This window comes from Coenobita brevimanus, chromosome 88 (assembly GCF_032717465.1).
Source record: "Coenobita brevimanus isolate Jiangsu-jjx chromosome 88, ASM3271746v2, whole genome shotgun sequence".
Classification (NCBI taxonomy): domain Eukaryota; kingdom Metazoa; phylum Arthropoda; class Malacostraca; order Decapoda; family Coenobitidae; genus Coenobita; species Coenobita brevimanus.
Window position 1 is genome coordinate 5,657,313 of NC_137041.1, and position 288,358 is coordinate 5,945,670.

Genomic DNA, 288,358 nt, shown 5'->3' on the forward strand with positions numbered 1-288,358 from the left:
TATCTACATATGGTATGTTTGTTAATTATTAACATATGTGGCATATGTCAACCCTACGTAACCGCAAAAGATGAAAGGATACCGGTACTAAAATAACAAAACTAATCATGTAAGATAGTTTTGTATTGCATAATTTACAGGTAAGGCCATGACAAGAAACTAGCCTACATTTTAAATTGTAGTAAGTGACTGAGGCCCGTTTAAGCAAAAATATAAATTAATTAATTAACTGTAATATTTGGAATAAAAATAAAACTTATGTTGGCAAAAAATACTTTGTCATCTTTGGTATACTGATAACACCCATATGGGCAAGAAGCTAATGTTTGATGTACAAGTAAAGCACATTTAAGTACAAAAAATAACCTACAGTAATCACTAAACACTGCAGAATATTCTGACCCATTTTTGTGTAAGCAAACTCCTCCTTTTAACACCTTTATTCATTACAGAAGCTACACTTGCATTAAGGGGCATGGTAAGGAGGATTAACTTTTGAAATACAGCGTAAAAATATAAATGGTTGGTGAACTAGTTGATGGAACGAATGCTAGCGTGTGTTTAAACAGGTGCCCATGTAGCGACCTAGCGTGATCCGAGACTAAACGAATGACGATCGCTTTCCGCGCCGATACTGAAAATGCCTTTAGATTTACTTTCAACATATTTTTGGAGCTTATTATTTTTAAATTTTGTCCGGATTAACAGAAATCCGGATTAAAGGGGTCCGGACTGAAGAGGTTCTACTGTAATAGGGATATAGTCTGGCTGACAAGTCTTAAGGGGTGGGGATCAACACAAGAAGTCATCTTCTTAATTCCCCACTATCTGTTCATAGGTAAGCATTCATAGGTAAGTCATTAACCTGCTGAAGGTTAAGTTATAGAGCAGTTGAAAAATTCACATATATACCGGTACTCACGTAAACACATACCATATATATAATTCATATATATACATAGGTAGATAGATAGATAGATATAGATATAGATAGACAGATAGATAGATAAAAAAATGTTAAAACCGCATAATGGAGTAGAAAAGCCGAAGAAGAGGGGAGGGGGGAAGGTGGAGGGAATGGCTGGGGGGAGGATTGGAGGAAGGAGATACCCTTCTTGCCCAGATGCACAAACGGCCTTAAGGCTACACACAGCCTTCAGTCGGGTATTTTTAAGGCCGTAGGTCGCTAAGGCCCATGCACGAAGCAGCTACAGGAGGGTGAGCCCTGTTAAGGCCGCCTCAGCCGCTGAGGCTGGGTCGGAGCAGCCTTACTGTATTGAGACCCATAAATAAAGTAACTCCGATTTGATATTCTCTATAGCACAAACCAGACCAAACTTGTTATTGTTTATCTCGGTATGGAGTTGATGGTTGCCTGTGAATTAGATCGTGCATTGCGAAGGGAATGGAAGTTTCCTGGATGAACTGAACCCCCATAACATAAATGATGAAAATGCATTGAGACAATAACGTCTCCCCAGCAGCGAATTCCTTCGTTTAACAGAACTTGAGCCTCATACTGGGAGTGTCAAGCTACACTCCATGCCAATCTTGCCTACGCAACAATTTTTGGCAACACAGAGGAATTTTCAGAGCGTTGTTGGAAAATGGTATTCATCAGTCAACAAGTATATCCAAAGTGATATCACATGCGACAGATGCTTTATACAGGAAATGACAGAAAAATTAAGAAGCCCAGTGCTTTGCTGAGAAGAACAGAGACTAGAGGGTTTCCACAGAATAAATCATTTTTCTAAAGTGCTTGGGTCCTCATGAGGAGGGAGCGAAAGAACACATCCCCAGTATCCCTACTTGTAAAGGGCAACTAAGGAGGAGCCTTTTTGTCTTCAGACCTTCCTTCCTAACTGTCCTCTTTTGTCTTCTCTCCTACCCCCTTTTCTAGATGTTTGCATGTTTCTTATGTTCTTTATTTTCCCTCTACTTCTGCTTTGCCATGCAGCCATTTTATGGATTTGTGATAATTCTTCATTGTTAACTTCCTAAAGTGCTTGGATCAAAGGATTGAACCCTCGTACCAATTAAGGCCCCAGATCACAAAGAACATGTATTTGTCAGTTGCAAAGGGTTCCATTCACTGGATGTGCAAGTTGTGACAGCAAAAAAAAAATGATATTGAGCTGTAATTACAGATATCCTGGCAGCAATCACGCTGCTTATATCTGGGCTAATTCTAACCTCCACCAGAGATGTGGACCAAGGTGTCTACAGTATGGTAACAGTTTTCTGCTAGGTAACTGTGGTTGCTGATTACTTTGTGTGAAGTTAGAGAATGGTTAAGTAAAACATGGCAAACATAATAGGTTACTGTTCATATTGCTAATATGTTTCTTTACTCCTAAACCCTCCCATCTTACTGATGTTTTAAAGGTTGTGTGGGTGTAATGCTGGGGAGCTTTTCATTGCACCCGACATTGTTTTCAATTAATTACTGGTACTTCACGTGCTTATCCTTGACTGTTGTGTAAATGTTACCGGCATTGTGTGAAAATAAGGTATTGTATAGAATGCCCAGGTATTCTGTAGAATGTCTAGCATTTTTTGGCAAAGTATGAACTAAACTTATTTCATCCTGACTTTATAAATTTTTACCTAGGGATTTTAATAGAATGCCTAGTTATTCTGTAGAATGTCTAGCATTTTTATGGCAAAGTATAATAAACAACAGGGAGTTAGGCAAGGATAATCTAGGTTAAGTTTAAGTAAGTTTAGGTCAGGTTAGGTTAGGCTAGGTAGGGTTAAGCTAATTTAGAAGAGCGCTGTGTTAGGCGTTTACCTAATTTAACCTAACCTAACCTACTACCTATATCGAACTTGAACGTAACCTAGAGTATCCCAGCCTAACCTAACCGCAGTCTAAATTAGCCTAACCTACTGAAATGACTGATTTCACATTTGCTGGTTTGCTACAGTTTGGTCGTTTCTCACTTTGCCTAAAACAAACACGGTAATCTACAGAATACCAAAGAAATGTGTACAGATGATTTTCTTAGACCTTGTCTTGAAATTTTAGCATTACATAGTTTACCTAGGCATTCTATGTGACGGGTTTCCCACTTTGCCGGTAACATAAACACTCGCTCTCGCCTCTCACCCCCAGCTGATTCATGAAGCTCTGTGATTGGCCCAGTATTTCTGTGTTCTGCCGTCTGATTGGTCGGAAGGGTCTCAGCTGACGCACGAGATTTCCCCCAAAACATTCCCTACAGTTAAGGCTAGCCTTAGCTAAGGCTAATGCACGAAACTTAAGTCAGCCTTAAGACAAGGCAAGGAGTCGTCATGCATGGGCCTTAGAGGCAGCCGTAGGGCCGCCTTTAATACAGTATTTCATATAAGGCCAGCCTTAAGGCTGCCATCCGATGGAGTTTTGTGCATCCCTGCCCAGAATATTGGTGATCCATCTCTCTATATCCCCTGTTATACCTACTGCCTGAAGCTTCGCCATGAGCCATCGGTGAGGTACTCTGTCGAATGCCTTTTCACAATCCAAGTAGTTGGCATCAACCCAGACCTGGTTGTCTACTGCATTCACTATGTCATCCAAGTATGTCAGCATGTTAGTGAGGCAACTTCTCTTGGTCCTAAACCCATGCTGCGCAGTACTTAGGATGTAGTTATTTTTCATGTGTGTTATAAGTTCCTCCCAAACAAAACTTTCCATAACTTTGGAGACAACGCTGGTAAGTGATACGGGTCGGTTATTTAGCGAATTGCTCTTATAACCCTTTTTGTGTATCGGTGTGATGTTAGCCCTTCTCCAGTCATAGGTACCTCTCCTGTGGCCATGGATAAATAAAATATGTCTGCTAGTGGCTCACTTAGCAGTCCAGCATACACCTTCAAGATGTGTGGTGAAATGCCATCCGGTCCTGGTGCTTTATTGGCATTCAGGGTTTCCAGCTTCTTTTTAACCATTGCAGCAGTAATATGGATAATGTTCAGTTCTTGTCCCTGGTAAACAGTGTCTGGTTCTGGTACTGGCATGGACGCATCTTCCACGATAAACATACCATTAAATGCTTCATTCATTGTTTGGGCTGTCTCTTCATCACTCTGCGTCAGTCTCCTGTCCCCCTTCAGCAAGCTCGCTACCCTCTCCTTCACACTGGTCTTTGATCTCACGTACGCCCAAAAGTGCTTGGGGTTTGCCTTCGCGTCATTTGCAACTTTCTTTTCAAAGTTGATTTTTTGCATTCTGCACTTCTCTTGTTGCTTTATCCCTCTCTATGTTGTAAAACTGTCTTCTCATAGCTGTTGTTCTTGCTGTGTACCTTTTCCAGGCTGCTTCCTTTTTGTCCAGTGCAGTTAATACCCTGTCAGTCATCCATTTAGGCCTCCTGGATGTTTGTTTGGGTTTATAAGTGGGTGTGCATTCTTCAACTACTCTGTTGTGTTCCTCCTTAAAGATGTCCCATTTGTTCTGTGTTGTTCTACCACTGAGCAGTTCACTCTACTTTATTTTCTCAAAGAGAAATTTCATTTTTTCAATATCTGCTTTATGGTAGTTTAACTTCCGTGTTTGGTCTTGATGTTGTGCTGCTGTGTCAGCAATGAAGGTAAATATTAGTACTGCATGTTTGCTGAGCCCCAAAAGGGGCAACATATTCAAGGTCCTCCACTTCACCCTCGCTTTTTGTGAATACAAGGTCCAACCGGGATGGATTTTCCATATCCCTCATATGAGTCCATTCATCAACGTGTTGCATCCAGAACACATCTCTCACTACTTCCAGAAGATTATTGGCCTGTTTAAAGCCCTGGGTGCCCTCCTGCACTCTACTTTCTTCCCATACTGTATTTCCAAAGTTAAAATCCCCACACACCAAAATTTGTTTATCCCTGCTATACTCATCACTCGCACTTATGATATCGCATATACAGTATTATCATTATTCAGTGTTGTTGATGTGGGTGCCCTATAAATTACTCCAAGGACGATGTCTTTTCCTCCTCTGCACTTCACTTCACACCACACTGTCTCCTCTGCTTCATGTTGCATAAGAAAGCTGAATGAGTCACCATCCGTTACTAAGTTCCTGTGCGTCAGAATTGTCACTCCTCCACCTGGTGCCTTCTGATCCTGTCTGTCCTTTCTGGTGACCACATACATGTTGGTATCAAAAAGGTTCATGTTTAGCATTTCTTCGTTTGTTTTTGTCTCCGTCACAAACACAAAGTCAGGTTGTTCCCACTGGATTAGGCTGCCCAGTTCAGCTGTCTTGTTCCCCAGTCCATCCAAATCTGAAGCTTTGAGGCGAGTGCTTCCTGGGTGGGGAATCTTCTGTACATGCAATGCTAGTTTTGGTGGGCCCTGTAGGACCTGAAATGAAGTGGCCTTCGTTCCACTCGTCCATCCTTACCCACAGCTACTCCGGTTACTGTACCTTTCCCATAGTTCACTATCCACCTGTGTGTCTTGGAATCCCCTTCTTTCTCATTATTTTCCTTCGCCTGTGCCTGCAGTTCCTTCCTGGTACTCCTTTCCTTTTTGGACCTATCTTTGAAGATTCTAATTTCATGCTTATCCCTGTCCTCCAGGTTAGCAATAGCCCACAGTATCCTGGTAGTCATGTCCTCCGTCTGCAGCCGCACCTTCAGTAGTCTCGGTCTCTGTTCCATACCCTCTCGCATGTTACGTCCAGGGTACAGCCTAGTTGTTTCCACAATAGTGAAATCTATGGCCTCCATCTTCAGTTTTGTTGTGAAAAGATCTGCCACTGCTGCTACATCATAGTCCCTGCCCACCTGCATATCATCAGTGTCTGGCTCCACAACAACAGTCACTATTACATTCTTGGCCCTATAAACTCTGTCCCTTTCATCTTCAACTGCTGCACTCACCTGTCTTTTCATGTCATCCCTTATCTTGGCTTCACAGTCCTCTATCATGGTGGCTGCTTTTTTCTCATCAGGCCCCACCACCGTGCCTTGTTTAACCACTTTTTCCTCTTGTTTAGCCATCTTTTCCTCCAGTTCATTTATTCTTTCAGTGTTGCTGTTGACCTGGTCCCTTAGGGAGAGCTAGGGTATCAATAAACTGTGTCAGTAAAACTTGACACGGGGGCCACACTTGATGAGTGCGTCATAATCTTCCTTGCTCAATTCCTCACATTTTGCGTGAACCCAAAATTTACAAGTCACAACAAACTCCGTCACCATTCTTACCAGAGCTTGTTACCTCCTCATTGCAGTGGCCATAAATGTCTGTTGGCTTTGTTGTTTTTGCAGCAACAATGTTCGCCATGTTGGTTTCTCTCTCACTTGTCTCTTGAACAGACTGATGTATCTGACGCGAAATAAAACTTATTAATATTTTCTTCTCACGTATCACGATATAAAACGTTGATATGACAAAGCTGTAATAAAACCCATATTGACTTACAGATATAAAAAAAATTATATTCAGCACCTCTTCACCTTTGTTGACAGAATCAGCTGCAGTAGCGACGTATATTGTTGTCTTGTCAGCTGGGTTGTTGTTTGGGAAAATGGCAGAAAACCAAATACTCACCACATTAAAGATCCTATTAATTGGAGAGAGTGGTGTAGGAAAATCAAGGTAAGCAGTGATAGCGTGACACTTGCAGAAATTTTCTAACTTTAAAGTTGAAGTAACCCCGAGGACACATCTTACGTCACTGTGTAGTTATTTATCCACATATATCGTTTAAGGTTCTGTATGCTGTACGATTAAAGGCTTGGCTTGCGTTCTGTTAAAAGTGGCAGACTTATACAGAGCGGTTCAAGTTTGTTTTTGTTAAACATGGTCGTTTTCTTATAGTACGATTTACGAAAACAGTTATAAATGTGGCTATGTTTATGTCAGTAATAGGATTTTACTGAAAGGCTGTTATAAGTAATTACCTTAGTCTGTATTGTAAAAAGTGTGCCTTTGGATTTTTGGGCATGTTGGGTCACAGATGGTTAGATGTTTACAAAAGGAGTATTTTGATCGATAGGGGCCCCAGTATGGAGAAGTTCGGTACCGTATTTTACAAGTTGCAAACATGCAGCTTAGTAATATTACCACCATAAATGTATAGTATATTACCTAAGAATGCTAATGAACCCCCATAACCCCATTTGGAAATCAGTATTTACGGAGATACGGTAATGAATTTGATTTAAATTCCCCCAAAAACTTACCTTGGATCTTCACTCGGCCAGTCCATGTAAAAAATGTGTGCATTCGTACATGTGTTTCGCCTTCCTTCAACTGTGCATGCGTCTGCTAGGTCTGTTTCACCCACTCATAGGCATATTTTAGGTCTCATGATGGTATTCTACCAGTTATTTTGAAGAGCGGTCTTGGATTCCTCCTGGGTGGGAAATTCAGACCCTTCTCGCTATGGCTTCAGAAGAAGTAAGACGTGATCTGTGCTCCAGGTGTGATACTGACTACTTATGAGTTATTAAATGTTTCCACTCAGTGGTTTTGGATGCGATTTGAGTGATTTTTGCCTTTGTTTTCTGTCAAAAATGTTTCATTTCAGCTTTTCATCCAGTCAAAGTCATGATTGGAAAAGAGACAAAAAAAGCATTTCCGACAAAAATGAAGGTAAAAATCACTCTATCTATCTATCTATTTATTGCCAGACGCCACAATCCCGCAAGGGGTGGCCATTTGAACCGAGTTAGTTGTTTTATGGGGAGGGGCACTAACCCTCCACCAACCCACTTGTTGACACGTAGGGAGCACACTCACAACTCATTAAAAACAACCAGAAAAATATGCTGCACAACCTGGACCAATGTATTTCTAAGGTAAGCATTCTGCTGCAGCAGGTTATGTTAGGTTAGGTTTGGTTACGTTTGGTTAGGCTGGGTTAGGTTAGGTTAGGTTAGGTCTGTTTGGTAGTAGTAGTAGTTGTTCCCTAGGCAGTCTGGCCGAACAGCCCCGAGTCCCTTAGGAAGGCCATGGCCGAGACTATGCTTTCCCACAGAGCTCTCAAAGAGTGTATGTTGTGTTGTTGGCATAGGTGATGGTGTGCAATGCAGTCTTCCATAATGTGCTTAATAGTATGGGGTGCTGTGTTGCATCCTGGACAGGCATCAGCAACGGAGTCATCCAGCCTCTTTTGGTAGCTTAAGAGGGCTGGATGGTGCCCACATCTCAGCCTGGCCAGGTGGACCCTGTCCTCACGAGGGAGATAGGATTCAGAAGGGTGGATGTCAGGAGGCCGTGCATGCAGCTGTGTGTTGTCTTTAAGTGACTGAATGGAGCGGCGAGTGATCTGAGTGTGGATATGCTTCTGGAAGCTGGTCTGAGGGGGGAGAGATGACAGTATTTGTGTATGGTATCATGTGCTGGGTGTTGTTTTGATGTTCCTTGGTGTGGGTGGATGTGCTGCCATGTAATATAGTGGATGTTGTGGGTTTGTGGAGGCTGCAGCAAGAAACTGGGTATGTCTAGGTGATCCTTGACTTTGAGGACTTTGGTTTCTTGATGTAGGTGGTCTGTGGGTGTAGTAGCTGTGCAGCCTGTGATTATTTTTAGGGCCTTGTTCTGTATAGTATGTAGTGTTTTGGTGTGGTTAGAAGCCCAGGCAGGGCTTGCATAATTCATCACTGAACGTATGTGTTGTTTGTATACTGTGGTGGTGGTCTGTTTGGTTAGATTAACTGGCTTTGCAGCATAGTTTTCTGGTGGTTTTTTATGCGATTTCGGTGATTTTTGCCTTCGTTTCCTGTCGGTTAGGTTAGGTTTGGTTACGTTAGGTTTGGGCTGTTTGGTTATGTTAACTGGTTATGCAGAATATTTTTCTGGTGGTTTTTTATGTGATTTGAGTGATTTTTGCATTATTTTTTTTCCGAAATGCCTGAGTCAGTTTTAGCAAATAAAGTTAGGGAACTATCTATCTATCTATCTGTTGCCAAATTCCTCAATCCTGTACGAGGTGGCCAAAAACAAATCGCCTCCACGTCGCCCGGTCCCCCGCCATTTCACTGCCCTGATCCAAACTCACACCCCCCTCTCTCATATACCTCTCCACCCCATCCCTCCATCTCATCCTCAGCCTCTCCCCTCCCTCTCCCCCCCCCCTCCACCTCACTCACATACACTCTCCTCATCAGTCTTTCACCCTCCATCCCCTCCACATGGCCAAACCACCTCAGTGTGTTCCTCCTGACGCTTCCTATCACATCCACATCTACACCACAATGCTCCCTTATATCCTCATGTCAGCCTGTCTCTCCATGTGACTCCACAGGCTCCTCATAACTCATTTCCACTGCTCTCACTCTTGGCTTGTGTTCTTCCAACAATGTGCAAGCTTCACTTCCAGTTGTTAGAGTTAGTATCACAATACTGTCATGCAGTAACTTTTTCACTTCGATGCTCACTTCTCTGTTTCTTATCACTGCTTTCAAGGAACCAGCAACCTTTCTTCCTTGTCGTACCCTTTCAAGCACATCATCCTCCAAACTTCCATCCTTACTCATCACACTACCCAAATACTTAAACGTACTCACATTTTCCATTTCCCCACCATCCAACCTCACTGTACATTCACTGACTTCACCTCTCTCAAAGACCATCACTTTACTCTTCCCTACATTCACCTTTAGATTCCGTTTCTTGCACACTCTCCCAAACTCATCCACCAAGCCTTGCAGCTCCCCTTTGTCTTCACTCAACAACACAGTATCATCTGCAAACAACAGTACAGGGAGTTTCCAAACACTATCCTCTCTCACCAGGGTCACTCCAACATGCACTACCCTACCTTGTACCTCTTTTATTACCCCATCCATGAACAGATTGAACAACCATGGAGACATGACACATCCCTGTTTCAACCCAACTTCCGAAGAGAAAAATTCACTTACTTCACCATCCACACACACTGCAGCCTTAGCACCATCATACATACTCTTCACAGCATTCAACAACTTTCCATCTACTCCATATATTCTTAATACTTTCCACAATCCTTGTCTATCCACCCTGTCATATGCTTTCTCCAAATCCATGAAAGCCGCATACAACTTCTTTCCCTTCTCTAGAAACTTTTCCACTAAAGATCTAAGAATGAATATCTGATCTACACAACCTCTTCCCTTCCTAAAGCCTCCCTGTTCTTCTCCAACTAATTTCTCTGTTCTTTCTCTAACTCTGTCAATAAGTATCCTACCATACACTTTTCCTATTATACTAAGAAGACAAATGCCCCTATGATTACCACACACTTCTTTTTCCCCTTTTCCTTTGTACAAGGGAATAATTATACCTGACTTCCAATCCTCCGGGACTCTACCTTCCTCCCAGGCCAATCTGCACATCTTCCACATCCATTCTACTACTATCTCTCCCCCATGCTTCAGCATTTCACCACACACTCCATCAATTCCTGGGGCTTTCCCCAATTTAACTTTCTTCATTGCTTCCACAACTTCTATCCTACTGATTTCTTCCTGTCTTCTCACCTCCCTCCTTCTCCCAGCCATTCCCCAGCCACTTATATTCGCGTTACTTCCATCCTGTATGTTCAACAATTCCTTAGTGTGTTCTCTCCATCTGCTCACTTTTTCTCCCTTCTCCACTAGTAATCTACCATTTTTATCTTTCACTCCCCTGCTAACCTCACTTCCACCCTGTCTTACTCTCTTCACCTCTTTCCAGAACATCTTCTTACAGTCCCTCCACTTTACACTCAGATTCCTTCTAAATTCCTCATCCACTCTCTTCTTACTCTCTCTTACTAACCCTTTCATCTCTCTCTTTCTTTCTACATATAACTCTCTCTTCTGCCTCTCAACTTCTTCCACGCCCCTATTTCTCATCCATCCATTGTATGCTTTCTTCTTTTGTGCCACAACCTGTCTCACCTCTTCAGTCCACCACGCTGTTCTTTGCACCCCCCTCCGTCTTCTGTTCATCCCACACACCACATCACATGCTGCACATATTTCTTCTGTAAATATCCTGCACATACCTTCCACGTCCCCCATCTGCTTCAATTCATATTTGCCCAATCGTTCCTCCACTTCTCTCTTATACTCTGCCTTTTTCTCATCCTCTTGTAACCTTTCCACTCTCCTTGCAACTACCCCTTCCTCTCGTCTTTCCCTTCTTCTATTCCTCCATCTTACTTGTATCCTAATTCTGGCCACCACCAACTAGTGGTCAGAAAGTCCACTCCCCCAGCCTCTATAAGCTCTTGCATCCATTACACATCTTCGCATCCTTTCATCCACACACTTAGTCAGTCACTGCCTTCCTTTCATTCAGTTCACCACCCACCCTTCTCATCACTCGCCATGTTTACCTGTGGATCATTTTATGCCTGAAGAAGGTATTGGCTATCACCAACCCCCTCCCAGCACAAATGTCCACTAACGCACTCCCATTCTCATCTATCGCCGCAGGCACACCCCACTCACCAACTACTTCATCCACCTTCACATTCCCTACTTTACCATTCATATCACCGATCAAAAACACTTTCTCATTCCTTCCAAACTTTTCCATGCACACTTCCACATTTGTCCAGAACTCTTCTCTCACTCTGCTAGCACGATCTTGCGTTGGCGCATACACACACACAATCGCCCACATTTGTATTCCAACTTTCAACTTTACCCACACAATCCTTGACCCAACTGATCCATACTGTCTTATGCTTTTCTTCCATCTTTTACTCACAACTATACATACTCCTTCCTTTGCCCTCTTATTCTCACCTACTCCTGCACATATACCCCATCCATAATCCCATTCTCTCACACTTTCTCCTCTCCATTTTATTTCAGTTATTCCACATACATCCACTTTCGCACCCTCAAGCACCTGGACAATCTCTCTCTCTTTCACCTCATCATTCGCTCCTCTTACATTCCATGTAGCCATTACCAAGTCCTTTGTCCGGTCCTGGGTCGTCATCGTTTGGTCAGCCCTTGTCCGAGGCTTCTTGTTTGTTTTTTTAGTTAGTTGTTTTCCGGGGAGGGGCACTAACCCTCCGCCAACCCTTTTAGTCGCCTTTTACGACAAGCAGGGATACTGGGGGAGTATTCTTGAAAAACCCCCCTACCCCCAGGGTTATTGGCGGTACTGTCAAAGAAGAGGGAGAGTAGCCATGTGCGAAATGCCACAAGGGCATAGGAAGTAGTTCTATCCTGTGCAGTGTCTGTGATAAGTGGATGCATAAGAGATGTAGTGGTATTAGAGGCAGACTGCGAGATAATGCTGATTTCATGTGTGTGGGTGTGTTGGGGAGAGCAGGTGGCGATTGTCAGGCGTGAAAGGATTGAACTTGCTGGTGAGTCTCTTGAGTGTGTAGAAGAGTTTTGATATTTGGGAGACATGTTATTTGCTGGAGGAGGGGTTGGAGCTAGCTCATTGGCTAGAGTGAGGGGTGGTTGGAGGAAGTTCAGGGAGCTTTGCTGTTTCTCTTGATAGTGAGAGGGCCGTCCCTCTGTGCTAAAGGATCTTTGTATTCAGCATGTGTTTGGAGTGCAATGCTGTATGTTAGTGAGACATGGACAGTAAAGGAAGAGGATATTTTTAGGCTCACATGTACAGAAATGACAATGATTAGGTGGATGTGCGGTGTGTTCCTGAGTGTGGGGCCTGAAGGGGCAAGGTTTACTATGGAGGGGTAGGATGGGACTGGAGTGTATTCGTGTTGTGATGAGAGGTAGTATGAGATGGTCTGGGCACTTGGAGAGGATGGGGGATGATAATTGGGTCCAGAAGTTGAGAAGTGTTTATGTTTGGGGTAGAGTTGCAAGAGGTGGACCGAAAAAGACCTGAGACAAGGTCATTGAATGTGACCTCAGGGGTAAGGGACTGAATAGGGAAGTTGCCGTAGATCGAGGCATGGGGAGCCTCCATTAGGTGACCAAGGCCAGTGCATGCAAACACGTTGGAGCCTTCAAAAACGAACAAACGAATGAAATTTCAGGGTGATTAATCTGTTCAGTCCAGTGACATTCATGATTTCATTTATGCTGCCTGTAGGTGATTTTATTTTCCTTTAGATAAGCTGTTTAGCTGAAGGGGTTAGATGTGGCTTTCATTGACACCTTGACTATAAAAAGTCCTCTCTAAGATAAGTACCATCTTGAGGCATAAAACTTTTGCCCCAGATAATGAAGGTAATGGAGAGAGTCCTAGAAGGTATAAGGGAAAGAGGAATATTGATGAGAGACAATTTGGGTTTATGCCAGGCAAAGGGACCACTGATGCAATATTCTTTGTCCAGCAGCCTCAGGAAAAATGTATAGGAAAGAAGAGGGTGCTGTACTTCATTTTTGTTGATTTAGCAATTGGAGAGGGCCTGTGACAGAATCCCTAGGGAGGAGGTGAGGTGAGCAATGATAAGGCTTGGGATTGAGGAGTGGCTGGTTAGAGTGGTTTTGGCTATGTATGTGGATGCTCACTCCAGGGTGATAGTGAATGGAAATTTGAGTGATGAGTTTTCCATGAATGTTGGCATGCATCAGGGGTCAGTCTGGAGCCCCATGTTGTTTGTCATGGTGCTTCAGAAATGGACACCTATGGGAGATGTTGTATGCTGATGACTTGGTGTTGATTGCAGAGAATGAAAGGGAGGCAGAGGAAAGATATAGGAAATGGAGAAATGGAATGGGACAAAAAGGTTTGAGAGCAAATGCAAATAAAACAAAAGTGATGATATCTAGGGTTGGTGGCAGTAGCCTACAGTTGAAACAGAAGTGTGGTCATCTACAGTTTGCTAGAGGGGTGTGGGAAGTAACTCCATCTTGTTTAGTGTTTGTAATAAGTGGGTGCATAAGAGATGTAGTGGTATTAGAGCTAGACTGTGAAATAATGCCAGTTTCATGTGTGTGTGGTGTGTTGATGAGAGCATGTAGAGATTGTCAGGCATGAAAGGATTGATCTTGCTGGAGAGCCTCAAGTGTGTGGAGGAGCTTTGTTAATAGGAGACATGGTATGTGCTGGAGGTGGGTCTGGGACTTGCTCTGTGGGTAGGATAAGGAGTGGGTGGAGGAAGTTCAGGGAGCTGTTACCTCTTCTAGCAGTTAGAGAGCTCGCTGTCTGTGGTAAGGGATCTTTGTATGCAGCATGTGCTAGGAGTGTAATGCTGTATGGTAGTGAGACCTGAGCAGTGAAGGATGAGGATATTCATAGGCTCAAACGTACAGAAATGACAATGAATATGTGATGCATCTTTGAATTCGACGCCTAGGGGGGCTAGGTTTGTGATTGAAGAGTTGAGGGGAAGAATGGGACTGGAATGTATTGGTTTTGTGATGGGGAGGGATAGATTGAGATGGTTTGGACACATTGAGAGGATGGAGGATGGCCATTGGGTGCGGAGAGCGAGAAGTGTGAACATCAAGGGTTTGCTAGAGGCAGACTGAAAAAAGACTTAGGATGATGAGGTGACCTCAGGGAAGAGGGACTGAATAGGGAGGCTGCCAGAGATTGAGCAGTGTGGAGATCTGCCATTAGGTGCCAAGACCGATGCATGCAAGCGTGATGCAGCCTTTATAAATGATACAATAAATGATATGTAGCAAGACTAAACCAACAGAATATTTATTCAGCAATTTAATAAGGGCAGTTTATTGACCAAAAACATTAATTTTTGCTTCCAAACAAAAGTGAAAGTATGTATTATGATAGAGGAAGTTCTAAAATAGCAACTAGGAAAAAAAAAAAAAAAGCTTTGGCTGGGTGACATGAGTGACCACTCTAATATGCAGGGCCTCAAATATGGTAAATAATGGTCCACTGCTGACTTGAACCTTTCTCCAGTGAGAGAGATTGGAGAAATAAAGTTAAAAAAAAAAAAATAGTGATAGAATTAACCTCATCACTACAATGATGATGAGGAAATGGAAAATGTGAGTACTGGTACATTTAAGTACTTCTGTAGTGTGATGAGTAAGGATGGAAGTTTGGAGGGTGAAGTGCTTGAAAGGGTACAGTCAGGAAGAAAGGTTGCTGGTTCCTAGAAAGCAGTGATAAGAAACAGGGAAATGAGCATGGAGGTGAAGAAGTTACTACATGACAGTATTGTGATACCAACTCTAACGTATGGAAGTGAAGCTTGGACGTTGTTGGAGGGACACACGTCAAGAGTGAGAACAGTGGAAATGAGCTATTTGAGAAGAGCCTGTGAGTCACATGGAGAGACAGACTGACAAATGAGGATGTGAAGGAGCATTGTGGTGTGGATGTGGGTGTGATAGGAAGTAATAGAAAAACATTGAGGTGGTTTGGCCATGTGGAGAGGATGGAGAGTGAGAAACTGACGAAGAGAGTGTATGTGAGTGAGGTGGTGCGGGAGAGAGGGAGGGAGAGGCCAAGGATGGGATGGAGGGATGGAGTGGAGAGGTATATGAGTGAGGGAGGAGGGCAGTGAAATGGCGGGGGACAGGACGATGTGGAGACGATTTGTTTGTGGCCACCCCGTATGGGATTAAGGCGTCTGGCAATAGATAGGTAATCTACGATGATATCCTTTTACAGCACATCCCTGTTATCTGGATGGGATTATGTTATGGAAATTGGATTGGATTACTGGGAGGATTAAAACATGCATTTATTACCTGACTCGCAGGTTCCTCCATGAATGGTGCAGCACCTTGACAGAAGATTACTTAGGTAGTGTTTTTGTGCTGAGTTACATACTTACCACAAGGATATTACTATGGTGTGTATATTTTAATACAGTTTGTTTTAGCTCAAATATTTTACCATTTAAGACAATGAATGGTATGTGAGATACAGCTTTTTTCAATTTATATGATATCATCCCAGCCTTAATTAGAGCCCAAAAAAGTGGAGAAATAAGTGCTAGAAAACTCATAAGAGTCCAGGGTCATTGAGTATAGCAAACATTTATCCTTTTTTCATTATTGCCTAGCCAGCTCTGATACAGTTCTGATTACTGGATAATTTTACCCTTCCAGTACCGATAGTTACTGATATTAATCAGATTTTGCATTCTGATTTACAGCACTAGGAAATGGTCCTAACTCATTTCACATTGTTTTAGCCATGTATCGATAAGATAACAAGGGTGTGCTTTAAATTTCATTGTTTGTGTCTCCTTGCAATTTTATTCAGTTTAGGGAAGACTGTTTGAACTGGAAAGGATAGGTGTAGTCATTATTAACCTCTTCACTACTGGTACTTGTGCACTTTCTTCATTGTTTGTGTCTCCTTGCAATATTATTCAGTTTAGGGGAGACTGTTTGAACTGGAAAGGGTAGATGTAGTCTTTATTAACCTCTTCACTACTGGTACTTGTGCACTTTCTTCAGATTGCCAGGTAGTAACCGGGGTAAAATAATTGCATTCAGTGTTATTTCACATTGTTTTATCTGTGTATCGATAGGATAACAAGGGTGTGCTTTACATTTCTTTGTTTGTGTCTCCTTGCAGTTTTATTCAGTTTTGGGGAGACTGAACAGGAAAGGGTAGATGTAGCATTTATTAACCTCTTTACTACTGGTACTTGTGCACTTTCTTCAGTTTGCCAGGTAGTAACTGGGTAAAATCATTGCATTCAGTGTCATTGTTCTGAAAGGTATGAGTCCATCCATCCATCCATCATCCATTCCTGTGTTGCCACATGAGGAGCATAGGAGACTTGTAGGAAAAGCTAGAAGACATTCTTTTGCCAATTTTTTTCTGTAGCTTTGTGGGATGATGCATTACAGTGATACCTCGATATACGATACCCCTAGATGCAATACCCTGCCTTAACAATGGGGGTAGAAATACCACCATACCCCGCCTAACGATGGCCAAACCCCAGTTTAACGATTGATTTTTATTTTTTTCTACCAATTTTAATAATATCTTAGACTAAAATTATGTGTTCAGGTTGATTTATAAACTGTTTTTAGACTTGGATCAATGTGTTTTAGCCATAGGTGGGGTGAACATTATCATTTTGGGGTACAGTTTAGTAAGCTCAGTTTTTTCCTGACTTACATTTGACGATTTTCAGATTTTATTTGTTGGTTTTAATGAGTTGTTTACAGGTGTCAGGCATAGGTTAGCTTCCTTGACAGCTGTTATGCCATTTAGATTGGCTTTAAACTTGTTTTGGGCCTCATTTGGGTGGGTTTTGGGCTTGGTTTATGAGGAAACTTAAGGCTGGTAAACACTCCACATTACTTTACATATTAAAAGTGCCCCGATATACGATACCCTGCCTAACAATGGGGTTTTACCTAACTAATTATATCATTAAACCGGGGTATGCCTATACTTTGTTGTTTAGTGTACTAACTCAGTGCAGATGTATTGGAACTGACATAATATGGGATAACTGGTTTCTCTTGTCTGATCACTACCCTTATGTTATTTACAATTTTCATTAACATGTGAATCCTGTTACATGATACAATTTGATTCCAGTATTACATGGTTTATTATTTCTTAGCCAAGTCTAGATGCCCAGTTAAAGTGTCTTACATACAAGGGATGCTTTCTGCATTGTTGTCATACTTAACATGAGAATAAAAATTTTCAGCTTGTTGCTGCGGTTCACAGATGACACCTTTGACCCAGAACAGAGTGCAACCATTGGGGTGGACTTTAAGGTGAAGACTGTCACTGTTGGTGGAAACACTGCAAAATTAGCCATTTGGGTGAGTTTCTTTTCTTCAAACTGGTAAACATAGTACAGGTTTAAACCTGGCTGGTGTAGCTATATAGGGACCATAAATTGATGGCAAATTTTTGGTCAAGAGATGTTCTTCTTGCATCCAGTTCTGTTGAGGCAGGTGCTGCATATATTACGTATACTGTACAATTTTTGGTCAAGGAAAAGCCAGATTAACGAGATCTAAGCTGGAAAATATGCCATACCACTGTGGCAGAGAACTAAAATCATTCCAAAGGTGACTTACTGATGCTGTTGTTAATAGCTGGCCTTTCCTTGTATTAATATAATGAGTGAGGTCCTTTGAGAATCCTTTTGAGTAGACAGTGCACCTGAGCTTGTTTCCCTAGTGCTCTTAGCCTGTGGACATTATATCTAGTTTGGGCTTTCTACATCCAAATAGTTTTATTCCGCTTTGGAGAGGCTTTTCAAACTGGAGAGGTGGTGGTTGTTGTTGTTGAAAGATATCTCCCTCCTATAGAGGGAGCCGGGCCATACATTAGCCCGGTCAGTGGGGATGGCTTTTGCCAGGGGCATCTCCTGGTGGGCCACCCAGCTGTCTGCCAGGGCAACCTGGCAGCCCACCAGAGGGCTTGCTGGGTGCGGCGAGCATTTTATATGCATGTTAATTATCTCTTATCTGTCACCCACAATCCCATCCATTCATATGCAGATGGCTCAACACTTCACAGTTCATTCACACTGAGACACCCATTTACAAAGCCTAATACAGTAAAACCTCGATATAACGGACTTCAATAGTTCGGAATTCACTTTTATCGGACTCTTGAAGTTATCACACTAAATTCCTATATATCGGAAAAAGTCCGATAAAGCCAGAAGCAGTCCGAACTGCCTGACCACTTCAGCTATGTTCACCACAATAAGGTAAATAAAAAACATGTTTATCAGTGAACAGTACAGTATTATTATACCATTTGATTAATGTAGTGAAGTTATAACACAGCACAGTACTGCAGTGGTAGGCAAAACAGTTTAAAAACCTTTCATGCAATCCGGACTAATGTCTGATATTTCGGAAAAAGTCTAGATTAGCAGGGGGAACTCCGGCTGTCGCTTTTATCGGAATTTTGCATTTTTCGGAATGGTTTGGGCCCCAATTAGTCCGTTATAGTGAGGTCTTACTGTATCTCTAACTCTCAACTCAGTACAGCCATCTCCATAAATCAAGACTTATCTACGATCAGTGAATGGGGACAAAACAACCTTGTCTCATTTAATGCTAGTAAAACCAAATATATACAGTTTACTAATAGACGGATATTGCCATATTCGTATATTACCTTCAATGCCTCTAATATTCCCATCTTCAAAAATATTGCAATTCTCGGTGTCTTACATAACAATGCCCTCAGTGGGACCTCTCACGTCAGATCACTTGCTAAAACCACCTCAAAGAAACTTGGGTTGTTGTACAGAGTCCGTAACGTCTTAACTGACGAACAGTTAGCCATAATTTATAAGAGTCGTGTGCTCTCAGCTTGAATATTGCTCATTCTTGTGGAATGGGTGTGGAAAGGTTGCATTAAAACAACTAGACAAAATTCAGAACAAAGCTGTTGGAATTATTAATAATCATGCTATTATAAATAAACTACCTCCCCTACAAGTAAGAAGGAATGTTGCCTCCCTTGCATTATTTTACAAATATATTTATGGTAAATGCTCAGACGAAGTTGCGTCCATTGTGCCACCTCTCCATGCCTTCCCTTGTGCTACACGGGTATCTGGAGCGCTCTTGACCAGAATATCACCCAGCCATGTTGCAGAACTTCTGCCTATCAGAATTCTTTTATTCCCTGAACTGCATCTCTCTAGAACTCGCTTCCCCAGAGTTGTTTCCCCCCAAACTTCAACGTACAGCTGTTCAGGTCCAACTGTTACAGATATTTTATGAATGGAAGGTGCCAGTAATATTATATATGGATTATTTTTTTTTTTTATTAATTTGTTTTGCCTTCCTCTGTTCTGTTAAAAAAAAAAAAAAAAGTAGGCTTAGATGATCATTTTACTGTAAGGGTATTCTCCAAAACATAACAAAATTTTCTGGTAGCAGCCTGAATAAAATACAGATTACATACTCTGGCTGAAAGGGTCAACACATGTGGTCTGCTTCTGACTTATGCGATACTCTACGTAGGTTCATTGCTGCATTTATGTCTCGAATCACCAGCGAAGTTGTCTCAGTGTTGGGGGTCAGATTTGGTGTCATGATCATGGGAGTGGTTTGTAGAAGTGTTGGCATAATTATATTAATCCTCACTTAGAGTATACAGTCTGTGCAGGCAAAATGTCTTTAAGCAAAACAGCCTTAAGTTAGATTTTACTTACATTTATTAAAGGTTTGATTACATTTATTGAAGGTTTGAAAGCACAAAAAATTTTTACTTTGTCTGTCTATTTATAGCCAGACACTATAATCCTGTAAGGGGTGGCTGTTTGAGTTAGCTGTGTTTACTGGGAGGGGCACCAACCTTCTGTCGACTCACTTGTTTACACGAAGGAAACACAAATGGGTTGATTATATGGTTACCACCCAGTATTGTAAATGGTTTTCTGGCTTACAGGAAACCATTAGACTTGTCATGCAATGTAAAGCCACTTGAAAAGGAAAAAAGAGTAATAAAAGTAATGAAAGATGGAAGAAGTAGGAAGAGAGGAGGGTAGACAGAGAAAAAAAATGATAAACTTGAAGGAAGAAGTAGCAGCACTACATCGTTTCTTCCATCTTCAGAGCAACTTGTAATGAATCATGAGCAACTTAGGGAATAGTTATTAATTTATCAGCAACTTAATAATGAAACAATGTAAAATGAGTACATACTGTACTAACTGTATTTTCAAAGTGGAGTGCTTGCCTGTCAGAATCTTTATACATTACACTAACCCCATCTGTGTGCATGGATGAATTGTTAATGTTCCATGTACACAGGTGCCTTTTAACCCCTTAGTGCAATAACCAACCCTCTGGGTTGACACCAGTTTGTCTGCTAAAGACCCTCTGTAACCCCAGCTCTGCTGCTAATATGCTTCCTAAGACATAGCCTACTATATAAAGCAGACTTAAGGGGTTCAAAGGAATAAAAAAGTGGAAAAAACTCACCAGGATAGATCCCAACTTGCCAACTAAAAACTGTCTGTGACCCCAACTAGACCTCAGATATGTTTCCTAAAGGCACTGTCTACTGTATGGTGGTGGCACTGACGAAGAGCCTACACTTGGAGGTGCTGTACACCCTAGGTGGAGCTGCTGTTGTGTCCACCCATGAGCCAGACCAACTCATACTGTATTCCTTGCCATGGGAAGGACCCTGGTAATGCGTTGTGCAAGGTCCTTACACAGTGCATTTGCTGTACTGTACAGTACCTGTTAGGACAGCCTCACAGAAACAGTTTCTTACCTGTGGTTTACAGGTTTCCTCAGCCAAACAGACTGGAGTTAAGCAACAACAACAACTGTTTAGTAACAACAGCAACTTGGCATGAGGCATCCTTGGTAGAGCTTTTTTCATCCACGCATGGGGAGCTTGCATTCATGGAGGGGTCATTGTATTATTCTCCACAAATCAGGTTAACCCCTTCTGGTAGAGGACATCTTTTGTGTGTGTGTCTGTGTTTATGCGTGTGTGTGTGCATTGAGCACGCACATGCGTGTGTGCATGTCGGCGAGTGGGCGGGTTGGTTGGCTAGCTGGCTGGTTTGTTTGTTTCTTGCTTTTTCCAGAAGAGTTCATTCAGTATAGGTCATTTTTGAGTTGTCGAGGTCATATAGAGCCATCACTAACCCTTTCACTATTTATGGTCCTTCCTAAGTTGAATGAACTTGTCTGTTGGTAGCAAGATTGAACTCAGGTATTACATCATTGTTGTGAAGGGGCCTAACCAGGGAGGCACAAAAATAGATCATCCATTGGCTTCAAAATAAATAATGTACAGTAAACTATAGGAGTGAAAAAAAAAAAATCGTGTTGATATGTCAGATCCCTAATCATATTGTATCATTGTCATATCATTTATAAAGGCTCCAACATGCATGCATGCATTGGCCTTGGTCATGTAATGGTGGCTCTGCACACTCTTTGATCTGTGGCAGCCTCCCTGTTTAGTCCCTTATCCGTGAGGTCACACTCTGTGACTTCGTCCCAGGTCTTTTTCAGTCTGCCTCTCGCAGCTTTACCCTGACATTCACACGTCTCACTTTCTGCACCCAGTTGTCATCCTCCATCATCTCCACATGCCCAGACCATCTCAGTCAACTCCTCCTCATCGTAACATCAATACACATCAATCCCATCCTTCCTCTCAACTCTTCAGTCGTAAACTCAGCCCCCCACACCCCAAAGCCTCACACTCAAGGACGCACTACACATCCACTTAATCATTATAATTTTTGTACTTTTGAGCTTGTGAGTATCGTCTTCCTGTACTGCCCACATCTTAGTACCATACAGCATTATGTTTCTAACACATACCACCTACAAAGATCCCTTAGCATGGAGGGAGAGCCCTCTCAGTGTCAGGAGAGGCAATAGCTCTCTGAACTTTCTCCAGCCACGTCTTACCATAGCCACAGAAGTATCTCCAGCCCCACTTCCAGCACATAACATGTGTCCCAAATAACACACTTTTCCACAGACTCAGGAGACCCTTCAGCAAGATTAGTCATTTCATGACTGACAATCTTTACATGATCTACCCGACACGCCACACATAATATCAGGATGAACATGCAGTCTACTGCTATTACCTTACCACTACATCTCTTATGTGCCCACTTATCACAAACACTGCACAAGATGAAGTTACATCCCATACACTTTTGGCATACTGCACATGGCCACTCTCCCTCTGCTCTGACAGTACCATCATCAGCCCTAGATATTATCACTTTTGTTTTACCCACATTTACTTTCAAATCCTTGTTCCCCATTCTGTCTCTCTTCCTAAGTCTTCCTCCTGCCTTCCTTTCATTCTCTTCAATCAACAGTAAGTCATCAACATACAACATCTCCCTTGGGAGTCCATTTCTGAAATCATATGAGAGAGCTTCAAGCACTATGACAAACAATAAGGGGCCCAAGACTGATCCCTGAGGTACACCAATGTTCATGGAAAACTCATCACTCAAATCTCCATTCACTGGCACCTGGGTGTGAGCACCTACATACGTAACCATAACCATTCTAACCAGCCACTCCTTGATCTCAAGCTTTCTCATTCCCCACTCCACCACCTCCTTAGAGACTCTGTCAGTCTTTTACCATATCAACAAAAGCAAAGCACAGCTCCCTTTTCTTTCCTGTATATTTTTCTTGAAGCTGTCGGACAGTGAATATGTCATTGGTGGTCCCTTTGCCTGGCATAAACCCAGTGTGTATCATCTCATCAATATTCACTCTTTATTACCCTCTAGGACACTCTGTTACCTTCATAATCTTATCCAAAAGTTTTACTCGCCTGTTGTTTCCTCTTTCCAGGGCATCATCCATCCCCATTTACACATTTACAGTCACACACTTCAGTCAGTCATATGGAACAACATGCTCATATGTACAGTAATTACATTTACCAGATTAGTAACTAACCCCATTCCTGTATCTCCAGAGTCCTTCAGCATTTCAGCAGTCAACCCAGACACACGTGCTGCCATTCCCAATTGAATCCTGCCTATTGCTTTGCTCACAGTAGCAGCATCAATCAAAGGCCAGAGGCAAAACACTTGATCTGCTCTCTCTAAGCCTTCCCACTTCCAGCCTAAATCCTCATTCAGCAACAGGTTATAATGCTCTCCCTAGGCATCTTAAATATCCTCGCTGTCCACCTTTTTTCCTTCATCATTGTTCACACACTGCTCACCTATGAAATCCTTGTTTTTCTTCTTCATCTTATATGCCACCTTAAATACCATATTCTTCCAGTCAGTGCTATATGGGTTATCCAGTAAAAGTCTCTGAGACTTAGATTTTCCTTGTATATCTCCATTGCAGCCCTATGCCTGTCAGCCAAGTATGTATTCCTCTCTGTTACCACCCCTTTTCCATTCCTGAAAGCCTTCCGTTATTCCTAAACTGCAGCTTCTACACCCTCATCCCACCAACATGTTATCTTTTAACTTGGACAGCCCCTTGTCCGTCCACACTCTGAATCAGTAACTCTCAGGAGATTGTTCCTGAGGACACTGTGCCACTTATCAACATTTCTGTCAACAGCTCCCTGTTCAGCCACATTTCTACTCATCTCACTGTAGAAGGCATCCCTTACTGCCTAGTTTTTCATCTTCCATATTTTCCTCCTAAGTGCATAGGTCCTTTTCTTCACCACTCGCTTCTTAAGCGTGATGTCACATATCAGTAATTTGTGTTGCTGCTCACACTCTTTGCTTCCTATAACTTTAATGTCCCTCACCAGCCTCCTATCAGCCCTCCTGACCAGGAAATAGTTAATCTGGCTACTATTTCCCCCAGGCTCATATGTAATCAACCTACTCTCTTTTTTCGTGAAATGCATGTTGCCCACAGTTATGTTCATTGCATCCCCAAATTCAAGTATTCTTTCCCCTTCCACATTCCTCGTACCATAGCCACATCCCCCACGTACCCCTTCATATCCTTTAGCTGCTTCACTCACATGGCCTTATAAGTCCCCTCCCAGAACTACAATCAAATTATTTTGCTGATTGGTGTCTTAAGTCCATCCATCCATCCATCATCCAATCCTACTGTACAGTATGTTGCCCCATGAGGAGCCTAGAAGTCCGGGGCTAGGCAAGTTGGTCCTGACATTTATGATGAGAGTGACCAGCCTCGCATATCCCAGAGTGGCATTACATGAGCAATAAACCCCAACTACTCACTTGATGTAGTGCTGCATACTGCTTCCTTAGCCTTTATCATTCTTTTTCTGTGCCTACCCTCCTCTCTTCCTATGTCTCTCATCTTTTCTGTCACTTCTTATTGCTTTTCTTTTCCTTTACAGGTGGCTTTACATTGAGTGACAAGCCAAATGGTTTCCTGTAAGCCAAGAAACCATTTACAACTCTGGGTGGTAACCATATAACCAAACCATACGTGCTCCGTACGTGTCAACAAGTGAGTTGGTGGAGGGTTAGTGCCCCTCCCCGTAAAACAAATAACTCAAAGTCGAATGGCCACCCCTTACGGGATTATGGCATCTGGCAATAGATAGATAGATAGACCCCTTGGATATAAACCTGCACCGGCTCAATCTGACTTGAGTGCCTTAATTACTCACCAAGCCACCATGACTATATATTATAGGCCATTCTTCGTGCTCCAGGAAGATTTTAGTGAAGAAAAAAGAAAGAAGGGGAAGAATCTCAACCAGTGATGGATCAGTGAAGGCTGTATAGTATCGGACTAATGCAGTTCAAAAAGTTAATCATAATATGAATTAAATAATCTGGAGTAGCAAGACTAAAGTAAAGAATACATCCTGTGACCTAAGTAGAGCGGGTGGTGAGAAAGAGGATCTGTGCACCAGTGAGGAAAATTGAAAAACAAGCAGTAATGAATGCTTTCTATATTGAGATGCATAGAATGACTGAACAGGGAGTTGTTGGCAGAAGTTTCTATATTAAGATGAGTAAAGTGGTGACTGGACAAGGAGCTGTTGACAGAAGTGTTAATGAACTGTACAGAGCTCTCAAGAACAATCTCTGAGAGTTACCGGTTCAGTGTGTGGATAGACAAGGGGCCCCACAGAACATAACATGGTGGTGGGACAAGGGTGTAGAAGCTGCAGTTAAGGAGAAAAGAGGGCTATTCCCGAAATGAAAAAGGGGTGGTAACAATGAGACATACTTGGCTGCCAAGCATAGGACTAGAAAAGAAGTATACAGGGCAAAATCTGAGTCTCAGAGACTTTTACTGGATAATCTAAATAGCATTAAAAGAATATGATAATTAAGTTGGCAAATCAGATGAAGAAGAAAAACATGGATATCATAGGTGAGCAGTATGTGAAGAATGATGAAGGAAAGGTAGTGGTGAACAGTGAGGATGCTGAAGATGCCTGGAGAGGGCATTATGACTGGTTGCTGAATGAGAAGTTTGATTGGAACAGGGAGGGTTTGGTGTCAACAGATCCAGTGTTTGGCCCTTGGCCTTCGTTTGACGCTGTTACTGTGGGCAGGGCAATTGGCAGGATGTAGTTGGGGAAGACGACAAGTGTGTCTGGGTTGACTGCTGGAATGCTAAAGGCCTCAGGAGATATAGGAGTGGGGTTAGTTACTGATTTGAAAAATACGATTGTATATGAATGTTTTGTCTCAAATGACTGGCTGAAGAGTGTGATCGTAAATGTGTACAAGGGGAAGGATGATGCCCTGGAAAGAGGAAATTATAGACACATAAAACTCCTGGACCAGATAATGAAGGTAATGAAGAAAGTCCTAGAAGGTATGATTAGGGAATGAGTGAATATTGATGAGATGCAATTTGGGTTTGTGCCAGGTAAAGGGACCACTGATGCCACACTCATTATTTGACAGCTTCAGGAAAAATATTTAGGAAAAGGGATATGCACTTTGTTTTTATTGTTTTGGAGAAGGCCATTGACAGAGTTCCAAGAGAGGTGGTGAAATGGGCTGTGAGGTAGCTTGGGATCAAGGAGTGGTTGGTTAGAGTATTAATGGCTATGTACGTGGGTGCTTGCACCTAGGCAACAGTGAATAATGATTTGAGTGATGAGTTTTCCATGAATATTGGTTTGCATCAGGGGTCAGTCCTGAGCCCCTTTTTGTTTATCATGGTACTCAAAGCCATCTCACATACTTCAGAAATGGACTTCCATGGGAGATGTTGTCTAGTGATGATTTGGTACTGGTTGCAGAGAATGAAAGTGAGGTGGAGAGATTTAAGCAGTGGAGATATGGTGTGGGTCAGAAGGGCTCGAGAGTAAATGCACATAAAACAAAAGTGATGGTATCTAGGGCTGGTGACAGTACTGTTAGAGAAGAGGATGAGTGGCCATGTGCAGTTTGCCAGAAGGGTGTGAGAAGTAATTCCATCTTGTGCAGTGTCTGTGATAAGTAGGTGCATAAGAGATGTAGTGGTATTAGAGGTAGACTGTAAGTTAATACTGATTTCATGTGTGTGTTGTGTCTTTGCAAGCATGGAGAGGTTGTCATGCTTGAAAGGATTGATCTTGCTGATGATTCTGTTGAGTGTGTGGAGGAGTTTTGTTAATTGGGAGACATATTATGTGCCAGAGGTGGGGCTGGAGCTAGCTCTATGGTTAGAATGAGGAATGGTTGGAGGAAGTTCAGAGAGCTGTTGCTTCTCCTGACACTGAGAGTTCTCCCTACATGTTAAGGGATCTTTGTATGCAGCATGTGGTAGGAGTGTAATACTGTATGGTAGTGGGACCTGGGCAGTAAAAGAAGAGGATATTTGTAGGATCATAGATACAGAAATGACTGTGATTAGGTGGATGTGTAGTGCATCCTTGAATGTGAGGCCTGTGGGGGCTAGACTTAGAATGGAAGGGTTGAGAGGAAGGATGGGACTGGAGTGTATTTTTGTGGTGATGAAAAAGGGTAGATTGAGATGGTTTGGGTATGTGGAGAAGATGGGGGATGACAGTTGGGTGCAGAAAGTGAGAAGTGTGAATGTTTTGGGTAGGGTTGCAGAAGGCAGGCTGAAAAAACCTGGGATGCGGTCATAGAGTGTGTCCTTAGGGATAAGAGACTGAATAGGAAGGCTGCGAGAGATTGAGCAACATGGAGAGCTGCCATTAGGTGACCATGGCCGATGCATGCAAGCACATTGGAGCCTTCAAAAATGAAAACAAACTAAAACGAGAGTCAGTTGACAAAACATGCATCACTCAGCCTGGCTGGTTTGAGGTGTCTACTTGTTTCCCAGGTAGCTGCCTTATAGCTCACCACTTCACTGAAGCCATATACACTTCCTACTAGCAACTTTCATCAGAGAATACCATCCATCCATCCATCATCCAATCCTACGTTGCCCCATGAGGAGCGTAGGAGCCCGGGGCTAAGCAGTTGGTCCTGACATTTAAGATGAGAGTGACCAGCCTCACTCATCCCTGAGTGGCATTACATGAGCAGTCAAACCCAACCATCCCTTGGATATAAACCTGCACGGGCTCAATCTGCTTGGAGCGCCGTAATTACCCACTAAACCACCAGGTGCCAAACTTTGGTTATATGATTACCAACCATTGTGGTAAATGGTTTCCTGCTGTACGGGAAACCATTTGGCTTGTCACTCAGTATAGAGTCACCCACAGACAGAAGGAAAAGGAAAGAATGAAGGAAAGAAAGACAGAAGAGGGAGTGTAAAGTCACCCGTAGTCAGAAGGACAAGGAAAGAATGAAGGAAAGAAAGACAGAAGAGGATGGAAGGAAAGAAGGATGGAAGAGAGGAAGGGGCAGACACCGGAGAGCAGCACTACCTCGAGTGAGTGGATTGTGAGCACCCTCACCTACCACAAATCAGAGAATACATTTTTTTTTTTTTTTTTTTTTCCCCCCACTCAAAAATTTGGTTATGCAGGAGATACAATAATAACGTTAGGACACAAATATAGTACATTAAATGAATTATGATGTCTGGCTTTATCACTGCTTTTCTGTGCTGTTTTATGCCACATGCCTTGAGGATGTTCCATTAAATTTTTATCATCAAGTTCATGGCAGATATGTACCCCAGGCGAAGCTGTTTTATAAAACTATTTAATACGCTGATGATCATCATGTGTTTATGCTTCTTGTGTAGCTGGATGCACGATGGTGACTAACCACCTGCCTGGCCAGCTGACAACCAATAACAGAAGTGTTTAACCCTCATCACTGCATGAAGGGGGATGCCAAGAATATTCTAGTTTGTTTCTTTTTTAAATAGAATGATGTATAGTACTTTGTATTGATTTTTATCAATTTATGGTAAATGTCTCCTCATGGGGCAACATATGATTGGATGATGGATGGATGATACTTTTATTGTTTGATCTGGTCATGGCAGACCTTGTCTGCTACCATGACAACCCTACAAAACCATGTGATCATTTCTTGACTCATGTAAAATGTTTCCTTTCTTATCTGTAAATCACAGAGTAAAAAAAGAAATATAGAGATTTTCTCAGTTATTTCTGTTTCTTTTTGCCTTTTTAGCTGTTTTGTTGTATCTGTGTCAATCTGTAGCCAGATGTCATAATCCTGCAAGGGTTGGCCATTTATCTTTGTGATAGTTTTCCAGGGAGGAGCACTAACCTTCTGTCAACCCTCTTGCTGACACATAGGGAGCATACATAGGTTGGGTATATGGTTACCACTCATTGTTGTAAATGGTTTCCTGGCTGATATGATACTATTAGGCTTGCCACTCGGTGTAAAGCCACCTGAAAAGGAAGTAAGTGTAATAAAAAATGACAGGGAAGAAGAGAGAAAGAGGGGGAGGGGAGGGCAGACACAGAAAAAGAATGATAAAGGTGAAGGAAGAAGTAGACAGCACTACATGAAGTGAGTGAATGATGGTTGCCACCACCTACCACCAGTGCTAATACCCGTAATACAGTACTTAATTTTTTAAATTTTCTCTTACCCTGTTTCTGGATCCTACCTCACTCAAGTTTAAGGTTATATATGAGTGCAGATGGTTTGAGCATAATTATAAGTATATTGCAGAGTAACTTTATATGCCATGAGTATTCATAGTTTCAGGTGTTAACGGGGTTTGGGGGAACCAAACCCCTGCAATTTTTAAGATATTACGATAATTTCATTTGCTTTTCTGGGAGCTGTTGATAATTTTCCTACTTTTTTACTTCTCCATTCCTGTTTTTGGATTCCTCCCACCCTATATAAGTGGGAAGAAGGGTTAAGGTGGTGGTGATGATGATGATGATGATGATGATGAAATTTCCCAACGTCAGGATACGGCTGGACAGGAGCGGTTCCGAACACTGACCCCAAGCTATTACCGAGGAGCACAGGGTGTGATACTGGTGTATGATGTGACCAAGAGGAACTCCTTTGCCAAACTTGACATGTGGCTCAATGAACTTGACACTTACTCCACCAGAACCGACATCATTAAAATGCTTGTTGGCAATAAGATAGATAAGGTCAGTCATGATGTTTTTGTCCATCTGTTTATAATACCATACAGACAGTCCTTGTTTTAAGTCAGGGATGATTTTCAAAATATCCCAACTTTTCCATACACATTATTACATATATCCATACATAAATATGACACCATGTTTTCTTTTAAGGAATTCCTGTATTGGAGTTAGTCATGGCACAGCTGTTGTTTTCTTTGGGACTGTTTTTTCCTATCTGTTTATAATACTATACAGACAGTCCTCATTTTAAATGAGGGATGTTTTTCGTAATATCACAGCTTTGCCATATACAGTATAGTACAGTATTACATACATTCATACATAAAAATGATGCCATGTTTCCTCTTAAGGAATTCCTGTATTGGGGTTGGCCATGGTACAACTGATGTTTTCTGTGGACTGAAATCAAAACCAAGTGCCAAAACCAGTTAATTACTTTACAGCAGGATGCTTTTAGGAAAAAAGAAATTGTGTAATAAGATTTATAACAATGTGAAAGTCTCATCTTGAACTTTGACCTGATACATTATTTGGTTCCTCATATTGGGGGAACTGGCATATCAACTGTATCAGGCAATTTTTTTGTAATTTTACTATGGTATGTACTTAATTGAAAAGAAAAAGATATTATAAGAGGCAGTACATAATGAAGACTTACTGTATTGTTCCATCATTATTTAGTTAATTTATTTAGCCTAAGAACATCATTTTTGTAATAATCTTGCTATGTTCTGATTATTTCATTCCGTGTATTCTGTGTGTGCAGCAACACAAGTTATTGATATGTGACATGGTGCTTAAGGAGCAGTTTATGAAAAGAGGACCTGTGCACCTATGAGGAAAATCTGGAAGTTTACAAACCTAGCAGTAAGGGACGCCTTCTGTAGTGGCTGAACATGTAGACGTTGACAGAAGTGTTAATGGACAGTACTGAGCTCTCAAGAACAACCTCTTGAGAGTTACTAATTCAGTGTTTGGATGGACAAGGGGTCCCCTCAAGGCATAAAGTAACCTGGTGGTGGAATGAAGCTGTAGAAGCTGCAGTTAAGGAGAAAAGAAGTCTTTCCCGGAATGGAAAAAGGGTAGTAACAAAGAGGAATACTTGGCTGCCAAGTGCAAAGCTGGAGAATAGGTTTACAGGGCAAAGTCTTAGTCTCAGAGACTTTTATTTGATGACCAAAATAGTGTGGAAAAGAAGAGTATGACAGTTAAGGTGACAGATAAAATGAAGAGGGAGAATTGGGATATCATAGGTTAGCAGTGTGTAAAAAATGGTGAAGGAAAGATAATGGTGAACAGTGGGGTTATTAAAGACCCCTGGAGAGAGCATTATAACTGATTGTTGAATGAAGGGTGTGACTGGAACAGGGAAGCTTTGGAGCAAGCAGATCCAGTTTCTGGGCCTTGGCCTTTGATTGATGCTGCTGTTACGAGCAGTGCAGTAGGAAGGATGCAGGTGGGGAAGGCAGCAGGTGTGTCTGGGTTGACTGTTGAAATGTTGAAAGCCTCAGGAGATATAGGAGCTGGGTTAGTCACTGACGTGATAAATATGATTAAATATGAGTGTGTGTTGTTGGTAGGTGAGGGCGCTCACCATCCACTCGATGTAGTGCTGCTCTCAGGTGCCTGCTCCTTACTTTCTTCCTTCCTGGTTTCTTCCTTCCTCTTCTGTCTTTGTTTCATTCATTCCTCTCGCTCCTGTCTACAGGTGACTGTACACTGAGTGACAAGCAAAATGTTTCCTGTACACTAGGAAACCATTTACACTGCTGGATGGTAAACCATATAACCAAATTATGGCGCCTGGTGGTTTAGTGTGTAATTAAGACGCTGTAATCATATTTATCTGGTGCAGATTTATATCCAAGGAGCCATGGTGGTGCTGTAGTATTCCACGAGACCAAAAGGAATGCAGATGGAAGAGGCAACTGATCAGCAGAACAGAATGCAGGAGACAGGCAGCTCAGCTGGTCTGTCTAGTGGCACACGATTTGAATTGTCTAAATGATGGGGATAACCATGGCAAACAACGAGAAAGAGTATAGATTTATAAATGTCAAAATAACAAATAGTCAAATAATGATCAGTCAAAAAGCGAGGGCTTGGTGTACCATCTTACTGAAAGAGTAAAAGTTTTGCATGTTTACACACAAAATGCTGCCTTAAGTGAGACATGCTTGTGGTTCCTGAGTGAAGGGTCAAAAGAACAAAATACACTTATTCTTTTAATTGGAGAAAAGAACAAAATACACTTATTCATTTAATTGGAGAAAAGTCATTAATTCATCAGTAACTCAAATAATTAGACATCTTTAAATGAAGACTTACGTGCATGTGTTCAAGGAGTAACAAGTACTGTACCAGTAACTCATCTCACTTAGCAGTTGAGCTTGTTTGTTTTCAGTAGTGTCACTTTGCTCCTACTGCTGTAAACCTGCAAATACTGTAGTTAAAAATTATGAATTTTGAGGGTATATTTATTTGGATGGAATATCAAAACTGCAGATTCTCAAGGTATGGTGTATATGGATGGAAAATCAAAATGCATATTTTAAGGTTATGCTGTTCATGGATGGAAAGTTGAAAGTACAAATTTTAAGGTTATGTGTATAATGTGCTTGGATGGAGAGTTGAAACTACAGATTTTATGGGTATTATGTGCCTGTATGGATGGAGAGTGGAAACTAAATTTTATGGGAGTGAACTGAGGGATATTTGCATAACTGTTATCAAGAATTAACCTCTTACCTGCGGGCCATCACTACCGTGAAACTTGTTATGTAAGTACCATACTGCGGGACATCACTTCTGGGATCCAGGGATTTTTTAAATTGCCCAGGCTTTCAAGTGCAGTCTTGTACCATCTATCAGTACTGCCAGTGTGTTGCTACAGGCAGCGCTGCTAACACTATTAGTACTCGCATCCAGTGTTACCAATTTAGCCATTATTCTGTGTTTGCCTCATCTCCCCACCTCCCCTCCCTTACCCCCTCCCTTGCCTAGCTACAGCCTGGCCGCGCAATGCAACTCCTGGCCGGTTTTTTCCATTCGCTTTTTCCATTGAAATGTGCCATATGCTCTATTCTCATACTAAAAAATATATAAAAAAAAAGGGAAAAGGCTAACTGATACTGCCATTGGCCATGAAGTAGCTAATTTATCACCTGACAACACCCCATATGCACTTGGTCGCTAATTTTCCCTGTTCATTACCCATTGAAATGTCCCTGATGACCAGTTCTCATACTAAAAAATATATTTAAAAAAAAGGGAAAAGGCTAAGTGATACTTCCATTGACCTGGAAGTAGCTAATTTTTCGTGTATTGTGTAGATTTCCTGCTATCCCTGTGGGAGGGGCACGGTGCGGTCCACCCATTCTTGCAGGTAAGGGGTTAATAAATAAATAAATAACTGTGTGGCCCATTTTGCTGGTTAGCTTTGTTGATAGCTTTCCTACTTTTGTGGAATTGTGGAGTCTCCTTTGTTGTGTCTGGATTATACTTCATTTCATTTTGTGTGTGAAAAAGGGTCAGGATGATGATAAGGTAATGAGAATGTAATAAGAAAGACATTCTCGGGCTGGAGGAGTTTGCCAGTAATCCCTCAGTTACTCTTTATATCACTGGATGGTGTTATTTAGTACAGGATATAGTGCTTAAACTGGAGAGGAGAGGTTAGATAAAACCTTCATTATCTCTTTCAATAAGAGAGACCTTTCATATGCTGATCAAAAACATCTGAATGTAGTAAGAATTAAGCATAAAAGATGTTCTCAGGTATAGTTGGTTAAAAGTTGGCTAAAATTATCAATTTATTTGGAGACCTGGATATAAATTCAGTTGTTGCATGTCGTCTTCTAAGGGAAGAGTTTGACTTGCATGAAGGCCATTAAAGGTGTACTTTTAACATTTCCGAAGTCTAACGCTTCCCTTAGAATATGACATGAAACAATTGAAACATCAAAGTCTCTTAAACAAACTGAATATGTGTTCATCATCATCATCATCATCATCATCATCATCATCATCATCATCTGGACCTCCTTTCCCACCCTAGGGCAGAGTGAGGAGTAGCAGCATCCAGGTAGCCCAAGTTTGCCCAGTCCAGTGGGCCATGCCTCCATTCACTGATCAGTCAAGCCCCCGGAATCCTGGCTCTATCTTATACGCCAAAAAACTTTCACCAAATTCTGTAGCTTCACATAAACGTATCCGATAGAGTCATAAACGAACTCAAATTCGTGTTACATCTTTATCATCCCATTAGGAGTGTGTGGGCTGGAGCTTGACTGCACATTCCTGACATTTAATGCAACATGGACTAATTGCTCAGCACCAAGTGGCATCATTTGATAAATAAACCTCAACCATCCTTTGAGTTCAAACCCGTATTGACCACATTCAGCTGAAGGATCATAACTGCCAGTAATTATCAGTAATTGCTGGTAATACTGTAGTTTGAAATACAACGATGTTATTCAAACCTGTTGCATTCAGCCATTCATCACCAACCTGTCAAGTGCAATTTCCATCCATCCATCCATCAACCAAGCCTACATTGCCCCATGAGGAACGTAGGAGCCCGGGGCTAGGCAGGTTGGTCCTGACATTTAAGATGGGAGTGACCAGCCTCACTCATCCCTGAGTGGCATTACGTGAGCAGTAAACCCCAACCACCCCTTGGATATAAACCTTCACCAGCTCAACTAAAATGGAGTGCCTTAATTACCCACTAAACCACCAGGCACCATTATTTGGTCATATGGTTACTTCACCTCGATTTAAAAAAAACAGTGTAGATTACCAAGTTTCTTTTAGTTGATTATTTTGTGCCACTCAATCCTGGGTTACAATATAGGCACTAAGTGTTCTTCTTTTTCTTCTTCAGGAAAAAATTGAAGTAACCAGAGAGGAGGGTATGAAGTTTGCCCGCCGTCACGCCATGTTGTTTATAGAAGCCTCGGCCAAGACCAGGGATGGTGTTCAGTGTGCCTTTGAAGAGCTTGTACAGAAGGTGGGTAATTTTATTATTTTGATTTTGATAACCTTGTTGTTTTATTGTTTTTGTAATTTTCCTACTTTTTAAAAAATTACTGTAATGTTTCAGCAGTTGCCGGGTGCACTGCAGTATACTGTATATTACGTTATATTGTAAATGTTGTATGATAAAGGTTTAATTGAATTATGTTTGGCAAGTGCATACAGTCACAACACATCGTTAGTGTTAGCGCATTACTGTATATATTGTTCAGACTTTGGTGGGTTGACAGCCATTTTGAAGTATTCAGGATGTAATGCACTTTCCAGAGTACAGTAAAAACAATGAAGCTGAGAAAAAAGCAGACAAAACTTCAAATGGTAGAAGGAAATATTTAATTAGGCTCACATGATTAGACATCTCAAGGCTGAGGGAGAGCATTGTGATGAGGCATCGGGAGAGCTATGCAGTGAGGCAGTGGGAGAGTGATTCGATGAGGCAATAGGAGAGTGATTCAGTGAGGTGGCTAGAGAGCGATGTGGTGAGATGGCAAGAGAGTGATGCTATGAGGCGGCAGTAGAGTGAGAACGATTTGGTGAGGCAATGGGAGAGCGATGCGATGAAGCGATGGGAAAGTGATGCGATGAGGCAACGGGAGCTTGATGTGGTGAGGCAGCAGGAGAACAATGCGGTGGGAGTGCAATATGGTAAAGAGGCAGGAGAATGATGTGATGAGGGAATGGGGGAGCGTGGGGGGAACCAGGCAGTGAAGAGGAAGAGGGCCAACTAAATGGAAGCAGATGAGTCAGGGCTGTGCATCAATGTTCCAGTGGTGGAGGGCATCAGCTCTTCCTGCATGCTGGTGGATGTTTTAGGTGGGAAGAATGATGTTATTGTTGCTTGCCTCGCTGCTCATTTCTTGTGTGCAAGTAGCTCGCGGTATGTATGCAGCTCCTCAGTTGCAAGGCACGTTGCGTCGCTCTGGGCAAGGTTTGAATCTTTTTCCTGAATGAATGTGAGGGCCAGGTCCATCATTCCTGAAAACTCTTAAAAGTCTTCAGATCTAACACCAGAACCAGTTCCTCCTACTCGTCCACCTCTTCTCCACCTTCCTCTCCTTGTGCCATCAACACTTTCATTTTCATCAGCTTATTTGAAATTTTTTCAGTGTGACTCAAGCACATTCTAATTGTCTTCTTCATCCACCACCACAAACCCTGGCTCATGGGAGATGTCACTGATATCTCTGTGGATCTGCGGATCTGCACAACTTGAGGAAACCTGGTGAAGAGTGGATGCACTCAGGCTACACTTTGTGTGACACTGCTTTCAGGGTGCTCTCCTTAGCCTCTTTCCATGCTGCAGTAATATTGTCCACTGTGTTCTTGACGTACTTCGTTCAGAAGGCCTTGATCGAATTCCTCACCCCTGAGTAGCATTCTCTCACCAACTGCTCTATCGTACTTCACAGGTAGTGTGCTTGAATCATGGCTGTCACCTCTTGATCCATTGGCTGGAGCAAAGATATGATGTTAGGAGGCAAATACAGGGCTCGTCAGAATTATTGAGTGCCCTGCGTCCCTCCTAAGAAACAAACCTTTCAGCATTGAAAAAACATATAAATAATGCATTTTATTTACCTTTAGTGCTTCGTAGGGTAGCCTTTACGTTTCTTCACGGACCTGAGACATCTTGGAAGTGAAAGGGCAAGGCTCCTGAGGTGCTGGAGGGGTATTTTGTCCCAGGAGTCACGAATGGCAGCTTCCAGCGTAGGCAGAGAGCTAACGTCCTTCCCTTGGAGACTCTTCTTTACGAGGTACCAGAGGTTTTCAATCGGGTTGAGGTCTGGGCTATTTCCTGGCCAGTCTGTCATGAATCATACCTCGCAGTCACGAAGCCAATTGGTGACCGATTTGGCCTTGTGAGCAGGTGTACCGTCCTGCTGAAACACTCGTGCACCTGTTAGCTTGAATGAGTCTGGTAAATGATCACACAGAAGCTCCAGGTAAACATCCTGATTCACTCTAACATTCTTGGGAAGCACAACAAGCTTCCCCAAACCTTGACCCGAGAAACAAGCCCACACCATGAGTGAATCAGGATGTTTAACTGTGCTTTCTACATACTGTGGGTCAAGTGGGTCATTACCTTTGCGTCGATATACACATGCTCCTCTGTTACAGGTAACACTAAACGTTGCCTCATCAGACCACAACACTGACAACCATTGCTCCTCACCCCAGTTTAGATATTTATTAGCAAAGGCAAGCCTACAAATTCTCTGGCTCTTGTTGAGAAGAGGCTTTTTCACAGGCCTATGACTTATGTAACCAAGCTCATGCACCCTACGAGACATTGTTCTCACAGACACCTCACCAAACACTTCCGGGTTGCTCTCTTTAATTTTCCTTGCACTCACACGAGGATTAAACTCCACTGCACGTTTTAAAACATTAACAGACCTTGGGGAAGTTTTCCTAGTCCTACCAGACCTCAGTTTCTTTGTGGGAACTTCACCACTGTTTTCCAACCGAAACCGTGCACACCAACGACGCACTGTCGATCGTGTCACACCAACCAATTCACTAATTTCCTTTGTCTGGTGGCCTGCCTCCTTTAGAGCAATGATCTGGGATATGATTTCACTCGATAGTTCACGGGTAGGTGCCATAACAAAGTGGTGAACCCCAAAACACTGCGGGACACTCAGTAAAAAATGGCGCAATTTGAGAGGGACACGCGGCGGAGTTCCTCTCTCTCAGGCAGCCCGTGGGCAACTGAGGCGGGAACCAACCAGCGCGTCGGAAGGCCTCAGGCTACCGTGACGTCATGATCGCGGCGCAAACTTGTGGCTCAATTTTTACCCCCAAAAATGGGTGATTCTTTTTTGGCCATAAGTTTTGCGCACCCGGCGGACAACGCTGAATAATTTTGACGAGTACTGTAGACCACCTCATTGTTATCCACTCAGTCTTTCATGCCCTCAGGGTGGCTTAGGGCATTCCCAGGTAGGAAGAGAAAGCCTGTTAGCCAGGTTCTTCTTGCTGGCATAATCCCAGAGTGTGGGGGAGAGATACCCGGCCATGTAGGAGCAGCAGAAGGAGGTGATGGGTCACACCTTGGGGTTTGGCTTCCAGATAATCCCAAGGCCAGTGCCCTGGGGTTCTCCCAATGAAAAAGTAGGAGGGGCTTTAGTTTTAAGTTACCTGCAGCATTCAACCCAAGGAGAAGCGTCAGGCAATCCATTGCTGCTGTGAACCCAGGCGCACATTTTTCCTCCTGACTGATGCACGTCTTCTCTGACATCCTCTTCCAGAAAAAACTCATTTCATCAAAAATCAGAACTTACTTTGCACTGTATCCCTCATTCTTGATTGGCTTCTTTAACTTTGCAAGAACACCTCTGGTGTGGTCTGCACTCATTGCCTCCCCATGCATCATATTTCTGAGACAAGCACAAACCTTGATCAGTCAAATCAGCCACTGCTGGCCTTGAGCTCCTCCTTAACCACCACCCACTCATCTCCTTCAGGGCTTTCCAAATGGACAGAGCCTTGGCATAGATGAAGCTCTTACATAGGTGCATCCAAGCACAAGTCTGCGTGTTCACCCACAGTGCAAGGTGCCCCTCCATCTCCACCATTGTCAGTTCCCAGGTCAGTGTAAGGAACTTGGCAGTCAGGGAGGGCACCTGTTCCCCAGCTGTGAGGACTGCTGCAGACTTCTTGATCATGGTTACCACAGTTGGCTGGGACAGCTTAAGGGTGCCAGTGATCTTACTTGCCTGTTCTCCGGCCATATGGCACTTTTCAGTGTCCAAACTTCAAGGGAAAGACTTTGCCTTACCCAGTTGACCTTTCCTTCAGTGTGCCTTCACCAGTTCTGCACTTCCACTGGGTCCTTCACTGGCACCATGCTTTCCACTGGGCCCTTCACTAGCACCATACTTTCCATGGGGCCCATCACTAGCACCATACTTTCCATTGGGCCATTCACTAGCACCATACAGTAAAGGTCCTCTCATTTGGCATCTGGTCTTGTGGTATTTCCGGTCTTTCAGCAGTTTTCATAAATAGTCCCATTACAAAAGTTCTCTGCTCATCCGCCACATATGCTGAGCCAGTTGGCACCCCCTACGGGGTCATCGGCTCGCCGCTGGTAACCGTGCTGTCGTGCACCCATAGTTGCCAATTTGGTGCTTTTGGTGCTAGATCTAGCACTGTTTATAATAACTGAGTGCTTATCATAACAATTTAGCACCATTAAGTATTAGATTTTCTTCCATATCAAACGAGTGTTGAAGTCCAATTTAGCATGAAAATTTGAACAATTCACCTATAGCTTAGTGCATTTTAAAGTTGAGCTTAGCCCTTGTGAAGATTTCTGCTTTCCATCACTGCTTGCATCGTCGGCCATCATGACTCGTGAGTGTCTGGCTTTGTGAGCAGGAGCTCTCGAAAGTTTGGAAACTTTGTCGTGCTATTGTACGGTGTGCATATGTAAATACTGTACACCTAGGTTAAAGTAAGTTCATGTGTATTGTATCATTAAATACTTTAAATATAAGTTGCTTATTAAATATTTAGTGCTTAGGGTTGAACAGTAATACTTGCTAGACACTGATAGGACCGGGGTGACCGACCATGATTGCTAGAAACTTTCTGGCAGGCTTTCTCAGTTATTTGACAGTTTCTGCCCTTTTGGCACCCACTTGGTCCCGAAAATGCTGAATGAGAGAATTTTTACTGTACTTTCCACTGGGCCCTTCAGTAGCACCATGTTAACCACTTGGGCTTGCACCCTTGACAGACATGATTTCAAAGTTCAAGTTATTTCACTACTAAATCGTACCTTCCCAGTTTATGTTGCATACTACATTGATGGGCATGCACTTTCACCGAGATTCTGTAATACTGATGGGGGTCTGATGTAGATGCACAGGCTTGAAGATGGTGTAACACAGTGAGCATATGGAGAGACAGTCACTGTAGCAGAACACCTAAGAGAGTGGCCAAGTGGGACGCAGATTTCAGAGGGGTGGCAGGATGGAGGTAACGTGCACAGATGCTTTAAAGAGGGGTTCTGTGCATGTAAATACCGGCAGCCATCTTGATTCAAACTTATGACTGTCGGCTTGTGTGTGTGGCCATGCGGATGCATGGAATCACCATTGGGGAATTGTTCCTACCATTGCTGTAACAGTTCTTGGAGTCAGCCAGTGAGGCCTGGTAGAACTTCTTATACATCTTTCTAGCTATTCACCGCATAGCAAGGCTTGACAGTATTTCTGTCTCTCTATCACCAGATGCCGCAATCCCATAAGGGGTGGCCACAAACAAATTGCCTCCATGTTGCCCTGTTCCCTGCCATTTCACTGCCCTCCTCCCAGGTCACCCCTCCCCCTCTCTTATATACCTCTCCAACTTCATCCCTCCATCTCATCCTTGGCCTCCCCCTCCCTCTCCCCCCTTCCACCTCACTCACATACGCTCTCCTCATCAGTCTTTCGTTCTCCATCCTCTCCACATGGCCAAACCACCTCATTGTATTTCTCCCAATGTTTTCTGTCACATCCACACTACAATGCTCCTTCTTTTCTTCATTTGTCAGTCTGTCTCTTCATGTAACTCCACATGCTCCTCTCAGATAACTCATTTACACTGCTTTCACTCATGGCTTGTGTTCTTCCAACAAGATCCAAGCTTCACTTCCATATGTTAGAGATGGTATCACAGTACTGTTATGCAGTGACTTTTTTACTTCCATGATCACTTCCCTATTTCTTATCACTGCTTTCAAAGAACCAGCAACCATTCTTCCTTGTTGCACTGTTTCAAGCACTTCATCCTCCAAACTTCCATCCTTACTCATCATACTACCCAAGTACATAAATGCATTCACATTTTCCATTTCCTCATCATCCAACCTCACTGTGCATTCAGTGACTATATTTCTCTCGAAGACCATAACTTTACTCTTCCCTCCGTTCACCTTTAGATTCCATTTCTTACACACTGTCTTAAGCTCATTCACTAAGCCTTGCAGTTCCCCTCCATCTTCACTAACAATACAGTTTCATCTGTAAAAAACATTACAGGAAGTTTCCAAATACTGCCCTCTCACATTAGGGCCTCTCCAACATCCACTGCAATACCATGTACCTCTCTTATAACCCCATCCATATACAGATTAAACAGCCATGGAGACCTACCACATTCCTGTTTCAATCCAATATTCAGATAGAAAAATTCACTCACTTTACTATCCACATACACTGCAACCTTAGCATCCTCATACATATTCTTCACAGCATTGAACAACTTCCCATTTACTTCATATATTCTTAATATTTCTACATTCCTTGTCTATCCACTCTGTCATTAACTTTCTGCAAATCCATGAAGGCCACATACAACCTCTTTCTAGAAACTTTGCCACGGAAGACCTAAGAATGAATGTCATAAGCATGATATGAACAAATCAAGGACCAACTGTACAATATATGACAGGACTTATCAAGACTGGCAGACTGATGACTCACACTCCACTACCAACACCTGAACTTGGTCAGCTTTACTTTGTAAATATTTACCAAACATATAGAAGCAGTGGCATAGCTAGCTGTCTGGCCATGGGGGGGCATGAGGGTGATGGGAGGGGGATGGTGTGCGTGTGTGCATGCATATGTGTATGTGTGCATGCAAGGTGTTGAGGACCATTTTGATAATAAATTATGGAGATAAGTGAAAAAGTGAATTTTACTGATTGTCAGTATGAAGGTCTTTATAGTGATCTTACAATCTTTAATTAATGTGGTTTTGGCTGCATGGTCATTTCTTAGATAAAATTGCTGCACAAACTGAGGGTTGACTATTTCACAGAATAAACTATTTCAGGAGAATATGACACCATAAGTCGTCTTAATCTCCTGACTATCCAACACAGATAATCGAGACTCCAGGCCTATGGGAGATGGACCAACGATCTCAAGGTGGCTTCAGTGTGTCTGATGATTACAGGGACCAGGAGGCTTATTGTGGCTATTGCTCTGTTCTCTAGGATATATCTAACCAATTTTTTTGTAGGACATTATTTAACCTCTTGAATCCAGTGCCATGTTTTGCATTAATCATTCTATCTCCAGACAGTTTTATTAATCTTAGGGAAGATGTCCTGTACTGGAGGGAATTGTGGAGACTATATCTAATCCTTCCAGTTTTTTTACTTCTTTCTTAGACATAGTAAAATCTGAGTGTAGCAAGAATATGCTGTTAAAAATGTCACTGGATTCAGGAGGTTTTGTTACTTTCTTCTGCTATTACAATATGTATAATACATGTACTACATCAAGCTTTAAATCTACCCCTGGTGGGATAATAGCTTTGAACATCATAGGCTGGGGAACTTATCCACATAGAATATCATTAGGCTCAAGTCAGATCTTCTTACTTTTCAGTGCCAACTTGTAAATCTTTAAATTACTATGGTCTGTCTATTTTATGAAGAGCATTTGGGCGTTGTCCCTGTTGGGAATTTCGTAGGCCGCCTCTCTGCCAAATGTGTACACCTCGCTGTCTCATGTCAGCTATTTACTACTTCTAAATGAAGTTTATTTACAGTATATATATATTTAATTCTTAAATAAGGCTATATAGTGTTATAAATGCCTCTTTTTTTTCTTTTAATAACAATTACTTTTTATAAATACCACAACACTTGGCAACGTTGCTTTCCAATGTTGCCACGCTTGTAAGGGTAGAGTGACCGTGTTAATCCAGGTCATTTCCACTCTGGCCGCCACCTGAGATGGATGCTGTTACTCCTGCTACTCGCTCTCGTGTGCTCCACAGTAGAGAAAAAGAACTTATTTACAACGTAAATAAGTATTTTTTAGAAGAGAAGGCAAACAGAGGACCTATAATTGTTCCCTCAAAAGCTGTTGATTAGGCCTTCTGGGGAAAATCTCTATAAAAAAAACGTGCCTTGACTTTTACCTCAAAGGTGGTGTGGAATAAAAGTCAAAATTATAGAGAACAAATAAAACATCATACTTTATGGAAAGTATTACACTCATAAGAAAAACATAATGTTGACAGACAGACAGTAACAGAGAGAGAGAGAGAGAGAGAGGAGGGAAAGGGAATGGAGATAAGGGGGATAGGCGGACAGCGAGGGAGGAAGGTTGGAGAGGCCGGAGATAAGGGAGAAAAGGCAAGACGGAGGAAGAGAGGGAGGGAATGTGGTGGAAATTGAATAGGAGCGCAACAAGACAGTCAGGATGCTTTTCCTCAACCTCAAAGGTGGTGTGGAAAATAAATCGAAATTATAAACCACAAATAAACCTCACACTTTAAGGAGAAAATCACAGTCGTAATAAAAAATAATGTTAGAAAGAGAGAGACAGACAGACAGACCGACAGAAACAGAGAGTAGGGGGAAAGGTCATGGAGAAAGGGAATGAATAAGAGTGCAACAAGACAGACAGACAGACAGTCAGTCTGGAGGCTTTTCCTCAAATTCTAAAAATTCATAAAAGTGTATAGACTCTTTATAGAAATCTATAAAAAATGCAGTTTCTACATGCAGAGAGAGAGAGAGAGAGTTGTGTGCTGGGAGGGAGAATTGTCATTTAGTTCCTTGTTTCTAATCCGATTAAGTTGCCCAGTACAAAGTATGGCAACACTGTGGGACGGGGACTCCCCAAGAGGGACAACGCCCAAACGCTCTTCATAAAATAGACAGACCATAGCTGTTTCTCCTTTGTTTTGGTAATGTATTCATTGGTAGGTAGTTGATTTTTTACAAGTAATGAACTCTCTAGTTATTGTTTTGTGGTACCTTTTGACTTCTCATATTAAACAACTTTCCTTCTCTGTTGTATGTTGTTGTTGGGGCTTTGTAAATCCATTGTAGAAATGGTGCATCTTTGAGTAAAATAATATTTGGTGGTAGACAATATTGTGCATGAAAATAGATATCTTTATTCATGTATTGCACTGTTCTTACAGAGAAACCATGTATTAAGTACCCTAAATATATTAACTAACTTCAGTAACCTACCACAAGAAATACCTTGTGATGTAACTGACTATATACATGACATAATAGTTAGTGTAAGGGAAAACTCCAGGTGAAAATTACACCCATATTTTGGAAAAGTTTATTGGGGAATTACAGCAGCTGGCCAGTTTGAAGCCTTACCAGAACTGATACCTTTTTGGCACTGAACATTCAGGCTTCTTTGACTAATTCTCAGCTTAATAAAAGCATTTGATGTTAGACAGCTTCAATTGTTTCGATCATGAGAGGGAGTTAATGGTACAGTACAAACTCTCAGTTCAAAATGTTTGGTTCCAGATGATTAATAGAATATGTATTATGAAAGTATGGTAGAATCATAATGATAACTGTGCAAAAATAATGTAAATTACAGCCTACAATACCATGAACAGTAATTGAAATTAAGTATCTTGTATTAATAATATATAATTTGTTGATATACCACTTGTGCATAAATGCATTGATTGTGTGAGGGAAAATCTCAGCACCCACTTATTGTATGAAAAAATATTTTAGAAAGTGGAAGTTTTTGAAAATTGAATGTTTGGATTTGGGAACTTGTACAGTACTGTAACATGCTGAAATAATGTTCTGGCCACATCAAGTACTGTATTATACTGTATTCCAGCAGATACCAGATACTGTAATTTCATTCAGCTGAGAATGAGTCACCAGAGGAGAAAAAAAGTTGTATAGTAAAGTCTTTATTTGAAAGTAAGCATGCTTATTTTGATATAGAAAAATACACGGATTATCTTGTGTATGTTGATGAATGACATAATGCAGAATAGCAGATAATGTTCATAGCAGAGGAATTACTTTTACGACACGGAAAATGTGTTAAATTGGTGACTTTTTAAAAATTTAATTCTTGTTACTGCTGGGCTATTTATTCAGCTTAGGAAGAGTCCCTTAGTAGTGGAAGAGTTATTGAAGGCAATATCTAACCTCTCCAGCACGAAAAGGCTCCTAGTCTGAGTCCTCTAGTAGCGAAGGAATTAATGAAGACTATATCCAGCTTGAAAAGAATATCCTAAGCAGAATAAAATCATCTGTCAGTAGCAAGAACAAAATGGGAAAATATGTAATTGGACTCAATGTATTTAATCCAAAATGCAGAGGACTGATGTGGGTCAACAGTAGCTATTGTGATTAGTTTAAAATTTCACAGTAGGTATAACAGTTGTACCAGTAAATACATATCCCATTTGCATGTAATGGGTCATGTATACAGTTTTTTTTTTTAAACATTTGGGAAGAGAGGAAATACACAGAAACTGTAGTCTTTATTGCTACAAAGATTTAATCCTCTCAGTCCAATACAGTATGTACTTTGGCTTACTTTTGCTACCTTCAAATGATTTCATTCAACTGAGTAGAGCTCTCTGGCAACAGATAAGGTTAAAGAAAGCAGTATCTTATCACTCCAGCTTGAATTTGAAAAGTCTGCCCTAAGGAATAAAATTGTCTGAATGAAGCAATAACAAAGCAGTATACACTATATATATATATATATATATATATATATATATATATATATATACACATGAGGTGGTACCCAAAAGTTCCAGTAATTAGAATATTGTAGGAAAATAAGTTACCTCCAAGTTCTCACTGTCACCTTTGAAGCAATCCCCATGGGCATGTATACGGTGGTCCCAGCGTTTTTTCCACGAGTCCATGGATCCCTGGAAGGCTTCAGACATGATGGTCTTGAGCACCTCCTGCGAGTCTGTCTGGATCTCCTCAGTCGAATCAAATCAACGCCCTTTCAGTCATAATTTCAGCTTGGGAAATAGGAAAAAGTCACAGGGGGCAAGGTCAGGTGAATAGGGTGGGTGGAGAATGATTACCATGTTAGTGGAAGCCAGGAACTGCCGGACAACAATTGATGTGTGGGCGGGGGCGTTGTCATGATGCAGGACCCAGTCCTTGTTCTTCCACTGTTCTGGATGTTTGCGGCAGATGTTCTCCCTCAGACATTGCAAAACTTCACAGTAAAACTTTCCGCTGACAGATTGACTGGATGGGATGAATTCCTTGTGAACAATCTCTTGGATATCGAAGAAAACGATCAACATCGACTTGATATTGCTGCGAACTTGACACGCTTTTTTTGGCCTTCCTTGAACCAGTTACACCAGAAAAATGTTCTGCTTTGGGACATGGCATTGTCACCAAAGGCTTGCTGAAGCAACCAGTGAGTTTCTGCAGTCATCTTGTTGATCTTGAAGCAGAACTTGATGCAGGTTTTGTTTCGTGAGATCTGCCATCGTGAAACCGCCAAACCACCTACACATCACGTTACAATAGTAAATGTAGCTCAACAACACGTCTGCTCACAGATACGGCCGGGGCCACACTGATGCACAAGGGATGCTGCTGACTCCTCCTGTTGGTCAAAGGCAAAACTGCAAGCAGTTGGCTCCCTCTGTTCAAATTACTGGAACCTTTGGGTAGCACCTAGTGTGTGTGTGTGTGTGTATATATATATATATATATATAAACTCAGTCTGAAGGGGTTAAATGGAAGTGTATATCTTGAACTAACAATAATCTAGAATCCTAGAGTTATAAACAAAAAGTATCTGCTATAGAGTAAGAGTTTTAATACTGGACTTTATTTTATACTAGATATAGGTATATATTATCAAGCTTTTTTTTTAATAATGTAATACTGTATTAATAAAGCACAACATATTACTGTATATTGGTTCATATGTACAGTATTCATAAAATTCATTGTGTAAATTGTCATTGCACAAGTACATGTTATAGACAGCTGAAAATTGATATAAGGAAGATAATATAATGCTGCGTGTATATTTGGCATGACTAGATTTGGAGCAAAGGGTCATACTGCATTTAACATCTACAGTCTAGGTGATGAACTTTATATTTTATTCTTGCTCCTGCCAGATGATTTTAGTCAAGTTAGGTGAGATTTTCCAACTAAAGAGGTGAGATATAGCCATTAATAAGCCCCTTTAGTACTGGAGGCCTTTCCTAAGCTGAATACAAACATCAGGAGATGGCAGGAGTAAGCAAATGATGATCTCACCCAGACTGAAGTGATTAAAACATATCACTAAAGAGAAAGCAAGCCCTAATTATTGGTGGATATTTATGGAGTACTGTACCAGTGTTATTAGAATTGATTAGCCTGCATCCAATACTAAAGAGAGCAATCGCCAGCTTTTAGTTGGGTCAGATGGGGGGGGGGGCTTGCTTTCCCCTGTTGTAATCAAAGTTATTGGGACATGGGAATTAGAAACTACTGTACTGTTTCAAATTTCTTGCATACTTTCTAGTGGAGCCCACCAGAAACTTGCTTGATGATTCAACAAGGTTTGGCGTAAATATCTCTTTTTCAACATCAAACACAGGTCTGGTTAATTTTTAAAGGTGGTAAGTAGGAAGTAGCGTGACACCCAGATAGTACTTGCATCAGTGTCAGGAAGCTTCAAAGTTGAGAGATGTTTCAACTCAACCATAAGGCTAACCCATTCTAATCACTTGAACAAGGGATATTTCCCTTAAATGACCTGATTCCTAAGTGTCACAGCCATTCCATAGAAGTTCAGTAAGGTCTAGAGATTACCATGAATATAAGAATGGTGTCGTTGGGTTGAAAGGGTTGGCTTTCAAATGGTGAAAGCAAGAACAAAGGAGAACTTGACATAAATGCACAGTTAAATATTGTTACTGAGAACATAAACTGCAGTAATCTGATAAACTGTTCATGGGAAATACACAATAATACAATACGGAACTGTTCATTATTATAATAAAGCTTCTTACAACATAATTGTATGGAAAAAAACACTAGGTACCAGGTATTTCTGGATATTTTGTTTAAATAATTACAGGTGCAATTTTTTTCCCTCAAGAGGACATGCTTTTCATGAGTAAAAAAAAAAAAAAAAAAAAAAAAAAAAATGGAGTTAAGGTACTGGATTCATCTTAAAAACAGTACACAACCAAGGAGAAATGTACCATAACTCCAACAGGCTTGTAAAAGGATGTTAGTAATCATCTGTGAATTCATGTTTAAGTGTTATGCAACTGAAGGCACTTTAAGTTTTCTGATATGCTTTATGCCATTTGCCACCACTTTCATTCACTGATTTCACGATGTACAGAGATAACAATGGTTAAACCAGGTATTTAACCAACCTCTTATACAGGACGATTAGAAAAAAGACCATGTGATGAAGGACACAGGCACATTATTTAAAGCTGGCACTACATTATGTGTGCTGTACAAAGTCATGGCACTGCAGTATGAGCTAACAGTCAAACAAAACATGTAAAAGCAATAATCAAAAGGTCTATATTGTTGCTGCTTGTCATCCTCCCTGCCACCCAATATCTTCAATTCATACCTGTTCAGTGATTCACTTCCTCTAATAGGCTGAACACACGTACTGTGCTGTAACATTCTTGTATTTTGGACTTTTCCAGGCACCTTGTTGCAGTAAGATATTGCTGTTATTGGTATCTGACTTTAACAGTTTTCTAATACTGTGCTTTATTAGCATGAGCATATACAAAGAATAGGAAAATCAATCTCTAACTGTTGTATGAAATTTTCTTGACAAGAGCAAGAGTTACTGAAAATACACTTCTTTCAGCTTGAGGATTTTTCTTTTTAGTAAACTGATGGTTCTAATAACTTAAGAGTAATGTCCTTTGGCTGAAAGAATTACAGGGTCAAAACTCCCACATATAACCATACACAATAGCACTGTTCTTGATAATACTTGTTCATTCGCCACACCACTGCATTTAATGTAACACGTGGCATGTTGGAGCCTTTATAAACAAGACACGACACTACATTTTCAGTGTTACAAGCTAGAAGAAACAGTTAATGCAGTTCATGCTATTAATATTGAAATCACATACAGTAATCACCATCATCGGCATCATCATCCGTACCTTTCTCACTTGAAGGTGGGGTGAGATAGGGTTCAGAAAGCCAGAAAAAGCTTGACAGAATGAGATACAAAAGTTTTCCTATTTGAATAAGCCATGTTCCCATTTACACACAATTCAAGCCTCTGGACTCCTGGTTCCACCTGATATTCCAAAAATCTTTCTGAGTAAAGCTTCACACGCCTATCTGAGAGTCAGTTCGGCGTCTGTTTTGTTAAAGGGGTGCCAAACCATCCTTGTACACTCCTCCACACAAAATTCATCTAACCAGCTCAGTCACTTGTCAGTTCCCTGGCTTTGTTAGCTCCTATACCTCTCTTTCTCACACAGTCATTTATTATATCTATCCACTTTCTAAGACTACCATGTCTCCTTCCACCTTATGATTTGCTCAAGTATGCTTTTTTCACCACTCCATTTCACACGCATTCTTTCCACACATCCATACCATCTATCCACAGTCTCTTCAACTCTGGTGTTCACAGACTTCTTACTCAGCATCTTTCATGAATCACAATATTCCTCATTCCATCCACTCTCCACACACATTCCTTACCAGTCCAATCTCACCTGCTCTTACTCTTGACTTCATTTTCATGCCATACCATAGCCTTACACCAGTATGTTAGAGCAGGCACAAAAACTGCTTCATGGACATACAGTTCTAAGGCAAAATGATCCCCTACAGTTTCTTGTTATGCACAACTGTAATACCAACTGAAGAGTACATATTTCAATACATTTTTGGGATACAGAAAAAAATAATGCCTACTTATTCCTTGCATGCCATTCAGTATGGTACCTGGTGGCACAATTGATAGTGCACCCTGGTCAAAGTGCACTGTGGCCTAAGTGCAATGGTTCAAATCCAAGAGATGGCCAGTGGCCTTTCTACCATGTAGGTGCTACCAGGGGCACAGGTTGGTCTTCTACCCTTATATGTTCTAGACTGAGGATAATCTAGCCTCAGGCCCCTATTCTCAGAAGCAGGCAAAATGGTATCTGACTTTTTTTTTCTCTTGGTGGTAGGTGGTGGCAACCATTATCTACACCCTTGATGCAGTAGTCTTTTTCCTTCTTTCACCTTTATCATTCTTTTTGTGTGTTTGCCTTCCTCTTCATATTTCTCCCATCCTTCCTGTCACTTTTTATTAATCTTCCTTCAACTTCACCTGGTTCTGCACTGAGTGACAAGCCTGATGGTATCTTATAAAGCAGGAATTATTTACAATGCTTGATGCATAGTAATCGTATAACCAAATACTAGGGTGATGTGGAGCCTACTGTGGTGCCTGTTTAAGAAGGCTGGAAACATGCAATTGCGATGCCCATCCTGGAACCAAACCTCCACTCCTTGTGCCTCACTGTGGTGAGGTACTGTTTACCACAAGGGAACATCAGTTCACTGCACAGGATGGCCCTGCAAGGACAGTTGTTTGCCTGTGGTTCATGGGTCTACATGACCAGAAAGACTGGGGATACTCAGCAACAACAAGAACAACCAAGCACTTTTTTGCAAGCAGCACCATACCTCTGATAGCATGGCAAAAGGAAGGGTGAGGGATTAAACCTGGTGGTTCATTTCTTCTTTTGGTAGTGTCCCCAGTTGATCAGAGGTCCACTTAGGATCTCCTGACTCCATAAGAATGTGGGAACTGGGTTAGGATGATGATGACAATCGTATACAAGTCAGTTGCTGAAGCTTAAAGGGATTATATGTTCATCAGTATTCATGAGGAATTTTTTCTAAGAGCTTCATTACCATATCACCAAGACTGCAACTATCATTACCACCATATTCTCCAAGCTTTGCAACAGCTTTTTTGAGGATTTGCAATATCTCTACTGCAAACTGAATATGATCTGGATGTCCTAATCTTACCTCTGATATCAAGTTATCAAAAAGGTCTTGGAGCTTCAAAGAATCATACATGGAAGTTATTTCCTGAATATTCTTGAAATGAACAACCAATTGTAGAAACTCTTGAGTAATATGCTTTTTCTTGGTTTGTATCTTCTGTCCACCACTTACAATTTTAGCCATAACATCTATTTTCTTAGATACAGCAACATCAAAAAGCTCTTTTACATCATCATTGACAACAACCTCAATTTCACTGCGCTCAATTATTCTCTCTGTTTCTTTTACATGCTGTGAGAGAGAGTGCAGGCACCCTCGTTCCCCACAAACATCCCCACGACCTTTTAGATTGCAAGAACTATAAGATAACATTTTGCCACATGCTGCTCCTGTCACAACCCCTATTGTAATGCCCACCATACCCCCAACTAAAATGCCAGGTACACCACCAACTGCACCCACTTCAGCTGCTGCCACTGAGCCACCAAGTGCTCGTGTAACAAAGTTGCCTACTGAGGCTGCCAAGCCAGATGATGTTGCAGCCCTTGTTGCCATTGCAACACTGTTTATGGTTGCTTGTGTTGCAGCTGCACCAGCAGCCGACCCTCCCAATACTCCTGCCATGCCTCCAATGATGCCAGCATTTTGAGAGTCTTTATCAGGAGGGCAGGGAAATATACAAGTCTGGTTACACTGAGGGCAGTTGTGAGCATGAAAGCCTTCCTCAGTTCTTATTCTGCTCTTTCTTTGACGGTTCCTTTCCATACGCCATTCTTTGTTACGAGCCTCCTGTAATTCATATTTGATCAGCTTCTTCTTATTGATTTCTAAAGCTGTGAGTAGCCGGGCTAATTCTTCAACCTGCAACTTCAGTAACTTCGAAGATTTATCCATTAACTTTTTTTCACGCAAAACTTTTACACTAACCGCTGGAGCACTGCCAAGTTTAGAAAAGAATAAACTATACTGTTCTATCATATTTTCCCATCTGTAGGCCAAAATAACACGGTCTTTTGATCGTATATTCTCACTCACCTTGTGTGGTGAGAACAAGATACCATTATCAAACTCAAACATCTCTCTGAAGTGCACTCCTGCATTTCTCACAATCTGATCAACTACTGGCTTCTCTGTTGCAAATGTGGCAAAGAGATAAGTGATTTCTGGGACACTGTTTCCTAACAGTTGCATAATTTCACTTAAAACATCCTTTTGTAAGCTGAAGTCTCTGTTTGTGCAAGCCTTTGCCACTAGACCTATGCAATGAATTTCATCTATTCCATAATCATTTGTTAAAAATTTTTCCATACAATTTACAACTTTTTCTTGCTGCAATGCACCTCTTGTATCTGCCAAACCTGGTGTATCAATCACTACAATGTTATAGTCATGTCTCATCCCTTCCTTGTGATAGATTATATACACAGTAATATAGTCTGTCTGGCTTTCAGTTTCTCTGCGGTTATGCCCTACACTCTCCTCCTTCACATGCAAGCGATAATCATCATCAAAGTTGATACCATATATGTAGTTGATAATGGCATTCACTAAAGTGGTCTTTCCTGCTCCTGTTTCACCCAGTAGCAAAATGCACTTAGTTTCCTGGCTGTTAGGAGTTCCAATGCTGAGAACTTGTGTCCTGTCTGATTCATCTCTCACTTCAACCTTCGTTTGCAAAAGGTATTTCTTGAGACCCCCTTCCTCACTTACATAGGTGACATCCCCATCTATCAGGCTGCTTACTTGCATTTCATCCATTGTTTCTGTTAAACTCCTCCCTGGAATGAGTGAATATATAAATTACTAGATTAATTACTGTAATAATTTCTTCCAAGCAACGAATGAACACAGATCATCCAAAGTTCCTTTTTTTTTTTTTTTTTTTTTTTTTTTTATAGCAAGGTGCAAAGTATGTGTAATCTCTAGGTGGCAAGGTCTGGTTATCAATGATGGGCTGAACATGCTGAATGATATCTGCCTTTTATTTCATCTCTTAAAAGGGATATACAATACACCCTCCCCAAAAGTTTTGCAATACAGGCTACTCCCTATTTTTTGTGATAAACAGCGATCCCTTGGTTACTGCATACCTGGTTATAAGTTTTTGTTGTCACTGCAAGATGAAACTCCACACTCCTGTCGTTATAACACATTTTTTTGGCTAAAATCATTGTTATTGTATACCTAAGCTGGTTCCTACTAACAATGATGGTGCAGTATCTGTGCTTTCTGATGGTTTTGAGGGATTCAAAGATGAGGCCCTACTCCAGGATTTAATCCCAGGTGGTGGAGACCACTATCTTTCCACCCTCTAGCCCCAGAACCTCTTTCCTTAAGTCCATCTATGGTACATGTTTCTTCCTTATTGTGCCCTTTTCATCACTTTCTGTTAATCTAGCCATGTCTGTGTGTGTTTCTGATTCTTACCATAACAGTATGTATGTATGTATTTAGTGGGTATAAACTGTTGCAAAAGGGAAAGTTTGGGTTTACAGCTGGGGTGCCTGGTACCAATTAGGATAAATCCCATAGGTTCTGTTCTTTCATTATCGTGCAATTTCATTATCACACATTAGGCTCAGTACAGTTATACGCAATAACCAAGAGATCACTGTACAACTATTTTCATCCATCCATCCATCATCCAATCCTACATTGCCCCATGAGGAGCACAGGAGCCCGGGGCTAGGCAAGTTGGTCCTGACATTTAAGATGAGAGTGACCAGCCTCACTCATCCCTGAGTGACGTTACATGACCAACAAACTCCAACAATCCCTTGGATATAAACCTTCACCGGCTTAATCCGATTGGAGTGCCATAATTACCCACTAAACCACCAGGTGCAAAAATTTAGTTATATGATTACCTTCCAGCATAGTAAATGGTTTCCTGGTGTACAGGAAACCATTTTGTTTGTCACTCAGTGTAGTCACCTACAAGCAGAAGAGGAAAGAATGAAGGAAAGACAGAAGAGGGAGTGTAAAGTCACCTGTTGGCAGAAGGACAAGGAAAGAATGAAGGAAACAAAGACAGAAGAGGATGGAAGGAAAGAAAGATGGAGGAGAGGAAAGGGCAAACACCTGAGTGCAGCACTACATCAAGTGAGTGGATGGTGAGTGTCTCCACCTTTTACAGTAAAAAATAAAACAAGGTGAGGTATTGCTATCCACTCACTTAATATTTGCTGGCCCAGATTTTATTGTGTATGAACCATGGAAGCAGACAGACTCTAAAAGTATTCCACTTTTCAGGTCTCCATCCACATCTTCATGGCTTTTGTTAGGTGGGGTACAGATAAGGTTTCCTGAGAATTAAGGTTCTGTTTCATGTATGACCAAGCATTCAACTGGAATCAGGTCTTGGGTGTTCTCTGGCCATTACATATTGTTAAGATTGTTATCATTTAATCAACAGAACACTTCTTTGGACCAATAACATGGTGCAAGAGCACCATCCGGCATAAAGATGTTACAACCATGCCATAAATTGCAGGCAAATGCTGCTCTGTCACCTGCAAATACCAGTCACTGTTCATTGTAACATTCTTTTGGGGGAAATACAAGCTGCTTCTCCACATAACACACAAAAAGAGACTTTGATCATAAGATGGTTTTGGCATTTTATAGTTTTCCTGGTATACTGATGGTTGTACCTGCTGACTCTGTGGATGCCTTCCCCTAGCACCACTCGTTTTAGCACACTGGAATGAGCTCTCATCACACCACATGACATGCTTACTGCTATGGTGTTCAAGTACGGTATGTGGGCAAATTCATGGTGGGCCTGTGCATCATTTTTGGCATCATGGCAACAGGGTAGTCCATCTGTTTTTGAAGATGAATGATGTATTTTTGAGATTCCCTGGATATCAGAAAGGCTTTTTTGTAACTCTGCTGTTGTCATGCCATGAGTATTGAAAACTTCTTGCTCAGAAGAGTATCTGTGACCTTAGTGTCTTATCTGGTCAACCAGAACATGTTTAATGGCAGGAACTGAATGGCTGGCAGGCCACTTAATGAGGCCTTGAGTCTGCAGTGTTGCACTTACAGTCTGGCAGTTTCTGTAACAGGGAACTTGTAGGGGAGCACGGTAGCTCAGTGGTAGGGTGTCAGGCTCGTAATCATGAGGTTGCGAGTTTGCGCCCCGCCCAGTGGCTGCTGTGCTGGGAGGGGTAGCGCTTTCCAGTAACCCTAGCAGGGCTATATGATCTGGTGAGGTCTAGCTTAATCCCTTTTCTTCTTGTACACTGAGGATTCTGACCTTTTCCTCATGTGACATGCTCTTCCCAGGCATCTTGAGCAAGGACTGGGAAACACTAAGGGCTCACAAAGAAAAAAAATAAAAAAAATAAAAATAAAAGCCAGGTGGAAAGGGCTGGAAAGCAGTGCATATGCAACTTCCTGTGATGGGAGTTCCATGAGTACTGAGGGCTTGTGGCAGGCAAGTGTAACAGTGGACCTGGAGAAGTTACCAAGTACACCCAAGGAAAGTTCCGCATTATACACTTGCTCACCATTTCGAAACGGTACGGTAAATGTGAGACAAGTGGTGGTGAAGCAGTAGCCAACATTTATCTATCTGGTAACTGTGTGAGAAGGATGGGGATGGAAGAGGGAGGGGTAGGAACTGTCAGCTCCCCCAGCCTTCCTCCTCCCTTAACCTCTCCCCTCCTGCACAGTGATATAAGACATTTGAGTGTCTGGCTACTGCTTCACTATAGTCGCAGTGCACGACTCTGAGGTTGTCATTATCATACCCTGGCGACCTACCAATCAAAAGTGCATCCCATTTGGTGTATAACATGAGACACAAGTGATTCATGTATACATATGTTCGTGTATAATAATATTCGTGTATAATATATTTGTGCACAATAACATGATTCGTGTATGATATGATATGAAACCAGATGCAACTTTAAATGGTAGGTTGCCAGAGTACGATAATGACAACCTCAGAGTCGAGCGCTGCGACTATAGTGGTTGTCTCACGCATAAAGGTCCAAACTGGCAGGCAGGTGTATAAAGCAGAACTTTCCTCAGCTGTACAAAAAATCGGTGGGTGAATTTCAGAAGAAGGAAAATGTAAAACAGTTACAGTATTCAAAAATTTTGGGCCTATCTAAGAGGGATGTGTGCTGCAAAACTTATTACTTGTTTTGCTACTTATAAATCTTAATTATAATTTCCCTCAATTTATACTACTGGCTGTACCGTATGAGTGTAAAAATAGTTACAGTTTGGAACATAACCCTGACATCTAACAACTACTTACTTTAATGTCTCTAAAATACTTTAAATGGCAGGAAGTGCCCAAACTTTCATGGACAGTTTACAGTTTCTTCATGATAAGATACTGCTGAAAGGAGGTCGCAGTTTTGAGCACCATGTTGTCACTGATCCCACTTCTGGGAGAATTCAAATGCCTGGAAGAGGACAGGTTACCAAAATAATACTGTGAAGAAATCCAGTGCAATGAAAGGATATAAAAGAATACAGTAACTGTGAAATACTGGGCTTAAACTATGGATCTATATCTCAGAAACTGCCTGGGATAAGTAGGGTGCCTTGATACCTATTCTTGGTTATTCTGGATTGAGAAGGTATGTTCATAAGGTAGTTCTATGAAGGAAAGGGGTGATAAGTGAAGTCTCAAGATTTGGAAAATTCAGCAAATGGGGAGACTTACAGAAGCGTTTCTGGCTTCAGAAATGAGACAACACAAATACCAGGCCCAACTGGTAGCATCATAGCTACAACCAAAGACAAGACATTCTTTCATTTAGGAATAAGAAAATAAATAATGCCACACAGATACACGCATCAAATTTGGCATGAAACCATGTGCTGTATAGAGTGTATGGAAAGCCTGAAAGGTTTAAAAAAGGAGCTTCAATATATAGCGTTGGTGTGAAAAGTTGTTAGATGACAGAAGAATGGTTATGCTCACTGGAAAGCATACAAGAGGACTACATATGGACAATAAAGTTGCAGGTAACTGACTAAGACTGAGTCCAATACATTACTGGTGCAAGACATCTTAGAGCCATCACTACAAAAGGGTCCACTTATGAAGATATTTCTGGTTCTCTCTCCAAGGGATTCTCAACAAGATTGTTGTTCAGTCACTCATAAACTTTACAAACTGTACAATAAATGTACTGGAATGTGCTTGCACAGTATAGAGTCCATACAGTAGTCTGTAGTGTTTTATGTAGTAACATACTGGAGTGCTCTAAGCACTGATGAAATGAATATGCTGGTAAATTCTCCACTAACAATGACAAAATCTACTGCAACTTCCGACAACATGCAAAACAGATACTGTATTAAATGTACAGTGGGGTCTCCCAGTATGTGAGAATATGGTCAACAAAATGCACTGCATACTGGAAATTTCACATATTAGAAACCAATGAATCTATCTATCTATCTACTGCCAGATGCCTCAGTCCCATAAGGGGTGGCCACAAACAAACTGTCTCCATGTTGCCCTGTCCAATGCCACTTCACTGTCTTGCTCCCAGCTTACACCCCCCTCTCTCATGTACCTCTTCACTCCACTCCTCCATCTCATCCTCGGCCTCCCCCTCCCTCTCCCTCCCTCCACCTTGCTTGCATACACTCTCCTCGTTAGTTTCTCGCTCTCCATCCTCTCCACATGGCCAAACCACCTCAATGTATTCCTCATAATGCTATCATATCAACATCCACACCACAGCGCTCCTTCACTTCCTCATTTGCCAGTCTGTCTCCAGGTAACTCCACATGCTCCTCTCAAATAACTCATTTCCACTGCTCTCACTCCTGACTTGTGTCCATCCAACAAGGTCCAAGCATCACCTCCATACCAATGAATCAATGGAAATAAATGTGTATGGTCAACATCTCACCCTATCTTTGTCGTTCAATTACTTCCCCATTACTGACTATCATTTTAAGAAGGACTTTTGCTCAAAGAAAGAAAACAGAACTGTAAATGTACTGTAGTATGCTAGGTAACGCTCCATTTGAATAATTGAGGATTAGAAACCTTACTACGCCTGTCCACTTGCTGGCTTCCATAAGTCTTCACGGTTTGTAAAATCTGCTCCTTGTTCTTGAGAATGTTCCTCACTGTCGATTCACTTAAGCCAAGTTCACGTCCAATGTCTGAGCTCCTTTTCCCTTGCTTATTCAACTCTATAACATTCATTTTTAGCTCCAAAGTGATCCTCTTATTCTTGGAATGAAGCAGTGGGGCCATGATGTAATACTTGAGCAAGAGCAGGTCTTATACAATGCTAAAAATACCACAATATGCAAACGCAGTGCAGGCAGACACAAACTGAGTCTTGAGACTTGACTTGAGAGATGCCATGAGGAAGGGAAAGGGCAGGAAACCGACCACCCATCTGGTGGTGGCTTTGAATACTACCACTTTGGGCAGGAACACCATTTTTCCCTGGCTTTCAGATGACGGATTTGCATTTTAGACTCACATTTCAGCATATTAAAAAAAATATTTTTTTCCTGAGTCAAGTTCACATACTGAGATCCCGCATACTGGGAAACCCCATTGTATTCCAATAAAGTACAGTACCTGCTTTCCCAGGGTGCAGCTTTAATGAGGGCACACACATTCTTCCTGACAACTTCAGTCTCCCCAAAAGCAAGGTAACTCATACTCGGGCAACAAAAACACCATCATTCCTTCAGTCTGAAGTAGGAATAAGAAAGAAAAAACCTGTCCAGCAGCTACATACCATACATACTGTACATCCATGACAAATACAACCTGAAACAAGAAAACTGCAGTAATCCCTCAAATATCTGACATAGTAGAGCCAAAGGCATAGCTGGATTCGGGCAATGTCTGGATGTGGAGCAATATCCTCTACTGTACCCATACCCTACCTATACCCAACCTATATGTAAAGTGCCCCATCCTGATTTTGGCAGTGTTCTGCAGTCTTTTGGCTGTTTTTAGACATCAAAACACACATTGGAATATGCAATATAATCCTACACACTAAGAAAACAATGCATAAACAATAAAGATTGTAAAAAAAGACACAGTATGGTACACTTACCATCCAGTGAACGGCAGACAGACATCATTACCTGCCAGGCTGCAGCAGGTCTACAGGTATCCCATGTGGTCTAGTGGCTAACACAGCCACCAAGCAAAGTTCAACGAGCTCCTCCTCCTCCTCCTCCTCCAACTGCTGAAGCTGGCCGATGAGCGGGGACGTGTGGCGAGGTGATGGAGCCCTACCCACCTCAGGACCCTCTGAAGACAGCCACAAGCTCACATCTAATGACGACTCAATGGCTGTTGAAGTGCTCGATTGTGGGTCCGAGAGTAAAGACTGAGGTCAAGCATGTGGTGGTGGTGGTGAGAAGGAGTTGGCACTCATGGGGGTGGGGGACACAAAGAAGGAGTCGATCTTCATCTGACGATAGGTGCAGCAATTCTGTTGGAGGATGACAGTGTCCCTGACTGCCTGCAAATCCATCACCAGCTTGAGTGGCACCAGCTCCCTGTCGCAACAATGGTGCTCAGCATATTCAAGCATCCGCTCAATGACAGCCAACAGTGGTGGGGTGGCCAGAGCTAGGGCCCTCATCCTTGTCACTTTCTTCTGTTGGCCCCCCAGAGACAGCAGTGGCGATCTCCTCACCAGACAACATCTGATAACCTGGAATGTCCAACCAATCCTTCACGTCATCGACATCTACATCCTCGCCTGTGTTTCAGAGCCGAAGGTGGAAATCGTCTCTGTCAAATCCTTCAAAGTCATGCACAACCTTACATCCGTGAATGTGACAAGGCCAACCACTTTGCAAGGTTTTGATGGAGACTTTCTTCCAAGCATTGGCTCAGTTGAACACAGCAGATGATGTTGTAATGCCACAGATTCTCCAAGGTCCACTCCCCACGTGTGTCGACCCCTTCCTTGTCCTCATGCACCATCATCACCTTGTCGAGGACCCTCCAACAGTACACACTCTTGGCTGCCACGATAACACCTTGGTCCATTGGTTGAATGAGAGCAGTCGTATTAGGTGGCAGAAACATGCACCTAATACGGCCATTATCAGCAACCAAATCCTTCTCCAACGGATGTGCAGGGGCATTGTTGAGGATCAGGAGAGCCATGAGGGATACTAGGTTCCTCTGTTTGATAACGGATAACCTCCTTGACAAAAATGTCTGTGGAACCAATCTCTGAAGATCTTTGTGGTAAACTAGGCCTTCACATAATGGTACCACACAACAGGCAGGCTATCCATCAACCCATGGAGACAATGTCGTCTGTTTTGTATGTCCAACAATAACGGGGTTGAGGTGGTGTATCCTGTTAGCACTGGCACAGCACAACACCGTGACACATTGTTTGGACAACTTCCAACCAGACACAGTCTTCTCCATCTCTTCTGCCAGTGTGTTATTGGACAAGGAGTGGAAGAACAGGCCAGTTTCATCTGCACTGTACACTTGACCGAGGGCAAGGCCCTCCTCGATCAGGTACTGCAGTTTCTGGTGAAATGGTTCAACATTCTTCACTGCCACATCCAAAGCCTTGACATGTGCCATACGGCCAGTAAGTCCGTGCCGAAGTTTGAACCAGATGAGCTAACCCTTGGATGCCTTGAAGTCGTGCACATTGTGCAGGCATACAAACTTCTCGGCTGCATCCTTCAACTCGGTCCCACATACAAGCACATCGGCACCCCGTTGCTGGCGCAACCAAACCAAAATTGCCTGGTCAGTAATAGTGTGGCGGGGCTGGGATATCACCTTCCAGTTGCCTTTCCTAGTGGTATTGCCGTAGTCTTATTCATATAGAGTCAGCTTGTCCCATAATTTCTTGATCAATCACAGTTGAATGGGCCACCAGATTCACACAGAATGTGTGAAGTTGGCCAGCCCCCGTCAACCTTGCCCTGTATCTCACACTTCTTCCCCAGAGTCAAAACTCATCTCTTACATTTCTTGGGTGGTGGTGGGGCCTTCACCACACACACAAGAACACCACAGAGGAGGATTAAGGCCAGCAGAAGGTAGGACACCACCACAAATGCAACAATGGAAGCTGCCATTGTTTGACCTCGGCCATGCATGTCCACATGTGAAGAGACAAAGGCAGGAACTGAGGTGTGGTAGTGCTGGGGAGTGTACAGTGTTGCCATGTTTCTACTGACACTTGGCTGTGAGCATGCAAGCAAAAAGCAGCACACTGACCTACGAGCGCAAGGGTCCTTTTTGCTCGCTCAGACAAATATCGTAAAGTGGCAGAAACACTGGGTCCCCGTACATCATGGGCCTAAGGAGTGCCTGAGTAATCCGGACAGCTATGCGACCATTCGGTAAGGAGGCAGATGGCCGTGCATGGCTGGGAGTTTCCGACTACTCCAGGTGGCCGGACAGCCATTCTCATTCAGTTTGTGGGTTACACTGTTTTCCTCGCGCGCTGCCGGTGTGTTTCCAGTGATTGGGGTGGGCAGTGGATTTCCAGCATTTGGTAGGGAGCTGGACAGCCATTCTCACTCAGCTAGTGGGTTATGATCTGTTTTCCTCGAGTGCTGTTGGTTTGTTTCCGGTTATCGGGGTGGCCGAGGATTTCGACCATTCAGTAGGGAGCCGGACAGCCTTGTTGCTCTGCTTGTGGGTTACGGTCTATTACCTGCACATGGACTGAGAGGCTGATTAGCCATGCAACAGACTTTTTTACTTTGTAGGCTGGCCAGCTGGCCGGGGGAGCCAAGGGATTTTGACCATTTGGTAGGGAGCCAGACAGCCATTCTTGCTCAGCATGTATTTACCTAATTGTGATATACAGGAAATGAACTACGCTCATGGGGTCCTGTTTCTGTTTCTCGTTAAGTCAAATTTTGCTTTAAACTCCTTTAAGTTTTTAGACTGGACGATCTCTTTGTTCAGGCTATTCCACAGGTCTATGCATCTATAAGGAAAACTATATTTCTTGATATCCCTCAAGCAGCTTGGCTTCTTCAATTTCATTCTGTGTCCTCTTGTTACTCTCTTATCCCATACAAACAGATCTTCTCTGTCAGTTTTATCTACTCCCATCATGGTCCTGAACACTGCAATCATGTCGCCTCTTTCCCTCCTTTCCATTAAGGAAGGCAAATCCAGCTTTTCCAGCCTCTCTCTGTATGACAGATCTGCCAGGCTGAGGACCATCTTGGTTGCTCTTCTTTGTATTCTTTCAATCTTGTTTATATCTTTCTTTTTGTGTGGGGCCCACACTGCTGCTGCATATTCTAACCTGGGGCAGATCATGGCCACTATCAACTTTTTCATCATCTCCTCATCCATATGATGAAATGCTACACTTACGTTAGTCAAGAGTTTATACATCTCTCTAACTGTCTTGTTAATGTGTTTTTCAGGTGACAAACTGTCCTGGACCAGCACTCCCAAATCTTTCTCTTCTTTCGTTTTTGTGACTGGTTCATTACCCATCAAATAATTCAGTGATGGCCTCTTGGTACTTTTACCCATTTCCAATATTTTACATTTCTTTGCGTTGAATTTCATTTCCCACATCCGGCTCCAATCATGTATCCTATCCAAATCCTCCTGCAGCATTTTACAGTCCCCCTCAACCTCTACCTTCCTCAAGATCTTTGCATCATCAGCAAACGGACTAGCATAACTGTTCAGTCCATCCACCATATCATTTACTTAACCTGCCGACTCCCGTTGACGTATATATACGTTCACACGTTTTGTCACTGTGACTCTCATTGACGTATATAAATGCGCAGCAATTGCAAGGTCCCTAATTTGCACAATTTTCAAATTTCGTGCATGCTTTTTGGTACATATACACGGGACACCTTCCTCTACAAGATGCCAGACAGGGTCAATGCCTTATCCTGCATGACCTTCCCCCCTTCCCCCCGCACGCCATTGTCTCAGCAATTCATCTGTTACCAGTGACCTGGCCAGTAAAGACATGTTGTGCCACGGTACGAAATTCAAGGCCAGAGTGATTCCCCAATTGATGACGATGTGGAGGACAAAGTTTACGTAGCATTAGAGTAAGAAACAGTCAGAAATGATGATCAGGTAATGTCGCCAAAAAAGGTCAGGTATGTTGATGTGTTTGGTGTGTGAAACAATGCTTATATTGCCTATATTACTGTGTGAAAACCAATATACTATCGTACTACATATAAATTTGTACCAATAAATAAATATCGTTTATGAGTGGTGTGGAACAGTTACCCTCCCATAGAACTCGTTTTCTTTGGAGCCAGCCTGATAGAAAACACAGTAAGGTAAGGGGTACTGCTACCTGTATCCAGTATTTTAAACCTCAGGTGAGCAATTTCTCTATGAATTTTCGATGTTTCTCACCAAAGCGGAGGCTTGAGCCAAAAAAATTTTTTTCCAAACTTAGTCGGGATTGGGGGGGGGGGGGGGGGTCAGTGGTGGAATATCGGTTGGGACAGGGTGGGTTAAATCAGGAACATTACTGGCGCCAACACTGACCCCTGTGGGACTCCACTTGTTACTTCCTTCCATCCAGACATCCTATCCTTTATTACTGTCCTCATTTGTCTGTCTCTCAAGAAGTGTCTCATCCATTCCAGGAGGTTTCCCTTCAGTCCTCCTATATGCTCTAGTTTCCACACTAGTCTCTTGTGGGGTACTGTATCGAAGGCCTTCTCCAAATCTAAATACACACAATCTACCCAACTGTCTCTCTCCTGTTGCACATCAATCGCTCTTAAGTAAAAGCTCAACAAGTTAGAAACACATGACCTTCCACTTCTGAATCCAAACTGACTTTCAGCCACAATATTCTTCTGTTCCAGAGATTTTCTCCATCTGTCTTTCAGGATTCTCTCGCACAATTTTGTGACCATGCTGGTTAGGGACACTGGTCTATAATTCAGGGGTTCTTCCCTGTTTCCTCCCTTATAAATTGGTACCACAATTGCCCTCTTCCATTCTTGAAGCACTTTCTCCTCTTCCAGAGAACACACAATTAAACTGTGAATCTTATCTGCCAATTGTTCTCTGCATTCCTTCATTACTCAATTAGAGATTCCATCTGGTCCTGGGGCTTTCCTTACAGCTTGAGTTTCCAGTAATTTATACACTTCCTGTACTTCCACTTTTATATCTTTTATCACTACATTTCTAGTCACTCCCTCCCCTTCCACAAACTCCATTTCATTAGTGAAAACCAATTGGAAACATTTGTTCATTACTTCGGCTTGCATTGCCACATCTTTATAGACCTCTCCTTCTACTTTTAGTTTGGTGATTCCTTCCTTTTGTTTCAATCTGCCACTGACAAATCTATAAAACAGTTTGGGTGGGTTATGCTCTGTTTTCCTCATGCACTGCCAGTATGTTTCCGGTGATCTAGGTGGCCAAGGGATTTTGACTGTTTGGTAGAGAGCCAGACAGCCTCGTTTGAACTGCTTGCGGGTTACAGTCTATTACCCACATGTGGACAGATGTTGGTGAGCCACCCAACAGACTTTTTTGACTTTGTAGGCCACCCGGCTGCCAATGCCGGAACTTTTATGTCCTATTACGGACAAATCAATCCAGATACGGACCTAATAGAGCCAAGGCCTAATGTCCATACACAAAGCATGACAGGATACGGAGCATATGGATAATTGAGGGATTACTGTACCATAAAACAGTGTATGATACAGGAGAATATATAGCTGTTGGCAATTACAATTGAAGTCAATCTTTTTCTGTTTATATGAGGCACAGCTAGAGGAGGATAGAAAAATGCAGTTGCAAAGGAGCAAAAAAGCTGCAGGAGAAAGAGAGAGAAAAAAAAAAGGTGGAGTACAGTACAAGGAAAAACTGGAGAAACAACTAGGCTGAAATAACTTTGAGCAGATGGAAGGGCATAAGGTTTTCATGTGAAATGTGTGAAGTGGTATGTGAAGTTAGAACAGGTGGCTTAAGACAGCAAAAGGACTAGCATGATAGAGTGAGGAGAAATAAGCTGTAGAAGAGAAGGCATATACAATAGTGACTGAATGGGAAGCAGAGGAACTGATAATGTGGAGCGGTAGAAGACATCTGTATGATGAGAAGTGGAGAGGGATGAAGTGACCAATAATGAGTTCCTGGGGGGAAAAAAAAAAAAAAGGATGAGTTTGGAAGAAAGCTGAGTGTAAAATGGAAGGAATGCTAGAAACCAGGAAGGTCAAGAAAGTAAGACAGGGTGATAGGGGAGCCAATGCAGAGGTGAAAGATAAAAATGGCAGATGTTGTTGGACAAAGGAAAGTGATTAATGGACAGAACACAGTACTTAGCTGTAGAATACAGAGAACAAAAGTAATTCTGATGTAAATGTGTCTGGGGAATGGCTGGAGAAGTAAGAATGGAGGAAAGTGTCAGTAAGATGTAAGTGTGTAAGTCACTGAGGAAGTCAAAACAGAGAAAGCACCAGGCGTTGATGGAGTATATGTGGCAAAATGATGAAACTTGGGGGAGAAGTGTGACTAAATGGATCTAAAAAATGTGAAGGTTGGTCAGGGAAAATGAGAGTGCCAGTCCAGAGGACTGGGAGTCAGGGATGAGTTACTTTGTATATGAGGAATGGAGAAAGAGAAGCGTGTGGCAATCATAGGTATTTGTCTTTTTAGTGCAATTATAGTGAATGGAGAACGACACACTGATAGAATTACATGTAAAGTACATGGATGCAGTGTTAAAAAAAAAAAAAGTAAATGTGCAAAAGAAGTGACAGGTAGAGCAGCACAGGGAAGGAGAGTGGCTGTGGCTATGAAGGCCTTGACAAGAAATAGTGCTCTGAATGTGGTGACTAAGAGGCTTGCATGAAGGAGTTTAGTGCCTCTTCTAACATACAGGTTTGAGACTATGGTGTGGCATGAAAATTAAGAGTCAAGAGTTAGTGTGTGGAAACTGGCCTGTTTAGGAATGTGTGTGGAGAGTGGGTAGGATATGGAATAATGATATCCATGAAAGAGTGAAGTACGGTAAGAGGTGTGTGGGCACCAGAGTTGAAGAGAGTGTGCTTAGATGGCATGGTCATGTGGAGAGAACTGGATGAGAATAGAATAGTGGAAAATATTTCTTAGCAAGTTTGAAGGTGGCAAGAGGCCAGGAAGGAAGTGGAAAGACATGGTAAATGATTATGTCCAAAGGTGAGGTACAGAGAATGCTGACGCTAGGGAATAGAGAGTTAACTGAGCTGATTGGAAGAATTTTGTACCGGTACAGAAGAATATGAGACAAGGGTTTAGCACCCCTGTTCTACCCTGGCGAAGTGATAGTTGTCAGTTTTACTTTAGCCAATTGGTATGATGCATGCAAGTGTGGATGTATATGCTTGTGACTCCACAGTTAGGATTCTGGGGGCCTGCATGGTCAGTGAGAGTGTAGTTCATTCAGTTGGGCAGCTTTGATTATTGCCTCATTCATTCAAGTTTTTCTGACTCTCTGAACCCTACCTCACCTCTCGGAAAAGAGATCTGGATGAGGATGAATGATGATAATGACAATACTCATCGATAGAATTAGGGTCAACTGATGAATTTGTTAGAGATGAAAAGTATACAAAAAAGTATTTAGAGAAGGGAGAGAAGTTGCATACTGCCTCCATGAATCTGAAGAAGCATATGAAGTTACATGCCCCTTTCGTGAATCTGGAGAAAGCGTATATACTGCATTGTAGACAAACAAGGAATGCGGAAAGTGCGCAGATTATATGGAGTAGATGGGAAACTGATGAATGCTGCCAAGACTATGTACGATGGCACAAGGGCAAAGTCTACCCATCTGTCTATTGCCAGATGCCTCAATCCCATAAGGGGTGTCCACAAACAAATCACCTCCATGTCACCCTGTCCAATGCCACTTCACTGCCCTGCTCCCAGCTCACAACCCCCTCTCTCATATACAGTACCTCTCCACTCCATCCCTCCATCTCATCCTTGGCCTCCCTCTCCCTCTCCCCTCCTCCACCTCACTCACATACATTCCTAGTTAGTCTCTCACTCTCCATCCTCTCCACATGGCAAAGTGCATGTGAAAAATAAGTTAAGTTCTTTGGACTGAATGTTGGACTGAAATGGATGTGTCACATCTCCATGGTTGTTCAGTATATTTTAGAGATGTGCTGATGTATCGGTGTTGGTATCGGTGGAATTGGCCCATTTTTAGAATATCGGAATTGGTATCGGCTGATTTTCTGTCGATACTACCGATACTTAAAAGGAATTTAGTGTGTAGCATATCACTCACTAGAAGTTATTTTGTTAAACAGAATTTGGATGTTTTATAAGGATGAAAAATAAATTATTGGTAATAGGCCTATCCAAATATTTAGTATCATATTATTTTGAGTACATGGTGCGTAGTACAGTAGATTAATGACAAGCTTTAAGCAATGTTGGGTCTGGTTAGTACTTGGATGGGTGACCACCTGGGAACACCAGATGCTGTTGGCATCCCTACGTCAAGTGGGGTTGGTGGAGGATTAGTGCCCCTCCCTGTAAAACATTGAACTCTAAGCCCTTGGCCACCCCGTCTGGGATACATGGTGTCTGGCAATGAATGAATGAAAAAAAATGAATTGAAAAAAAAAAAGTCCCATAAGTATGGGCAACAGCCTAATTGATTGGTTTTCAATGCACTGGTATCAATACCGGCAGTAGTATCGGTATCGGTCCAATTTTGTGGTATCAGTATCGGTCAAAATTTTGGTAGTGGTACATTTCTAGTTATTTAGGGATGCTGTTATTAAAGATATACATAAGGCAAGGCAGTGGATACTGAAGTATCCCTGTTAAGAGACAGTAGGGTTTGGAAAATGCCTATACAACTATTTGTTGATTATAATGTTCTGTTAAGTGAAGATAAGTGGAAATTGCACAGCCAAATGAGTGAGTATAATAAGCATATTCGAATGTGTATGTGAAAAGCAAAATTTGAAAGTGGATGTAGCGACTATAAAGTTATGGTTTCTGCAAGGAATTAACTGGCAAACTGCACAGTGAGGCTGAATGGTCAAGAAATGGAAAATGTGTGATCATATATTTAGGTACTGTAATGTTTGCTAATCCTTCCAAAATTATGGCACCTGGCCATAGATATATAGGTTCTGGTAGATACAGTCTGTCCTTGTCTAACACAGTTAATTGCTTCTGCACCCCTACTGTGTTGGAGAAATTCATGTTAGAGGGACTCTTGAAACCCCATTTCCTTCCGCACCCCTGCCCAAACTCCACTTTTTACCCCCTTGTGATGCAAAAAAAATTTTATACCCTCCAATTTTAACCTCCCAGAAAGCATTAATATGGTTCAAAAAAATACAAGAGTATTATTACATTTAAAAGCCACATTTTATTTACCTTAAGGGAGGATAAGAGGAGACACACTGTGCCGGAGAGGAGGTAGAGGGGAGAACACCCGATTGGCTGGGTAGTTCAAAAGCAAGAATGCTGAAGCGTGATTGGCATGGAGGTAGATGACGCCCATTGGCAAGGCAACGCTCCTGTGATTCATCACCACCTGCCCAGTTCAAATAACTGTGTTAGCTTCATCAATGGCCATGTTAGAAGGGATACTGCTACTGAAAAATTGTACCGTGTTAGACCATTTTTGTGTTAGGGAAAATCATGTTAGATGAGGATAGACTGTACATAGGTAGACTAAGCATAGACATGATTTTAAAGAATGAAGTGCAGGAGAGAGTACAGCAGGGAAAGAGGGTTGCAGACACATTGCAGTCAGTAATAAGGAATTGGAAGGTTAGCATGGAGGTAAAGAAATTCCTGCATGATAGTTGTGTTGTGGTACTGGTGTTGTGATGAGGAGAGGTAAATTAGATGGTTTGGGCATGTGGAGAGGATGGGGGATGATAGCTGGGTGAGGAAGGTGAGAAGTGTTAATATTGGGGGTGGGATTATGAGGGGTAGACCAAGACAGACATGGGACGAGTTCATTAAGTGTGACCTCAGGGTTAAGGGACTGAACAGGGAGGCTGCAATAGATCATGCAGCGTGGAGAGCCGCCATAAGGTGACCAAGGCCGACGCATGCAAGCACGTTGGAGCCTTTAAAAATGAAACAAAATGATAGTACACTGTGATCACCACTTAAATGTATGAAAATAAAACCTGTACTGTGTTGGTAAACACAAGTTAAGAGACAGAGGAGTAGAAATGAGTTACATATCTGAGAAGAGCATGCAGAGTTTCATGGAGACAGACTGACAAATGAGCAAGTTCTGAAGCCTTGTGGTGTTGATGTGGAGTGTTAGGAGCAAAACCCTGAGATGGTTTAACCATGTGCAGAAATATGAAAAATTGACTGGAAGAGTGTATGTGAAGCGGAGGGAGACAGGGAGGGGTAACCAAGGATATGGTGGAAAGATGGAGTGGATTGAGCTACCAGTACCCGGTACCGGTATATGGAGGAGGATGGTATTAGACGGAGAGAAGGTAGCCTGATGGAAGAAGACAGGTTGACATGGAGGTACAGTACTGTAGTTTGTTAATGGTCACCCCTTCTGGGTTTAAAGCATCCAGCTAAAGAGAGATGGAGGGGAAAAAAAAAAAATGAAGTGGAGGTGAAATGAATAAAGCAGTGGACTGCATTATGAGGACACAAGCTTGTCCAAGGCTGGAGCAAAAAGCATTTTTTTTTTTTTTTTTTTTTTTTTTTTTTTAATGCCTGCTGTGCTTAGATGCATTGTATCCCAGAAGTAGAGTACTCCATTTTTTCCCAGGCTATACACAGGATTATTGTTTTTAAAATCTTACTATGGTTCAGTAAGGTAAAGCTGGGGGCAGATGCCATGCAGCACTTGCTCACTGTGCTCATATCCATATCTTGGGCCTTTGAGCCTGCAACACGATTTTACTCACTGTGCAATGATAAAAGGCCACTGGACAGTGATTGCCTGAAGACCGAGTGTAGGAGGAGCTAAAATATGGTTAAGTGAGCAGTCCTGGGTAAGCCCAGAGCATTAGGCAGCCTTCTCAATTCTTTGTGTGCATATGTGATGACCATTTGTCACAGCTTGGCCTAATGGGACTGCCATGACACTGAGTTTCTCAAAGTATTGAAAGGGTTAGACTCTTAACTGATTTTCCAACTCATTAAAATATAATAAAAATATGCCAAGGACGAGATGGAGGGATGGAGTGGAGAGGTATATAAGAGAAGGGTGCCTCTCCTCCTATTTCTCCCATCTTTCCTATCACTTCTTATTGCTTTTCTTTCCATTCCAGGTGGCTTTACATTGAGTGACAAGCCTAATGGTTTCCTATAAGCCAAGAAACCATTTACAACGCTGGTTGGTAACCATATAACCAAACCATACGTGCTCCCTACGTGTCAACAAGTGAGTTGGTGGAGGGTTAGTGACCCTTCCCGTAAAACAAATAACTCAAAGTCAAATGGCTACTCCTTATGGGATTATGGCATCTGGCAATAGATACATAGACAGTGAGCTGGAAGCAGGAGAGTGAAATGGCGGAGGACAGGACGGCATGGAGGCAATTTGTGTGTGGCCACCCCTTACGGGATTAATGCGTTTGGCAATAGATGGAAAGAAAATGCCAGCTAATAACATCACATTAGCCATGATTGAGAGTCCTTGCTTGTATTCTGTATGGACAATATTGGCAGTCTATTACTGTGGTGTCAAAGCAGTGACGTGTGAAGGTGTGTAGCATTAAATGGGCTTCGGGCTTCAGAGAATGCCTGCCTGATCCATGCCCAGGATTAGAGACTAAATAATAAAAATATTAATAATTTATCTATCTATAGCCAGACATCATACTCTTGTAGGGGGTGGCAGTTTGTCTCTGAGTTACTGGTACAGTAGTTGGTCTACAGGGGGGGGGGGGGCACTAACCCTCTGCCAACCCACTTGTTGACACATACGGAACACATATGGGTTGGTTGTATGGTTATCACCCAGCACTGTAAATGGTTTCCTGGCATACAGGACACCATTAGGCTTGTCACTCAATGTAAAGCCATCTGAAAAGGAAAGAATATTAATGGCAAGAGATGAAGGCAGATGTAGGGAGGAAGAGGAGGAATAATCCACCAAGCTAGACCCGACAGATCATATACCCCTGCTACAGTGACAGGAGAGTGCTACCCCTCCCAGCAAGGCATTTACCCAGGCAGGGCACGATTTCTCAACTTCGCAGTCTTGAGTCAAAGACTTTAAGCTACCCTGCTCCCCGAAAAAGTTGAGAGCACTACATCAAGTTAGTGGCTGATGGTCACCATCATGCACCACCATAAATCTATCTGTCTATTGCCAGACGCCATAATCCCGTAAGGGGTGGCCATTTGACTCTTGAGTTATTTTTTATGGGGAGGGGCACTAACCCTCCACCAACCCACTTGTTGACACGTAGGAAGCACGTATGGTTTGGTTATGTGGTTACCACCCAGCGTTGTAAATGGTTTCTTGGCTTACAGGAAACCATTTGGCTTGTCACTCAAGGTAAAGCCACCTGTAACAGAATGAAAAGCAATAAGTAGTGACAGGAAAGATGGGAGAAATAGGCAGAGAGGAGGGCAGGCATAGAAAAAGAATGATAAAGGCTACGGAAGAAGTAGGCAGCACTACATCAAGTGAGTGGATGATGGTCGCCACCACCATAAATAATAAGTATGATAATAATCCTGACTGACTTTCATGCATTTTACCAATTTTTTTCTTTCGAATAACTGATGTAACACTAACTCTCCTTGCTTAAATCCAGTGACGTTTTACATGAGCAGAGGCGGTCATCTGAACACCTGTTATGTAACATTAGTATAAAAGCTGGCAGAATTTCGCGGAAATGGCATTTGACAATCGCTTAACCCTCTACCTGCGTAAGTTATGGTCTCCCAGATATGTTTTCATGAACTACCAAACCAAAATAGTAATTAGTGTGGGTCAGTTGTTATCTGAAGCTCCAACGTTTAAAGTACGTAGTAACACACACACACAAGCTACAGCGTATTAATCTCATTTACCTGAACCTCTCAATCTCTCATATCAGACAGGTATGTATCAAGTTGCTTTCGGCTCTGGAGGGATACCAATATTGGTAAAAAGGAAAAAAGTTCAACATTATCAATGAGGTTAGTATAAATAGGACGCCACATTTTAATGAATATCGAAGCAATTAAATACATATGACTTACTTGCAGTGTATACTGAATACAGTATATAAACTTGTCGAAATGGTTATTGTTGTGTTTCATACGGCTTGCCTTTCACGATTCTCCAGCCTACTGTTTCCCCGTCATGTACTGAAGACATAAAGGAGACAGTCATATGAATGTCCTATATTACTCATGTACTTTCACATCTTCCACTCTAATGTACAGGATATAAGTTGGAACATTTATTATTAACTTGCAATTGCAGTGCAGAAATGCAATGAGGGGTGAAATCTTGACGGGGAATCGTCTATGGTCTGCGCTTGTTGAAAAAGTTCTAGAGAGAAGAAGAAGAGGCAGAGTGGCTTCGCGAGCAATTAAAAATTTAAATTTTCGTTGTGAGCGTCAGGGAGGACTCCAACGGGGATTCCACCGACAACAGCCTTTCAGTTAACACCAAGAACCAAGTAACTAAAATCTGCATGGGGCTGTCTCAGTGTCCAGAGAGTGAACTCGCGTGTTTCACTTTTATCCACTCGATGTAGTGCTGTCTTTTTCTTCGTGTCATTCTTTTTCTTCGTTCTTTTCCCTTTCTATTTTTCCTAACCATGTCACTGTATATGGTGAAACGGCCAGAGAGCTCCCATGCATAAAATTTACAGTTGTATTTTTTTTTTTTTCTATAGCCATATACCATAATCCCGGAAGGGGTTGTCATTTGTCTGATTTAGGGGAAGGGCATTAACCCTCAGCCAACCCAATTGTTGACACGGAAGAAACACATAGGGGTTGGTTAAATAATTGTTACCACCCAGTGTTGTGAATGGTTTCCTGGCATAGCTACAGCAAATCATTTGGCTTGTCACTCAGTGTAAAACCACCAGAAAAGGAAAGAGGAGTAATAAATGTAGGGAAGAGTAAAGTTATGGTCTTTGAGAGAAATGATGAAGTATCTGGGTAGTGTGATGAGTAAGGATGGAAGTTTAGAGAGTGAAGTGCTTGAACGGGTACAATAGGGAAGAAAGGTTGCTGGTTCTTTGAAAGCAGTGATTAGGAACAGGGAAGTGAGCATGGAAGTAAAAATTTGCTGTGTGACAGTATTGTGATACCAACCCTAATATATGGAAGTGAAGCTTGGACCTTGTTGGAGGGACACAAGTCACGAGTGAGAGCAGTGGAAATGAGTTATCTGAGAGGAGCATGTGGAGTTAGTGGAGAGACAGACTGACAAATTAAGTGAAGGAACATTGTGGTGTGGATGTGGATGTGACAGAAAGTGTTAGGAGAAATACATTGAGGTGGTCTGGCCATACGAAGAGGATGGAAAGCAAGAGACCAACGAGGAGAATGTATGCGAGTGAGGTGGAGGGGGGAAGAGAAAGGGGGAGGCCGAGGATGAGATGGAGAGATGGAGTGGAGAGGTATATTAAAGAGGAGCGTGTGAGTACGGGGGAGGGCAGTGAAATGACGTTGGACAAGGCGACATGGAAGTGATTTGTTCGTGGCCACCCCTTACAGGATGGAGGTGTCTGATGATAGATAATAATATATAGTGACAGGAAGGTTGGGAGAAATAGGGAGAGAGAGAGGACAAGTGTTTATTGTGTGTAAGGGCGGTGTGTGTGCTCAAGTAAAGTGTGTGGTAGTGAATAATGACAGGGGAGAGTGGAGGAAACGATATGGACAGTGCTTGGCCAAGTGGGAAACAACCCCACCATCTGTCTGTCTTGGATGAGGAGGAGACTTTGAGGTCAACTGAGAAGACCAGAGGGACATTGCCATTGTCTACGACTGTCAGTGAGGGTGGACAAGATACAGAGGATGGTGCAGGGGTACAGACAAAGGTGACGTACATCGTGCAGACCCAGGACAGATCCAGGGTGTTTTGATGCCCACAGAGGGTGACAGACGCCCTCAATGCATCACCCTTCCCCAGATACATCGTGGAGGGATCCACCAAGCTGCTGGGGGATGGTTCATGCCTTTCCTTCACCATTCTTTTCTGTCAGCTTGGTCAGGCTCCAGCACCAGCCTGAGGTTATGGTGAACTTGGGCCCTTAGGCTGTCGTGTGCAGGTGTGCCAACTACAAGCCCGGTGGTGTTGTCAATGTGGGCAAGATTGGGCCAATCTCCACGGAAGTGGATGACGCAGTGATTGCAGTGAGGCTGCGCCCTGCAGACAACCTTGCCTCTCAGCTCCTGGAGGTTGCAAGGATTCCAGCACATTTTCTGGCCCCCAGGGCTTCTTGCCAGTTGCAGTGGGTGAGACTAGTCTATTGTGTTCCCCCTCCATCTAGGGTCTTCCTTAGGTACATGTCATTCCTCGTTGGTGAGTACACTTGCCCTGTGTTATGCTGCCATAATTGTCGTTTGTTTGGTCATACAAGACTGACGTGTTGGAACAAGGTTAGATGTTCGATACGTAGTAGATACCACCCCTTCAGGGCATGGTTAGAGGAGAGTCAGAAATGTACCAGGGACCCCAGGGGCCTGGGAGTGATGAGCATAGGGTGGTGTCGAAAGTCTGCCCGATCTGCAGGAAGGCCAGTGATGGGGGAGGCAGTGACTCAGTCGGTAGAGAGGTGGCCTGCAGTCTTACCAGACCTTGGTTCAGATCTGCGCTGGGGCAGGGAACAGTTTAAGGATTTGAATTTCATAAAATCAGACTTTACTGATCAAGCAGAAAACCCACCAACAGGTCATTAAAATATCCCCGCTAATACAAATACGGTACACTAGTCCTGAATGAAACAGCCCTAGCATGTACTGAATATGAACGGTGGGTGTTAGTGCCAAAGTGGTGACATTTAGAGGTGTATGGTATGTAGGAGAACTACTGGGCATTGGGAGCAGGCTCTGAAGCCTATCCCCAGAGTCAGACACATTAAAATAGAAAAAGAAAAAGAAAAAAAAAAAAAACATGACCATGAGGAAGGCAGGCACCAACTCTGCGGACATCAGCAAGTGTTTTCATGAAAAATGCTGCATCCTGTAGCCCACCGACTCCCTGTGGGTTGGGTCAACTGGCACCTTCACAGACTCCCTGCAGTGCCCTCTTTCAACAAGGTACGGTAGGACATATGCCAATTGTGTAGCCTCCAACTGCTATCCGGCCCTTGCTGACAATATTCAGGAGGAGGACCCAGGACTGACTGATGAACTGTGAGTCTCCATCCACCCCACATCTGGTGCATAGGTCATCATCCATACAAACACCTTCGCTACTAAGGCACCATCACACCCCCACCGTGCTCCTCGCAGTCAGCGCTGCTCTGCCAGCCCTCAGGCCCCAGGGATGCCTTTACAGGAGCTGGAAGTGGCTGCCCTTGATGATGCTAGTGCCTCCCGACAGTGTCCCTCTGGCCCCACTCCTGCCCCACCACCATCAACAGGCCAACAGAGACTTCAGCCTACCCATCCAGAATGCCAGGAGAATTCAGAGCCTCTGTTCCCCAGTGATGATGGCCTTGGTTCTGGGTACCCTTTCTTAACACTTCTCCCTGAGGCACTGGAATTACTGTACATCAGTAGGGGAAGTCCTTCATGGAAATCTGTTCCCTCCTTTGGCCCCGGCAATTGTTCCTGATATTGTCAGCATCATGGGGGGTACAGGTGGCTTGAGATTCCTGCTGTGGAATTCTCATTCTCTAGTCGTTAAGACACAGGATTTTAAAATTTTATTGGCTGATTGGGGACCAAGTGTGGTGGGGGGGGTGAGACGTGGCTGCAACCCCGCATCTGCCTCACCCTGGGGGGTTTCACAGTCTAGAGGTCTGACCTCCCCTGGGGGCATGGTGGGGGCCTATTACTGGCTGTCCAGGAGACCTCCCAGACTGTGAATTTGCTTCTTGCCCACTATTCCGGTGGCCTGATGGAAGTCTTGGCGGATAGGATGGCCCTACAATCTGTTTGGGCATCAGTGCTGTTCTGTTCTAACCCTTGCCAGGATGTGACACTGGAGGAATTGGTGCATTATTTTCGCTAGTTGCCGGCGCATGCCTTCATCATGGAGGACTTTAATGCCCATCGTTATCTCTGAGATCCTTCACTGACCATCACTAATGCTGCGGGATCGTCTCTTTTTCAGGTGCTCTTGGACTTCCCACGCATTGGCCCCCTCACACCACCTGGACTGTACACCAAATATGACCCCCATTCCAGGCGACTATCAGTCCTGGATCTTCCTTGGAGACGCAGCCTTCCAGTGTCCAGCTGTAGAAATAGGTCCCTATATGGGCAGTGACCATCTACCAGTCTTCTACAATTACCCAGGCCTCTCTGTGTTGCTGTCCGGAGAATGTCGTCCCAGGTGGTAGCTGGTGGAAGACAAATGGGATATGTTCCAGACAGATCTGGCTTTTTTGGAGCCGCACCCCTTGTCAAGAACTGGGGCTCATGTACCATCGGGTCAATGCCGTCTGCTCCAGAACCATCAAGTCAGCAAATCGGGAAGCCTGGACCTCCTTCTGCACCAGCCTTTCCTTCTCCTCCTTGGCTCACACATGGAGATTCTTGCAGGCCATGGCTGGACACCCCACCACCCACTCATATCCACTTCTCAGGGACAGGCTGTGCCTCCCTGATGACCTGTCCAAGGCCAGCTATCTGGCATCATTCCTCCACACCCAGTTCGGCCATCCATCTGATTTGCCCTCATCCACGATGAATGAGGTGATACAATGAAGCATCTCCTGCCCTCCCACTGCTGGTTTAGACAGTCTTTTTACTACCTCAGAACTCACCACTGCCTTGACTGCCCTCTGACCCGGCAGGACAGCGGGCCCTGACTTGATGGCGAACAAATTTTTCCAGCATCAGACACCCGACCTGCAGGATTGCCTCCTGGACATTTATAACTGCAGCTGGAGCCAGGGGATATACCTAGTGGAATGGAAGACCTTGACACTATTGCATTTTTTCAACCCAGGCAAGGACCCAACCATTCCATCCTCATACAGGCCTATCATCTTCCTCACTTGTGTAGAGAAACTGCTGGAGAGGATGGTGGCTTGTCATTGTTTGTGGTGGCTGGGATTTAGATCCCTTCTTCCTGAGGAACAATGTGGTTTTCGCCCATGCCAGGGCACCTTGGACATACTCTGACAACTGGAATACCTGATACATGACACATACTGCAAGGGGCAATACATGCTGGCCCTTTTCATGGACATAGACTCAGTGCTACATACTGGCATTCTATACAAGCTCTTCTGTCTTGGGGTCTCAGGCTCGGTGTTGGCATGGTTCGTGGATTATCTTGCAGGCAGGAGCTATGTTGTGTCTGTTGGTGGGGCCATTTTATCTCCATGGCCCATCTACAGGGGGTGCCCCAAGGCTCAGTCCTCAGCCCATTGCTTTTCAATGTCTTGATGTCAGATCTGCCCAACCCTCCTGAGGTCACCACGTTGGTTTATGCAGACGACGTGACTATCATTAACCGGGACACCACCATGGAAAGTGCACAGAGGAGACTTCAGGCGGCGGTCTCACCTCTTGAGGATTGGCTTCACCAATGGGGTCTGGAGACTGGTGTGCCAAAGTGTGCCTTGATGGCCATCTCAGCTGGTGGTCAGGATAGGCACGGAATCTCAACCTGTCATCTGTACACACACCTTCTTGGGATTCCATCTGGATGGGCCAATCCTTACATGGCGTCGTCACATAGAGTGCCTTAAACATCCTGCGCCAAGAGGCTGGATGTTATGAAAGGCGTAGCGGGGCCTAAATGGGGTGCCAACCGTGACCCTCCTCTAGGCTGTTAACCTGTTGCTGTGCTACCATCTTGGGAAGGATCAACTATGGGTGCTTGGTTTACAGTTCAGCATCCCCCACTCCGCCGTGAAAATTTGACCCAATACAAAACGCTGCACTATGCACATTTTGTTCTTCTCCCGTACTGTCCTTGCAGGCGGAGATCGGTATCCCTGCTCTTCATGTCACCAGGTCAAAACTTGTCTGCCATCACTACCAGGCCATCCAACACTACCCCTGCCACCACTCTCTGCCAGTGCTCTTCGTGGAGGTGGGTGTTGCTTTGTCTCACCCTGCTTGGCCTGTGAGGTCCTGCCAGCCACTTCTGATCACGGCATTCTGGGCGTACAGGTACCTCTCACTGCCACCACCATGGTGTCAGCCCCTTACTCCTAGTGCTCCTGACACCACCTTGAAGGAACCTCACGCCTCTTGTATCATTCTGCCTGACGGAGACCTTTAACAAGTCTTGTGATAGACATCTCGCACCAGCATTGTACAATGAGTTGTCGGCCACAGTATATGTAGGATACTTTGAAGTGTCACGACACCCACAGCATCCGCAGCAGCAGTTCTTCTAGTGGACGTCTCAATCTGTCAAACATGGCGCTTGGATTCCCTCCACAACAGTGTCATGTCAGAACTCTTCACCATCTTCAAGGCCTTGGCCTTCATCAGAGTATATCTGGAGCCCCAGAAGGTGGTCATTTACACCAACTATATGACAGCACTGCACCTTATTGTGTCCCCCAAGGCACATTCAGCGAGAGATCTCCTCTATGGGATCCAAACCTTGCTTGGACAGCTTCTCCAGGGGATTTGGATGTTTAACCTTCAGTGGATACCTTTTCATGTGGGCATCAGGGGCAGTGAGGTTGTTGACAGGGCAGTAAGGCTGGCTTTAACCTCAGCAGTTGTGGAGACTCTCCCGCTTCAAGAGGCAACCTGTAGCAGGCTTCTGGTGGTTGCTAATGAGAAGGCCCGGGACTTGGATCTGGCAACAGATCTTCCTTCCTCCACCTTGGGGGCTTACCACATGGACTCTTCTTGTCACCCTTGGGCCCATTCAACCTCTCATGTCTTGGATGTGGCACTTAACAGACTACATATTTGACACGTCGGCCTGGCGTCCCATCTCCACCACCTGTGCCTGGTGCCGGACCCTTACTGTCAGTGGTGTAGGGATCAAGAGGAGGCAATAGCTCACTTTTTGCTGCACTGTCCACAATTCCACTCCATGTGCACAGAATTGAGGGATTGTCTGTCTGTCTTAGGTGTACGAGACTTCACCCTGCTTGTACTCCTCAGAGGTGTGGGTCTGAGCCATCCCCTAAGGCATCAAGTTATTCTCCTGGTGTGTGTCTTCTTACGGAAGCCTAGGCAACTGCGTGACATCTAGCCAAGACATCTGCTCCGTAAACCACTGGAAGGGCTCCTCTGACTCCTTCAGAAGTGAAACCCCTAGCTCAGCACCAAGAACCAAGAAATCCTGCCTTGGGGAGGTCATTCTACAGGGTCTCTTCACCCTTGTAACCAAGTATTTAGCACGACTCATCACCGGTGCTAAATTTGACTGTGCCCTGACATCATTACCTAAGAGTAAGACACTGGAACTGGATGAAGTGGCATATGAGTTCCTTCAGCATCTCCAGGGATAGAAGAGGTATTGTTTCGTCTTTATAATGACAGTTGGAGTGCAGGTGTCTGCCCTGTCTCTTGGAAGCATGCAGATCTTTACCATTCCCAAAGCATGGAAAAACCTTGAGCTGCCTTGCTTGCATAGAGGTATTCGTCTTTTATCTGCCATTTGAGATGTTTGAGAGAACTGTGTGTAGGCACTTCACCCGGTGGTCTGCAGCTCGTGGGTGTTTCCCTGAGAACTTCTGTGGTTTCTGGCTTGGCAGGGATACCATTGATGTTCTTTTGCAACTAGAATATTTCATTCAGGATCCTTATCAAAGTAAGCAGGTCTTATTGGCAGCCTTTTTTGGACATTGAGGGGTCTCTTGTCTCTCCCTCTCACACAGGCATCCTTTTCAAGTTCCAATAGATGGGAGTGATGGATATTGTTCATTCATGGATGAAGAATTTTTTAGCAGACAAATATTTCTCTTTGTCTGCAGGAGAATATTTGTCCTTTCCAACTTCGGCTTGCAGGGATGCCCTTGAAGGTTTGGTCCTTAGTCCCATTTTATTTAATGTATCAATGGACATTGTCCCCTGCCCTGGTAACTTAAATGTTCCTTCATATGCAGGTGATATGACTAATGTTTGTACAGCTGCCATGGTTGCCGTGGGACAAAACTGTTTGCAGGCTGCTGTTGCTGCAGGTCATGAATGGTCTTCATGCTGTGGGCACTGCCTTAATGCATAGAAAAGCACAACTAATATGCTTCACTTTTCAGCATTCCTGTAGTGACTCTAGGTCTGGAATGACTGCCTTTCTGGATGAACCATGTGTTTTTGGGCCTCCATCTCAGTGGGCCTGTGCTCACATGGTTCAGACATATTGATTATATGCAGCCCTCCTGTTTGAAACATCAGCATCATGAAGTGTATAGCAGGGACATGATGGGGGTGAGCAAGGCACTCCTTCTCATCAGTTAGGCCTTTACAGGTATCTGCAGCAATATCAGTTTTGGCAGTAGTGTGTATGGATCAGCTTCAGCCATCTTCTTGCGGCATGATTCAGCCCAGCGCATTGTTCATGGGGCATTCAGACGATCCTCAGTTGTGGCATTACAGGAAGAGTCTAGGTTGCACCCTCTGGATTATGTCAGGAGGTTGTTGGACTGTCAATGATTGAAAAAGTTGCACTGTATCCTGCATCTCATCTGCAGGTTATCTCACATATTACCTTGGGTGTTGTCAGGTGGACTCAATGTGGTAGTGTCACTGTAAGCCCTTTCTAGTGCAGAGCTTGTGTGCATGCAGATGTAGGTCTGCCTCCTCTGAGCTCTACCCTGCTGTCTCTCCACTGCCATCAGTACTCCAAATGTTGGATCTCTCCTCAGCGATCCATTTGAACTTTCTCTCAGATTTTAGGAAGGAGGGAGATGCAGCCTTGGCACACCAATATTTTCAGGAGATGGATGCAACTCTGTAAGGACTGTTTTGGGATCTTCATGGTTGGGTCACTTCATCCCCTCCCCCCTTCTCCTGTACAGCAGCACTGTTCTTCGAGGAACTCCATCTGTCAGACTTTGAGTCTTCAAGGGCCTCGTTCCATTGTGACAGCAGAGTTATTGTCCATATTCAAGGCTCTGTGGTTTGCTTGTCGTCACCTGCTCGGTCAAAATATGGTAGTGTATTCTGACTTCAAATCCTCACTTCATTTCCTGCTCTCTGGCTGCCCACCTTCTCATCAGTATCTAATTTTTAAAGTTCAGTCCCTCATCTTGCAGCTGTCTGTACTGTAGAGGATGATAGCCTTTCAGTGAGTGCCTTCTCATGTGAGTGTAAGGGACAATGAAGCTGTGAGCAAGACTGCCTAGATGGCTCATTGCTTGGATGTGCTGGCCCTGATAGAGCCAGATGTGAGCACAGTCTACAGACCATGAATATAGCAGAGATATGAAGGATGCAGACCTTCATCTTACCTTGCCCAGAACCACCTTAGGCATATACAGTGCCAGACAGATTCACTACCTGTACCCTGGGTAAGGCACCCTGTACATCATATGGATGTTGCACTGATATACCTGAGGCTGGGATACACTGCACTGGCATCACACCCTCATTGGCTGCAGTTTGTGGGAGATCCTGGTTATCACTACTGCCATCAAGAGACCATTGACCATGTGCTGTGGTTTTGCCCACGTTTCTTCTCGATATGGGCTTGTTTAAGGGATTGGTTGTTTGGGCTTGGTGATCAAGCTCTCTCTTTATCAATTCTCTTTGAGGGCGTTGGGTGAAGGAGGAAATTCGTAGCAGAGTGATATGCCTTGTTTGTGAATACCTGTAGGCTACTGGGTTTGTGTACTGCATGTAGATTCTCTAAGCACTTTGATGAGAGGGCCAGAGCAAGCAAGGTTCCTTTCTGAAATGCCCTTATAATTCTATCTATCTGTCTGTCTATTGCCAGATGCCACAATCCTGTAAGGGGTGGCCATTTGACTTTGAGTTATTTGTTTTACAGGTAGGGGCACTAACCCTCCATCAACCCACTTGCTGACACGTAGGGAGCACGTATGGTTTGGTTATATGGTTACCACCCAGTGTTGTAAATGGTTTCTTGGGTTACAGGAAACCATTTTGCTTGTCACTCAATGTAAAACCACCTGAAAAGGAAAGAAAAGCAATAAGAAGGAAGTGACAGGAAAGATGGGAGAAATAGGAGAAGAAAAAGAAACAAAGACTTCTTGACAGTTCTCCATCCACACATTACCCTGTCATGTACCTCTACATCTTTAATAATGATATGCAAATTGGGTATGCAGATTGGGTACATGATTCTTGTACCCAGTTATAATCTTGTGTATTTGGTGAACTGCATACAGTATTTCTCTTATCACACAGGTAAAAAGGAGAGACAATGAGTGAGGCTGAGGCTAAAAGGAAACATGACGAATCAGATGATGAGAGCGATGATGAGTGGGTTGGACCACGCCCAGAGGAGGCAGCACCAGAGCCCAAGCCTAAGAAGATCAAAGGTGAAAACAGTGGCACCAGATTGTGCATTGGGTTGATAGATGATTGGTTTATGACAGAATGTTTTTCTTAAAATCATATGATCTTCAGGAAAGTAATTTTAGTACTGTACATTACACAGCACAGTTAGCCTACCTGTTCATTTTAGACTATGAAAAGTGGATGGGATGATCAAAATACTGTATACAGTACCTATTTCTGGGTATTTAAGGAAGCTGCCAGTATACCTGGAGAAGCATGTCTGCACTACAGTACTGATGATCTCCTCGACTTTACATGCCATTTACTGATGATCTTACCCACGGGACATGTCAGTGCATCAGACATTCAAAGCAACTGGAAAACTAATGATCCAGCGTATCCCGAACTAGCTTAACCTAAATGAGGCGCTTTTGCCTGCAGGTCTCCCATAACTTTAACAGCGTACAATTGCCGCTTAACTTAGCCTTGAAAGCCCCAAATACCCATCAGACCAAATCTCAGTCACAGTCCTAACTTACTATATCTAATCTAATCTAATCTATGCTATCCTATCCTATCCTATCCTATCTTATCCTATCCTGTCCTGTCCTGTCCTATCCTATCCTATGCTATCCTAACCAAACCTAACTTAATCTGACCTAACCTAATCTGTCATATCCCATCCTAATCAAACTTGACCAACCAAAATTATCCAAACCTTATGTATTGGTAAAGAATTTGAAATTATGCCAAAAGTATGATGCATGTCAGGAGAGTTTGGCAGCAAATCTGGCTCGTGGTGGTAATTTCGTAGTGATGATGTGTGTTATGACAAGCCTTCTCATATTTCACAGGTAATATTTAAGAATGTACAGTATCTGTGGTAATCTTTGAATTTGAATTACTGTACAGTATAAATATCTTGTGGAAAGCTCTTTCCAGTGGCATATTTGGAAGACCCGCACTGGTGTGACAAAATGTTAATACATTTTTGTGAAGCTGCAGAATGTGATGAATGTTTTTGGCATATCAGATAGAGCCAGGATTCCAGGGGCTTGAATGGTGAGTGAATGGAAGTGTGGCCCATTGGATTGGGCAAATTTGAACTGTCTGCATGTTGCTACTCCTTACCCTGCCCTAGGGTGGGAAAGGAGGTGCAGATGATGATGATGATGATGATGAATGACTAGGCAGATGATGGTGATGATGACTAGGAATAACAGTTAAAATTCACCGAGATCCTTTTGAGGGGGGTCTGGAAGGCCATGCCATCCTATTAGATAGACAGCTTGAGGTTAGGTTTGAACTTGTTTGGTTAAATGAGATTACATAGATGCTTAAAAGTGCTTTGTGGTAGGTGGGGGCGCTCACCATCCTCTCACTCGATGTAGTGCTGCCCTCGGGTGTCTGCCTTTTCCTCTCCTCCATTCTTCTTTCCTTCCATCCTCTCCTGTCTTTCTTTCCTTCATTCATTCTTCGTCGTTCTTCCTATGGGTGACCTTACGCTCCCTCTTCTGTCTTTCCTTCATTCTTTCCTCTTCCATCTGCCTGGGTGCCTCTACAATGAGTGACAAGCCAAATGGTTTCCTGTACACCAGGAAGCCATGTAATGCACTGGGTGGTAACCACATAACCAAATTTTGGTGCCTGATGGTTTAGTGGGTAATTACGGTGCTCCAATCGGATTGAGCTAGTGAAGGTTTATATCCAAGGAGTGGTTGGGGTTTATTGCTCACGTAATGCCACTCAGGGATGAGTGAGGCTGGTCACTCTCATCTTAAATGTCAGGATCAACTTGGCATGCCCAGGGCTCCTACGTTTCTCACAGGGCAACGTAGGATTGGATGATGATGATAATAATGATGCATAAAAGTGCTAGTTTAATTGTCAGATTTTCTTTATGTGAAGACTAGTTTGGGTACATGAGGTTAGATTAGTGTTTTAGGGGGTCTGAGGGGCAAAACTCCTCAGTTGGGATAGTTGTGGCTAAGTTTGGGTGGAACAGAAAATTTCTGATGTTTTAAATGAATCATTTGTTTTTTTACTATCATTTTCCAGGGGAAATATGTCTTTTCCCTGCATTTACCTCACCCAAAACCTTGTATTCCCATTGGTCCTCATGGTTACAGTTCCCCAGGATATGAGGGTCAGAATCAAATGAATCATGTTAAACCTTGTTTTATCCGCAAATCACATGTTTGTGTGAAAATAAAAATTTACCAAGGTAATTGTAAAGGTGTAGGTACATGTATACAGTATATTGGAATAAGAACTGAATATATTGAGAGCAAGAAGCATGTAAAGAGACTAGTGAAGAGGAAAAAGGAGGAGGCAAATGAGGATCTAGGAAGAGAACTGAATACAAATTACTCTGAAAATAGGAAGTTATTCTGGAAAGAGGTGCAGAAATGTAGAAGTGACAGCAGAAAGAAATGTGAAAGTGTGAAGGATGTAAGTGGTAGATTATATCCCATGGGCATGAAGTAAGGACCAGATGGAAAGAATATTTTGAAAGCTTGATGAATGGGAATAGAGAGAGAAGAGTCGCTGTTAACATGATTGGTTTGGGGGTGTGCAGAGAAGGAATGCAGTCGTGACATGCACTTAGGTGAAGAATGCCATGAAGCTGCTGAAAAATAGGAAAGCAGCAGGGGTTGATGAGGTGTATGCAGAAACGATTAAGTGTAGTTGAGAGAATGGAAAGAAGTGCTTGTTGGATATATGTAATAAGGCATGGATGAGTGATATTGTGCCAGTAGAGTGGAAAAAGGCAGTGACTGTACCCATGTACAAAAATAAAGGTGAGCAAAGTGAGTAAAAATTATCATGACATAAGTTTATTGAGTGTTGTAGGAAAGGTATTTGGAAGCATTATAGAGAAAGTAAGAGAGATCTCAGAAGTCTTAGTGAGTGATGAACAGGGTGGCTTTAGGAGTAGCCGAGGATGCATGGATAGTGGAGAAGGCTGCTGAGAAGGACTATGATGTGTTTATGGCATTTATGGTTCTGGAGAAGCATAGGACAAAGTAGACAGAGAAGGATTTTGGAAGGCTTTGCGCATGTACAGTGTAGATGATAAGCTGCTAGGTGCCTTCAAGAGCTTTTATAACAATAGTGAGGCATGTGAAAGGTGTAATTGGGCATCTAAGTGAATGGTTCACGATCAGTGTGGGCATGCAACAAGGTTGTGTAATTTCCCCATGGTTGTTCAATATATATATGTATGGATGGGGTGATGAGAGAAGTAAAAAAACGAGTAATGGAGAGAGGGATGGCACTGGTAATAAATGGTGATGGATGGAATACCTCAGATTTGTTGTATGCAGATGATACAGTGCTACATGCAAATACCAGACAAGAACTTTGTAGACCAGTGCAGAGTTTTACTGATGTCTATGAGCATTGTGCCTTGAGAGTAAATATAGAAAGGAGTAAAACGATGGTTATCGAGATAGTAGGTGACTCCCAGTGTAATGCTAGTGAATGGAGAGATACTGGAATTAGTGAGAGAGTTCAAATACCTGGGTACAGTGATAAAAAAGAGAGGAAAATGTGCAAAGGAAGTGGAAAGTAGACTGGCACAAGAAAGGAAAATAGCTGGTGCTGTGAAGGCCTTGACAAGAAATAGAGGCTTGAGTGTTGCAGCTGCACAAGGCTCACATGAAGGAGTTCTAGTGAGAGCAGTGGAGATGGGACTGCTGAGGAATGTATGTGGAGTACAGAGAGTGGATAGGATACGAAATAATGTGATCCATGAAAGATGCGGAATGAGGAAGTCTATGGACACCAGTATCGAAGAGAGTGCACTGAGATCGTATGGTCATGTGGAGAGAATGGATAACAATAGAGTGGTGAAAAAGGTACATCTGAGTGAATTTGAAGGAGGGAGGAGGTGAGGTAGGCTGAGAAGGTGGAGGGATATGGTGGATGAGTGTGTGAGGAAGAGAGGTATGGCGGTCGGTGACGCAAGGGGACTGACAAGAGATTGAGTTGGCTGAATGGATGTTGTGAGAAGAAGTGCATAATCAGGGATTTGGCACCCTTTTTTAATGTGACAGTGTTCGGATTGACTCTATTGGATTCATTTGTGTGAAGCTAGAGAATGTGGTGAAATTTTTTGGTGTGTCAGATAGAGCCAGGATTCCAGGAACTTGAATGATGAGTGAATGGAAGTGTGGCCCATTGGATTGGGCAAACTTGGGCAGTCTGGACATTGTTACTCCTCACCCCTCCTCACCCTGCCCTAGGGTAGGAAAGGAGGTCTGGATGATGATTTTATGTATATATATATATATATATATATGTATATATATATATGTATATATATATATATATATATATATATATATATATATATATATATATATATATATATATATATATATATATATATAAATATATATATACACACACACACACACACACACACACAGACTGACTGTATATATATATATATATATATATATATATATATATATAGTGTGTGTGTGTGTTATGTTTTGATAAGTAATTTGATTGTTATGATAGCCTGTGCATTAGTTGCAATTTCCTGCTTTACTTAAATTACAAAATTAACTCTTCAAAAGCATTTTTTGGCTTTAAAATGATGGGACTTCTTCAGCCCTGGCTTTGGAACTCTTTCAGCCCTAACCTTAGCATTGTTTCCCTCAAGCCTTGGCACTACAGCCCTGACCTTGGCTCTTCAACCCTAACCTTGGCACTCTTCAGCTAACATTAGCGGTAAGGAGAATCTCACAAGCCAAACCTGACAGAACCAAATTTGAAAACAAAGGTCCCAAGAGCTGGACCGTTTCCATAGACCATACAATATTGGCCAAGGTGTAGAGTAGGAAACTATTTTGTTGTTGTTCTGGTATAATTTCATGATGACTGTAATAACCATAAGATACACCAGTGATCTAAATACAGTATTGCCGATAAAATTAGTCATATCTGATTTTTTTTTTTTTTTTTTTTTTTTTTTTTTCATGTGACCGACTCTGGGCATAGGCTTCACAGCCTGCTTTCAAGGATGTAAATATCTATCTCTGATTTTTAAATCATGAGTAAACAGAGGTAGAGGAAGAAAAGAGGATGGAATTCCTACAAAGAGAGTAGAAAGGCTGCAGGAGGGAAAAAAAAAAAATAGAAAGTGGAACACAAGAGAGAAATGGAGGAGTGATAGGGTAGATATGGAGGAGGTGGAAAGTATGTGTAAGGTATTCACAGAAGAAATCTATGCAGCATGTGAGGTAGTGTGTGAGGTGAAGAGATATAAGGGAGTGAAGGGAACAGTGTTGTGGAAGAAAGAGGTGAAACTAGCTGTGGAAATGAAGAAGAAATCATAGTGTGACTGTATGAGAAGTAGAGGAATGGAGGATGTGGACAGACAGAAAAGAAAGTTGTATGTAGAGAAGGGGAGAGAAGTGAGACTAATGAGAGAGAGCAAGAAAAGAGTGAATGAGAATTTGGAAGAATTCTTACCAGTAGTGTAAAATAGAGGGAATGTGGTATAAGAAACTGTTTTGGAAGAAAACCAAGAAAGTACGATAGGGTGATGAAGGAGGTAGTAGAGGGGTGAAAAATAAAAATGGCAGAATCTCAGTGGAGTATGGAATAACAGTGAGCAGATGAAGAGAACAATTTAAAGGATTATTGCAGATAGTGATTGAAAGTACAGTAGTGCAAACACAAGTGGTTAGGGAATGGCTGGGAGAAGAAGAGAGGTGAGAAGGGAGGAGAGTAGAATGACAGCACTTGATACAGTAAAGCAAGTCAAAATGGAGAAAGCCCCAAGAATTGATGGAGTGGATGGCAAAATGTTGAAATACAGTACATGGAAGAGGTAGTGATAGAATAGATGTGGAAGATGTACCTATTTGCCCAGGAGGAAAGTAGGGGGTCCTAGAGGATTGGAGGTCAGGTGTAATAGTTCCCCTATAAAAGGAAAAAGGGACAGAGAAGTGTGTGGCAGTCATAGGAATATTTGTCATGTCAGTGTAATGTGAAAGATATATGATGAGGTATTTGTCGTTAGAGTTAGGGAGATAGCCAGGGAATTAGTTGGAGAAGAACAAGGGGGTTTTAGGAAGGGATATAGTGTAGGGCATTGGATGCTGGAGTGTCTAGTGGGGTTGCATAGGCTTAGGAAACTGCCCATACTGTTGTTTGCTGATGATACTGCATTGTTAAATGAAAGTAAAAAGGAGTTGTAAGGCATGGCGAATGGGAGTGTAACTGTGTAAGAAACAAAGTCCTAAAGTGATTTACCAAGAGTAAAGTTATGGTTTGTGAGAGAAATGAAGTAACAGAATGCATAGTGACCCTGCATGGTCAGGGATTGCGGAATATGAGTGCTTTCAAGTATTTAGATGGTGTGATGAATAAGGATGAAAGATAAGAGGATGTGGTGCATGAGTGGGTACAGAAGAGAAGAAATAATTTAGGTTGCCTGAAAACATTGATAAGGAATAGGGGAGCGAGTATGGAAATTAAAATGTCATCACATGACAGTATTTTAATCCCTACTCTAAGATATGGAAATCAAGCTTGGACCCTGGTGAATGGACACAAGTCAAAAGTGAAAGCAGTGAAAATTAGTTACAGTATTTGAGAGAAGCATATGGAGTTACATAGAGACAGTCAGACAAATGAAGTGAAAGTACAGTACATTGTGGTGGTGATGTGGATGTGATTTGAAAGTGTTTGGAGAATACCCTGAGATAGTTTGTTCAAGTGGCAAGGGTGAAGATTGAGAGGCAGACTGGAAGAGCGTATGTGTGTTGAGGGGGAGAGGGTGACCGTGGATGAGATGAAGGGGTGGGGTGGAGAGATACGTAAAAAAAGGGGGGGGTGAGTTGGAAGGAGGGCTACCTAATAACAGAGAACAAGGTGACATGGAAGTGATTTGTTTGCAGCCACCCTTTGTGAGAGTAAGGCATCTGGCTATGGGTAGATAGATTTTGAAACTAGCTAATAGATCATGTAGCCATTGCAGCCTTTGGATATTTTTTCCATCTATCAGTCTCTCCATGCTTAAAAGCTTTCTGTGTCTGGGATTTTATATTTTCTCTCTGAAAGGTTTATTTGAGTATCCTATTTCTGTTACTTCTTACTTTGTCATTTAATGTTAACGTCTGATCTTCACCTAGATGTATGTGTAAAAGAATCATGTATTTTTCAGTCTTGTTTCCTGTACTCTCCTTTCTTTCCAAGTTATTGGATAGTCATTCTGATAATTCTTTAAAGAGAAGTTCTCAGAATGGATAATTATGCTGTTGATGGCATTCCAACTTTCATACATTCTTGTTCCTTGCTTCTGGTTCCTACCTAACCCCATACATTGGTGGAAAAAAAAACTGAGGATGATGATGATGAATAAGATGATTGCTGAGTCTAGTAAATTTAACCTTTTATTTGCAGTTTTGGAACATGAGCAGATGTACTTGGACAACCTCCCATGTGCTGAGTATTATGAGAAGAGCTACATGCATCGTGACACTGTCACTCATGTCGTCGTCACCAAGTTAGTGTCATGTTATTGTGCTGGTTGGGTCTCTACTGAGGTATACTGGAATTCAGTTTTTTTTTTTTTTTTTTTTTTTTTTTTTTTTTTTTTTTTTTTTGTGAAGTTACCCCATAGTTTTATTTTTGCAACTTAACCCTTTCGCGTGCAGATAAGTTAATAAGTTTTCTGGGATATGACGTGCCGGCGTTTCTCCCCCCCCCCCCCCCCCCACCCACCGCGTGCTCCAAACATGTGTATTCTCGGCATATTTTCACCACCCAAACATATTTATTTTGCCACAAAACCCACATATTCCTATTCGTTGATGTTTGTTCTACACGATAAGCAAAAAAAAAAACACAAAAAAAAAACACACTTTATGTACGTTAGGGCTGTGTGAATAAACATTTAGGGGCATACATCTCACTTCCCAACATCGTAAGTTGAATGTTTACCAATCAATCTCTGCATGTTATATATAATTGGAAAGAGAATTTTATTAGCTTTCAAATGCCAAAGGTCCCAGTTTGATACAAGGTATGGTGTTCGAGTAATGAGCAAAAAAGTAAAACCCATTTCCAACAGACAACAAATTTTTTTTATTCGGGGAGCTCTAGCGAAAAACTTTTCTTGCCACTGTTATGTTTTTATTTTATCATCCTGTGCAGAATTTTATGGGCTTTCATTTGAGCCCACAACAGTGATCCTAGGCCTCATAGTTTTCGAGAAAAATGCAAAAAACTACGGTATACCCACACCTTGTTGTGACTGTAGGGTAGTTTCCTGCCTTCCTCTAAGCTACTGCACGTATTTCACCAATTCTTTGTACACTGGATATGCACACTATATTCACATGATTCACTGTCACTATTTTTTTTATAGCTGAATACTCACATTTGGTGCAGGGTAGAGGCAGTGTAGTTGATTAGAAACAGTAGCACAATCTTCATTGGGCCAGCGGCTGATAACGACCAGGAATGCTTCACAAACATCAAGTTTCCTATTGCAAACATCAAATCTAATCACAACAGTGCCCAAACAGTTTACACAAGCACTACTGGTATAGTGAAATATGTTGCACGGCTGGGATGAAGGTAAGAGTGGAAATTTAAAGGAACAGAACCACGCAGTACCTTCCCCACTCACAGCTCATTTGGTACTGAATAACCTGTCCGCTCTGTTGCTGGTATCGGGACCCACAGTTACCAACTCATTACTTTTGACGAGGAGCAGGGAAGCTGTGACGCCTCCAAAAATTATGACGATTGGCCGAAAACTTTCCCTCTGACGAAAGTTTTTATGGTTTAATGATGCCAAAAGCGTCAGTATGTATTATTGCAGCCAGACCCTAATGACGACAAACACGTCATCGTGTACGAAGGGGTTAATATAATTTTCATTGAATTACAACATTGCCAACCAAGCTAACCAATTTTAGCATAACTAACTCCCATAATCTATTGTAGTGTTGCCTTCAGGTCACCTAATGGTCAGTGTGATAGAGTACAGTAGACCCTCATTTTATGTGGCTGATAGTTCTGTAAATTGGCAAGCAAAAGCCAGTTATTATTGGCAGCAGAATTGGAAGGGAAAAATTTTTTGATAATCAGAATCAGCCTAGCAGCGATGAAAAATAAATAAATGTGTGTTTTACCCAGTGACCCTAGACCCTAGCACTTATTTCTCCACCATTTTAGGTGTGAACTAACGCTGTAATGATGATTAGTTTTGAAAGATACGGTCTTATCTCACATTATGTTGACTGTCTTAACCCCCACCGCATTCATCGCCTCATATGGGGCTATATGCAGGCCAACCCCGGCTGTGCTCATTGCCTTATATGAGGTAATGGGTCTCTGCACCATAATTTCAAGCACGAGGAAGCATCAGTGGTTTCCATGGGAATGTTGACTTTCCCTTTACACCATCAGAGCTGTTGCCAAGCCCTGCCACACCACAATTGCCAAATGCCACATATTTAGTAATTCAGTTCTCATTTGTAGCCCAGCAACGGCAGATTCACGCCCGTCAACCTCCCACGGTGCTGGCGACTTATCGCCACCCTCACACCCACCCAAGAGGCATAAAGTACAAAAAGACGAGGATGGTGAAGAGTGTGAGCTCAAAAACACTTGATCTGATGACAAAAAATCAACTTAATATTAAAAAAAAAAAGTCCATAAACAATGACTCAGGGACAATAATCAGGTTGATAAGAATTAGCACAGCAGGGGTTAAATGGTAAAATGCTTGAAGTAAAACATACAGAACATTTAGACCATAACATTATATCAGTGTGATTACTATGAAGTTCTACTCTGTCAAGGAGCTGTGGCGAACAAGTAGCAGCCTGCAAGTAAGGCAGCAACCATGGCACACACACATACACTGGCGGTGTTCCATCAATGGTATGACTTAGGTTTACTATTTCATTTTGATGGTACCAGAACTGTGAGCAAAATCCAGTTTATTTTCATTTTTTTTTTTTTTTTTTAATTAATCTTCAGTAAATGTTAAATAATGTACACAGCTTATATATTGAGACCTTCTTTGAGTTCAAGGACTTTAGTACTAAATTCAGTAATTGCTTGTAAATCTTAATTTTCTTTAGCGAATGTAAAAATGCTGGCCATCATCATCATCATCCAATCCTGTTTTGCCCCATGAGGAGCATAGGAGCCCAGGGCAAGGCAAGTTCGTCCTGATATTTAAGATGAGAGTGACTAGCCTCACTCATCATTAAACCGGGGTTTGGCCATCGATAGGTGGGGTATGGTGGTATTTCTACCCCCATCATTAATCCTGAGTATCGCATATGGGAGTATTGTATATCGAGGTATACCTATATATTGAACAACCACGGGGACATCACACAACTTTGTCACACGCCCACGTTGATTGTGAGCTGTTCACTTAGATGCCCATTTACCCCTTACACATGCCTCACTACCATCATAAAAACTCTTGATGACAGCAGCTTACCATCCACAGTGTACGTGCACAAAACCTTCCACAATTCTTTTTTGTCTACCTTGTCGTTTTTTTGTTTGTTTGTTTGTTTTTTTCAAATAACAGAACAGAGGAAGGAAAAACATTATTCATTCATTCATCCATCATCCAATCCTACGTTGCCCCATAAGGAGTGTAGAAGCCCGGGGCTAGGCAAGTTTGTCCTGACATTTAAGATGAGAGTGACCAGCCTCACTCATCCCTGAGCGGCATTATGTGAGCAATAAACCCCAATCACCCCTTGGATATAAACCTTTACTGGCTCAGTCCGACTAGAGCGCTGTAATTACTCACTAAATCACCAGGCGCCAAAATTTGGTTATATGGTTACCACCCAGCATAGTAATTGGTTTCCTGGTGTACAGGAAACCATTTGGCTTGTCACTCAATGTAGAGTCACCCACAGGCAGAAGGAAAAGGAAAGAATGAAGGAAAGAAAGACAGGAGTGGGAGTGTAAAATCACCCTTAGGCAGAAAGACGAGGAAAGAATGAAGGAAAGAAAGACAGAAGAGGATGGAAGGAAAGAAGGATGGAGGAGAGGAAAGGACAGACACCCAAGAGCAGCACTACATCGAGTGAGTGGATGGTGAGTGTCCTCACCAACCACAAAGGAAGGAAAAAGAACTGAATAAAATAAAAATAATCCATACGCCAGATTACTGGTGTCCTCTGATCATAAAATATCTGTAACAGTTAGACTTGAACAGCTGTGAGTTGAAGTTTCGAGGGAAACAACTCTGGGGAAGCGAGTTCCAGAGAGATGCAGTTTGGGGAATGAAAGATTTCTGATAGGCAGAAGTTCTGCAATATGACTGCGTGACATTCCAGTCATGAGTGCTACCAGATGCCTGTGAAGCACGAGGGAAGGCATGGAGAGGTGGCACCATGGACGCAACTTCGTCTGAGCATTTGCCATAAAAATATCTGTAAAATAATGCAAGGGAGGCAACGTTCTGTCTTACTTGTAAGGGAGGTAGTTTATTTGTAATGGCAAGGTTGTTAATAATTCTAACAGCTTTGTTCTGAATTTTGTCTAGTTGTTTTAATGCAACCTCTCCACATCCATTCCACAAGGGTGAGCAATATTCAAGCTGAGAGTGCACATGACTCATGTAAATTATAGCTAACTGCTCATCAGTGAAGAAGTTACGGACTCAGTACAATAATCCAAGTTTCTTTTAGGTGGTTTTAACAAGCGATCTAACATGAGAGGTCCAGCTGAGGGCATTGTTATGTGAGATGCCAAGAATTTCAATACTTTTAGAAATGGGAATATTAGTAGCACTGAAGGTTTGTACGAATCTGGCAATATCTGTCTATTAGTAATTTGTATAGTGTATTTAGTTTTACTAGCATTAAATGAGACAAGGTTGTTTTGTCCCCATTGACTGATTTTAGATTGGTCTTGATTTATGGAGATGGCTGTACTGAGTTGAGAGGTAGAGATATTAGACTTTGTAAATGGGTGTCTGAGTGTGTTGAGTCATCAGCATATGAGTGGATGGAATTTTGGGTGACAGATAAGAGATCATTAATATGAACCAAGAATAGGGTTAGCGCCAGAACTGATCCCTGCGGCACGCCAGTGTTAATTGAGTGGAAATTGGAATATACATCATGTACTTTTACTCTTATTTTCCTGTCAGTAAGATATGAAGAAATCAAAGGAACAAAAGACATTAGTCCATAGCAAGGGAGTTTGGACAGCAGGGAACGGTGCCATACTCTGTTGAAAGCTTTAGAAATATCAAGGGCTACTGCATGAGTTTCTCCATGTAGGTCAATTGACTGATGGACGGTATGAGTTAGGAGATTGAGTATGTCCGTGGTAGATCTTTCATGGCAAAAACCATATTGTCTATCACTAATTACCGTAAGTTGTTGGATTCAAGATGTTTGACGATGTTTATCTATCTATTGCCAGACGCTTCAATCCCGTTCGGGGTGGCCACAAACAAATCGCCTCCACGTCGCCCTGTCCCCTGCCATTTCACTGCCCTGGTCCCAACTCACACCCCCCTCTCTCATATACCTCTCCACCCCATCCCTCCATCTAATCCTTGGCCTCCCCCTCCCTCTCCCCCCCTCCACCTCACTCACATACACTCTCTTCGTCAGTCTTTCACCCTCCATCCTCTCCACATGGCCAAACCACCTCAGTGTATTCCTCCTAATGCTTCCTATCACATCCACATCCACACCACAATGCTTCTTTATATCCTCATTTGTCAGCCTGTCTCTCCATGTAACTCCACAGGCTCCTCTTAAATAACTCATTTCCACAGCTCTCACTCTTGACTTGTGTCCTTCCAACAACGTCCAAGCTTCACTTCCATACTTTAGAGTTGGTATCACAATACTGTCATGTAGAAACTTTTTCACTTCCATGCTCACTTCCCTGTTTCTTATCACTGCTTTCAAGGAACCAGCAACCTTTCTTCCCTGCTGTTTAACAATGTGCTTATTAATTAAAGTTTCAGTACCTTACCAAGAGACGATGTGACAGCTATTGGTCTATAATCGGAGGGGTCAGAGGAACTTCCTTTCTTTTTCCAGATCCATAAATGCCATAAACACATTATAGTCCTTCTCACAAGCCCTCTGCACTATCTGTCTCACTGTAAATATTTGATCCATACATCCTGTGCCATTCTTAACGCTACCCTGTTTATCACTCACTAGGACTTCTGACGTCTCTCTTACCTCCTTTATAATAATTCTTCCTTATACCCTCCCTACAACATCAAATAAACTTATGTCACAATAATTCTTGCACTCATTTCACTCACCTTTCTTTTTGTACAGGGGTACAATCACAGCCTTTTTCCACTCTGCTGTTACAGTTTCACTCATCCATGCCTTCTTACATACCTCCAACAAGCACATCATTCCGTTCTTTCCACTACACCTAATCATCACTGCATACACCTCATCCACCCCAGCTACTTTCCCAGTTTTCTGTTGCTTCACAGCATTCTTCACCTGTGTGTGTGTCACATTTTCTGGCACTGCATTCTTCTCTGCACATCTCCCAAACCAGTCATGTTTACAGTGGCTCTGCTCTCTGTATTCCCATTCATCACGCTTTGAAAATATTCTTTCCATATGGTCCTTACTTCATCCCCATGGGTTAATAATCTACCTCTTACATCCTTCACACTTTCACATTTCTTTTCGCTGTCACTTCTACATTTCCGCACCTCTTTCCAGAATGACCTCACATTTTCAGAGTAATCTGCATTAATTTTTCTTCCTAGATCATCATTTACCTTCATCTTTTCCTCTTCACTAGTCACTTTACATGCTTCTTAATCTTAATGTATTCAATTCTTATTTCAGTTGAGCCCCTGTCCCAAAACCACTCTAGCCACTTCTTCCTCTTTTCTTCCACTGTTCTCTTAACCTCTTCATCCCACCATGCCGTACTTTCTTCTCTGTTTTTACTCTTGCCACCACACACTGCTTTAGGATTCCTAACTAAGCAGTCCCTGTATGCATTCCACAAGCTCTCCAGATCCATTTCATTCCTTTCACTGACTCTAACTTCTCCCTTACTCTGGTCCTGTATTCATTTACCGTTTCATTGATCCTCAGCTTCTTGACTTTCAGTCTTTCTCCCTGACTGCTCCTCTCTCCTGGTTCACCTCACTCCTCTCATCTTGATCTTGCATACCACACTCACATGATCTGACAGACCTCCGCATCATCCTCTCGCGGCCCGTGTATCAGCAACCATTCCCAGCATCGACCTCTCTGCGAGCATGCAATCAATCAGGCTCCTTTCAACATGATTCCAATTCCCTCTGTACTTTGTACAGTATATTTATGTGCATCTTTGTGTTTGAAATACAAGTTACAAATGCACAACCTTCTTTCCTGGGACATATCCATCAGTCGCTTCCCATTGTAATTTTCTCCTGGTACTCCCTTACAACCCATTTTGCCATCCTCAGGGCCAGTGCCTACTCTTCCATTCATATTGCTGATTATGATCACTTTATCACTCCTGGGCATTTCTCCCACTGCTTCATCCAGCTCATCCCAAAACCTGTCTTTCTCTCACTTCTGTCGTCACATGGTGCATATGTTACAATCACTGCCACATTCACCTTCTCAAACTTGAACTTGACATACATACATCTCGAGGTGACACACTTGTAATCTCTCATTCCACTCTGCCGCACTTCATTCATCAACAAAGCAACTCCTTCTTTGCATCTACCTTGCCCATTCGTGCCCGACCTTGCACACTTTACACCCTCCCAGTCCTCCACTTCACACCCTTTCATCTTTGTTTCACACACTGCCATCACAGCATGTCTCGCACTTTTGAACACATTCACCACTTCCACCCTCTTGGTCTTCTTCTTCACATCTGTCAGATTCCACATGGCCATGCAAGTCTACCCATTTAGTTGTGGCCCTGGCCGGGTGTTGGGCCCTCCTAGGCTCTCCGAAACATTTGCCATCATTAAGTGATTTTAGCTAGGGGCCAGACCCCCTGGTTATATAGTTACCACCCAACATAGTAAATGGTTTCCTGGATACAGGAAACCATTTGGCTTGTCACTCATTGTAGAGACCATAAGGCATTCCTACACTGAGTGAGTGGATGATGGGCACCCCCACCTACCGCTATATTTATCGCTACTCATGCGCACCTAATCTGAGTACCTATATATTTCTTTCAAGCTCTGGAAAAAAAAAAAACTGGTTACTTGTCTGTTGTTTTTTTTAGATGGCATGGCCCATAATACTAACTAATGTGCACCCATTGTCCTACAGAACGGACTTTATCATCACGGGCAGCTGTGATGGGCATATCAAATTCTGGAAGAAACAAGAAGAGGGAGTGGAGTTTGTGAAGCATTTCCGCAGCCATCTGGGTAATATTCAGCATCTTGCAGCCAATACTTCAGGCACAAGACTCGTCTCCATCTCAAATGATAAATCTCTGAAAGTGTTTGATGTGGAGAATTTTGGTAAGACATACTTTTTTCATGGCCTACTGCAGTAATCTGTTTTCCATCAGTTTTCAACAGTTATTGAGAGGTAAATACACTTAGATTCTATTGTTTGAAGCCTTAACCCCCACATTTACGTAGCTTGCAATTGCTTACATTGTTTGAGCAGCAGGATAAGTATCCAGTGAAAAAAAAAAAAAATGCTCCATACTTCTGCCCATTGTGGGCATTATGATTGAAAAGTGCCATGCTGTCATTTTATTATATAAAGCAGGGAGTAAAAGGTAGTTGCAGTATTTCCTCACTTAAAACTGGATTTGTTCCTCATAACTTGACTGTGGATATGCTGGAATATTTTAGGAGAAATACCCTGCAATGGTGTTAGGTGGGGGCGCTCACCATCCACCCACTCAATGTAGTGCTGCATTGGGTGTCTGCCCTTTCCTCTCTTACACCCTTCCTCTTCTGTCCTTCTTTCCTTCATTCTTTCCTCTTCCATCTGCCTGCAGGTGACATTACATTCCCTCTTATGTCTTTCCTTCATTCTTTCCTCCTCCCTCTGCCTGTGGATAGCTATGCACTGAGTGACAAGCCAAATGTTTTCCTGTACACCAGGAAACCAGCTGGATGGTAACCATAAAACTAAATTATGGCACCTGGTGGTCCATCCAGCCATCCATCATCCAATCCTACATTGCCCCATGAGGAGTGTAGGAGCCCAGGGCTAGGCAAGTTGGTCATGACATTTAAGTTGAGAGTGACTAGCCTCACTCATCCCTGAGTGGCATTTCGTGACCAATCAACCCCAACCACCTTTTGGATGTAAGCTTTCACAGATTCAATCCAGCTGGAGTGCCTTAATTACCCACTAAACCACCAGGTGTCATAGTTTGGTTATATGGTTACCACCTAGCATAGTAAATGGTTTCCTGGTGTGCAGGAAACCATTTGTCTTGTCACTTAGTGTAGAGTCACCTGCAGACAGAAGGAAGAGGAAGGAAAGAAGGAAAGAAAGACAGAAGAGGAAGGAAGGAAGAAAGGAAAGGACAGTCACCTGAGAGCAACACTACATCAAGTGAGTGGATGGTGAGTGCTCCCACCTCTCACATATACTTTTCATGATTATTAGTTAATAAAAGCATTTTTACGATTCTGTGTTTCTCTCAGTTACTAGACTATTTCATTCCATTAAAACATCACTTCGATTTTGCGTGGCATTGATTTTAGGCGACCTCTCAAGGAACCTGTTTTGTATTAAATCGATGCTGTACTATATTAGATAGAATGAGAGCCCGTCAGAAAGGAATAATACATGACTGATGTGATGTTTGTAATTTTTTTTTTTCCTTCCATCCAGAGTCTGGCCCTGTAGTTGCCCTAAGTACATTGAGTTTGGGAATGAATTGCCTCTTGATGTCTTGTACATGGTCCATGAAGGCGAGTCCAATGTCATATGTCACATTCAGGGTCTTAGTGGAGGGTGTGTTTGTGTCAACACATGCATTGTTAAATGTGGTGCAGGGGGAGTACCCATTACTCCTGGTGATGAGTGTGGTGGTGGATTTGACTGGGGCCATTGTCAGCCTGTTGTCCTCAACCTAAGTCTGCAGTGTATTGAGGTAGTCCTGTTGCTGTGTGCTAGCTGTGTTTGCAGTGTGGTGTGGTTTTATGGTGATGTCTTCTGCATATGAGGCATTGTTTGTGGGTGGCTGGAGTGTGAGAATATCAGGCATGTATAGGTTGAAGAGTGTGAGTAAAAGTACAGAGCCCTGTGGATCTCCAATGGGGAAATTTTGTATTTGTGATGACTTGCTCTGGATTTTGATGTGTTTGTCTCCCAGACAAATAGTTGGCAAGCCAGCAATTGATGTTGTTTTCCATGTTTGTGTTGTATATCATGGTGATTAGTTTGCATCATGGGATTTATCAGAAGCTTTACTAACATCTATTGTTGTGAGAGGTGTACATTCTGTAGGCATCAAAGAGTTGATGCCATCCGATCCTTGTTGTGAGAGATTAGTCTGCTGAAATTTTTACATATGTAAAAATGATGCCATACTTCTTGTTAAGGAATCTCAGTACAGTATTGGGATCGGCCATGGTATGCTGATGTTTTCTTTGGACTTGAACCTAAACCAAGTGCCAAAACCAGCCACATTAATTACTTGCCAAAGTTGCTGGAAGCTGTTAAAAAAAAAAAAAAAAAAAAAAAAAAAAGTAAGATGTGTAATAAAAGTTATAACAATGTGAGAGTCTCAGCTACAAGTTCTACCTTTTTACCTGTGGTTGAATGTTCCCTGCCTAAGAGTGATGATTGTGGGGCTAATTACTAAGCTTGTAGTCACACATGACACTCATGGTAATACCACCCAGGGTCAGTGGTAGCCATTGCGTAGATGAGTCAATGAGTAATATGGAAGAGAGGAATTGAGACAGTAGACAGTTCCTAAATTATACACCCCGTCCTTGTTATAACGATGAGATGTGTTTGGGAAGACCCATCGTTGAGCTGGGGTATCATTAACCAGGGATGTTATAACAGAAAGTACAGTACAGTACGCCCTCACACAATGCGAATTTATGGGCGGCAGAAACCCTCGCATTCTATGATTTCGCATTGAGTGACCCAAAGAACGTAAGTGAAAAATGGTATACGGTGGACAGCCCACCCAGGGCTTGGTCTTCGGGTCCCATTCCAACCTACTCTACCCTGCTAATATGTTATCTAATAGTACTTCTAGTTGGACCAACAAACAAAACAGCAAATAGAACACTATATACCTTTACTGAAGTGACTTCTGGGCTTGTTAAGAAGGGAGGGAGGTGAGTATCCGAGGCTCAGAGAGTGTACTCTTGCCCCGTGAGGTGGGACACCCCGTTGTCACTCTCACTCTCACTGCTGAGGTCTCCTGGAGGTGCTATAAAGCCGTCAAAGTCGACAGCTGAGACCAAGATGAACAGGTGGATACTGCTGTGATGCTAAAATGGACCACAGGATGCGAGGTGCAACGTGTGTTCTCGCGGCAACATGGAGGAGAAATGTCTGTTTAACCAGGAAATTCAGTAGATGGCATGCAAACAGCTGGCCAGCTGCCTGTCATTTTGAATCTGGCTCGTTGCCAGCCAACTGCCTTCATGTGACTGACTGACATTGTCCAGCATGACACTCGTAAAAATGGCGAAATGTCCATTTTTGCCGTGGAATCATGCAGCCGATTCTCATGTTGGGAAGTTCAATTTGCAGATTTCACATTTGATAAAAATAAGCATTTTCTGGGTTGATCTCACATTGTAGGCGATTTGCATCGACTGAGTTCATACTGTGTGGGGGTGCACGGTATAGGGATATGTTGGAGAGCCTTGGGATCTCCACCCAGCGGAGTTCAAAACCCACCTAAATGAGTCCAAAAACATGTTTTTAGCTCACCTAAACCTCCACATAGCTTTAAAACAAGCTAAAATAAGCTAAAAGCAGTCTATAACTGACCCCAAACCCAAAAATAAAATCTGAAAATCATCAAAAATAAGTCTGGAAAAAATCGGACTTGGTAAACTGTATCCAAAAATGACAGTGTTCACCACATCAATGACTAAAACACATTAACCAAAGTCTAAAAGCAGTTTATAAATCAACCTAAACACAAAATTTAAGTTTAAAGTATCATCAAAATTGGTTAAAAAAGGAACCGTCAGACAAAAACCCATCAGATAACAGGAGACTGGCCGTCAATAGGTGGGGAAGGGTATTAATTTTTTTACATCGCTGTGGCGGGGTATCGTATAGCCATCCATCCATCCATCATCCAATCTTATGTCGCCCCATGAGAAGCATAGGAGCCTGGGGCTAGGCAGTTGGTCCTGACATTTAAGATGAGAGTGACCAGCCTCACTCATCCCTGGGTGGCAATACATGAGAAGTCAACCTCAACCATCCCTTGGATATAAACCTTCAGCGGCTCAATCCGATTGGAGTGCAATAATTACCCGCTAAACCACCAGGCGCCAAAATTTGGTTATATGGTTACCACCCAGCATAGTAAATACAGTAGTTTCCTGGTGTACAGGAAACCATTTACTACCATATAACCAAATTTTGGCACCTGGTGGTTTAGTGGGTAATTACTGCGCTCCATTCGGATTGAGCCAGTGCATTTGAATATATAGTGGGGTATGGGTGTTTTTATACAGCATAAAAATATTTTGCTGGTATTAAAGGCTTAAGAGAAGTTGACAAAATGAACAGTTATTATCATTTACGAGTATTGTCACATCTTTTACATTTTTAGAACTTCATTGTGGGGAAGGACTCCTGTCCAACCATGGTGAGATTGCTGATACACTGCCTGCCATAAGGGGGTACTGGTTCCCTACACAATTTATGTTCTGTAATGCCCTTTAGGGTGGCCCCAAAGAAGCTGTTGCTTACCTGTTGCTGACAGGTCTGCTTGGCCAGAGAGACGGGTTAAACAACAGTGACAGTGCCAGCAGCACACTTTTTCCAGATTTACATTATGCCAAAAGATCTGTCAAGTCCATTTTATTCATCATCCATCTTCCCGGACAGTATTTCCATATCATTTAGGGAGGGAGGGAACTGTCTGATGATCTAAACTTTGTTCAGTGATGGGGATTGATTAATTGTACTACAGTATATTCAGTTAACCCACATTATTTAACAAACTTTAAATCATCGCACAGTTCCTTCTGTGCCCTAGCCAAGGAACACATACACATCTATCTAGATAGCAGATCACTTTTCTCAATCACTTGACTTCCCCCTTGGCAGATATGATCAACATGATGAAACTGGACTTCACACCAAGTACAAGCGAATGGATCCATCCGGTGTCAGACCCTCAGCACACCCTGGCAGTGGCTGATGCTGAGTCGCCCAAGATTTACATATTTGACGGACACGGCAAAAGTGAACCTATCCAAGTTATTGAATCTCTTCATACCAAGCCTGTCACTCTTATCAAGGTATTCAAAATTTTTCATTTTTGTTCTCTCTTAGTGCCATGAGATCATATCTCATGGCACTAAGTGGGAAAGTTCAGGATGATGATGATGATGATGGTAGTTATGATGATAATGGTAATTATTATTCAGTAACAAAATTGAACCTACCCATGGTATTGATTCTCTTCATACTAAGCCCCATCAGTTACAGAAATACCTCAACTTCCAATCATAATTGGTTCCAAGAGTCCGTTCGCAAGTTAATTTTGTTCACAAAATGAAAATCCCTTACAGTACTACACATACAACATAAAAAACACTGTACTGTTCACTGATATGTCGGTAGGGTTTTAAATGTTCCTAAGCAATTTATATTGTATTATGAAATATAAATGCATAAATTAACACAAGAATTACACACGAAAAACATACAGTATAAGACACAACTCTGTTCCTGCTATTGTCCAATGCCCATTTACTACTGACGAAAGATAGTGGAATGTTTGCCATCTGCAAAGATGTGGATGTGGCAAGTATTTCATTTTGTTTCGTTACTTGTAAATATACATTGGACACAGACGATAACAGAGTTATTTTATAAACATTACTGTAGCTCACCTAAGGGCAGACATAGCAGGACTTACAGGAAGTGAGAGGAGGCAGATGGAGTGAAATTAGTTGGAAGTTGCAGATGAGGAGAAAGCAGTGGGCAAGTTGGGATTTTCGAGAGAAGCATGCTGAGCAGATGTGGCTGAAGGCTCAACAAAGGAGGTTGAAGGCTCAGCATAGGAAGTTGAAGGCTCAGCATAGGAGGTTGAAGGCTCAGCATAGGAGGTTGAAGGCTGTGGTTCATCTAATTTTGTTTCTATCCTTGGGAAAACTTCGTGATTGACAACTGGGAAGCATTCTTCTTTTTCTCATGAAGGATGAAACGATAGTAGGCCAGGGCATTGTGCACAGCAGCATAGACTCTGCCAAACCGGTTGGCATTTGGATCCTGTTCTTCAAAGGAAGCAAACCCTTTCTCTCTCATTCCAAAGGCACCTGTTAACCCTTTGATAGTCATTTTCCTGCATTTATGAGCCATATTAAGTGGAGTGAAAGTACTGAAAGCACAATGAGCAGCGATCCTCTCTCCTCCATGTGAACAGAACAAAAACAAAAGATGACGGGTTAACCCTGTAGCACCCACACTGCCGCCTAGTGACCCGCCTCTAAACTACTGTACTGTCACCCGCTACATTCAAAAGCGGTCGCAACAGGCCGCTAGAAGCTAAATTAGTTTTTCGTGGTTACATTCGTACCTGTGAACTGTTCGTTATTTTCTCATGTTCGCATTTTTGAAATGCTCGGATCCAGAATGCTCGTAAGTTGATGTATGTATTAAGGTTTTAGGAATTTTTCATTCAGTTCTTTCTGGGTTTTACAATACTTTATCCCATTAAGTGCAAAAACATTCAGAATGATGATAGTGATGATTATTCATTGGCAGAAGTGAACCTATCCATGTAGTTGAGTCTTCTTACCAGTCTTGTCAGTCATTATTAGCAAAGTGTGTAGTACCCTTTCTCTTCTTTGTGGATCCTACCTCATTCCATTTTTAGGTGGATAAAGAGGTGGTGATGATGATGATGATTCAGTTGTGTATGACACAGTATTTCATGCTATTTTTAGATGGATAAGAAGTCAAGATGATGATGAATATGTTTCAGTAGTGGACAGTGTTTGCCTCATGCCGTTGTTAGGTGGATAAAGCTGTCAGGATGATGATGATGATTAAGATCATTTTCATTATGATGATGATGATGATTCAGTAATGTACAGTGTTTGTCTAATGCCATTTTTACAGGGATAAAGAAGTCAAGATGATGATTATGATGATGATTCATTTGTGTACAGTGTATGTCTCATGCCATTTTTAGGTAGATAAAGAAGTCAGGATGATGATGATGATGATGTTTGGGTGGATAAAGAAGTCAAGATGATGGTGGTAATGATGATGATGATGGCGAGTCAGTAGTGTGCAGTTTGTTACTCAAAAGACCAGTATTGTGTTGTAATCCCTAACTTTAATCCCTTCGCACCCAGCTTGGGTTCCCAACAACAACAATCTCTTCAGCCTGAATATTCATATTACTGTATTCCTTCTGCTATTGGACAGTTTAATACTACTTGGGAGGGCACCTTCGTATAGATCTTTCATATTAACTTGGCTCTGATTTTTTTGTATTGTAGTTTATATCACGTAGCTCGGTAGTAGAAAAAGGCGGTGCTATGACTTTATATCTTTTTCATAGCACTTCTTCATGACTAGCATCTTATGTAAATGTTAATCTATTGTTACAACTCAGCATTTGCGATGGAGACATGGCAGTTTTAGTCCAAGTTAGATTTTTAAAAATAGTATAGTGAAGGTGTTACTGAAGGCTAAATTCAACCCCTCCAGTTTTTTAAATCTTAGCTTAGTAGACTTAAATGACGATCATCATTACATTGAAGGAATTTAAAGTTGGTACGGTATTCCTTTTACAGCTATGTTGATGGGTCTTGTCTTTACGTATCTTTATTGCTCATCCGAAAGGTCACATTGATGGTCAGGATATCAGTTGCTATACCATTGTTACTCCATCTTGAGGTTTGGGAGAGGGATGCCTTCATGTGGTGGCACTGGTATAAATGGGCGGCTTCACCTTTGGGTTATATGTGCGTCCCTAACTTCTCTTTTTACCCATTACAAGGATAGTGGATTGCAGGAAGAGTTCATGGCTTCAGATGAACCTGGGGCTTCAACTACTGCTACTACTCTATCATGGCCTAAAATTTCCATATCGAATACTGAGTTGCACCACGAGATTAACCCCCTGACCTTAGTTCACATCTGAAGACGTTTTCATATTTCACGGGCATGTTTCAACTTGAAAGCACACCATACTCACTGAGAGTGGTGTGGCGAGCTCTCTCGTGTGCCAAAGAGTGCAGGGAAAGGCTAGCTGGGATAGAGGTGGGGCGAGGGGGGGGGGGGGAGGCCTACCCGAGGTGACTGAGGAATGTGGGGGAAAGGCAGGCAAGGACAGAGTAGGGTGGGGGAGTGGTGCCTGGAAGGGCAGAGGACATGTGTACTGACTGCCATCAGCAGCCCATGCATTAGTATCATTTATGATTGATTTGTAAGAAAAAAAAAGTATTTTTTGTAAATCCTATCTGTCTGTCTATCTATTGCCAGACGCCTCAATCCCGTTTGGGGTGGCCACAAACAAATCTCCTCCAAGTCGCCCTGTCCCCCACCATTTCACTGCCCTGCTCCCAACTCACACTCCCCTCTCTCAAATACCTCTCCACCCCATCCCTCCATCTCATCCTCGGCCTCCCCCTCCCTCTTCCCCCCTCCACCTCACTCACATACACTCTCTTCGTCAGTCTTTCACCCTCCATCCTCTCCACATGGCCAAACCACCTCAGTGTGTTTCTCATAACACTTCCTATCACATCCACATCCACACCACAACGCTCCTTTATATCCTCATTCGTCAGCCTGTCTCTCCATGTGACTCCACAGGCTCCTCTTAAATAACTCATTTCCACTGCTCTCACTCTTGACTTGTGTCCTTCCAACAACGTCCAAGCTTCACTTCCATACGTTAGAGTTGGTATCACAATACTGTCATGTAGTAACTTTTTCACTTCCATGCTCACTTCCCTGTTTCTTATCACTGCTTTCAAAGAACCAGCAACCTTTCTTCCCTGCTGTACCCTTTCAAGCACTTCATCCTCCAAACCTCCATCCTTACTCATCACACTACCCAAGTACTTAAATGTACTCACATTTTCCAATTCCTCACCATCCAACCTCGCTGTACATTCACTGACTTCATCTCTCTCAAAGACCATCACTTTACTCTTCCCAACATTCACCTTTAGATTCCGTTTCATACACACTCTCCCAAACTCATCCACCAAGCCTTGCAGCTCCCCTTCGTCTTCACTCAACAACGCAGAATCATCTGCAAACAACAGTACAGGGAGTTTCCAAACACTATCCTCTCTCACCAGGGCCACTCCAACATCCACTACCCTACCTTGTACCTCTTTGATTACCCCATCCATGTACAGATTGAACAACCATAGAGACATGACACATCCCTGTTTCAACCCAACTTTCAAAGAGAAAAATTCACTTAGTTCACCATCCACATGTACTGCAGCCTTCGCACCATCGTACATACTCTTCGCAGCATTCAACAACTTCCCATCTACTCCATATATTCTTAACACTTTCCACAATCCTTGTCTATCCACCCTCTCATATGCTTTCTCCAAATCCATGAAAGCTGCATACAACTTCTTTCCCTTCTCTAGAAACTTTTCCACTAAAGATCTAAGAATGAATATCTGATCTACACAACCTCTTCCCTTCCTAAAGCCTCCCTGTTCTTCTCCAACTAATTTCTCTGTTCTTTCTCTAACTCTGTCAATAAGTATCCTACCATACACTTTTCCTATTATACTAAGAAGACAAATGCCCCTATGATTACCACACACTTCTTTTTCCCCTTTTCCTCTGTACAAGGGAATAATTATACCTGACTTCCAATGATCCGGAACTCTACCTTCCTCCCAGGCCAATCTGCACATCTTCCACATCCATTCTACTACTATCTCTCCCCCATGTTTCAGCATTTCACCACACACTCCATCAATTCCTGGGGCTTTCCCCAATTTAACTTTCTTCATTGCTTCCACAACTTCTATCCTACTGATTTCTTCCTGTCTTCTCACCACCCTCCTTCTCCCAGCCATTCCCCAGCCACTTATACTCGCATTACTTCCATCCTGTATGTTCAACAATTCCTTAAAGTGTTCCCTCCATCTGCTCACTTTTTCTACCTTCTCCACTAGTAATCTACCATTTTTATCTTTCACTCCCCTTCTAACTTCACTTCCACCCTGTCTTACTCTTTTCACCTCTTTCCAGAACATTTTCTTACAGTCCCTCCACTTTACACTCAAATTCCTTCCAAATTCCTCATCCACTCTCTTCTTACTCTCTCTTACTAATCTTTTCACCTCTCTCTTTCTTTCTACATATAACTCTCTCTTCTGCCTCTCAACTTCTTCCACGCCCCTATTTCTCATCCATTCATTGTATGCTTTCTTCTTTTGTGCCACAGCCTGTCTCACCTCTTCAGTCCACCACACTCTTCCTTGCACCTCCCTCCGTCTTCTCTTCCTTCCACGCACCACATCACATGCTACACATATTTCTTCTGTAAATATCCTACACACACCTTCCACGTCTCCCATCTGCTCCAATACATATTTGCCCAATCGTTCCTCCACTTCTCTCTTATACTCTGCCTTTTTCTCATCCTGTTGTAACCTTTCCACTCTCCTTGCAACTACTCCTTCCTCTCGTCTTTCCCTTCTTCTATTCCTCCATTTTATGTGAATCCTAATTCTGGCCACCACCAAGTAGTGGTCAGAAAGTCCACTCCCCCAACCTCTATAAGCTCTTGCTACCATTACACATCTTTGCATCCTTTCATCCACACACACATAATCAATCATTGCCTTCCTTTCATTCAGTTCACCACCCACCCTTCTAATCACTCGCCATGTATACCTGTGGATCATTTTATGCCTGAAGAGGGTATTGGCTATCACCAACCCCCTCCCAGCACAAATGTCCACTAACGCACTCCCATTCTGATCTATCTCGGCAGGCACACCCCACTCACCAACTATTCCATCCACCTTCACATTCCCAACTTTTCCATTCATATCACCAATCAAAAACACTCTCTCATTCCTTCCAAACTTTTCCATGCACATTTCTACATTTGTCCAGAACTCTTCTCTCACTCTTCTAGCACGATCTTGCGTTGGTGCATACACACACACAATCGCCCACATTTGTATTCCAACTTTCAACTTTACCCACACAATCCTTGACCCAACTGATCCATACTGTCTTATGCTCTTCTTCCATCTTTTACTCACAACTATACATACTCCTTTATTTGCCCTCTCATTCTCATCTACTTCTGCACATATACCCCATCCATACTCCCATTCTCTCACACATTTTCCCCCCTCCATTTTGTTTCAGTTATTCCACATACATCCACTTTCGCACCCTCAAGCACCTGGACGATCTCTCTCTCTTTCACCTCATCATTCGCTCCTCTTACATTCCATGTACCCATTGCCAAGTCCTTTGTCCGGTCCTGGGTCGTAAATCCAATTTACAAAAATAAGCCCAGTTGTTGGAAGGGGATAGGGTGCAGGGAGCCCTGCATCAGGGGGTCGACAAAAATACGATGCTAGTCATGAAATGCCATGGATAGTATGTAGAGCCAGATTATGGTATTGCTTTGCCACAGAACCCCATGAAATAAACTGCAATAGGATAGAAATCTGGGCCAGTTGAAGGTAAAAGGACTATAGTATCATCTGACAAGTTGTGAAGGTGGCATTGGAAGTCCTCATTGTAAGTTACCCATTTTATCCTTTTCTACCATTAAGTCCTCATTGTAAGTTACTCATTTTAATCTTTTCTACCATTAAGTCCATACTAATTATGGAAAATTGCCTATTTAAGTTCCAGCACTGTCTGTAAAGTAGATTTGCCAGTCTCCTTCTGTTTGGTGTAGCAATTTTATGGACAAAATAATGATGTTCTGGGACATATACCCAACTTACATGGAGGACTGGGTGTGTTCCAGTTTGGTAGATCCAAAAATTTGACGAGAGGTTCAGTGCAGTGCTACTGGTGATCACCATAATGCAGCCTCTCACACCACAACACATTAATACGTTGCACCGCACTCTTGCAGCACACTGTGCCCTCGCTGTAATGCAGCCCTTCATACCACAGCATGCTTACTCACCTCTTGCATCTCACTGTCACAGTACACCATGTCCAAACTGTTGTTAGTAGTAGTAGTTGTTCCTTAGGCAGTCTGACCGAACAGCCCTGAGTCCCTAAGGAAGGCCACGGTCGAGACCGGGCTTTCCCACAGAGCTCTCAAAGAGTGTATGTTGTGTTGTTGGTGTAGGTGATTGTGTGCAATGCAGTCTTCCATAATGTGCTTAATAGTATGGGGTGCTGTGTTGCATCCTGGACAGGCATCAGCGACAGTCATCCAGCACGTCTGAAAATTTACAATTGTCATTTTTCAGTACAACCCGTTGTACGATGTGGTCATTTCATCAGACGAGATTGGGATGGTGGAGTACTGGTCAGGTGCCAAGAATGACTTCCAGACTCCTACATGCGTCAGTTTTGAATCAAAGCTTGACACAGACTTATTTGAGTTTGTAAAGAATAAGACATTTCCTCGCTGTATGGCCATCTCACCCAATGGTCATCAGTTTGCAACTCTTGGTGCTGACAAGAAGGTAAGAGGTACAGTAATGTTGGTTTGACCGTGAATGTCTTATATGCGGTATGGTATATACACTAATCACCAGTTAATAAGTTGGAAAGTTTGTATTATAGTTTATGCCACCACCCAGACATGCCTTTGGCTCTGTTATGTCAAATAATTGAGGAACTACTGTATCATTTTAGGGAGAGACATCAGGCTGTTAAAGGAGACTGTCTCTATTCCCATCACTACAAATGGTCTTACCAAAACTGTAAAGAAATCAGCAGGAGATAGCAAGATTAAAAATGTTACTGCATATACATAATTGTGTTGAAGGGATTAAGGAATACCCTTCGTGTCCAGCTTAAAATATGCCTTAACCCCCTACTTACACTAAAGTGACATATTTTTCATGTCATGCTTGTCTGTTCTGTATTATGATGATTCTTGCCAGTCTACAGACACTTTTATTCAGTTGAGAGTAGACATTTTATGCTGGAGGAGTTTGATATTGTCTTCATTAACCCCTCTACTACTAGATGTCTTTTTGCAGGTGAATAAAATCATCTGGTAGTAGCAAGAATGAAATAAAAAGTAAACCCTCATTATATCAGATCTCTTTAAATCAAGCTTCGGCTGCTGTGAGCCTACTGAATAACCTTCATTTGTGTTAAACAAAAGGTAATTTTATCAAGGTGGCATGGCTGCCACACTGAACAAATGGCAAACAAGAAGATGTGGTGCCAAGACACAGCAGACCCATCCTTGGCGGTCATTTTAGTGCTGACGTATCAAGTCAAGTATGTCATGTATCAGATTTGGAGTAAATCTGATGAAAATGAAAATTGACGCTTTATTCCCATTTGAAGTTTTAGGCCCGACCCACCTGACATTGACCCCCCTACTGCTAAGTGGAGGATGACCTATCTGATGTAATAAGGCATGTTGTGGGATGCAGATTTGAAAGATGCACTTTAGGTTTTGGTTTCATGTCGATATGCTGAATTGGAAAGGAGTTAAGCTGTATTGCGATAGTATTTTTTAAAATCTATATCTGTACTGTATCTATATATCTATATCTGTATCTATATATATATCTATATCTATATATATCTATATATATCCCGGCTGGGGCAGGGAACAGTTTAAGGATTTGAATTTCATTAAATCAGACTTTACTGATCTACCAGAAGACCCGCCGACATGTCGTAAAAATACCCCCGCTAATACCAATACACCAGTCCTGTATGAGACAGCCCTAGCATGTATTCAATATGGACGGTGGGTGTTAGCGCCGAAGTGGTGACATGTAGAGGTGTATGGTATGTAGGAGGACTGCTGGGCCTTGATAGCTGGCTGTGAAGCCTATGCCCAGAGTCGGACACATAAAAAAAAAAAAAAAAAAAAAAAAAATCTATCTGTCTATCTATCTATATATATATATATATATATATATGGAGTCTCTGTGGTACAGTGGTAAAGTGTGCATTTTCATACACTGAAGAACAAGTGTTCACGCCCCGCCAGGATAATAAACTTTGGGAGCGTTCTTCTTGCTGTGTACTGCTTGGTGGACATAAGGGGTGCTGTGGTTGAACCAGTGTCGTTTACTATAAAGTATGCTTGCACCCAGTCGGCTTGCACTGGCCGATTACACTTGGTTCACAGACCACACACACATCCAAACCCACTCCAACACTACAATTACACCTACAAGCACTTCTCACCCTACATACGGTACAATCTCTGCCAGACAGCCTAAGCCACTTGGTAGAGATACATTGGCTGTATCATCCCCACTTTGGTCGGGATAGGCCAGTCCTGCAGTGGACACTCAAATGGCTGATGAGATGAGGTGAGTTGATATACAGTATATATATATATATATATATACCAGTCCTGCAGTGGACACTCAAACGACTGATTAGATGAGATGAGATATATATATATATATATATATATCTATCTATCTATCTATTGCCAGACACCTCAATCCCATTTGGGGTGGCCACAAACAAATTGCCTCCACGTCGCCCTGTCCCCTGCCATTTCACTGCCCTGGTCCCAACTCACACCCCTCTCTCTCATATACCTCTCCACCCCATCCCTCCATCTCATCCTTGGCCTCCCCCTCCCTCTCCCCCCCTCCACCTCACTCGCATACACTCTCTTCGTCAGTCTTTCACCTTCCATCCTCTCCACATGGCCAAACCACCTCAGTGTGTTCCTCATAACGCTTCCTATCACATCCACATCAACACCACTACGCTCCTTTACATCCTCATTCATCAGCCTGTCTCTCCATGTGACTCCACAGGCTCCTCTTAAATAACTCATTTCCACTGCTCTCACTCTTGACTTGTGTCCTTCCAACAACGTCCAAGCTTCACTTCCATACGTTAGAGTTGGTATCACAATACTGTACTGTCATGTAGTAACTTTTTCACTTCCATGCTCACTTCCCTGTTTCTTATCACTGCTTTCAAAGAACCAGCAACCTTTCTTCCCTGCTGTACCGTTTCAAGCACTTCACCCTCCAAACCTCCATCCTTACTCATCACACTACCCAAGTACTTAAACGTACTCACATTTTCCAATTCCTCACCATCCAACCTCGCTGTACATTCACTGACTTCATCTCTCTCAAAGACCATCACTTTACTCTTCCCTACATTCACCTTTAGATTCCGTTTCATACACACTCTCCCAAACTCATCCACCAAGCGTTGCAGCTCCCCTTCGTCTTCACTCAACAACACAGTATCATCTGCAAACAACAGTACTGGGAGTTTCCGAACACTATCCTCTCTCACCAGGGCCACTCCAACATATATATATATATATATATATATATATATATATACAGTATATATATAAATTATAATATAATTTGGCTTTACGCCAGGTATCCCCGAAGGGCTAAGGTGTTGCACCTGAGTAGAGGACTTTTGGACTGGAGCGTGTAGCATTTTATGACCGGATGCCCTGCCTGATGTCTACCAATGACCCTTTGGTTGATTCGATCCTCCAACCCTTCAGTCAGAGCGGAGCGCTCTAACGGTATATGCAGTATATCCATCCATCCATCATCCAATCCTACATTGCCCCATGAGGAGTGTAGGAGCCCGGTGCTAGGCAGTTGGTCCCGACATTTAAGATGAGAGTGACCAGCCTCACTCATCCCTGAGTGGCATTACATGAGCAGTCAACCCTAATCACCCTTTGGATATGAACCTTCACCAGCTCAATCCGATTGGAGCGCAATAATTACCCACTAAACCACCAGGCGCCAAAATTTGGTTATGTGGTTACCACCCAGCGTAGTAAATGGTTTCCTGGTGTACAGGAAACCATTTGGCTTGTCACTTATTGTAGAGTCACCCTCAGGTAGAAGGAAGAGGAAAGAATGAAGGAAAGAAAGAGAGAAGAGAGAATGTAAAGTCACCAGTAGGCAGAAGGACAAGGAAAGAATGAAGGAAAGAAAAACAGAAGAGGATGAAAGGAAAGAAGAATGGAGGAGAGGAAAGGGCAGACTCCCGAGAACAGCGCAACATTGAGTGATTGGATGGTGAGCATCCCCACCTACCACAAAATATATATATATATATATATATATATATACAGTATTTTCTTGTTTTTCACTGCCAGATGTTCCGCCAAAACCATGTGAACCACGATGCGTCAAAGTGTGAAGTTAAGAATCAATGGGAAAAATAGAGGAGCGTTCTGGTGGGACATGTACCTACCCTATCATAAAGTACTGTAACACAAAACAGGCCCTACCCAAAGTTAAATGAAGAGTGTTTGCTACCGCTAAAACAGCATAACATAAATAAACATATACCTGAAAAGACATTAAAACTGTTATAATGAGCTGCAACACCAAAAATCCTTACCAGTAATAAAGTGAAGGCTGGCTTGAGTGGCAAGTGAAGGTGTGTTGAGAGTGGATGGGCTAGTTCCTAATGTCACTAACCAAGGAAAAACTGCCACTTTTCACCAGATTATTTAATTTTCGACATCAAAGTCGGTCAAATAAACCCTGGTCATTTTATGTGCCCTCTTTGTCACTAAAAGGAAGGGAGAAATTATAACAACATTATTTAAGACAGGGTGGAAGTGAAGTTAGCAGGGGAGTGAAAGATAAAAATGGTAGATTACTAGTGGAGAAGGGAGAAAAAGTGAGCAGATGGAGAGAACACTTTAAGGAATTGTTGAAGATAGAGGATGGAAGTAATGCGAGTATAAGTGGCTGGGGAATGGCTGGGAGGAGGAGGGTGGTGAGAAGACAGGAAGAAATCAGTAGGATAGAAGTTGTGGAAGCAATGAAGAAAGTTAAATTGGGGAAAGCCCCAGGAATTGATGGAGTGTGTGGTGAAATGCTGAAGTATGGGGGAGAGATAGTAGTAGAATGGATGTGGAAAATGTGCAGATTGGCCTGGGAGGAAGGTAGAGTCCCGGATCATTGGAAGTCAGGTATAATTATTCCCTTGTACAGAGGAAAAGGGGAAAAAGAAGTGTGTGGTAATCATAGGGGCATTTGTCTTCTTAGTATAATAGGAAAGGTGTATGGTAGGATACTTATTGACAGGGTTAGAGAAAGAACAGAGGAATTAGTTGGAGAAGAACAGGGAGGCTTTAGGAAGGGAAGAGGTTGTGTAGATCAGATATTCATTCTTAGAGCTTTAGTGGAAAAGTTTCTAGAGAAGGGAAAGAAGTTGTATGTGGCTTTCATGGATTTGGAGAAAGCATATGAGAGGGTGGATAGACATTGATTGTGGAAAGTATTAAGAATATATGGAGTAGATGGGAAGTTGTTGAATGCTGTGAAGAGTATGTATGATGGTGCTGAGGCTGCAATGCATGTGGATGGTGAACTGCGTGAATTTTTCTCTTTGAAGGTTGGGTTGAAACAGGGATGTGTCATGTCTCCATGGTTGTTCAATCTGTATATGGATGGGGTAATCAAAGAGGTACAAGGTAGGGTAGTGGATGTTGGAGTGGCCCTGGTGAGAGAAGGTAGTGTTTGGAAACTCCCTGTACTGTTGTTTGCAGATGATACTGTGTTGTTGAGTGAAGACAAAGGGGAGCTGCAAGGCTTGGTGGATGAGTTTGGGAGAGTGTGTAAGAAACGGAATCTAAAGGTGAATGTAGGGAAGAGTAAAGTGATGGTCTTTGAGAGAGATGAAGTCAGTGAATGTACAGCGAGGTTGGATGGTGAGGAATTGGAAAATGTGAGTACGTTTAAGTACTTGGGTAGTGTGATGAGTAAGGATGGAGGTTTGGAGGGTGAAGTGCTTGAAAGGGTACAGCAGGGAAGAAAGGTTGCTGGTTCCTTGAAAGCAGTGATAAGCAGGGAAGTGAGCATGGAAGTGAAAAAGTTACTACATGACAGTATTGTGATACCAACTCTAACGTATGGAAGTGAAGCTTGGACGTTGTTGGAAGGACACAAGTCAAGAGTGAGTGCAGTGGAAATGAGTTATTTAAGAGGAGCCTGTGGATTCACATGGAGAGACAGGCTGACAAATGAGGATATAAAAGAAGCGTTGTGGTGTGGATGTGGATGTGATAGGAAACGTTAGGAGGAATACACTGAGGTGGTTTGGCCATGTGGAGAGGATGGAGGGTGAAAGACAGATGAAGAGAATGTATGTGAGTGAGGTGGAAGGGAGGAGAGGGAGGGGGAGGCCGAGGATGAGATGGAGAGATGGGGTGGATAGGTATATGAGAGAGAGAGGTGTGAGTTGGGACCAGGGCAGTGAAATGGCAGGGGACAGGGCGACGTGGAGGCGATTTGTTTGTGGCCACCCCAAATGGGATTGAGGCGTCTGGCAATAGATAGATAGATAGATAGATTATTTTACTCATTGCTACATGGAAGAGAGGCTGTAATATAGTCAAACAGAATCAAAAATTGGTGGGCTGAGTCTACCATCTCTGTATTTGGACGGTGATTATTCTTTCCTTCCTTAAATATCTATAAGCTGTATTTTACATCCATTTCATGTATTTGTCCATCAAAACAAAAATAAATAGTGTTACGAGGAACATGTAATGATTCTTTGTTAAGAAATAGTAGCACGACACGGCTGAAGATCATATGTTACGATCATAAAAAATGACAAACTCATGTGTGTCTACTGCCTTGCTGGAGCTGCTGTATAAATATCATGGAAAACTGTTGCATAGGAAAATGGACAGTGCCTAGACTGAGCATCGGTACACGTCATCTGCTGAGTGTCGGCTGCTGGCTGGGAGCGTCGAAGTGCAAGGAAACTAGCAAAGTGTGGAACGACCCAGAAACTTTTTTCTAGCGTGAAAAACAAGGCGTTGAAGTAAAATGCGTCGAAATACAGTATGTGGAAATACTGTATATATATATATATATATATATATATATATATATATATATATATATTTTAATGCGAGGAAGAAGGAACCAAAGGCCATGAGCCCGCAGTAACAGTTCCCTCCAAGAGAAAAACAAAATACAATAGAGAGCCAAATTCAAGATCGGATCATTTTGAGATGCCTGGACACACTATGTTTGAAAGACTGGAGATCATAGGCAGAAGGAAATACAGACAGAGGGAGACAGTTCCAGAGCTGACCTGTTGCATAAATGAAAGACTGGGAGTAACGGTTAACTCTTGCATTAGAGAGTTGGACAGAAAAGGGATGAGAGTTTGCTGCCAGACGGGTGCTACGCGCCCGTCGTAGAGGTGGAGGAATGCAAGCAGACAGTTCAGAGGAGCAGTGACCATTAAAGTAGCGATAGAAAAGAGATAAAGATGCAACAGTGCGGCGAAGAGACAGAGGTTGAAGGGAGTCAGTAAGAGGAGAAGAGTTAATGAGACGAAAAGCCTTTGACTCCACCCTATTGAGAAGAGCTGTATGTGGGGAGCCTCCCCACACATGAGAGTTGTACTCCACACAGGGGTGGATAAAACCCCTGTATAGAGTCAACAATTGTGCAGGGGTAAAGAAAGAGCGGAGTCGGCTTAGCACACCCAATCTCTTGGAAGCAGATTTTACAAGAGATGTAATATGATCTTTCCAAGATAAGTCCCGAGAATGAAACCCCAAGCATGTTCAAGGATGATGCAGGATTAATCGGAATATTATTAAACATTAGTGGGTATACCTGTGGAAGATTTTGTCGGGTTGATAGGTGTAAGAACTGAGTCTTAGATGCATTAAAGACAACCATATTATTTTTACCCCAGTCAGAAATATGAGCCAAGTCAGACATTAGGTGTGCCATAGCCTCATCCCTTGTTTCTTGAAGTAACTGTTGAGATGGGCGTTGCGGGAACCGAATGGAAAGGTGAAGGGTGGAGTCATCAGCGTATGAGTGGATAGGGTTAGATGTACAGCTTAGAAGATCATTGATGAATAAAAGGAAGAGAGTTGGTGATAGGACAGAGCCCTGAGGAACACCACTGTTGATAGATCTAGGAGAAGAACGATGGCTGTCTACGACAGCAGCTATAGAACGACCAGAAAGGAAGCTAGCGATGAAGGCACAGATAGAAGGATAGAAACCGTAGGAGGGCAGTTTGGAAATTAAAGATTTATGCCAGACTCGATCGAAAGCCTTTGAGATGTCAAGTGCAATGGCAAAGCTTTCGCCAAAGTCCTGAAAGGAGGATGACCAGGAGTCTGAAAGGTAGGTGAGAAGATCGCCAGTGGAGCGTCCCTGACGGAACCCATACTGACGATCGGACAGAAGGTTGTGATAGGAAAGATGCCTTAAAATTTTTCTATTAAGAATTGACTCGAAAACTTTTGAAATACAGGACGTTAAAGCAATTGGACGATAGTTGGAGGGTTGGGAATGGTCACCCTTCTTTGGGACTGGCTGAATGAGAGCAAACTTCCAGCAAGAAGGGAAGGTACAAGTTGACAGACAAAGACGAAATAGTCTGCCTAGGCAGGGTGTAAGCACAGAAGCACAGTTTTTGAGAACAACAGGAGGGACCCCATCAGGCCCATATGCCTTGTTAGTACTGAGGCCAGTAATGGCAGAAAATACATCAACTGAAGAAATTTTAATGTCAGCCATGAGGAAGTCAGAGGGGGGAAGTGATGGAGGAACAGCACCGGAATCGTCTAAGGTGGAATTGGAGGAGAAAGTCTGTGCGAAGAGATCTGCTTTATCAGTAGAAGAAATAGCTACAGAACCATCAGAGTAGAAAAGAGGAGGGAAGGATGATGAGGTAAAGTTGTTAGAAAGATTTTTGGCAAGGTGCCAGAAGGAGCGGGAAGAATTCGAGTTGGAGAGTTGAGAGCATTTAGTATGGATGAAATTATTTTTAGTAGAGCGAAGAACAGACTTAGCACGATTCCGGGCAGAAACGTAAAGATTATGTGATTCAGGAGTGGGTTGGCTCCGGTACCTTTTGTAGGCCTTCTCCTTGTTGCGGACAGCATTAGAACAAACGTGATTAAACCAAGGCTTTCTTGCGTTAGTCAAAGGATATGAGAAAGGAATGTATGCTTCCATGTCCGAGAGAATAACCTCCGTAATGCACAAGGCACACTCAGATGGCTCACGGCCATGGAAGCAATAATCATTCCAGGGAAAATCAAAGAAGTACTGCCTGAGGGCCTCCCAGTCCGCGGCTCCAAAATGCCAGAGACGATGTTTCCCTGGAGGGTCCGCAGGCCGTACTGAAGCGATAGGACAGGTTAAGGTAATAAGGTTGTGATCGGAGGAGCCCAACGGAGAGAAAAGATTAACAGAGTAAGCAGAAGGATTAGTTGTGAGGAAGAGGTCAAGTATATTGGAGCTCTCTCCAATGCGGTCAGGGATACGGGTAGGGTGCTGTACAAGCTGCTCTAGGTCATTAAGGATAGAAAAGATGTAGGCTTGTTCACCAGTTGGATCCGTGAAAGGAGAGGAGAGCCAAAGGTGGTGGTGAACATTGAAATCTCCAAGAATGGAGATTTCAGAGAAAGGAGAAATGGACAGAATGTGTTCCATCGTAGAAGTAAGATAGTCGAAGAATTTTTGATAGTCAGTAGAATTAGGGGATAAGTAAACAGCACAGATATATTTAGTCTGAGAATGACAGGAAAGCCGAAGCCAGAGAGTGGAGAATTCAGAAGAATCAAGTTCAGGAACACGAGAGCAAGATAAGTCATTGCATATGTATACACAACAGCCACCTTTGGCTTTGAAATGAGTATAGAGAAAGTAGGAGGATACAGAAAAGGGTTTGCTGTCAGTTGCCTCAGACAGTTGAGTCTCCGTTAGAAAAAGAAGGTGAGGTTTAGAGGAGGAGAGGTGGTGCTCAACAGAGCGAAAGTTAGATGAAAGGCCGCGAATGTTGCAGAAATGAAGAAGAAGAGAGTCAGACTGTGGTTCCAGGCACCTCGAGTCGTCACCGGGAGAGGGGCAGATGGCGGGGGCATTTATGGTCCCCCCCCGTGGGGACTGCGAGGCTGGGTGAATTGACGCCATTTTGGTGAATTTTGAATAGGAAGTGTAGTGTGTACTGTGCATGTAGTTTGGTGAAGATAGATAGAGAAATTTGTACTGGAGAGCATGCTGGCCTACTCTCTGTGTAACTGAGACACTGAAAAAGTTCAGCAAAGGGGGATGGTCAGGAACTAGTCCTGAGGGCTGATGAAACGGGAGCTCCAGCACTCCCTGTCATCAGCTTTCCATCCACCTCGGGAGTACTGCCCTCATGTGTGTCTACTGCATCATCCAATCCTATGTTGCCCCATGAGGAGCATAGGAGACTGGGGCTAGGCAAGTTGGTCCCGACATTTATGATGAGAGTGGCCAGCCTCACGCATCCCTGAGTGGCATTACGTGAGCAAGAACTCCAGTCACCTCTTGGATATACAGTACTGTTAAACCTTCACTGGCTCATATAATTTTTTTTTACATTTTTTGGGCCTACGGCCTGGGCCTTGGCCCAGTTTGGCCCAAAATTTTATCAGGTGATCAGATGGTTACAGCCCATCATTCCTGTAATTTTTAGTTAAAATCGCCTCAGTAGTTTTCCCATAAAGTTGTTAACAAACCGAGTGAAAACAATACTCGTCCCCAAACCCCTCTGGGATGGGGACGGGTAATAAAAAGTACATTATTATTTTTTTCCATTCTTTTTTGTATTATTGACTATAGCTACATTATTTGATATTTATGTATGCAGCATTAAGGTGCACACCATAAACCCACACGGAGTTGAAATGAAAGCCAAAACACATGTTTCCTTCAAGTTTGCTCCAAATAAGTTAGTATAAATTGAAACTGAGGTTGTTATCCCCCATAGTAAACATTGGCTAAATGGAACTGTCACCTGTATTGTCAGCCTTTCACCCAGTTATTGTATTCTCAATCATTATGTGATAGGTTTTCAAAGTTGATCACAATCTTTGAAAAATGAGGGCACGCTGTATATTGAGGGCTTATGTTATGTTGTTATGCTGAAGGGGTAAATGTTTGAGGTGCATCTAAATCTTACAAATTACCTTTGCACTTGCTGTACTGTGCTCACATTCACTAAATATAAAATTTCCATTTCTTCATCTTGAGTACTGAACTGTTTGATATTAAAATATGGTGTAAGTCATGAAGAGGTGCAGTGGAAAGGATGTAGAGATGTTGTATTGTTTATTCCATCATTGAGCTAAAAGAAATATTCTGCAAAATGATGAAAATCTCCACACCAAATTAAGTTGGATGATTCCTAACATATATTTCATGGACAGGTACGAGTGTTCAAGTTCTTGACAGGGAAACTAACGCGTGTGTTTGATGAGAGTCTCCAACACTATATTGAACTACAACAACAAAAGCCACAGATACCAAATATGGAGTTTGGCAGAAGGTCAGTGTTTTCCCCCAGGATTTTTTTTTTCTCTTAGACTATGCAGTGTTGCTCTCAGGTGTCTGCCTTTTCGTCTCCTCCATCCTTCTTTCCTTCCATCCTCTTCAGTCTTTCTTTCCTTTATTCATTCCTTTTCATTCTGACTGTGGGTGACTCTACACTGAGTGACAAGCCAGATGGTTTCCTGTACACCAGGAAACCACTTGATATCCTGGGTGGTAACCATATAACCATATCTTGGTGCCTGGTGGTTTAGTGGGTAATTATGGTGTTCAAGTCGGATTGAGTTGGTGAACGTTAATATCCAAGGGGTGGTTGGGATTTATTGCTCACATAATGCTACTCAGGGATGAGTGAGGCTGGTCACTCTCATCTTAAATGTCAGGACTAATTTTCCTAGCCCTGGGCTCCTATGGTTCTCATGGGGCAACGTAGGATTGGACGGTGGATGAATGGATGGATAGTTCATTCCCCAAGTCCTGGCATTTATCTTGTATTCTACACACTTTCACCTGTTTCACTTCATTTTCATACTGTACCCACTCTCTGCATTAGCTGTATGCTAAAAGAGTCTTCTTCAGGACTGGGCTAATGGTACTAGCATGGGTGTTTTATGTCTTGGGTGGGTCTTGTGGAGGATTAATAGGGTCTGTTTTGACAAAATTCAAACCATCAGACAATTTTTTGCCCCAGCTTAGGATCAGACTGTGTTTGTTTGGATAACAGACAACTTATACAACCATGTGACCACATAAAAGTAATTAAACACATCCAAAAACGTGAGAACTACAAATCCAGGTTTGCCCCCTGTGCTAAATCCTCTTTGATGTGCCCTCCCTAATTTGAATAAAACTGCTGGGCAGCAGAGTGTTGAAGATAAAAAATCACTGTCATAGTATAAGAGTTAATGGAAATTTTCACCCCCCACTATGATAGTCGCTCTGGAACTGAATAAATCATTGGGTGGTAGAAAGCATAATAATGGGTTCATACTGTACTATAAAGGCATTTCCAGCATTCAACACTTCTGCTTTTAGTAGAAGGATTATAGTCACATATAAAAGTGTTCTTTATAGGGAGAAAATACAAATATTGACTCAGCTTGGACACTTTTGCTGGCAGACCAGAGCTTGTGCACCAGCCAAAAAAATTATTGGCACCCTTTGAGTGTGATATAAAACTCCATAGTTAAAGTGCCTGGTTGGTATCCCTGATCTGCTGAGCCTTAGGTCCCTATTCATGGTGGCTTCTGAGGCTTCGTAGCACTGCTTTCTATGCAATTTGTTTTGCTTGTTAATTGTCACTGCCCTTTACTTTACTTAGAGAGTTTGAGTATCAACATAGTTTTCATAAAAATTATAAACAAGGATGTTGATGCATAATATGCAGGATAAGCTGCTATGTAAGAAGTTTTATGAAAGGACCCGAAGCCACTTTGAATACTGTATGAACACTGCTCATTCGGTGCTCAGATAGTCCAAGCTGAAGCATTTTCGTAGGCAACACATTCCTCACATTATATGCAAATCAAGAACGACCTGAGGCAAAAGCCCATCCAAAAATAAACAGTATGCCTACTGATCACCCCCTCCACGATGTTATCATCTTCATCAAACTGGTGATATACCATTCACAGTTTCTCTACAAAGGAAAAATTTTCTTCTAAAATGGTTGTTGAGTAATAGGAATGACAAAATTGCACAGAAAAGAGATGAAAAAAAGCACAGAAACAAGAGAACACTCAGGAGTGGAGGAGATGTGGAGTCCTACACCCATTACTACATTCCACACTTTACCCTTAGACTTGTAGCTGATGGAATTTAGTAATGGGTATAGGTCCCCAAATCTCCTCCCATCCTGAATGCTCTCTTGTTTGTACCTTTTTATCTCTTATCTGTGCGCTTTTGTCCTTCTACTTCCTAATAATCTTTTTAGAAGAAAACTTTTATTTTCTAGTTTATGATCCTTTTGTGGAAGTACAGTATAATTATGCATAGAGCAAGTGTTAGATTTGGATTGTTACATGCATAGCATACAGAAAGACTAAAATGAGAGTTCCTTCCCTTGAAATGAAGTGTTTTGGTATGTTCTTTAACTGTAGGCGAGCTATAGCTAACCAGTATTACGCAAAATGGTGTACTTACAGGTGACTGCAATGCGGTTTTCAGGCCATAACTTGCGAACTGTAGTCTGAATGCTTTTCTAAACATTAAAAAAAACATCTACACTTGACAAGCAGCGTGTTGGTGTATAGTACGGTCGTGAATGCTGTTTTGTTTAGAGGTATGAGTGATGAAAAAGACAGAAAGAAAGAAAGAACAAAATCAGTACAGTATATTTGCGGTTCAATTTTGCAACTCCTACAAAGGTTAGCAAGGCTTTGTGAGTAGTTTTGCACTTGAATAGCAAAGGTCTTTTAGTTCACAGGCTTAGAACTAAGCTTTGCAACCATTTTTGCATGAATGCTCCTATACCCCATAGTATGGGACGCCAGTTTGAACCTGTGCATCCATTCCTACTTACTACGAGAGTGCTGCCGCACTCCTTGATAATCCATGCACTGCTACATTCACCTGCCATTAATGTGGTTTGTATTATACCAATACTACAATATGTACTGCCCATACCTTACATGTGTTGTTCATGGGATGTTGTACATACTGGACAGTTAGGCCTATAAAGTTTGCCATCAACACATTCTTAAAATGCTAATGGTGATTGTCACTGTATAATAATGTGTGTAGGGAGAGTGGAATGAAGTGCTTGTTGGAGATATGTAAGGAGACATGGATGCCAGTAGAGAGAAAAAAGCAGTGATTGTACTCCTGTACAAAATTAAAGGTGAGCAAAGTGAGTGCAAGAATTATGGTAGGATAAGTCTATTGAGTGTTGCAGGGAAGGTATTTGGAAGAATCACAGGGATACCCTGCAATGTGATACCCCAGATTAGCGGTGGGCGTAGAAATACCACTCTACCCTGCATATCGTAGGCCTACCCCTAGTTTTGTGATGGGTCTTGCGTGGTATCGTCCAGGGGTGGTATCGTCCAGTTTTGTGATGGGTCTTGCGTGGTATCGTCCAGGAGCCATTGCGTCAGTCTCCCACTACCATTACCTCACCTCACCAGCCTCCCCCCCTCCGACCGTCCCCCAGAGATGGGATTTGATAGCTTTGAGGAGGATGAGTGAGTGCTTGGGAACACTGCATGTCCCCTAGCCTTGGGGGGAATAGCAAGGATGACAACCAGGACCACATGAACTTGTAAGTGATTAGGGCTGTTTAATGTTTTCTGACCTATTTTTTATGATTTTCAGATTTTTTTGTTGGTTTTGGTGAGTTATTAACAGGTTTCAGGCTTAGGTTACCTTCTTTTAAAGCTGTTTTGCCATATAGATTGACTATAAACTTGTTTTTGGACTGATTTGGGGGGAATCCCAAGGCTCAGAAACGCATCCCTAGACAGGACATCCCCATCTTACAAAGATAATTGGTTCCTGAAGGTCTGTCGTAAGTCATTGTTTTCTGTAAGTCCGTCTTTTCTCTTGCAGACACTTTATATCATTAACCAAGATGAACTTCTCCCCTTAAACTTCTGTCAGTCTTAGTAGCCTCTATTTTCAAGTGTGTATGGTTAATATAAACAAGCATAATTTCAAAGACTGTGATATATTTATGTATACTGTTGAATGCATTGGTACAGTTTGCTTTACATGTTTAAGAATACGTTCCTTGTCCTTTAAAATTGTTCCTCCAGTCAAGAGATTCAATGTAAACACTTGTGCCACATCACTCAGCTTCTCCCTTCTCTCTACTCTTTTAATTATGCCCATTTTGGTTGCCATTATAATTGTATGCTGTTTTCTGCTGCTGCCACTACCACTCTCAGAACTTTTCTATTTCTGAGACATGTTGGGAGAAAAAATTAAATCTAGATGACGAAAATCACAGCTGGTGTTACTTGTGTTGATAACAACAATGCTCTGGGCTTCCAAGCAGGGGGAAAGCGGGAGCGCTCAGTTACAATATGTTGAGGACCATGGACTTGTATTTGGCATGCAGTTTGATTTGGTAAGTTATGTTTTTTAATTTTTTTTTTACCCCTGAAAATTTTTTTTTTTTCTATCTGGATTTTTCATAAGCCAATCCATTGTAAACATGGGTTTGACTGTACAATGCTATATGATACCTGTGGGTTTATTCTTAATGCATCCCATTGTAAAACTGGTGTAGCCCTGTATTATAGAAAAAGTAAGAGAGATATCAGAAGTCTTAGTGAATGACGAACAGGGTGGCCTTAGTGGCAGAGGATGTGTTGATCAAATATTTGCAGCGAGATAGCTAGTGGAGGAGGCGTACGAGAAGGACAATAAGGTGTTCATGGCATTTATAGATCTGGATATAGCATATGACAAAGTAGATAGAGAAGGATTGTGGAAGATTTTGCGCATGTACGGTGTAGATGGTAAGCTGCTAGGTTCTGTCAAGAGTTTTTATGGTGGTAATGAGACATGTGTGAGGGTAAATCGGCATCTGAGTGAATGGTTTACAGTCAGTGTAGGTGTGCGACAAGGTTGTGTGATATCCCCATGGCTGTTCAATATATATATGGATGGGGTGAAGAAAGAAGTAAAAGCATAAGTAATGGAGAGGGGGATGGTGTTGGTAATGAATGATGGATGGAATATATCAAATTTGTTGTATGCTGATGATGCAGTACTACTTGCAAATACTGGACAAGAGCTTGGTAGACTAGTGCAGAGTTTTGTAGATGTCTATGAGTGCCGTGCTTTGAGAGTAAATGTTGAATAGAGTAAAATGATGGTTATTGAGAGAGAAAGTGACCCCTAGTGTGATGTTACAGTGAATGGAGAGAGACTGGAATTGGTGAGAGAGTTCAAATACCTGGGTACAGTGATAGAAAAGAGAGGAAAATATGCAAAAGAAGAGGAAAGTAGAGTGACACAAGGAAGGAAAGTTGCTGGTGCTATGAAGGCCTTGATAAGAAGCAGACTTGAGTATTGCAGCTGCATGCGCTTACATTAAGGAGTGTTAGTGCCGACTTTAACATATGAATGTGAGACTATGGTGTGGCATGAAAATGAAAAGTCAAGAATAAGAGCAGTGGAGATGGGACTGCTAAGGAATGTTTGTGGAGTACAGAGAGTGGATAAGGTTCAGAATAATGTGATACATGAAAGATGTGGAGTGAGGAAGTCTGTGGACACTAGGTTCGAAGAGAGTGTACTGAGATGCCTTGGTTATGTGGAGAGAATGGATGACAATAGAGTGGTGAAAAAGGTATATCTGAGCGAATTTGAAGGAGGGAGGAGGTGAAGTAGGCCTAAAAAAAGGTGAAGGGCTGGATGAGTGTGTGAGGAAGAGATTTATGGAAGTTGATGAGGCTAAGGGACGAACAAGAGACCGGGCTGGCTGATATTTGTGTGGATAAGTGGATAACCAGGGATTTATGCACCCCTTTTTAGCATGACAGGGTTCTTATTGTCTCTGTCAGATAGGTACAGGATATGTGAAGCAATAGTACGTGGTGAAATATCGGGGGACCTATCAGATGGAGCCAGGATTTTGAGAGCTTGAATGATGAGTGAATGGAAGTGTGGCCCATTGAATTGGGCAAAGTTTGGCTGTCTGGACATTGCTACTCCTCACCCTGCCTAAGGGTGGGAAAGGAGGTCCAGATGATGATGATGATGATGATAAAAGTGAAATATTGCTGTGATATTTTTATTTATTGAGAACTTCGTATATGATGTTGAAATGTGTCCTTACCATTGGTTTGGTCATAATTTTGTTGGCTCTCCTGCTTTCATACTGCAGTAAAAGTCCTCTAATCCAAATGGCAGGGGACCGAGGATCTTTCTGACTATTGTTTTTTTCAGGCTATTGGGAGGGACCTTTGAAAGCATTAGAAATATGTTCATGATCATTTAATAAACCCTTAAAATGATATGGGTTATCATTTCAGACACCGGAAATACATAGAAATGTAGCTGAATAGTAGCAGGCAGGTAAATGCAAGTCTAAGAGCAAGTCCAAGAAGTGGCTCAGTCAGTAGAGAGGTGGCCTGCAGTCCTACCGGACCCAGGTTCGAATCCCTGGCTGGGCAGGGAACAGTTTAAGGATTTGAATTTCGCTAAATCATACTTTACTGATCTACCTGAAAACCCGCCGGCACGTCGTAAAAATATCCTCGCTAATACCAATACACAAGTCCTGTATGAGACAGCCCTAGCATGTATTCAATATGGACAGTGGGTGTTAGCGCCGAAGTGGTGACATGTAGAGCTGTATGGTATGTAGGAGGACTACTGGGCCTTGAGTGCAGGCTGTGAAGCCTATGCCCAGAGTTGGACACATTTAAAAAAAAAAAAATAATAATAATAATAATAATAATCCTTAGATAAAGCCTATTAAAAAAAAAAAAAAAAGCCCCAGAAAACCTCGAAAAATTTCACCTTGAAAAATTTGGAGTGTTGGGATATTCAGATTATTGGTGGTTGGATTGGAGGACTTTTACAGTATCATTTTGTTGTTACTCAATCTGACCCTACACCATCAGAATGTGAGCATGTCTGATGATGATGGTAATGGTGATGATTAGGTAATGATGGTCATGATGATGATGACTAGATGATGATGATGATGATGTAAGTATATAAATGGTGCCCAGTTGCAAACACTGTCCCTCAACTCTTTTAATCAAACAGTTTTGAAATTCTCACTTAATATTCTGAAGAGTTTGTTGAGATAGCCAAAGATCACATCACTGTGTTTTGTAAGATGTTTCTCTCATGCGATTTATCTTGATGAAGTGTATCAGTAGTTATGTCTGCTGCTACTGCTGCTGCTGATGTATTGTATTAATTGTATCCATAGATTGGCTGTGGAACGAGATGTTGAGAAAGGAGGAGCACTTGGTGTGTGTAACCTGGTGTACGATGAGAGTGGCTACATGCTCTTGTATGCCACCATGTTGGGTGTGAAGATCGTCAACCTATACAACAACCGTCTTGTCAGGACCATTGGTAAACCTGAGAACCTAAGGCTGCTGAATCTGGCTCTCTTTCAGGTAAATATTACTAACTTGGTAGAATAAGTTGCTCATTGGCACGGTACAACAGTTCCTGTCTGACATCGGTCCCAATATGGCAGAAACTGTTGTCCATCCATCCATCATCCAATCCTGTGTTGTCCCATGAGGAACGTAGGAGCCCAGGGCTAGGCAAGTTGGTCCTGACATTTAAGATGAGAGTGACCAGCCTCACTCAACCCTTAATGGCATCATGTGAGCAATAAACACCGACCCCCCATGGATATAAACCTGCACAGGCTCAGTCTGATTGGAGCACCTTAATTACCCGCTAAGCCACCAGGCGTCATAATTTGGTTATATGGTTACTATCCAGCGTAGTAAATAGTTTCTTGGCATACAGGAAACCAATTGGCTTGTCACTTAGTGTAAAGTCACCCGTAGACAAAAGGAAAAGGAAAGAATGAAGGAAAGAAAGACAAAAGAGGAAGGAAGGAAGAGAGGAAAGAGCAGCACTGCATCGAGCGAGTGGATTGTGAGCACCCCATATAATAATAATAATAATAATAATAATACAAAAATCATCATCATCATCATCCAGACCTCCTTTCCCACCCTAGGGCAGGGTGAGGAGTAGCAATGTCCAGACAGCCCAGTTTTGCCCAGTCCAATGGGCCATGCTTCCATTCTCTCACCATTCAAACACCTGGAATCCTGGCTTTATCTGATATGCCAAAAAACATTCACCATGTTCTTTAGCTTCACATAAACGTATCCAGTAGAGTCAGTCCGGATGCTGTCACGTTCAGAAGGGGTGCCAAATCTTTGATCATGCACTTCTCACATTATTCATTCAGCCAACTCGATCTCTTGTCAGTCCCCGAGCCTTACGAACTTCCAGACCTCTCTTCCTCACACACTCATCCACCATATCTCTCCAGCATCTCCTTGGCCTACCTCACCTCCTCCCTCCTTCAGATTCACTCAGATATACCTTTTCCATCACTCTATTGTTGTCCATTCACTCCACATGACCATACCTTCTCAGTACACTCTCATTGAGTCTGGTGTCCACAGACTTCCTCACTCCACGTCTTTCATGAATCACATTATTTGGTGCCATATCCACTCTGTACTCCACATACATTCTCAGCTGTCCCATCTCCACTGCTATGATTTTGAATATGGGGAAGGTATTTATGAAGACACTGATTAACTATGCTTGTTGTCCAGGGTAAGGTAAAGAAGAGTAAGGGACCACTAACAGTGGAAATGGAAGCGTCCGACAATCCTGCCTTAGAGTCTGCCAAACCTGATCCTACACTGGTTGCTACAGCCTTCCGCAAGAACCGTTTCTATCTCTTCACACGAAGGGATGCCACTGATACCAAGAGCGTCGACACGGACAGAGATGTCTTCAATGAAAAGCCATCAAAGGAAGATATTATTGCTGCCACAGAACAGGGAGGTAAGGCAGTTGAGATTGTATTTGGTTCATGTGATGTTTTGTTGTCATCTTGCTAACTCAGTTATCCAGTTATACATAGAGTAGTGCTGTAAATTGACAAGCAAAAGCCAGTTAATGTTGGTATTGGTATCGGAAGGCAAAAATTATCCGATAATCGGAATTGTATTGGAATCGGCTGAGTAATGATTAAAAATAAATAAATGTTTGTTCTACCCATTGTCCCAAGACTGTAGGACTTATTTTTCCACCATTTTACATGTGACTTAATGCTGTAATGATTATTTTTCAAAGATACGGTCTTATCCCACATTCTGTTGACAGTCTGAAATGGTAAAATGCTTGAACTAAAACATACGGAATTTTTAGAATGAATCTCGACACAAATATCTAGACAAAAGACTTCAGCTAAGTAGCTCTGGTGGACTGATGTGAACATGCAAGTCTGATGGTACACACATACACATTGGTGGTGTTCCATCAGTGGTATGTCGTAGGCTTAATGTTTATTTTCAGTGGTTGGAGCCGTGAGTAGAAATTCAGTTTCTTTTCATTTTTTCTATTAGTCTTCAGTAGAGTGTATATAATTAAATAATATACACAACTTAATTTTGGGTCTGGTTAGTACTTGGATGGGTGACCGCCTGGGAACACCAGATGCTGTTGGCATAACTCCCTATGTGTCAAGTGGGGTTGGTGGAGGATTAGTGCCCCTCCCTGTAAAACAATTAACTCTAAGCCCTTGGCCACCCCGTTTGGGATACATGGCATCTGGCAATGAATGAATGAATGAAAATTATCGCTGCCTATCTTAGAGTTGAAGGACTTTAGTGCTAAATTTGGTCGTTACTTACAAATCTTTATTTTGTTTAGCGAACCTGATAAAACGCTGGTACATAAAAAAAAAAAATATATATTTATTAATGTTTTAATTTATATTGAAGTACAGTATAACAGTTCCTTTAGCTTTTTTATTTGGATTTTGATTTTAAAGAAGTTATAAAACGATAAGTGTATTGTACCTTTATGTGTTAAAATTTAATTAAGACACATATTAAACTCATGAGTAAGTAACGTCTTTCCCACTGGTTTAATACAATAATAGGAAACATAAAGCACATGCCATAACTTTTTTACATCCCTAAATGTATACAACACTGAGTCATTGGACAAATAGTAAACACATAACATGTAGCTTCTAAATCTAAGACAGATCTTAGTCATTTACAGTATATGAAATGCATAATGTACCATAGCATATGTAAGCTTCTGGCGATTACCCAAATAATAAAACACAACATTTATACTTGAAAGTACCGTATGTAAAATCTTGGCTGGCTATATAAACGTATTTAACATTTTGATCATTAGTCACTTCAGACCAGACCAGCCTAGAGTGGAAAAAAATACACCTGCTTTAATCCCAGAGGTTGGATTTAACACACTATAGTCAGACCAGAATATGATGAGCTCTGGGGTGGAGAGGGGGATTAAGTACAGCACTGCCACATCTCTACCAAAACAAAACCACCCGGTGTCCAACGTTTTCTATAATATTTTGAATGGGGTAACGCCACCAAAACTATGCTACAGTACTTCTGTTACGTTTAGTCTTTTTGGTTCCATTAAGGCTATTACTGGCTGTTACAGTATAAAAATACAAGCTATGGTGGGTGGTAGGTGAGTGGCCATGACTGACCCAAACACGTGGGTCACCGGAAACCCGGCAGCGTAATGTAAACAACGTTGTCACATATTGTATAGAGTCGTTGTTTGTATTCTTATAAAGTAAAAAAATCGTTACTGTGAAGTTTTTTTTTTTTTTTTTATATATGTATGGAGTATTTCAAGCTGATATAAAGTTGTTAATATCGACAATGTAAAGTTGAAGGTTTAAATGTTTGGCATATGCGCTTTTCTTACCTGCCCCACGTCAGAGCTCATCGTATTCTGGTTTGACTATAGTAGTCAAGGATTGTTCCTAATAAACATCATGATTAAAACTGCATTCCATGAAATAAAGCATGAATGGCTAAGACCAGTGTATTCCATCCACATGCATAGGTGGTATAGTGTACTGTAGTGGCTCACATTACACACAGTGAAAATGTCATTCTTTCTAGATTTCAGGACAGTCTTCAGTCAAGTATATCATATTTACTTTGGAAGGCTTAGCATTGAAGGTTCTGTGGTTGAAACGAACAACACTTTTTGGTCACAGTGCCTTCCATCATGCTAAATATTCGTTCTGAGGTGACACTCGAATCTGGGCCTAATTTACGCACACAAACACTATAGTACGGCTCGCAACTCTGAGTTTGTCATTATCGTGCCCTGGCAACCTACCCCTCTACAGTGCATCTGATTTCGTGTATAATATGAGACGCATGTGATATGTGTATAATTTGTTTGTGTATAATATATTCTTGCATAATAATATGATTCATGTATACAGTAGTGTGATACAAAATCGGACGCACTTTTGAATGGTAGGTTGCTACGATATGATAATAACAACCTCAGAGTCGAGCTCTGCGACTATAGTACCATACACACAATCGCCCATACATACACATCATCATAAGACATTCACACTCTTCGATTTACTGTCTTTCCTTTGTGTAAACAGTATACTATATCTGTCTGTCTGTATACCTGTATAAGTACACCCTTCTTATCCACGGAATCTGCATCCACAGATTTAAGTTCCTGCGGATCAGAGTTATTTTAATATTGCACTATACACTGTAACTTAATTTGAAATTGGCGCACAACTCGCACTTCTTTTGTAGCAACAGTCAGCATACTTGCACCCACGGGCATTCCCACCACTCCTCCAGTCTTATTGTAAACACCAATCAGTTCGTTACTTACGCCGTCGTCACCCTTCTCGTGTTTACAACTCTACTGTACTTCATTGTATAAGTGAAAAATGGCTCCCAAGAAACAAGTAAAGGATGAAAGCAATCCTTCTTAGCCAAAGAGAGAGCGTAAGGTGTTATCTGGCGTCCTGTCAGAAGGGTCAGACTAGACTCACAGCTTACCTACAGTGCCGCCACACATCTCATCACCTCACCACATTGGCACTGTAGGATCTGCACTACAATCATCGTCGTCATCGTACAGCAGTCATCATCGGCATACAGCAATCTTCATCATTGTACGAAGGTTATGAAGAGAACACAAAGTCTTTTGGTGAGTGTTAATATGTATTTGTAATATTTTAAAGTATGTTCTTATTTTTTCAGGGATGTGCTTAGCTTTTGTGGAAATAATATGCCATTTTGTGATGATGACCTGAGTATCCGCGGAATTTGCCTTCCGCGGGGGTCTCTGGAACCTAATCCCCCCGGATAACTAGGGTCTACAGTATATATATATATATATACTGTATATATATATTGCCAGACGCCTTAATCCCATAAGGAGTGGCCACAAACAAATCGTTTCCATGTCACCCTGTTCCCCACCATTTCACTACCCTGCTTCCAGCTCACACCCCCCCCTTTCATATACCTCTCCACTCCATCCCTCCATCTCATCCTTGGCCTCCCCCTTCCTCCCCCCTCCTCCACCTCACTCACATACACCCTCCTTGTCAGTCTCTCACTTTCCTTCCTCTCCACATGGCCAAACCACCTCACTGTGTTTCTCCCAACACTTTGTATCACACACACACACACACACACATATATACATATACTTATTGTTTCAAATTATCTACTAGTTCTTGCCAAATTTTGTCCAATCTGATTAACATAGAAAGAGAAAGAGAGAGAGAGAGAGAGAGAGAGAGCACAAATACTCTCCAAACGCCTATCCAGAGTTGATGACCTTCAGTTGTACAACACCCACGAGGATTGAAGTGGTTTGACTGCATTCTCTTTGACATAGTGCACTCAGGGACAGGACAGAAAAGTCCTTTTTTTTTTTTTTTTTTTTTTTTATAAATAATGCAATGATGTCATTTTGGATTGTTTATAAAGCTCCAACATGTTTGCATGCATTGGCCTTGGTCACTGATTGGTGGCTCTCCAAGCATCTCAGTCTCTGGCAGCCTCCCTATTTATCCCTTATTCCTGAGGTCAAACTCTGTGGCCACATCCAAGGTCTCTTTTGTTCTGTCTCTTGTAACCCAACCCCCAACATTCACACCACTCACCCTCCACACCCAATAGTCATCCTCCATCTGCTCAGCATTCCAAAACCATCTCAGTCTACCCATCCTCATCACAACACAGTACATTCAAGTCCATCCTTCCCCTCAGAAATCAAATTTACACTCAGATTGAATCCCTTGACTCCAGTGATGATTTTTTACTTTATTTTGGATGCTGTCAGATGATGTTATTTAGCATTGGCGAGAATTTATAGACTGGAGGGGTTAGATGTAGCCATAACTATACACCTTTTACTTTAAGTTGGCCTAAAATTACCATCTCTCCATATTGAATGCAGAGTTGTGACAGTAGATTAACTCTACAATATGATGCTTGTCATGAAAAAATGCTGTGGATAGGAGGCAGAGCTACAGTATGCTCTTTTTTCTGCCACTTGGCTAAGTGAAATGAGCTGCAAAAGGATGAAAATCTGAGCCAAGTTAAGATGAAAGAACTATAATCCCATTACTTCTAGAGATCATTCCTAAGTTGAATAAAGATTGTCTAGTGGGAGCAAGAATAAACAAAAAAATACATTACCAGATTGAAGGAGTTAATAGCATGGTCCAAAGTATTTTCTTTATTTTTGCAGGTGGCCAGCGACTGTATGAGGGAGCTGTAATACACACTTCCCTTGGAGACATTACCGTGAAGCTCTTCCCTAAGGAGTGTCCGAAAACTGTGGAGAATTTCTGTGTTCATGCAAAGAATGGATACTACAATGGACATCTGTTTCACCGTATCATCAAACAGTTCATGATCCAGACCGGCGATCCACTAGGTGAGGGATCAGGTTTTTAGCTGTTGTTGTAGCTTAAGGCTCATCTGGACATAAACTTGGTGGACAACAGGAAGCCAGCCACTTTAGACAGAAACTCCCAGAGAAGCACTGACGAGGAACCTGGATGTGGTGGTACTGTGTACCCTAGGTGGAGTTGGGCTGCTGTGGCAGCCATCCTGAAACCAGACCTCATATTTCTCTGCACCTTACTGTGAAGAAGACCTTGGTGAGACACTGTTTGCCTTAAGGGGACACTGGTTCCTGTCATGGTGTATGTACAGTACTGTACTATATTACATCTGTAAGATGACCATATAAAAGCAGTTGTTTCTTGATGGGTCTGTTCGACCAGACACACTGGGGTTAAGCAACAACAACAGATCCCAGAGATTGTTAGTTGAGGTTATGTCTGTTTTATGGGAGTGAGATGTGTAAGATGAATTAGGTCATGTCTACTCCAAATGTATGCTGGCTTGGGCAGGATTTCTACATCATTGTAACCCACCGGATGCCAGTGGGTGCATGCAAAAACTTTTGTGGGTTACAGTGTTGCAGAAGTCCCACTTGTGTCAGCAAGTATTTGGTGTGGAGAAAGCCTACTTGTCATAAAATCAAATGCAACACAGTGAAGGCTTAGTGGAGTGCATATGAATTGTTTTTTTGTGTTGGTGCAAAAGTAGAAAAGATTGTTGACAATATCTTATTATCATAATTTGTCTTGGTGCACTTGTGTTTCTCTAGGAAGAGTAATTTCTTCAGGATGATTGTCTTGTGAGGGTTTTTGAGGGATGCTGTTTAAATGTTGACTTTTAGTGAGATGGTGGATTAAAGAATAATATTAGTGATCCTTGAATGCAGTTATGTAATTTTTTGTTTTCCATCTATTTCCATATGATTTGATTTAGCTTGAGAACACTTTGATAGTGAAGAGGTTAAGGAGGGCTCTGTCTAATCCCTTCAGTTTGTAGTGTGTTTTGTAGGTTGAAGAAAGCCAACTGGAAATAGGAAGAATTCATATGGAAAAAGTTTGTGAAGGCCATATCTGACCCCTGTAGTTTGCAGTGTCTCCTATATTGAATAAAATGGTCCAGAGATACCAGTAATAAGAAATACAACAGATATACGGTAGGGGATTATCTCTCTGCATAGCCAGACACCTCAATTCCATGAGGAGCACAAATAAATTGCCTTTGTGATGCCCTGTCCTCTGCCATTGGGCTGCCTTCCCTCCAGCATGAACCCCAGAGCTTTAATATATCTTCCCATTCCATCCATCCTCCTCCACCTACTCCTTCTTGGTTTCTCCCTCATGCAGAATATAATCATCTGGTTGAGGCTTCATTAAATTGAACAGTATCTCGTTGTCATGTCCTACACATCCTCAGTAATCATTTACATACTTTGCACCTAATCTAAATGAACACAATGACTGACTGCTATCAGTAGGGATAGGTAGCATGAGAACAATAGCAGTAGGAAGTTTGGAGACTAGTCCAGAGAGAATCTGCAACATTAAAGCTAGAATATCAGGACACTGTGTATCCCTTTCTGCCCCAGTTCCTTTCTGGACTAAAAGGAAAAACTGTTTCACAGCTTGAGGTTCCAAAACACCAATACACATTCCACATTAATATTACTGTACTTTGTACAAGATAGTTACATTACTTTAGGAAATATATGCACAAGTTAACAAGTTATACAAACCAGTTACATTACTTTAACAGCACAAATGGAAACAAGTCACTCAGTACTTGGAGCTTTAACTCAGTTACACATGAAATATAAAAAACATTAAATGCACCTCAGTAACTTTAACAACTCACTCATGAATTCTTCATGTTCACTTGAAATCTTATTATCGGGGCAACCACAGAGTTATTTCGATTACTATCTATCTGTCTATCTATCAATCTATCTATCTATTGCCAGATGCCTCAATCCTGTAATGGGTGGCCACAAACAAATCGCCTCCATCTTGCCCTGTCCCTCACCATTTCACTGCCCTGCTCCCAGCTCACACCCCCCTCCCTCATATACCTCTCCACTCCATCCCTCCATCTCATCCTTGGTCTCCCCCTCCCTCTCCTCCCCTCTGCCTCACTAACATACACTCCCCTCATCAGTCTCTTACTCTCCATCCTCTCCACATGGCCAAACCACCTCAGTGTGTTTCTCCTAACACTTCCTATCACATCCACATCCACACCACAATGCTCCTTTACATCCTCATTTGTCAGTCTGTCTCTCCATGTGACTCCATGTGCTCCTCTCAAATAACTCATTTCCGCTGCTCTCACTCTTGACTTCTGTCCCTCCAACATGGTCCGAGCTTCACTTCCATATGTTAGATTTGGTATCACAATACTGTCATGTAGTAACTTTTCACTTCAGTGCTCACTTCCCCGTTTCTTATCACTGCTTTCAAGGAACCAGCAACCTTTCTTTCTTGTTGTACCCTTTCAAGCACTTCACCCTCCAACTTCCATCTACTGTACAGTATGCTCAGCACACTACCCAAGTACTTAAATGCATTCACAGTTTCCATTTACTCCTCATCCAACCTCACTGTACATTCACTGACTTCACTTCTCTCAAAGACCATAACTTTACTCTTCCCTACATTCACCTTTAGATTCCATTTCTTACACACTCTCCCAAACTCATCCACCAAACCTTGCAGCCCCCTTTCGTCTTCACTTAACAACACAGTATCATCTGCAAACAACAGTACAGGGAGTTTCCAAACACTGCCCTTTCTCACCAGGGCCACTCCAACATCCACTGCCCTGCCTTGTATCTCCATTATAACCCCATCCATATACAGATTGAACAACCATGGAGACATGACATCCCTATTTCAATCTAACCTTCAAGTAGAAAAATTCACTCAGTTCACTATCCATACGCACTGCAGCCTTAGCACCTTCATACATTCTCTTCACAGCTTCCAACAACTTCACATCTACTCCATATATTCTTAATACTTTCCACAATCCTTGTCTATCCACCCTGTCATATGCTTTCTTCAAAACCATGAAGGCAGCATACACCTTCTTCCTGTTCTCTAGAAACTTTTCCACTAAAGTTCAAAGAAAGGACTGAAAGGATAACATAACCTAAAATAGTCATGTTTACCAAAAGGAGTAATATAATGTCATCATCCGGATCATTCATCATCATCCGGACCTCCTTTCCCACCCTAGGGCAGGGTGAGGAGTAGCAACATCCAGACATCCTAAGTCTGCCCAGTTCAATGGGCCATGCATCCATTCACTCATAATTCAAACCCACGGAATCCTGGCTCCATCAGATAAGCCAAAAAAATTTCACCATGTTCTGTAGCTTCTCATATACCCATCAGATAGAGTAAGTCCGAATGCTGTCACATTAAAAAGGGGTGCCAGATCCCTAGTTATGCTCTTCTCCACACGAAACTCATCCAGCCAACTCGGTCTCTTGTCGGTCCCATAGCCTCACCAACTTCCATACCTCTCTTCCTTACACACTCATCCACCATATCCCATCACCTTCTTCTTGGCCCACCTCACCTCCTCCCTCCTTCAAATTCGCTCAGATACACCTTTTTCACCACTCTGTTGTCATCCATTATCTCCACATGACCAAACCATCTCAGTGCACTCACTTCGATTCTGGTGTCCACAAACTTCCTCACTCAGCATCTTTCACAAATCACATTCTTCCGTATCCTATCCACTCTCTGTACTCCACAAACATTCCCAAGCAGTCCCATCTCCACTGCTCTTACTCCTGCCATACCATGCCATACCATAGTCTCACATCCTTATGTTAAAGTTGGCACCAACACTCCTTCATATAAGCCTTGCACAGCTGCAATACTGAAGCCTCTGTTTTTTATAATGGCCTTCATAGCACCAGCTACTTTCCTTCCTTGTGTCACTTTACTTTCCACTTCCTTTGCACATTTTCCTCTCTTTTCTACCACTGTACCCAGGTACAGTATTTGAACTCTCTCATCAATTCCAGTCTCTCTCCATTCACTGTAACATCACGCTGGGATCCACCTTCTTGCTCAGTTACCCTCACTTTACTCTTGTCTATACTTACTCTCAAGGCATAACACTGACAGACATCAACAAAACTCAGCACTAGTCTACCAGGCTCTTTTCTGGTATTTGCAAGTAGCATTGCATCATCAGTGTACAACAAATTTGAGATATCCATCCTTCACCATTCATTACCAATGCCATCCCTCTCTCCATTACTCGTGTTATTACTTCTCTCATCACCTCATCCATATGTATATTGAACAGCTATGGGGACGTCACACAACCTTGTCACTTGCCCACATTGATCATGAACCAATCACTTAGATGCCCATTTTCCCTTACACCTGCCTCACTACCATCATAAAAACTCTTGACGTCACGTAGCAGCTTACCATCAACATTGTACATGCACAGAACGTTCCACAACCCTTCTCTGCCTACTTTTTCGTATGCTTTTTCCAGGTCCATTAATGCCATAAACACCTTATAGTCTTTCTCACACACCCTCTTCACTGTCTGTCTTGCTGCAAATATTTGATCCACACATCCACTGCCACTCCGAAAGCCACCTTGTTCATCACTCACTAGGAATTCTGATCTCTCCTTTACTTTCTCTATAATAATTCTTCCATATACCTTCTGTACCACATTCAATACTTATACTACGATAATTCTTGCATTCGCTTCGCTCACCTTTATTTTTGTACATGGGTACTGTATAGTCACTGCCTTTTTCCACTCAACTGGCACAGTTTCAGTCGTTCATGCTATCTTACACATCTCCAACAAGCACTTCATTCTGCTTTCCCCACTACATTTAATCATCTCTACATAAACCTCATCAACCACATCTGTTTTCCCATTTTTCAGCGGCTTTGCAGAATTCATCACCTCTGCGAGTATTACATTTCCTTCTCTGATTGAAGGTGTTAGTATAATTTAAAATAGCAAGAGGATGAAGAACAGACTAATATTTTCATTTCATATCTAACTGGAATTATATGTAAAAGCACATGATACTAAAGGAGTTATCCTAATCTGAACTAGCCTAATCTACCTCTTGCAGGAATCTGTCTGTCTATCCATAGCCAGGTGCCTTAATAACTGGGGAGGTGACCATGAACAAATCTCCACATTGCTCTTTTCACCACCTTAGGCAACCCTCCTTCCAGCTTACATCACTCTCACTCTTTTGGTACCTTTCCATCTTGACCTTCCACAGCTTCTGACTGCAATGGCTAATCTAATTTAACCCCTTGAATGGTGCCGAAGAGGGATGCCATCATGTGGTAACTCTGTTACTTCCCTATTCCCCAAGAGGAGGATGGTGGACTGCAGGATGAAGTCAGCATGGGTCTGCAGTTCGCTAGATTCACATTTCAGGTGAATTTAGGGCTACAGCTACTACCATGACTACTAACTGGTTGACATCTTTTTTAGTACTGTACATTCTTGCTGTTAGTAGGCTACTTTATTTAAGTTAGGAAAGTCCTCTTGTGTTGAAGGGATTCATTAAAGCTGTTTATAATCCCTGCCATCTCTCCTGAATTAAATGAAGCATCAGGAGATGGCAAGAACTAAAATAAAAAGGAAGTTCCAAGACTTATTGAGTTAAACTAGGAGGAATCAAATGTAAAGTGTCACTAGATTGAAGTGGTTAATTTAATCTAAACCAATCGCTTCCCACAGGAACTGGGGTGGGAGGTGAAAGCATCTGGGGTGGTGAATTTGAGGATGAGTTTCACCCATCCCTGCGCCACGACCGCCCCTACACCCTCAGTATGGCTAATGCTGGCCCCAACACCAATGGCTCACAGTTCTTTATCACTGTCATACCCACTGTGAGTCCAGATGCCAGCCAGTTCAGCTACAGGGTTTTGTATTGCTTGTGGTGCTGGAGAGGGACATCTTTATGTTGTGGTACTGATATGACTGACTAATGGAGCTGCCCTTTTATATAATGCCTCTCAGTCCCCTTTTTTATCCCCTGAAAGGAGGATAGTGAACCAGCCCTCCGGGTTCACGTTCAGATAAGCCTGAGGTTACGTCTACTACAATGCTTCTATGTCACTTGTACAATCAGGGCCTAAATTTTTGCTTCTTATTTCGTTGCATGTACTTCATACTTAGCACATGTCTGTCGCAGTCCATCCCTATGCAGCATATCAGAGGGGATCATCTATGAGCACTGAAGCATTACAAGTTTTTTTACTCCCTTATGGGCCACATCTGGCTGCAGTGCATTAACCTTAACCCACTAGACCACCTGATGCCCAACTGTAATGTAGTAGAGGTGGAATATTGGTCAAACTATTGTCCCCAAATGTACCAGCCAAAGAACCAGCTAGAAATTAATCTCCTCAGGCCAGGGAGTATCTCTGTGCCAAACTACAGGGTGATCATTTTAGCAGTTTTGTTGTTAGATCAAGAGATACTGTATTGAGATATTGAGAGAGGTGGAGAAAAAGAGGAAGAAGTGGCTAGAGTGGATATAGACCAGGGGCTTCAGTTGGAATAAGAGCTGAATATATTGAGAGCAAGAAGCACATAAAGAGACTAGTGAAGAGGAAAAGGGAGGAGGTAAATGATAGTCAAGGAAGAAAAATGAATGCAAATTACTCTGAAAGTAGGAAGTTATTCTGGAAAGAGGTGTGGAAATGTAAAAGTGACAGTGGAAAGAAATGCGAAAGTGTGAAGGATGTAAGTGGTAGATTATTAACTCATGGGGATGAAGTAAGGACTAGATGGAAAGAATATTTTGAAAGTGTAATGAATGGGAATTGAGAGTATGGACCAGATGGAAAGAATATTTTGAAAGTCTGATGAATGGGAATAGAGAGAGCAGAGTGACTGTAAACATGATTAGTTTTTGAGGTGTGCAGAGAAGGCCTGTAGTGTCAGGAAATGTGACACTCGCATAAGTGAAAAATGCTTTGAAATGACTGAAATATGGAAAAGCAGCTGGTGTTGATGGGGTGTATGTAGAGATTATTAAATGTAGTGGAGAGAGTGGAATGAAGTGCTTGTTGGATATACAGTATGTATAATTAAGTGTAGTGGAGAGAGTGGAATGAAGTGCTTGTTGGAGATATGTAAGAAGACGTGGATGAGTGAAACTGTGCCAGTTGAGTGGAAAAAAGCTGTGATTGTGCCTGTGTACAAGATTAAAGGTGAGCAAAGTGAGTGCAAGAATTATCGTGGCATATATTAAGTCTGTTGAGTGTTGTAGGGAAGGTATATTGAAGAATTATTATAGAGAAAGAGAGATATCAGAAGGCTTCATGAGCGATAAACAGGTGGCATCATTGAGACGGCTTGCGAGAATGACTATAAGGTGTTTATGGCATTTACGGATCTGGAAAAAGCATACGTCACAGTAAACAGAGAAGGATTGAGAAAAATTCTGCATATGTATGGTGTAGATGGTAAGCTGCTAGGTGCCGGTGAGAGCTTTTATGATGGTAGTGAAGAATGTGTCAGGGTAAATGAGCATGTAACTGAATGGTTTATGATCAGTGTTGGTGTGTGACAAGGTTGTGCAATGTCCCTATGGCCTTTCAGTATATATATGGATGGGGTGATGAGAGAAGTAAAAACATGAGTAATGGAGAGAAGGATGGCATTGGTAATGAATAGTGATGGATTGACTATCTCAAATTTGATTCTGCTGATGCTGCAGTACTGCTTGCAAATACCAGACAAGAGCTTGGGAGACAAGTGCAGAGGTTTGTAGATGTCTGTGAGTGTTGTGCCTTGAGAGTAAATTTAGAGATGAGTAAACTGGTGGTTATTGAGAGAGAATGTGACTCCCTGTGTAATGTTACATTGAATGGAGAGAGACTGGAATTGGTGAGGGGGTTCAAATACCTGGGTACAGTGGTAGAAAAGGGAGGAAAATATGGAAAAGGAGTGGAAAGTAAAGTGACACAAGGAAAGAAAGTAGCTGGTGTTATGAAGGCCTTGATAAGAAACAGAGGCTTGAGTGTTGCAGCTGCACAAGGCGTACATGAAGGAGTTATAGTGCACACGGATGTGAGACTGTGGTGTGGGATGAAAATGAAAAAAGTAAGAGCAGTGGAGATGGGACTGTTGAAGAATGTACAGTATGTGGAGTATAGAGAGTGGATGGGATATGGAATAATGTGATTTGTGAAAGATAAGGAGTGAGGAAGTCTATGCACACCAAAAATGAAGAGAGTGTACTGAGATGGTATGGTCATGTGTAGAGGATAGATAACAATAGATTGGTGAAAAGGTGTACCTGAGTGAATTTAAAGGAGGGAGGAGGTGAGGTGGGCCAAGAAGAAGATGAATGAGTGTGTGAGGAAGAGAAGTGTGGAAGCTGCTGAATCTGTGGGACTGGCAAGCGATCGAGCTGGCTGGATGAATTTTATGCAGAGAAGCGTATGACCAGGGATTGACACCCATTTTTAACGTCACAGTGTTTGGATTGACTCTCAGATCGGTATATGTGAAGCTACAGTATGTGGTGGAAACCTTTTGGCCTGTTAGTTGGAGCCAGGATTCCATGGGCTTGACTGATGAGTGAATGGAAGTGTGGCCTATTGAAGTGGACAAATATTGGCTATCTGGATGCTGCAGCTCCTCACCCCACCCAAGGGTGGGAAAGGAGGTCCAGATGATGATGATGATGATGATGATAGAGATATTGATACCTGTAGTACCTGTACTATGTTGTTGGGGGGTAAAGTAACCATATAACCATTTTGGGTGGTAGTATTATAAACCGTGGACACTTAGTTGTTTACTGGAATATGACCTATAGTGATTTACACTGGAGTGGTAGATGGGGTTTATGACGCACAGAATACCACTCAGGGAAAGCATGTGGTCATTTGTTTTACATGTCTGGACTACGTAACTTAATCCATTGTTTATACACCCCTAATGGGTCAGCAAATGATTGGATGGTAGGTAGATAGATTTACCTTTTTTATCATTAACTGGTTTTAGCATTTAAGATTATTTATTAACAGTATCTGTAAAGATCTTTAAGCTTGTGAAATTTTTAATACCTTTTGAGGTCAAATATAGTGACCGCTGTGAATCTGTTATTGGCAGCTCTACAGGCAGTCTTCCTTATCAGTCAAGAATGTGTTCCAAAGTATCACCACATTTTTCCATGTAGTAATTGCAGCATTAGTACAGTAGTACTAGTCGCAATCTTGGGCTTATCTGAACATGAATTTGGTAGACTACAGGTTAAAGTTGCCCTCTTGCACAAGACCATTCTCCATTGGGGGAACAGGAAGGGAGGTGAGGGACATTTGTATAACTGTGCAGTGGATTTCCCGTCATATTGATGCCACCACATGAAGGTGCCCCTCTCCAGCACCTTTCCATACATTTATCACAGTACTATAAACTGAGGGGACACTAGCAAATCAGCATGATAGGTACTGTCACAGTGGAACTTAAATCTTCTCAGTCCAGTGACGGAATTTATTGCTGTATTCTTGTTACTTCCAGATGAGTTTAAGCAACTTTGGAAAGCTGTCTCACACTGAAGGATTAATGAAGGCTATAACACATTAAACTTATGCTGTCAAGAAAATCTCTTATAATCTGAGTAGTCATCTAGAGGAAATAAAATAAAATAATCTTGCTACCTGTACTGTTGTGGTAGGTGGGGGCACTCACCATCCACTCACTTGATGTAGTGCTGCTCTCAGGTGTCTGCCCTTTCCTCTCTTCCATCCTTCTCTCCTTCCATCCACTTCTGTCTTTCTTTCCTTTATTCTTTCCTTGTCCTTCTGCCTACGGGTGACTTCACACTCCCTCCTTTGTCTTTCTTTCCTTCATTCTTTCCTTTTCCTTCTGCCTGTGGGTGACTCTACACTGAGTGACAAGCCAAATGGTTTCCTGTACACCAGGAAACCATTTACTATGCTGGGTGGTAACCATATAGCCAAATTTTGGCACCTGGTGGTTTAGTGGGTAATTATTGCGCTCCAGTCGGATTGAGCCAGTGAAGGTTTATATCCAAGGGGTAGTTGGGGTTTATTGTTCATGTAATGCCACTCAGGGATGAGTGAGGCTGGTCACTCTCATCTTAAATGTTGAGACCAACTGCCTAGCCCCGGGCTCCTATGCTCCTCATGGGGCAATGTAGGATTGGATGATGGATGGATGGATGGCTACCTGTACTGAACTTGATAGTACAATGTATTCAACTTAGGAGGGTTGTCAAAATGAAGAGGTAGCTCAAACTGTTCAAAATAGTGTTTCATATTCTGAGTAAAGGAAAAGCATGAACAGAATAAAAAAGCCATCTTTGGGCTGAAAGGATGAATGGACATACATTGAGATTTACTGTGAACTTCTTTGAAATAAAGAATATAAAGAAAGGGACTTGTGTAGCAGTAGTAGTAGGTGTAATACCAGGCTTATCTGGAATTTACACCCAGTTGAGTGCAGGCTGAATTTGCTCCCGTTCTGCAATCCACCATCATCCTTTTGGAGAGATGGGGAGGGAGTTGAGAGGCAATTGTATAACTGGACAGTGGAGTGGCTTTGGTTAGTGCCACCACATGAAGACATCCCTCTTCACCACCGGAAGGGGAGGCATGATAACTATTTGAATCTTTGTGATTTTTTTTTTTTTTTTTTTTTTTTTCCTCCAGAGGATGTTAGGAGCTTATGAGAGGCTTTTTGACCTGGAGGGGTTAGATTTTGCTTTAATTAACCCTTCCTTACTGGAGATGATGCTGGAGAGGGACACCTTCATTTGGTGGCAGATATATTTAGGAAGCTCCACTGTCTGGTTATACAAACATCCCTCAGCTCCCTCCCTATCTCCCAGTAATTTATTCACTGCTATGGGGTTTCCTAAACTGACTGAAATCATCTGTAGGCAGCATGAAGAAAGCTTAAAATGTCTATCTATCTATCTATCTATTGCCAGACGCCATAATCCCGCAAAGGGTGGCCATTTGACTTTGAATTATTTGTTTTACGGGGAGGGGCACTAACCCTCCACCAACCCAGTTGTTGACACGTAGGGAGCACGTATAGTTTGGTTATATGGTTACCACCCAGCGTTGTAAATGGTTTCTTGGCTTACAGGAAACCATTTTACTTGTCACTCAATGTAAAGGCACCTGTAAAGGAAAGAAAAGCAATAAGAAGTGACAGGAAAGATGGAAGAAATAGGAAGAGAGGAGGGCAGGCACAGAAAAAGAATGTTAAAGGTTAAGGAAGAAGTAGGCAGCACTACATCTAGTGAGTGGATGATGGTTGCCACCACCTACCACTATGTCATCTTACTAAAATGCATAACCACTTCTATCAGTTTATGTACTTTTTATTATGAGTAAGCTGCAGTCATATTATTTTATTTAATAGTTTTGTTCATTGGATGACATTGGCTGTCCCTTTCGAATCAGCTCACACAACATAATGCATATAATCGAACACTACACAGCACATGCCTCACTAAGACACAGGCACAATATCACTAATGTAAGCAGACCATGGGATTACCCCACTGGGGCAGTTACTTACCAGTGATTGACACATCTTCTTGGCCAGGCAGACTGGAGTTAAGCAACAGCCAATACAAAAATTCATTAGTAGTGAAGGGATTATTCATGGCTGTATCCATCCTCTCCTGTTGGAAAAATCTTGCCTAAGCTGAAAAAAATTGTGCGAAGGAAGCAGAAATAAACAAAAACAAATCGCTGGAATAATCCCCTGAATATGATGGTATGATCATTATTTTGTTCTTGCTACCGCTCGACAGTTGTATTATACATTGGAGAGGCCATAATTTTGTTGTAAGGGGGGTAGAGTAATAGCTGTAGTAGATGTAGCCTCATGTTCATCTGAAATGTGAACCTAGTGGACTGCAGGTTGAAGCTTCCCCCCCCCCTCCTGCAGTCCACCATCCTCCTTTTAGGGGATAGAAGTGTAGATGAAGGATGATTGTTTAATGAGACAGTTGAGCTGCACAGTTATTTATTTATTTATTTTTTTTAATGCAAGGAAGAAGGAACCAAAGGCATGAGCCCGCAGTAACAGTTCCCTCCAAGAGAAAAACAAAATACAATAGAGAGCCAAATTCAAGATCCGATCATTTTGAGATGCCTGGACACACTACGTTTGAAAGACTGGAGATCATAGGCAGAAGGAAATACAGACAGAGGGAGACAGTTCCAGAGCTGACCTGTTGCATAAATGAAAGACTGGGAGTAACGGTTAACTCTTGCATTAGAGAGTTGGACAGAAAAGGGATGAGAGTTTGCTGCCAGACGGGTGCTACGCGCCCTTCGTAGAGGTGGAGGAATGCAAGCAGACAGTTCAGAGGAGCAGTGACCATTAAAGTAGCGATAGAAAAGAGATAAAGATGCAACAGTGCGGCGAAGAGACAGAGGTTGAAGGGAGTCAGTAAGAGGAGGAGAGTTAATGAGACGAAAAGCCTTTGACTCCACCCTGTTGAGAAGAGCTGTATGTGGGGAGCCTCCCCACACATGAGAGTTGTACTCCACACAGGGGCGGATAAAACTCCTGTATAGAGTCAACAATTGTGCAGGGGTAAAGAAAGAGCGGAGTCGGCTTAGCACACCCAATCTCTTGGAAGCAGATTTTACAAGAGATGTAATATGATCTTTCCAAGATAAGTCCCGAGTAAATGAAACCCCAAGCATGTTCAAGGATGATGCAGGATTAATCGGAATATTATTAAACATTAGTGGGTATACCTGTGGAAGATTTTGTCGGGTTGATAGGTGTAAGAACTGAGTCTTAGATGCATTAAAGACAACCATATTATTTTTACCCCAGTCAGAGATATGAGCCAAGTCAGACATTAGGTGTGCCATAGCCTCATCCCTTGTTTCTTGAAGTAACTGTTGAGATGGGCGTTGCGGGAACCGAATGGAAAGGTGAAGGGTGGAGTCATCAGCATATGAGTGGATAGGGTTAGATGTACAGCTTAGAAGATCATTGATGAATAAAAGGAAGAGAGTTGGTGATAGGACAGAGCCCTGAGGAACACCACTGTTAATAGATCTAGGAGAAGAACGATGGCCGTCTACGACAGCAGCTATAGAACGACCAGAAAGGAAGCTAGCGATGAAGGCACAGATAGAAGGATAGAAACCGTAGGAGGGCAGTTTGGAAATTAAAGATTTATGCCAGACTCGATCGAAAGCCTTTGAGATGTCAAGTGCAATGGCAAAGCTTTCGCCAAAGTCCCGAAAGGAGGATGACCAGGAGTCTGAAAGGTAGGTGAGAAGATCACCAGTGGAGCGTCCCTGACGGAACCCATACTGACGATCGGACAGAAGGTTGTGATAGGAAAGATGCCTTAAAATTTTTCTATTAAGAATTGACTCGAAAACTTTTGAAATACAGGACGTTAAAGCAATTGGACGATAGTTGGAGGGTTGGGAATGGTCACCCTTCTTTGGGACTGGCTGAATGAGAGCAAACTTCCAGCAAGAAGGAAAGGTACAAGTTGACAGACAAAGACGAAATAGTTTGCCTAGGCAGGGTGTAAGCACAGAAGCACAGTTTTTGAGAACAACAGGAGGGACCCCATCAGGCCCATATGCCTTGTTAGTACTGAGGCCAGTAATGGCAGAAAATACATCAACTGAAGAAATTTTAATGTCAGCCATGAGGAAGTCAGAGGGGGGAAGTGATGGAGGAACAGCACCGGAATCGTCTAAGGTGGAATTGGAGGAGAAAGTCTGTGCGAAGAGATCTGCTTTATCAGTAGAAGAAATAGCTACAGAACCATCAGAGTAGAAAAGAGGAGGGAAGGATGATGAGGTAAAGTTGTTAGAAAGATTTTTGGCAAGGTGCCAGAAGGAGCGGGAAGAATTCGAGTTGGAGAGTTGAGAGCATTTATTATGGATGAAATTATTTTTAGTAGAGCGAAGAACAGACTTAGCACGATTCCGGGCAGAAACGTAAAGATTATGTGATTCAGGGGTGGGTTGGCTCCGGTACCTTTTGTAGGCCTTCTCCTTGTTGCGGACAGCATTAGAACAAGCGTGATTAAACCAAGGCTTTCTTGCGTTAGTCAAAGGATATGAGAAAGGAATGTATGCTTCCATGCCCGAGAGAATAACCTCCGTAATGCACAAGGCACACTCAGATGGCTCACGGCCATGGAAGCAATAATCATTCCAGGGAAAATCAAAGAAGTACTGCCTGAGGGCCTCCCAGTCCGCGGCTCCAAAATGCCAGAGACGACGTTTCCCTGGAGGGTCCGCAGGCCGTACTGGAGCGATAGGACAGGTTAAGGTAATAAGGTTGTGATCGGAGGAGCCCAACGGAGAGAAAAGATTAACAGAGTAAGCAGAAGGATTAGTTGTGAGGAAGAGGTCAAGTATGTTGGAGCTCTCTCCAAGGCGGTCAGGGATACGGGTAGGGTGCTGTACAAGCTGCTCTAGGTCATTAAGGATAGAAAAGATGTAGGCTTGTTCACCAGGTGGATCCGTGAAAGGAGAGGAGAGCCAAAGGTGGTGGTGAACATTGAAATCTCCAAGAATGGAGATTTCAGAGAAAGGAGAAATGGACAGAATGTGTTCCATCGTAGAAGTAAGATAGTCGAAGAATTTTTGATAGTCAGTAGAATTAGGGGATAAGTAAACAGCACAGATATATTTAGTCAGAGAATGACAGGAAAGCCGAAGCCAGAGAGTGGAGAATTCAGAAGAATCAAGTTCAGGAACACGAGAGCAAGATAAGTCGTTGCGTATGTATACACAACAGCCACCTTTGGCTTTGAAATGAGTATAGAGAAAGTAGGAGGATACAGAAAAGGGTTTGCTGTCAGTTGCCTCAGACAGCTGAGTCTCCGTTAGAAAAAGAAGGTGAGGTTTAGAGGAGGAGAGGTGGTGCTCAACAGAGCGAAAGTTAGATGAAAGGCCGCGAATGTTGCAGAAATGAAGAAGAAGAGAGTCAGACAGTGGTTCCAGGCACCTCGAGTCGTCACCGGGGGAGGGGCAGATGGCGGGGGCATTTATGGTCCCCCCCCCTGGGGACTCCGAGGCTGGGTGAATTGATGCCATTTTGGTGAATTTTGAATAGGAAGTGTAGTGTGTACTGTGCATGTAGTTTGGTGAAGATAGATAGAGAAATTTGTACTGGAGAGCATGCTGGCCTACTCTCTGTGTAACTGAGACACTGAAAAAGTTCAGCAAAGGGGGATGGTCAGGAACTAGTCCTGAGGGCTGATGAAACGGGAGCTCCAGCACTCCCTGTCATCAGCTTTCCATCCACCTCGGGAGTACTGCCCTGCTCGACTGGTGCTACAGTCTACTCCCCAGTCACACTGCAGGTACGACTTATTGCAAACCACCTGCGACCTGCAACTCGTGGGTGGTTTTGGTGAGGTTTACGACCGGTCTTCATATGTCTCGGTCTAGTCGCAGGCCACCATGGCGACCAAAAACTCATCGCGAGGTTTTTCGTGCTGCACGAAAAACCTCCCCGCGACCACCGATGTCGTGGCACGGAAGCTGCCTGGTGGGCGGCTGGACTGTGTCTGGCCGGCTTACGGACTTTGACTGGTCGGTGACACCTGATTTTTAAGTGGTGGTTGCCTTCCAGACGGAGGCCGGTCGCTGCCCACTCTGTGCGGTGGCTGTCCGCACTCTGTCAAGGCGACGACTGGACTGCGGCGACCGCCATCCACAAGCCTCCTGTCCGAGGTGGTGGTTGAAGTCCAGCCGCCGTCCAGCCGGCGAATGGTCGAGCGACAGGTGGTGGGCTGGACCAAGACCAGCCGCCGGCCAATCCGCGGCTGGTGTTGGTCTAGTGGCGGCCTAGAGGTCACGGTCTAAACTGTGACAGGAAGCGGACCGGCCGCCGTTTGTCGGCGGCCTGCCGATTACCTGCCGGCCACCTGTTGATGTCTTGACCTGTCTGTACCTGGCCATGGTCGCCGTTCGGCTGCCCACTGGACGGACGCTGGACAGACACTGGACGACCACAGGTAGCTGATTGGTGGGACGACTGTTCGGAGACCTCCATGGTCGGGGACTGGTTTCACGATTTTGAGGTTTGCGACAAGTCGTACCTGCAGTGTGACTGGGGCATATGTCAGTTCCAACCCATGAAGGCATCCCTCTCCAGCACTATTGGGGAACTGTGCTTAAAGTGTATAAATTCATTGGAAAATACCAAAAATGAAATGGAAAATATGTCATTGGACTGAAGGTTGACCCAATCACTACTAGACATCTTTTCTAAGTTGAGTAAAATAATCTGGTGAAAGCAAACAGTAAAATATTATAAATACATGATATCATTAGATTGAATGGATTAAACCAGGTAAATGTACTGATATTCTGGCAACCACTGACAGCCATGGCTGGACAACAAGCACACAGTGTTTGGCCGAGTGACACGAGGGATGGAGGTGGTCCAGAATATCTCCAATGTCAAGTGTAACCCCAAGACAGACAAGCCATATGATGATATCACCATTATTTCTATCTCAGTCAAGTGAATGTTACCAAGTAAGTGCAATCTAGAGTTTTATTGATGTTATTTATTTACTTTTATTTCTATCTCAGTCAAGTGAATATTTTCAAGCAAGATCAATTTAGTTTTTATTTATGGCACATTACAGTCCCAGTTAACAGGGAAGCTTGGGGGGTCAGAAAGTCCACTCCCCCAACCTCTATACAGTATGTATATGCTCTTGCATCCATTACACACTTTATCCTCATATCATTCACACACACATAATCAATCATTGCCTTCCATTCATTCAGTTCACCACCCACCCTTCTTATCACTCGCCACACATACCTGTGGATCATTTTGTGCCTGAAGAGAGTATTGGCTATCACCAACCCACTCCGGCACAAATGTCCGCTAGAACACTGCCATTCTTATCCACCTCTGCAGGCATACCCCACACACCAACTACTGCATCCACCTTCGCATTCCCTACATTTCCATTCATATCTCCAATCAAAAACACTCTCTCACTCCTTTCAAACTTTTCCATGCATGCTTCCACATTTGTCCAGAACTCCCTATGCGATACATGTTAAATCTACCCCGAGATACGAAACCCCTGGCTAGCGATGGGTTTTTACTTAACCAATTGCATCGTTAAACCAGGGTATGCCTGTATATACTGTACAGGCATACCCCAGTTTAATGATGCAGTTGGTTTGCCTGTATAGTATATTTATTCTTAAGAGCCCAGGTGATATAACCAACAGAACAATTTTGATAAATATTGTTGACTTAATGTTACTTTCCTTTTCAGGTAGATAATGTGGAATAAGATTTCCATTCTTTCCTTTGAAATTCCATGACAGCTTTTCTGTGCTGCATGGTGGCCCTACTTTCCTTTTTCCTGCTGCTTTGGCTGAAAGGTTTGGTGGATGGAGGGGAGCCTTGCTGCTTTTCTATCTTTTTCTTTAACTGATGGAGTAGCTTTGTTCACTTAAACCTTCCCTCTACCAAGAAGCCATGAAAGGACCAACAGGTCTGTTGCTGTTTGCTGTTCTTTGTACTCCCTCCCTCTCTACATCTCATGCACATATACTCTTCTATTCATTTCTCATTCTCCACCCATATATATATATATATATATAGAAATGTTTATTGATGAGATACAGTGTTAACGAGAGTTCAATTTGGGTCACTCATTGTATTGTCAGAATAAATGTTTCCATATCTGTTCTGTGGCAGTGCAACTTTGGAAGGTAGCTAGCAGTTGGATGTCTGGTTGTCTTAAATTAAGATATTCCAATTGAAACTACCCATATGTTTTTAAATCTGATGGGTGGTTGGGGTTTATTACTTACATAGTGCTGGTTAGGGACAAACAACTAGCCACTCTTGCCTTCAGTGTCTGGACTGAATAGCCAGGCCTGTGTCCTTGTGCTCCTGATAGGGCAATAAAGGATTGAATAGTAGATGGGTGTAATTCTTGCAGTATTGTGTACACTTGCTGGTGTCAACCATGATTAACCATATAGGTCTCTCTAAGCTGCCTCCTGGACTAAACATTTCTCGACTTGTTCTTAAAACTGAGAAGGCTGAGTTGTTTGCAAGCCAGTAATTTTTGACAAGGATGGATCACATTTAGAGAATGAGAGGGGAAAAGAAGGAATGTGTATTGTTGTCAGTAGAAGATAGAAGAAGAACATAAGAGAGTATGGAACAGTTTGCTCAAAGATTGTGTGGGTAAGATTGAAAGTTGGAATACAAATGTGGGTGATTGTGTGTGTGTATGCACCAACGTAAGATCGTGCAAGCAGAGTGAGAGAAGAGTTCTGGACAAATGTAGAAGTGTGCATGGAAAAGTTTGGAAGGAATGAGAGAGTGTTTTTCATAAATTTGATTGGTGATATGAATGGTAAAGTAGGGAATGTGAAGGTGGATGGAATAGTTGGTGAGTGGGGTGTGACTGCTGAGATAGATGAGATTGGCAGTGCATTGGTGGACATTTGTGCTGGGAGGGGGTTGGTGATAGCCAATACCTTCTTCAGGCACAAAATGATTCACAGGTATACATGGCTAGTGATGAGAAAGGTGGGTGGTGAACTGAATGAAAGGAAGGCAATGATTGATTATGTGTCTGAGGATGAAAGGATGCGAAGATGTATAATGGATGCAAGAGCTTATAGAGGTTGAGGAAGTGGACTTTCTTACCATTGCTTGGTGATGGCCAGAATCAAGATCCAAGTAAGATGGAGAAATAGAAGAAGGGAAGGACGGGAGGAGGGAGTAGTTGCAAGGAGAGTGGAAAGGTTACAAGAGGATGAGAAAAAGGCAGAATATAAGAGAGAAGTGGAGGAATGATTGGGTAAATATGAATTGGAGCAGATGGGGGATGTGGAAGGTGTGTGCAAGATATTCACAGAAGAAATATGTGCAGCATGTGATGTGGTGTGTGGAGTGAAGAGAAGATGGAAGGGAGTGCAAGGAACAGCATGGTGGAATGAAGAGGTGAGGCAGGCTGTGGGACAAAAGAAGAAAGCATACAATGAATGGATGAGAAATAGGGGTGTGGAAGAAGTTGAGAGGCGGAAGGGAGAGTTATATGTAGAAAGGAAGAGAGAAGTGAAAAGATTAGTAAGAGAGAGTAAGAAGAGAGTGGATGAGGAATTTGGAAGGAATTTGAGTGTAAAGTGGAGGGACTGTAAGAAAATGTGTTAGAAAGAGGTGAAGAGAGTAAGACAGGGTGGCAGTGAAGTTAGTAGGGGAGTGAAGGATAAAAATGGTAGATTACTATTGGAGAAGGGAGAAAAAGTGAGCAGGTGGAGAGAACACTTTAAGGAATTGTAGAACATAGAGAATGGAAGTAATGTGAGCATAAGTGGCTGGGGAATGGCTGGGAGAAGGAGGGAGGTGAGAAGACAGGAAGAAATCAGTAGGATAGAAGTTGTGGAAGCAATGAAGGATGTCAAAATGGGGAAAGCCCCAGGAATTGATAGAGTGTGTGGTGAAATGCTGAAGCATTGGGGAGAGATAGTAGTAGAATGGATGTGGAAGATGTGCAGATTGGCCTGGGAGGAAGGTAAGAGTCCTGGAGGATTGGAAGTCAGGTATAATTATTCCCTTGTTCAAAGGAAAAGGGGAAAAAGAAGTGTGTGGCAATCCTAGGGGCATTTGTCTTCTTAGTGTAATAGGAAAAGTGTATGGTAGGATACTTACTGACAGAGTTAGGGAAATAATAGAGAAGCGTATAACAGCGTGGATAGACAAGGATTGTGTAAAGTATGAAGAATATATGGTGTAGATGGGAAGTTGTTGGATGCTGTGAAGAATATGATGGTGCTAAGGCTGCAGTGTGTGTGGATGGTGAACTGAGTTAATTTTTCTCTTTGAAGGTTGGGTTGAAGCAGGGATGTGTCATGTCTCCATGGTTGTTCAATCTGTACATGCATGGGATGATAAAAGAGATACAAGGTAGGGCAGTGGATGTTGGAGTGGCCCTAGTGAGAGAAGGTAATGTTTGGAAACTCCCTGTACTGGTGTTTGTGGATGATACTGTGTTGTTAAGTGAAGACGAAGGGGAGCTGCAAGGCTTGATGGATGAGTTTGGGAGAGTGTGTAAGAAACGGAATCTAAAGGTGAATGTAGGGAAGAGTAAAGTGATGGTCTTTGAGAGAGGTGAAGTCAGTGAATGTACAGTGAGGTTGGATGGTGAGGAAATGTTAAATGTGAGTACGTTTAAGTACTTTGGGAGTGTGACGAGTAAGGACGAAAGTTTGGAGGGTGAAGTACTTGAAAAGGTACAACAAGGAAGAAAGGTTGTTGGTTCTTTGAAAGCAGTGATAAGAAACAGGGAAGTGAGCATGGAAGTGAAAAAGTTACTACATGACAGTATTGTGTTACCAACTCTAATGTATGGAAGTGAAGCTTAGACGTTGTTGGAAGGACACAAGTCAAGAGTGAGAGCAGTGGAAATGAGTTATTTAAGAGGAGCCTGTGGAGTCACATGAAGAGACAGGCTGACAAGTAAGGATAAAAGAAGCATTGTGGTGTGGATGTGGATGTGATAGGAAGTGTTAGGAGGAACACACTGAGGTGGTTTGGTCATGTGGAGAGGATGGAGGGTGAAAGACCGATGAGGAGAGTGTATGTGAGTGAGGTGGAAGGGGGGGAGGGATGGGGAGACCAAGGATGAGATGGAGGGATGGAGTGGAGAGGTATATGAGAGAGGGGGATGTGAGTTGGGAGCAGGGTAGTGAAATGGCAGGGCATAGGGTGACGTGGAGGCAATTTGTTTGTGGCCACCCCGTACGGGATTAAAGCGTCTGGCAATAGATAGATAGATAGATATATTTAGATGAAGTCAGCCTGCATTCCACAGTACAGACGGTAGTCAGCAATAGTACAGAAAAGTCAAGACATGTTGTCTCATCATCACAGGCTTCAAAAATTATCATTAAGAAATGGAGGTTTGCCTCCCTCTTTATTAGTCATTGAATTAATGCTGTGACCTCTGCCGCTAAAATAATCAATGCGTACCATGTCCTGTAGCCTTCTATGACAGCCTTTTGTTCCCTTTCCATCCAGTCATACTCATACACCTCTTAAGCTCTTCAGTCCATTGTTGTATTTGCTCTTCCTCTCACTGTACAGATTTATAGCGGTTAGGATAGACTCTTTGAACCATAGTCTGTTTGATTGAGTGATTGCAATAAAGAGATCATGGCAGTGTTACAGCAGAGATCATTGCTTTCATCTGATAAAGATCCATAACACCATTTCAGCTGAGTTGATGGTTAGGTGTAGTCAGATTAACTAGTAACCAAGGAAACTCATTTTGTGCCTCATAACTAAACGTCATCGAATTTTACGCAACCATAAATTAGTATTCAAGTTGTACAAGTGGCCAATCTTTGTCAGATAAAACAAACCTACCATATGGGGTTAGGTATACCTTTCACTGACCCATTTACTACAGTACTCCCCTAAGATGAATAAAATCATCTTGTGGTACCAAGGGGAATTAGAAAAATAAGACTAGGAGTTAACACAGTTATTGTCCTTCAGCCTGTCCACCAACCCTTCCCTCAAACCAGGATAATGCAGTATTACTGTATGAAACTGAAATGTATTATCAGTCATAATGTTTGACTGACAAAGTGCTGAAATGCTAAAAAAAAATTTTATTGTCTGATTTTATTTCAGTACTGACCAGAGGATATGGTGACTTGAAAAGAACATTAACCTCATGCCTACAAGAGATCCTTCTTCAGTGGAAAGAAGTCATCTGGCAGTAGCAAGACTACTTAAGAAGAATTGTCATCAAAGTGAATGGGTCAACAATATTTGCATCTAACATTTCATTTCAGTTCAAGGGATCCCTTTTAAAGCTGAGTAAAATCATATTAGGTTAATCAAAGTAAAATAAAATGTAATGCTATCTTAGTGAAGGGATTAATGAATACAAGATGAGTAGCGATTCGTAGATTATTTATTGACAGAAGTTCCAATATCCCTGCTGGGAAGATTAAACCTTTTTACATCGTGATGATGTTAAGAAAACAGTAATACTTATTTGGTTGATTGTTTAACATGATACAGCATTGTACAAGAGTACTTTATTCTCAGTCCATCAGACTGTCTATTGCCAGATGCCATAATCCTGGGGGAAACAACCACAAACAAATCATTCATGTCATCCTGTCGTCTGCCTTTGGGCTGTATTGTAATTCCACAAATCATTAGGATGTTTAGTTACTGCAGTAGAAAATAGGAGTACTGTTCATTGATTAGTACCAGAATGTGTATGAAACAGTAAGCTCAGGAGTGAACATGGGTGTGGTGTAGAAGCTAGCTCAGTCATGACATGCAGAAATGGTTGCAGGAGAGTTAGAGATACCAGTATAGTCCTTACTGACAGTGAAAGACCTCTGTGTAGTGCCACACTGAGGACAAAAGAGTGTGTTAATTTAGCCCATGGGCTGTGACATACCTCTTAAGAATTGCCACCTAAGGGCTGCAACATACTGTACTTATTGTGAGTGAGTTATTTGAAGCTCGTGCCACAAAGTATCTGGGATAAGCAGCATCACGCAAATTTTGTGGCATATGCTATCATCATCTATCCCAACCCCCAGGGTTAAGCCCAGAAACATAGGAAGAGTAGCAGCAGTGAATGAAATTCATGCACTTCCACACACATTAACAGTAGCATAAGCACTCCATGAGGATGAGGGCTTAGACTATCTATGTATCTCTCTATTGCCAGATGTCATAATCCCATAAGGGGTGGCCATTTGAGTTATTTGTTTTACGGGGAGGGGCACTAACCCTCAGACCTGTTAAGAAAAACCAGTTCTTGATGCTAAAATCAGATGCAATGCTGGCAGTGGGTAAGGGAAGGGATGAAGGGAGGAAATAAATTATTGAAAGTAGAGCATCATGTACAGGTTATGAAGTATTGGGCTATTTGGTGACTCACTGAGGCTCTTACGGTACAGTTTGGACACAGTTTCACATGGATAGTTGCCAGTGTCCCACCAAATGGGAAAATTTTGGCCATAATAATTCCAGTTGCACTGGCTGCTAGTAAAAAATGAAAGTAATGTGAGTATAAGTGGCTGGGAGACAGATGGATGTGAAAAGAGAGGGAGAAATCAACAGGATGGAAGTTGTGGAAGCAATGAAGAAAGTCAAATGGGGAAAGCCCCAGGAATCAATTGAGTGTGTGGTGAAATATTGAAACATGAGGGAGAGATAGTAGTAGAATGGATGTGGAAGATGTGCTGATTGGCCTTGGAGGAAGGTAGAGTCCCGGAGGATTGGAAGTGAGGTATAAATATTCCCCTGTACAAACGAAAAGGGGAAAAAGAAGTGTGTGGTAATCATAGGGGCATTTGTCTTCTTAGTGTAATAGGAAAAGTATATGGTAGGATACTTATTGACAGAGTTAGGGAAATAACAGAGGAATTGGTTGGAGAAGAGCAGGGAGGTTTTAGGAATACTGAATGGATGGTTCCACTTTATTAGGTCTGTCCCGCAGACTATGTCGAAAAGTCTGGGTGGAGTGACCAAGATGTTGTCGATATACCGTGACTCCACATGCTCCTCTCAAATAACTCATTTCCACTGCTCTCACTCTTGACTTATGTCCCTCCAGCAAGGTCCAAGCTTCACTTCCATATGTTAAGAGTTGGCATCACAATACTGTCATGCAGCAACTTTTTCACTTCCATGCTCACTTCCCTGTTTCTTATAACTGCCTTCAAGGAACCAGCAACCTTTCTTCCTTGTTGTACCCTTTCAAGCACCTCACCCTCTAAACTTCCATCTTTACTCATCACACTACCAAAGTACTTAAATGCATTCACATTCTCCATTTTCTCCTCATCTAACCTCACTGTACATTTACAGACTTCATTTCTCTCGAGCACCATAACTTTACTCTTCCCTATATTCACCTTTAGATTCTGTTTCTTACACACTCTCCCAACCTCACCCACCAAACCTTGCAGCTCCCATTTGTCTTCACTTAACAATACATTATCATCTGGAAACAATGGATCTTATCACCTATTGTATTCTGTGGCCAAATGTATTGTCAGTAGGATAGCTTCCTCACCCCCCTCCCAAACTCAAAACATTACCCCTCCTTCCTTCGCATCGATCCCCATCCCCTCTCTTCAACCAGCTGCTTGCCCACATATACAGCACTTGTAATTCACCGGATCGGTCAGGATCACTTGATGGTCATGCGCGTGCGCGCAAAAACACACACACACACACACCGCTCGCTGGTGCAGTGGTAACGTTCTCGGTTGCCAACTGGTGGACGGGAGTTCGCGCCTCGCTCAGGTTGCGAAAAGTTTCACTGACGAAGTGGGTGGTTACTGTCCCCCTCGAGCAAGGGGACGGGTGTGTGCGTGTGTGAAGGTCACAGCCTTGCCCTTAGATCGGACTATATGAGCTCTCAGCTTCCTTCCGGGAGGGTAAAAAGCTGACGATCATGACCATCAAGTGATCCTGACCGACCCGGTGAATTACACACACACACACACACACACACACATTGTGCTGGCATCGGCGATCCCATTCTCCTTGTGACCTCTATTTCCTTACCCAGCATTCCTTCCCTCTCCCTTAGGACTTCTCACTTCACATGTCCCTTGTTTCTTGTCTTTCTCTCCATCCCTAAGGAATTTCTTTTTCCCTAAGGACACAAACACCTGTGCTGGGATTGGCAATCCCTTTCCCCTTGTGACCTCGGTTTTGTTACCAAACATTCCTTCCCTCTCCCAAAGGACTTCCCACTTCAACTGTCCTTTGTTTCTTTTCTTTTCTTTCCGTCCTTGTGCCGTGATCTGCAATACCTTGCCCCTGGACCTCACCTTCCTTCTACCTTCCCCCTCCCCCCTACCACCCTTAGCCAATACCTCACACCCCCTGCTGCCTTCTGCTATATATACAGGAAACGTGGTGTATGTTCAGCAATTGTATTCTAAGGAAGCCATGAAGTGAAACGTCAATACACACAAAGTCCTACTTCATTCTTGTTTCAAGCTGTCAGTAAATGATATTAAGGGTTCATGATTCGCATTAGTAGTGCTGATCCTATCTTCCAAGCTTTTGGCCTCAATGACATTCATCATAAAATTGCCAACAGCACCTCTCAAAGGCACCTCCCTGTTTGTGATCCTCTCTCTCTGACTGTCTGACAGTATTCACAGGACCACGTTGCAGCTACCACAGTAGGCCTACCATCGGAGTCCAGGCCACCTTTTTTTTCCTAAAACTGTAATCATCCGTTAGTCTTACGTTTATCGGCAATTGCTACATTCATTACATTTCTCAATACAGTAATGTACATATTTTGCTTGTATATTTACATTATAGACTACATCTAGTACAGTCTAACCATAGCTGCTAATATACTAAAGCCAATGTAAGAATAAGCACTAGAATGTATCAATGAAAGATGTAAAGAAAAAAAAAAAGTTGAGAGAATGATGTGTCGATGGGGTTTTTTCACTCACTGGCCATATGATTATGACTTTGTGATAAGGCGGTGTGATGTCATCTTCCCAGACTGTGGCTAGTGCTGCTGTGCATGTAGACTATACTGTTCTACTGTAGTGCAACTTCTCTCCTGTCTGTGATATATCTTATGAATTCCTTAGCATTTTGTAATATACTGTATACCCCAAGTGTACATTACTCCATTTCTATTTGCTGAAGGGGTGTGTAGCAAGATATGTTTGCTGAAGAAGAATGTTTTGTTGTATGTGCACTCTGTACCTTTACAACAATAAATATATCAGTCAGTCATCGCCCTCACGGTCTACATGTGTTAAGTGATGTCAATATTCGCAGTGTCAGCAGATCAGCATGTAGTGCCTCCACACTTTGCACACGGCACCATGGCATGTAGGCTGGAAACCAAGTCAAGCTTCGAAAGGGCCAAGGTGCCTCACCCAATAGTAAGTGAAATACCCACCCCAACGGGAGGCCACAGTAGGGTAGCGCAATACCATCCCAAGGAGGGACCACGGGTAGGGTGGCGAAATACCCACCCATAGGGGAAGCCATGGAGAGGCACGTAGGGTGTGTAAGGGATCTGAGCCAGAGGGTCCTATGTCCCCCACCACCATGCGCCCCTCTTCCTCTCAAGCAGACTCAACGAGAGGTACGCAGTGCTGGTAAACTACTCTTCATCCAGACCAGCCCTCGCCCGGATTGGGGTGGGACTTGTCCTAGTACAGTTCCAGCCAGCACCGCGATGACGGCCACTGTCCGCACCAGGAAGGAAGAGATGGACACCGCACTCTCTCCTGCTGCTACCCCCTGCAGGACCGCAGTGATGGCCACCATCTGGACTGGGAAGGAAGGGACAGCCACCATATGCCCTTCACCTGCAGCTGCTCCTGGGAGCAGCACCGCGGTGACGGTCACCGTCTGCACCGGGAAGGAGGGGACGGCCACCATACACCTCTCATCCACTGCCCTTGTGACTACCCCCACAGAGGAAGTCCCTTGCTTGCTTCACCACCCACCCAGAGACCGAGCGGGATGCTTTTCTCTCTCTCCCCACAGTTGCAGTTCCCCAGAGGTGTTGCGGCTGGAGGAGCTCTGGTGAGGGCCCATCATGAGTCTGGGAGTCGGTGCCCTGCAGCCGGCACCGGGGCGACACCCTCTGCTGTCAGACTCTGCGGGGAAGGGACGCCGCAGGCAGCTCCTGATGGCAACTCGACCCAGCTGAGAACGCAGCCCCCAGACGCCCAGGGGCACCCCTAGGACTCCGGGGTGTGACCTCCCCAGCCCCACCAGCAGGCAGACCTCCTCCAGGAACAGGTGGAGGCAAGCACGCCTGCTTGCCCTGTTTAGCCCCAGTCCAGAGGTCCGGCTTCCCCACCAAGGCCCCACTAGGGAAGGGCCTCCCTCCACGCCGACCAGCAACCCACTCCGGATGACCCAGCCCCCAGCAGTAGTCCTGTGCCTCGTGTGGGAGTGCACACCTGACGAGCTACCTTCCACCCCCGGGCGACGTCTGCAAGCAGCCCAAGTCCACAGCAGCTCAGGGCCGGAGTCAGCTAGTTCAATTGTGTCCCCTTAACCTGACCTGTGTATCATATTAAAACAGTATCAGTTCTGTGTATAATTAAGGTAATATACATATAAGATTGGTCGACACGAGTTTTTGTGCCCTGTTCCTCTTGTGTATTCTAGATCCCGTCCCGATAGAGAATCCCAGCTAGTGTTCCAAGGACGAGAAGTCGACCAAAGAACACATAGCATAACAGTAAGACCTTATAGGGACACAGTGAGAGCTGAGCCGTGCCCAACCAAATCACCTTTCCCTCATAAGCACATGACACATACCAGTGCCTGCTTGGCAGGGCATAATACTCCACAGGCGTCCTTCTCCGGGCAGCCCTCTCCTGTCCCTGATACCCTCTGCTGTCTCCCGTTGTGCCACGATCAGTGACACACACACATCACGTGTTATCATTAACACGCCCAACTCACAAACTACTGAGTTGGGTATCCTCCCATCTCTCAGTAATCGTAGTCACGTACCTTGTTCCATCCCAAAATTCTAAGTAATTCTCCCCTGTGAACCAATTGTGAATGTGTGATGTAATGTTGGTGACTTGTTAATACTCTCACAGGCCGAGTTTACTATTACCCCCATTGTGAGCATCGAACATTTATAAAAGCTGCGAACCTAACGATAACGCTAATCCTCAGGAAACCAGCTCGCGCATAACCAACCTAAACAACTCGCCACATACCCGGGCCAAGCCCCGGGCATCGAATCTTATCAATCGTGTCTGGCTCATTGAGCTGCCTTGGTAATCCCTGACAGCTCGAATGTTAAAATTAACAGACGCAAGAAAGAAAGCAGTATCTCCTGAAAATGACTGATGGCTGGAAGAAGTTCCGAGAAGTCCGTGAAATTTGGAAACTTATTACCTAGTACTCTGAGGAACGAACATTGTATCCTCTTCAGGAGCACTAATAAAACCACATACAGGCTGAACAATGTTGTCACCGAAACATTCAAAATAGTTCACCATGTATGGAAGTCCCTTGATTTGATAAAAATTGGGAACCTTTGCCTTGTGACCCTATTTACACCCACCTCAAGGCATCTGTTGGCATGATGCTTTCCAATGTAATCGCTGGTTTTCTAGGCTACTTGAAACTATTTGACCTGTTTGATATTCTAATTGTATATTTATTCACACATGCAAACAATGGAAATGTGGTAGGCAAGTTTGGTCGTCCATTGCGCATCTAGTAATACTTTTTTTTTCCTGTATTATCGACATTTTGTTAACGGTACTGATTATTATAATAATTTCCATTAGACAATTATAAGAATTAAATATAATCAACCACTCTAATTCTTATTTTTAAAATATGTCATTCAGCTGCGAAGAATCGAAACTCGGAAACACCGAACCGACTGACTGACGACTGGGCGATGGTGCCGAGGGCGCAATTAAGTCATGTGAATTCTTCGTTTAGTATAATTAAGAATACTGTAAACCTTAGCCTTGCTGTTGTTTTGTTAGGCTATCTCGTGAAATCAGGATACAAGCTTGACTTGTGCCTGCATGCTCTGCGCGTGTACAGCTTTGTGGTGGTGGTGGTAGACGTTGGGTGGAGGGTGATAAGCGGTGTAGCATCTCACGACACCCTTATTTGCAGTGGATCAAAGGGAAGAACCAAGAAATCATCAAAGGTGAGAGATATACTTCATTCAGAGTTTCCTGGTGGTAAAAGAGAAAGCAAGTAGCGCAAACTAACATCCGGACTAAATTCCAGTGCTTAAAAGTAATGGAAATGTTACAATGTTTAGGGCGTTCAGTACATTTACACAGTTTGGCACATGGTATGATGCAGAATGTAATACATTATAGATAATGCTAGTCGGTGGAGTGAACATTTGAAAAATGGTGAGTTAAAATTACAGGAGAGCTCTCATGTCTGAAATTTAGTTGTAAACTATAACAGACTAATTATCATTGTCTGTCTCTCTACAGCCAGATGCCTTACTCTTGTAAGGGGCGATAAATAAATCACCTCCATGTTGCCCTGTCTCCTGCCACTTTTGATGCCCTTTCCCTAATTTACACCCACTCTCATATACCTCTCCACTCCATCCCTCAGTCTCTCCTAGCCTCTTCCCCTCCCCTCCATCTCACTTACAAATGCCCTCCACATCAGTTTCTCACTCTCCATCCTCTCCACATGACCATACCATCTCAGTGTATTTTTCCTAATACTTCCTGTCACATCCACACCATAACACTCCGTCATTTCCCCATTTATCAGGCTGTCCATGTAACTCCACATGCTCCTTTCAGATCACTCATATCCACCGCTCTCTTCACATACATCCTTCCAACAAGGTCCAAGTTCGCCCATACATTAGAGCAGGTATCACAAATACTGTCATATCTTCATACTGAGTTGTCTGGCTTACGTCTGTATGCCAGATTACCTTAATACTATGCTAGGTGGCAGCATGTCAGGACTAGATATTTCTTATCAATGTGGCAGCAACTTTTTTTACATCCATGCTCACTATTATTATTTCTTATCACTTTGGGTGAGCCATCAACCTCTGTTCCTTGTTGTATGGTACCCTTTCAAGCATTTCATCCTTTCAGCTTCCATTGTTACTTATCACTCTACCCAGATACTTAAATGTATTCATATTTTCCATTTCCTCACCATCCAACCAGTGACATAGTGCATTCAGTGACTTCTTTTCTCTCAAAGACTACAACTTTACTTTTCTTTACAGTACAGTACATTCACCCTTAGATTCAGTTTCTCACATACTTTCCAAAACTCATTCACCAAGCCTTGCAGTGCCCCTTCATCTTCACTTAACAATACAGTATCATCACCTTACAACAAAAGCCCTCTATTGTTAGGGCTGCTCCATCATCCACTGCCCTACCTTGTATCTCTTTTATAACTCCATCCACATACAAATTGAACAACCCTGGAGACATGACATCCCTATTTCATTCCAACATTCAGATAGAAAAATTCACTCAGTTCACCATCCACACACACTGCAGCCCTAGTGCCCTCTTATTCTTCACAGCATTCAACAGCTTCCCATTTATTCCATTTATTTTTAATATTTCCCACATTCCTTGTTTATCCACTCTTTTATATGCTTTTTCCTAATCAGTGAAGGCTGCATGCAACTTCTTTCCCTTCTCTTGAAACTTTTCCACTAAACACCTTAGGATGAGTATGTGCCTTACATAACCTCTTCCCTTCCTGAAACCTCCCTAATTCTTCGTTATTTCTCATGGCCTATTCTGTCATTAAGTATCCTACCATATACTTCTCCTGTTACACTAAGTAGACAAATGCACCTTTGATTTTTTTTTATTTTAATGCAAGGAAGAAGGAACCAAAGGCCATGAGCCCTCAGTAACAGTTCCCTCCAAGAGAAAAACAAAATACAATAGAGAGCCAAATTCAAGATCCAATAATTTTGAGATGCCTGGACACACTGCATTTGAAAGACTGGAGATCATAGGCAGCAGGAAATACAGACAGAGGGAGACAGTTCCAGAGTTGACCTGTTGCATAAATGAAAGACTGGGAGTAATGGTTAACTCTTGCATTAGAGAGTTGGACAGAAAAGGGATGAGAGTTTGCTGCCAGACGGGTGCTACGTGCCCGTCGTAGAGGTGGAGGAATGCAAGCAGACAGTTCAGAGGAGCAGTGACCATTAAAGTAGCGATAGAAAAGAGATAAAGATGCAACACTTCTTTTTATCATTTTTCTATATAGGCCTACAGGGAAGTAATTATACCTGACTTCCAATTCTCCGGAACTCTTCGTTCCTGGCCAATCTGCATATCTTCCATATCCATTCTACTACTACCACCTCTCCCCCATGCTTCAGCATTTCACTGCACACGTCAGTTTGTGGGACCTTCCCTATTTTGACCTTTTTCATTGTTTCCACTACTTCCATCCTACTGACCTTCTCCCAGCCACCTGTACTAGCATTACGGTACTTCTGTTCTCTGTGTTTAACAATTCTTTCAAGTGTTCTCTCCATCTTCTCACATTTTCTCCCTCCTCCACCAACAGTCTGCCATTTTTATCGTTCACTCTCCTAATACCCTATCACCCTGTCCTACTCTCTTACCCTCTGTCCAGAACATTTTCATACATTCTCTTCACTTCAGACTCAAATTCCTTCCAAACTTTTCATTCACTCTTCTCTTGCTGTCTCTTACTACTACTTTCACCCTCTCTCCTCAACATATAACTTTGTGTTTTGTCTCAGCATCCTCTATGTCTCTGCTTCCCATCCACTCACAGTTTGCATTCTTTTTTTGTGCCTCAGCTTGTCTCACCTCTTCATTCCACCATGCTGTTCCTTGCACCCCCTATCGTCATCTCTTCTCTCCACACACCACCTCATATGATGCACAGATTCTTTGAATACCATACCTTGCACACACCTTCCATCTCTCCCATCTGCTCCAAGTCCTATTTACCCAATCACTTCTCCACTTCTCTCTTGTGTTCTACTTTTTTTCATTCTCCTGCAACCTCTCTACCCTTTTTGTATATACTGCTTCCTCCTGCCCTTCTCTCTTTATCATTCACCACCAAGTGGTGGCCAGAGAGTCCACATCCCCAACCTCTGTATGCTTGTGCTTCGAGCACATATCCTCTCATTCTCTCATCCACATATACATAATCAGTCATTGCTTTCTGTTCATTCAGCTCACAGTCCACCCTTCTTATCACTTGTCGTGTATACCTGTGGATAATTTTGTGCATAATGAGAGTATTAGGTGTCACCAATCCCCTCCAGCACAAAATTAATGTCCACTAGAGCCCAACCATTCTCATACACTTCTGCAGGCACATCTCACTCACCAACTACTCCATACACCTTCACATTTCCAACTTCACCACTCATATCGCCAGTCAAAAACACTGTTACTCCTCCCAAATGTTTCCAAGCATGCTTCCACATTTAGCCAGAACTCTTCTTTCACAATCATTATCATTGTGTTGGCTTTAGAAAGTTGTGGAAATGTGTAATTTTGAAGATAAAAAGACCTCACTAAAACAGACTAATTGGGGCCCAAGCCATTCCGAAAAAGCGAAATTCCGATGAAAGCGACATCCAGACTTCCCTCTGCTAGTCCGGACTTTTTCCGATATATCAGACATTAGTCCAGATTGCACCAATGGTTTTTAAACTGTTTTCACTAGCAACCATTGCAGTTCTGTACTTTATTATACATTCACTACAATAATCAAATGGTATAATGTGTATAATAATACAGTGGAAGCTCGATTATCCAGGCTTGGATTATCCAGCTTTCGGTATATCCGGGCCGTGACCCAATGGTTCAGTGGTACAGTAATTCATAGAATTATCCGTACGATAGCTCCGGTTGAAACAGGAAGCATCCAGTTTCTAGGGAAAGAGGCATGGATAAACCAGAGAGAGTCTTGCTCACCCTGCCCCCACCCACACCTCCTGCTCACAACTCGATCACAAGGGTGGTAGGATGGAGTTTGGTGAGGCAACTGATACTCCTGATGTAGCCTAACCTTGCATAACTACTTAATAATTTAACCTAATTTAACCTAACCAGGGCTCCAGTTGGGAAATTGGGAAACTTAATCCACTTTTGTGTACGATGAGTTTCTTCCATTATGCCCAAAGCAATCGTAGGTACGGCTTAAAGAACGTGATAAAAGAGAAAATCTTTCAGCAAGAGAAGGTAATTTACTACCCTCAAAATAGAAAAACACAGAAAACAAACTGGAGGAATATGAAGTGAATTGGTGAGGTCTTTAGGCTGTATGCTTAGACGAAAAGTAATGGGTTTCCTAGTTTTAGGGAACGAAATGAAACAAGAATGTCTGCTAATCAGAAAAAAAAAAAAAAAAATCATCTCATGTGTTCTCGTAAGTTAGCATTCAGTTCTGCATTCTTCGTTAGGTATCGCGCCTCCCAACACATTTCGGACCAACAGAGCATTGTTATTTCTTCCTCTTACATTTACTGTTCACTCTTTTGTTCGTTCTTAAGTGTACTGTATGTGTGAAAGAGAGTATTAATCCAAACAATAATGCATTCCATTAACCCCATCATAGCTGTCAGCCTTGAACAATGCTTTACTGTACCGGTGTCAGGGATGTTGGGTTAGGGAGAGCTATAAAAAACTGCGAACAATTATGGGAAGGGAACGAAGGTCACTGGTATGTTTTCACGACCCTCCTCTACCATCTCAAACAGTCAGGCGGCCTGCCACTTCATCTCAGATGTTTTCACCGATATGTTTAAGTGCTAATGTAACATGCACCCTAATTATGAGTAAGTTTCTTCCAATATGCCGGAAACAAACGTAGGTAAGGCTTAAGGAACGTTATGATAATAAGAAAACAAACTAGAAAAATACAAAAACAAACTAGAGAATATGAATTGAATTGGTAAGGTTATTAGGCTGTATGCTTGGACGAAAATTTACGAGTTTCACAATTATAGGGGACGAAATGGAACAATTATGTTTACTAATAAGAAAAAATACTTTCATCTCAAGTGTTCTCGTAAGGTGGCATTCAGTTCCACATTCTTTGTTCGATGTCGCTTCCCAACACATTTCGGACCGACAGAGCATACAGTTACTTCTGCTCCTTACAGTTAAGTGTACATTTATTGCACATTCTTTTGTTCGTTCGTGTATGTGTGAAAGAGAGAGTATTGATACAAACAATAATGTATTCCATTAACCCCTTATGGCTGCTAGCCTTGAACAATGCTTTACTGTACCGGTGTCAGTAACGGTAAGTTAGGGAGAGCCATAAAAACTGCGAACAATTATGGGAAGGGAACCAAGGTCACTGGTATGTTTATACGACCCTACTCTACCATCCCAAACAGCTTGGCGGTCCTTTCATCCCAGATGTTTTCGCCGATATGTTTAAATGCTAAAGTAACATGCACCCTAACTTTATGTTTAAATTCTAATGTAACATGCCCCCTAATTTTCTTTCACGAATCATAACAAATCACAAGATGGGTTTAGGGAGGAGGGGAAAAAGCCAGGTGTATCAGACGAGTCTTTTCACATCTGTAAGAAAAAGAAACTGACTTTATAACTTTGAAAAAATGGTTTCAAGGTCTGCCACGGGAGCACACAAATTTCTGAACTCACGAACATTGAGTATTTGAGGGGGGTAAACATACGCTTTGCTGTAAGCAGTAAAAGCACCTTACCAAATCAGTTCATCCTGATAGTCTGTTATATTTTTCTGATTATTTCTGGGTTGGTAAATAAACATTTCTTGTTAAATCTTTCCCCGCTGTTTTTATCTGTTCTGGTGTGACGACTCTTTGATTCGTTAACGTAATGGCAGAAGACACTGTTCTAATCTAAGTGTTTAAACCTGGCCTAACCTAGCTTAACTGCACCTAATAATGTAACCTAACCTAATCTTCAGTTGGGAAGTTGGGAAACGAAGTCCACATTTGAGTACGATGAGTTTCGTCCATTGTGCTGGAAACAATCGTAGGTACAGCTCTAGAACGTGACGATACTAACAGGGAGGAAATCTTTCAGTAAGAAAACGTGATTTACCGAACTGAATATAGTCTGAAAAATACTGAAACAAGCTGGAGGAATATACATTGAACTGGAAAGGTCTTTCTGGTACTTAAGTGTACATTTACCGGTGAATAAATCAGTCTAACAGTACAGTACTTGTGTTTCCGCCGGATTAATCAGGCACCCCTTAATACCATATATCCCAGATAATCGGGCTATCTCTGTACTGTACTGTACACTGATAAACATGTCTTTTATTTACCTTATTGTGGTGAACGTGGCTGAAGTGGTCAGGCAGTCTGGACTGCTTCTGGCTTTACCAAACATTTTCCAGTACATAGGAATTTAGTCCGGTAGCTCCTCGATTCCGATAAAAGCGAATTTCGGTCTATTGAAGTCCGTTATATTGAGGTTTTACTGTATCAGCTATAAAACGAACAGTTTTACACTCAGACCGTGGCAAGCGGCCACCTGCCAGTTGGACTCTTAGGGTGATTTGGCTCCAAAGTCACTCTGTCACTAATCTCCCATCCTAACTGACTTAATCTAATCTAACAGCTTAACCTAACCTAGCCTGTTTCAACTAAACTTAACTTTATTTAGCCTAACCTAACTATTTGGGGATGATTGAGTTTGGATCCAAATCGACTCATTACCCTCTGCATTACACTACTACCAGTGTCAATAAACCTGACTTTGTGCTTAAAGCAACCTAAAAAGGGAAGAAGAGTAATAAAAAGTCACAGGAAAGATAGTAGAAATGGGAAGAGAGGAGGGCAAACACTGAAAAAGAATGATAAAGGTGAAGAAAGAAGTGGGCAGCACTACATCAAGTAAGTGGGTGATGGTGAGAAATAGGAAGAGACGAGGGCAGACATAGAAGAGAATGATAAAGGTGAAGGATTAAGTAGGCAGCACTACATCAAGTGAGTGGATGAAGGTCACCACCACATACCACTTATGGGTTAATGGAGGCTGTGTATAACGTCTGAACTCCTCCAGTTTGAAAAGTTTTCTGAGCTAACTAAAATCATCATGAGGTAGCAAGAAAAAGCTGCTTAAGTCACCATCTTTGACAGGTTAAGTCCACAGAATAAATTTTGATTGCTTCCTCTGAAGGTACAGTATATTAGTTTTCCCCCAGTTTCCAGTATCAGTCATCTAGAATGTCATTCATCACTCGTTTATAAAGATTCAGATATGCATGTGTCATCCTTAGTCACCTAATAGGGGCTTCTGACACTGCTCAGTCTGGAACAGCCTCTCAATTCAATACCTTATACCTGAGATCATACTCTGTGACTTTGTCTTTTTTGGTCTGCCCTTCACAACTCGGCTGTCAACATTCACACCTCTCACCCTTCACACCTAGTTGTCATTATCCTCTTCACATTGCCAAGCCATCTCAGTCTACCCTTTCTTATCACTAATGCATTCAAGTTTCGTCCTTCCTATGAACTCTTCATTTGCGATCTTAACTCCTCCCCAAGCATGTTACTCAAGGAAGCACTGCCCAAGTCTCACTACCATACAGCATTGCACTCATAGCACATGCTGTGCACAAGGACCCATTAGCATGGAGGGAGAACCTTCACAGTATCAGGAGAGGCATCAACCACCTGAACCTCCAACCACTCCATACCCTTGCCACCAAACAGAGATGTTTCAATACCTAGATGTTGGCTGATATTGATACCGATACCAGTACCCACTGTTCAGTCAGTATCGATACTCTGATACCTACCAGTGGCTGATACCGAATGTTTTTAAGATTTGTTTTATTGAAAGATTTCCCCTCTATTCCTCCACATGACAATAATTTCTTGCACTCTGTACAGACTACTTTAGACTTGTTTTCATTTGTGTCAAAGTACTTCCAGATGAGAGGATGTACATATACTGTACTTTTATGACTAGAGGCCATGATAAATAATTAATGCACTCTAGGGCTGGTGCAGTGAAACTAACAGGAAGAGTACAGGAAACCCTTGATATACAGAACCCTCTTTCAGCAAATTTAGGTTTTAACAACCACCTGGAGCTGGCCGAACGGTATGTTCTTTAACAAATTTTCGTTTGGTAAAAGAATGGATGTGCGGGAAACACTGACCAGCATGGCGTCCACATACACACACATGCATGTGCACACACACACACACACACACACACACACACACACACACACACACACACACACACACACACACACACACACACACACACACACACACACACACACACACACACACACACACACACACACACACACACACACACACACACACACACACACACACACACACACACACACACACACCTAGCATTATTATATAGACTACCTCTAATACCACTACATCTCTTATGGACCCACTTATTACAAACACTGCACTTAATGGAACTACAGTACTTCTGGCATCCTTGTGGTAAACTGTTCAAGGCCTTGGTCATATGGAAAAGGCTGTGGTATTTTGGAACACATGTTTGATGTGTACTGTGTAGTGAGAATTTTCTGTAATTCACTTCTTTATTTTCTAGTCCATTACTTTCTCAAATAATTGCCTCCCCCAGTACAGTACAGTACTTAGTTTGTGTCATGTAATGGTAATTTTTGCATTTCACACTTACAGGTAGCAGAGATATCCCTGGTGTTCCTGTGGAGCATTGGAAGTATCCTCTTGACACATATTATCACAGTCCTCTTTGGAGCATATATAGTGGAGTAAGTAAAACATACATAGGGAAGAGAGTAAATTGAATTATAAACGTAGTTTTAATAAGGAGTTAACCTTATAACCGACCAGTACGTGTTCCCTATGTGTAAGCAAGTGGGTCGGAACTAAAAACGCAAACAAAATGCTTCAGACCAGGACAGACCAACAGGTGACAACCAAGGACGGTACAAAGGACATGGCACAGATTTCATCATGGAATTGTAGGGGTGTGAATGATGAGGTGAAAGAGAGAGAGATTGTCCAGGTGCTTGAGGATGCAAAAGTGGACATATGTGGATTAAGTGAGACTAAATGTAGAGAGACAGTGTGAGAGAGTGGGAGTATGGATGGGGTATATGTGCAATAGAAAGAGAGGGCAAAAGAGGGTGTATATATTGTGTGCAAGAGATGGAAGGAGAATACTGTATAAGAGAGTTTGGATCATTTGGCTCAAGGATTGTGCGGGTAAGATTGAAGGTTGGAATACAAATGTGGACGATTGTGTGTGTATATGCGCCAAAGGAAGCCAATGCAAGCAGAATGAAAGGAGTTCTGGGCAAATGTGGAAGTGTGCATGGAAAGTTTGAGAGGATTGAGAGAGGGTTTTTGACTGGAGATATGAATGAAAAAGTAGGGAATGTGAAGGTGGATTGGAGTAGTTGGTAAGTGGAGTGTGCTTGCAGAAGTGGATGAGAATGTTAGTGCTCTAGAGCACATTTGTGCAGGGAGGGGGTTGGTGATAACCAGTACCCAGTTTAGGGACAAAATGATCCACAAGTATACGTGGCAAATGGTGAGTTCCTTCTAACTCATGGCACTATCTCATCTGCCTCTTATTTTTTCTCAAATGCCTCTATAAATAATTTATTGCATAACACAGTCTACTTAAATCTGTTGTGGTGAGGTCATACTGTATATTATTATGCACGCAGCAGCAGCTAGTGTCTGATAAGGAAAGTTTTATTTTTCTAATAGAATTTGAAACAGTATACAACTATAAAAGCTTACTTTGTATTTATTTATTTATTTATTTATATATTTGTTTATGTATTTCTTTATTTTTCCAGAAACTTTGAAGAGACCTTTACCTTCAGCCTCCTAGTTGCATCTCTGGCTTTCATCAGACCTCTTATAACTTTGGGACCATCGGCATTGCTAATTCTTCTTGAACGGTGAGACTACAGAAACCCCTCACTTAACATCATAATTTCTAATTCAGTTAATCCTTATTGTAAGCCAGGTATATATTCCAAGTTGCCATAAATTTTTGCATGCAGCTGGTTCTGTAACATGGGGGAAAGTAATTATCAGCTGTATAGTACAGTATAAGTTAACTGGTTCTGTGAAATGGGGGATACTAACAGATCAGCTTTATAAGTAGCAGTAGAACATTAACCTGAGGCTTCCCGTCGACGTATGGATACCTTGCAACATTTTGCATTTGCCAGTCCCGACGACGTACTGGTACGTCGCGCAATTGCAAGGTTCATAATTTGCACAATTTTCAATTTTCACGTGTGATTTTTCGTACGTATACACGGGACACCTTCCTCTATTCCTCAACAAGATGCCAAGCAGGGACAATGCCTTACACCGCATAACCTCCCCCCCCCCCTGCATGCCATTCTCTATATCTTCATACATGTGAAAAATCTGTTTGGTAAATGGATCAGGCTGATTCACTGCCAAACGAACTTTTCAGTACCAAATTGGCCTACATTTGGTAATGAATAATACCAAATGGCAACCATGACTGGGGAGGGGGGAAGGGTGAAGGGGCCGTGGTGTAAACAGCTGTTTGGAACCGCACGGCACCGTGCAGCAATTTCAAATTATTATTGGAAAAAAATCTGGATTTCGGGGGGATTTTTTGGGTTCCAAAGGTCCAGGCCCACAGTGTCTGGTAAGTGGGGAGTCTGGAAAAGTGGGCGTCTGGAATTACAGGGATTACTGTAGATATATATATATATATATATACACTCCATCCTCGAGTACCGCGGGCAATAGGGACTGGACAAGGACCGTGGTACCCAAATCCGCGTTACCCAGACCATATGTTTGCATGTATAACAGTACAATGTGTTCTGGCCTTTTTCCAAAACTCACTTTTACCACTTCTTACCAACCTACCCTGCATAAATTACTCCCTACTTATACCCACGATCAGGTAAAACACTGAAAGAGATTAATCAAAAACATGAATGGTATGAGAAAGGCATTAACCAAATAGGAGGGGTTCCCTTGCGATGTTGCCAAGCTCTGCAGCACTCTCCCCTCTCCCCCCACCCCCACTGTTGTTGTCATTGTTATGTTGTTGCTGTCCCTGCACATCCCTCTTCATCATCAAAGTCGATTCCTTCGAAGTCTAGGGTTAAAACAATGGAGCTGACCTTGATGTCTGGTGTAACATCATCATTGGCATTAGCAAGATGCGAGTCGTCGTCGGCAATGGGGAGGCCTGCCGTCTGGCCCGGAAATAACTGGGGCTGTATTTATCATAGTGGCCTTCCCCATTCACAGTAGTCCGTTCCCAAGCTCTAAAACATAGCACAAGTGTGAGACGTTCCTAAGAGTTATCATAATCTAATGAAAGCCTCGAACATTGCTATCGGTGAAGGAACGCTAAGGTTAGCAGATATATGAGAGCTACACAAACAAGTTGAGACTGACATCATTACGCAATTGGAAAATAAAATGTTATCAATAATAAATATTTAATTATAATGGCAAATTCATTATAAAGCATTATTTTTTTTTTCACAGCTGAATTCCTTCTCTTCGTACCATCAAATCCTCTCCTCACGTTGAAACAATATGTATAACGGTACAATATGTTCCAAAACTCACTTACTCCTTCTTACCACCCTATCCCACTTAAATTAACCCTTACTCATACCCACAATCAGGTAAAACTTTGAGAGATATAACTATTAATTAAGAACATGAATGGTATGAAAACGGCATTAACAAAAGTTAGGTTGAGTACCCATGTAATGTTGCCAAGCTCTGCATCACTCTCCCCTAGCCCACCCCCACTGTTGTTGTCATTGTTATGTTGTTGCTGTCCCTGCACATCCCTCTTCAACATCAAAGTCAATTCCTTCGAAGTCTAGGGCTAAAATAATGGAGATGACCTCGATGTCTGGTGTAACATCATCATTGGCATTAGCAAGATGCGAGTCGTCGTCGGCAATGGAGAGGCCTGCCGTCTGGCCCGGAAATAATTGGGGCTGTATTTATCATAGTGGCCTTCCCCATTCACAGTAGTCCGTTCCCAAGCTCTAAAACATCACAGTTGTGAGACGTTCCTAAGAGTTATCATAGTCTTATGAAAGCCTCGAACATTGCTATCGGTGAAGGAACGCTAAGGTTAGCAGATATATGAAAGCTACACAAACAAGTTGAGATTGACATCATTACGCAATAGGAAAATAAAATGTTACCAGTAATTCAATAAATGTTTGATTATAATAGCAAATTCATCATAAAACTTTTTTTGTCCACGGCTGAAAACATAACTACCGATTCCCAATTATCTTAATTCCTTCTCTACCTACTATCAAAGTCTTTACTCTCTCGTTGAAATAATATGTTTGCATGTATAACGGTACAATGTGTTCTGGCCACTTTCCAAAACTCACTTTTATCCGTTCTTACCAGCCTACTCCACAAATTACCGCCTACTTATACCCACCACCAGGTAAAACATTGAAAGAGATGGAACTATTGTCCTATTTATTAAGAACATAAATGGTATGAAAATAGTATTAACAAAAATAAAAGTGTACTTTTCACAACAATAAATATTCATATTTTCATATCAAATAAAATCGTTAGGCAGGGTACCCATGTCTTACTGATATAGCTCTGGAGCACTCGCCCCTCTCCCCCCACCCCCACTGTTGTTGTCATTAAGTTGTTGCTGTCCCTGCACATCCTTCTTCATCATCAAAGTCTAATCCTTGGAAGTCCAGGGCTGAAACAATGGAGCTGTCCTCGTCGTCAGGTGCAGCATCACCATCGGCATCAGCCAGGTGTGAGTCGTCGGAGGATGATGTATCTTGCGGTAGTGGAGAGGCCTGCTGTCTGGCCCGGAAATAACTGGTGATGAGCTGCTGTTGGCGAGCATTGACCCTGTCATTAAACATGTCAGTGTAGGTCCTCAATGCACTCAAGACCATGGCCACACTGAGGTCTGCCCGTTCCTGGTTGGGGTCATTGTTGGTGATGGTGTGGGTCAGCTTTTCGATTATCTCCACCACCTCCCTCAAGATGTGTGTGGGTGGCTCTCCTGTAGGCCTGCCATCATTCAGGTCGTCCTCCTCTTGTTCCCCATCCTGCTGCTCCTCCTCCAACTGATCCAACATTTCCTCGGTGTCAGGCTGCAGGTTAGGGGAGATGAGCTTATGAATGTCACCTGCATCCACTGACTCAAAACCAGCCACTCGTCTTGCTGCCTCCACTGCCTGGCTGACAGCCGCCTCCACTGCCTGCGGCTCACATGGCAACACCAACTTGTGACCTGGCAAGCCCTCTAACACGTTCCGCCAGGCGTGGTGGATCGTGGCTTGATTCACCTCCTTCCATGCAACTACTAAAGCATCCACAGCATCTTTTATACTGAAATTTCTCCAAAATTGGAAGACTGTCATGGCCTCTCTCGAAGCAGGAGTGGATGTATGGGTGGATGCAGATACAGGAGGTGGTGGAGAATCTCTGCTAGTCCCTGGTATAGGCGAGGATGATCGTGATGGTGGTGGTGGGGATTCTGCATCGGACATTTCCATGAGCTCTTCCTGGGTGTCTGTCGCTGCATCCAGCATCACAAACGTCCTCCTCGCATATGCCGACTTGAAAATGCTGATCACCTCTTGGTCCAAAGGCTGAAGGAGAGAAGTGGTATTTGGGGGCAAGAAAACCACCTTAATGTTGGGATGCCTGTCAACCATAAGTCTTGAATGACCAGGTGCATTATCAAGTAACAGGAGAATCTTGAAGTCGAGATTCTTCCTGCGACAGAACACCTCAGTCTCTTTTACAAAACACTCATCAAACCACTGAAGACTGATGGCCCCAGACATCCACCCCTTTTTGTGACTCAACCAATGAACATTTAATTTACCCATGTCCGTATTACGGTAGGCGCGGGGGCGTTTTGAGCGGTGAATCACAAGGGGTTTAAGCTTGCACGTGCCTGAGGCATTGCACCCCAGGAGAACCGTGACCCGGTCCTTCGAGGCCTTAACTCCCCTAGCACTCCCCTCCTTCATGGCGATGTACGTTTTTTTGGGCATTTTCTTCCAGTAAACGCCCGTCTCGTCGGCGTTAAAAATCTGGTCTGCGGTGTAGCCCCCCTCTGTGATAATGTCTCTTAAGAAACTAGGGACCTCTATGGCTGTGGTCATGTCGGCACCAGCGGCTTCCCCACTTATTTTAACACTTTTCAACTTACTTCTTTTCACATAGGAAGACAACCACCCATTAGACGTTTTGAATGGAGGCAGATTACAGTAATTAAGTCGTTTGGCTACTTCAGCATAATAAAGTTTTGCCTTCTCTCGTATCATGCGGCCGTCAGTAGGGACGTTGTTCTTTCTCTGGCGCTCCACATAACGTCCTATCAGTTTCTCAGTCATCTTCAGGACAACATTACGAACTTTTACTGCTGCCAGGTTCGCATCACTAGGGTTTCCTTGCACGATCTTCTCTATCTTCTCCCGGTCCTTCCAAATCGTTCTGATGGTGCTTTCATTCACGCCATGCTTTTTCGCCATTTCTACCTGCCTTTTTCCTTTCTCCAACTCCTTTACTATCTCATACTTCTGTGCATACGTGAAAGTACGTCTCTTTCTCGGTGGCTGGGGCTGATCACGTGGCATGATTCAAGAGGCAATGTCCTCACTCAAACCCCCACAAAAAAAGAAAAAAATCTTGCGACAGAGCACATGCAGTACTAGCTACGGCTGGAGAAAGGTTCTAAGTGACGATTTTTAAGCGGGATATGCTAGAATGCGTTTGAAATTATGCTAGATTAGTATGAAATGCTAAGTCTCGTTTTCATGTTTTCAATACGTTCGGTTTCTGTTATCTTCAAAGACTGATATAGTATTACCAGGTTGTTAACTGTATAAAAAAGGGAACAAAAAAACCTTGTTGCAGAGCATGGGCAGTACTACCTAAGGCAGGAGAAAAGGTCAAAGTGACAATTCTAAGCGGGATATGCTAGACTGCGGATGAAATTATCCCAGATTGGCATAAAATGCTAAATCTTTCGTTGTTTTCAATACGTTTGGTTTCTGTTATTTTTAAAGATTGATATAGTATTACTAGGTTGTTAACTGTGTAAAAAAAAGAACAGAAAATCTTGCTGCACACCATGGGCAGTACTAGCTGAGACAGGAAAAAGGGCTAGAGTAGCGATTTCTAAGCGGGAATTGCTAGATTGCGGATGAAATTGCTAGATTGGCATAAAATGCTAAATCTTTCGTCATTAATACGTTTGGTTTTTTTTTTATAAGATTGATATAGTATGACTAGGTTGTTGACTGTATGCCCTCATATCCTTAAGAATAAGTCTTTTGACAAAAACATCATATTAATCATGCTTGTTAACTTGTACATGTCCACCCGCCACCAGTCGTGATTTCCTGGTAAAGTATGGTTTGTTTCACACTTTCCATTCATGATCATATTATACAAGTATCTGTCTTTTATGAGGCCTGTTAATTAATGTCACCTCTAGAAAATTCCTGGGTTATGAGTGAAAAATTTTTTCTTCAGATAATCCCGCTAGCGACTAGGTGATAAACATTGCCGCAATGGAAAAACTCGTCTGGATATTTAGCGACTTTTTCGCTGATTTAGCTGCCGTCATCAACAGTTGCTGAATACATTCGTGGACGTAGCCACATCGTGGTTATACATTCACGCCCTTTGATAATTATTAGCAATACTATATGTCTAACATAGCAATACCATATGCTATAAACTAAAGTCTACGCAAGGTTTATTACACACGGGAGTGAGGAGTAGTATCTGAGTAGTATAGGAAGAGTAGTGTATGGCATAACAGCATCAGCCCTTGCTAGCCTTAATATTTACTCTGATATCAGAAATATGCCAAAATAATTCAGAATTTCATAACCTTATCCCAAATTTAATATGCTAACAACTATAATAAATCTGGTCTTGCTGGAAAGGAATACAGGTACCCCAATATAAACCAGCCAACCATGGCCGTTTTGGCGGGCGACGTAACCGCGCGGGCCTTTCAAATTTCGTCGTCAGGCCAGCAGACTTCCCGCGTGAGCTCGAGTTTTTCTGCGTGTGGAGAAATACCTATCGCATTATGCTGGCCGCGTTAGAACAAAAACGCAGTACTCAACCAGGTGTTACTCGAGGATTGAGCGTATATATATATACTGTATAGTGTACAGTGGCATACACTAAGCAGAAGAATTGTGTGTGTACTCTTGGCCTGCAGCGTGCCTGTCAGTTGGAACGTCCGTTTGGGAAGATTCGAGAAAAATTAAGCTTTTTCAGTTCATAAAATTTTCACAAATTCATACCATAACATAATATAAACTCATGGGCAAGTAAGTGACATTCTGTAGTACAGAAAACTGAGGGGGAAACTCTAGTTTCCCCCATTATCATATACTGTACAGTAGTGATGAGTTGAAGGAACTTCGTTTTTGGCTGTTGGAGCACATTTTAGCTGATTAGCACCCAGTGAGGTGGGAAGTCATCACCACCAGTCATTGTGTGATACAAAGTTTGCATCATCCCATGTCTGACTGCTCATCAAGCATTAACACCATACCATAAGGAAACATGGAAAGCTTTTATTCAGATGAGATACTGGCAGTCACATCACAGGCTACCAGAAAAGCTTTCTGAAAGGCATGGTTCAGTCAAAGAGTTAACACTGCTTCCAACATAAAAAAATGGCCCAGATCTAATGAGTTCACCATTTACAGGAATGTCATTTGTTTCCCGTGGGTTTGTAGCATTGGTAGCTGTGACGTCTTGATCCCCCAGAATGCCTCATTGTCTGTCTGTAACACCTGTGTGAACATCTTTAGTAACCTGTTGAGTGTTTATGTGTTATTCAAAATCTGTAATGGTGTGGTTTGGACATTAAAGTTTGTACAGTAGTACTGTTTTGCAATTATGATGTGAAGAAGTGAAAATGAGTGGTGTATGGCATGGGAGGATGGCAGTGTCAGTGGAGGGGATACTAAGTAAAATTTTTGCTTCCTGGCGTAAGTGAACCAGCATTTTAAGTGATATGTAGTATTGTAATAAGTTTGGGAAGTTGCTGGGAGGATAAAGTGTGATGTGGGGAAAATGGGGGCTTTGATTAAGAGGCAGGTACTAAAATAGTCATTTTATAATAGGAAACTCACAAGTTTAAATGTTTTTGGTGTATATAACCAATTCAAGATTCTGGTTTGCCATGTAAAATCTGAATCTACATTGGGTGTTATTGTACTGATTTCCAAAATTCAGATTATTTATTTCTAAAAACTGTATTAGTTGTCTTCTAATGTAGGGTAACGTTGTACCATCTTTCTTCCTCCATATTTTTATATGTTGTTTATGTGGTAGGTGGGGGTGCTCACCATCCACTCACTCAATGTAGTGCTGCTCTTGGGTGTCTGCCCTGTCCTCTCCTCCATCCTTCCTTCCTTCCATCTTCTATCTTTCTTTCCTTCATTCTTTCCTCGTACTTCTGCCTATGGGTTACATTCCATTCCCTCTTCTGTCTTTCATTCCTTCATTCTTTCCTCTTCCTTCTGCCTATGGGTGACTACACTGAGTGACAAGCCAAATGGTTTCCTGTACGCCAGGAAACTATTTACTACACTGGGTGGTAACCATATAACTAAATTTTGGCACCTGGTGGTTTAATGGGTAATTATTGTGCTTCAGTCGGATTGAGCCGGTGAAGGTTTATATCCAAGGGATGGTTGGGGTTTATTGCTCACGTAATGCCACTCAGGGATGAGTGAGGTTGGTCACTCTCATCTTAAATGTCGGGACCAACTGCCTACCCCCGGGCTCCTACGCTCCTCATGGGGCAGTGTAGGATTGGATGGTGGATGGATGGATGGATACTAAGTTGAAGATTTTCTTGTGATGTTACATAATTTGTACGATAAGTATGTTATAGGAAAAGATGTAGCAACCATCTTTTAGGCAAAAAGATGTGGCCACCACCACTGACCACTAGTGGCACAAGCATCAGTTTGCCCCCATAGTCCAGGAAGAAATACACATGGTTTGGGGCTCCAGTTTGAAATCTAATCAAGTAATTTATATCTGTCTATCTATCTATTGGCAGACACCCCAATCCCTTAACGGGTGGCAACAAACAAAGCGCCTCCTTGTCGCCCCATCCTGTGCCACTTCACTGCTGTGCATCCAGCTAACAGCTTCCTCTCCCATATACCTCTCCACTGCATCCCTCCATCTCACCCTTGGCCTCCCCTTCTCTCTCCCCACCTCCACCTCACTAACATACACTCTCCTTGCCAGTCTCTTGCTCTCCAACCACTTCATATGGCCAGACCTCCTCAGTGTATTTCTCCAAATGCTTTCTATCACATTCACATCCACACCACAATGCTCCTTCACTTCCTCATTTGTTGGTCTGTCTCTCCATGTATCTCCACATGCTCCACTCAAATAACTGATTTCCACTGCTCTCATTCTTATGTCCTTCCAGCAAGGCTCTCATTCTTATGTCCTTCCAGCAAGGTTCCAAGCTTCTCTTCCATATGTTAGAGCTGATATCACAATAGAGTCATGTAGTGACCTTTATTTTACTTCCATGCTTTCTTCCCTGTTCCTTATCACTGCTTAAAAGAACTAGCAACCTTTCTTCCCTGTTGTACCCTTTCAAGGGTAACCTTCCAGTGGCTGTGCATCACCACTAAGTACTCCACTCCTACGCGAACTTACGCATGGCACTACACAAAGACAGAGAGTTTTTTTCTTTTTCACCACATGATGCTCTGGATGATTATCTTCAAGTTTATAATAAACAAAAATATCGTTTTTCACTACATCTGTATGCAAACTTACGTATGGCGCTATGCAAAGACAGAGAGAGAGAGAGAGAGAGAGAGAGAGAGATTGTTTTTTTTTTTTTTTTTTTTTTTTTTTTTTTTTTACCGGATGATGCCCTGGATGTTTATCTTCGAGTTTATAACAAACAAAAACTTTTTATTTTTTTTTCTGCTCCACGGGGTGGGATAAAAAAAGGTAATTGCTCAATCTACTGGTTAAACGCACTCACATTTTCAATTTCCTCCTCATTCAGCCTCACTGTACATTCAGTGATTTCATTTCCCTCGAAGACCATAACTTTACTCTTCCCTACATTCACCTTTAGAGTCCATTTCTTTCACACACTCCCAAACTCATTCACTAGATAATATTAGTCATTGCATTGTGCAGTTGGCCCTTGTGCGGTGTGGTGCGGTGAGGATCTGTCCGTTCTCCTCTTTGGGGCTAAGATGCGAATGAATGTGTTTGAATGGATGAGTAAATGGGGAGTGTGTCGTCCTGTCTCGGCCACCTCCCTTTCCTTGCGGGAAGCAGCCTAGGTATATATATAGATAGATAGATTTTAGCATAGACCTCTCTGATTTGTTGCAAGAGGAATCACACAAGCTTGTAGATATTAAGATAAGATTGCAGTATTGTATCTACTTGTCCTTTTAGTGGAGTATATCTCACTTCCCCAGCAGATAGGAAATTAGTTCAGGATGGTGAAGCTGATTGTACAATATGATTGTTTTCAGGCTTACTTGGGAAGAGGAGTGTGAAGGTCGGTGTGTGTGTGTACTGGCAGGGGCATGGCTTGGTGCAGCCCCCATACCTCTTGACTGGGACACTCCATGGCAGGTATAAGATTCCAGGTTTATTGAAAACATCCAGATAGGGAAGCTTCCCTCAAAAGGTAGGTAGTTATCCTGTAAAACTCAGGGCTTTGGTTGTTTGTAGATGCTTTAAACCTGTTAAAGTCATCGTTTGTTTTTCATGTTATTTTTTACAGGGAAGCGGGGCCTCAATTTTGTGTATTAATGTATGTTACAGAAAATGAACTACCGTGAAAAAATAATTATAATTCTTTTACGTGTTTCCCCAATTACATGCTGGTTTATTTTGTTCATCTACATTGCAGTTACTGTATATCATCCATATAGAGTATTCTGATACATCAGAAATCTCTTAGCCACCTTCTTCGCTTTATGTACATCATAGATTGCCTTTTGTTTTGTTTCCAGGTACCAGTCCTTTCTTAAACCATTTTGGTGTTCTTTCCATAGTCTATACTTCACATCACCAACATTTTTTACTGCTTCATTCTACCATGAGGAAACCGCAGTGGGGGAGTGGGAAAGAAAGAAAAAAAAAGAAAACCAGTACACATTCTTAGCCAGACTCTTACTGACATTAATTCTGCAGTTTAACCATTTAAGTATCACTGATGCCATCATAATTGTTGCTGAAAGGTGCCCATTTTCCACCAGAAATTGAAAGTGTACTTGTTTGATTTTTGTGCTTAGTAAGTAGATCATGCAATGAAGTTTCATCATCAACCATTGAAAGTATATGTAATGTATGATTATACTGTGTGTGTGTGTATATATATATATATATATATATATATATATATATATATATATATATATACACACACACACACATAGATAGATACAGTAAAACCTTGATATAACAGACTTCAATAGACCAGAATTCGCTTTTATCAGACTAGAGGAGCTACTGGACTAAATTCCTATATATATATTGGAAAAAGTCAGATAAAACCAGAAGCAGTCCGGACTGCCTGACCACTTCAGCTATGTTCACCACAATAAGGTAAATAAAAGACATGTTTGTCAGGGTACAGTATTATATATATTATACCATTTGATTAATGTAGTGAAGTTATAGCACAGTACAGTACCACAGTGGTAGTCAAAACAGTTTAAAAACCATTCATGCAATCTGGACTAATGTCTGATATATCGGAAAAAGTCCGGGTTAGCAGGGGGAAGCCCGGATGTCGCTTTTATCGGAATTTCGCATTGTTTGGAATGGTTTGAGCCCCAATTCGTCCGTTATAGTGAGGTCTTACTGTATATATATATATATATATATATATTCATAGTGAGACCTCACTGTAACGGACTAATTGGAGTCTAAGCCATTCCGAAATAAATGAAATTCCCGGTAAAAGCGACATCATGACTTCCCCCTGCTAACCCGGACTTTTTCCGATATATCAGACATTAGTCCGGATCGCACCACCGGTTTTTAAAGTGTTTTCACTACCATTCCAGTTCTGTATTGTATTATACCTTCACAACAATAATCAAATGTTATATCCATCCATCCATTATCCAATCCTACGTTGCCCCATGAGGAGCGTAGGAGCCCAGGGCTTGGCACGTTGGTCCTGACATTTAAGATGAAAGTGAGGAGATAATACTGCACTGTACATTGATAGACATGTCTTATTTACCTTATTGTGATGAACATACCTAAAGTGGTTAGTAGTCTAGACTGCTACTGGCTTTATCGGACTTTTTCTGATGTGTGGAAATTAGCTCCTCAATTCCGATAAGCGGATTCTGGCCTATTGATGTCTGTTATATCGAGGGTTTATTGTATATATATCCATCTATATATACATATATACTGTATATATCTATCTATCTATCTGTCTATCATCCAATCCTACATTGCCCCATGAGGAGCGTAGGAGCCCGCGGCTAGGCAGTTGGTCCCGACATTTAAGATGAGAGTGACCAGCCTCACTCATCCCTGAGTGGCATTACACAAGCAATCAACCCAAACCATCCCTTGGATATAAACCTTCACCTGCTCAATCTGATTGGAGTGCAGTAATTACCCACTAAACCACCAGGTGCCAAAATTTGGTTATATGGTTATCACCCAGTATAGTAAATGGTTTCCTGGTGTACAGGAAACCATTTGGCTTGTCACTCAGTGTAGAGTCACCCACAGGCAGAAGGATGAGAAAAGAATGAAGGAAAGACAAACAGAAGAGGGCGTGTAAAGTTGCCCCTGGGCAGAAGGACAAGGAAAGAATGAACGAAAGGAAGACAGAAGAAAATGGAAAGGAAGAGGGATGGAGGAGAGGAAAGGGCAGACACCCGAGAGCAGCACTACATTGAGTGAGTGGATGGTAAGCGCCCCCACCTACCACAATATATATATATATATATATATATATATATATATATATATATATATAAATTTTATAAATCAACCTAAGCACAAAATTTAAGTCTAAAATATAATCAGAATTGGTAGACAACAAAGTAAAAACCCATTGCAAAACTGGGTTAAGCCTACGTTAGGCAGGGTAGGGTGGTATTTCTACCCTCATCACTGTTCCGGTGTATCACATCTAGGTGTATCGTAAATTGGGTTTGGCTGCATACATGTATGTATATATATATATATATATATATATATATATCATTCATTCATCATCCAATCCTACATTGCCCCATGAGGAGCATAGGAGCCTTGGGCTAGGCAAGTTGGTCATGACATTTAAGATGAGACTGACCAGCCTTACTCATCCCTGAGTGGCATTACATGAGCAGTAAACCCCAACCATCCAGTTGGAGCGCCGAAATTACCCACTAAACCACCAGGCGCCAAAGTTTGGTTATATGGTTACCACCCAGCATAGTAAAATTGGTGTCCTGGTGAACAGGAAACCATTTGGCTTGTCCCCCAGTGTAGTCACCCATAGGCAGAAGGAAGAGGAAAGAATGAAAAAAAGGACAGAAGAGGGAGTGTAGAATCACTCATAAACATAAGCAAGAGGAAAGAATGAAGGAGAGAGAGACAGAAGAGAATGGAAGGAAGAGAGGAAAGGGCAGTCACCCGAGAGCAGCACTACATCGAGTGAGTGGATGGTGAGTGCCTCCATCTACAGCAGCGTTTCTTAACCTTTTCCGACCCCAGCACCCCCTGTAATAAGGTCTCAGTCCAGCCAGCACCCCTTTACATCTAGTTACTGGGACTACAGTTGGTACACTACTGCAGGGTTAAAGCAAAGTGAAGCACTGCCTAACATTTTAATTTGTACATTCTAAAAAAAAAAAATCAAGGACACCAATACTAAGCATAACCAATAGGGAAACAAAAAAACAATAATGCAGCATTTTCCAGCACCCCCTAAAGTTGATTTCAGCACCCCTGGGGGTGCTAGCACCCCAGGTTAAGAAACGCTGATCTTCAATATATTGCTGTAAGTCAGGAAACCATTTAAAACACTGGGTTGTAACCAAATAACCAACCCATACATGTTATCTACGTGTCGACAGATGGGTTGGTGGAGGGTTAGTGGCCCTCCCCATAAAGCAGCTACTGGTACTCTGAGATAAATGGCCATCCCATGCGTGATAATGGTGTCTGGTATAGGTGGACATTTTTTTTTCTCTTTTTTTTTTCCATACCAAAGGTGTAAAGTGATGTTCAAAGCTTACCAGAAGTACAAATGTTTAGTGTAGTTTATACAAGGGTAACACAAATACACAATTACATTTTTTTTTAAATCATAAACTGTATTGTAGTGTCCCATATCATATCGTATTATTTATGAAGGCTGCAACATGCATGCATGTGTCAGCCTTGGTGTAGTAAAAAAAATAAATAAAATATCCTAGCTACCAGAACAGTTGGGACAGAAGTATCATTTTTTATTTTACTTTATTTTTTAAGTAAAAAAGGGTTTGCTTTACCAAACAATAGCATACATAATACTGTAATATTTATATCTCAGTGTATTATAAAGGAACAGAGTTTCATTGTAATCCATTATGAAAATAAAAATGCTTTACGAACTACAAGATGCTTATACAGAATTAAAAAAAAAAAAAAAAAGTGGCACTCGGCTGCTACTTGGTTCTAACATTTACATAATTTCTTTCTATCCTTCTGTTTGTGGTAAATTTTAAAGCATGGGCTTACATACAAAGCTGGTTTGACTGGCCCTCATGTTGCAGGGCGGAAAGCAAAATGGCAGTAGAGATGTTGGTGTGGACCCATTGATAGGGTAGTAGCTGTGCCACATGTACTGTGTAATGCAGCTTCAGATAGCTTTTTTTGTATCCTATAGAGGTCTCACTGACTGCCAAACACACATTTATGAATCATTCAACTTCACTGTAATGCACACATTTTAACCCAAGTCTCCAGAGAGAAACAGCTGGTGGCAGATATAGTCAGCTGGTGCAGGCATTGTAAATTCTTTTCCATTTTTTGCAAATTTATAGAAAAAGAAAAATGTATTGTAATAGATAACACAATGCATGTTCAGGTTAATGTATAGTGGCTATAATATGCAACTGTAAACAGAAGTATTCCAACAATCCTCTGCCAACATTGTGTCTTGTCTTCCATATTTCTCCTTCGTCAAACAACACAGAGTTTACCTCCATCTCATATTCTTGTTATGTGCTTCATATTGCTGTCATATAAAAGCAGTTCAATAGCCAATTTTGGCAGATATGTGTCAGCAAATTTTCATTCATAGCTGTACATAAGTTCCTTCTTTCCTTCCATTCTCTTCTGTCTTTCTTTCCTTCATTCTTTCCTTGTCTTTCTGCCTACAGGTGACTTTACACTCCCTCTTCTGTCTTTCTTTCCTTCATTCTTTCCACTTCCTTCAGCCTGTGGGTGACTCTACATTGAGTGACAAGCCAAATGGTTTCCTGTGCACCAGGAAACCATTTACTACGCCGGGTGGTAACCATATAACCAAATTTTGGTGCCTGGTGGTTTAGTGGGTAATTATTGCGCTCCAATCGGATTGAGCCGGTGAAGGTTTATATCCAAGGGGTGGTTGGGGTTGATTGCTCATGTAATGCCTCTCAGGGATGAGTGAGGCTGATCACTCGTATCTTAAATGTCGGGACCAACTGCCTAGCCCCGGGCTTCTATGCTCCTCATGGGGCAATGTAGGATTGGATGATGGATGGATGGATGGACATAAGTTTCTTTATAAGTGGGGAGTGGGGAGGGAAAAAAAAAAAAAAAATCTTTTGCTGGATGATGGTTGTCTGGGGGGGGGGGGGCATTCTTATGTTTAGACACCATCAGTAAGATATACAAGCCCGAGCATTTGGCCAGTAGTTCCTCAGTGACAATCATATTAACTTTGGGAGGCCAACTGTTTTTCCTTGTTGATGGACCATCATTGAGCAAGATCTTGGAACCATTAATTTTCCGTCAAATGAACCAAGCAAGGTGCTTAAAGAGTTAAAGTTTATCTTAATCATATTGTTTATCAATTGAGATGAATCATTATACATTTGATTATACTGCATGTATTTTATATCCGCAGGTCTGGCCACTGACTTGTAGCATTGGTGCCGTTCTCAGTGAAATTGGAGCCTCTGTTTTCTTCCTTGTTAGAGAGGTGAACTTAAGAACTCACAGCAGGAGCAAGTTAAAGTAGATGCTGTAAAACGTGGAAATTAATTTTAAAATTTGGTGAGTTTTACTGATAGTTTGTGTATCATAGGACAGAAGGAAGGAAAAATCAGATACTTTAATCATATAACAACCTTAATGAATAGTGTGAGCAGGGAGTGCCAGGAACTGAAAAGCCTGTATGACTCTTGCTTCAACCAGTGGTACAGTGAGAAATTCCTACAGGGTCAGGCTGATGATGCCAGTTGTGAGCCAGTTTATAAACAGTACCAACAGTGTGTCAAGGAGGCACTTAAGAAACTAAGGATTGAGATTCCTAAGACTGATGACACTTCAAAGGCAGATAAACCCAATGAGGTCAAAGAATAGATAGTTTGAAGTCCATTTCTGCATTTCTCAGTTTTGTTTCTGTATTGTTTACACTGTCATTTTAGTTGAAGGTGTATTGCATAGTACTGTAGGTACTTTAAGTCTTGGAGTCTTTTATAGTAATATTTCATAGGGCTGTAGTAATCAGTCAGTCGTCACTAGTTCATCAAAAGACATTTAGGGAAAAGGAGACAAGATGTTTGAAAGGTTGCGCAAATTTCTCTCTCATAGCTATCGCCAGTATGAACTTAACACTGCAATATATATGTTGGAACCTGCTGAGAAGTTGGCTATGAATCTTTTCTTCCTCTCCATCACGGGGCTTATCACATACTCCTCATATGTTTACTTGCCTCACTACACATCCACCATGCTTGCCTTTTTTGGGCTTATTGAGATGGACAGCTAAAGATTTTTTACAGTAGTTAGAAGATGCCCTGAAGTAGTTGGTTATTATGAAATTATACTGTACATAGATATTCTGTTTAGAGGAGCTTTTTTTTTTTTTTTTTTTTTTTTTAACTCCAAGAACGTCTTTTTTTATATTTGAATTCCTGGAATATCTTTCATCATGGCATCCAAAGTTAAAGTGGCAAAAACCTTATCAAAAGGAGCACAGAAAAAGTCCTTAAAAGGTTGTAAGAAGGTTAAGAAAAATGTGATAAAAAACACACTTGATAATCCATTTGCTTTAGAGTGGCCAAGCATAGGCCCTGAACTTGAGGAACAGGTCAGGGTGTTATTAAGGAAGAGTTGCTCTGGACTGAAGAAAGTCTTATGTAGACCACCATGGAAAGAAGTGAAAAAGTACAAAGGAACAGAGAGAAGTGTATTTCTTGACAAATTCAAGCAGCAGTTCCAAGAGAACTTAGATCTGGATAGTGTGAGGCAGAACCAAGAGACAGATGAGGCTTTGTCACATGTTGTGTTTGGGTATAATGCTGTCATGAGAGCACTTGAGAAGGACTGTATTGCTGGGATAATTGTTAAAAAAAATGTAAAACCTTCATTTGTTGTTAAGACCTTTCTTCCTGGGTGTGCAAACAAATGCATCCCTCTGTTCCCATTAAATGATTTAGATAGCTTGCTGAAAAATGAAAATTGTTTGGCTCTGCCACATTCCTGTATGGTGCTGGGTTTGAAACCTTCTGTGAGAGAAGATGGGAACAGGTTTCATGCACTGTATGCTAAAATCTGTGAAGCTGTGGAAATTGATGTTGATGTAAATGATGGCAGTGAGGAAGAGGAGGAGATGGTGAATATGGAACAAAGAGAAGAGAATCTCACAGATGGTAATGATAAACAAAAATCCAGTTGCAGGCTATCCAAGGAGGAAATAAAATCATTTCATCTAAAGAGAACAGATCCATCACAGCGAGTGTTTATCCCAGGAGAGACGGAACAGAATTCTACCACTGCAGATTTGGGTGCAGATTTTATTAGTTTTGGCAGTAGTGAAGAGGTACCTTGTCCTTCTTTGGAGAGGAAGCAGCTTGTGGAAAGAGTCTCCCAACAAGGCACTGTTGATAAGCCTAAGGGCAAAACAGTTGTTCAGAATAAATTACAAACCAACAAAGATGTTGATTTTAGTAATATGTTTCTGATAGACCAAGAGGGGGGTGGAAGTTGTATGATTGAAAATGTGAAAGATAAGACAGCAGGAGGTACAATAAAAGAACCCTCTAATAAGAAAAATGTTCAGAAGAAGAAGAAAAGAAAAATAATGCATGATGGGTCTTACGTTCCTGCCAAAGCAAAGAGGCTGAAGGGTAACCCAAACAGGAAGTGTAATACACAGACATAGATGCATATAGCAGTTTTTATTTTCATACTGTCTTGGAATCTGATGCTGTAACTCACTGATGTAAGATGCAGGCAATTTCATCATGAACATCATTTTATATCACTATTGTAATGTAGTTCAAAATGCTTTGTTGGTTTAGTAGCAGAGGGGTGGATGATTGATTTTATGATCATAGAATTTATCCTGGCTGAGACAGGGAACGATTTGAGGATCTGAATTTCATTATAAAACAGTCCTTATCCCCTTCTTCATTGAGCAGCGTGTCCTGAATCAGCGGCTGCCACCCCTCACACACCTACTGTATATCACACAACATTTTTTATGCATGGGGGGGGGGTCAATTTATCACTGTGTCCAAGCTAATAACTCTACGTTAAAATTTTTGTTACGTCAGTGATCAGATAAACCTCAGTGGATTGTGCCAACAAAAATAATAAAAATCACACTATAATTTTTTTTTTTTTTTTTTTTTTTTTTTTTTTTTTTTTTAAATAAGAAATACATGGACATAAACAACCAATAAATATTTAGGCTTGAAAATAATAGCATGCACAGTTTATAAATGTATTTACTTGTAATTTATGTTGGTTTCTTGCTGTAAATGATAGTTTTTTTTCCTGGTTGAGGAGGTGACCTATTTACAGGCTCTTTCCAAGGCAGACACAACCAGGCAAGACAAGACAAGGCCATACACAGTAAAGAAGAATGAAAGAAGTGAAAAAAAAATGAAGGAAGAGGGGGAAAAACTGATATAAAAGGAAAAGAATGGGGGTGTGGGAAGTATAAAAGTAAAGACAAATAAAAGGAAGAGGAAAAAAAAGGACTGGTACCGTAAATTACTTCCGGATGCACATTTCGAAACTTCCACCACATTCCGTAAATCATTAGGTCTTTTGTCTGATAAAGGGTCACTCAGTAACCTGAATTTGTGAGGAACTGAAGAGGAGTCAGAACTCAAGGCAGACTCATTCAACACACTATGGATCATTGTTGGATCATTGTTGCTTTCCTCAGATATCCACTCATTGTCAGATTCTTCTTGACCTCTGTCTACATGGAGAGTAAAATCCTTCTCCTCATCATTTGACGACATGTTTCCATATACTGTAATGGGGTCTGTTGGGGTTTTCAGAGTTCACATTCCTTTGAAGGCCGCAGGCACGCTAAGTCGTTGTTTCACAAATTTACTGTACTGTTCTTGAAAAACAGTCGCAGATGTGCTGGGAAGGCTTGGTTGGTGGCATCAACATTAAAAAATCATCTGCTCTTGATACAATTTTAGGTGCTGATTCTGAAAATCCTATCTGTTTCATCGTACCATGTCTAATTTTTATGATGAGTGCTGAACCTTCATGTTGAAACCGTATATAACAATATTCACATATATTCCTCTTCTTAACACTGCATATGCATTTTTGCAGCTGTTGTTGTTTATTGAATCAGTTGAAATGTCAAGGCAATGCAAAAATAGCCCCGATTGTTTCTGCTATGTCTGTGGTTCGTTCACCCCCAAGGGACAGCGACGTAAAATCATGAACGATATCAAGAAGGTCTGTCATCTGTACTTTGGCTGTGCTGTTGCAGATCAAGACAGAAAATGGGCACCGCATGTAATTTGTACAGCTTGTTCGAGTGGACTAAGAGATTGGCTGAATAAAAGGAAAAAGGCAATGCCATTCGCCTTTCCTATGATATGGAGGGAGCCGAAAGATCATGCTACAGATTGTTACTTTTGCAAGGTTAACATATATGGGTTTTCTGTTAAGAACAAGCGCAAGAGCAAGATTGCTTACCCCAGTTTGGAATCCGCTATAAGACCAGTGCAGCACAGTGATGAAGATCTTCCCATTCCAATACCACCAGAAGATGGTATCGCCAGTAGCGACGATGAGGACGAAGATGTATCCCAAACTGAGTTAGATGAAGCAGCTGAGGATGCAGAGTTTTTAGCCAATAGTGAAGACACACCTGCACAGTTCTCTCAAGAAGAGCTGAATGGCTTAGTTCGTGATTTGGTACTATCAATGGACAAGGCTGAACTTTTGGCATCTCGTTTGAAAGAAAAATGTCTGCTCAAAAAAGGTGTTCGAGTAATGTACTTCAGACAACGAAATGAAGCATCGCTGTCAAGGCTTCTGGAATGAAAGTATGCTCGCGCATTACTGCCTGATGCTGTACAAGGACGAGCCTGGAACACAGCATTGAAGGAAGTCTAAAGTTCGACGATTTTGAGTAGTTTGACCTTTGCAAATGAGCATTGAAACTCATTCTCTGCTATATGTCTTTCAGGAGATTTTCCTGTTTTGTCATTTCAGTTTGGATGAAAATACAATGTATATGTGGACTATTTGGAGACACTGAATTTTTACGAGGAATTGACATACAGTACTTCAAAAAACTTCAAAACTTCAAATGTACTAAGAAAAACATCCTTTTTACAAGTAAGCATATGTGTCCAGCGGTAAAATTCAACCAATATGATGAAAGGTAGTTTCCATAAAATTGTGACGTGCTTCGCTAAAATGGACCGCATATTTGTGATCGTCGAAATAGGTCTAGAAATATATTTTATACCTGATGAGAGAAAAGTGTTTGATTATTTAGACCTCTCATTGGTGCATGAGAAACTGCTCTGCATCATATACACAGTCTACAGTTGATCGAAACTAATGAATTTTCATGACGTATTTACAACATAATAATGTTACCATTGGTCATGAACAGAGAGTGTTGCCATGTCCAGCATTTTCTGCAGCTGAAGCCTACATGGAAGGATTATAAGAGCCATACCAATGCAGCAAAGCCGTGCAGACAACCATGATGTTTGGAAGTACACATGTACTTCCAAAATTTTCTCAGTACCTCAGTGGCTTTAAGAATGGAAGTATACTGTACATGTACTACCTAATGCATTTCGGTAAAGAAGGGGTTAATGCTTATTCTCAATGCCTGCCAACATTTCATTAAACTCCCATGCTGATACAGTGGCCTGTTTTACTGGGACTTTTCAGATATACGGTTATATTTGACACCATCTCTTGGAATGGAAAGTAAAGGTGGTATGCAGTGCTAAAAATTATTACAGGCTCATTATTATGTTTGATTTGTCATGACTTCAAGGTGTATAAGTTACAAATACAAAAGCCATTTGACTTAGTACTGTAATAGGTTGTATTATATTTGAATAGAATTGAAGTGTTAGTCTGTTGGCAACCACATTTTAAAAAGCTACATTCAGAGAAGTTTTTATATTCAAACTGTACATTATTTCACACAACACATTCCTTGATCAATTACAAAAAGTAATTTTTGGCATGTGATGGATGTACTGCTGTACTTTTAAGTACTGTACTGCTTAAACTACTTGTTTTTGTTCAAGCAAATGCTATAAGTTATAATTGTACTTAATCTAATATTTTGCATTAATGATATATGTCCTGTTAATTTCTGTCCTACTTTTGTTCTGATAGTGCATGGGGAAAAAATACAGTTAAAAGTTCTGAGAGTATGTAAGTAACCTACAGTATGGATGAAGTGAACAATACAATAGTTTGATTTATGAAAGTTTAGTAGTTTTTAACAAGGAAGAGGAGGATATGGAACCAGTCTAATGAAGAAACTTGCACACTATAAATGTATCTTGCATTTTAAGACGTGGCTACAGAATTAGACTGGTTCCATATCCTCCTCTTCTATCTAGACAGATAGATAGAAGAGGAGGATATGGAACCAGTCTAATTCTGTAGCCACGTCTTAAAATGCAAGATACATTTATAGTGTGCAAGTTTCTTCATTAGGAGTAATTTGTTTTCATTATTTGATTCATGCATTAATGGTGAATACAGGTGGTCCTCATTATCTGTGAGGAATTTGTTCCAAAATATCACTACCTTTATCATATATTTGAATCTGTAAATTAGGGTGGCTGGCTAATCAGCTTTGTAAGCAGCAGTGGTATTATAAGTAGGCCTATTTCTGTAATTTACTGCAGAGTTGACAGAAGAAAAAACATAAAAAGGTGACATACAGGGAGGACATGCTATACAGTACTGCATAAAAAGGAACAGTTGGAGGGGTATTGTTGAAGTCAACAATATGTGGCAGGGAATTGACTGGTGGAAGTGATTCAGAGCCATATTTTATGTGGCTTGAAGATTCTGTAACATTTTTTCCTTAGTGATACATAGTATTTCTTTGTTTAACACACTTAACATATTCTTTGTTTTAATACTTTTCATTAACATAGGAGAGCTGCCATTAGATGGCCAAGGTGGACGTATGCAAGCATGTTGGAGCCTCTATAAACGAAATGAAGCAAACGATTCATATCAGTGACCAGCGCCACACTACCTTACATTACTAAGATGAAATTCTTGAACATATTTACAGTTGACTCCCCCTCATAACTTAGATCTCTGTTTGTGAGAAGTAGAAGCATGTGAAGACTGAAATTTTCTAATCCTTGTCCTTTTGGGGAAAACAAATCACAGTTATGATGGGGAATTAATATGAGTGTGTTTGTGAATCTGACCCCTGGACATGGCTGGAGGCTGCCCAGCAGGTACAGTATGCTTGTTCAACACACCACTGGATATACAGTAGAGATGTTTGTGACGATCTAGCTTGAAATTACTGTGACTACCATCAGTTTTAATCATATTTTAAAGGTATGTTAGAGGTATTTGGTAGGTGGGGTTGCTCACCATCCTCTCACTTTATGTAGTGCTGCTCTCGGTTGACTTCCCTTTCCTCTCTTCCTTTCTTCCTTCCTTCCTTCCTCTTCTGTCTTTATTTCCGTCATTCTTTCCTCCTTCTGCCTATGTCTTTATTTCCTTCATTCTTTCCTCATCCTTCAGCCTATAGGTTACTTTGCACTTCCTCTTCTGTCTTTCCGTAATTCTTTCCTCCTCTTTCTGCCTGTGGTTGACTCTACACTGAGTAACAAGACAAATGGTTTCCTGTACACCAGGAAACCATTTACTGTGCTGGGTGGTAACCATATAACCAAATTATGGCACCTGATGGTTTAGTGGGCAATTAAGGCTCTCCAATCGGATTGAGCCGGGGTAGGTTTTTGTCCAAGGGCTGGTTGGGGTTTATTGTTCATGTAATGCCACTCAGGGATGAGTGAGGCTGGTCACTCTCATCTGAAATGTCAGGACCAGTTTGCCTAGCCCCAGGTTCCTACACTCTTCATGGGGCAACACAGGAGTAGATGATGGATGGTTAGAGACTTGAGCATCATTTTTAATGTTTTATGGAGTTTTGTGCAGTTAGTGATGTTCTTGCGTCTTCTGATGTGGAATTTCTACAGACCAGGGAGGCTGATGTACTGTGCAGGAGGAGCAGAGGAACCACAGCCTAATTGTTCTTACTTGACAAAGATCCAAAACCCTTTTCAACACAGGTAATGACCAAGTGTAGTCTGATTCAGAGGTTAGGTAGAATAATAATAAAGGAGATTTCTTCCTTCGTCATACCCAACACTTGTTAATTTCATGCAATCATGGCTATGTATGCAAGTTGTGGGAGTGGCACAATTCCATTAGATGAAAATAAGCTGACCCTAATGTAGTGTTTAACAATGATCAGGAGTTCTGTTGGACTGCCTGAAAGTTGCACCTTTTATCTTGACTGAGCAGCTTAACCAGCCAGGCCTACCAGTAACCTCTTCAGTTGGATGGTATATTTTAAAATTTTATTATTGCAGAAGAGTTGAGAGAAAGAATGGGACTTGAATATATTAATGCTGTGATGAGAAGGGGTAGACTGAGATGGTTTAAGCTTGTGGAGAGGATGGAAGATGATGGCTGGGTGTGGAGGGTGAGAGGTGTGAACACTCAGAGTTGCGGAGGCAAACTAAAAAAGGCTTGGGATGAGGTCATAGTGTGTGACCTCAGTGTTAATAGACTGAATAGAGAGGCTGCTAGAGATCAAACAACATTGACAGCTCAGAGCTGCCATTAAGTTACCAAGGCCAATGTATGCAAGCATGCGGGAGCATTTATAAATGAAGATGATGCAATTGCTGCCTCCAGACTATTTTATGTCTTCCACCAGTGGTGTTAATGAAAGTCACATGTAGCCATTCCTGATAAAAAGGTCACCTTAAAAATGAATAAAAGTGTGGCAGTAGCAAAAATAGAATGCAAACCATATAATTAGACTGAAGAGTTGAATCTGCTCTTTACCATGGTCTTTATCACTTCTTTGTGCTGATAACATGCTTTTAATTCATTCTCTACATTACAACTTGTGATTGATTGCTTAACATATTCAAGCTGATGATGGATTACATACATGGTGGTCTGTATATAGTGCTGTACTATAAACTCACTTGGCAGTATCCTTTGTTGTGGGAATGGCTCAGTCTGCTGGCATGGGCATGGATGTGGCAGTGGAAGTAGGAAATGAAGAAATGATGCGGGGTTGATATAAATCATGCTGATCAAGCTGTCCTTGCATCATGCGAGAAATCACTTGGTGGAGTGGAATAGGGGTGTTACATAGGAACCACCCTGTTTTTTGTGTTGCTGTCTCAGCATGAGTTTATTAAGCTAATGAAAGAGTTTGAGACCTTGAAGATATAGATTCAATTTTGCCTTTAGTAACCCCATCAGTAGGAGAGGTCTTTCTGAAGTTGTGCAAAACTGTATGTTGCGAGAATTAATATGTGCTTCACCAGACTGAATGGGGTACCTTTGTTGTGTGGCTAATTAGCACCCTCTGCTCTGGAAGCTGATACCAGACTCATCAGTGCCAGTTATAGTTCTTTCTTGTTACCTTGTCCCAGATTTTCATTCTTGTATGGCCTACTGTAATTCACATAGCTCAGTGACAGAAAAAGACAGTGCTGTGGCTGTGCGTCCTTTTCAGAGCACTTCTTGACTGGCATCCTATATAGGTATAAGAATTTACAGTGATTAGAATTTTGTGGTTTTCATAATGCTTATTCTCCTATTGTTGGATAATACCTACTGATTTTCAAATGCTTTTTCTTTAAAATTTAAATATTCCTCCACATCTGCATCAGACAACAGAATGAAAGTTATCCCTTCCCCCCTACTCTCCTCTACTAAGCTCATCAAAGACAGAAAGACATTGCTAATTCATCTAACTTGCCCACTGTTGAGGGGAACCTGTCATGCAGTGGTTGGCACATCAAGGCCTCAAGTGGAAAAATCTAAGCTCAGCAATTGGGCCAATGAGACTTTAGGGGAAGTTTACTTTCCCATTGTTCTTGTTCAGCTAGCACCACAGTTTGGTACGCGATGTAAATTTGATTGTTATGTACTGTACTGTGTTGTATGGGAAGGTTGTGGCAGTAAAGATTCTATGTCTGCTTTAATGACCCTTATGCAGTGAATAAGCATTAATCCTAAGCATTTTTCTTCCCACAGTTGCCCCTGGGATGGGGATATAAAGTTTAATACCTTTTGTCCGCTGACATATTTTGTTAATTGTTTTAATAAATTCAGGAAAGACCACACTGGATGGGTTAGATATAGCCGTCATTAACCCACCCACCCCATTAAAAAAAAAAAAAAAAATCTGGAGATAGCAAGATCTTAAAATGTCATAGAATGTAAGGGTTAAGTACAGTACTAAGATTCCAAGACTATACTGAACAGGAAGTCCTTGTTATGAATATATTTTACCCATTCTTATACTCATTCTTTGCTAGTAAGACCATAATAATGAGAAATCCTGTTAAAGTTCTTTTGCTACCTGCAAATCTAGTTTGCCAGTTTCCTCTGATTTACGGTACCAGTTGTATGGAGAATATTTTGTATTTTGAAACATTACTGACATAGTGAGGACTTATTGTGTGTGATGATTTTATATAACAGTCCTGTTAAAATGAGGGAGTGCTGGAGAAGGATGCTTTCACACAGTAGCACTGAGATAGCTGTGCGGCACCAGTCTGGTTATTACAAACATCCCTTAAATCCCAATCCCCCAAGAGGAGGATGGTGGACTACAGAATGAGGGCAACTTCAGCCTCCAGTCCACCGGGTTAACGTTTCAGATGAACCTGAGGCTAGAATTGCTAGTATTACTGCTACGAAAATGGGGGACACCAGCTGTGGGCTTGAGTGACCTTACTCAAACACCTCTTCCACTGGTAACTGCCAACATGAAAATAATGTACTATACTCTTCATTTTTACTTGACCTAAAATTGCCATCTCTTTATCTTAAATGCCAAGGTGTAACAATACAGTAACACTAGAATTTGGTGCTGATCACAGAGAAGTGCAATGGAGAGGATGTAGTAACAGTATTGTCCTTTCCTGCCATTGAGCTACGTGAATAAGCTGCTATTATAGAATGAAGATGTGGGTCGTTAAAGTAAAAATAGTATTGGGAGCCTCCTTTGTTGATAAGATTGCTTTTGCCATTACACTAATAGTCAGTAGCAGGTGATGAGATGAATGAATCATTACGCTTGCAAAATGCTTTCATTGCCATTATAATTTTTGTGTTAAAACCTCAAGTCTGTCAAAGCTCATACCAAACTATGGTATGTCCTTTCGGCATTCCTGACTACTTTCAGCTATAATCGGCCAAATGTTCATGGCTATATCAGTGAAAGGAATGTTGTGTGATGTTGACGATCTGCAAGAGTGCAAGTCAGTCAAAGCAGCTAATACGAGAAAAATGTTAAAGATTAAATGAGACGCAGGTGTAGGTTGGAGACGAAGAAAGCCTACCTGTCCATATTCAACCTGCAACAGCTAATAATGTTTACGCGATTGATAACGTTTCTGTCTGCATGCTTGCCTACAGTGTGCAACGAACAAAAAAATGGAAAGCTGCTTGGTAAAGCCACCATCTCTTTTGCTCTTATAATTTTTGTTATTCTCACCTGAAAACCAGTCTGTGTGCGAACAAGCTAGGTGTGAATGCCTAAAATATAGGCGTGCAACAAAACTGTCCAGAATATGGCCCCGTCTTAGGTCTTTGTTTCATTTTTTGATGCAAATAGTCTAGAAATGCATGTGTGAAATTTAAAAGTGGCGCGCAACAAAATCTTGCGTGTTGCCCCGTGTTGCGCATAAACTATGGTGCCCCAGAGCGAGCGTACACCAATTCATTATCGTGGTCAGTCGGGAACAGCTCTTCGTGCGGAGGAGATGCATATCCTTCACGAACCTCTCAAGCAGAAGCCTAAATGCCGGGTGAGTGTTGATGTGTGTTTTTGAAGGAACCAGTTACATTTTGTGTGTCGGTTTAATATGGAAGAAACAGACCTTACTGGCTGTCTTGAGTGGCGTTGTTTCTGTTGCTTTCATTGGTATTTATCGTCATTGTCAGGGTATGCTTTCAACCATTTGGCTTTGAAAGTAAACTGAGATTTTGTGAAGTCCTGTCGGAGAAACTCAGTAGTATACTTTTAAATCTGATGTGTGCAGCAAGAGTAAACCAGTGTAGGAAAGTGAGTATTGAGAGGGAAAGGAGTGAGAATAGGGGCGAAGACTGAGGGCGGGGCGTGGGTATCCTGGTAGGAGTCAGTGGTCACAAGAAAACTATAATTCTCAAATGGCGCGGCTGACTACGTGACTCCAGCGCTTTCTGACGAGGTAGTTGTAGTTTCATGGGACGACCTAAAAGCCTGGTAAAAAAGATTTTGTCGCAACGAATGTGTAATGAAAGAATTTAATAATTTCGGTAGTTATATACTCAGTAGACATACCGTACTGAAGTTACACGTATAGAGTACTGTTATTTAGAAAGGCAGTAACAAGTTACGCAGTTGTAACATGAAAGCATTCCCGAAAGAAACCATCTCTTGGAAGAGTGACGGTTTAATATTGATATCACAGTTACTCGTGGAAAAGTGATAATATAGTCGTTGATGTCATTAGTCGTTTGGTCGTGGTTTGATATCAACATCGACGGTACCATCTCTGCGGATGTGTTTGACAGCCTCCACCACATCTGCGGAGTGGAAGAGGGCTCGCACCCCCCCTACACCTCCCACATACAGTATTACTAACACATTCATCTCGTAACTTGACTTTTGAATTGCATGATAAACAAGAGACATGGGAAATTTCTGCCCGCTCCTGCTGATGTCCTTCCTACAAAAACAGCATACGGTAAAAGAGATTTCTAGTTCAGTAGGATAAACGGAAGACGTGGGAAGACTGAACTGTCTTTGTATTTACAGTACTGTTTTTTGTCCTTCCTTCACAGTAAAATCTAAGCCAGTATCCGGGAGATGACAAGGATTCGAGAGATGCATTTGTTGAATTCAGTTTAGTGTATACTTAGATGTAACTTACATAACGAATGGTTTGGTTTAGATATTTATGAAATAGACCTGCTGGTTATGTTGGATCAGTTGTCTGCATAACATACTGGTGTGTTTGCTGCATACTCCCTTTCAATCCGATGACGCATTTTTGAATTTGCCTCCAGTCGATTTTTCTTCCACCTTAGGTTTTTCGAACTGAAAGGGTTAGATAGACTTCATTAACCTCGTTAGTAGTAGAAATCCTCAAGCTGAAAGAAATCGTCTGTAATGAGAAAGAATAAGGTAATAAAGTCGTCGGATTGAAAGGAAGATATATACTGTATATATATTCTGTATATATATATTATATATATATGATATTATTTGACAATGGAAGATACTTGCGATCCTCCATTTTGCACGATGTAACGTACTGTGAATGTAAATAACAATGCTACACAGTGCCACCATACAATATGAAAGTAAAGGACAGTGAAAGCAGTTCCATGCAAAGTAAACTTGACATCGTACTGTTGTATTTCTTCTGGGTGGTTAAGGTGTTGGCCAGTAGATCCCCGGCCTCGGTCAGATTCATATTCATTTTATTTCTGTCGCCAGATTATTTTAATTCAGTTTGAGAGAGCCTTAATCTTCAACAGTCTCTCCTAAGCAGAACAAAACCATCTGGATGTAGCAAGAATAAAATAGAGATTGTGGTGATATAGGGGTTGAAAACTTGACGCGTACACCAATGCATCTGCCGGGGTTCTCACTTCTCAGTTGTGTAGGTGTGACAGGGGAAGGTGATTTGACAGCCTGAGATCGTACTCTTAATGGCTTCGGAGGCATTCAAACTCCTCTTAGTGAATTATTGTGAGTAGTATACCATAATCATCTTTTTGTTATTAATTTCTATTAATTACCGACAAAACTTTCGTAAGAAGACAATCCTGGTGTATTTAACTAGTAATGAAGAGATGTTAGCAGGCCTCCAAAGCTCGCTAGGGTACGGGTGTTATAACGGCCAATCCTTATCACGGGTCCTTGATTGTGTACGAGTCAGATTACGAATAATATGCAACTGCAGTTCATTACGTGTTGTAGTACAGTAGGCTAATTCACACACACACACACACACACACACACACACACACACAAACAGATTCGTTCGTTAGGTAGGATCTCGTAATGGTGGTGTCAAAGTAGGCCGTTTATAACCTCTTCGACTCGAAATGTTTCATGTTTGTCCTAATCCAAATAAATCGTTTGGATGTAACATGATGAATTGAAAAAGACGTCATGGTAACGAAGTGGTCCCTGAATACCACAAACAATAATACTGATGGTGTTACTTTTTCCTGTAATATTCAGCATTCTGTCAGCCTCCTAGATGTTGAACCTTTGATTTTAAGTAGCCTACTTACCTTGGCAAAAGATTCGAACGTTAAGGTTACAGAAGACATCGCCAAAAGAAATTGACTGCGGATCGGTACGTGAACAAAAATTTAAATCTGACTTGCTGGATTTGTACCGAAGGAGAAAATGCAGTTTTAGCTTACAAAATAAAGATGAATTGCAGTTTTGAGAGAGAGCGAGAGAGAATCTGGCGATATCGACCTTGAAATCGGATTTTTTATTTTCTATTAGTGAACGAAACAAAGTGGAGCCGCTTTGCCGAGAGAGGCATGAATGAATCTGGCGGGGTTGACCTTGAATTTGGATTTTTTTTTTTTTAATTGGTGCACGAAACAAGGTAGGGCCGCATTGCCGAGAGAGAGAGAGAGAGAGTCTTCAGCTTTGAATTTGGAATGCGCTTTTTATTACTATAGTTCGTCCACCAAAACTAGGCAGTAATTTTCGTCCCCTTGCTGCTTATTTCTCTTCCTTTGCCGCTTATTTCCATTGCTTCTTATTTCCGTCTCGTTGCAGCCTATTCCCTTTGCAGCTTACTTCCTTTGCTGCTTATTTCCGTCCCGTTGCAGCCTATTCCCTTTGCACCTTATTGTTGTCCCCTTGCGGCTTATTATCGTCCCGTTGCAGCTTATTTACTTCCCATTGCAGCTACTGTCTCTTCTTTTGCAGCTTATTTCTCTCCCTTTCAAGTTATTTCCCGCCCTTTGCAGCATGTTTCCCTCCAGTTGTCTCTTGTTTCCCTCATTTGCAGCTTATTTCCCTCCCTTTGAAGCTTGTTTTCCTCCATTTGCAGCTGATTTTCGTTTATTTGCAGCTTTTTCCTTTCCTTTGCAGCTTATTTCTCTCCCATTCCAGTTTGTTTTCCTCCCTTTGCAGCTTGTTTCCCTCCCTTTGCAGCCTGTTTTCCTTAGCTCATTTGCTACGGTCATAAATCTTTTCTGTAGTGGTTCTTGTGACTAGCATCATACTGTTGTTACAGCTCAGCTTGCTAGAAGGTATTGCCGTAAGGAGAAAATGGATATTGATACTCGTACGGTGGTGAAAAAGGAATGTACCGTGTGTGTGAGTTCGAAGGTGGGAGGAGGCATGGTAGTCTAAGAGGAATTTGGTTCATACATGGTATTCGATTTGTGTGTGTGTGTGTGTGTGTGTGTGTGTGAGAGAGAGAGAGAGAGAGAGAGAGAGAATCTAGTGGTAGTTTTGCCAGTGTATTATTATTATTATTATTATTATTATTTTATTACTTCTGCTACTACTAACCACCACTACTACTACTACTACTACTACTACTACTGCTACTACTACTGCTACTACTGCTACTGCTACTACTACTACTACTACTACTACTGCTGCTACTACTACTACCACCACCACCACCACCACCACCACCAGTACTACTACTACTGCTGCTACTACTACTACTGCTACTGCTACTACTACTACTACTACTACTTACACCACCACCACCACCACTACCACTACTACTACTTTATCCTCTTCACTTCGACAACCAGCTTAACAGGTTAATGGAAGCTATTTCTTGCCCTTCCGTTTCGATACTTCCTACAGAATAGTCTTTATATGCTTCTTAACTTGGCCGAAAATTGTCATCTCAATCTTGATTCTGAGTTCTAGCAGTAGAGTGCCGTAACACTAGAGTATGTTGCTAATCACGAAAAAGTGCTGTGGAAAGGATGTAGAGGTGCAGTATTAGCCTTTTCTGCCATTGAGCAACGTAAAATAACTGCAAAAGGAAAATCTAGGCCACGTTTAAATAAGAGTACCGGTATTTACAAGTGTGAAAATTTCGTCCCGTACAAGCTGTTCAATTCTGCGTGTCGTCTCGTATTTTCTTATGTATGCTCGTTTTCGCGTATTTGCTCGCATTTTCTCGTACTTGAGTTGGACAAAGCAAGGTGGGGTTGCGACTGCCTTTCCTGGACGGCTGTTTGGCCTTGAAGTTGTACAGATCTCCCGTACCCCACGCTTTTTTTTTTTTTTTTTTTTTTTTTTTTTTTTTGGGGGGGAGGGGAATAATGACCTTGTACCCACCCCCACCCACCACCACTCTTGCATTGTAGTTTAATATGTTTGGATAAAACTTCATGGAGAAGGATATTAGTTATCGCCCACCTTTACCAGATATTTTTGCCCGCCTGTGTGTGTGTGTGTGTGTGTGTGTGTGTGTGTGTGTGTGTGTGTGTGTGTGTGTGTGTTTTCCCATTATATCGTGAACGGCTTGAGCTGTCAACATGAAACCTTAATGATATCAGGGTATGACCAAATCTTGGGCCAGTTCAAAAATAGGCAGTCGGGGCCAAGGTCAAGGGCACCAGAATGGCAGCCAAAGGTCAACTAATTTTTGATCACCCGCTTTTAGCACCATTGTATCTCATGAACGGCCTGAGCTATCAACATGAAACCTTCAGAGTATCATGATATGGGCAAAATCTTGGACGAGTTCGAAAATGGGCAGTCGGGGTCAAGGGTAAGGTCACCAAAATTCCTGCAAAAGGTAAACTAGCTTGTATCGCCCGTCTTTAGCATCATTATATCATGAATGACGTGAGTTATCAACATGAAACCTTCAGGGTGTCAAGACATTGCCAAAATCTTCCGTCCCCCTTGGGGGGGCCGCCGCCCTCGGCGTCCCCCGGTGGTGGCGCCCTCCTGGCCTCCCTAGGGAGGGGCGCCGTCCCCCAGCTCCCCGGGGGTGCCTGCCCCACGGCCTCGCCAGGGGAAGCTGCCCTCGCCTCCCCCCCCACGAGGCCGCCTTGTAACTTGATCAACAGCATATTCTGGCGGGCGATTATCATTCGGCTCCTGAATGATTTTCTTTCGTTTGAGAATGTTTTTATTTTCGTCCAAGGTGGTCGCAACAAAAACACCTCACTCCCACGCGGCACTCCTACCCTCCTTCCCTCATAGCAGTTTCACATTACTCCCAGTTTCTCAGTCTACCTCGCCACGTTTTGTCTGTCAGTTTTTTTTTTTTTTCTTCTTCAGAAAAGTAGATGTCGTATTACTCTTCTATACATCCTGGAGTATGTTTATATCAGGTTTGCCTTGACAGTTATCATCACCGACCAAGCTTCTCTTAGCGTTGCGGATGAATGTGCATGTCTGGCCTCTACATGTACATGGTAGGTCACTCAGTACTTCATTTTATCCCCCATCTCTTTATTACGATATTCCACTTCCCCACACGGCTGCTTTATTGAAATATGGACATCATTCAGGGGGAAATAGTAGTCTCGTCCAAATGGTGGTGGTCAAGTGTTAGTCACTGGAGACAATCTGCTTGAAAGAACGCGATTCATAAAAGCACCCTCGCCTGTACCATCACCCAAGCCCTGAATGAAACACCCCCGGCATTTATTCAGTATAGCCGGTGGGTCGTAGCACAAAAGCGGTGACATTTGGTGTGTGGCTTGAATGATGACTTCCGGGTCTCAGGAAACAGACGATCAGGTCTTTAAGCGAAGTCAAACAGCGGTATTTAAAAAAAAAAAAAAAAAGGGGGGGGGCCACATTTTCACACTTGAGCATTTTCATTTTCACCAATCCTTTTTCGGATTTCAATTTCATAACTTTTTTCATCCCCATTTTTCTATCTTACGGTTCCGGATTTCTATCACATTTTTCTGTCCACGATTTCTTATTTCTGTTTTTTAATAACCACGTTTGCTATCCACAATTTCGGATTTTTTTCCTTTTCACGCGATTTTCATATCGAGTTCTTAACTATTTTTAACCTGCAATTTTCTGTCCCACGATTTTTATTTCAGTTTATCTCCTTTTCTACTCAATTTTCCCCCCACGATATCTGATTTCGATTTTTGTCTCCATACTGAGTGATACGGAGATACGATGTTGCTCAAGTTTCGGGCACATTCCAGCGCCGGTACAAAGAGGATGGGTCTCCAGCCTCTACCTTCTCCCTCCTTAATGTCCAGTTTATGGCATTCTGGAAAAATGCTGGTAGTTTTAGATCTCCCCTATGCCTCAGAAGAATGGGAGTTGTTCTTTCTTTTTGTTCGTTCTTTTTCTTCTTTTTTTCTTATCCTTTTCTTTTTTTTCGTTCTTTCTTTTTTTCATCTTTTTTTGTTCTATTTTTGTTCTTTTGGTTCTTTTTATCATCATCCTGTGCTCATGTGAACGTGAACCCGGTTGACTGCATAGTTATAATGTTCTTTTTTTGTAATTCACCTTCTTCCAGTGGAGATAGGGGAATTGAGAGCCTGGTTATATCTGTGCCACCGCATGAAGGTTAACCTGATTCCGATTACTTTTATCTACTTTCAGACGATTCTATTTATGAAGGATATCTCTTGGTTAATATTAGTGACGGGTATATCAGATCTCACTGGTTTGAAAGGTAATTCCAGTGCTAAATAATATAAACAGGTGGTGGCTTGATGAAAATTATAAATACCAGTACGTTAAATTTGTCGTGATGGTGATGCTGGAGATGATGATGAGATACAAAGCCTTACCTAAATTGGCTTTGCTGTATTGACGTTACCTCTTATGCCTTGGGTTAATTATTTTAGCACTTTTACCTGGTGTCATCTTCCTCCTCACTTAACCTTGACATTTATCCCTCACCATACCTCCCTTTATCTGACTTACCTCTCTTCCCTCCTGACGTGCTACCATCCCTCCCTCTGTTCTTCCTCCTCCCTTTCCCTGGCACCATCTCTCCCCCTCTCCTCCCTTTGCCTAACACCATCCGTCTCCCTCTCCCTCCTCCTCTTACCTGACACATCCCTTCCCTTTCCTCCGTTTACCTAACACCATCCCTCATCCTTTCTTTACATGACACCATCCATCCCCATCTTCCTTCTCTCTTTACCTGGCACCATCTCTCCTCCTCTCCCTTTACTTGACACCATCCCTTCCCCCTCTCCTTCCTCCTCCCTTTACCTGCCACAATCCCTCCCCGTGTCATCCCTTTATCTGGCACCATCCTTTCCTCTCTCCTTTTACGTGACACCTTTTCCTCCCCCTCCCCCCTCTTTTTATAGTACAATAATGTAACAACTCAAACCCACAGGCATTATAAGTTTATTTTATTTTATTAAATGACCTTTTGGCCTTTGAGATGGAACTGATAATTACGAAAGCTTAAATGGCGAGCAGTTGATCGTTTAACCACTTGTTTGTATTCCTGTTGGTGTGTCTAGTCCTTCCCACCTAGTGTATCAGTAGGACACAAATTTAGAACAGTATTGAGAATGTACCCCTAGAAATAGTGCTGGTGAGGAACGCCTTCTAGTGGTGGCATCGATATGACCAGGTGGTGGAGCTGCCTAATTATACTAATGTCCCTCATTCCATTCCTTTCCCCCGGATGGAGGATGGTGGGCTCCAGAGGAAGGGAAATTTCATTCTGCGGTCCACTGGGTTCACGTTTCTGATGAACCTGGGACAATAACTCCACAACTACTACTCAAGAAATACCGTACGAAAGTTGAGAAACCCGTGAACCACTGCAATACAGGGACATGCTGCATTGAACCCTGAACTTGCTACCACCAGATGATTTTATTCAGCTGAGGAGAGACGTTGGCATGGAAGGATTAACAAAGGCTGTATTTAACTCTTTACAATCGAAAACTGTCTCCTAAACCGAATAAAATTGAAAGGAGAAAAAAAAAATCATTCCAGCTTTAGTTTTCAGTATCACCTAACCCAGATTTCCGTGATTATACAGCTTATTTCACAGAGCATAATGGCAGAATAAGACAATAGTGCAGCTCAACGTCCATTCCATAGCATCTCTGACTAACATCATACTCAGATGTTAATCGTTCTTCACAGCTCAGCATTCAAGATGGAGAGATATTAATTTTGGCCAGGTTAAAATGAGTACCGAGTGGTGATTCTTGTGGACGGTTGGAGGAGACAAAAGTGTTTACAAAAATCTTAATCACTTCAATCCAATGACTTGTTTTTAAATTATTCTTACTACTCATAGTTGATTTTATTCATCGTTGGGGGTATTTCTTTTACTGAATGCGTTGATTAAGGCTGTATCTCACCTTTTCAGATTGAAAAGTATTGGTTAATTTGAATATTATCGTCAGACAACCAAAGTAAAATGAAAATGAAAGTCACCGGATTGAAGGTGTTAATCAATTTGCAGGATTAAGAGTCTCACAGTCGGTTAACTATTACCCTATCAAGAAAAATTTTGTTCTTCTTCGTTACAGTTTGACTAGGATTTGGTTGTGAAAATTGCAGTTGCTGTATGAGTGAAGATACATTTATTAACAAGCAGTGCTGTAGTATCAAAAAGTGTTGTTTTATGTGCTCTTTCACTGTGATATTAGGTTGTGAAATGTTCAGTTGCTGTTTGAAGACACATTTATAAACAGGCTTACACGACTTAGCTAAGGTTTGTAAATTTGGCCCCTGGCTGCTCCTGCCAGGTTGTTGCACGTAACAATGACCATTCAGTACTTGTTGTAGCTCCAGCACATCTGAACTGTGAACCCGGTGGACTGTAAACCTAAGTAGTCATTCTCCCGTAGTCGTCTTGTTATACTTTTGGAGGGATTGAGATGTAGTTACTTGAGGAACGTTTGTAAAGCCACTACTACCACGTGAAGGCGTCCCCCTCCAGCACCACGCATAGTAGTTGGATGCAGCCAACGCCTAGTTTACTTAAGATCCTTGGTAAATACGATGCCAGGGTTTTCCCCACCCACCTCACCGGAACCCTTCAACGTGGAATGCTGAGGGCCTGCCCGGTTGATCAGGTTGCACTGCTATACTTGCAACATGTAACTGTACCTATATATTTGTTTGTGTTGATGCTGTGTGTGGCTGCTTGTGGCCGGTTGATCATATTGCACTACTGTCCTTGCAGTGTATAACTGTATTCATCCAGTTTGTTAAAGCTCATTATGGTTGCGTGTTGGTGAAGTTGCACTCTTGTACGGTACTTGCAGCTACACTTGCAGCGTGTACCTGTACCCCTGTATTTATATGTGTTGATGCTGTTCATGCTTGCCTGTATTAATTGACTGTGGACAGGCGATCAGGTTGCACTCATACTTTCAACGTACCGGAACCTGTATATACGGTATGTTTAGTGGTGGCCTTGTATGGTTGCCTCTGTAGTTGTGTGTTGATGGACCTGTGAAGCTGAATGCATTTACAGTAGTTGTGTGATTGCCCTGTGGTTATCTGTGCAGTTGCATATCTACCTCGCACATTGTCTTTACTCTTTTCGTTTGAACTTGGCCTAAAAGTACATCACTTTCTTGAATGTTGGATAGTAACTAGACTTCAACACTAGATTGGTGCTAGTCACAAAGAAATGCCATGGGAAGGATGTACCGCCTTAGTATTGTATTTTCCTGCCACTGAGGTACGTGAAGTAAGTTACAAAAAGGACGAATATACGAGCCAAGCCAAGGTGAACAAACTACAGCTGATTGTATAGCGTGTTTGTGTTTTATACAGCATAGCTTTTCGTTTCTCCTTAGCTGCCCCTCCCACTGTATACTGGATTAGGGGCGGAATTTTCCTGTTGTGGCGAGTCCTGCAGCAATCCATGTGACTCCAGGGCACAAGGTTCATAGACCAGCCTATCGTCTCCTTACTCACTCACCATCATTATCGTCGTCGTCGTCATCATCATCGTTTTAATCATCATCATCGTCATCACGGCAGTCATCATTCATCTTCATCCATCATCAGTCACCCAGATCTCTTTTCACACCCTAGGATGGGGTCAAGTAGGGTCCAAAGTCACTAAAATAAATATATAAAATAAATAAATAGACATAATGGAAAAATTATATAACCAAAGTCTGTCCAGTTGAATGGGCCACACACTCATTCACACACCAGTTAAGCCCCCTGAATGCTGACTACACCTCCCAGGCATATATAATCATCCCTACCTACGCGCATCATATCACCTGTCAGAGTCAATAGGGCTACTATCACTTAAGCGGGAAAGAACAGGTGTGCCAAACCCATATACTCGTACACTCCCCATCCGTTCCATTGTTACGGTCATTTTTTTGCAGGCATTTGGAATCTCAGAAGTGTATGATATTCTGATAGAAATGACAAAAAATTAAAATATTGCTACTACCGGTATAATCTGTTGACTTTAACTTAGCCCATATTTTCGTCCGTTAGTAACTTACTTGATGTAGATCGGTGACAGAATGAGGCTACTGTGGCTCAACATTGCTTTCATAGCACTCCCTCAATAGCAGAATTCATTGTCTAGTGTTAGTCTGTTGTTATAATTTGGCAGTAATGGCGAGATGACAATTTTAGGCCAAGTTAGAGTAATAGCAGTATATATATATATATATATATATATATATATATATATATATATATATATATATATATATATATGTATATATATATATTCTTGCTTGTTTAAATGTAATATGGTATGTTTATATATCGGTGTGTGTGTGTGTGTGTGTGTGTGTGTGTGTGGACAGTGTTTGTATGTCCTAAATAACATGAGAATATGGACGTCCTATAGGTTGCGCAGAAATAAATTTGTAAGGAAGAGGAATCAGGAGACATTCTAACGAGAATGCGATCCTTGGACTAATGAGTATTGCCTGGCTGTCCTGAGTCCTGTAATGACGAACCATGCCCGTAACCACCTTGAGCCGTCTCGTCTGGCATCGCCTCTCCCGCTTACCTCCTTTAATAGCCTGCTCAATCCACCCCCACCCCAAATTCCAGAGACTTGTTCTGATCGCGTTGATAACTTTAAACTGATCCCTGTCATTCTCAATCCGCAATGCTTGTGGGTGAGTCATCGGGAGTGGATCAGTCTAACTCAGAACATACAACTGTGGCAACATTTTTGAAAATTTCCGTGCAACTTAATTTAAAACTGTTCAGATTCACCTGCAGTTGCATTATTTGGTGCTAGGGCTAAAAAAAAAAATGTCCAGGGGAGCATGCCCCCGGACCCCCCTAGTAGGGCTGTGTTCGCCTCGTCTGTTTTCAAGTCCTGGTTACGACCCTGCGAACTGTGATGTTAACTTGGCTCTTAGTACAGTAGCCTACTCTAACTTGGCCTAAAATTACTATCTTCCCGTCTTGAATGTTGAGTTCTGATGAGAGAGAACGATAGCACTTGGAATGTAATAGTAGACACTAGGAAGTATTATGGGCTGAAAATTAGTCACGAGGAGGTATTGGGGGAGGAAATTAAAACTGTAGTATTGTACATTCCGCCACTGAGCTACCTAATATATGCTACAAAAGGACGAAAATCTGGGCCATGTTAAGGTGAAAGCACTATAGTATTGTTTCAAGTAAGAATCTCTTATCATGTGATGCTGATAATGCTTGCTATAACCTCTTTATTCTAACGTGGACTAAATATGCCATCCCCCCATCCTGAAAGCGGCGTTGTAACAATAGATTAGCACTAGAATATGATGTTGGTCACGAAGAAGTGCTATGGAAAGGAGGTAGAGCAGTACGGTAGTATTATTTTTTATTTTGCACTGAGCTACGTGAAATAAGCTCCAAGGGACGAAAATCTGGGCCAGGTTAAGGTAAAAAGAGTGTAGTATTCTCATCATCACGAGGAAGATGCTGACCTGTTACTCTTGCTGTTTTCTGGTGATTTTAGTGATTTTAGTACAGGAGAGTTTTCTGACCGATTTTTTTTTTTTTTTTTAATAATAAAGATGGACAGGGAAAGGAAAAAACAAGTTAAATATAGAGAAAATAAATCCATACACCAGACTTACAAGCTGGTGTCTTCCATTCATTAAAAAAAATAATAACAGCAGCTGAATTTGAAATACTGTGGGCTGAAGTTTGGGGGGAAAGTAATATAAGGAAGCGGATTTCAAAGAGAAGCCTTTAGCAGCACGAATTACGTGAAAATGACGTCCTCGGCCTGATGGCGTTAAGATATGGTAAATTTTAGTTTTGTTTAATACTTTCACGTAGACTTTGATTATAATTATGATACCTTGGATGGGATGTATAGCAGATATATCCAGGATAGCCCAGATATATCACCCCTTTCCACTCCCCAGTGATTTCTTCAGTGTTTGCGTTGTCTGTTTGCGTCTGTACTGTATCATTAGCGTCCTACTTCCAATGCTTACAACAGCAGACTCAGCCGTCCCTTCGACGCATAAGATACGGTACCGCCAAATGAGTTGCTATTGAAGTGCTATTTTCGGACCACCTCGTACACTTCATCTAGAAATAAAGCGCTGGCATGTATTCTGGTCTAAAACCGTGTGTTGTTAATTTAGAGGTACTTGAACCTTGATATGTTCGATAGGCAAATTGACCATGAAATCTGAAATGCTAGATTGTGTCACATTTGATAACTATCCTGTCGTTGAGTTGAGTAGAGATTGTCCTTATCTTGAGTGAGTGAGTGTTTGTGTGTGTGTGTGTGTGTGTTTGCTACTTCAGTATGGTGACAACGCTGTTTAAATGTGGCTATCGTCAGTCACTTTGATTCAGCATGGGAAGTGGCCTCTTTGGACTGAGTAGGTTATATGCAAGGCTTTGTGTGGAAGTGACATTGGCCAATCACATAGTTCATTCTCTTTAACATGCCAAGATTTTCATCCTTATGTAGCGTATTTAACGTAGCTGAGTGGCAGAAGAAATTACTATGGCTCTAGATCCATTCTGCTATTGAGATAAAAACTGCTAGTCACGAAAAAGTGTTATAGAGTAGATTAGAGCCGTATTACTGTCTTATTCTGCTATTCAGATAAAAAATGACTGGTCACGAAGAAGTGTTAAGGAATGGATGTAGAGCCGTATGATTATCTTATTCTGCAATTGAGAAAAACATGGCACTAGTCACGAAGAAGTGTTATGGAATGGATTTAGAGCCGTATTATTGCTATTCTGCCATTGAGATAAAGGAGCAACAGTAGTCACGAAGAAGTGCCAAGGAATGGATGTACTGTAGAGTCGCTGTATTGCCTTTTTTTCCCTCTGAGCCACGAGAAATAAAGCTGTAGGACAATTTTTTTTTTTTTTTCTCTCTCTCTCTCTCTCTCTCTCTCTCTCTCTCTCTCTCTCTCTCTCTCTCTCTCTCTCTCTCTCGGGTTAATAGGAGTAGCATCTTTCTCCGCCCCACTCGTAAACACAGACTCTTAATTGCTCGTAAAATTCTCTCTCTCTCTCTCTCTCTCTCTCTCTCTCTCTCTCGGGTTAATAGGAGTAGCATCTTTCTCCGCCCCACTCGTAAACACAGACTCTTAATTGCTCGTAAAATTCTCTCTCTCTCTCTCTCTCTCTCTCTCTCTCTCACACACACACACACACACACACACACACACACAGCTCGCTGGTGCAGTGGTAACGTTCTCGCTTGCCATCTGGTAGACGGGAGTTCGCGCCTCGCTCAGGTTGCGAAAAGTTTCACTGACGAAGTGGGTGGTTACTGTCCCCCTTGAGCAAGGGGACGGGTGTGTGCGTGTGTGAAGGTCACAGCCTTGCCCTTGGATCGGACTATATGAGCTCTCAGCTCCCTTCCGGGAGGGTAAAATGCTGACGATCACGACCATCAGGTGATCCTGACCGACCGGTGAATTACACACACACACACACACACACACACACACACACACACACACACTGTAAGATGGCTGTGTACAGTGCCTCAAGAAAGTATCCGTACTTAGGGGTAGATAGATTTGAAATCATACGTTCACCTCAGGCGTGTTTCAGATCACATCGTTGGTTTTTCAGTTTGTTTCCCACATAGTTGTTCTGATACTTTTTTGAGGTACTGTACATTTTCCTTCTCCATACTACACTTTTAGTCACTGAGGTTTCTTCTTAGTGTTCGTTTCTTGTTTCCTTCTCGTTCTTCATTTTTTGTCTTCGCTATTCATTTTCTTTTTTCTTATATTTCCCTCGTTTTTTCATCTCCCTTTTCGTATTTTGTGCTTGTCTCTCCTTTTCACCTTTCTCTTTTCTCTCTCTCCTCTCCTTTTCTCCATTATCTTCTCTTTTCTTTCGTCTTTTTCATCTTTTCTCTTCCCATTTCCCTTCTCTTTTCTTTTGTTGTGGGTAAGACAGCTGCTTGTATACACTATCCTCCCAGCAGCTTAATTATCTCCTCTCCGGTTACAAGAATATTAAAATAAATGAGGGGAAGGGGGGAGGGAGAGGTTGCCACATGTCTCTGCCTACGTGGTCGAAGTAACGATGTGGAGAGAATATGGTAATCATTTTTGCTGTATTCTTGCTGCCACCACTTTTTATTTTTTATGTACTTATTTATATTTATGTTTATTCGCCGCAGAGACGTTTCCAGTTGAAGATACCGGTAGCAAGTAACTTCATAGAGAGAGAGAGAGAGAAGTGGCAGAGGGCAACCAAGGTGGGGGTGTGAGAGGGATGATGGAAAATCCTTGACAATGATTTTTTTTTTTTTTTTTTTTTTTTTTTTTTTTTTTTACCTCACCCACTTCCTACACCCACGCATACACGCACCCTCCCTGCCCTCACCTGCTCCTGCACCCCCTCCCCCACCACCACCTGTTTCCTTCACCCTCCCTTCCAACACCCCTCCATCATCCTAAATCAGCCTCTTCCATTTATTTTTCCCCTCCCCACTCAGTCATACTCCCACATCCCTAGTTATTATCTCTTCCCCATACCCTCCCTTTTCATTCCCTCTCCCTTCGCTCTATTCTCTTCCCTCCCCCTTCGCCCGTACCTCCTCCCTCCCCTCCCATTCCTCCTCCCACCCTTATACCCTCTTCCTTCGATTCCTTCCTCTCACCATCACTCAGACTCCCCCCTTCTTCCTCCCACCCTGCCCTCCCCCTCTCCCCACCCACCGTCACCCTTACCCACTCCCCACCTACCGTCCCCCTTACCCTTTCAACCCAACCCTTGCACTCCTATTTTCCATTCAGTACAGACCTTCCCCTCCCTCTCACCCCACCCTCTCACCCTCTCACACATTCCCTCCCTTTCATCCACCCACCTCTCCTCTCACCCATTCACCCATTCCCTCCTATTCCCCTTTCTTCAGTTTCATATCCTTTCATTCCTTGCTTCCCTTTCCGCTATTTATCCCTCCCCTCCCTCACCCATTCATTCCTCTCTCTCTCTCTCTCTCTCTCTCTCTCTCTCTCTCTCTCTCTCGCACGCGCGCGCGCACACACACACACACACACACACACACACACACACACACACACACACACACACACACACACACACACACACACACACACACACACACACACACACACACACACATTTCCCTTCCCTACCCACCCACCCCTCATCCACCCCTCCTTATCACTCCTCTCGCGCATACCCTTCCTCATCTCTTCCTACTCCCCTCTCTCCTCTCGTTCCCCACTTAGCGTATCACCAAGACACTTACAGAGAGAGAGAGAGAGAGAGAGAGAGAATGATAATAATAATAAACCTATCCCCATGAATGGTCTTTCCACAATAGAATATTTTTTGTGTGGCATTATGCAGTTATCCCAGCCTATTCACTCCTATTCAAAAGTCTAATCCCTGTCTTCTTCCTCCTCCTCCTCCTCCTCCTTTTCCACTTACTCACTCGTATTCTCCATTACCCCGTCCCCTCCCTCCCTCCCTCGCTTAGTTTCCCTTCTCACTCCCTCTCTTGTTACCATATCCCTTCCCTCTTATCCCATCCCGTCTCATCATCCCTGTACTTCTCTCGCCTCCTCATTCTTACCCTCCTTTTTCTTCTACCGCTCTGTCCCCCCCCCTTTCCCCTCTCCGCACCTATTCGAAGTATATCATCCAATTCACTCTCTCTCTCTCTCTCTCTCTCTCTCTCTCTCTCTCTCTCTCTCTCTCAACCCATTCAGTCTTTCCATTTTCCTTCACCTTCCTCTCCCCCTCCCTTCCCCATACCTTCCCTCTCCCTTCCCCATACCTTCCCCCTTCCTCCACCTCTTCTCTCCCGACCTTCTTCCTTCCTCTCCCCCTTTCCCTCCTTACCCCATTCCTTTCTTTCTCGTCCCTTCCCTTCTCGTCCCCTCCTCATCTCCTGTCCCACCTCCCCTTCCCGTCTTCCCCATCTCCTATCCCTCCTCCCCTTCTGACTCCCTAGCCTCGTTCCCTCCCCCTCCTTCATATATTATTCTTGTCCTCCCCCTTCCCCCTCTCCTCCCCCAAACGCTTCCCCTCCTCTTCCCTTACCCCTCCTTCTCCTCCTTTCCCCTCTCCATTAGATCCATACTTCCCCAGCCTCGTTCTCTCCCCCTTCCCATATCTTCCCCTCCTCCTCCTCCTTATCCTTCAGCATGTAGAGTTAGATCTTGTAGTCATAGTTTTCTCTAACAAGCAGCCTCGAAAGGACCATAAGGTCTGTTGCTGTTTGCTTTCCTGTGTAATCCTGTGTAAAAATCCTCCTTCTCCTCCTCCTTTCCTATTTTGTCCTCTCTTCTAACTACCCATCCTCGTTCCCTCTCCCTCCCCCATACCATCTTATCCCAGCCCCCCCCCCTCCCACCTGACCGGTCTAAGGGATGAGCCAAGGGCAAAGGCATCCTGACCACCGCTGACGCACACATGTACACCCACACGCACCTACACCAGACATACACACACATGTATTTCCATATATGCGTATACAGAGACATATGGATAAGCACATGTACAGTAGGCCCTATACCCCCACCTGCACACAAACTCACATAGCAACACCAACACCAGCACACATGTATATCTTCAACCACACGCACATACGAGTATATCTATGTACACCTACATCTCATCTCATACACACACACACGTGTTGGCATAAAGACATCCTGATCACCGCTGACTCACGTGCACGCCCACACACACACACACACACACACACACACACACACACACACACACACACACACACACACACAGCCCATCCATAGACATATAGAGACACCTGTGCATCTTGATCACCGCTGACGCACATATGTACACCTCGCTTACACAAGCCTACGCATACAGCATACATACACACAGTCACGTGCTCACTCCCCCTCCCTGACACATACATTGATGCATCCAGGCCACCATTGACGCACACATTACTACACACACACACACACACACACACACAGTTAATAGCTAATGCGTGTAAAATATTGAAATAATTGGCATGTACGTTGATTATCTACTATGCATAATGTTCATCGTTTTATAATTGTGTTTTTTTTTTTTTTTTTTTTTTTTTTTTTTTTTGAGGGGAGGGAAGGAGGGAGGCGAATGAAGAATGAATGCTTCTCCCTTTCACCCCGAGGACTCCATTTTTATTCTTGTTGTATCCAGATGATTATTTTTCAGCTTATAGTTTTTTTTTTTTCACACGAGTTATATAGCCTTCATTAACCATTTCATTTCAAGAGGTCTGCGCCAACCTGTGTATCATTATCTGGTATACTCTTTTCACTTTAACTTGGCCCAGTGTTTCGCCCTATTTGCAGCTTACTTCGTCAGTGGCAGAAAGAGTAATGTGGCTTTGTATACTCTCCATAACACTTCTTCGTGACTAGCACCATATTTTTGTGTTAATTTATTGTTACAGCTCAGCATTTAGGATGAGAGGAAAATTTTAGTCCAGTTTAAAACAAATGGCACAATGGCAAGATCAAAATAAAACCGTATAGAAAAAATAAGTATCTTCTCAAAGTTGGACGAATACGATGCGGAAAAATCGAACCATCTGAAACACATACATTATTATAGGCTTTTTTTTTTTTTTTTTTTTTTTTTTTTTTTTTTTTTGCCAGTTGTAAATTTTCTTCAGACGGAACTGGGAAGATAATTGTTTGTTAGTCCATGTTTTGAAGAGATTGGCAGAACAAGGCTCATTCCCGTGGGTTAAGGAAGCTCCCTAACACCGTATCCCTAAGTGATTTATTTTGCTTTCTACACCTTACAGTCCTCTTTTGTGTTACATAAATCCTTCCAGAGTCGCCATACGCTGCATAAATAACGTACAGAACGACATTAACGAGCCCTATCCAAAAGTAAATCGCTAAGGAAGAGTTGCTAGGGAACCTGCGTGCTCGACGGGAATATATACTCGCCCAAGTGGAAGAGTAGGCAAAGAAGAGGCTGTAGATTTTCATTCTGTACACCGTTTTTTAAGTACGTGCTAAGTTGGATTTTACCCGGATGATTTTTCTTCCAATTTTCTCTCATGTTCTTTGTCTTTTTCTTCTTTTTCTTTCGTTCTTTCGTTCTTCCTTCCCTTTTTCTTTTTATCCTTCCTTCCTTTCTTCTTTCCTTCCTTCTTTCTTTCCTTCTTTCATTTTTATTCCAACCAACTTAACCAGTCTTAACCTAGCCTACCCTAACAGATTAACTAATAAACTAACCCAACCTGATACGAAAGAGATGAAACCTATCCTACAGTACACAGAACGGAGAGAGAGAGAGAGAGAGATAGTCAGCCGTAAAGAAAGAATGTTGTGTTGCCATGCTGATAAAATAGAATGTTTTTATGACCAAGAGTTGTTGGTATTTGTCCAGTCACTGAAGGGATGGGGGGGGGGAGAGGGAGGGAGAGTGGGAGGAAAGGGAAGGAGGAGGAGGAGGGGGAACTTAGGGGAAAAGAGGGAAACTGGGGGAAAAGGGGAGAAGGAGAGGGAATAAATGTAAAGAGGAGGAAGGAGAAGGGGGAGAGGGGGAACTTATGGAAAAAGGGAAACAGGGAGAAAGGGTGTGAATGAGTGGGGAATAGGTGGGAAGAGGAGAGGGGAGGATGGATATTACGGGAAGGGGGAGGAGGGGGAATAGGTGTGAAGAGGAGGAGGGAGAGTGGATGGAATGGAAGGATGGAGTGGTAGATAGGGGAAGGGGGAATGGGTAAGATGGAGAAACAAATAGGTGGGACTGGCGACTTGATGGCTTGGTTGAGTTTCTTCAGGTTAGGAGATTCATTAGATTTTGGTTGGGAGGACGTTCTGACATGGGTTCGAGTCCCGCTGAGTTTGTGGGGTGGACGGGCACAAAGTAAAGCCTGTCCGTAACAATCAGATAACCAAACCAGCACTGGGTAAAAATGTGTGGGTGGGAACGGGGAGTGCAGGTGGGAAGACGGGGAGCGGGGGGGGAGGGGAAATATAGGTGAGAAGGTGGCATGTGGGTGGAAAGGTGGGGTGTTGGTATGGAGAGGGGGGCGTGTAGGTGTGGAGGGGAAGTGTAGTTGAGGAGTGTAGGTGGGAAGGGAAGGTGTGAGTGGGAAGTTGGGGTGGGGGTGGAAGGGGGAGTGTGTAGGTGTGGATTGGAGGGGGGAGGAAGTGGGAAGGGGGCGAAAGGAAGGGAGGGTGTGGGTGGAAAGGTGGGGTGCGGGTGGGAAGGTGGAGTGTGTAGGTGTGGAGGAGGAGTGCAGGTAAGAAAGGGTGCGGGTGGGAAGGGAGAATGTGGGTGGGGAGGGAGGAAGGGGAAAGAGTATGTGCAGGTGGGAAGGGAGTGAGAGTAAGAAGACCAAGTGGGTGGGAGGAGGTGGAAGGGGGCATGTAGGTGGGAAGGGATCGGGGAGAGTGAATGGGAGGAGGGATGTCAGTGGAAAAGGTTACTTGGAGGGGAAGGGCATGTAAGGGGGAAGGTGGGTGGAAAGGGAAGAGAAGTGTAGAGGGGAAGGGAAAGTGTAGATGGGGGAATGTTGAGGGGAAGTTTGTGCGGGAAGAAGAATTGCTGTGGAATGAGGTGAAAGGGCAAGTCATCTCTCTCTCTCTCTCTCTCTCTCACACACACACACACACACACACACACACACACACACACACACACACACACACACACACACACACACACACACACACACACACACACACACACACACACACACACACACACACACACACACACACACACACACACACACACACACACACACACACACACACACACACACACACACACACACACACACACACACACACACACACACACACACACACACACACACACACACACACACACACACACACACACACACACACACACACACACACACACACACACACACACAAGCAGCATCATAACAAAAAACATCGATAAGGAAAACACTCATTACACTCACACACCAACTATCTTGTCAAATCAAGTAAAAAAAAAAATGTACTCCATTCTCTCTGGCATTTCCCTTCCTTCCAGGTCTTGCCTAAAAAAAAAAAAAAAATGAAGAGTGAGGCAAGGTGGTGGGAGAGAGAGAGAGTAGAGGAGCTGTGATAGAGGGTCAGATTCTCGTCAGGCTCCCTAGCGCCTCTTCGTTAGCGATTTATTTTCCAAACTACCCTTTAATATCCTCTTTTTTGCTTCTTATATATTTTTAATGTCAACTTTGATTGCGTGAATAACATGCAAATACGTAATAACGGCGATGAATAGCAATAAATCGATTAAGAACAGGTGTTTATAAGCTGAGAAGATAAAGAGAAATACACTGAGGTGGTTTGGACATGTGGACAGAATGGAGAATGAAGGACTGATTAAGAGGGTGTATGTAGGTGATGTGGAGGGGGGGAGAGGAAGGAGTAGACCGAGGATGAGGTGGAGGGATGGAGTTTAGAGGTATATGAGGGAGGGGGGAGTGAGTTGGGGGGAGGGTAGTCAAATGCTGGGTGACAGCGCGACTTGGAGGCGTTTTGTCTGCGGCCACCCTTTGCGGGATTAGGGCGTCGGGCTATAGATAGATAGATAGATAGTTTATAAGCTTCCTAACCTCACAGGAATACTCCACAGAGAAGCTCGGGGGTATTTTTGCCACTGCTACACTGAAAGAACTGTGGGAAGTTAGATTAGGTTGGAGTTGTTAGATTGTTAGGTTTGGATATGTGAGACTGTGATTACAGTGGGTTAAGGTAGGTTATTAAGTTAGATTAGGAGAGGTTACAGTTAAGTTAGATTAGGTTGGGTTGTTAGATTGTTAGGTTTGGGTAGGTTAGGCTTAGATTATAATGGATTAAAGTAGGGTATTATGTTAGATTAGGTTGGGTTGTTGGATTACTAGGTTTGGGTAGGTTAGGTTGTTGGATTATATTAGCTTTGGATATGTTAGGTTGTTAATCTAGGTTAGGGTTGATTAGGTTAGGTTGTTAAATTTGGTTAGGTTTAGATAGGGTGGCCGTGGTAGATAGGGGTGGGTGTTAGATTAGATAGGTTAGGATAGGTGAGACCAGGCATTGTGTTAGGTTGGGTTAGTTTAGAGTAGGGGAAATGAGGTTAAGGTAGGTTGGTAGAGGAGCTTCAAGGCATTTTCTTCATAGGTTAGGCTAGGCAGGTATTAGGAGATTCTTGTTTTTTATTATCTGGAATTAGGTTAGGTTAGGCTAGGTAGAGGAACTTGGTATTTTTTTCCTCCGCACTGCCCAGGGTAAATTACGGGGTTAGGTTAGCTTAGATTAGATTAAATTAGGATCAGGTTAGAGTAAGTTAAATTGTTTGGTTAGGTTAGGTTAGATTGGGTTTGGTTTGCGTAGATTAAGTAGGATTTGGTTGAGTTAGATTGGGTTTGGTCTGTATAGATTATTTGGTTGGGTTCTGTTCAGTAACGTTTGGTTAGACATAGATAGGGTTTAGGTACATTTGATTAGGATTAGTTAGGTTAGATTAGGTTTGCATATTTAGATCAGGTGATAAGGAAGCTTAAAAGCTTTTTTTTTTTTTTTTCACTGCCTCTGTGGATGAGCTCGGATTAGATTAGGTTACGTTAGGATAGGTTAGGATAAGATTGATATGAATAAAATAGGTTAGATATTGGACGATCTTGGCGGCATTTTTGTCTTAGCTACCCAGGATAAACTCTGGGACTAGGTTAGGGTAGTTGGGTTAGTCTAGGTAAGGTTAGGTTGGTTCATATTAGATTAGGTTATATTAGAGGAAGTTAGCCGATAGAAGTGCTAGGTGGTATTTTCGTCTGGGTTATGTTGAGTTTTATTGTTAGATTTTATTACAATCCGTTCACTTTCACATTCCTTAGATTTTCGTTCCTTTGCAACGTATTTACTGTAAATGAGTGGAAGAATAAGACAGTACTACGGCTCTGCATCCTTTTCACTGCGCTTTTTCGTGATTAGCACCAAATTCTCTTGTTAATCACTTGTTATAGTTCAACATTCAAGGTGGAGAGGCGGTAATTTCACGCCTAATCAGAGTAGACAGAGTATAAGTTAGGCTGCATATGACTGAGAGATGGAGGAGACATTATGTGGCGGTCACCCTGGATGACCTTCGGGATTTGGTTAAGCTAGGTTGTATTAGGTTCGACAGAGGACCTTGTAGACTTACTTATTTGTTTATTTGCTTTGTAATCCCCATACTGGGTAAAATAATTTGGTAAGGATAGTTTTAAATGGCAGAAGAGCGTGAAGGCGTTTTCGCCGTATTTGGCGTTTGTAGTTGTAACCCCGTGGACTGCAGGCTGAAGTTGACCCCCGCCCTCCATATTTTTTTTTTTTTTCTTTCCATTACCTTCCTTTTGGGGGATGGGGGAATAGTTGAAGGACACATGTATAGCCAGGCAACTGTTACATTGGTACCATCGCGTGAAGGCGTCCCTCTCCAACCTCGGCGTTTGGCAGTAGAAGAGTGAGGTGGTGGTTGTTATGACGAAGAGGTTAAGCATTGTGATGTAACCAGTTGGAGTCATGTACAGCATACGATATCCTGTATGTTAGTGCCACCGGTAGTATGGTCTGCCTCCCCCCCTCTCTTTCTCTCTCTCTCTCACACACACACACACACACACACACACACACACACACACACACACACACGCACAAAACTCATAACCGAAAAATAACCATAGTCATATCACGTCCCAACCCCGTCACATTTACCACCACCACCACAATCACTTAATCTCAAATCTTGACACTCATGTAATTAGTTTCACTTTTGGCAGATTTCATTGTTACCGAACATTTTTTAAAACATTATTATTCTTTTTTTCTGGGAACATGATGTTAAATTTCATAAAGGGGAAGTGATGGTTTTTCTTTCTTCTTGGTGTCATGTTCTCGTTCTTCTTACCATCGCTCATTGCCACGCCCTCACGCACATGTTTCCGTGGCGATTGACGTGCAGAAACTTACCGTGCGTGTACCTTGGCCCATCTCGAAGCACCGTTCTTAAATTTTCGATTTGCTATGTAAATTTGATTTTATAAACCAAATCGTGTAAAATGATCTTATCAGGACTGCGAGACGCCAGAACAACAGTTCACTATAGACACTTGTGCTGTTTCAATTTAACGTGATTACGGTACCGGTATGGAGCGAGTTCGGTTCGAACGTGCCCTCAAATCTGTTATATGCTGAAGAGAAAACGGATCATGAATATAGCCCATAAGAGGAATCTGTACCAGAAGCAGATTTTGGGAAATGTCATGCATTTGCTTGCAGATGTTGGCTCGCCAGTGTGGTTAGTTCCACTGTTAGGAATACTTAAGGGGAGACTCATGGAATTAATGAATTAAAAACATGAAAATACGTCCGTATCAGTTACGATGGTTACGCCTTACAGCGGTGCTTATCTTATCTGTGTACCATTGTTTGTTAGGCCGTATCTAGCGGGATTATCGGGGTGTCTGGAGAAGCGTCACGGTATCAACAAAGGTTACGCGTTTGCCAAGCCATCATGTTTTGGTCCTCCAATAAATGACGTCCGACTTTGGGGCCGTATTGTCGAGTTAGGTGGCTGTATTACCTCTTACTCATGGGGAAATTCTACACTGACCTTTCTGCAAAAACAAAACCAGTCTAGAAACTATACTCTTTTTACTCTAACGTTGCCTAAAATTGCTGCCTCTTCACTTTGAATACTGAGTTGTAACAAAAGATTAACACTGGAATGTCGTGGCAGTCTCAAAGAAGTGCCATGGAAAGGATGCAGGGCCATAGTATTGTCTTATTCTGCCATTGAGCTACCAGAGAGAGAGAGAGAGAGAGAGAGAGAGAGTCTTAGTTATCCCATAAATTTGATCGTATGTAAATTTCCCTTCCTACCATGCAAGACTGTCTACCTGTCCTGAGCGAACTGTTTCACTGGATATCGTAGGGGGTCGGCGAAGGTGGTCGTGTGTCAGATTACTTCGTTCCTCTTTACTTTTGTTGCGTGTCAAGCCTTCCCATTTGTCCTCCCTCCCTTCATTATCTCTGTTATGTACCCGTCCTTCTTTATCCTTATTATTTACCCTCCCTTCTTTATCCCCGTTATCTACCCTCCCTTCTTTATCCCTTTTATCTACCCTTCCTTCTTTATCCCTGTTACCTACCCTCGCTTCCTTATCCCTGTTACCAACCCTTCCTTGCATATCCATATCATCTACCCTTCCATCATTATCCATATTATTTACCACAACTTTATTTTCCACATTATCTACCTCTCCACATGTATCCATATTGCTGTATCTACCCATCCTTCATTATCCTTATCTACCTTTCCTCAATCCATATTATCTACCAGTCCTATATTCCTGTTATCAATCCGTCCCATTCCCGTTGCATGACCTTGCACTCGTCATCATAGCGATAACACCCACACGCACTGGGTTGCATTCCCCACCTGAAAGAGTCGGTGGTATAAAGGTGTTAAGACCTGATAAGCCTGCAAGCATTCCATCTACATTCCGTCACTGATAACCCAACCCTGCAAAATTACCCAATGTAAGATCTATATTTTTTTCCCTAAGGATTTTACAGGTTTCGAGTTCCCGATGTTACTCAATGTCTTTCGGCCATTGAGTGATAAGATAGATAGATAGATGATAGAGAGATAAATAGATAGATAGACAGTGCTGAAGTACGAGCAGAAATAACGAAAGAAAGTAAGCACGCGAAACTCTCATACAGGTGATGTATTAAGACGCATAGAAAAAAAAAATACGGCACAGGTAAACATTTCATGCATGAGACATTAGCATACATGAGGTGTGTGTGTGTGTGTGTGTGTGTGTGTGTGTGTGTGCAGTATATGTTTTTTAATAGGAGCATGGTATTATATTTCTTATCTCTCAGCTTACCAAGGCAGTCCTCGTGCGGTGACATTAAAGGAATACACACTGGAATGTTCATTGTTGCTTCACAGGGAGGTATCAGACAAAGGCTTGTTCTCCATGATTCTGGTAACTCTGAGGAAGCGGGAGAAATGTGTGAATCGATGTTAAATTGTGATAATAATAGATTTTCTTGTAGTAAATTCTCAAACAGAACGGGAAGATGTGGTAAGAAATGTGTGTATTGACGTTGTGATAGCAATAGATTTTCTCGTTAATTCTTAAACACAGGACGAAAAAGTGTGAAGAAATGTGTGTATTGATGTCAGATTGTAATAGTAATAGATTTTCCAATAGTAAAATCTAAAACACAGGATGAAAAGATCTGATAAGAAATGTGTATCGACGTTAAATTGTGATAGTAATATATTTCCTGTAAATTCTGAAACAGGATGAAGAATGTGATCCTCTCGGCAATTTCAGTATCGTAATATTCAGCTACGCAAAAAAACAAACGCGGTGAAACAGAAACGTCGCTTGGTTCCAGTTTCATTGAACCTTTGGGTAACTAACGGCATATATATATTTTTTTTACACTTACATCGAGGTTTAAGGCCTTGAGTAAATGAAAATGGAAATATAAAATGATAGTGCAGTAGGTTACGGTATGGCTTAGCCCCGTGAGTATGATAGCGTGTTTGTTTATTTTTGCCATTTCCAGACGTATTATTCAACGGACAGCTGAATAAAGTAGCTGGCAGTAGCATGAATAAACTAAAAATGACGTTCTTGGGCTGAAAGGGTTAAGCTCATCAGTAAACGAAGATGTAAGTACAAAATGTTGATGTAATAGGTTTTAGCTGCGTTGAGAACGGAAAGTGTACGATTACAGTCCTTTCAGAATTGTGAAGATTCTGTAAGCTTTCGAGAGGTTGAACATTTAGGGACAACAGATTTTATTTTTACACCTTTACGATTGTTTACAGGCTGAGTGTACTTGTCTGGCCGTAGGAAGAGTAAAATAAAATAAGTTGGAGTCAGAGAGTTTATTATTATTTTTTTTTAAGCACTTCACATCCCTTGCCTTCCCTGACGGAAAACTAAATCGTTTGATGATCAACAAGGATATGGCAAAAAAAATGTCCTAGTATTGATCAGTACCTTCGGAATGACGCAAGCTTGATCCACATTTTTCCCGGCGACTGATCACTCTACCCCCTTCCCCCCTTCACGCCGAGCAATTTACCTTCCTTCTTCCTTCACCCCGAACAGTTTACCCTCCTTCCTCCACTTCCTCCCCTCACCCCGGACACTGTGTCCTCCCTCTCCCCTCACCCTTAACACTGTACTCTCCCTCCTCTCTACCTTACTCTCTTGTAACTTGGGCATATAATCATGGTAAACAGATCAAAATTACGAACATAACTAATGGTGTGTATCATCATCATCATCAGCAGCAGCAGCATCGTCATCAGCAGCATCAGCAGCATTGTCATCATCGTCGTTATTCAAACTTTAATTTCCACAAAAAGGCATACTCTTTCCGCGTTAACTTAGCCCAGATTTTCACCATTATGCATCGTTTTTCACGGTACCTCAGTCTTACACAAGAACAATAAATACTACGGCTCTGCATCCTCACCACAGCACTTCTTCGTGACCAGCGTCATATCCTAGTGTTAATGTATTGCCAGAAGTCAGAATTCAAGATGGAGAGACAGCAGTTTTAGGCCAAGTGAAAAGAGTAGAATAATTATGAGAAATATTGTAGGGTTCCGGTCTACTTCCTCTCGGTTCCATATTCTCGTCGGCTAAGGAAGCTCCGTAACACCTTTTTCTTAGCAATTTATTTTGTTTATAACACCTTAGGCGCCGCCACACCAAGGCCGGAACCAGACTTATTCTGAGGCGCATTGTCCGATGATGTACGTTAGGAGTAATGTTGGAATAAGAACACCTGGTTTCAGTGGGTCACATTCTTACCCTAATGCTTCTCACTGCTACCTGCGTCATGTCTAACAGTGAGAAATGGATTGACCAGAACGTGACCAAATGAAATGAAGTGTTCATAATCCAGCTGTAACTCCGACCTTAACGATCGGACAGTTTGCGTCAGAATATATTCATTTCCGACATTGGTGTGGGGGCGCCCTTACTGTCCCATTCTGTGCTACATTAACCCTTTCAATATCGCCATACTCTGCATTAATAACATACAAAAGGACGTTAACCACCTCTATCCAAAAATAAATCGCCAAGGAAGAGGTGTTAGCGAGCTTTCTTAACCTACGAGAATACAAGCCTTAGAGCCTGACAACATAAATATCTCCCCTCTTGACGTTGAATAATATTGGCAAGGATTTCAAAAACTCACATAATGCAGCTGGTGTCACAGAGAGTTGTGCAACATGGAGATTGTGTGCTTAATATAAAGTCACTGTATCAAAATTATAAGACTGAATTAACCTCCAGGTGAATTAAGGTATCGTTCTGCACCTAAAGTGTAAACAAAGTGTAGATTGTATTAACGTAATGTATGTTTTGTTGTCTATATTTTTTGGCTATATCCTCTCATGTAAGTGGTATTTTTATGAAGGAGAGCAGCATATCAGAAGATTAGATAGGTGAGGAGCAGGGTGGATTTAAAAGGACAATGGGTTCCATAAAGGAATCAGATAAAAGGCAACACACACACACACACACACACACACACACACACACACACACACACACACACACACACACACACACACACACACACACACACACGCACGCACGCACGCACGCACGCACACACACACACACACACACACACACACACACACACACACACACACACACACACACACACACACACACACACACACACACACACACACACACACACACACACACACACACACGGGAAATCAGATATGTGCAATGATAACGTTAGCCTTGAAATGCTTTATTTGGCAGAGGATTAGCAACTGCATGATACTTTCGTTGAATTGGAGAAGGCTTATGATTAGGTGAATCAGGAAGTTTGTGAAAGGCATTGTGTATATTTTGGTGTATGCAGTGAAGTTTTTTTTATGAAGGTCGTAGTGCGTATGTGAAGACTGGAGAAGTGTGTTGTTAATTGTAGGCCAATTAAAGTGGAATCCCGGAATATGTTCTTATGACAGGAATGTTTTAGGTGACCATGATTTATATATAGGTATGTTTTATGTATAGATAGATGGATAGACAGGTAGGTAGATAGTGATTCCAGTACCTGACCAGGGTGTGGGAAATAGGTTCGTGTCTGTCTATCTATATCTATCTGTTTATTGATGTACATAATACGAGTACATCTGTATATTGTGGAATTGCTGACTGGATAAAGATGAATATTGTACAGTGTGACGGTATAGTCGTGTTGAAAGTGATCACAAATAAAATGCCAAGAAAAGTGTTTACCATCGATACTGAAGATAGTGGTGGAAGAGGGAGAGCTTACGTATGTGTGGTAGTTATGGAAGAAGAGACCAGAACAGTACATAGTTAAGACAGAAAGAAGAGGAAGAGGCGTAACAAATGAGAGACAGTTATATATTGTGTAATGGAAGAGGAGTGGCTATGAGTTAGAGTATATACCGTATTATACTGTTTATTTACTTGTGAAATGGAAAAGGTAGAGAAATGACACTTGAAACCGTAGTTAGGAAAGCAGGAAAAGAAAGAGAAAGGGGAGTGTCACTGTCAGTGAGAATAGGAAAAGGAGGAGGGAGTGACAGTAAACTTTATATATACAGTAGAGGAGTGACAGTATAATTATACAGTTGAGAGAGAAGGAGGAGGAAGAGGAGTGACAGTAGACTTTATATACAGAGGAGTGACAGTATAATATATCGAGGAGTGACAGTACTATATATATAGTTGAGAGAAAGGGAAGAGGAGTAACAGTATGTATAGTTGAGAGAGAAGGAAGAGGAGGAGGAGTAACAATAGAAGAGAAAGGGGATTGACAGTCGACCCTATATAGTTAGAAAGGAGGAAGGGGAAGAGGAGTGAGAGTAGACAGTATATTGTTAAAAAAGAAAAAAAGAAAGAAGAGTAAGAGGAGTGACAGTGGACCCTGCATAATTAAGAGAGGAGGAAGAGGAGTGGCTGAGTAAGCGAGGTACCGTAGTGAGGGCACAGATAGCCTGGAGGCGGCTCTGTCACGGCCAGTCCTTATCGGGGGGTTCCCAGAACGGTGCAAAACATCGCACATGGTGATGACTACTGTTCATACATGGAGTAGGCTGATATCCGTAAGGCCGCATGAGGAACACGAATGCGCTCGAGAATGTGTGTGTGTGTGTGTGTGTGTGTGTTTCCTTAGATATCAGCATATAAACGGATCGTGCATTTTTAGACAAATATAGGATGGGAAAGGGGGCGTTACTGAAAGAAATCAGTGGGTTAGGAATAAAGAGAAATAATGGCGTGAAGGCAACACAACATGAAATAGCCATAATTCTAAACCTTCCACAATAAAACTTTAATCAGCCCCATAGCAGTGAACCTGGATTAACCTCTTCAGTACGATAGGCCCTTCCAGAGCTTAGTAATATCGTCTAGCGGCAGCAAGGAGAAAATGGATTTATTATTATATAGTGGAGGTGGTAATGGAGGCTGGTTTTAATCATTTTTCATAGAGACGGCCTTTTTGAGCGTATTATAACCGTCTGAGGGTACCAAGGCCTGTATTCTCATCGGTTAAGAGAGTTCCTTAATACTTTTTCCTAAGCGACTTATTTCGCTTATAACACCATACTGACTTGTTCTGTGGTATATAAATCCTTCTAACATTGCCGTACTCTGCGTAGACAATGTACAGGAGGATGTTTACCAGCCATATCCAGAAATTAATTGCTAAGGACAGTTAAGTAGCTAACCATCTTACTGGAGGGAAAATAGGAGGCATAATCGCACAGTGAGGTGTTTTAATATTCGAGCAATTTATAAGTCAGTGGCGTAGATCCTGGGGGGATGTAGCTGCACCTGGGTCAAAAAGGGACATCATGCGTAATCATCCTCCCCCCTCTCCCAACAGTTCCAATAATCTAGAAAAAAAAAGAAAGTAAAAACTACTGTTACCCTCAGAATATTGACTGCATTGAATATGCAGTTATTAATAAAAAAAAATTGAAGCAAAAGAAAATAAATATGATCTCAGAAAATGTAACGAACCAAACCAGAAACTTAATTGTAAATACGAGCTCCGGTGTAATGATGCAGTGATGCAAGATTTACTTATAAGTAATAAATTGTGCTACTTTTCCTGTCCACATGCTACCTAACGTGACATCTGGGCACATGCAGTTTATATACAAACAGCTTCATCAGTTTTCTTCCCTCTGCGGTGACCGTATTTTTCTCTACATCTGGGTACTCTTTAGTCGCAGCAGTCAGCCACCCTTCCCCCCGGTAATCAGAATAAATCTACGCCGGTGATGTGGGGTACAAAGAAGCTGTAACAGTGTGGGATAACACTTGAGCTTCTTCGTTAGGAGAATAATATGGAAAAAAGTAAAATCTCCGGTTTATACCTGCACCCAAAGAACGTCATTTTACAGTATACCACTGCATGGGACGGACCTGTAAGGGTCATTGCTTGCCTGCGGTTGATGGGTCTGCTTATGAAACTGACTAGGGTTACTCAACAACATCAGCAACCATCACTAAACTGTTATAGTCAGCTTGGAAGTCTGCGAGTGGGAAAAGTTAGCTATAGGCTTATCTAATCCCTTCACTGTTAGGTACCCCCAAATAAACAGAATTGTATGGTGGTAAGAAAATATTATACTCCAGTCATAAAAGTAATTCTCGGGTTGACGAGGTGAAAATACAGAAAACCATGTGTGAAAGTCATGGAAAAGAGATAGCTACTGGAGACAGCAAAGAAAATTGAGTGACAGTCTTGAATTGGAGTGGTGAGAGAGTGCCAGTGGACCAGGTAGACATGCAGCAGGTCAGAGGGAAGGAAGGTTGGAAGAGATATTTTGTACCACCAGTTGGCTGACACGGGTAATGATGATGATGATGATGATCATGATGTGGAAGAAGGGGGGGGGGGTAACGGAGGTACGAGGAGTAGAAGGAGGAACAGGAGCAGCAGAAGCAGAAGAAAAGAAGAGGAGAAGGAGGATGTATATAACGGAGATGGAAGGATGAGGAAGATAGGAATAATGATGATGATGGAAGCAAGGTAAAGGTAGGATTGGGTAAGGGTAGATTTGGAATGCATACGTGTTGGTGGTGGTGGTGGTGATGAGAATGTGTGATGGTGGTGAGGGCAATGACAGAGAGAGAGGAGGGGGGAGAGAGAAGCCGGCAGACGTGGGAGGACGAAAGAGAAGAAAATGGTTGTTAGAGAATTGGTGAACACGTGAGGATGCTAGGAGGAATTCATTGAGAGAGAGAGAGAGTCATGAAATTCGATAGAGTAAGACACCCTAAAAGAATTGCAGAAAAAGTAAATGAGCAGGACGTGAATTGAGAAAAATAGAGATTGAGCGAGTCAGTGACCTTAAAAGGAAGTGTAGAAAGTAAGGGAATGAAAGTTAGAGGAAGTGTTTTGTGGCGAAATGATTGCTGAGGAGAGAGCGAGAGAGAAGGGGGGGGGGAGAATTGAGTCTGAAGGGCAGTGTAGTAGAGGAAATAGAAAAAGGAAATTAAGCCACTTCCACCTGTTCTGAATATTGACTCGCATTCTCGTCAGTTATGGAAACTCCGCAACACCTTTTCCTAAGCAATTTATTCTGCTTATTATACTTTACCATCTTCTGTGCCTCTTAAATCATTCTAATATGGCCATAACCTGCATAAGCTAAGGTACAAAATTATGTCAGCTAGCAGGATCCAAAAATAAATCGCTAAAGAGGAGGTGTTAGGGCGCCTCCCGAGAATACGATTTGTTGTGTTGCTAAGTGACGCACGAGTTGCAATGATGAAACTAATGAGTCTTTGTTTATTGCCAGACGTCCTCTCTCTCTCTCTCTCTCTCTCTCTCTCTCTCTCTCTCTCTCTCTCTCTCTCGTATTTGTATATTTATCTTCCTATCCATCTGTCTTTATTTACCCATCCACTTATCTGTCTATCTCTCTCGGTCTGCCTATTTCTTTTTATCCATTATCAATCTATCTATCTATATATCTATCTATCAGTCTTACTCCATGTATATCTATCTATCTCAGTCTTTGCCAGTATCAATCCACCATATGGCGTAGCAAATATCTTTCTCCTAAACTCACTATTTTATTTTATTTTTTTTTTCGTAAAGCCGACAGATGGCAAGAGCTTACGAGCAGAATTAATTGTCATCCATGTTCGAAGGAAGATGATCAGGCATAATTATTTTTAGGTGTATTCCTTTATTGTTATTTTTTAGTTATTGCTTTGGAGATGGATGTGTTTGTGTGTGATTAGGGGTTTGTGTTATTATTGTGCTTTTGTTTGTGGTAGTGATGGTGGTGGTTTGGGAATAATAGAGGGATGATGGTTGTTGTGGTAGGGGTGATGATAGATGGTGGTAGTTGTGGTAGGTGTGATAATAGAGGGATGGTGGTTGTTGTGGTAGGGGTGATGATAGATGGTGGTAGTTGTGGTATGGGTGATAATAGAGGGATGGTGGTAGTTGTGGTAGCGGTGATGATAGAGGGATGGTGGTAGTTGTGATGACTGTGGTAGGCTAGTGGCTGTTATGGTAGTTTTATTTCTGCTGACCAGGCTACTGATACCCCCCCCCCCTCTCTCTCTCTCTCTCTCTCTCTCTCTCTCTCTCATACTTTGATGTACTGTACTTTTCATATTAATTTTGTTTTTACGTATTCCTTGAGGCACAGTACACGTCTTGGTACTAATGTGCATAATTGTTGATGTACGTATTTCTGGTGTACAGGTGGAGCTGCACGTACACCTGGATGGAGCAATACGGCCTGAGACCATCTGGGAGGTGATGAGGTAATGTACATAATGTTTTGTACTTTCACAGGTTTTGATATTTTCATTCTTCCTGAGATTGTGTTATGGAGAACAGGGAGGAGTTGATTTTTCAGTGGTACTGTGCTATCTTTATCACGCAAAACACTCGAGGCACGCACGCACACGAACACACACACACATACATACATACATACTCTACATACGTACAGGCATATTCATATACTGTACACAAAGCTTAGTTGTGACAGCAAGATTTTCGAAAGGTATTTTTGGCTTAGAGTGGTTCAGTATTCTGGACTTGTGGTGATTTTTCATTTTTTATTCACAATTCTGATAAAGGAAAAAACAAAACTGGCTGTGCATTTCACTGTAGAACACAAGGGAAAGAATGCTGAATTTATGTGTTGCATGACCCAAGGAATCGTGTGTATCCCAAATGAATAACTATGCTTCTATATGAATGGAGTTAGTTGCAGGCCTTTGTTCAGCAGTACACTTGTATTGATGATGATGATGATGATAAGGAGGAGGAGAGTGATAGACATGATGATGATGAGGAGGGGGAGGAAGAAGAAGAAGAAGAGGAGGAGGAGAAGGAGGAGGAGATGGAGAAGGATAGAGAAGATGATGGTGATAAAGAGGAGAAGGAAAAAAGAGAGATGATTATGATGATAAAAAGGAGGGGGAGGAGAAGGATAGAGATGATGATGATGATTAGGAGGAGGAGAATAGAGATGATCATAAGGATTAGGAGAAGGATAGAGATGATAATGGTAAGGAGGAGAAGGAGGATAGAGATGATGATGATGATGTGAATAGAGATATTTTTTTGTATATGCAACATGAAATTATACCGTAGTTAGTCAGTTAGCAGGCGTTCCAGACTGAGGAGAGGAAATGTACAAGTCCAGGGTCGTATTATTAGTGGCTTTGGAGGTTTCTTAACGTCTCATCCTCAGGTATTTATTCTGCACTTTACACCTCAGTGTTCTCTTATGTCATTGATGCAAACTAGGTCAATATTAAAGCGATATGAATAACAAAATGTTATGTTAAGGTATAATCTACAAAATAAATCGCTAAGGAAGAGGTGCTATGAAGCCTTTAAAGCCACCATGCCACTCGTAGTCCTTAACACGTTCAGCCCGATGATGTATTTTTCTACCTCAGTGTTTTTTAGTGCCCGAGGATTTTATTCAACATAAGAACTTTTAATAATGCAGGGGTTAGTAAAGGACATCTAACGCCTTTATTTTCAGTGTCTCTCCATAGCTAAATAAATTCGTCCTATGTAGCAGTAATGTAATATAAAATATGTCGTTGGAGTGATGTGGTTAACAGTGGACGATGAGTTTGTGTTGGGTGTGAAAGGGTGTGGAGCTCAGTCTGCCGCTTTCCCTCCAGCCAGTGCAGGTGGTGGAGGGTGGGCAGGAAGTGTGACTCAAGTGAATATTATTAACACAGGCTTCTACGACTCGACCCTCAGTTGAATAAGACAGTCAGGCGTTTGCTGGAATAGAATACTAGATTATCCCGATCATACTTTGTGTGTGTGTGTGTGTGTGTGTGTGTGTGTGTGGAGAGAGAGAGAGAGAGAGAGAGCAGGGTCTTCCCGTGTCTTTGGTTCTCCCTGTAAAAAGCAAATCTTACGTTTCAAAGGAGAATCGATCGTAAATAATGTTAGGGAATCCACCCCAAGGTTAACAGGGCTGTTCCAAAACATTCTACCTGCTTAGCCTTGAAAGGTGGCAGTAAGTGGTGGCTCCAGGCAAGGTGACATCATAGCTCGTTAGGTAGAAAGGACCCTATGTCGAGGTGAGGAAAAGTGCTTGGATATAGGAAGAATACGACAGAAATATGTAGCCTAGCTGAAGGGATATATATATATATATATATATATATATATATATATATATATATATATATATATATATATATATATGCACACACACACACACACACACACACACACACACACACACACACACACACACACACACACACGGTATATATTTAAACGTCGAAATTGTTTGCATCGGGAACGTACCGGTACGAAAATAATTGTCGTATCTGTATGTATTTTTTTTTTAATCGAAACGAATTGCTTAGGTAAAATGAAAATAATCCTCGTATCTCTAACTTTTTATCATTGAAACTGCATCGTGTAGCATACAAAATAAAACTCTTATCTATCTTATCTGTTAATATCGAAACGAGTTGCATCAGTAAAATACAAAATAAGTCTCTTTTCTATATGCATTTTAATATCGAAACTGTTTGCATAGGGAAGCATTTTTTTAACACTGAAACTGACTCAACAACATACAGAATAATTCCTTTAATATCCATTTTTTACGTCGAAACGGTTCCATACAAGATAATATTAAAGATTTGACTCTGGCGACATTTTTTTTTTTTTTTTTTAATATTCTAATCTTGCTATCTTGAGACGATAATATGTATCTTGGAAGAGACTTTTTGAAGTAGATAAAGCCTTGATTGACTCCTTCACATTAGGCCGCTCACCCGAACTTAGTAAAATATCTGGTAATAGCAATAATAAAATGCAAATAAGTCACAGTATTCAGGAGGTTAAGGGACGCCGTGGCACCGTTTCCTTGGCGATTTAAGTTGTATATTACGTATTAATAATCTCTCGCATGTTATATATATCCATTTAATATCGAAACACATCTTCAGCAGTAACATACAAAAGGATATTAACCACGCCAGTCAGATAAGGCCTTTTTGTAGTTTTATTTTTTTGCTGGCTTATATGTACTTGGTTTAGGGTTGTTAATTGGAGGGACTTTTTTGCCTTGACTAACACCTTCTAGCTGAGTAAAATCTGTTTGTAGCAAGAATGAAATGAAAAGGACAATCTGAGCAAACAAGTTAGTAATAGTAGTAGTATAGTAGCAGTATAGTTATAGTAGTTAAAGTAATAGTAGTAGTAGTACAGTATTTATTATTATTATTAGTAGTGGTTATTATTATTATTAGTAGTAGTAGTTAGAAGTTCGTACAGTAGTAGTAGTAGTAGTACTAGTTGCAGGCTTAGGTTCATTTGAAGTGTGAACCCAGTGGAATGCAGCCTTAAATTTCACCTCTCCTGTAGCCTACTATTCATTTTGTTTAGAGGGATAGTGATGGAACTGAGAGTCGTTTATACAACCAGGCAGGGAAGCCGTCCGGTCACATCATTGCCACCACATGGAGGCTTTCCTTCAGCAACAGCGAAGAGGTTAAAGGTATTAGACAAATAAATCGCAAAGGATGAGGTGCCACGAAGTCTCCGAAACCAACGAAAATGCGATTCAAAGTCTTAAGCGGGAAATTGTCACCTTCAGTCCCCACAGTCCGATAACATTTATTTTGTGTGATATGACGATTTTGTTCAGCGTAGAGAGATTTTTAGAGCTGGAAGGGAGGGGGGGGGGATTTTAGAGCTTTCAGTATCCCTTAAGCTGAATTAAAATCATCTGGAAATATGAAGAATAAACTAGAAAGTACGTCATCAGAGTGAAAGGTTAATTCCTTCAGCCCGAGGACGTCTTTTTTTTCACTTTTGTTGTCTTGATGATGATATTCAATTTAGTTGATGCTTTTCGAACTGGAGGGGGCTATATATTGCTTTCACTAGCTTCTTTATTATTATTATTATTATTATTATTTTAGCTACGAGAGTTCTCCCCGAAGTTGCTGAAGAGACACCTTCATTTGGTGGCACTGATATAACCGAGCAGATCCTACCTCCCCATCCCCCGGAAGGAGGATGGTGGAGTGCAGAAGGGTAGATTAAGCTTGCGATCCACTGGGTTCACGTTTTACATGAACCTGGGGCCACAACTACATCCCCCAAGCTGAGTGTTTGTGTGACAGAATAAATCTTTCCGTAAACTAACAGTGTGGCATTAGTTATGTGCCTTTAACCTCATTTTTCTCTTAAATCCCTACACTTTAAATACCTTAGGGCAGACTTTCGAACTGGAGGGGTTAGATGTAGCTTTCATTAACTGCATCACTACCACGGTGCTCTCCTAAGCTGAATGTCGTGGTTTGGAAGCAGCAAGAACAAACCACAAAAAGACATCATGCTGTTAAAGGGGTTAGCAGCTGCATGTGAGTTTAACTGAGTGATAATCGAAGTAACATGGCGGGGGGAATGAGGCAGGAGGGAGGAAAGAGTTTGGGGACAGGAAGAGGGAGTAGGGAGGGATGGAGACGTGGAGAGCGAGGAAGAGGGTGGGAAGGAGACAGTGGGGGGGGGTAGGGGGAGGAGGGAAGGCTTGAGGGGGAATAGTGGGAAAGAGTGACGGGGAAGAGAGAAAAGGTAGTGACAGGATCTTGGAAGAAAAAGGGAGAGCTTGAAGGTAGGGTTTAGGAAGGGCTGGGGGGAACGAGGAAAAGTTGGAAGGATTTTGTGTTTATGGCGTATTCTCATGCCCATCCTTTCGGCTAATGTTTCAGACGAAATACACACACACACACACACACACACACACACACACACACACACATAATTATAGTGTATATATATATATATATATATATATATATATATATATATATATATACACACCGGTATATATGTATATATATTCAGGAACTGGACTATATTATGGAAAGACTAGTGTCTATCTCGCTATCTAGACTAAGAAGTTGAATTGTCGTTATGCTTGGCCTCAAAATGTTGATTAAGAAACCAGTGCCTTTAGGCAGCTCATCTACCCACCATGCATATGAAAACCAGTATGAGATGGAATCCATACTAAGTAACTTCTGACAGCCTCTACTGGGAAGTTGTCCTTGGCGTCAGATAAACGTATTTGACAAGTGTAATCCAAGAAGAAGAGCAAATAAAGAAGTCAGAATGAGAATCAGAATCAGAGTAGTTGCGACGGTGCGAGACAAGGAGTTAAGAACATACAGGGAAGGCAGAATGAGTATCAGAATAAAGTCATTTGTGCGACGCGTATTACCTCTCAATTTTGGAGTATAAGAAGCCCATGTACGATGCGGGCGATTACCTCAGTACCACACAAATGAAACACATCCAGTTAATCAGTCCAATAGTCTGATCCAGTCATGGGGGCACCTCTCTGTGTAGGGATTAGAAACTACAGTCATTAAAGTCTTCAGTACTGTTGGGATTAGCAGTCCATTATAATCCAATGCCTTTAGTTAACAGTATATAGTCTAAACATCTATTGTCCTTCCTTAGCTTTAAACAAAATTGGTCAAAGGAAAAGAGATCTTGGACTGAAGGGGTTAACTCCACTGACATGATTGTTTTACCTGTGCAGAAAATGTTAAGTACAATCCCTTTAATTCTTTGACATACGCATATATTATTTTCCATTTTCTTGCTACCTCCAGACGATCAAATATAACTTTTAGGGAGAAATTTATAAGGTTATTGAAGGGATCTATGCTATATTGAACCCGCCTAGTTCGAAAAAACTCTCCAAACTAAAAAAAAAAAAAAAAAAAAAAAGTACGTATAGGAAGAGTAAAATTGAAAATGGGGCATCGTATTCAAGGGGTCAGCTGGGTGTTAGAAACCGTGGTGGGAAGATACCCAGATATGATTCTCACGATTCTTATTACATCTGCGTTTTTCTAGCCATGCAACCACTCCCTCTGATTTCCTAATGTTTCTGGAAGGACAGCAGTTAATTTGAGATAATATGATACTGACTACGTTTTGGCAGAGAGAGAGTTGCCAAGTAGTAAGTTAAAGATCTGATACTGACCAAATAATTTTAGCTGAGAGAGAGAGGGAGAGGGGGGGGGGTAGGGTTTGCTAAGTAGTAAGTTTGGATCTGATACATACAGTATTGACCAAATCATTTTAGTTGAGAGAGAGAGAGAGGAATGCATGAAGAAAATTGGATGAAAGACAGGAGCCGGAGAAAGTGGGGATTGGGAAAGAAGGAGGGGGCAATGAGGGAAGGAAAGAAAAACAAAAACAGGAGTGGAGGGAGAAGGAGGTGGAAGGCTGGAAGAAAGTAAGAAGGTAGAGAGAGAGAGAGAGAGGATCATGAGGGAAATTACGAGAAAAGCGTTATAGAAGGAAGAGAGGTGTTCGTTTTTTTTTTTATAGTGTATCTGTTGCCTGTCTATCTTTCTGTCTACCTTTCTGTTCGTCAGTCTGTCTGTCTGTATCAAGCCTTATTTTTATCTGTCTTTTTCTAACTATATATCTATATCCATATCTGTATATATAAAATTAGAGAGAGAGAGAGAGAGAGCTGGAGAGAGCCAACTAAGCCCCCCAAAATGTCACTTCACACGTCATTACCATCATTGTTGCCAGTGGGTCTCCTTCACAGTTACATAGAGTAGCTGGCAACACAGACCTTGTGATTCGTACAAGTTGTTCACCTTAATATTAACACTTGTTCTCGAATTACGTAAGTTAAAAAAAATAAGTGATTAAGAACAGATTACTGAAGATTGTGGAGCAAAACACACACACACACACACACACACACACACACACACACACACACACACACACACACACACACACACACACACACACACACACACACACACACACACACACACACACACACACACACACACACACACACACACACACACACACACACACACACACACACACACACACACACACACACACACACACACACACACACACACACACACACACACACACACACACACACACACACACACACACACACACACACACACACACACACACACACACACACACACACACACACACACACACACACACACACACACACACACACACACACACACACACACACACACACACACACACACACACACACACACACACACACACAGAGTAGCTGCCTTTATACATCTCATATGAAAACAGACACACCACTCTCTTAGCTTGGTGGACACTATACTCTTTTCACCATAACCTGTCCCAAATTTTCATCCTTCTGCGTCACATTTCACGTAGCTCAATGCTGGCTCCACGTCCTTTCCATAGCACTTTTTCGTGACTAGCATTATATTCTAGTGTTAATCTATTACTACAACTCAGCATTCAAGATGGAGAGATGGAAATTTTAGGCCAAGTTAAAATCAGGACTACACTGCATCCTTGGTGTCTTGTTTGCTGAGTGGGTGTGGGTTGGAAGGTACTGTGGGTGAATTATGTGGATCAGGCTATTTTTCCACATTTCACGTTGGTTAGGGGAAGCAGCCGTAGTGAAAGTAAAGTAACTCATTAGGCTATTTGTTCTTGTTTAGTGTTTACTTTTGTATGTATATTTAACTATTTTGTTGGTAGGATTTCTTCAGTAATAATAATAATAATGATAATAACAGTTGAAGTAGTAGCAGCAGTGGAAGTAGTAGTAGTATTAATAGTAGTAATAATATAAATCAAATAAAACTTATGGTGTTAGCCTGGTCAAAAATTATAGGTGTACCAGTAGCAGAGAATGGATTACACGAGAGACCATTTCAATCAACAGTTTTTCGTAGTTGAACAAAATCAGATGGCCACCCCTTACGGGATTATGGCGTCTGGCAATAGATAGATAGATAGAATGATGATGATAATAAAAATAATAATAATAATAATAATAATAATTATGATGATGATAATGACTAATAATAATAATAATAATAATAACATCAACAAATAGATAAATAGTAAATCTGTTCTTGCCCACGAAACTTGATTGTGACATGAGCCTCCCTAGAAATCTAAGAAACACGCAGAAAAGAAAAAAGTAAATATGTATAGCCTACAGTATTTAAAAAATTCCCTTGACATACAACACGTAAGCAGGTGTGAGAAGGTCAAGCACTTGTGGAAGTATCTGACAACGCATTTGTGTGTGTGTGTGTGTGTGTGTGTGTGTGTGTGTGTGTGTGTGTGTGTGTGTGTGTGTGTGATCATATTTCTTTTCCTCCTTTGCATTTTTTTTTCTCTCACATTTTTAGCGTCTTCTTTTTGTCTTTATTTTATTTTTTTTCTCTTGATGAAGGTGATGCTGCTGCTGATGATGATGATGATGGTAATGATTGTTTCTATTAAATAAATCAAAATGGGGTTCAGTTGTTCCCATTTACACAGTTTCAGAATGATAGAGTAATACAGGATGATGGTGATAGGTATATTAATCTTATTTCGTGTGATCTGTGACTCTCATTCGTTTACTTTGGTAAGGTCGGATGAAAGAGGGTGATGATGATGATGATAGGTTTGATTATCTAACCCCGTGTAGCATGTGTGACTGTTACACTCTGGTAGGCTTGCGTGAACGAGGGTGATGATGACGGTGATGATCGTGTGATGATGGGTATATGATGATGATGAGTATATGATGATAATGATTGACGATGATGATGATGGGGAGGATGACGGTGAGATGATGATGATGATGATAGGAATAACTCATATCATGCACTAGTTCACGGTAGGAGAAAATGGCTATCAGATGTGTGTAATGCAAGCAGGTTTATATTGGCATCATCACTGTGGCCTGACCATGAAGTGTCGTGTGAGGCAAGAAGCGCTGACCAACAAAGGAACTAAGCGGACGTCAGCAGGGCACCTCACACCCTTATCGTCCCTCACTCACACAGGAACAACGTCAGCAAAAATGTACACAGACTGGAATAACAAACGTAGCTGTGTATAATAATGGAACTAGAACGTCAGCAGGACACCTTACAGCCTTATCATCGCTCACGTACACAGGCACAACGTCAGCACAAACGTACACTACAAAAATGTACACAGACTGCAATAACAAAGGTAGATGTGTATAGAGTCGGTATGTGCTGAGGTAAGATAAGGAAAAAATCATTGTCTTCATCATCATCATCATCATCATCATCATCATCATCATCATCATCATCATCATCATCATCACCACCACCACCACCACCACCACCACCACCACCACCACCACCACCACCACCACCACCACTATAAGCCATTATCCTTTCTCATTATCATCATCATCATAACCTCCACGACCACTGCCACCACCACTACTTCAACCCATTATCCTTTTTTGTCATCATCATCATCATTATCACTGCCACAACTTTAACCCATTATCCTTTTCCATCATCATCATCATCATCATCATCATCCGCGTTCACACAGGATGAGTGGATGTTAGCAGCAAGGCTTTTTAATACCCTTTATTGCGTTAATCTGTAGAGTTAGGAAGCATCATTTACAGTCTACCCTTGGAGATACGAGATTGTTTGCTGCACAGGTTTTTAGCGATGGGGTTTACATTCCTAAGCCAGCACAAATAGGGAGTGTTCCAGCCTTCCAGCTATCACATTTCGCGTTCTCTGTGACACGATTGGAATACGCGTGGTACTACATTTAGTCAATTTCTCCCTTAGCTCCAAGGAAAATTTTACATTATCTAACGTATCTTAACCTACCCTACCCTACCGTACCCTATACCTTACCCCAGCCCAACCCAACCCAACCTAACGATCTAACCTCGTCTAACCTAACCTATCCTATTCAATCTTATATTATCTTGACTCGGTTTAACCTAATGTGCCTAAGCCTTAGTGATGAAATGAGTAAGAATATATTGTGAACAAGTACGTGTCTAAATCACGTCGAAAAAGAATGAAACAAATACTCGTACACTAGCACTAAACACTAGTGATAAATGTAACCAACTACTGCTCAGCTACAGTGAGTCCAGTACTTAATATTTTGCTGCCAAAGTTGTTGTGGGGGATGGAAGAAAATATGATCATGTGACTCCCATGCTTAAAGAATTATACTGGGTTGAAGTAGAGGAGGAATGCACTTTTATGATATATATGACTGTCCATAGCATCATACCGACCAGACTGTGTACTACGGTATTGCATCCCTTTGTTAGCAGGAGACATGAAGTAAATTCCTTATTATTTATCACCTTTTTTTTTTCTCTCTCTCTCTCTCGAATGTAGATGCATGGGCCGTATGTACAGTATGTCATCATATCGTATTATATGAGGATGCCATAAAGGGATGGAGTGATTTATATGAGAGAGGGGTGTGTGAGTTGGGGCGAGGGCAACATAGTGGGAGGGGACAGGGTGTCATGGAGGCGATTTGTTTGTGGCCATTAAGGCGTCCGGGTATACATAGGTAGATAGATGGATTTATTATATCACACCGTATTTGCAAACAGACTAAAACGGTGTAAACTGATGTAAAACTTTCTAGTTCTGACACTGAAACCTCTTTTGAGATCACACCCTGCAGGACACTCCCGGCTGGGCATTAACGCTGAGTCAGGACCAACACACTGATTACCACTACCCTCTCTATTCACACCTCCACACCTCTCCTACCTCTAGCATCCTCACCTACCTTCATCCTACCCCATCGTCGTTCTCCATTTCTTCTTCCTTTCTTGCATTCTTTCTCCCTTCGGTCTTTCCTCCTCCTCCTCCTCCTCTTCCTCCTCCTCTTCCTCCTCCTCCTCCTCTTCCTCCTCCTCCTCCTCCTCTTCCTCCTCCTCTTCCTCCTCCTCCTCCTCCTCCTCGTCTTCCTCTTCCTCCTTTACCTTAATCACGTAACCCCTTAACCCTCCCCCAGGACTAACAATGATTACGAGTACCACTTCCCACTCCCTTGCACTCCCCATTCTCCCCCTCCCCCCTACCTCTTGCTCTCCTTTCCTCCTCCTCCTCCTCCTCCTCCTTCTGTCTCCACCCTATTCCCTTCTCCCCTCTGCCCTGTTCACGTCATTGCTTAACCCTTTCCCAGGACTAACAATGAGTACAGCTGCTTCGTCTTGCAATGCTCATTCTTTCGTCCCCCCCCCCTCCTCTGTCTCTCTCTCTCTCTCTCTCTCTCTCTCTCTCTCTCTCTCTCTCTCTCTCTCTCTCTCTCTCTCTCTCACGCTGTTCACATATTCCCTTAACCCTTTGCTAGGACTACCTCACTCCCCCCTTCCCTACCTAATCCCTCCTTCCCCCTTCCCTACCTAGTCCCTCTTCCCCCCTTCCCCACCTCATCCCTCTTCCTCCCTCCCCCCTCCTCCACCTCCTTCCTCCTCCCCTATCTCCTCCCCCTCCCCCATCTCGTCCTTTCCTGGCCACCCCGTCCGTCCCATTCTCTCCCTTACCCTATCCACGTAACCCCCACACTACCAGACCTCTCCTGAGCTTAATATCATCTGACCGTAGCAAGTAAGCAAATGAATGAGGTAGAAAAAGATAAAGGAAAACAAAAATAACAAAAGCTGGCGTTACTTTAGAATATTAAGTCTTGAGAAACCCCATCTTTTTGTAATTCATTCGCCACTACATGTCCACCTGAGCTGAATAATTTCGTTTGACGGTAACAAGAACACACACACACACACACACACACACACACACACACACACACACACACACACACACACACACACACACACACACACACAACACACACACACACACACACACACACACACACACACGGGGTGTATGGAGATAATTCGTAACTCCTTCACCATATCCTCTAAGCTGCATTGTATCATCTTACCTCGCAGAAAATTCAACACAACGATAGGGTTAGATTGTTCCTGATTCCTTAACTACAAAAGCCTTCTGTCATACTGATTAAAGTCAATACAGGAATTTGGGGTGCCAGAAAAGAAGGCTGTGTAAGTAGTATGTCGTTTATGTTGTAACTTATGAACTGGAGACACGAATGAGGAGAAAACGTCTGGTAGGCTGAAATGTGCAGTATATGAGGAGGCCACGAGGGTCACGACTTAGTAGAATAGATAGGATATGATTAACATGAGTGAGTGTGTTGCAACCGAGAGATAGAAAGTAAGTGGCTGGCGACAAGATGATAAGGTGAAATTGGAAGGTTGCTGCGTGAACTGTCTTTGGCTGAAGTTTTTGTTGCTGCTGCTGCTGTTGAGGATAGAAGTGATGATGATGATGATGATAATTGTGACGATGATAAGGGTGGTAATGATGATGATGATACTTGTGACGATGATGAGGATGACCATAGTGATGATGAGGGTGATGATGAGTTGGTGTTACATCAACGTATCAGGTACGTTAGGTGCAACAAATAAATATGCGTAGTGACAAAGGTCGTCTGGTCCACCCCCTCCATCATTCGCGACCAGTACCTTACCTGACCACCACCCAGGAGCATCTAACCTTTGCACGCGCGTGAGGAGGGATGCAGGGATGGAGGTTAGTCAGTGGGTGCGGATAGCGAGGGATGAAGGTCAGTGGGTGCGGATGGTGAGGGATGGAGGTTAGTCAGTGGGTGCGGATGGCAAGGGATGGACATTGGTCAGCGGGTGCGGATAGAGAAGGATGGATGACAGTCCTTGGGTGCGGATATAGCTGTTTGGAAGGGGGAGGGGATGTGTGAGACTCATTGGAGGCATCATCCAAATTTCGTACATCATACTCACCTGTACTCTGTTTCTCACCTGTTTTACGTTCCCTCAGAAACCTCTTCCTTTCCCACTGTACTCGTGATAAAATACACACACACACACACACACACACACACACACACACACACACACACAATGGTTCAAGAATATTCACTTTGGTTCGGTTGTAAAGTGTAGTTGAGTGAAGAACAAAGTATAAACACACTCATATACACGACGTTGGCTCAGGAGGATTATAGTTCCGTTGCTTAATACCTGGCAGTTGTACAAGCGTGGAACAAAGTGTAAAAAAAGCATACTGTCATCTTTAGGCTCAGGAATATTCACACTGGTTTAGTAGTAAAGTATTTGGTGAAGAACAACATATATACGCATTATACAATCTAGGCTCCAGAAAGGTCATGATAGCTGCGTGAAAGAAGATAAAAATGTAAACAATCTTAAGATAAATATGTAAATAATCTTACGTACTGTTAAGGCTAAGAAAGTTTATGAATAGGGCCCTTGTTATCATTATTTGGTATCTTATCTCGTGATGTCACCTTTGAACGATGCATGCAATACAGATCTGCTGATAACTGTGCTGTCTTTAGATAAAACAAATTGACCTTATCAATACCGAACCACATAACACAGTATTTACCAGTTGCATGATTAGAGAGAGAGAGAGAGAGAGAGAGAGAGAGAGAGAGAGAGAGAGAGTCCACCCTAACTTGACATAGTTATCATCTTTTCACCCTGGTTTCTGAGTACCTGTAACATGAGATTAATACTTCACTGTGGTACTAATCACGAAGTGCTGTAGAAAGGATGTAGAGCCGTATTAATGTCATAGCCTGCCACTGAACTACGAGAAACAGGAGCCAAAAGGACGAAATTTCCCGCCAGGTGAAGACGAATGAACTTTTTTTTTTTTTTCAACACTGGGCGTCGTTCTTGAAATTGGCAAAAATCCAGGTCATAGTAGATTCAGTAAGTCAGTCAGATATTGCCGTCATTTTTTATCCAGTTATCTATCAGTAAACTCATTGACCATTTTCTCTGCTTCAGTTTTGCCCTATATCATGCCCTTGAGCTTTCACTACGATGGCGCGTTACAGTAGTTTATTGGTCGTTTATTCTTGCCACCAGCAGTCGATTTTATTTTTACTTAGATCACTCGTTCTGAAGATAACAAAGGCTGTATTGACGTCCATCAGTTCGAAAAGTCTTCTGAATTTCGTAACATCCTCTGAAGAATTAAGAATATACGAAAAGAATGTCATCCCTCGTTTTGAAAGGGCTGGCAGTTATGTCTGATATTACCGCTAAGGAAAAAAATAATAATCAACTAAATATACAAAATGCTTCCAGTATATATTTTGAACGAAGAGATTTAAGTATATGTGAAAGCAGTTTAGTTTAAATAAGTGTGATCTTAGAAAGGAATATACTGTATACAATAGCCGTACGAAAGATGGAAAGTGAATTTTAACACAACTCCGACGGTTATGATGTCTGCCATTGTTTAACTGTGTCATTATTATATGCATTATTTATTTATTTATTTATTTTCTTAGTTATTTATTATTTTACCATGCCATTGCCAGAAAATTGGGTTAAAGTGAAGGAAGATCTCTCGTAGTAAATGGATTAAGTGTTACTACGACCAAAATATCATCTGCCTTGGTTGAAGCAGCTCGGTCTTGGCAGACAATCACAGGGCATGGTGTAACTTTGTGCCTTGTGAATTAACACTTGTGCACCCACTAACTCACACAGAAAAGAACCACTGATGATGATGATGATGATGATGGTGATGATTATTACAGAAAAGGACCACTGATGGTGTTGATGATGACTGGTGGTGGTGGTTTTATTATTATTATTATTATTATTATTATTATATATAATAATAATATTAATATGGTGGATGGGGGCGCCCATCATCCATTCGCTCATTGTAGGGATGCTGTGATCTCTACACTGAGTGACAAGCCACATGGTTTTCCTTACCCAGGAAACCATTTACTACGCTAGATGGTAACAATATAATCGGGGTTTTTGGCCGGGTAAAGTGTCCCCCAGATTCCCCTATCTAAAATCACTTAGTCATGGCAGTTGTTTCAGGGAGCCTCGGAGGGTCCAATACCTGCCCAGGGCCACAACCAAATGGGCAAATTCGCATGGCCATGTGGAATGTGAGAGGTGTGAATGAGGAGAGCAAGAGGGTGGAAGTAGTGAATGTGTTGAAGAGTGCAGGATATGCCATGATGGCACTGTGTGAAACGAAGATGGAAGGGTGGAGGAGTGGAAGCGTGTGAAATGTGCAAGGTAGGGCATGAATGGGCAAGGAAGATGCAAGGAAGGAGTTGCTTTGTTGATGAATGAGGTGTGGCGGATTGGAATGAGAGATTACCAATGTGTCAGCCCGAGGTGTATGTATATCAAGTTCAAGTTTGAAAAGATGAAAGTGGCGGTGATTGTAGCGTATAAAAATAATGATAATAATAATAAAATAATAATAAGAATAATAGTAATAGTAGTAGTCGTTGTAGTAATGATAATTTGGAGGAGGAGGAGAAGAAGTAGAAAAGGAAGGAGGAGGAGAAAGAGAGGAAGGAGGAGGAGAAGGAGGAGCAAGAAAAAATGAAAGTGTTAGATAGAAGGAGAACTAGGCCCCGAGCAAGGTGGAGGGACAAGTGGGTGAGTACCGTACGTGTAATGAGAGTGTACGCTGGTCTTGTGGCGGGAAGAAAAAGTGAGGTAGACCAAGAGCAAAATGGAGGGTATCATGAGGGAGGGTGGCAGGGTGTGGTGGGCAGAGGGGTTATTACTGAGTAGGGACAGAAATGCCTGGACGGCCTTCGCTCGAGGTTCTGTCAGTGCAGGATTGTTGCTGAGTAGGGGCAGATTCCTATGTATCCTTTTCGTCGAGCTCCTTTATACGGGATCCTTAATGAACAGGGATGGATATGTCTGGATGTCCTTCGGTCGAGGTTCTGTCTGTATGCGGGATCGTTACTGAATAGGGACAAAAAGGTCTGGATGTCCTTTGGTTGAGGTCCTTTTTGCGTGATCTTTACTGAATAGGGACAGAATTATCTCCATTAACCTGTCTCAATTTTGTTCCCATAAACACCCTAGTACTCAAAAACTAGCTTCGTATTTACAGTGACAGTCTCACGTAAAACCTCTTCATTAAAACCTTATACGTATCATATTTAAGAAATAATACGTCTTGTTATATCAATTAGTATGATTTAATTTACTTTATAAATCTTAATCTCTAATTTAAGACTTACTAGCTAGTATTAATGTGCCAGATAAAACCAAAATAAGCAGTAGAAAAGTACTAAATGTGGGAGTTGCAGGACCTTCTGGTTAATGCACTTGGTGTGGAAGGGTGATTTTTTGTGGTGTGGTGTGGTATGGGTGGATCATTTTGCGTGGTGTGGTGTGGTATGGGTGGGTCATTTTGTGTGGTGTAGTGTGGGAGGGTGATTTTGTGTGGTGTGGTGTGGGAGGGTGATTTTGTGTGGTGTGTGGGTGGGTGATTTTGTGTGATGTGATGTAAGAGGGTGGTCTGGTGTGTTGAGTGGTGTGGTGTGAGGGTTATATGTGTGTTCAGTAGTGTGGTGGTGTGTTGAGTGACGTGCAGCCATGCTGAAGTCGCTAAAGTCTTCTGGAGTGAAAAACATGGCTTCTGAAAATTGGTATTACGGGACGGACACACCACCCCGAGAGATGCATGCTCGTCTAGAAACAATCCCACATGAAATCTACCAACATTAAAACCCAGCTTATGTAAAACCTCTCTTAAAAAACAAACAGCATTATCTTCCTCATTAAAACCCACTTTAACACATACCATTGTTAATACTGTACTTCTCATTTATAATCCATCCAGTTCAAGGAAAGACTAAACACCTGAAGACTTCTTATGTTAGTCTTTCAAAATCTGTCTGACTTTTTAGGAACTTGATAATTTCACTTCAGTCGCTTCCTAAAACAGTATAGTCACCGTCGTGGGTAATACAGCGGTTTTCCTTTCCTTTCCTTCAGTTTTTTTAAGGTGGAGATTTCAGTCGATGTTTTACTTGTGACTTGCAGAGAGCTGTATGTGTTGGTTGGGATTGTACCGCTAGAATTAGAGTGGGTTTAAGCATTTTGCACACACACACACACACACACACACACACACACAGGAGGTAGAGTACGTGCTTTTGAGAGAGAGAGAGAGAGAGAGAGAGATCACGACTTCCCTGGTAGAGTACATGCTTGGAAGAACTGGCCACTTCACTGTTAACGGCAGTCCATGGTCACTAGGCTGATCGACCACCAGACGTAAGAGATCCTGCAGTTAAGCTAAGTCTTTACCCGGCCTGAGAGAGGAGAGAGAGAGAGAGAGAGAGGGGGGGGGGAGGGAGGGAGAGAGAGAGAGAGTCCGAATATTCCTCATTGTAAGTAATATTGGCTATAGGATGTCTTGTGTCCAGTGCTATACTCGTTTTACATTAACTTGGCCTAGAATTGCCACCTCTCCACCTTGAATGCTGAGCTGTAGCAAAGGATTCACTCTAGAAAGTGGTGCCAGTCATGAAGAAGTGCTGTGGAAAACTGTTGAGCTTGCCTTCTTCTGTCACAGCTACATAAAATTATATGCAGAAAGACGAAAATCAGGGCCAAGTTAAGGCAAAACAGCTCTATTTTTGTGTGACTTTTTTATATTATTGTAAAGGCCTTTTATATATATATATATATATATATATATATATATATATATATATATATATTTATTTATTTATTTATTGTAAAGGCCTTTTATATATATATATATATATATATATATATATATATTTATTGTAAAGGCCTTTTATATATATATATATATATATATATATATATATATATATATATATATATATATATATATAGGGGAGAATTTTGGTAGTGAAAGAATTAAAGTAGTGTATATATGACCCCGCCAGTATGAAAGTAGCTAATGTCTTAAGTTGAATTAGAGGTGGATATAGCAATTTTTGAAGAATACTCGTAAAGAAGCGCAAGAATAGAATGACAAATAATATGGATAATATCAGGTGGAGATAGCAAGATGGAAGGAATAGATAAGAAATTTCAAGAACCGAATAAGAAATAAGGTGAATAATATCAGGTAGAGATAGAAAAGAATAAAGAATAAAACGAAACTAGAGGTCCCCCAAGGAGGAAATCACACCAGCCGCGATCGAGCTGATACGTATCTGGCGCGGCTTGGAATATGACCTCGACCTATTTTCGCCAATTTCTAACTTGTTGGAGATTTTTATCCCTACTACACACCTGTAAAATTTTGTGATGATATATTGAGTGGTTGCGAAGTTGTCGTGCTAACAGATACACAGACAGACTGACAGACAAATTGAAAACAATACCAGTTCCGCTATCGCAGCTGATAAAAAAAAAAAAAATGCATAAATGAAGTGTTAACTCTTGCCCCACTGAGCTGTGATGTGTTACCGATGGAGAGGGACACCTTCTCGTGGTGACACATATAACGAGGCGGGAAGCTGCCTAGCTGTACAAACATCCCTTAACCCTCTCCCTATCCCCTCGAATTGGTGGATCGTGGGTTGCAAGAGAAGGGCAACTTCAGCCTGCAGTCCACTGGGTTCACATGCAGATGAGCCTGGGTTACTGCTGCTTCTGCCACCACCACCACTACTACTACTACTACTACTACTACTGCTACTACTACTGCTACTACCACCACCACCACCACCACCGCAACTACAGAGGGAAGGAAGGAAAGAAAGGAAAGGGTGGATGGAGGGAAAGTAGGAAGAGAGGAAAGGAAGACGAAAAGAAAGGAATAGAAACAAGCGCAGAATAGCAGAGCGGAAGCAAGAGAATTTAGAGCCTACAGGAAACACGCACCGATACACGTGAAAAAAAAAAAATAATAATAATAAATAAAAACTGGTAAGAAGCAGAGCGCCTTGAAGCGTCCCTCTCCACGCAGGGTAATTTGTGTTTCAAGGTCAGAGTGGTGGAGGTGGTGGTGGTACATCTGAAGGTGGTGATTGTGGTGGGGATGGGGGGTTGTGGTGGTGGTGCACAGGCCGCCTAGAGGAATGGGTGTCACTGTAATGTTGACCTTAATGAGCTTTCTCTCTCTCTCTCTCTCTCTCTCTCTCTCTCTCTCTCTCTCTCTCTCTCTCTCTCTCTCTCTCTCTCTCTCTCTCTACCGTAGCTTCATTTCTTCTTGCTGTTTCTCTGTTCCTTTTCTGCCCTGTCTCGATTCCTCTCTCCTTTATTATTTCTTTGCCTCAGACCCACTGCTCTTTTCTTAAAGGTGTTCTGCTTCTTGCTATTATATATATATATATTACGGTATATATATATATATATATATATATATATATATATATATATATATATATATATATATTACGGTATATATATATATAATTACCTGTCTTGTTCCATTCTTAGTCTCTGTTTTCTTTCCTGTCTTTGCCCTTTCTTTTTGCTCTATTTTTTCTGTATGCTTTCTTTTTATCCTTTCTGCTTCTTTTCTCTGCCATACTTTCTATTCATTCTGTATTCATTCTGCTTGTTCTTTAGCACTCCATTCTTTATGTTCCTCTCTGCTGCCCTGTCTTTCACTTTTCTTTCTTTCTGCCTCCGTTCCGCTCTACTTAAATCTCATAAAGGTATTGTGTTTTTTACATTTTTGTATTACATCCGTCAAGGAGGAACGTTATGTATGCACCCTTGTCTGTCTCTCTCTCTCTTTGTACAGGATATATAAAAGAGTTATCGGATTTCAATGAAATCTAGCGGATAGGTGGGCAGTGAGTTAAGGAAGAGAATTTGATTTTGAGGTGGATCCAGATCTGGATGGAGGACCAAATCATTCATTTTAATGGCATTGACGGAGGTATACGCGCTCTTAGATTGTGTAACAGGGCAAACCAGGATCGTAGAATAATGTGACTGTGTGAGACTGTATAAATATTCATTTGGTTGGAAAGAGTATTTACAGCAATAAACCTTTAATTTTATTGGCGTTGACGGAAGTATGCCCTGTGTGAGTGCTTTCAAGTTCACTTATTATTGCGTCACTTGTCTGGCTCGCTTCCTGCAGCTCGTATTTTTTCATTTCCATTGCCGTTCTTTTCTTTCCCTTTTTCTAGTTTCTGTGTTTTTATTGTTTGCGCTCTTCTCCCTTTGCTTTCTTTTCCTCTCCCACTATCCTTTCGTTCCACTCATTCTCTCACAGCTTTTTCCTTTTTATGTTCTGCCCCTTAATTCATCTCTACTTTTTCTCATTTCCTCTTTAACATGTCTTCTGTTACTTGCCGAACTCTGTTTCTCTTCCTTTATATTCCATTATTAGTCACACTCTTCCATTTGTTCCATCGTTCTTTGTTTCTTTTTCAGATTAGTTTTCTCCATTCTTTTTTCTTACTAATTACATATTTTTCTTGCATCCTTCCTACCCCATTCTTCTTTGTTTCTCACAGCCTGTTCATCTATCTCTATATATCTATCTTGGTACGAGTATATCTGTTTATGTATGTCAAAATCTATCTATATCCGTCTGCCTATCTTTGTCTGTCTTTGTATCCGTTTATCTGTCTTTGTCTATCAGCGTACCTACCTACCTTTACACTCCCTCTCTTCCCTTTTTTCCCCTCCAACATCCCTTTCCCAGAATATAAATGCTGGCATTAGAGTGTATCCCCCCTTCCTCTCTCTCTCTCTCTCTCTCTCTCTCTCTCGATGTCAGTGCAAATCAGTCCACCGATCAGTGTGTCTGCCTGTCTTTCTGTCTCCTCTCTTCACCCTTCCCTCTTTCAGTGTTTTCAGTCTTTCAATCCTCCTCCTGCCTTCCTGCCCATTCGTTTCAGTAGCAATGGGCTCAAAATGCACGATAATCGGCTTACCAGACACAAACAGTGAGTTGCAGATAACGGTATACAGACTGGATTACCGTTACCAGCGGTGTCCCACAAGGTTCACTGTTGGGACCTGTTCTCTTTCTGATTCATATGCATGTCATTGCTGGAGGTTTTTGTGGTGAAGTATGTAACGTTGCTGACTATATTCATTTTACGCTTACTTGTCGTACAATTGCCATCTCCATTTTGATTGCTGAGCTTTTACAAGAGATTAACGCTAGAATGTGATGCAGGTCATGAAGAAGTGCTTTGAACAGGATGTAGAGCCGTTGTATTGTCTTTCTGTCACTGAGACACATGAAGTAAGGCGAAGAGGGACGAAAATCCGGGCCACGTTGGAGTAAGACTAGTACAATATGATAAAGCAAATACATCCTAACAAAGAATTATGATTCAGAAAGAAATTTATAAATTTTATGGTTCAGTTCTAATATGGCAGTTGGATTTTAATACAGAACTTCATTTTGTGAAGTTTAGAATCAGTGAAGAGGGTGTCGATGTAGATCTAATAATAATGTTTTGCTTGAGAAATTGAACCAAGGAAAAGATTTAATGGAATTTCAGTAGCGTAGGGTTGAAACTAAATTAACAGTATATATATAATGTCAGTAAATTTGTTGGTTTGGCAGAGCATTCAGGTTAATCAGAAACTATCATTCTCACGTTGGTGTTTTAAGGCACTGGTTCGTAGAATACTTGTGTGTAGCTCTGGTCACCAATATGCAGTAAATAAATAGAAATAATAAATAAAAGCTTTAGAATGCAATTAAAACTGGAAAACAAGATACAAACATAAATAAATGAAAGGGTAATTAAATGATAAATAAATAAATACAACTCAAGTGCTACTGAGTGAAAGTTAAGCAGCCATTAAAGTAAGTAAATAACAACAAATTTATAAATAAATGGAACTGTAAAGAGAGCAGCAAAATGAAAATCAATATACCAAGAAGAGGTATAGAGGAACAATACTTACGTGAAGTGTGTAGAACTGAACCTTCTTATCAAAGCGCCGACTGCAATGAGAATCTGTTCCAATTTTATACCACTATTGTTTTTAAAGATCATTATGGTTTGCTGTATATCCCCTTCTATCCATGTCATTATCTTTCCCTCCAGTTTCTTTCACTACCTGTCCATTCGTCTCCCCCTTCCATTCTCTCAATCTCCATCTCATTCTTTCTTCCTCCCATTCCTTTTCCCTTTCATTCCATTTCGTCCTAGTAAATCTCCTTCCCATTCCCTCTCCTTTCTGTTCCTTTAACTCCGAATTCCCCCCTTCCCATTCTCTATCCCTTCCATTACCACTCCTTCCCATTCTCTCCCTTCCATTCCCTGCCCTTCATTCCTAATCCCTTCCATTCTTTCCCACTCATTCTTATCCATCCATCCATCCATCTCTCCCTCCCATAGCCCATTCCCGTTCTATCCATCTTCTCCCTCCCTCTCACTCATTTACGCAGATATTAAGTGTTGATATATGAGGGGTAGGCTTATACCCTTCGCTATATATAATTACCTCCCACTTCCCTCCTCCTCCTCTACCTTCTTGCCTTCCTCAGTTTCTCTCTCTCTCTCTCTCTCTCTCTCTCTCTCTCTGAAGTGCTGGCGTTAGAGTATACCCGTTTTCGGCCGACTGACAACATATGATTATCTTTAGTGAGGCATCTTGGTCTTTTTCTCTCTTTGTTCGCTCTTTGATAGGTTTATGGGGAGTGAGGCTCGTATGTTGGAACTCCCTGTGTCCTTGGTCTTGAATTAAGAGAGAGAGAGAGAGAGAGAGAGAGAGAGAGAGAATGAAGGATGAGGTCAGGGAAGAAAGATAATTTTGGTGGAGAGATGAGGAATAATGTATTTACAGTATGTACGAGTTTATAGTATAATTAACAATGTGTGTGTGTGTGTGTGTGTGTGTGTGTGCTTAGCATTTTCTTTCCGTCCTGTGAAATGCTTGACATCAAGCAGTATCTTTTAAGCAGGCACAGAGCTTTTTACTGTCCTGACACTCAAGGCAGCCAAGGTCAACACACTGTAGCCGGGAGTCTACGTATTTCCGACGGCAGGTGCTGTAGTGCTGCTGCTGCTGCTGTGTTTACTATTATACCCTATTTTTCTAACTTGGCCCAAAATTGCCTTATCTTCGTCTTCAGTGCTGAGCTGTATCAGTGCAGTAATAAGAGCTTGACACTTGAATATGGTGTTAATGATGAAGGAGCGCTATAGGGAAAAAAAAAAATGTAACATTGTCTTTTCTGTCAAGGAAGAAAATGTAAGTCAAGGTGGAAAGAGTTTAGTGGTGTTGACGCTGATGTACTGTACTTGATGTTTGTTTTTTGTGGTTTCATTTTGTCTTGTTTTCGTTATTTTCTTGGATAACTGACATTCAATTTTTTTCACTCGTATTTTTACTTCTTTTCTGTGTATGCGTTATAATCTTTTATCCTTATGACTTTGATGCTACTATATTCCTTATTATTTTCCGGAAAGTATTGTTCCCATCTCTGAAATATATCCACCACGTTTACAGTTCCTCTTTTTCCCGTTTCATAGCCCTGTTCATCCTACCGACCGTATCAGCTAATAAATGTCTTTTAAGTTATGTACTTTTTATTTCCAGGGTGATTTTATTCAACTTGGAGTGTATCTCTTACTGAAGGAGTTCATGAAGGTTATATGCAACTCCTCCAGTTCAAAAAGTCTCTCGAAATCGGAGTAAAGTCGTCTGAAGGTAGCGAGAAAATAGTTACGTAAAGTACAGTTTCAAAGTAAGGGTTTAAAGCTCTTGAGTTTATCCATCCCGTTTAGTTACCCTTTGCTATCTCTCCATCCCATTGCTGATTCACCCATTTGCCCATCCCATTCACAATTCCTCTCTCCATTCACTCATTTAGAGTTGTTCTTTCATCACTCTAACTCAGGTTACAATTTGTCTCATTACAGTTTCTTTCTGGTCACTCTTTCCTATTCAGTCCATTCTCCACCTTTCAGTCCTCTTTAGCTTCCTCTTCCATCTCCCCATTCTGTTTACAGTTTTCCCTCCCTTTCCTCTTCCATTTACAGTTTCTCGGCAATCTCTCCATTTCATTTATAGCTCCTCCTCCCCTCCTGTTTCTACCCTTCTTACCCTTTCATGCCTGCAGACATAACTCATATCACCCTCCTCTTCAATAAACAACCTCCCCTCCCCTCACTCCTAAACCTAATTCACTCACTTAACTCCTTTACTACGAGCATTCCTTGAGCGAATTTGAATATTTGGTGGCAACCAGAATATGTGGACATCATGTTAGCCTACTGAGAGTGGGAAGAGAACAACTTCCATATACAGTATATAAGTATCCCTACGAGTGCATGTGTGTGTGTGTATGTTGCCTTAGTGCTGAACATGACAGGCTTTAAAACACTTCTTGTGATAACCAACATGCTGCATGCTAGTAGTGTCTGCCAAAATTAATGCAGTATATTTTTATTCATATTTTCATCTTTAACATTACATATTAACACTCATTTATTTTCACAGGCGCAAAGGCATGAAGCTGCCCGGCAATGGATCTCTGGCAGACTTAAAAGTTGCTCTCAAAGTGCAGGAACCTCAAGATCTCAAGTTCATGCTGGAAGCATTTCAGATATTTCTCCCAGCCATCAGGTTAGTTGTTTGTCATCTGCATCATATGCTGTTACTACAAACACTCATTTATTGTTCTAGTTCAAAAGTGCATGTGATATCAGTATGTTAATTATGAATTCTTCGTTTGGAATAATTTTGCATAAAGACATATAAAAAGTTGATGATAAATTAACAAGCTTTTGTATAGTCAAATCCTTTGGGTCAAACAATGTTTCTATGGCAGGATGATATCTTTTGCCACTGACTTAAGCATGATGGTGTAATTACAGCAGTTTATTATCATTATTGCTACATTTTCAGATCTTAGGATTTTCCTGCAGGTGGATAAAATCATCTGGTGGTAACCAGAATGAAATAATAAAGACAACAGATCTGAATGAGATACTGATGGACTGATAAACAGATACAGGATTTGTGTGTGTTCATTAATTTTCCATTCTTTCTCATCCAGAGGAGACCTTGAGGTGATCGAGAGGATAGCATATGAGTTTGTCGAGGATGAGGCACGAGAAAGTGTGGCGTACTGTGAAGTGAGGTTCTGTCCTCATCTCTTACTGCCAGCCTCTCCTCATGTTGGTGGGGCAACCAATGGTGCAGTGGATGGGGCAAATGGTACCCAGAGAATTTTACTGTTGCCGTCTTAGATTTAAAAAGTATTGTCATAGTGATCAACTCCCTCTTTTAATTCAGATTTATTGTTGCAGGAAGGGTATGCAGAGTGTAGAACATTTTTAAGTCTCTTCTTGTTCCAAAAACAGATCTTGGTTACAAAAGGAAAATTATCATGAGCAATTTTCAGGTGTTGCACCATTTGTAGGAGTGACTGTCCATCAGTCATTTACCAAAGATTTTTGGAAATGAAGTTCTTCACTCTGTAGCCTTTAGCAAAACCCCATATCAGGGCCCTTTTCTCTCACGTCGGTCCAGTACTTTTGTACTTGTTCAGTTTCACAGGAAGATTTAGGAGAAGAGGGTGCTGATTCTTTCTGTGTTTCTTGTTTCTTCTGTAAGACACTTGTGGTGGTATGCTTAAACAGCAATTGGGGCATTCCTCATTAATTTTGTGTGATTGATGTGCTTCACAAATGAAGTCTATAAATTGTTATTTTGTCCATATGCTTAATCACAATTGTTGCATGGGGTGAGATTCGCAAGCCTGGTGGTACAATGAGTGTGTTTTTATTCGATATTACTGTATATTATTTGTATCTGTGAGTGGTTGTGAAGAACCTTCTTAAGCTTTATATTATTTCCTAGAAATTTTGGCATTTCAAGAACACACAAATTTGGCATCCCACAAATGTAGATGCCACAGTATGTTTAAGCACATCAGTTAGTGTGGAGAATGCCTAACAGTCTCCACATTCTTGCTTAAGCATACAGCCATTAGTCACAAGAGGAATTTGATTGTAAGTATGCCTTTGAATCCATCCCTTGGTTTTTTAGCTGTTGGGGTTTAGAAGAAAGTGCATAACATAGTTACACCTAATTAGTATAACTTCACTGATTACTGAGATAATGAAGCTTCATATTGACATGTCCTTTTTACTAATTATTTCCATAGTACTATGCAGTAAATAAATAGAAATATATCTGCAGGTATTAACCTCTTGGGGTTGGGCATTGTTTATAAAATTGACCATCATGAGTAGGCATTTTCACAAAAAATAGGTGATTTAATAAACCTTTCATAAAAATCTTTATACCCAGCAAAGTATAACTCTAGCCTTAGAATGAGTGGTGTTCCAGTGTCCTACGAGTTTTTCTTATAGAGCAGTGGCAAAGAACATAATTTATGAGTGTCTGAATATTTTGGAACAGGGACCGACGTCCCCATGACACGCATTTCAGAATGGGGAACGACGTATAGGGGCAAAAGTTCCATTGTTAACTAAAGTTGATCTGTCAGTTTCTGCATATGCACTTTACTTGCTGTATGAAGAATTGTAATATTTTGGAACACATCTCTGAAATACACAGTGAATTCCGTTTGAGAGGGATAAAAAGTATTGAAATTTAATTATATAAGTATGGGTTCTGGTGTCTATTTAGTGTTTATTTTTCAACATACAATATTCCTCTTGTGGCAGCTACTGATAATGTGACAAGTATAAAGAAGGAACATTTACAGCAAACTGTAAAGATACTTTAATTATGTCAGTGCCTTTGTATGAAGACATCCTCCTTTACAGTATTACTGAATTAAGGCTTTGGAATGTAATATTTTCACAGATTGGCATACAGAAGTAAACACAAGTGGTTACAGTGGCTTTTGTTAGATTATATTACCAGCACTGGTTTGTTCTGGAATGGTAGCCTAGCCTTGGATCCCCATACTTTGGACATACAGTAATATGGAGGCAGCCATTACTATTTTTAAGTCATAGAACTTGACTGCAGTACCAAGACTGTTCACCTGTATGACAGGTGATGTAGAAGTGACAACAGATCAAGTACTGGAGGCTGTGCTGCGAGGACTGGCACGGGGCGAGCAGGAGTTTGACACAAAGGTTCGAGTAATTCTCTGCTGCCTTAGGGGACAGTCAGGTCAGTCATTTATATAACAGTTTTTTGTTTTAAAATATTACTGGCTTATCATTAACTTGAAAGAATTATTTTTATAGTAATCAGCTCTGTTTTCATTTAGCCACAGCTTTGCATGAATGTGAAAGAGGGATATATGATGCAAATATATATATATATATATATATATATATATATATATATATATACAGTATATATATTCTGTGCCAGGTTATGAGCATACTGTAGACATAGATGCCCACTCTTGTCTTTCAGAGGTTCATCTACAGTTATTCAAAGTGAGATATGTTTTTAATTATTTCTCTATCAGAGGACAATTTATATATTATTTTCATTGCTTCTGTCCAATGATTTTATGTAGGATAGGAAGAGACTCCCAGAACTGTAGGGGTTAGTCAAGGCTATAACTAACCCCTCTAGCTCAATCTCTTAAGCCTTGTAAGATTGTCTGGCAGTGGCAAGAATGAACAAAACATGGGTTATTTGGACTGAAGAGGTTGACCCTTTCCCCTTTATGATAACATGAAGCTGTTGGAGATATTGGTAATCACAGGGTTGAATACAGTACTGCACTGATTACCGTTAATCTTTGGACTCTCAGAAATTCCGTGAGCTGAATAAGATGGTGTGTACTGTATTTAGCTTGAATAGAATGTGGTACCTAAGTGTATTGTTTATCATCATCATCATATGTATGTATTTATTTTTGTACTGATTTACTGCCAGCATACCAGAATTTTCTTTTATCATGTTCATTGCTGCTTTTGTTTAGCCTTAGCATATTGTTGCGGCCCCAGATTCTTGTGTCGGACATGAACCTGATGGACTGCAGAAAACCATTCACTTCAGTTGGGCACTCCAAGAGATCTTTTGTTGAGGTTCTGTTGAATGTTTGTGTGGTGTGGTAATGAGGTACATGAGGTAAGTGTGTTATATTTTATTTTTATTTATTTTTTTTTATTCTTTGTATCCGAGTCTAGGCACAGGCTCCATAGCCCATTATCAAGGCCCAGTAGTCCTCCTATGTCCATAGAAAAGGTTTGTTGTTAGTGGCATAGTCCATGCCTCATCCAGGAAACTATTTCAAGCAATATAGTTGCAGAGAAATCTATTCTAAGCAGCACTGCTTTCCTCCAGAGTTTTCATGGGACTTGCTGCGATTGTGTGAGGAGTACCGAGACAGAGGTGTGGTGGGCATTGACCTTGCTGGTGATGAGGCTTGTAGAGGTGAGGTGATAAGAAGGTAGGATTGGTTAAGGTAATTGGTTTGTACAGACAGACCTCATTATATACAAGGGATATGTTTTTAATTATTACAACTCTGTTATGACTGGTGAGTAGGAGTAACTATCTGATAACTATTTATTGTATAAATAGTTATGGAAATTTATCCCTTTCAGCCAGAGGATGTCATATTTATATGGTACAAGATGATTATCTTGAGGTTAGGAAGAATCCTCAAATAGTGTGTGGGTCATTGAAGACTATCCTAATCCCTCCAGTTTGAAAAATCTCACCTATGGTAAAGTAGCAAGAAAGAAATAGAAGGGAAATGATAGTACAGTATTGTGTAAGTTAAGGGTTGGATAAAGCAAGTTAGTCCAAGCAGTTCTTATTAGCCAAGACAGATATGATGTACCCCTTTTGTTCCAGTGATGTCTTACACTCATTCCTCACATAACTCCTAGAAATGGAGGTTTTCAACTTTTATAGTTTGTCACAATCAGGAACAATATTGGCAAAATATCAGCTCACCCAGAAATCACTTCTGCCCCTACAAAATGGTCAGATGCATCACATAGAATACATGATACCGTTCATTACCTTTTAAAGAGCATTTTCTGGGAGCTGAGGGAGTGCTTAACATTTCTAGTTAAGTATGCTGAGAGTGTTAATGAGCAGTAATCCTTTACACTGTTTGGCAGCATTTCTTTACACAGTATGCTCACGGCAATCCTGTACATATTGCGGCTCATAGCAGTCTTTTACTCACTGTGACTCAGCAGTCCATCACTCACTGTGACTCAGCTCCCCTTTACTCACTGTGACTCACAGCAGTCCTTTACACATTGTGGCACACAACAATCCTTTACACACTGTGGCATGTAGCAGTCTTTTTTTGTACAGTGGTTAGCAACAGTTCTCATATTCTGAGAGAAGGGCCACAGGAAGTCTCAAAAGTTTCCAAAGTTCATTTAGTCTTTTATGTCTCAGTGTCATTATTATCATCATCATCATCATGTCATCATTTTCACCATTGTCATCATCCTCTGTCTATCTGTTTTTAGCCAGATGCATTAATAATCCTTTAAGGGGTGGCCACAAACAAATTGCCTCGATGTTGCCCTGTCCCCTGCCATTTTGCTGCCCTCCCCCAACTCACACTCCCCTCTATCCCTTCATTTCATCCTGTCTACCCCTCCCTCCACCTCACTCACATACACTCCCCTTGTCAGTCACTCATTCTCCATCCTTTTCCACATGGCCAAACCACCTCAAGTGTACTTCTAATGCTTTCTGGCACATCCACACACCGCTCGCCAGCTCAGTGGTAATGCTCTCACTTAGCATCTGCTAAGACGGGGGTTCGCACCATGCTCGGGATGCGAAAAGTTTCACTGATGAAGCGGGTGGTCACTGCCCTCCTCGAGCAAGAGGATGGATGTGTGCATGTGCGAAGGTCAAGGCATTGCCCTGAGATCAGACTACATGAGCTCTTAGCTTTCATCTGAGAGGATAAACTGCTGATGATCACAACCATCACGTGATCCTGACCGACCCGGTGAACTACCACATCACTCCTTCACTTCCTCATTTGTCAGTTTGTCTCTTCATGTAACTCCACATGCTCCTCTCAGATTTCCACTGCCCTCATTCTAGACTTGAATCCTTTTGTCAAGGTTCAAGCTTTGTGAGTTGGTATTACAGTACTGCACTATCTTGCAGTGACTTTTTTTTTTTTTTTTCCATGCTTCTTTCCCTATATCTTATCACTGCTTTCAGAGAGCCAGCAACCTTTCTTCCCAGTTGTACCCTTTCAAGCACTTCGTCTTCTAAATTTCCATTCTTACTCATCACAATACCTAAGTACTTAAATATACTCAAATTTTCCATTTCCTCATCATCCAAGCTCACTGGGAATTCGACAATTTCATTCCTGTCCATCACGAACCATATGTTTTCTTTTCCAGTGAAGAATGATAAGGTGAGGTAGGATCCAGAAACAATGAAGGAGAAAGTAAAAGAGTCCCACCTCTAGGGGTTAAATTCCCAGTTATACATTTTGTTATCACATTTATCCCGCAGAAGACATGATAGACCCTGTGGATGTAGCTGTGTTTGAGGCGGCCAGAGAGAAGGGCATCCACCGCACCGTCCATGCAGGGGAGGCTGGTTCAGCAGAGTGTGTCAAGATAGTAAGGGTCATATAATTATACTGTTAATCCTTTCATTTCAGTGAAATACTTTGTATTTTATTATTGTTATTTTGCCAAAGCATTAAGGATCATTGGGGTTTATTGCTCTCGCAGTTCCACTCAGGAATGAGTGAGGCTGGTCACTCTCATCTTAAATGTCAGGACCAACTTGCCTAGCCATGGGCTCCTACGCTCCTCATGGGGCAACACAGGATTAGATGATGATGATGATTATGAATACTGTTAAGTAACTAAGTCTGATGGCATTGATTATTGTATGCCTGGAATCTTCAGACAAATTTATTTAGTCTGTGAGAGACATTTTGACTTTGAGGGGTTAGATAAAGCTTTCATGTACCCCCTCACTGCAGGATCTCCCCCAATCTGAACAAAATAATCTCGGTAAAATACAATAATAGATTCAAACGGTTATTTAATCCCTCCGTCCCCATGTTTACAACGTACTCCAGCCACGGTTCAGTGGATTTTTTGTCCTGAGGCTTTTGAAATGATCATTTTCATTGGTATTAGTGATCAGTGTAATTTAAAATTATTGCAGTTGTTAGTGCCCTGTGGCTCTCATACAGTTTCTTGACACCTAGTGGTCTAGTGACTTGAGGCACTCCAACTGAATGTGGCCTGTATGGATCTACTGAAAAGTTGTTGGGGTTTCTTACTTACCTAATGCCATTCAATGGCCAGCAGCCAGCCACACTTTCCTTAAATGTTTGGACAGAGTAGTCTAACCGTGAGCTGCTGTGCTCCTGATGGGACAATACTGAATTGGATAATGGATGAATGAATATTGTGGCTGATCTTAGCTTAAGATGACTCATTCTCTGCAAATTCACTGGTGGTCATTGCAGGAAAAAGAAATAATGTGTGTGTGTGTGTGTGTGTACCCAGTATTCATACCAATCACAGTACACCTCTCCTCTACTATTCGACAGGGATGCTTTCCATAAAATGTGGTTGAATAACGATTTGATTGAATAACGAACTGATTTTTCCCACAAGATTGTTAAGAAATAGGGGGGGGTTAGGTTCCTGACCACCATCGTCATTAAAAAAATATTCAATAAAGATGGAAAAAATACCGATTAATATGAACGAAAGTGACACAGGGATTTGAATTGTTTTCTTATAAACCTACTTTCTCAAGGAAAATTATTTTAGTACTGCATACATTTCAGATTATTGACATTTGATTTTCGATCAAAATAATATTGGTGAACAAACAAAATACAGTATACCTACTTAGCGTTGCTCAAGAAAGCTGCCTGAATGCCTTCGATAGCGTGTTTATTGCTGATCCCGCTGACCAGACGTGATGTCACCACACCGAACAAACTCAAATGTATTGAGTTTGAGGTTAATAGCAGTGGAAGCCTAACTGGAAGCATGGAAACCTAACTGGAGGGCTTTGCCCCCAAGACCCCCCAGTGATTATAACATAACTTAGTGCAAACTAAGATGTGCATTCCGTAAAATTGGTGCCAAAAGAGTATCTTACAGTAAGAGCGTTCGTTAATCATTGGTGCAATCGTCACCCGACCATGTGATGGTGAAACATTCACTCAGGTAGGTGAGCACATGACTGTGCTTGCCAGGGATAGTAGTAGGGGTCTTTGGTGGAGCCATGGTGATGCTGTAGTACTGTATTCCACAAGGCCAAATAGAAATGCAGATGAATGAAGAGGCAACCGATCAGCAAGGCAGAGCGCAGGAGACAGAGGCACCTCAGCTGTTCTGTCTGGTGGTGTGCAGATTGCATTGTCAAAATGGCAGGGATAACTATGTCGAACAGCAAAAAAGGTTATAGAATTATAAATGTTGAAACAACAAATTGTCAAAAAACGAGGGCTTGGTGTACATACAGTAGAACTCTCTGATTGAAGACTAATGATGATGGTTTGAGTGGAGATATTTTTTATGTTGAAGGTGGGGGCACTCATCATCCACTCACTCGATGTAGTGCTGCTCTCAGGTGCTTGCCCTTTCCCCCATTCCTTCGTTCCCTCCTTCCTCTACTGTCTTTCTTTCCTTCATTCTTTCCTCTTCCTTCTGTCTACGGGTGACTCTACACTGAGTGACAAGCCAAATGGTTTCGTACACCAAGAAACCATTCACTGCTCTGGTTGGTAACCATATAACCAAATTATGGCACCTGGTGCTTTAGTGGGTAATTAAGGCACTTCAGTCAGATTGAGCCAATGCAGGTTTATATCCAAGGGGTGGTTGAGGTTTATTGCTCATGTAATGCAACTCAGGAATGAGTGAGGCTGGTCATTCTAATCTTAAATGTCAGGACCAACGTGCCCAGCCCCACGCTCCTCATAGGGCAACACTGGATTAGATGATGAATGAATGAAATGCATGAACCTTTTCAATTCAGTGACATGCTGCCATGAGACAGTGTCCACGTAATTTTGTTAGGATCTGTAGTTGTGAAGGCATCAGGACTATAGGTAATTTTTCCAGTTCAAAAAAAATTTCTTACTGAGAAGGATGTACATGTCTGGAGATGGCAAAAATAAAATACAAAGTATATTATCAAATTGAAGAGGTTAATACAGTTTAAATGAAATTCAGATCCTGACTCCTACCCCAGCCTGGGATCAGTCTTACAGTAATTCAGTCAGCGGTCCTCTACTCTCTCTTCACTACCTCTTCCTCCGGACAGTAAAGATCCTTACTTTACATTCATAATGGCATAGAGATAATATTTTTGTATGTTAGGTAGAGGACCTATCATCCACTCACTTGATGTACTGTACTGCTGTGCTAAGGCGACTCTGTACTGAGTGACAAGCCAAATGGTTCCTTTTAGCCCAGGAAACCATTTGATACATTGAATGGTAACCATTTTGACATCGCAACTCCAGGCTCACCTAGACCTGAATCCAGTGAACCACAGGTAACCAGCCACTTTGGTTGAGTATTTCCTGAGGTGTTTGACTGAGATTGTTTTGATGAGTTGTGGTGTGGTAGGTGCATTAGGTGAATAAGACTTTGTTAGAGTGTGGGGAGGTGCACTGCAGTGAGGGCATAGTAGACTGTGAGTGATTTTTTGTGCTGGTGCCATATTGTAATCATATAGGTGCCTGGTGATCAAGTGGGTTAAACGGCGAAGAGTCACACAATCGTGAACATGAAATAGGATACAAAAACCCACACTGGCAGATGAGTAAGATGTATTTCCAAACAGTTTCGGTGACAGCTGTCACCCTCTTCAGTAGATCTACAGTCCAAGAGTGGCACATACAGTTACTGAGAAGCTGCTTGTATGCAGAGTAACTTTTTTTTTTTCACCAGATGTGACTTCACCTGACACTGCCTCCATTCTGTCCCTGACCTGAGTGAGGGATTACATGGTGTGGCAAGAACATGGCCACAAATCCTTTCATTACTGGATCTAATTTGAACATTTCTTCACTATGGTTAAAATTATTATATATCTCTATACATGCAGTTTGGAAATATAGCTTTTTTGTCTGTCAGTGTGGGTTTTTGTATCCAAGTGGGTTAAACTTTTCCAACTAGATATGAGCTTTTAAACCCAGCCACACTGATTATTTGTGAAGTAGTTTACCTCCCAAGAGTCATTGTTTCATAACCAATGTAAATTGTGCCTCATGTGAAGCTTGCAGCATGGCCTGTGTAGACCTTCTTTGTACCACATATGAGGTCTGTAGCTCAGCAAGGGTTAAGGGTGTTAATCCAACGGATGGGTGGAATTAATGCTCACATAATTCCACTGAGGGCAAGTGACTGATCACTCAGCTTTGTCTGGAGTGAATAGCCCCAGGCCCCTATTCACTCGATGGGAAAATGAACAATAAAGAAGTAGAATAAACGGATAATTTTTTTCAGGCTCTAGATACGTTTGGTGCAGAGAGGATTGGGCATGGGTACAGGGTGATAGAAAATGAAGATATCTACCAGCGATGCCTCAAAGAGAAGGTGCATTTTGAGGTGTGCCCACACTCTTCCTACCTCACTGGTGCCATTAAGTCTCTTGTTAGCCCCTCCAAGCGACACCCAGTCCTTAGGTAAAGTTCATGATTATCTGTTGACATTAAGAGTTTTGAAGGTTCTTGTCATCCTTTAACCCGCTTGTGGTTGTTTTGTTGTTACCATTTTATTAAGGGTAATACTAGATGTTCTTATTCACTTGGAGAGGAGTCACAGGATCCTGAAAGTGTTAATATCCTTGAGTACTGTATGAAAAATTTTCCTCTGCACAGTACAAAAATTGAGATGATGTGGAGCTTACTATGGTGCTTCTATTAACTGGTTGGAGAGACTCAAATGCAGCATTCATCCAGGAACCAAACCTACACTCTCTTCCCCATGCCATGTTGTAATGAGATGCTGTTTACTGCAAGGGAATACATTGGTTCACTGTAAGGGATAGCCCTGCAGAAGCAGTTGTGTGCCTGTGATCGATAGGTCTGCTCAGCCAGACAGATTGGAGTTACTCAGCAGCTGCAACAACAGTCATCTGGCATTATCCAGCATAATATTTTTTAGGCAGTTACAGGTGTTATTTAAGATAAAGTGTGTTTTAACCACCTGAGTGTGAGAAAACTCCTACCTGAATAAAGCTGTTTGGTGCTGGCCATAATTTGTTTTTAATCTATTCAGTCTGGTGGTATACTTTATATCTCATTACTACACTCTTCAGATAATTTTCTTCAGCTTAGGGAGAGAAATCAGGTTGTGAAGGGGTTAATGGACACTGTAAACCCAGTTACTGCAGACAGTCCCTCCAAAGCTCAAGAGAATCGTGTAGAGATGTCAAAAGTAAAATATATATGACATTTTGGACTTGAAGGGATTAGGTGTTGTCTGTGTACAGAACTTTGAGGATTGATTGTATTTTTTGTGCAGATATTTTAGCAGATTTTCATGCTGGGTCACTAGCAGCTTTGATCTCTGTATAGTATTTCCTTCTCATGATAACACTGGTAGTTATGAGGAGGGTATCCCTAGATGGCCAACTGTCTATCACAAAAACTAGTGGGCTGTGATCTTCACACTAAAACTGTTAATTACTGTGTGTCATGTATTCAGATCGTTTACCACTATATACAGAGTAGGTACAATATACTGTAGTTTTGATCCATCGCCTTACCAGTGATTTATAGTTTGACTGTTGATGTTAGCCGCAATAATGGTAGTCTTTTTATCCAAAACTAACATCAGGTGCAAAATTTGATAACCAGTGCTTATAGCAAATGTCAGGTTAATGTACAATATCAGTCATAAAATAGCTGTAGTAGGGATATTCCACTTCATATAGTTTTAACAAGTACACCACAACACAGAAATGTCATAGTACTCATTATTTATCTAAACTCTCATTGCCTAGTAGTTATTTTATTTCCACACATGCATTTTAACTTTGGTGCAGATTTGTGGAGGACGGTGCCAGCTTTAGCATCAACACAGATGACCCAACACTGACCAGCACCCGACTGTGTGATGAATATGCCCTCCTCAACTCGTGGGGCTTCACCGAGGCTCACATTACACGTGCAGTGAGTGCCATAATGGTTAAAATTGGAACTTTTGTCTTTTTGACCTTAGACTCATCTGGTGTGAACCTACTGCAGGAAACTGCCCAGTTCAGCTGGGTGTTCCCAGCAGTCTCTTGATGTTATGTCAACCAATACGGTACTTTTCCAAAATTTTTAGCTGGCTGTCTCTTCACAACCTTGTCATCCTAGTGTGAAGAAAATTTAGTTGCAGGAATTCATGTGTGAGTTGCAGACAGTTCTGTGAAATTAAGTACAGATAGACCTCATTTGTAGTTGACTCATTTGAAGTTGTTTCATCATTATATTTGTGATGAATTAACACCTTTTCCTCAATTAAAGTTGCTCATGATCCAGTATAAAATTGCTTTGAAATAAGATATATTATGTATGATTTTTATCCCATAGCCATGCTTGTCTCACCTAAATTTATTTCACTTAAAGTATTTGCCAGCACACAAGCTAGGTGTGACGTAATAGATTGTATTATTTCTCCCTAACTAGAATTTCCAAGCAGCTCTGCACTCATTCCTTCCACCTGAGGAGAAGAGGGAGCTAATAGCGCAGCTGAGAGAGGCGTATGGCATTATCTTTGAAGCTCCCCCATCCACCACTGCCTCCCCTTCAGCCTCCTCCCCCTCCACTACCCGCACCTCCACTCCGCCTCTCAAACCCAGTGTCACATTTGGCACTTGGGCAGAACGAGCTTGAGGAGGTGTGAGAGTAAAAGGATGTAGATGTTGGGGAAAATATGGAGAGTAGTAGAATAATGGGAAAAAAAGGAAAATGGAGAGGCCAAAAAAGGAAAGTTTTGTAGTGCTAGAGAGGATATGTTAATCAGGGGAAGACACAAGGAAAATGAAAAAAAGAGAAAGAAAAATAGGGAGAGATCACTGATGAAATTACATGTACAGTATGCCTCATTTTAATCCAGAACAGCATCCATACATAACAGAGGTCTGGCTATTGGTCCATATGTAGCAGAAGTCTGGCTCTTGTTATAAATGATAGTGTTCAGGTATTCACATGTTTGTTGGTAATGAACGGGGTTGCTTCTTATAAAGTGAAGTGGGCTAGTGACTGATACATGAATATTCCAGTGTTTAGCTAGACCTCTGATTCACACAAATACTGTCCCAAGTTTGCATGTGCTGTACCATTTATTGAAAAGGTTGACTGGAAGAGAAACTGAGATAAAATGCATTTGAAAGGGAGATAATGAATGATAACAGTATTTAGGATAAAAAAATGCTTAACTAAAGTTGGTATATGTAGCTTCTTTATATATACTGTATAAGAGAGAGAAAATTTATTAGAGAAATGTAAGTTTGTTAAAAGAAAATCTTTATTGTGTTTATTTCACTTGTGTAAATTTTGTGTGCATTTCTATTTTTATGCACATTTATCATATACTGTATAAATTTAAATGTTACAATGCTGTGATTGTTCTAGTTGTTTCTTGCAGGGCTATTCCAAGATTTTATTTAATTCGTAATTATGTCTGTGTATTGAGATAGTCATACTTTTAGAATATTTAAACTCCTGTAAGCCATTATAAATCTTTGATTAGGGTAAATAGGAAAACGGTTATACACCCAAGTATTTTACCAAAGTCTGAAGAATATGTAGTAGAAAAATCTAACCATCTGAAACATGCACAAATAGATATAGGGTTTTCTTTGTATTTTCCCAGTTGTAAATTTTCTTTCAGACATAACTGGGAAGATAGTTGTTTCTCTATACTGTACACTACCAGGGATACAGAAATTGGAAAACATGAGGTATGAAGTAGGAAAGTATTGTGTAATAATTGTGCCAATTTAAAACATTTATTCTTCCATACTTCACTGTACAATATTTGCTGAATTATGGTAGCAGAATGAAGGGGATTTTCTGTATCATCATTGTATAACTTTTAAAAATATGGTTGTAATCCTTCATCACATGTGCAGGGTGTCCAAGGATTTGATGTATTAAGACCATGATTCCTAAGGTAAATCTAATTTTTCTATGCATATATCTTAGATCTGGAATAGTTATAGAGTCAAGGCTACTGGTATTTAAATTTGAAAATAGGTATAGGTACTGTGAAAAATTATGTTTCCACTCTGTGTTTCCTCCACTATACTGTACTGAACCCAGTTTTCACTGAGAATAATCTTAACAGTTATCATCAAATACACTGTGATCTGCCAAGTTGTAAAACAAAGTACTGTAGGGTACAGAAGATGGGAACACAGGATGAAAATGGATAAATTTTTCTGTTACTGCTACTGTAGAAAACTTAAATATCCATTACTCCATAATGGTTGTGAATCAGACATATATTCACAGAACATTTTTGTCTAGGAATGCCAGAAATCATCTCATGAAGTTGGTTGGTCAACTCCTGGAGCACCCTGTATATGTAATCAGTGATAAACATTACAGATCTTAAGTGAAAAGACATTAAAACTTCCATTTGTGTTTGGCTGTCCACTAAAAGAATGAGACAAGTATAGAGTACTCCAGACATATAAATATTTTAGATGAACCCATTTTATGTTACAGAACATATATATGAATATTGTGTCTAAACCACAGTAGTTAGGAGAAAGTTAACATCCTTGATATTTTCATAATTTAGTGAAAGCTATAGCCATTTGGGGTACGAAATACAGTACAAAAACTATACGTGTAATTTTCCATTAGTGACCATCACTGAATTATCTATTTCTCTTCCATGTACTAGTACTATATCTACCTTTTATTTGACACAGGAGTGGGACACCTTCACTTAGTGGCACTCATATGACCAGCAGTCTCCTTGCCTAGCCATACAAATGTCTTTCAACTCCCCCCTATCCCCCCAAAAGGAGGATGGTGGACTGCAGGAAAATGGTAGCTTCAACTTGCAATCCACTGGGTTCTTATTCAGATGAGTCTGGGGTTGCAACTACTGCAACTTGACACATATAGCCATATTATTAGAGCTGAGTGCGTGAAGGTGAGGCAAGCCCGTAAATTGTAACAGTGAAATATAAAACACCTGCGAGGATAGGAATAGACTGCATTCAACAGTTGTATTACACGTATAGTTTAGAAGAAACCACGTCATTTTCATCCCATCACGTGTTCCAGTAACTGTGTTAGAATTTGGGACAATGCCTTGCCTTTTGCATTCTCAATTTTAATAATACTGTGCAGTATATCCATTCCCCCCCCCCCCCAGTTCATCCAGGCTGTCCTTATATATATATCAGTCAGTATCTGTATAGTCTTAGTTATCCACTTTGGTGTCTATACTAAAAACAACTACCTTTAGCATGATACCAGTTCATGAATTTTTTCATTTGGCAGACTTGCAGAAATGATATACCTGCAAATTTTTTCACAGCAGCTCTCTTGGCTGATAGATTTTCAGATATATTAGCCTAGAGAAATTTTCATTGCTGTAATCTACATCTTGTTCCATTTTGCTGGAATATCTGTTCACTGAAATACGAACAATTACGTAAGTTCATTAACAATCAGACTTAACCTGGAACTCTCATTTAAGACCAGTGTTGGGAAGAAACATCAGTAATACACAAATCAGAAAACACATCAGGAATATATTATCTGCATTCCTGTTGTTGAAATGTTTTTTTGATTACTGTTATATTATATGATCAGTTTTTCATTCTGGATGAATTTTTAATCAGGTCTGACTCAGTCCATGAACTTAATTTAAAAATGAAAAGAATTCTCTGTGCAATATGCTTGAGACGCTGAAATCAACTGAGAACAGCCTGTGTTGGTTCCGAATGGAAAATGATATTTTCCTAATAATCATCATCATCTTCAAAGCTCTCAGGGTCTTCTGCAATCTCTTCATAATCCTTTTCCAGGGCTGCTAAGTCTTCCCGAGCTTCTGCAAATTCCCCTTCCTCCATTCCTTCTCCCACATACCTGTCATTGTAGAAGCTTGATTAATATCATCATACAGTAGTACCTTTATTCTTTTACAAAAACTCTTTCAAGTACTGTAATACTGTATACTAATCAAGTCTTCTATAAGTCCCATACCAGTCATACCGGTTGAGGATTATAGGTTTGCTCAGTTCCGTCAGTACACCAGTATGTCAGTCTGTCCTTCAGTCTGTCCACATTTTCGTGTCCACATGCATGGACAAATTTTGGTGTAACTTCACACAGTTGTTCCCCATACCATGACCGTTTTTCACGCGCAACTAACAGCCATCTACTCCCAAGGTCAAGGTCTTTACAGACCTGTATTGTGTACACAGTACATACATATTGCTATCATATCCACATTGAATACACACTATATATGTATGGTTATCATTTGGCAGAGGACTTTGTATTGCATGGCAATACTTGATTCACTTGTTGCATAATGGATCATGTTTATTACTATATATATGGTAAAGGTGTTTCTTGGGTACTGTCACAAGCCAGCATTATCTTTATGAATATTCTCATTTCTCCCTGAATATCAGGGAGCATCTTCCCTGATACTTTTCTGTTGTTTACATCATATTGCTGTCTGTCCCATGCACAACATTTTACATATAACACTGTGCATTCCCACAAGTGATAAGCGAGTGCTGGTAAACATTTAATTGTGATACAGTACAGTTATTTAGGATTGCATGAGGTGTAGATCAATTAGGTTTCTTTGAGAAATTTTCGTCTGTGTGATTTTGAAAGAGAAAACTAATAACTGTAATACTATTTATGCACAGAGGTATACATTTGTTATCCAGTGGTAGAAAAAATTGATTGTAACTGTATATTACAAAAAAAGAAAATTACTTGTGTATTTAAAAATATTTGCTGTTGAGCATCTTCATCCTTATCATCCCACCTGCAGGTGGGGTGAAGTTGGGTCCAGAAGACAAGGAAAAGTAAAACCTATGATAGCTGGAGAACTAATTAACAGCACACCTGGTGAAGGGCTACACACCTATACACTCGTCATTCAGGTCCCCAGAATCCTGGCTCCATCTCAAAGGTACAGATTCCACTTGTAGCCTCATAATAACATATCAGACAAGGTCAGCCCAGTGACAGTTGAGTTAAAACAAGGATGCCAAACCTTTGTCATACACTTCTCTGTACAAAATTCACCCAACCAGCTCAATCCCTTGCCAGTTATCAGCCTCCACATCTCTCTTACACACATTTACCCTATCCATTAACTTTTCTCTAGGGCCAGCACATCTGCTGTAATACTTACTCGCATATACCAGTTTCAGCATTCTATTAATGCCCATCCTCTTCATACGAGGTGCTATCCAAAATGTTCCAGACTGGATCTCAACTCCTAAATGGATTGAAGTTGCACGGTGCGCCTCTAGGTGGCAGTACTAACATGCATTGTGAGCCAGTGTGCCATGTGGCGCAGAGCTAGGCAGACGTGGTGATTAATGACGTTTGTTCATTTTCTGTCGTGCACATGTCGTCTGGCTATTTTCTAGATGGTGCTCCAATTGGATTGATCTGGTGCAGGTTTCTATCCAAGGGATGGTTGGGGTTTATTGCTTATGTAATGCCACTCAGGGATGAGTGAGGCTGGTCACTCTCATCTAAAAATGTCAGGACCAATTTACCTAGCCCTGGGCTCCTACAGTCCTCATGGGGCAACACAGGTTTAGGGGATGGATGGATGGATATAAAAAAGGAACAGTGAATTTGCATCAGATTTTGTGTGAATCACAGGAAAAATGCAACAGAGACCCTGGCAATGATTTAACAAGTGTTTGGTGGGCAATCTTTTGGTAGGACATCCTCACCAAGACCCAGAAAGGCCAGACAGGTGAAAAGCAGTGTCAAGAGCATGCTGATCGTTTTCATTGATGTCCAGGGGATTTGGCACAAAGAATTTGTCCCAGCTGGCCAAACCGTCAGTTCCAACTTCTACGGTGATGTTTTGCGGCAAGAGCGTGAAGATGTGAGAAAGGGACTCCCTGACCTTTGGGGAGACAACAACTGGTTGCTTCACCATGACAACGCCCCGGCTCACAGTGCACTCAACACCCAGCAGTTTTTGGCCAAGGACAACATGGCTGTCATCCCCCACTTGCCTCACTGGCCAGATTTAGCCCCGTGTGACTTCTTTCTGTTCCCAAAAATGAAGATCAAGCTGAAAGGGTGTCATGTTGATACCACTGATGATTGAGGACATCCAGAAGGAATAGCCGGCAGTGCTCGACACTCTTCAAGAAAAGGACTTCCAGGGAACATTCCAGCAATGGAGGAAGCACTGGGACAGGTGTTTCCATGTGCAAGGGAATTACTTGGAGGGTGATGGTGGCCAATAGGAGTTATGGTGAGTTTTCAGTTTTATATAGCATTAGTCTGGAAAATTTTGGATATCACCTTCTTTAACCTCTCTGCAGCTCTGTTGTCTACAGACTTCCTTCCCATATTTTTTATGATTCACAATATTTTATATGATTCTTATCTACTCTCCACACTACATTTTGCAAGATCTCATCTCCACCACTCATACAACAAGCATAATGAAGAATTAGCACCATGCCATAATATGGCTATGTGGCACTCTCCGCCATTCTAATTCTTGACTTTTCACTTTTAAGCCACACCATAGTCTCACACACACATTTAATAAGGGTACTAAAACTCCTTTGTGCAACTGTCTTGCAGCCACTGCACTCAAGCTTCTGTACAGTATAAATGGTGCATGGTGAACATTAGAGTTAGTTGCATTTGTTGGGACTTTTCTGAGGAGTAAATCAGTAGGTTGTTATATTACAGTATGATGATTATATTTTACAGCTTACACTTTTTATGAATAATTAAAATGACAACTGGTGGATGACTGAGGGGGTGAATATTGGTGTTGGAGCAGAGCAAAGAGTTGTGATGTTTGGAACTAGGTTATAAGAGAGGACAGTTACTAGTTATGTAAGGAGGGTTAGGGCTAGCGATGATTGGTGAAGGTTAGAGTGTTAAAATTTGGTGGATGCAGATTGTGTTTTGATCTTTGCTTATAGTGATTAGAATATTTGCATTCTGCTTCAAAATTTTGTGGATGTCTGTGAGTGATATGTTTTGAAAATAAAGAGTAGGTAAAAGTCTTTAAATTGATGGTTGTAGTGAGAGAAGCTTACTTGTAGTTTGCCATGCCAATGAGTGATGGGAGACTTGGATTGGAGGAAGACTATAAGTACAGTAACTTGGTGAAGCGATAGTAAGGAAACATAAATGTGTAAACAAAGTTAAGAGCAGAGTAACTCAAAGAAGAAAGGTGGCTAGTACTGTGAAGGTCTTAATAAATAAGACTGAATATGGAGGCTGAAAGGTGACTACATGAAGTTGTGTTAGTACTAACATTAATGTGCAGTATGACTGTGAGAGTATGGTATGACAAAAGTGAAAAAAGGCAATTGAGTACAACGAAAATTAGACATTTAAAAAATTTGTGTGGGTGAAATAGTGGAGAGGTTAAGATACAGATTAATGAAAGATTTGAGTCATGAGGTCTATCGATAAAAGGGTAATAGTGTGTGCTTACATGGCATGGTCATACAAAGACATGAAAATAGGATGGAGGAAAGGTTATGTGTGAGTGAATAATTTAGGCAAAAGGGAAGCATGATAGACCAAAAAGAAGGTGGATGGATATGATGTTTGAGTATGTGAGAATGCAAGATAATGAAAGTTATCAGTTAAGTACTTGATAAAGAATAGAAACATGGATAAAGTATGTGCAGAGAAGCCCATTAAATGGGTGTGGCACCCCTCTCTTAACTTAGCATTTGACAAAATAACTCTGCCTCTCAGATATATGTGCAAAGCACATCTGTAAAGAAGGAAAAATGGAGTCTGGATTTTGAAGTTTTGAATTTCAAAAATCAAATCCTTTTTTGGAACATTTAACAGATACATTATGGTACTAGTATTAATCAGAGCATAACCAACAGAAACTCACCAGTGAACAAAAGCTCTTTTGTTATAAAGCAGGTCAAATTTATAGTCAATGCGACCCCATGCCTCAGCGATGGCAGTGGTGTTGGAAAGCATACAGAGAGAGCGTGGGACGGATGCCAGATCAGCACCGGGCACCACTGTAGGTCTCATGTAGTTGATACCAACCTTTGGAAAGCAAGTGAAAAATGTGATAGTTTCAGAACACCAACAATTGTTCAGATACAGTAGAAGAATTAAACCCATGTGTAGAATCTGTACATACAGTAGACCCTCAGTAAGTTGGGATTTTGGGTTCAAAATATTAACATTTTACAATAGAGATTGAGCAGTATAGAAAGCCTCTATTAGGTGACCAAGACCAATGCATGCAAGTACATTGCAGCCTTTATAAACAAAATGAAATAAAGCAGAACACAACTGGTATACTGATAAAAACTTGCAAATCAGCTTTATAGGTAACAATGTAACATTTAACTTGAAAATTTTCTTTAATTTACTGAGGACTTGACACACCCTCAGAATGAAGTGGTTTACCATGCCTAACCTTAAATCCTGTAGGACACCAGTCAACAAACTCCACTGTCTTTTTGTTCTTGATGGCCTGAATGGCAGAGTTGACGTCCTTTGGCATGACGTCGCCACGGTACAGCAGAGTGACAGCCATGTACTTGCCATTCTGAGGGTTGCACTTTACCATCTGCATTCCAGGAGCAAAGCACTCATTGGTCAGGTCTGCTGTTGATATCTGGGTTTGATGGGAGAAAATAGCTATGTGTAAATCACTTCAATCCAAGTGTGCATTCTGTATTTTATCCTTGTTGATATCTGGGTTTTGGGAATTGAATAGCTGTGATGTTTAACCCTTTCACTACAACGACAAGTTATATATTTTATTCTTGTTGTCCCCTGGTGATGATTTTAATCATAATGGAGACTTAAAACTGATGGGGTTACATGACAGCTTACTCTAACCTCTTCACTACAAGAGATACCCCCAGAAATGAATAAAGTCTGTGTGGTAGCTACATTATAATAAAAATTGGTGTGTAGCAGGGGTTTAAAAAATCCAAAGATCAAAGTGTCACTGCAGATCTGATGCTATGTTGTTTCAGGATAAATAGTAGAAAGGTGACATAATCATTTATGAAGAAAATGATGAATACAAAGGGGACAAATTCACCAAATATTTCACCTCTTCTGCTTCTAACTATTCTCTGTTGGCTAATACCTCTAAACTGAGTGAGGCTTTGTATGATTTACTTCCCATTGATTGTTATGATGCATCAGAGAGGAAAATGACAGACATGCCTTAACTCCTGACCAGTAACATATTTTTGATACCTCAAGAGAGTTTTATTTGGCTCAGGAGATTCTCTTGATAGTGCAGAGGTAAATGAATCCTTTAGTTTATAAGAGTTATGTGCACTTTCAGCTGGAATATTGCTCACCCTTGTGGAGTGGCTGTGGGGAGGTTGCACTAAAGCAACTAGACAAAATTCAGAACAAAGCTGTTAGAATTATTAATAACTCTGCTGTTACAAATAAACTACCTCGTCTATGGGTAAGAAGAAATGTTGCCTCCCTTGCCGTATTTTACAGATACTTTTATGGCGAGTGCTCATATGAAGTTGCATCCTTTGTGCCACCTCTCCATCCCTTCCCCTGTGCTACTCGGGCATCTGGTGGCGCTCATGACTGGAATGTTGCACTGCCATATTGCAGAACTTCTGCCCATCAGAAATCTTTTATGACCCGAACTGCATCTCTTTGGAGTTCGCCTCCCCAGAGTTGTTTCCCCTTAATCTTCAACCTACAGCTGTTAAAGTCCAACTGTTACAGATTTTGTATGAATGGAGGACACCAGTAATCTGGTGTATGGATTTTTTTTTTTTTTTAATTGTTTTTCCTTCCTCTGTTCTGTTAATAAAAAAGAAAAAATCAATGTCTATACCAAGGTGTATAAGATAGTATGAAGGAAGTGAAAATAAAATGTGAGTCTTTGAACTAAAAAGGATAAGCAAAAGCAGTGCAACAGTAGGAACATTTGTTCCTAACTCCCATGGAATGTTTGTATTGCGGATTTCTTTCCCCCCTCCAGTACCTGCATGTGTGTGACCTTATCAGCTGCATGGATGGGTGCGTAGTTGGCGAGGGGAAAGTGGATCCGTGGGTATGGAACCAGGTTGGTCTGAAACTCGGCCAGGTCCACATTCAGAGCTCCCTCAAACCTGTCACATCACTCTGTTTTAGTAAACAGTGTAATATGAAATGGTGATGCACATAACACTTGGCATAATGACTTGTACTGTGTCGTAAGTACTGTTAGTTTCGGGTTTAATGCTTTGCATTTTGTTTTTTCATTACAGTATGAAGTTACTTGTAATTTACTGTTTAGTTGTTTTGAAGTAAAAAATAGGGATAAGGTTATGCCATGAGTGTAACTCTGTCATCATCCAGAAGCATGTCTCAAATCCTATTACTGTACACTTAAAGCAGCATTTTGCATGGACACATCCTAGTTATTAAGTGAGGACTGACTGTATACTTTAACTGTGAAACATACATTTAAGGACAGCATCATACGGCTTTGGCTAAGTAGGTCCCCCCTAACCAGGCAAAGCTGTCTGGAGGATGCTGTATCTAGGATTTTTATTTGAGGTAATATTATCTGATTATCATGGATGGCCCACTGTCTGGCCACCCATATTTCCTGTCCATGGGAGGTCGGTACAGAAATCCAGCTTGAAATCCCTCTCCACCTATGGTGTTATCCACAAATGAAGATACATGAAGTGCATTAACAAAAAGCAGTGGGTGACATTTGTGCCACATCATTGCTACCGTTGTATTAATGGTGGACTGCAAAAGGGCAGCTTTGGCCTGCAGCCCACTGGATTCATGTTCTAATGTGTATGGGGCCACGGCAGTGATCTCTAGGTACAGCTTAACATTCAAAACGGAGATAGCAATGGGAAACCAAGCTGAAAGGGTCATATAGTTATCAGTGTCTCCCTCCTCCTCCCATTCGAAACAAATACTGTACTGATATTGCCCTGCTGCTCATCTAGTTTAACCCCACCAAATTAACCTGAGGGAGGCTGTGATAGAGGAAACAATCTGGCCAATGAGTCTGTTGAGGTTGTGGTAGGTTGGCCTGGTGACGCCGAGGTTCTTGTGGCAGAGATCATATATGGCCTCGTTGTCCACCATGAAGGCTACGTCGCTATGCTCCATGGATGTGTGGGTCGTTAGGATGGAGTTGTACGGCTCTACCATGGCTGTTGACACCTGAGGGAAGAGGGTTATGTTATTTGTTTCTCATCATCACCATCTTTACCATGCCTTGACCGGGACTTTGATCCCTTCCTCTCAACTTACTGTTAGCTCTATTTTTATGTTAAGGCATGCTTTCCTTATTGGATATTCTACAAGCGTGTCTCATAGCCATTCATTAATATAACCCAGCATATAGTACCGTAGAAAACATGTCAGGGCTAATTAATACGAGTAGGCCATAGGCATCGATCATGGAGAGGATAAATCCTCCTCTACAGTACAGTTGGGCTGGGGGAATATCACGTATTTTCTCCGTCCCCATGTAATTCAAGTACTGTACTGTAATCCTGGAAGATGCGGTGTTAAACCAGCAATTACTCCCAGAGTAGGCATACTTAGTCTTCACACTGAAAAAGCAATTTGAAAAAAAAAAAAAAAAAAGTTGCAAAGTATTACACAAAAGTTGATCCGACTCAACAGACATATGCTTTTGAAGTGAACGCCGGTGTAGTGATGCAGTAGTGTCACATCGTTATTAATAACTAATTGCGCAACATGTCTTTCCCCTGTGCTTCGTAATTGACATATCCCTTTTTGAGGTTTATAATTATACAAGGAGCTTTATTGTATAAGAGGGGGCGCTTTAGCATTGGTAGCGCGCTGGACTCGTAATCGGGGGATTGCGAGTTCAAGCCTCGCCCGGGCTGCCGTGCTGGGAGTGGTAGCTCGCTCCTGTAACCCTAGCGGGGCTATATAGTCCAATACAGGGCTTAGCTCGGGGGAACTCCATTTCTCCCATTTTTATCGTATAAGAGAGTGGGGGGTGCCCTGGGAGCAGGGCAATGAAATGACGGGAGACTGCGCGACATGGAGGCGATTTGTTTGTGGCCACTCCTTACGGGATTAAGGCGTCTGGCATTAGACATGTATCGCTTCCCTCGGCGGTACATCTACATAGGCCCGCTCTTTGTCTCGGAAGCAATCCTCCCCAGACATCAGAATAAACTCTTACGTGTTAGCATTACATGACTGGAAAACTTCACCCGTGAGAGCTAACCCTTGTGCAAGATGGCCATGTCGAATGGTCACTTCAGACTACTAGGACGCTTCTTTGAATACGAAAAGAAAAAAAAAAAAACTTGCAACTGCTGTGCTTGACTAGTTAAAAGATACAGGATATTCTTTGTTGTCGGTAAATACCACACATGAACGAAATCAGATTTAAAAAATAAAAATAATGGAGAGCGATAGTATGGATATTGCTGGGAATGTTTGCCTAGGGAAATATTGCAAACGGTATGGCATCGCATGAAATCGACGTCTCATTCTTAGATTACAGAACTCAGGAAGAGTACAGTATATTCAATGTTATTTAATGTTTACAGCAAATTTGTATGCAAGTATTATTCATTGTTACAGTACTGGCGTGAAGTACAAAAATTAGGCTCGTAGGCGGGATTTGAACGTTTCATGGCGTCGTGTGCGTGTGTGGCGAAGATCGACAGCTCCTCTAAATTCCAGAGATCCGTTGTAGACGAGGATTCATAGCAAGTATTTGTGCTCCAAGTGTTTACAGATACACAAGGATGGTTTCAACAGAGGTAAGGTAAGTTGAAATAGTTCAATTTTGCGTATCGAGTGTGTTTATATTAGGGTGGCCACTTCCATCTAAAGTACACCGCGGCAGGGACTCGGTGGAACGCCAGCCTCTTGCCTTGATGCAGTAACCAGTGAAAGGTGGCCTGGATATCAGGAATTTACATGGTTTCGGTCCTCTATCGGCCAGCAACCCCTCTTGCAACACATCACTTCTGCGTAATTTACCTTCTCTCCACCTCATCCATGAGCTTGCCTTTTCGTAATCTTTAGCTCCAGTAGGCATACAAGTGTAAGCATTAGTTTAGCAGGCGAATTTTATTCTTAATTAGAATTGGTCATATTTATTCTTTGAAGTGGAATTTAATTTTACTTCCGGAAAACATTTAAAGGAGTTAATAGCCAGCCTGGAAGCTTGGTGTGAATTTTGTATTTTCATTTAACACATGGTATATGCGTTTTTACAATTAACGTTTGTTTAACTCAGTAATAGGCTTTGGGCAAGGTCATAATATCTAGGGTAATAATTAAATGTGTTCCAGCAAAGGCCCGAAAGGGAGGACAAATTAATGAGCGTCCGGTATGCACGGAGTGACATGCTTTAAGTTACCGTTCCGCTCAGTGCGCATGCGCCGAGTGCCCTTTTGGTTGCTGTGCTGGAAGTATCCCCATGTTGTCTCAAGTATTGTGCCATTTATCAACAACATTTTATGAAATACGTGAGGGAGATAGTTGGATGTCTTATCGACCTACAGTTTATGTAACTATAGGTCGATATACAGATTTATATAAATTAATATACATATGTATGTTACGGGCAGACTGTGAAATCAGTCATTTCGTTTATTTAGGTTGATCTAGGATAAGGTTAGGTTAGTTTAGGTTTGGTTGGGTTATATTAATTTAGGTTAAATAGAGATGGGAACGGTACCTTCCTGCATCGTCACTCCGTGCATACGGAGGTGAGGGGAGATACGAGCTGTGCCATTATTGAATACAGTGACAGACTAGCCTAACCCAACCTAATCTGTCGTAACCAAACTTAACCTAATATAACCAAACGGAACCTAATCTAGACGAACCGAACCGAATCTGATTAACCTAACCAAAACTTGACCAAATAATAATCAGACGTAACTGAGCCTTACCTAACCAAGCCTAATTAAAACATTGATGAGGCAACACAGTCCTTATTTACCGAGTACCCCCCAAAAAATAATTAAACATTTGCAACAGGTGTTTATAGATGAGAGATTGCATAAATGCATACCGTACGGGTAACTTCTGTTGGATGTAATACCGACAGCTAATCCCGCACCACTCTGCTTAGGGTAAGTCAGATTTTACTCATACAGCCTTGGCTTCTTGATATTTCCTTGTGATAGATTGTAGATCAGGTAAGGTTTTGTTAGCTTAGGTTTCGTAAGGTTAGCTTGCATTAGCTTTGGTTAGCGGGACTTTCTCCTTAGAGAACTTTTTTCTTTTGACTTATGGCGTTTTGTCCTAGGGGGCTTTTGCCCAGCGCTCTGTGGCTAATGGTTCATTGAACAGAACTGATAAGGTTCGGTGCCCACAATAACCTTCTGTAAAGTTGTTAAACATTGGTCTTTGTTTTTGACACAGCAGGTACCGTAGTAGACGGGCGGTGTAAAAGGCCAGCGTAACCTCCCGCCAGAATATAGCCGGGTATAAAGTAGCCTAGACCAGTTTATACTCCGCGTATAAAATGGCCTAGGCCAGAATATACCTCGGGTTATATTTCAGCTTAGAGTATTTGACCCCCCCCCCCCGCAGGCCAGATTATACCCCACCTCTTTATTTCATAAAAATAAAATGTAAGCAATATTTTCTTTATTTTAACAAAACACATGCATGACAGATTCTGAATTATAAAAAAAAAAAATTCCATGCTATATAGCAAGCAAGAGTAAGGTAAAAATTATTCAAAAACAAAAGCATGTACTGCACTGTACTTTGCCTCCAAAGCAGTCATGGAATTAACAAACTTACAACTTCCTCAACTTCAAACAGGATTAAATTTTAAAATTTAAAATTTTTATTTAGATTAATATTTTACTTATTATCATTATTACATGTAATTTTTATTATTTCTAGAAAAGGGCGGTATATGATTGCTCTAAGGGGGGTTAAAATAGCCTAGGCTCTACCCCGGGGTATATTCTGGCCTAGGCCATTTTATACCCAGGTTATAAAGTGGCCTGGGGATATAAAACGGCCTGTTACAGCGGCTTCCATAGGCACTGGGAGGTACTACCATGAGAGTGAAGTATGGCTACAAGCTTGGTAAATTGCCACAATTTTTCCTGTCGTACATCCTATTATAATGTTTGAGTTCTCCCCAGTCAGACAACTTCGTATTCTCATAGTATTTGCAAATGTTGTATAAGCCATATGGTTCTTTTCCATTGGACAAAAACCTAATTTCAGCCATTTATACAACTTCACCAGATTTGATGTCATGCACGAATTTCGTGCGGAATGTAGAACTACTGGGCCTTGAGAGGCTGTGAAGCCAATGCCCAGAGTCGGACACATTAAAAAAAAAAAAAAAAAGTACCTTACTAAGTAATCATACACATCCTATCCGAGCAGAAATCAGATCGTCCCTCTCTGTCATAGGGAATTCCCTTACTAAGTAGCCTATTACTTATCCAGATAAGAGGTATATGGTGTAGGGCACTCTGTGCATGCACAAACTAATTGCTGCATACGACTAGGTCAAACTTTTGTTTATCCTTGTATTTGTTTTTATGTACAGTATTCTATTTAGAGTATTTTTTTTTTTTTTTTTTTTTTTTTTTTTTTGAATGGCGATATATTAACAATGACCGTTTAATTTTCATGAGCAGGTTTCTGCACGTTCTACATGCCGGTATATATGGTACCCATACATGCTTAAAATAGGTAAGCAGAGAATACGTATGTACTGTGGGCATGTTCGAAGTGCGTGTTTATTACCTTTTATTTCCTCTTCACCTTTCGTATTCCTTTCCCTATAGCCCTCCTCCCATCGTGCATATTTATAATTTACAGAATTTGCATAGGTCATTCATTTGAGTTAGGTAAAGAGTAGCAGCTTATTTCACGAAGTTTAATGGCATAGTAAAATGCCATTGTTCACTGCTCTGCATCCTTTCCAGTTCTTCGTGACTAGCTCAATATTCTGGTGCAAATGTTAAGCTTGTCACAGCTTAACATTCGAAGTGTAGTGATAGAAGTTTTACGCCTAGTTAAAGTGAACGGAGTATGGAGATAATGGAAAGTATGTGGTCTAAGGGACGAACTGCAAGCTGTTGAAACTAAATTTGCATAGATGTAAGGGAGGGTGCCCGAAGATGAAAGTTTACAGAAGCTCCTTTGTATCGTACAATATTTTAAAACTCATTTCTGTGTCGGGATTTCGTCAGTCGACAATTTTTCTGTATAGCAGAACCATCGGAAATTTACATTAACGCAAATAGGAACATTACTGTGGTTTTGCGTCCTGTCGAACGGGCAAGTACTTTTACATTCTACCTTCTTCGTCATGATTTACGGTTATACCCCGTTCATTTTAGTGTAGTTTCATAGTTTTTAGTATTTTATACGGCCGCTTTTAGTATGTTGTGTCTGAGTTTAGTCACTCATTTTTGATCGATTTATCAAACGTTTAATTTCCTTTGGTGTTGCCTTAGTTCTAGATGGTCTTTGCTGCCTGGTGCTGTTTATTATATCTTGCAGAACCCGCTGGATGTGTATTGCTCCTCTGATGATAGTCTGTTAGAGAGAGAGAGACCGATAAATAGTGTACCCTGGCAATTTTCTTTTTCTGTTATTACTCAACACTTGAACATCATAGCTGTTTCAAAAGTTTTACACGGACCAGTAACAGTCCGAGAGAGCAGGACCATACCTTCTCCTTCCTTATGTTGATCAGGTACGGATCAGGATGGGATGGATTTTACATAGTGAGGACGTTGCATGTGAAGTCAGTGTTGTATTGGCCTGGTATGCGTGTCCTATACCATTTTCAACTAACCTTGGCACATATTTTCGTCCTTTTGCAGGTTGTTTCACGTAGTTCAGTGGCAGAAAAAGAATGCTCTAGCTCTACATCCTGTTCACAGCTTTTCATGACTAACACCATATTCTAGGGCAAATTTATTCTTAGAACTGAGCATTGAAGTAGGATATAAGGCAATTTTAGGTCAAGTGAAAGGAAAAAGAGCAGTTCCTCGTCCCCAGTTGTGTTGCCGGATGAACACTGGAACAAAAGAATGGATTAGAGTCTGGACATTGTTGTGACGTATACATTCGCTGGGCATTGTTGCGATTGGTGCACTTTTATGGCAAACGCTTTTTCCTCTTGGGCATTGCCTCTCATTAATATTTATGGCCATGATGATATCTTTTTATGTTTTATGGTGGCCGTATGACTAACGACACAAGAAGTTAACACGTTAGTCGTTGCTATAGTGTTGTATCTTAATGCAGTACAGGCAAGAACAACTGCAACAACAAGCAGCCGTGTAATTCGCGAGAAATCTGGCGTAAGGAATTCTTGATAAGGGCATTGTCAGCTTAGTTTTTATCCACTTGAGGTCATAGTTGGTGAAAAGGTTTAAGTGTAATGCAGGAACGAAGGGGTTTGATTTTGAGAACAACCAAAGGTCACGTGGCATGATCAAGGTCATCCTGTGTATCTATGTGAATACAAGTTCTGATCTTATTTGCACCAAACTTAGTGGAAGGATTGAAGATTAGTAGAAGGTTGACTTTTAAAACCTGGGTCAAAGGTCAGAGTCGTATGTTAAGGTCAACTTAAAGTTCTTATCCGGTTGACACGAAACTTTGTGGAAAGGTTCAAGGTAAGACTGATAAAGGGATTCGATTTTAAGAAGAGTAACAGTAAAAGGTAAAGGTCACAGGGAAGGTTAAAATGTCAAGGTCATAGGACAAGGTCAGTTCGATTTTGATCTGATTATGACAAAACTAGGTGGAAGTATTAAGGGTCAGGGAAAAATGAGGAAATTCGCTTTTGAAAGCACTCGTCGAAGGTGAAAGTCGCAGTGCAAAGTCAGATGTTTCCGTTTAGACTTTAGAGTAATCGGTGGTAGTGGGTGTTGCACTCTCTGTGCTGCTTCTTGTTTCATCTTGTTTTCTCCTTGTGATTTCCTTATGCCTCCTTTTCAGTTCCTTGTGGTGTCTTTCTGAAGCTTGGAGGACAAAAATTCTGTATGTTTATGCGGAAAGGGCCCGTATTCACTGACTGAACCTTTTTAGTTCGATGACTTAGTTTTATTTCTCGAACTGGCGGCGGAAGATGTAGCCAACATTAACCCTTCCAGTACCAGAGAGCCATCTTGTGCCGAATAAAATTGTCTGATGGTGGACTTACGAATGGTATACATTGTAAAACGAGAAATATCGCCATCTGATTGACTTGCTTAAGATCAGTTCCATGTTATAAGCAATCTCTAATCTGTAACCTTTTAACAGCGTTAGTAGAGGCAGGATCTTGGGTAGAGGTATGGTATTTTATCGCTAACTCCTGACGATTATATCCATTAGAGAGGAACCTTAGCTGTTTAGTCAGAGTAGAAAGCGTGTGTGAATTGGGACTTCGAGAATTAGATTAAAGGCTTTGACAGAGTTTGAAAGTGTAGGGGTATCATCGGCACCTGCATCACCATTATCGTCATCGTTATCGTCATCGTCGTCATTATCGGTATTATTATCATCGTCATCGTCATTGTTGTTATTTTTATCGTCATTTTTGTCGGCATTATTATGTATTATAAAAAGAGGGGGGGGGGATAATATCCCGAGCAGGAATGAAAAACAGGAGTGAGAATTCTCATTGAACTCCCAGCTGTTGTGCACCCCTCCTCCATTCATATACCAAGCCTTCGAAATTATTGAGAGAGAGAGAGAGAGAGAGAGGTCTGTTTACGTTGCCAAATGTGTTCCTTCAACAGACGGTAATGGCCTTTGATAAACATATACAGTATACTTTGCCGTTACCCTTTCAGGCTGGTGACACCTTTTCCATGTGTTCTTGCCATCACCAGACGAGTTTATTTAGCTTTAGAACAGGCTTTTTGAAGTGGGTGGATGTTATATAGCCTTCATTATCCTCCCTCCCTCATTATCAGGGAACTATTAATTGGAACAAAATCGTCTGGTGGAAGCATAAATGAAATGTGAGTTTAGGTGAAGTTAAAAATTAACAGGGTTAAGGTGGTAGAGATCACAGGTCTGCGTTTTGCCTTTTATTGATGTAAATCATCATTTATCTTTAATTAACAGTCACGCATTTTTTTTTTGTATTCCATGCCTGACAAGTTAGTTATTAACATCTTTAGTGAAAAAGTTAATGAAGCCTATGGCGTCATTAGTGACAGAAACCGCATCATAATGATGTCATTAGTGCCATTTCCGTCACATCATTGTCTGTGACAGCTTATTCACATAATGTGGCACTGACATCAGTCATTATTGACAAGTTAATGACTTACCGGTACTGTGTCACTGTACAAGTAATGGATATGAAACAGCTGGGTGCAAAAAATTTGCAAGCATATAACAGGAAATAATGCAGTACCCACTTTAAATGTCTGCCTCGGGTTGGGTTTCAAACCCGATTCATTTTAGCTGACGGTCCTTCAGTGCTGACCCCCTTTTCGTATTTTGTGCCATGCCGAAAGTTAACTTGTTCTGGGAATTGTTTTTTCGTGGTGTATGTTGCATCTCACACGTAATGTTTGTGATGGGGTGGAGACTGAGAGCTGAGGCAATAAGTAATCGTCATAACCGTGTAGTTTTTGGTCAGGATTATTAGTGGGACTGCAGGGACAGGGCAGCCTAAATGATGCAGCAGAAAGCCTCAAGTAGTGATGGCGGTGAGGTATGTCCATTACGGCTGGACTAGGAATGCAAATGCCGCAATATGCACCACCACCACTTGCCACACCGCGGATCATTATTTGTTTGTGAACTTAATGGACATGATGGTAGCACTGAGGTGAGGGGGACGGAGAATGTGCAGGGAATGCTGTTAACCTCTTTTCTGTGTTCGCTTTTATTTGTATTGTTGCTTTCATTCAGACGGTTTTACCTCGAATAGATGAGGCTTTTCGAAAAGGCGTTAATATCACATTCATTAACTTTACAGGCCTCTGTGTTGAATTAAATCGTCAGGAAGTAGCAAGAATAGAACGATAACATAATATGTTATCTGAATCAAGGGTTTAAATATTGTATTGGTATATTACAAAGGATGTGAAAGAAGTTTATATAAAGAAG

General features: G+C 41.8%; 7 protein-coding genes across 8 annotated transcripts in view; 5 read left to right on the forward strand and 2 right to left on the reverse strand.

The window, feature by feature from the left end:
• Positions 1 to 6,452: 6,452 nt before the first annotated feature.
• Positions 6,453 to 42,436, forward strand: LOC145411193 (ras-related protein Rab-18-like). Its single transcript, XM_080281253.1, has 5 exons — positions 6,453 to 6,577; positions 17,496 to 17,613; positions 29,564 to 29,755; positions 34,644 to 34,769; positions 41,679 to 42,436. The coding sequence occupies exons 1-5, from the start codon at positions 6,507 to 6,509 to the stop codon at positions 41,790 to 41,792; spliced, it is 621 nt and encodes a 206-aa protein (XP_080137379.1). The 5' UTR covers positions 6,453 to 6,506; the 3' UTR covers positions 41,793 to 42,436.
• A 7,905-nt stretch (positions 42,437 to 50,341) lies between these two features.
• On the reverse strand, positions 50,342 to 52,352 carry LOC145411116 (uncharacterized). Its single transcript, XM_080281152.1, has one exon. The coding sequence runs from the start codon at positions 52,348 to 52,350 to the stop codon at positions 50,455 to 50,457; it is 1,896 nt and encodes a 631-aa protein (XP_080137278.1). The 5' UTR covers positions 52,351 to 52,352; the 3' UTR covers positions 50,342 to 50,454.
• A 19,745-nt stretch (positions 52,353 to 72,097) lies between these two features.
• LOC145411184 (peptidylprolyl isomerase domain and WD repeat-containing protein 1) lies at positions 72,098 to 156,782 on the forward strand. The gene is made up of 13 exons (XM_080281237.1): positions 72,098 to 72,201; positions 82,004 to 82,137; positions 89,519 to 89,621; positions 97,399 to 97,595; positions 102,364 to 102,557; positions 109,716 to 109,934; positions 120,635 to 120,753; positions 127,648 to 127,840; positions 129,035 to 129,269; positions 134,019 to 134,207; positions 139,925 to 140,076; positions 150,576 to 150,729; positions 155,879 to 156,782. The coding sequence occupies exons 2-12, from the start codon at positions 82,020 to 82,022 to the stop codon at positions 150,717 to 150,719; spliced, it is 1,863 nt and encodes a 620-aa protein (XP_080137363.1). The 5' UTR covers positions 72,098 to 72,201; positions 82,004 to 82,019; the 3' UTR covers positions 150,720 to 150,729; positions 155,879 to 156,782.
• Positions 156,783 to 161,135: 4,353 nt separating this feature from the next.
• On the forward strand, positions 161,136 to 188,062 carry PIG-F (phosphatidylinositol glycan anchor biosynthesis class F). Its single transcript, XM_080281227.1, has 6 exons — positions 161,136 to 161,262; positions 162,604 to 162,917; positions 171,420 to 171,511; positions 172,571 to 172,675; positions 182,315 to 182,417; positions 187,906 to 188,062. Exons 1-6 carry the CDS (start codon positions 161,136 to 161,138, stop codon positions 188,017 to 188,019), a joined length of 855 nt encoding a protein of 284 aa, XP_080137353.1. The 3' UTR covers positions 188,020 to 188,062.
• Positions 188,063 to 188,891: 829 nt separating this feature from the next.
• On the forward strand, positions 188,892 to 190,457 carry LOC145411201 (uncharacterized). The gene has a single exon (XM_080281265.1). The coding sequence runs from the start codon at positions 188,935 to 188,937 to the stop codon at positions 190,165 to 190,167; it is 1,233 nt and encodes a 410-aa protein (XP_080137391.1). The 5' UTR covers positions 188,892 to 188,934; the 3' UTR covers positions 190,168 to 190,457.
• An 8,833-nt stretch (positions 190,458 to 199,290) lies between these two features.
• LOC145411192 (adenosine deaminase-like) lies at positions 199,291 to 270,897 on the forward strand. 2 transcript variants are annotated; one of them, XM_080281251.1, is made up of 10 exons: positions 199,291 to 199,348; positions 232,713 to 232,774; positions 256,636 to 256,761; positions 257,195 to 257,355; positions 259,171 to 259,290; positions 260,425 to 260,514; positions 262,594 to 262,703; positions 266,577 to 266,755; positions 268,120 to 268,246; positions 268,748 to 270,897. In XM_080281251.1, the coding sequence occupies exons 1-10, from the start codon at positions 199,304 to 199,306 to the stop codon at positions 268,952 to 268,954; spliced, it is 1,227 nt and encodes a 408-aa protein (XP_080137377.1). In that variant the 5' UTR covers positions 199,291 to 199,303; the 3' UTR covers positions 268,955 to 270,897. The 2 variants fall into 2 exon arrangements, with proteins under 2 accessions (XP_080137377.1, XP_080137378.1); XM_080281252.1 differs by having other exon boundaries at positions 259,180 to 259,290.
• Positions 270,898 to 271,808: 911 nt separating this feature from the next.
• The window catches only part of LOC145411173 (tubulin alpha chain-like), a gene marked incomplete at its 5' end in the record, with an annotated part of 23,265 nt that continues 6,715 nt past the window's right edge, over positions 271,809 to 288,358 (reverse strand). Inside the window, 5 exons of the mRNA XM_080281228.1 lie at positions 271,809 to 272,173; positions 276,183 to 276,346; positions 276,726 to 276,926; positions 278,283 to 278,409; positions 279,270 to 279,469. Of these exons, the coding sequence (XP_080137354.1) occupies positions 272,047 to 272,173; positions 276,183 to 276,346; positions 276,726 to 276,926; positions 278,283 to 278,409; positions 279,270 to 279,469 (819 nt within the window). The remainder of the gene's footprint in view (positions 272,174 to 276,182; positions 276,347 to 276,725; positions 276,927 to 278,282; positions 278,410 to 279,269; positions 279,470 to 288,358) is intronic.

What these genes read in the sequence shown, in the direction of transcription:
- LOC145411192 (XM_080281251.1), top strand. Translation starts at nt 199,304, where the DNA reads ATGCATATCCTTCACGAACCTCTCAAGCAGAAGCCTAAATGCCGG. An exon ending in CAGCAGAGTGTGTCAAGATA is followed by an intron (nt 262,704 to 266,576) that starts GTAAGGGTCATA and finishes AATTTTTTTCAG; the next exon opens with GCTCTAGATACGTTTGGTGC. An exon ending in AAGCGACACCCAGTCCTTAG is followed by an intron (nt 266,756 to 268,119) that starts GTAAAGTTCATG and finishes ACTTTGGTGCAG; the next exon opens with ATTTGTGGAGGACGGTGCCA.
- LOC145411193 (XM_080281253.1), top strand. Translation starts at nt 6,507, where the DNA reads ATGGCAGAAAACCAAATACTCACCACATTAAAGATCCTATTAATTGGA. An exon ending in TTGGCAATAAGATAGATAAG is followed by an intron (nt 29,756 to 34,643) that starts GTCAGTCATGAT and finishes TTTCTTCTTCAG; the next exon opens with GAAAAAATTGAAGTAACCAG. An exon ending in TTGAAGAGCTTGTACAGAAG is followed by an intron (nt 34,770 to 41,678) that starts GTGGGTAATTTT and finishes TATCCAACACAG; the next exon opens with ATAATCGAGACTCCAGGCCT.
- LOC145411116 (XM_080281152.1), bottom strand. Translation starts at nt 52,350, where the DNA reads ATGGATGAAATGCAAGTAAGCAGCCTGATAGATGGGGATGTCACCTAT.
- PIG-F (XM_080281227.1), top strand. Translation starts at nt 161,136, where the DNA reads ATGACCCAGCCCCCAGCAGTAGTCCTGTGCCTCGTGTGGGAGTGCACA. An exon ending in CTCAGGGCCGGAGTCAGCTA is followed by an intron (nt 161,263 to 162,603) that starts GTTCAATTGTGT and finishes TATGTCATTCAG; the next exon opens with CTGCGAAGAATCGAAACTCG. An exon ending in GAACCAAGAAATCATCAAAG is followed by an intron (nt 162,918 to 171,419) that starts GTGAGAGATATA and finishes TCACACTTACAG; the next exon opens with GTAGCAGAGATATCCCTGGT.
- LOC145411201 (XM_080281265.1), top strand. Translation starts at nt 188,935, where the DNA reads ATGGCATCCAAAGTTAAAGTGGCAAAAACCTTATCAAAAGGAGCACAG.
- LOC145411184 (XM_080281237.1), top strand. Translation starts at nt 82,020, where the DNA reads ATGAGTGAGGCTGAGGCTAAAAGGAAACATGACGAATCAGATGATGAG. An exon ending in AATATGGAGTTTGGCAGAAG is followed by an intron (nt 120,754 to 127,647) that starts GTCAGTGTTTTC and finishes TTGTATCCATAG; the next exon opens with ATTGGCTGTGGAACGAGATG. An exon ending in TTATCACTGTCATACCCACT is followed by an intron (nt 140,077 to 150,575) that starts GTGAGTCCAGAT and finishes AACCACTGACAG; the next exon opens with CCATGGCTGGACAACAAGCA.